The 272429-nt window shown below is 38.3% G+C and overlaps 5 protein-coding genes across 10 annotated transcripts; 2 read left to right on the forward strand and 3 right to left on the reverse strand.

Moving 5' to 3' along the window:
* Positions 1-8524: 8524 nt before the first annotated feature.
* LOC131689229 (mitochondrial folate transporter/carrier) lies at positions 8525-31423 on the reverse strand. The gene is made up of 6 exons (XM_058974177.1): positions 30375-31423; positions 10637-10790; positions 10310-10559; positions 10125-10238; positions 9915-10060; positions 8525-9015 (listed from the first exon to the last, which is right to left on the reverse strand). Exons 1-6 carry the CDS (start codon positions 30535-30537, stop codon positions 8889-8891), a joined length of 954 nt encoding a protein of 317 aa, XP_058830160.1. The 5' UTR covers positions 30538-31423; the 3' UTR covers positions 8525-8888.
* A 13122-nt stretch (positions 31424-44545) lies between these two features.
* On the reverse strand, positions 44546-98912 carry LOC131690108 (electron transfer flavoprotein beta subunit lysine methyltransferase-like). Of its 4 annotated transcripts, none has more exons than XM_058975639.1 (7): positions 98798-98906; positions 79960-80057; positions 60891-61138; positions 47904-48128; positions 47694-47824; positions 47421-47608; positions 44546-47353 (listed from the first exon to the last, which is right to left on the reverse strand). In XM_058975639.1, exons 3-7 carry the CDS (start codon positions 61097-61099, stop codon positions 47195-47197), a joined length of 912 nt encoding a protein of 303 aa, XP_058831622.1. In that variant the 5' UTR covers positions 61100-61138; positions 79960-80057; positions 98798-98906; the 3' UTR covers positions 44546-47194. The 4 variants fall into 4 exon arrangements, with proteins under 4 accessions (XP_058831622.1, XP_058831623.1, XP_058831621.1 ...); XM_058975640.1 differs by lacking the exons at positions 79960-80057; positions 98798-98906 and adding exons at positions 61256-61480; positions 61571-61868; XM_058975638.1 differs by lacking the exon at positions 79960-80057 and having other exon boundaries at positions 98798-98912.
* On the forward strand, positions 74679-76125 carry LOC131690110 (uncharacterized). Its single transcript, XM_058975641.1, has 2 exons — positions 74679-75185; positions 75415-76125. Exons 1-2 carry the CDS (start codon positions 74880-74882, stop codon positions 75604-75606), a joined length of 498 nt encoding a protein of 165 aa, XP_058831624.1. The 5' UTR covers positions 74679-74879; the 3' UTR covers positions 75607-76125.
* LOC131690111 (growth arrest and DNA damage-inducible protein GADD45 alpha-like) lies at positions 97464-98860 on the forward strand. Its single transcript, XM_058975642.1, has 2 exons — positions 97464-97987; positions 98069-98860. The coding sequence occupies exons 1-2, from the start codon at positions 97715-97717 to the stop codon at positions 98252-98254; spliced, it is 459 nt and encodes a 152-aa protein (XP_058831625.1). The 5' UTR covers positions 97464-97714; the 3' UTR covers positions 98255-98860.
* A 12689-nt stretch (positions 98913-111601) lies between the features above and the next one.
* LOC131687126 (protein prickle-like) lies at positions 111602-238776 on the reverse strand. 3 transcript variants are annotated; one of them, XM_058971177.1, is made up of 9 exons: positions 238359-238776; positions 177620-178503; positions 158780-159338; positions 129348-129461; positions 128878-129006; positions 128584-128787; positions 128412-128509; positions 127306-128351; positions 111602-112455 (listed from the first exon to the last, which is right to left on the reverse strand). In XM_058971177.1, the coding sequence occupies exons 2-9, from the start codon at positions 178357-178359 to the stop codon at positions 111974-111976; spliced, it is 3372 nt and encodes a 1123-aa protein (XP_058827160.1). In that variant the 5' UTR covers positions 178360-178503; positions 238359-238776; the 3' UTR covers positions 111602-111973. The 3 variants fall into 3 exon arrangements, with proteins under 3 accessions (XP_058827160.1, XP_058827159.1, XP_058827157.1); XM_058971176.1 differs by having other exon boundaries at positions 238355-238776; XM_058971174.1 differs by having other exon boundaries at positions 238303-238776.
* Between the last annotated feature and the right edge of the window lie 33653 nt (positions 238777-272429).

The raw sequence follows: 272429 nt of genomic DNA on the forward strand, positions 1-272429 counted from the left end.
TAGCAGCCTATGGGAACGTTGCACCTTTCATTTGGGACTAAGTTTGTAAAAATCGGTTCATCCATCTCTGAGAAAAGTGAGTGAGATTGTGTTCGCGTACACACACACAGACGCACATACACACACACATACATACACACACACATACATACACACACAGACATTTGCCGAACTCGACGAACTGAATCGAATGGTATATGTCACTCGGCCCTCCGGGCCTCCGTTAAAAAGTCGGTTTTCAGAGCAATTGCAATACCTTTCTATTGAGAAAGGCAAAAATTCGTGATAACATAAAATCTCGACGTTTCATGCATTTTAAAGATGTTTGGCATCAAAAATACGAATTCGATTTCTGAAATTTCATGGGGTCCCCCCTTTGAAAAAAATTTTGAGTTCCGGCTTATATGGGAATTTCATGTGTGACCGGACCGTTCAGTCTATATTTCCGGAACCATACAAGCGGTCCGTGCGAAATGTTACAGACATCTGTGGGGATAATATAGCTATCATTTGGGACTAAGTTTGTGAAAATCGGCCCAACCATTTCCGAGAAACTGATATGAGTTTGCTAGTTATGAAAGATGGCCGCTTTTCCCGGGCACTTCCGGCACCGTCTATGGTGGTCAATGTAGTCAACGAAAGTTTGTTTGGCCGTCGGTGACCTAGAACTGCAAAGTTAAGTTATTTGAGAGACATTTTAGCGAAATTTTTACCTTTTTTGCTTCCATCGGGGTATCGGTTTGAATCACAATTTGCTATGTGATCGCACGCCACAACCCGTAACTCCGGAACCGGAAGTCGGTTGGGGATAAAATTTAATAGCCATTTACGGGGACGCAATACCTTTCATTTGAGGTCAAGTTTAGTCGAATCGGTCTAGCCATCTCCGAGAAACCGATGTGACTGTTACTCTGAATTTGGATACTTCCGCCGGGGCTTCCGGAACCGATGATGGTGGCCAATGTGACCAAAGAGACTTTGAATGGCTGTTAATGACCTAGTACTACAAATCGAAGCAGTTGTGGTCACATTTTGGAAAAATTTTCACCATTATACATTCATTGCAGAATTTCTTAAAATCGACATTTTCTGCGTGATCGTACTCATCACCCTGTAATTCCGGAACCGGAAGTCGGATCCATTAGAAATTCAATAGCAGCCTATGGGAACGTTGCACCTTTCATTTGGGACTAAGTTTGTAAAAATCGGTTCATCCATCTCTGAGAAAAGTGAGTGAGATTGTGTTCACGTACACACACACATACGCACATACACACACACATACATACACACACACACATACATACACACACACAGACATTTGCCGAACTCGACGAACTGAATCGAATGGTATATGTCACTCGGCCCTCCGGGCCTCCGTTAAAAAGTCGGTTTTCAGAGCAATTGCAATACCTTTCTATTGAGAAAGGCAAAAATGTAGATAACATAAAATTTCGACGTTTTAGGCATTTTAAAGATGTTTGGCATCAAAAATATGAATAAAATTTTTGAAATCAAATTTTTTTTGAAAAAAAAGTTCCGGCCTGTATGGAAATATATTTCCGGAGCCATAAAGCGATCCGCACGAGACATCTAAGGGGATAACATTCCTGTCATTTGGGACTAAGTATGCGAAAATCGGCCCAACCATCTCCAGGAAACTGATGTGTGTTTGTTAATTTTGAAAGATGGCAACTTTTCCTGGGCACTTCCGACACCGTCTATGGTGGTTAATGTGGTCAACGAGACTTCGGTTGGCCATCAGTTACCTAGAACTGCAAATGCAAGTTATTTGGCCACCATTTTAGCAAAAAATTTACCTTTTTGCATTCATCGCGGTATCGGCTTGAATCGGAATTTTCAATGTGACTGAACTCCACAACCCGTAACTCCGGAACCAGAAGTTGAACCGGGATGAAATTTAATATCAGTTTCCGGGTGCAAAACTTTTAATCGAAGACTAAGTTCGGTGATATCGTCTAGCCATCTCCGCGAGAAACCGATATAACCGCTATTCTGAATTTGGATAATTCCGCCGGACCTCCCAGAGCCGATGATTGTGGCCAATGTGACCAATGCGACTTTGAATGGCTGATAGTGACCTAATACTCACATTCAGATTTAAAAAAAATCACCTTTTTAACATTCATCGCAGAATTAGTTAAAATCGGGATTTGCTGTGTGAGAAAAGTGAGTGACATTCATGGTCACATACACACATAGACGCACATACACATTCGTCGTCGGGGTGCCTGTGAACTGGAAGTCACCCTCCACCCGGAATCGCTGGACTGACCTCGGCATTCTGCCGGATTGCATCGAAGGAAGAATAACGCGTCCGTTAACGGTTGCGGGAGACATTCTTTTGTCGGGGAATTGGGTCATTCAGCTATATATAGTTTTCCGTTCTATTCGATAAATTTTAGGTCCAATATATATAATATAACATTATTTCAAAAAAAATTTCCTGAGTTGGAAAAAAACATTGTTGTGATCACGAAAATCAGCTTTATCGATGCATGTAATAAAACAAGATTTCTTTTTCTCATTTAATGACCCATTTCTCCGCCGAGGTAGGCCAGCTCCTCCGTCGGGGACTACGCCGAGTAGCACCGAACGCGACAAACCACCAGTATAGGGTCGTCGGGGCACCAGTGAACCGGAAGCCACCTTCCAACCGGAATCGCTGGATCGACCCCGGTATCCAACTGGTCAACGTACAGAGGAGCGAAAGTACACTGAAAAAAAACCAAACGTTAATTATATTGAAGCAAATACCACTTAAAATCCATATGAAGAAGAAATGTTATCACGCGCACACATGCCTTCTATGTGTCAACTGTATAAACTATGTATGCGCACACATAAGTTATATGTGCGTATTGTTATAGAATCGGGTTTTATGTGCCTTATAGCTACGAAATGTAAATGTAAGATTAATATGTCTTGTAAATACACACATTAGGTTTATGTGCCAGCAAATAGAGTACTTGACAATCTGTAACAGTATTAGTGTGTTCAATGATTTGTTTTCCTTCACCTGTCATAATTTTTGATAGTTGGAGGAAAACAAATAGAAAAAAAGCTTTTCGGCCGGATTATTTGCATGGTGGATCCAACCCAACCGGTATTGTAGTCTCCAGAATATGTTTCACAGTGACACAGAGCATTAAAATACCATTATAAATACTTTAGGAAAGCGATTTCAAACGTTTAAATTGACTGACAGTTTAACATATGACAGCTGGAGGAAAACAAACCCCCAAGTAGTGTGAGTGAAATCATTTGCATAGAACTCTATAGTGTCTATCTGCCACTGCTAATTGCAAAAATCTATGTGTAAAATCAATAGGCATAACGTTTACATTTTTTTTGAGTGTAGAATATCATGCCGTGCACGACTGACATGGCGGTTATATGACCAGTGAGCTAGCACGACCAGCTAGAGCTGGAATCAAGCGAAGTGCAATAGCACGCCTCCCCCCGAAGTAGTCATTTCAAATGGAATCCGAGGGATCAGGCAAATGACGGACTCCTTGGTGGAGTTTAGAGGAGGAGGGTTCAGAGTTATCTTCTCTGTTCAGAGTCCCTCACTCTGGCACACGATGAACGAAATAGGTAGTATGGTAGTAGTCGTCCTCTATCTGGTCGATCCACCGTGCTCGCTGTGCGCCCTGTCTTCTTGTTCCTGTGGGGTCACCTTCAAGAATCATCTTCACCGGGTCGTCGTCCGACATTTTTACGACGTGTCCAGCCCACCGCAAACGTCCTATTTTTGCCGTATGCGTGATGGATGGTTCTTCCAGCAGCTGATGCCACTCATGGTTCATTCGCCTGCGCCACGTTCCGTCTTCCATCTGCACGCCACCATAGATGGTACGCAACACCTTTCGTTCGAAAACTCCAAGAGCGCGTTGGTCCTCCACGAGCATAGTCCAGGTCTCGTGGCCGTAGAGGACCACCGGTCTATTCAGCGACTTGAAGATAATCAACTTCGTGCGGCGGCGAATTTTGTTCGACCGGAGTGTCCTCCGGAGTCCAAATTAGGCACGATTTCCCGCCAAGATCCGTCTCTGAATTTCTCAGCTGGTATCATTGTCGGCGGTTACCAGTGATCCCCAATTCACGAATTCTCGATTTCGTCACTGTAAATCCGAATTCGGATTGGGAGGTTCACATTGTCGTCTCTAGAACCTCTTCCTCTCATGTATTTTGTCTTCGAAACGTTGATGGCAAGTCCATCACCGTGCCGTAACCCTCTTCGAGATTCAAAGGGACTCGAGAGTGTCCCTGATACTCGAACAACACGCATCACCCGATCCTTCATCGCTTTGACTAATCGTGTTAGCTTATCCAGAAAACCGTCTAGATGAGATAACGACCCTTGAAAAACTGAAGGATGCACTGATCGAGTAGTGCAAACTTGATGTACCGGCGGCATCCGGATTTGGAAATCGTGCGGAGGAACTCAAACTGCGGCGATTCGACTACCGGTGACCATTGCCAACAAGCTGGCGGAGACCGGCAAGATAAAAGTCGGATGGTCGATGTGCTCGCTGAGAGTCGCTCCTCGAGTTACCAAGCAGGTGGAGCGATGCTTGAGATGCTTTGACCTCGGAGATCTGGCGAGGAACCGAGAGGGCCCGGACAGGTCTGCACTGTATAGAAAATGCGGAGAAAAGGGGCACGTTGCTAGACACTGAGCGAAGCAACCAAGGTGCATGATCTGCAAACCGGAGGACGGAAACGACCACACGACTGGAGGCTTAAAATGCATTGCGTACGTAAAGGCGAAGGCAGGCCAATGATGATGGAGATAACCTAGCTTAATCTCAATGATTGCGACATTGCACAGTAACTGTTGTGGCAGTCGACAATAGAAATGCCACCTGCTACAAGGAGCTGTGCAGAGAAGTAGACGCCAACCCCTGGGGCAATGCTTACCGTGTCTTTATGGCCAGGATCCAATGACGCCAGTCGAAATGTGCTCCGACAAACTGAAAATTATCGTGGAGGGTCTTTTCCCGCACGACCCAACCGCATGGCCCCATGATGGTGGAAATGCTGGTGACAATCGAGTTTCCAGCAACCGTAAAAAATTCATCAGCGTCGGGGGACAATCCATCCCACCGATGCGTGCGCTGAAGCACCTGTATGTGATGGTCGACGATCAGTTAAATTACAACAGCCATGTCGACTATGTATGTGAAAAGGCCGCGAGGACATTGGCGAAGATCATGCCGAATCACGGAGGAGCAAGAGGCAACACGAAACGTCTCCTGGCGGGTGTTTCATCCTCAATACTGAGGTATGGTGTACCGGCGTGGGCTACTGCACTGAACTTAAACCGGAACCAGACGAAGCTGACGAGCACGTTTAGCCTAATGTCCGTTCGTGTCGCGAGCGCGTACATTGCCGCGATAATCACCATCTTCATCGCTATGGCTGAGGATGTCGAATGCTACCCGCGGAAGAATACACGGAATGTAAGGAGACTGGTCAGAAAAGATTCGTTGTCAGAGTGGCGGCAAGAGTGAGACAACGCGGAGAAAGGAAGGTGAACCCACCGACTTATCCTGGGTGCAGAGGAAACATGGCAAGTTGAACTTCGACCTGACGCAGTTTTTGTCCGGGAATGGTTTTCGAAACGTGCTTCGTCAAACCTTCGCGCCAAGTTTAAAAAGTTTCAAAAGACTGACCTGTAGCGGCACTGTGTGGGATTCACGGCTCACTTTCGTGATTAAAAACTAAAAACACTCCTAAAAAGATTTCCACCCGTCTTTCCCACGGAACTACATCAATATGTTACTTCGGAAGGGTCTCGTTATGCTTTCGTCGCATTTCTTTCTTCTGCCCACGAATTTTTCGCAGCTATCTCGGAGCCTCACTTGGTCCATGAAATGGGTCGACCTTTGAGTTTCGATTTAACTCTCGATTCTTCTCCTGTTTCTTGTCTCCATCTATTACGTTCCCATTCAGCTCTCGTCCCCGTGAGCCGTTTAGATGCTGATTTACTGAGACATTAAGCTCCTGATTCCGTGAGTCATTCAGCTCTCAGCCTTTTCACGACTTACTCTGATAGTTCCCGGCGGCAAACTCACCCTACTCCGATTGAGAGTTTTCCGATGGAGGAATTCCTCCCGACACCGATACCCGCTTCCTTAAGCCATTTAGCTCCCAACGTAATCGAGATCTACTCGGATATTATCCGGCGGTAAACTGCCGTACTCCGGCTGACAGTTCTCTGGCAGCGGAATTTTTCTCGGTACCGATGTCTGTTTCGTGAGCCAAATAGCTCCTATTTTTGTCACGATACAGTCGGATAGTCAACGGCGGTGAATCTACTCTACCGTGAATTCCCCGGAGGTAAATTACTCCCGATACCGATGATCCATTTAGCTCCCCGCTTCGTCCCTATCTACTCGATCTAGTCCCCGGTGGTGAACCTGGCCTACTCAACGGGCCAGACAGTAGGAGCTGAAGTCTGTTCAGTGATTTCGGGTGGAGCATAGCCCCGACGACCTGCTGCTAGCTTTTTGACGCGATCTACTCGCTCTAATCCCCGGCGGTGGATCTAGTCTGCTCCCGGGCTACTCAGTAGGGCGTCGAGCTCGGTCCGCTAATTCTAGTGAAATCTGGCGCCCGGTTCACTGGCGCCTCGACGATCCGAACCCAGTGCTAAGTCGCGTACTACTCAATTGATACCCGTCGGTGGACCTAGAGGTTCCCTAGCGGATATCTAGCCCACGGCATTGTACCCTTCGCCGCTTTCTCTGCAGCTCGGAGAGTATACTCGTAACCACTCTGTTGACAGCATGCCATATATACTCGTCGTGGCACATCTCTTCGACGATATTGTCAACTGCCACACTAGTCATACCCCTTCGAACTTCTTCGAACCTAGGGCACCCGAAAACCATGTAAACGTACAGGAGACACCGTGTTCCGGTGTCTCGTGCCCGTTCACACTCAGTCAAAAGGATTGACGAAGCATGTCCTAACCGATGCAGGTACTTCCGGAAGCATCCATGTCTGGACGAAAACTGCGTCAAATGGCAGTTCACCTCGCCATACTTCCTATGCGCGCACAGCTATGCACGGAGTGTATGAATGTGTAAGGAATATGTGGTATTTGACAGTCCTAGGTTAGAAGAAGGTCGAAGGCATACACCCGGATTGACAGTCGACAATATTGTCAAAGAGATGTACCAAGACGAACATATCTAGGACGCTGTCAACAGTAGTACAAGTGGCGAAAGGACCAACATTGTAGTGCTGCCGGCTAGAAAGTCGCTGCGAAGCAACGAATCGGGTTCGCCAGGGATCTCTGTTCGGAGTAGACTAGGTCCACCGCAGGGACTAGGTGAGTAGTACGCGACGTAGCACCGGGTGCGGGTCATCGGAGCACCAGCGAACCGGACTTCAGGCTCCACCGGAGTAGCCGAACCGTCCTCGACATCCTACCGTTTGTCCTACTGGAAGAGTGGATAGCCAGGATAAAAGCTGACAGCGTGCTGCAAGGAGTAGAAGTATAGAGTTGCCGGCCCGACGCAGCGTGGTGAGGCGCCAAAAGCCGAAACACCGTCTGTGCGCAGAATGCTGGTTCCATCGAAGTGCGTACAGCGAACCAGTGGTATCCGCCAGAGACTAGCACAAACGAAGTGCATGACCATACGGGCCAGTGACGAGCGAAAAAGAAATCAGTGAATTAGCAGCGACAGCTAGGAACTGAGAGTCGAAAAAGTATGAGCACATACATCGAAGTTATAACATCTAGTGGTTCCAGAGTGATCCAAACATAAGGAAAAGGAGTAGCTCAAGTAAAGGAAATCACTGACGTTATACTTGGACGGGTCTTTAGTGGGTTGGCCTTCTGCCAGCCCCACTCCCTGATTGACCATCTTCTGCTACAAAAACAAAAAAAAAAACAAACACGCGCTCTCTTAACTGGGTGGAAACGTTGACAATGAAGATAACCAATACAATCGAATCATGTCGATCATAGGAGGTCCAAGAAGCAGTAAGAGGCGTCGTCTTCTGACTGGTATAATATCTGAAATACTCTGGTACGGTGGACTAAGTTAGGTTAAACCCACCGCTAACGACGAATTGAGCGCTTGTTCACATTAAATCTCTTTCAAACCAAGATGTGATTTTTATCTGTCCCATATACATTGTAGTTGGAAGTGAGTAATCCAACCTTATTCTGAACTACGACAGATTGCTGATTTATTCATCATCTTGCTACATTGTTAATGAACTACTTATTGCTAAAAATATATATTTGTACGGCGTTAAAATCAATAAACAATCGAGGAAGTTAGGCGCGTAGATTGAAATGGCGTCCCAAGATCAAATAACCTGAGTATCTGTAAATCAGTCGGTTATGGTTCGGAATAGCCGGTCGGGTCAGTTTTCAAACGAATAGACAGATAATCTGGTGAAAGTTAGAAACAAATCTAGAGCTTAGGTAGAGGCAGCCAATGTTTTCGGAACAATTATAAGTAGAAATGAGAACACGAGGTTAGTCGTTTTAGAAAAGCTAGTTTGTACTAGAAAAAGAAACATACATTTGTTAATTTCCTGGCAACTATACCGATGATCGCAAACCAAGTGATGTACTGCTAAACTGAAGGTAAATTATATATCTTATATATTGTCACTATTGCTGCATCCATTGCCAAACAATGGAAACATCAAGGAAAGTTCTATGGCATCCCTAAGTAATTCTAATATGTAATCATAATATTTTTGGTGTCAGAAGCATGCCCTGGGCGACGCCTTGGGAGAACCATACTGTATCGACCCACCAGCATAGGGAACGAAACTACTGGTGCACGTCTCCCATTTTTCCCCGCGGTCTTGCTTTCGAAGGAACCTTTGACGATCTATTTGCGGCGGGCTAACAAATAGTGTGAAACGTTTTCGTACGTGACAAACGTAATCATAGTGGCCGGCATCACACGCAATAAGTTTGGACCGAGCCCTTTATAGAAGCCACGCCAGGACTCATATCTGAAATGGTTCCGCAGAGAGGAAAGAAAGAAAGAAAAAGGAAAACAACTATTATTTTCGGTAGCTTTGTTGCTATTTTATCGTTTAATTGTTTTTTTTTATCAGAATAATTGGTATAATTTGTCTTAACATTTCCCGGGTGGATATCTAACTCTGGAATAGGATGTATGATTGATTGTACTGAAGGAATAGAAAACTAACTTAGCTCTATTAAAACAAGTCACTTTTCCTATTTTTTCAAATTGCTTCTCCGGTTATTGAAATAAAATTACATTCAAAACAAAATAAGGATTGCTGCTGTGCTCTATTTCGATTACTGAATTTTTGCTGTGTTCTATTCCGATTGATGGATGTATTATTTTCTCACCAAATCAGCAAGTTTATTGACTTATTAGTTTCGATTATTTTCTATTCAGCCCTATGCAAAATTGTCGACTAAGCAAAAAGCAGTACAGAGAATATGATTTGCTAACGAAAAATGTGTGACTTTCATCCCTTATTCGAATACTAATAATAATAGTAATAGTAATGATGGGATAAATGATACAATGGACGAACTGTTATTCGGGTTCGTTTTTTTTAAGTTACTCATGATTTCGATTGCTAAACACTGACTTACGCTCTAGTTAAGAGGGTTCCTTTAGATGGAGACGGAAACATATCGAGAAAAGTTTTCCTACACACGTACTTAAGTTTTAATCAGTGGGTCAGCCAGAAGAGAATTTTCCGATTTGTCTTTCATTTACTACTGTTTCTGGAGATTTGTTTGCTCTATTCCAGCCTCGTGTAGCTAGGGTTTATTGAACTGCTCATAGATCAACATCACCAGGCAAATGTTGGGCGTGACGTGAACTAAGTACGGCCATAGGCCCTTGTAAAACCCTGCCACCCGTTCGTACCTCCATGTCAACTTGATGCAGTCCCAGGTACCCTTGTACCGATGGTTGTGATCCTGTAGACGGGCTCGAACCACCTGGTAAGGATAGGTTGCGGCTGCGGCAATCAACTTTGAAACGGCGGCGAACGTCAAATACTCTACGGTAGTCTGGAAAAGAAATGTTTGATTATTCTGTTGCATCACGTAGCAAATCGCCTGGGGTGATTCTTACCAATTTGGCATCGATGGGCCGCATACGATGTTCATTGTACTTGGTCTTCATCTCTTCGTAGGTCATGAATTGAAGCGCACCGTGCGATACTCCAAGCATACCGGGGACGAAACCCTGCGAAAAGATCAACCAGATTAGTTTTTGTCACGCTGCGTAGTACTTATCAAGTGACGTATCATACGTACACTGTACAATCCCCGGATGCCCTCGGTGCGGTAGATTTTTTTCAGCCCGTCGACCATTCCAGCGTACATGTTATTCGGCGTCTGACCCGGTTCGGAGTACTGCAAACAGAGCCTAGTCTTCACCACCCAGATTGGGTTAGTCATTACTAGGGTCATGACACCGGCTTCGGCTGCCGCTAGCATGTGAAGCGATGGTCCCAGCGGCTGAGCGCTATTACCATCCTGGATCCATGTTTTGATGCTATTGTAGCTGGAGTGACAAAAAAAGGTTTTCAGTTGTTGGTATCTGACCTCAACGATTTTAATTCTGTCATAGTCTATACTTACAATAGGAAATAAAATCCCCACGCGCTACCCGATCCCCAGATGTTAGGAGTGACACCTTTGTAAAGACCCTTGAATCCTTCCTGGCGAAAAATTGTGAGGAATGCACCGGTAAGACCACGATACTGTGGCACTGCAGCTGTTCGGCCATCGTTAACTGTAAAAAAAAAAACAAAACGTTTCACTAATGGTTGTAGCGAGGGGAGAAAGCGTCAATAGAATAAGGTTGGACGCTAGACGAAATGCAAAATGCTATTTCGAGAACTGAAAATGGTAAGGCCGTCGGGAAGGACGGAATCCCGGCTTAACTTCCAGAAGTCTGGAATGGTCGAAGACAACATGTTTCTGGATTAATTGGATGACCCAATATGCTAAATCCACAAAAAGAGCTACAAACACGAGTATAATAACTATCGCTCAACACCGCCTATCAAATACTCTCCAGTGTTCTGTTTAGCAGATTGTGCCTCTTGGATGAATCCTTTGTCCGGCGAATGCTAAAGCGGGTTTCGAAAAGGACGATCAGTGACGGAGTAGATGTTTGCCATGCGATGAATTTACACTGGTATGATTTCAAGGCAGTGTACGATTCAGTGAAACAGATAAACTGGTAGAAAATGGCCATTCGTACAGGACTGAATACGCTAGATGAAATCAATCATAACGTGGATTGGTACAGAGCGATGCGCTTTCTAATCTGTTGTTCAACATAGCGCTCGAAGGTGCGATACGAAGGTTTGCAAAGGAGTGCGACTATCATAACGAGATCTCACATACTTGTAGGCTTCACGGACGACATCGACATCATAAGAGTCGATAGCAGAGTGGTGAAAGAGGTCTGTCGGATATATTGGATGGTACGTTGGTGCTGGTTCGGCGGTGGAAATCGAAGGGGTACGGTACGAGTTTGTCAACGAATTCATATATTCATATGTAGACCACCGACGCCCGCATAACTTGCTCTACACAAATCATCAACTCTTCTTGTTGCGCTGTACGACTACGAGGCGTACACTATCGAGGGCTCCGTTTGTCCGAGGGAATAATTGTGGAGAAAATTTAGATTAGGTCGTAGCATTGAGATCTTCTCTTTGTTTACAATCTCTTTCGATTATTACGCCATCACTATAACACTTTGCATGAATCTTCGAATACATATCGAAAGTTGAAGACGGCCTTTTTTCTAGAATATAATACCAAGAATTGAGTAGTAAATGTTAAAAAGACCGAATGATTGCCAGAAGAGAAAGGCCTCAAAGAGAATCTCTCATTTTTACTTACGACTTAATGTAAATTTTGTCCAGAATTCTGCACTCAGTACAAGATGGCATGATAGAGAATGAAATGTCACCAAACCACGAGCTTTATCAAATGTACAAACATGCTGAAAGCTGATAAAGCACGGCAGATTACAGTGTGCTTGGCATGTAGCGCGAATGTCAGAAGAGAAACCAACTAGAGTTATGTTTAACAGAGAGCCTGGAAGAGGCCGTCGACTGCGAGGCACTCGCTGGTTGTGTGAAGTCGAGGAAAATGCGCGACGCGGACGTATAAGAAAACTAGACAATGGCCGTCCAAGCACAAGCAACCTGGAAGTCTGGTCATGATTCGGAACATGAACTGTTCGTTGTTTCATGGTAACATCAACAGCAATTCGATCTTGGACAGAACAACAGTGTTGCCAGATTTGAAGACTGAAGATATGTCTTCATTTTCATTTGGAATGTTGTTTACACTTTTAAGATAAACTCTTTCGGAAATCTGGCCGATTTCTGGGAGAATTCTGGCTCAAAAAAAGTAAAATAACGCAAAACTATAGTAAAAAAGGTGTTGTTGCCTATTCTATTAGGTCAGCGCGCCCACTATCTGCATCACCAACTTTGACGCCAACAGTAAGGATGGCAACCTTGCGAACGGGCACCATGGAGCGAGTCTCCGCGCGTCTCAGGAAAATAGACTCTAGTGCCCAGTTGTCACATCGAGTGAGTAAGCACAATCTGGACATAAGGCAAAAAACACATACTCAACTCTATAGCTACATGATATTGAACTTAAAATTAGTGAACTAAATCTATTGCTTAAAATTAATGAACTACATCTAGTGCTTAATATTAGTGAAGTTAATTTAGTGCTAAAATATTTAATCTACGTATTCAACGCAAAAACGCACTGGTAAGAATTTGTGCTTAAAATCTAACTATGAATTAACAAATGAATCTTATAAATTAGATAGTAAAGCTATTTCCATACGGAAGTCTATGGTTGATTGAAGGTTGCCTCAAAGCCACCGATTGAAATAGGATAGACGTTAGAAGGGAACTAAACGTGAGTAATAATAATAATATCATAATTTATTCTATAACTTTACCTAAATAATTACAAGTGAAATAGAAACGAAATAATGTTAAACTTATTACTTGTAGGAAAATTATATCTCTCTAGAACCGGATCGTGCGTTTTTATTTCGTTTCCGGGCGAGATCATAATCTCGGAAATATCCCGTTGAACTAAATTCAACAGGTGTGATAAGATTTAAGGGGGGCACTCGCTCAAGACATTTGAAAAAAAAATCGTTTTTTTTGTTTTAATTGATAGAGATAGAGAGAGAAAGAATATTTTTCCAAAGTTTCAATAGCCTGTTCGTGGAGTTGTGGAAGAAATGATGCTTGAAAGAGGCCGCGGCGCATAGCCAGCTGGAGTTTAAACGGTGTTTTCTCAAAACTGTGTTTTTTTTTTTTAAATTGGCGTAGGAACAAGGTAGTTCAATTGAAGGTGTGTTTGTGATAATTCAATCTCATAAACAAAATTGTTTTTTTGCGTACAAAGAAGTGAAGACGAACGGCTGTTAGGCCATTTATGGAAGCTTTGAAGGACATGTCAGCTTCCTTCTCCGAACAGCCGTGTAGTGTCAGGGAACCTCAATTCCATAGTATCATACGACCCGTGCTATAGTTAAAATTTTTGAGGGAGTTTAAACTATTCTCAATGTCGAATGGAACCTAGGAAGAGCCGAGCGAACTCCCCAGTTACCATCAAGTTTTTTGGTTGAAAATCGAAAACTTATAATTTTTTAGTGCTAGACATTCAGTGTCTTTGGAACAAATTTTCTACAATAAGTGCCCTTCATTTTGAAGCAAACAAAATTAGATTGGCGCTCTCGATTATTGAAATAAGAAAATTATCTCCTGAATGGAAAAAGATAGAAGAATACAATCTTCCAAATAAATGTAGAGAAATCAATTCAGGGTAACTTTGTTGAAAATATCGAAACTCTATCTTCAACGGTTTTTATTCTACAGCGATTTCCCTTGTTTCGTTTGGGGTGACTCTTAAAAATTCAGTTTTTTTTAATATAACATCTTTAAAGTTGATTTCTCGTGAATATCGACTTCGAACAACAATTGGCTCTTACAAATGCGCACATTTCTTCTTCAGAGACCAAATCATGAACTTTTATATAAACAGAGTTACTGACGATTTTATGCTCACTCCGAAGGTGGCAAAATGTGGCAATCAGTGTTATGAGTCAGGCTTGCGAAATGTACTGGAGAATGACACGAATCAGCAGACAGTCATGCAGTATAACTGCCGGCAGCTGCCGAACGCAAATTGCTATAACAGCTACGACTGAAAATGTCAAGGATCTCATCACATTTTCATTCCGGAATGTTATGTTCGTTCTTTTCTATAACTTCTCTTTTTCTTCCGAATCCAAGACCGACATGCTGTGGTAAACAGCTACCCTTTCTTCATGCTGTGACCGGTGAGCTACACAGTTCGGTTTTCGCTAGGCGCTCAGTGAAATTATTGCTATCGGTACTCACCCCATACAGAACACTCAATAATATATTCCCGTTTCGCTGTGCATCGGAAATTTTCGTTTTCTTTATTTTCGCTTCCTGCTGCCTCTCGGTAGGCTGACACCGTACAGTAGCTCAGCATTCTACGCATTTAGTCTATCAGTGCAAGTTCGTAAGCCGTTTGGAACAGTTGATTGAATTTATATGCGCAAGTACCCATCGAGAGCCGATATATGTATTCTATCTCAAAGTAATATGGATTGTACATGCTTATGTAGAATACATTTCCTTTGAATATATGAACAGTTCAAGCAATGAAATCAAATGTTATGAAATACTCCGTTTTTTAAGTATTTATGTTTAGCTAGCTTGAAAATTGATCAATATTCTTGTACTGAATGAACTTTAGTCTTCGTGCCACGTGTCGATGAAACGTATAATTATTCCTTCTCTAATTTATAGACATATAATGAGTTTTACTATTGGCGAAATACTCAGTTCATGCAAACTATTCTAAAAGTCGAACATGACTTTTATTTATAAGTAGAATTTATAAAGAGAGACAACTGCAGAAATTTACAGTTCCTCTCTTTTGAAACTTTCTAAGACAATAGCTACTATATTACTATACACATTTTTGCTAAATATCAAAACTGCAGAACTGAGATTCCATTAAATGTTGAAAGGTAAAAGTGTTTACATTTTGATATTTATAGCATCGATTTAAACCAAGATACTTTGCTGAACATAACAACTAAAAGAAATGCACTCCCAAAGCGCTAGATATTTTGTCTTGTTAATTTTCGTTCCTGCCCAACTGTGCAGTACTGTTTAGCTGGATTGTCCAACATTCAATAAAATATAATATAATTTGCTCACGAAGAAAATATTTTCGACCGATTAATAGTGTCAGATACTGCAAATGATGCGAATCAAGAGTACCTAATGTAAATTTTCATTAAAAAGCTGTTTTTTTCTGGACGAAGACCCTTATTTATTTATTTATAAAGGATTAGGCCAATAAATCAACAATTTAATGCAATAAAATGTAGAATAAACATATATTTGAAATTCCGCGCCCAAAAATTTTGGAACATATATTTTTCAGGCGCCCCAACATCTGAAGTGAAAATCAACTAGTTAAATTTACTGATTTAGCGTCATCTACAGTTGGTGTCACTGTTATTGAACAAGATTTAGATTTTAATATCTGAACTCAAATATGTACATGAAAATGGCATTCGTCGTTTTATGGAAGCTACCACAGCTACCTTTCATAAATAGGAACAATATCTCAAAATCTTATTGTCTATCTCGAGATAATCTTGCATTATGTCATGTTGTTGCTGTAAAAAAAGTCGAGAAAGTTTCTAATTTAGGAAAAAAATAATAACTCTGTCACTTTGCCAACTGATTTTGGTGATAAAAAGGTTGTCATATGCGGATTTAAATGTTCTTTCTAACTTTTATTGAAGCAAAGACGCTTGTTTGTAAAAATGTTGGGCAATTTTCACATTTTTCATGAAAAAATCGTAAAATAATGGTAATTTTTATATTGTTGTCCCAAAATAACATAACACCGTTATAAAGGTCTATTCGTCCTTCAAGAACAATCAAAAAATTTAGGATCAGTTGAAAAGCGTAGTTTTTTTAGTGCCGAAAGTTCCAAAAATAGTTTTTTGGTTTTGAATAAAGATTTCGAGGATATATTAAATTGATCAAATATTGTGATTTTGTGTTGTATTGGACCAAACCAACAACCGTTATTAGATCACTTACATAATACATTAATTTTTTTATTTTGTGGCTCTGTGTCATGAATCCGAAGGGATTTATATATTTCATAAATTACTACAGTTTAATGAATCTCTTTGCTTCGCTTATAAGAAAAAGATTGATAAAAAAGTGGCTTGATAATTGCGGTGAGTCTATGAACATACAAGAAACACTGCATTGAAAAAATATTTTATAATTTTATCTTTACCTGAATGCACTATTTAGAGAATTAAAATGATGTAACATTAATGGACGATTCAGACGATACATCAGCTTCCGTCAACGTCAACGGAACGTCACCGTTCCGTCAGGATAAGTTACATGCAGTTAAATGGGGGCATTCACACATATCATCAACGGCACGGAACGTTTTGGCATGCGGCACGTGTGAACGGGCGCAAAAGAAAAGTATTTAACATATCTTGACGGAACGGTGACGTTCCGTTGACGTTGACGGAAACTGATGTATCGTCTGAATCGCGCTTAAAGCTTTCCAGTCACACGACTTGACGTGCTTTCTATAAAGCGCGATTCAGACGATACATCAGCTTCCGTCAACGTCAACGGAACGTCACCGTTCCGTCAGGATAAGTTAAATACGTTTCTCTTGCGCCCGTTCACACGTGCCATACGTCAAAACGTTCCGTGCCGTTGATGTTGTGTGAATGCCTCCATTTAACTGCATGTAACTTATCCTGACGGAACGGTGACGTTCCGTTGACGTTGACGGAAGCTGATGTATCGTCTGAGTCGTCCTTAACAGTGTTTTTTCAACTGGGGGTGAATTCACCCCCAGGGGTACGTCAGATTATAAATTATTCCGGGTAAATTTCGACTTATTATACTAACATTTCCATCGAATTATTGTCTCTATATCATAGAGTCAATAATTCGATGGAAATATTAGGATAACAAATTGAAATTTACCCGGAATAATTCATAATCCCACGTACCCCTGGGGGTTAATTCACCCCCGGTTGAAAAACATTGTTCTATAATGAATTTTTTTTTATATCCTGGTGGATTCATTTTGGACTTCAGCCAAGGATGCAACACGATTTCTAGAACGGTTTGCCTCCTATCCAATAGAAATGGAATTTTCAGAAAATAAGCTTAGATATTTTCCAGCCCGATAAGCATACGTAATGCATCCAAAAAACCAAATGTTTAGTGAGAATAAAAAGAATATTATATTAGGTGACCAGTCTCTCACTCTACTTTAGCGCCCGTCCTCCTTACGTCCTGCTAATGGCAAAACCAATACGTTCTCTCCCAGCTGTCGGAAGGAAAATGTTATGACATCGCTGTTATAGCTATGAAACAGCTCCGCTCTTGGGCGGTCATGACATCTCGAAATCATAACATTCCCGAAGAACAAGTTCAAAACGAATTGGGCAATACCGTGTAAGTTCATTAATACACTGCACCACTCAGAAACAGCAATGTCTTCGGCTACTGTTGGTGAACGCAACGAAGTGAAGAGTTCCGCTTAACGCTCGTGTGTGTCATACCTCTCGCGGTAACCCGCAGCACTCATTAAGCCACTGATATGTTACAGCAGCATGTGGCAGCAGTGCCTGTGGCTGTTTGTGATTGTATGCAATTCGGTGCCAGTCGAATTTGATGTTAACGGTTCGCAAGCCTGGTTATGACCATCTGATAGTATTTCAAAAACGCTACAAAATAAGGAGCACATGGTTTGTCTCCTAGCGACTCTTCACGTGAAATGGTTGCTGGTATACTCCCTCTGTTATAGAGAATGTATGCGGTATTCTTCTAAATTCGATCTTAAAATATATATTAATCATAGTCGCCGTTCTTATATACACATACATATCCGGATCTCCAATGGAAATCAAATTTGATAGTATTCTTTGGAGATGTGTCTCGTTCATTCCAAAGATTATGCAAATCGTTTCCGCATTTTTTGTGAAAATGATGAAAATTCTTTTTACATAAATGCGCAGACATTCTAAACTTGTTTCGTGGAGTCAATTTTTTTTTTTTTTTGAGAGTTGTCCTACTGGAGCTGTAGAGCTAGGTTCTCGGAAGGGCTCCCCGTCAGAATCACATACTACAATTTGCAGACGAGACAGGCAATGTCGCCCAAAAAACACTGCATTAGGCCAATTGTAGCGGGCCGTGATTCTGAATGTGATGTTCATTGTGCGGTTCAGGTATGCGCGGGCGTAGGGACTCGCGATCGCGTGTATCATCGCGAAGGGCTCGAACATTTGTACGTTAACGTGCTCGATCGCGTGTGCGTTTGTATGTCGCGTGCGCGTTTGTATGTCGCGTGTGCTAACGTGTATGAACTTCGCGTGTATAAATTCTATTTTATAACCGTGTGCCTTTCGCATATTCGCGTGTGTTCTAGAATGATCGCGCGCGGACCGTGAATCTGATACTTAATTTTTGATTTTTGATGTACGGTTCAGATTCCAGAAGAAAGTGGGTTCTTACATATCATTAGAATTCCCATTCATATCGCCGTAGAACGCGTGGTCTAGTGGATATGAGCTTTATTTTTTTTATTGGTCCAACTGAATGTATGGACCTAAATTGCTAGAATGAAGGCTAAAGATTTCCGGACGTGACCGATTCATGATCGCGCGCGTTTGCGGGTTCGCGTTTGAGACCGCGTTTGTAACGTCGTAAGTACTAAAACGTTCACACCATTGCCGGAGTGTTATCAAGTTTACGCGATCTCGGGCATAGGTGTGCGTAGATGATCGCGAAGGGCTTAAGCGTTCATATGTTGACGTGCTTGACGCGTGTGACTTCGCGTGTATAAATTCGATTTTGAAACCCTGCGGCGCTTCATATATTCGCGGACCGTCATTCTGATCTTTAGTTTTCGGTGTACGGATCACATTCTGACAGAGAGAGAGAGAGAGAGAGAGAGAGAGAGAGAGAGAGAGAGAGAGAGAGAGAGTTACCCCATATCACTAGAGTTTCCGATCATGTCGCCATGGAACGTTTTGTCTAGTGGATATGGGAGTTATTTTTCAATTTTATTATTTTTTTTTATTAATTAACAAGGACCTAGATTGTTTGTACCGAGGATAGAGACTTCCGGACGATCCCGATTCATGATGACGCGAGCGCGGGAGTTTGTAGGTTGACGCTTGAAATCGTGTTGGTAAGTTTATGAGTGCTGAGATTTTCACCTTATCACCGGGGTGTAATCATGTTTGCGAGTTCGTAGGTTGCTTGGAAAATCGCGAGGGGCTCTAACGTTTGTGCGCTGACGTGATTTTGTAACGTGTGTTCTTGAATGGTCTCGCGAACCGTGAGTCTGATATTAAATTTTTAGTGCGCGGTTAGAATTCTGGCAGAGAGTGGGATCGTTTATATCGATAGGGTTTCCGGTCATGTCGCCATGAGACGTGTTGTCTAATAGGTATGGGCGTATTTTCTTAATTGGTCCAGCTGAAGGCATGGACCTAGGCTTCTAGGATCAAGGATAGACTTTCGGACGTGACCGAGTCGTAATCGCATGCACGATGGCATTTCTGTAGGTTCCCGCTGAGACCGCGTTTTAGAATGTGTGAGTGTTAAAACGTTCACTATCACCATCTTTGTTGACCCAGCTGAAGACGGGTGTAGAATGGCAGTATAGGACTCGAAAAGAAGAAATAAAAGACAATATATGAGAGACGTAATAGATTAGATAGGTACAAGATACAGCTGAAGTTATGATCATCACATGAGACATACATTAGTACTTCAAACACTACTAATACTTGAATAGCCAATCACCACACATAGCACATCCTTTCTCAATTATCTATTTGTTACTGGTTGATTGTTGGTTATGAGCTGGTGAATAGAGGAAAGGTATAGAACAGACAAAAAGCTCATATCAGCCCTCCCGGCCTCCTCGACACACCACTATCGAGGCGTATTGTAATCAACATCTTGAAGCGGGCTTCTTATATAAATCAAATCCTCAGTAGTCATAATGTTTGGTGGATTATTAACATGAGAACTAATTAACCTCTAGTAGTAGAACTTGGTGCAAATAAAAACTAAAAAGAACGAAGGTCCTTATATTTAGATAACTCTATTGAATATATTGTGGCTTGATGATGTTTACAATACCGTCAATCCCATCAACCTGCGAGAGGGAATTTTTTCACCGAAATGAAAATTGTGAAGAAATTCTTTTAAAGACACTGAATGTCTAGCTCTTAGGGAATATAAGAACGGGATTTTCAACAAAAAATCGACTTCTTGTCTTTGGAACAGAGGTAGTTTATAAGCAACCGTTTCACGTTAGGGCCATATACCTCTTATTTTGTAACGTTTTTGAAATACTATCAGATGGTTGTAATATTGATTGTCACTTTTTGCCACCTTCGGAGTTATTTACCTTAGAATATGTCAAATTTTGACCATAAAATCGTCAATAACTTTGTTTAAATAAAAGTTAATGAGTTGGCCTCTGAAGAAGAAATGTGCGCATTTGCAAGAGTTAACTGTTGTTAGAAGTCGACATTCTGGAGAAATCAACTTCAAAGATGTTATATTTAAAAAACTGATTTTTTAAAGAGTCACCCTAAACGAAACATGGGAAATCGCTGTAAAATAAAAACCTTTGAAGAACCCCAAAACGAAGGGCACTTATTGTAGATAATTTGTTCCAAAGACACTGAAAGTCTAGCACTAACGGTTCATAAGTTCTGGATTTTTGACCAAAAATATCGATTTGTGGCCCAGTATGCTGCAATACGCAGCGGAATTTTTTCGCCGATGATATGCATTATTTAACTGGATTTTTGTTTGCTTCGCTGAGACTTTCGGCTGACGGTAGTTCGGTGAACTTTTGCTGGGTTTGGATTATCAATTTTCGACGCGTACAGGCGAACCTGCCCAGAGGTCGTATGGCATCTGGTCAAGAATCGAACCACTGGTCCCATGTCGTAAGAGGCGACTGCAAGCATTTAACGTGCGGTTCCGTGCCGAGTACTTGATGGCTGAAGGGTCTAAAATATGTCAGTCTCGGACGGAACATTTTGGGTTATGCGAATCTCTGACACAGTGGACCATTATCTTCTTAGCAAATCGTGGGAATCAAATTTCTACATGCGGCAACATCCCAACTTGCTAATAAAATGTACAGTTTTGTAACCAACAATGGTTAGAATATCACAAATCAATCTCCAGCTTAAACGTCCAGCAACTATGAATCTATCTCGACTTATGCAGGAAGGTAAAGCTTCTATAGCATTGGTTCAAGAACCGTACTTCCGTAAAGAAAACTTAGATATTGGAAAATTACTTAACTCTGCCTTCATTGCTTACAACAAGACAGGCATGACTAATCCACGTGAAATGCCTCGTGCTTGCATTCTTGCAAATAAGGCTATTGACGAGCGCCTCATATCGGATCTCACAACTCGCGATCTCTGTGTAGTCACAGCAGCCGGCATCAGCGTGATGACTCCAGAGCTTTTAGGTCAGTTCGTAGGGCATATAAGAAATGTCTTTGATCTGCAGAGCGGGCTGGTTGGCAAAACCTGTCTCTAGTCTGAACGAGGCTAGCAGGTTAAATAAAATTCTCTCAAAATCGAAAGGTGAACCAGAGATTGTGTTTATGTGACGGACAAAAAGGATGTTCTCAATTGTCTCTTCGACACACACTTCCCAGGTTGTATCAATCCAGAGCCGAACATTATCCACAGATCTCATTCTGGTGATTCACTACCACTAAATCGGTCAAACGGGGCAATTGGTAGCTTTGCTCCATTCAAATCGCCTGGAAAAGATGGTATATTTCCTGTGCTACTGAAAAAGGAATTGGATATTTCCAAACATGTCTTGAAAAAGAGTATGCTTTCCAGTCTTGCTACCTGGTATATCCCGCAAGCATGGCGAGAAATAGTTATTAGCTTTTTTCCCAAAAGAGAGCGCTCAAGCTATGCAGAAGCCACGAGTTTTAGGACTATCAGTTTAAGCTCTTTTCTTCTTAAAGCTTTAGAGCGGATTGTCGATTATTACATCAGGAACGTCAGTTCAGTTGAAAATCCACTGCACAAAATGCAACATGCATATCAGTGTGGGAAATCCACGACCACTCTGCTTAACGATGTTGTTTACAACATTGAGGAGGCCTTCTCGCTCAAGCAATCAAGTCATGGGGTATCTGCATGTATCTCGGGTTGTATACCCGTAATGCTTAGAAATCGCATTTTTTGTTCGTCACTAAGACAGGCAGAGATACAGAAGTTGAGTATTTGCGGTTGTCCTCAGGGTGGCGTTCCTTTTTTATGGAATCTGGTTGTCGGTGGCTTGTTGAAAAAGCTCAATGAGCTTGGATTTCCAGCCTACGGGTTTGTTGACGATTACAAAATACTATTTACTGGACTTTGCATCAGAACAATCGCAGATTTAATGTAAAAGCTGCCGAAAAGTGGTGTCGACAAGTTAAATTATCAGTTAACCCTAACAGCACTTCAATGGTTCTTTTCTCAAAGAAGCGAATAACACCCGGGGCTTGTCCCTTACAGTTCTATGGCTGTGAGCAACAGTGTGCAGATCAAGTCAAATACGTTGGAGTTATATTGGATTCCAAACTGAGTTGGTCTGCTCACATTAAGTTTAGAGTCAAGAAATCGTGCATGGCCTTCGGGCAGTGCAGACGACCTTTTGGAAAGAGCTAGTGTCTCAAACCCAAATACATCTATAGGATTTACATGAAAATGGCAAGTCCAATACTGTCATACGGAGATTCTGGCACGTTCGCCCGACTGTCATTCACCCGAATGCCACGAACACCCGAAAGACATTCACCCGAATGCCACGAACACCCGAAAGACATTCACCCGAATGCAACATAAACCCGAATGCTATTCGCCCGAATTCAATATACCCGAAAAACATCGAAATGTCAATCGAAAAAATTTAATTTATTAAGATGAAATACAAATTTTATTACATTTGATGCTATGAAGAAATTAACACTAAAGCTATACCAGTCGAATAGTTAATCCAATCACCTGGTTTGTATGATTTAACTAGAGTTTCCAGTTTTAGGTCCTTTCGTGAGTTCTTTTTAGACTTTTTAGCTGTTGGTACCGCTTGTAGTGTACGTAAAACATACGTACTAGGGTTTTTCTCTTCAAGCTGCAACTGCTTCAACACACCATAGAATTTCCACGGCTTAACAAACCGTTCCATTTATTGTGCTAGTCTTCCACATGGTGGTTCTAGGAATCTTTGTCGATACATTTTCGAAAACTGACCACGAACCGGGGCAAAGAAGGGTTATCAAGAAACTTTTTGATTAGTTTCCTTCCTCCCAAAAATACAATTTTTACTAATGTAATCCAAAAAATCGTCGAGAGCCTTTGGACAACATTTCCTCAATTCTTCGAGTGCCATTGGAATACCTTGATGGGGCAAGAAAGCCAAGGCAACAACTTGTTTGTAAATTAGTTGTATTCGATGATCTTCCGAATATTTTGTCTGACGACCAAGTTGTTTTATTTTTCTGAAAAAACTTTGGTTTAGATGGAAGAATCATCCGTGAATTAGGTGGAAGAATCATCCTGTCTCGAAATCCAATATTACGTAGAGAGCTATTTGGTATATAGATTCAAGAAATTGCTCTTGTTTTGAAAGAAGGAATCAACCCTTTTGTTTGAGTATACCGGGCAGACGAGTGGATCAACAGTTTTTTTGCAAACTTATTTGGCATGCAGACCCAAGGATTTGTCATGTTTGAAAGAAGCAATCAACCCCTAATTGTGGGAAAAGAGCTGCACATGTTTAAAAGAAGGAATCAATCCCTAAGTGTGAGTAAACCGGGCAAACGAGTGGTTCACCGGTTTGATTGCGAGCGCTATTTGGTATACAAACTCAAAGAACTGCTCATATTTAAAGAATGAATCAACCCCTATATTTCAGTAAATCAAGCATACCAATAGATCACAGGTTTGCCGAGTGTGGACCTCCGCTTCGGTTCCTCGACCTCGGTAATTGTGGCAAAGCCGGTTCACACTAGCTTCGCCACATAACATTTATGAGCTACTATTTACTAACGGTGTTGTGCCAAATGGACTTCCACCATGCAAGATATATTTACTAATTTAATTGATTCAATTCGTTAACGGAGCATCTTAATGTATATTTACCTCGATCGATCGTATTTCCGAAAGATTTCTTATTATTTTGTCCGGTTTATCACAAGATTTCAGCGCTCGAGCTGACAACTGCGTCCTATATGCATCAGTTTGCACCTAAAGAGCATTTGTGGCGTTGGCAACAGAACCTCAGTGACGTCGGATAGTACACCTAAAAGCGATGTCGCATAGCCACATTGGTCAGTGTACTGAAGACTAATGTGGCTACGCCACATCGCTTTTTTGTGCACTGTCCGACTTCGCTGCCGCTCAGTCGGCTTTAAACTAGCTATAGCCCCTATGTTTGAGTAAACCGGGCAAACAAGAGGATCACAGGTTTGTTTATAACTCCGGCGACGGGTAGATCAACGCCTCGTCCAACGGAACCTCTGCGGCTTTGCGCCGCTTCGGATCCTTGGCCTCGGATATGCGGCCAAGCCGCATCACACTAGCTCCGCTGTATAAGCTAACTTGTTATTGTTCAGCTTATCAAACTTTGGTTAAAGATTTCACATTTCCCGCTCGGATTTGGCTTATTTAGGTTAAAATACATCCTTTTGGCAAAAAACCGCATTAAAGTCGGACTTCTATCACTAAAGTCACTACACTAGACAATTACCGATTTTATATTTTGCTTGAGTGAATGTGGTATTCGGGTTAATGACATTCGGGCGAGTGGTCCATTCGGGTTGATGGCATTCGGGTAAATGGTTGATTCTGGTAAATGGTTTCGGGCGAACGTCATTCGGGTAAATGACTTTCGGGCGAATGTGATAGAACCCTTTTATTCACAAGGATTCATTTCAAAACATTCACCAGATCGTTCTAATAAAAAACTTGTCGTTCTTGTTTATAGACCTGTGAAATTTTCACTTGGTGACCTCTAATTGTCAAGTAAGTGCTTGTAATGTGCTGGTGAAAAAAAATAGAATGAAACGACGCTGTACCAAAAAAAAAGATTCTTTTGCAAGTTATCCAGGAGGAGGGCAGAAAATTCCACTGCAAAGCAGATGAGATTTGCGAATGTAAGCAAGCACCGCTGATACTCTAAAATTTCAAAAGGAACATTTAAAAATGCACCCTGCTGTCTACGCAGTATACCAGCACCGTCAAACGAGAAAACTGAACCGCGGAGCCGTAAAATGGATTGTTTGAAAAATATGAAATTGTTAATCATACAATTTGCAATTAGGGGAACTGGTGGTAAGACGGACATGTTAGGGATATACTCAAATAAAACAAAGTAAAAGCATGTTTTTGTCAACATGTAATACTCTATGCTGTAGCTCCATATGTTGGCTTTCGAGTGCTCAAAGGGATTATGTTACAAAATCAACAAGTATCATTTTTGAAGGAAATAGAAAACAAAGAAATATCCGCACTTTTTCCAGACTGCGGGTGAAACGGACATATGGTGGGTGTCACCGAAAGGAGGATCACAATACAAAACATTTCTAACTGTTTCTAACGGATGTTTTGGATAGTTTGTGGTTTCTTCTTAATATATATGTTCAATTCGAGGTGAAAAATATCGTTTTGGTGTTCGATTTAAAGTTGAAGCAAATGATGTATTTTCTAATATCGTTTTTTTCGTTGTCATAAAGAGGGCCATACAATCAGTTCCAATGATCATTCACAATCATAAAACTGGAAAATTACATATTAAATACGCAATTGGTAATATCAGTTCCTCGAGTACATACAGCCAGAATATGGGACATGCACAAAGTCGTCTACCTTTTCCAAGTCCTAGGAATTACGTATTCAGCCTCGGTCACATTAACGTACATCTTGCGGTCTACTACATGTGAGACTTCAGCTAACAGGATGGTTCTCCACGTTTGGCTGCTAGAATTTCGTTTCTACACCCGAGACATTCATATAAGGATAAATCAATAGAATTAATCAAGACTGGTCGTCTTGCCCCACCAGTACACATATTTTTTAAACGCTTACACTTATTTACTCGTATATAAACATACCTGTTATTTTTCACGAAGATGTTATTTAAGAGTTACATTATCGAAATAAAAGAAAAAATCCGCGAAAAAATTGATTTTTTCCTCGATAAACCTTAAAATCAGAGACGTACAAATTACATCCGCTCGAAGATGCACTACTGATTATCAATGTTTGCTTAAATTTTTCGCGTTTAACAATATTCAAGGTCTACTGAGTGCTTCATAATTCAAGGATATCTATAAATAGAGGGTACTCATATAAAGCAATTCTCGACAAACGTATGATGACGGCCCAAAAGCCAACTGTCAAAATTCACTTTGAATGGAAATTCCGGACAAACCGTTACACGCCAATCACAGATGTTGGTAGTAAATGAAAGAGAAAAGTTTTCTCTTTCATAAACTGTTGTGAACTGCGTTCGACTAGTAACGGTTTGTCTGGAATTTCCGTTCAAAGTGGATTTTGACAGTTGGCTTTTAGGCCGTAATCATATGTTTGTCGAGAATTGAACTTTATACGTTATATGCCTAAAATAACCATGTGTCCGTCTTACCCACAGTTCCCCTATGCGATTTTCATGTATGTCATGTACAAGCATGCATTTGCCCAGAAATAACTTCATAAAATGATTCCCTGCATATAACAACATCAATTTCAAGTGTATTCTAGTGCAATATACTTCCCAATAATGATTATAGTGTACATTTGCAGTATAAAGTTTACCTAACCCAACTGGAGAATACAATCTCACATTCATTTGAGAACTAAAAGTTGATCCATTTGTGAATGTTTACAACACAATCTACGTGTCATTTTTTTACCTGGATCCATTCTTCGGAAGTTCATCTCTACCTACGTTCAATTGTGTTCATTTGGAGAGTTTTCGTCGGATCGTGAATGAGCGACTGGATGCTGTCAAAGCAATGAACGGTTTTGCCAAGAATCATGCGAATGAATGATAATTCCCATCCCTGTTTGTGGCCCTTCTAAATATCAAACCATTACACATACACGTCAAACAAGATGTACTATCAAGTACATATAGACTGCAGATTGCTGGGCTTTGGAATAGTAACTATGCTAATCTTGATAGCAATCATATACGACTGTGGTCACAAATGGTTACATGGGGTGAAGATATTCTTGCTCCCAGCAATATTACACTCACATGTAGTTTTACTTACAGTCTATGTGAAGATTCCCTTTCGAGAGGGGTGGTTGTCTGGCTATATCGAGAGACGTAAGTGTCCTGTTGCACTGCCGGTTCTCTGAAAGTGGGGTGTGCTGGTGCTGGTGTCTACTGTCGTGAAAAGAGATTGGAACAATCGGTCCTTCAACAGAGCTTTTCCGGCAAAGTTATACATTTCTGCTCCGGTAGTTAGGCTGCAATCAAGGTCCTTAGGTCAGACAACCCAAGTAACAATTGAAGTTTTGTAGCATGCTACAAGTGCAATCTATGAATGGTTATAAAACTATCATAAAACCTCAATTGTTACTAGGGAAATCACGGTCCAAGATAGCGATCGCGCGCCGAACCCAAATCGAATAAATATGCAACCATCTACCTGTCTGGGTGCCCGGACATTACGGTATTGTTGGGATTAAAAGGGGTGACGAATTGGCCAGGGCAAGTTCAGCGATTGACTTCGTTGGTTCGGAGCCCGCCCTGCCAATTTCGACAAGTTGGATAATGAAAAAAATACGATCCTGGGCTTCGTCCAAGCACCGTAATTTTTGAAGAAATCTACAAACGTTTAGCCAAACAAAGTCGTTTCTAAAATAACCGTGCCCAGTGATTTCGAAAAATCTCCTACATTTTTCAAAACTCCACTGCTGACCAGGGCTTTAACCGGCTACTGAAAACTCAATTATCACACGGCAACTATTAAACGTGATTTTCATGTAATCTTTGTGAATCCGACTACGGAACCGCATATCATCAGACATGAGGTAGTAAGGCAATTGCATTTTCGAGCTTTCGGTTGTCCTTACATAGACGAAAATGTGTTTGGACGACTGAAACTTAGTAACACACAAATGTTTTTAATCGTATGCGGTTGAGCTTTAGGCTTTCTTGAAGGCGATTTTAACTGTTTGAGGGTAACCTACTTCATTTTTCTTCTTTCTTTCTTTCTATTCAGGGAAATTATGAGGATGTGACAAGGTACAAACTGCCGACTACACACGGGGAACGTGCAATTTGAGTCATTATACACTGATTCCTGATCCTACGCTATTTCAAACAGAAATTCAAATAGGTTATGTTTCCAAAGCAATTGGCAATAGTTTTCTTTACTCTGAATTGGACTGCTCTCTCCGTAATCATTTCGGCTTGTGTCCTCAGTCAATAGAATCTTGAGCATCAACAAAAAAAAATGCAATTTCTAGCTGGATAGTTTGTACAGAAAGAAGAAACCTGGAAGAGAACCTGCTTCTGGAACAACACAGAATTTTACTGAGCGCAGAAGACATTTTGTGTTAGGGCCCAAATACAATGCTCCGATATTGACGCAGGGTCAGACTGAATCTGAAAAGTTCTAACACTGTTCAGATATCGTCGTTTCATTCGTATGATTGGACAGAATTTTCCGTCAATGACAAAGCATTCAGTTCGTGCATTATAAATTAGCACAACTGTGCCAATTTATCACTTTTTTCTTGAGTAAAATTATCAGCTGATCTTTAGCAACATTACAAAACAAAATTTCAATCTTTAAATAGATCTCGATAAACATATTGAAATAATTCACGATAAACCATACTCAAAACAGTTTTATTGTAGACTAACCATGAGCGTCCCATCAAATCGAATCCTATAATCACAAGTCCGTCCCATGATAAACAATCCCATAGGACTTGGGACGAAAATGCGATTATGTATGGTGAAGGTGTGTCATATAACGCAAATAACACGTTCTTTGGTTTTGCATAAACAACTTTGGGTAACCGTACATATTTTAAATCTATTCGGCAGAATGCGATATTCTTTTATTGGTAACACGGTCTTTGGTCGTATTAGAATCAATATCACTGCTACGTTCCTAAGAAGCAGTATAATAACAAAACTGGTTCAAAAATGATAAAATAGTCGTTCTTGAGTAAAAATTTGATTCGAGCGTGCTAATTTTTATTCTACCATGGAACAATACGACTAACAGACTAAGTATTGAGAAATAAATTAGAAAATAGGATAAACATAAGCTCAAGTACCATACTTGTGACGTTACAAATAAAAACAGTCACGTTAGTCTTTTCGTGTGTATCTTCCTAATTTACATCGAGCCTCGCGTGTTAATTTGATGCTGAAGTGTGTGGTGAGTAAGCATTTTTCTAAAATAATTTCATTGGCAGCTTAGCAACTAAATGTTACCCAGCGGTTGTAATTTTACACCAACTTTCCCCTGTCTTTGCCCCGAGTGATCCTGCCGTGCCAACTGGTTCGATCTGAAAACCACTATGATTGTCGCCAGTTGTTCCCTGTTTCGAAACAATACGTCGCATAGTACACGGTACACGTGCCATGGTAATCCTTATCTTATCTTTGGAATTGGCGGATAGAATTAAAAATCCAGACAATAGATTGTCTTAAATGACAATTACAAACAGACCCGCCTAGTTGCTAGACGTTTTGGAATGAGTCTTTTTTTTATTATGATGCTGTTGAGCAGAGCATCCACAGAGAACATTGCAAACAGAATGGACAGAGCGTGATTAAGCAAACAGTAACCGATAACATGAACGGTAGATTCAAATTTTGCGAATTTTGTGTTCCATGTGAATGCCAGTTCAATCGATTTCCTATTGGCGCAGATCATTGTTGTTCGACCGTTTGGTACAATACTTAAGCTTTCTGAAAACAAGCAAACGATGTCGTGCGCGATTTCAAATTAATTACCCTGTTAACCCGTAGGGAAACATCCCCCTCCGACCGTGGAGTGAACAAACTAAACAGCGATAGCACGAGCTGTGTTTTCAAATAACCCAAACCAAACAATCCCCAGCCTTATCATTTCGGCACTCTATCGCTTCATCCCAACCCCCTTTAACCTATGCGGGCAAATCCGCAAACGGACTCACCTGCGAAACGAATCTTGATCAGGTCCAGCGGATGCAGCAACAGGGTCGATGTCACGCCACCGGATATTCCAGCCACCAAATGCTCGTACTTAACGTGGGCCAACCAGTTGGCCTTCCCTCCGCCACCACCGGGTCCCTTGTGATTTTTTAGGGCAGCTGCCATCTCGTCCGATTTGCGGTCCTTATCGTGTAGCGCTATGCCGTCTCGGTTATCTGCGGGATCCTTTTCTGCGCAGTTGTACTGAACTTTGGGTTCCAACTTGAACCTGCAGGTTTGCGCTAGCTTGATCGAGATTACGAGAACGCTTTCCTGTGGGCTCCGACTGACTGTCCAGGCACTGGACTCAAAACCGTCGTCCGTGTGTACTTACTATTACTACTATTATTAGGTAATTTCCAACAAAACGGTGCGTTGTGTGCTGTGCGGCTCGTTATTTTTTTTATGAATGAGCGTTTCAAAGAAAGGATACTTCAAGCTTGGATATATACATTATTATATACAAAAGAGCGAAGGCAAGAGAACACGACTCCAACTCCACGTCCGGGTGGTTCGCAGGTTGACGACGAGCACTTCTTGTTCGGAATTGGACACTTTTCAGCAGCCATTCAGCGACTGATAAGGGCGTTGAAGCATGACGTAAACGCAGTCTTTTTGCTATGAATTTCGTAAGCAGAAATTTCCGAGTCTAATGGCGATTCACACATCTTGCGCGAGCACTTGCACCAGGTCACAATTTATTTTGCACAGATCACGTTTTGCTATCGAATGTTCGAACACGGCACACCGCAGGATCCGGAAGTGGGCGATTTCGCTCTCGAAATGGTGGAAAATTTTCTTCTCTGTCAAATTCCGCAGGTTTTACTTTCAAGGTTGGCTATCGATTTTTGCTTGCTTCTTTATGCGACGGTGACAGGACCAACAACATGGAGTAGGTATGTGGCGATGATGGTGTTGATGGATGTGTGATGTGAAATCTTCCACTGACCGCAGGCAAAACTGGAAACGCGAACCCTCTCCGTACTACTGGACTGAGGTTGCACGAACGAAAGAAGCGAGCTTAGCGACACAAACACATTCACAAACCATCCACAGCTGGTAACACACACTACTGCCAGTGCAAGACTGATGACAGTTGAACAACCACAACAGTGGAAGCGACCCACCGGAAAATAATACATTTGATTTCATAGGATGTTTCATACCACTTACTACCCGTTAGTTTGCCATAAAAGTTAGCCAGTAAATGCATTCAAAAATTCATAAAGTGTGCGCAGTGGCGTGATAGCATCCAATAACGGATTTTTTTCCTTAGGAAAGTTTTAGCATTCTTTTTATAGTCATATTCTTTTAGGTTCTGGCAGGATAGGTATGTATTTACTGTAGTACTGTAACAACATTCTACATAAGCTGATTGATTTTTATAACATACGGTGTGGAAAAAAACTGCTTTTTTCGTTTTCGATTTTTTTCCATTCTCTGTCCAACCTTAATAGACTTAACTCCTTCAAACATTTTAATACTATACAGATAGACAGGTAATTTGAGAATTTCGTATTATTTCCTTCTTCATTCAAAGTATTATCATCTCTGAAAACCCAAATGCTATAAAAATTCATTTGAAAAACTTGCCGCAATGTTCAGTAAATGGCCAACATTAATTTGGTGGAGATACATAACATTTAAGAACTAGCATTTTTGTTATAGTGTTTTGGTACATCAGGTACTTCTTTCATTTAAAAATGACTCAAACACAATCAAAAATCATTCTTAACAATCGAGTTTTTCATTATAGAACAGAAGCATTTTTCTTAGTTTTTCGTTAAAGAAATGGCATCAAAGCAATATTTGAAATATACAAAATATGAAAAAAGAAAATGCCATTAGGGACCATTCATAAAGTACGTAACGCAAAAATTGCCCAAAATTGACTCCCCCTCCCCCCCCATGTAACAAATTGTCATAAATTTCTTCATTCCCCCCCTCTCCTGTTACGTAACAAATTCCTAGAAATTTTTTTTTCTTCGGTGAAAACATGTTACGTAACGATCTAGCTAACTCCCCTCCCCCCTATGTCACAACTTGTTGTACCTACCAACCCCCCCCCCCCCCCCTAAAAGCGTTACGTAATTTATGAATGGTCCCTTAGTCGCAAGGGTAGATACAGAACCTTGCACTTTCTAACGTCATATCGCTGGTTTTCTTGCCACAGGAATAGATTCCTTTCCAAACTATAACATTTTTCATTAAACTTTAATTTATTAGGAAACTTGCCCCGAGAATGATTTGTTTTAAATCATCCTGGTCGTACAGCATACTGGCCCGGATTTGGACCACTGTTTGTTGTTTGGAGTTTTGGTTGGGCTGTACATTTCGCGGTAACGTTTGTAGAATTTTCGGAGTCGAATTCGCAAAACAGTTCAACGGGTAGTATCCCCAACGACACGACTAGACACTTGCATTCCGAAAGTGTATCACAAATCTAACTACCCCTTAGTGACTCGGTAACTGGAACTGTCAAATTTGGTATTTGGTTAAAAAAATCATCAAACTAGCAGCACCGATGGGTCTGTTATTTTCTTCTAACAATGTTTATGTAGTTACCAGTGCAAACCCTGGTTACTCAAAGAAAAATATAAGATTAACAAAACAAACGGATCATCGTTTATAATAATATACATTTGCGTGACTATTGCACTCGTAAAGGACCCAACATCAGACGGACCACCACCGTCAATTTTAGCTTCTGGGTAAGCAATATTCTTTACTTATCGATTAATTCAATCAATTGCATTTTGCCGTAATGTATTATTCCAGCCGCTGAGCCTGTCCATCAAAAAATAAACTCCGATTGCCATCCGCAAGGGAAAAGTGACGAGTACACCTCGAAACGAAAAGTCTTCAAGTGCCCGCCGAATACACACAATGACCGGTTAGCGATTGTATCCTGAGCGGGCAATTTTAAGCATAAAGTCTAGTGAACAGCACAGACTAACAGACATAACACTCTGTGGCGATTGGGCGATTAGAAAATAGAACTGGCAGCTCTGAACGGAACCACGCCAGGTGTGAATCGGACTGGGTAAGCTTGGACTGCAGCATGGAAGCGGATAACCAGAAGATTAAATAAAACAGTTATAAATCAAGTACAATTGTTTCTTGTTCGTCGAACGTCCTTGGCACACACTCGAAAATAATACTTCGTCCACTTTAACGGTCATTTTAAATATATTTGTAGTTGGGACTGTGGCTGCTTTTGAAATTATGGCGCCACTGACATATGAACAAGCATATGGGGGATAGACCACTAGTGAAAAATTGTTCCCAAGCCTGAGGGGTAACCCACCAGCAAATACCTGTTTGGGACCGTGAATAATAGGTGGAGCTATTGTTCTGGGAAAATTGCCGGATCGATATTTTTTAAGGGAATTCCCTCATAGTGTTATGTCTGTTAGTCTGTGTTAACAGTTCGAGAAACCTGTCATGGAATTTGAGCCCCTGTGTATTTTGAAAGGAGCCTGAGATTTTAATCTTCCATAACTGAGTGCATGTCACTCTGGAAATTTGGCGAAATCGACATAAGGGACCAGCGGCTGCTTGTTCAGTGAGCCAGTCATTAGTGTGCTGGTGTAAAAACACCGAGTTTCAAGGTGTTCCACGAAGCTCAAAACAATCGGCTTTACAAATTTGAAAACAACAGCACGCTGACTAGCCGACATTGAGCGCCGTAACTCTCCAGTTGTGGTGTGCGAAGCAGTACACAGCGCACTGCATAGCAATAGCAGTGATCAAATGCAGCACTCATCAGAGCGCATTGTTAACATGCCTGATTACTACTGCTGTTCTTTACGGCTCGACGTTCGACGTGAGAATGAACTCGCTCGAGGAATGACGTCATTCATAGAAGCGTAGTGTACTGGGTGCACAAATCTATCGTGCCAGACGCTATAGGCACGATGTTACTTTTAAGTCAAAGAGCAACAACTGATTCAAACAGGCACGCGACACATTTATTTATAACTTTTCGTGTTCTTTTTACTTTTCACTTTATTTTTATTTACGTGACTTTAAAAGTTTTTTTTTTTCATTCGTCACGCACTTTTCGTGTGCGTTTGAGTCACTAAGATGCTCCCTATTGACGGCTCTGCCGGGGATAGATTGGCTGGTGTATGGGAGTTGTCACGTTTTCCGAAATCTATTAATTTTTTCTTGTTTATCAATAGTGTGCTATTGAAATACAAAAACACTATAGCCATAAAACATAATATCAGTTAATTCCGAATTGTTTGGTGATAACCAGACGGAAATCCTTTTATAAATAACTAAGTTATTAGCGTTCAAAATACTGACGCAAAAACGTGACATCGTTTGATTTTAGATTTTAGAATGACACCCTGCCCCAGATAGGGGCCGTACACTAATTACTTAAGGTTTTTCAGAGCTTTTCAACCACCCCCTCCCTCCAAATAAGAGTTCGTAAGATTTTGGTGAACTCCCCCTCCCCCTACATAAGATCTTATCATGATTATCGTAATTAAAAAATCAAATTGTTAATTCTTCAAATAATAAGATAGCGAAAACGATATGTATAGAATTATTACAAGAAAACTCATGACAAAATTTAACTGTAATCATCTGCAGAATTTAAATTGCATGCCAATCTCGCCCAGTAGAAAGAATAACTGTTGTCTGTTGTTGTAACTCCAATTTGGTCCACATGATCTGCTTTGTTATATTCCACTTCCTTTGAATCTATTTTCTTGTGATGTAGAATTTAAAAGAGTTTATAACCTCTTCTGGCATGAATTTATTCTGAGTTCCAGCTGTGACGCTTATCGTGCGCATAGCTCCGAGTTAACCATCTTCGAATTTTCTTGAATTAAAATGCAGGTCACACTCTGGAAATATTCGACACTCAAGATCTTTGACAATCGCATGTTGGAACATTTTCCAAATACCTTGCGGGTTTGAATCGAACGTTTGAAAAGAACAAAGTCGGTGTAACAACACGAAGGGTATCAACACTTCTTAACTTGTAAGGCATATTGTGAATCCAGTTCCCGAACAGAACAATATACAACCAAGAGCCAAAAAATTACTCATATTGTTTGATATACAAGGATTATATGGTACAAATGAAATTAGTTCCCTTTTCTTATTAATAAGAATATTTTCCTTATGGATTTAATTTTTTAAACTTGCTTTATTATATTACGTAAGAAAGGACAAACACTCCCTCCCCTTCAGATAATAATTTGTAAGATATTTTGAAACTCCCCCTCCCCCCATATACCCTTACGTAATTAGTGTATGGCCCCATAGTGGAGTAAGACATTTTCAATGTCAAAAAGCTTTACCGGAATCTGACTAAAACAACAACAAGGTTGTTTAAAAAATCATTTTTCTTATCCAGCTTTTTACGTGCCATAATGGCGGTCTAAATTGTTCAGTTCGTAATACGTTTAATGGCCCTTTTTGGCAATAATCGTTTACGTCAACCGCCCAGTGAGATTGAGTCATCCTATGTTAGTCCAATGCGTTGGATGTTTATTCAATGAACGCCCGATATCTTCAACTGGGCGTTGCTGTCAAGCTGGCGTAAACGATTATTGTCAAAAAGGGCAATTAAACGTATTACGAACTAAACAATTTAGACCGCCATTATGGCACGTAAAAAGCTAGATACATGTTTTTCATTCGGGGAAATAAAACCAGACATTCTGACTAGAGATGATCGGGTTCGGGTTCTGTAAATTTAAGCTTCTCGGGTTCGGGCCGAGTGCGGGTTTTTGAAATTTCGAACTTTCGGGCTCGGGTCGGGTTCGGGGTTTTCAAATTATCGTGGTCGGGTCGGGTTCGGGTTTTGAACAAAACAACCCAACCATTTCTTGACGCTGTTTGCGTCTGTACACAAAACGTAGTATCTTTTTGTAGTAGTGAATTAGTCGGTGTAAAGTCAGACCGGACTAAGTCGCAAAACATAAAAAAATGAGATAATGACAATACTGGATAAATAATTTCTTCAGCTACATTCAGCTTTTGCCAAATTTGAAATATGTATTCTATTCTATTCTATTCTATTCTATTCTATTCTAACCCTTACACAACCAGTATTGAAAAGCATCCTGGAAAACACTGCAGTTAGTCTGTAGTGTTTTTCTTGTCAATATTAGTATTTGAAGCATATTTTCATATGTCGCAAATATTAAAACGGCCAGGCCTACTGTGCAGAGTTGGGTTTAAAGATGTTTCAAAATGAGACGGCAATTAAACTATTCATTTAATGGATAATTTAATTAACGAATTGTTTTGAATCTTAAAGGAGGAAGAAACGAGGACAACCGTACCGACCGTTTCAGTTTAAAGGGAATATAATAAATCGTTGGGAGTGACTTGGCTAAGAAGGTTAATGTCACTCCTTTGGTCCTTTGGGATGAAATATGTAACCATAAACAAGAATTATGGCAAAAAATAATTTCCAATTATAACGTAGAGGATGCTGCAATACAAACTTTAAACCTGTTTTTCTCGAAATCAATATTTTGTCACTTAGTCCGGTCTGACTTAGCACCGACCAATTATATTTCGTGATACGAATGGATAACTTCAGGCCCGACAAGAGGGGGGGTCAGGGGGGGCAACTACCCTGGGGCCCGGGTAGTTTTGGGGTCTGTTTTGGGGGCCCGCATTTTTAACTGAATTATATTTATTGTAATTTAATTGTTGAAGTTTATTGTTTCTGTTGACACTGCAAATATATTACAATCAAATACGTTCCAATCGTTCCAATGGTTTTCTGAAGTACCTGAACGTAACCCAATTAGATTAAGTTAACAGAGCAATTGAACCATTCTGGTTTCATTTATCGCAAGTGTTTTTCAAAGTGTGCAGAATGAAGTGGTATACAATTTATCATATTCTTAGCTAACTGTTACTAATAAAAGTTGGATATTTTCGGAATGGGGTTGACGAGTAGATGACGAAAATCAATGTATGAAGCCATTTTAAAAACCAAGATGGCGAATCCCAGTTAAGACATCATTATAACCTAAAATATTGACGTTTTCGAAATAAGATAATCATATGATAGATATAGGTATAGTGATTTGTGATGCGAATGATATGATTATAGAAAACTTTTCTCAACCATAAGACGCTATATTGGCCTTCAAAAGGGCATCGCTCATCTACTCGTCAAACCCGCTTAAAAATATCCTCATAGTTTATACAGATATTGTTCGAAACAGCTCCAAGCCGCCCTAATAGAAAAAAAATATACGCCAACTTTAAGCCATACAGTCCAACGATTCCACATATTGTTTAGATGATATCCTGAACAGGTCGTTAGGCTCTTGGATCATAAGATGTTTATTAGGGCATTTCTATGATCTACTCGTCAAGCCCGTTTCAAAAGTTCCCAAATTGTTAGGGTTATCGAGATTATTGTTCAATCGGAAGTTTCCATCCTGGATTTCAAAAAGGTACCAAATATCCATTTTCATCATGTACTTGTCAAGCCCGTTCCGGAAATACCCATATTGTTAGGGTTATCGATAATGTTGCTCAACCAATGAATTTTAATAAGAACTGTGAAGCGAACTTTTTTACGATCAAAATCCCAAAAAACGAACTAATTCAATTTACGATCCCTTGGCTTGGTTCGTAAATGGAGGTTGCAGTGTACACATTTGATGCAAAAATATCGGAATTTAACTAGATACTTATTCTACCCACCACCAAAAGTTGAAACTCTTTCTCTCACAACTCTCTGTCTCAGTCTCTTTAACAGCAGACTTCGCTATTGGATCCTAGTCATCGCATTCGGAATGTTTTCTCTCTGAATGTCAGCGCAAATGCAACAACTGATTCCATAACCGATTTTACCATGTTCAGAAACCGATTAAGAAAATTCGTTCAGGTCATAGTGACAACTGCAATAGCTGCATCCAGTACCTCAAAATCAACAACATGTACCAACAACAAGAAACAAGGCAGCATCACTGGTGCGAAATTTCACATTCAGTTGCCTATTTCTGATTAATTTGCTGAAACCAATATTCAGTTTCAACGATTCCCTCATTCATTCACTTCCAAACTGACTGAAATTTTATGCAGAATCGAATGGTTGAGTGCAGAGGAAATATAAATTCATTCACAAACCAAAGCATTCATTTGTTACTATGTGGACAGTTTGAAGGCAGAAGTTCTTTTACATTTTCGAGCATAACTGAACTGCGTAATCTATATCTGGTGCACTTTTGCTTGATAATCCCTCTCAGAGCTAGTATAGAAACAAGATTCAGTTTACTCCTGAAACCGAACATGAATGCGTTGTACCTAAAAAGCGAAGGACAAGGGAAACAAACCAAACATTCGATTCATCGCGACGGGCATGAATTGAATTTTGTTTCTTTTTTAAGCTCACGAAGGGATGTCAATTTTGCTAAGCTCTGATTCTGGGCAGCATTAACGATGGTAGCATTACGTGCGTCAAGGGAGCATGAACGATGGCGATATGGACTATAAGCAACGCCGCAAAAAAGGTTTCCAATTGCAAGGGCAAGTTGGACGCAAGTCATTCTAATGGCCAGCCACAAATATTCCTTTATTAATTTTTATTTTTTCCATCTATTACATGTTTAAAATACTGACGACTCTGTTAAGCTAACACATTGAATCGTGTCAAATAAACAATCTTCATAAAAAATAGCTTAATTGAAACGGTTGCATCCGTATCGTTTCTCTAATCGATATTGAAATAAGAAGTCATATATGGTAGGGCCCGTCAGTACTTCAAACCCCGGGGCCCGGCGCGGCTCTCGACGGCCCTGATCCTGGATAACACATATAACCGTACCAAATGTTAGCACCTTTGAATCGCTAGAATTCGTCTTATGTTCTGGTGCTCAAATATTGTATTTCTTCATTCTTGCATAAAATTCCGTCTCTTCAGATTCGCAAACTGCCTGAATTATTTAATTTTTTAAACGAACATTCAGTGTCTCGCTTACTATGTATCGATATTTTGCTTTAAAAAATATGATAAATTTTCCGAATTATGTACACATGACAAAACACTAACGTAAACGGTTTTGTGGGGTACATTTGTACCCCAAACAAACTTTAAGCGAGCACTGTTAAGTTGGTCAAATAAAACAAATAGGTTGTACCTGCTTTAAAGGAAGTTTAATAATCAAATTGATTTATGATAAAGATTGCTTGGAATTAAAATAAACTGTAACGGAATAACAAGGATTTGAACTCACAAATTTGGTGGTACTTTGGTGGCATTTTTTTAAAGCAGATAGCTTAAGCCAATTTTATTTTCTAGAAACTGTCTTTGGTTTCGTTGTTCATAACACTAATATGGTGATGGTACAATAGCATCACTATCAAATCAGAGGTACATATATGAAACAAGCACTTTCTGTCAGGTTGTTTCCGGCTTGAGCCGTTGCATGATCCGGATTCCTTCATGAAAACACAGGAATTTCTATGAATTTAAGGAATTGATCGCAAAAATCTTGTGTGTTCTGGTTGAAGCCATTAACGGAGTTTTAAAAGTTTGGAGTAGTTCCGAGAGCTCTATTGGAGATGTCGAAGCATGTCTATAATAACTTAGATACCCCGTCATAGATCGTCCTAAGGGACCATCCATAGATGACGTATCATTTTTTAATGATTTTCATCACCCCGCTCCCCCATCGTAGTATTTCGTCGCAAACCTCTAAATACCCTCCCCCTGGTAATTAGATAACTGGACAGTAACCTTCCCCACCCTTATTGCCCTTTACAAAAAAAAGATGTTAGATGAAACGGGTAAGATTGTCGTGACATCGGGTCATCCCCTATTCCCCTTTAAAAAAGCTACGTAGCAAGACATGACGTCCTACCCCCCTGTCGTCACACATCATCACAAAATATAAACCCCTCCCCTCTCCCATTGAATACTATATCATTAATGGATGGCCCCTAACGCTAATGATGGGACATCAAGAACGCGTCAGGAATGGTTTCTGATAAAAAATTAGAAATTTTTGATTAAGTACGATGGGCAAGGTTGTTTGAAACTATGACCATTAAGCTTTCTATTTCCCCATGAGTTAGTCGCCGATTTAACCTAATTTCCGGTTAAGTTATCGACGATTTATAAGTTTCTTAGAACATTACAAATACGACGTTCAATAATAGTAAATATATATATGCGGATTCTACTCGCCAGTGATTCGTTTTGCCATAGAAAGATATAACTCAATGCGTATAGTGCTACTTCAGATTCGAGACATTCTACTGTTCTTAGACGAGCCTAGTGTCTAGCTCGGGTGCCTAGAATTAAAAATCTTCGAGATCTTTGGTTGATTCTTCGCATTAGCAAGTTGGGTTCGGATCAGGTTTTTGCAATTTTAAATTTTCGGGTTCGGGTTTTCAAATTTTTAAATTCTCGAGGTCGGGTTGGGTTCGGGTTTTACAAAATTTTCATTCTCGGGTACCCGACCCGGGTTCGGGTTTTTAAGTTTTAAAATGTTCGGGCTCGGGTCGGGTTCGGGTTTTTCAAATTTTATAATTTCGGGCTTGGGTTGGGTTCAGGTTTTTCAATTTTCATGCTCTCGGGTTCGTGTCGAGCTCGGGTTCGAAAAAATTGAAATCTGACCATCTCTAATTCTGACTCGGTTGTGTTGTTTGAACTGGAATTCCGCAAGAAACCAGTTAGAATTCCTGATGAGTTTGACTGGGTAATAGCCCCAGCTCAAATTCCGCTACCATTTTGTTGGCAACCAAAGGTGGCCAACAGCCCAGTCAAAAAGGGCAAGTTGCTGGTTAGCGGGGGGCTATTTGCCAACTCGGATGCGCTAATTGCCCTACAATTTGCCAGCAATTTGCTGGCAATTAGGGGGCTATTTTATATGCAACATTTGGGCGATTTGCCGCCGTCATTTTTTTGCCGCTCTACCCGCCCTTAAATCGCTCAGGGAACGCGCCATTTAATCGCCCTTAATTGCCTGATATGAAAATTAAAAATAATAATTATTTTCGGATTCACTATCAACTCACATAAATTTATCAGTACACTAGGTAATCACCACCAGACTATAGGAAGAATCGATGGTGAAATTCGTATTGCACACCAAAACTTACCACAATCTGACTTTCATTTAGACTCAGAGATTTTGTTCCACTATACTTACACACAATTCCACAATTTTCCACATTCGTTGGCCAAATTAAATGCACTAAACAAACAAAATACAAGCGGGAACACGCCAATTGTTTAAAAAAACAATTTTTAACTTAAGCCAAACATGAACCGCCATGTTTGAAAAACGCAAAAAATAACCAGCCAGTCAGAAAATTTCTCTAAGTATTGAAATTGCCTTTAAATCGCATTCGCAAATTGCATTTGTTCCTAGGAGCAATTAGCACAGGCGAGTTGAGTCAAACGTCAAACTTTTTAAATCGCCTGACCATTTTCGTCCGCATTTTTTTTTGATAGGGAGAGTGGCGGCGAGATGCTGAGATGGGACTGGTAATATCAATAGCATGCGAGAAACTTGCTCGCAGGTATTCAAATGGAGCAGGTCAGAGTAAACGTATGTACTCCGAGAAGATTCGCTCGGTGTTCACTTAGACGTCATCCCTTTGATTTGCTGGAAGTAGGTTTCTCGCATATCGCATTCTAATGTCAGCTTCAATTAAAGCTCAATCAGTACCAGCTCCACTTCAGATTCTTGCCAACACTGCTGCCTAGCTCAGCGTTTACTTGCTGTTCACTGGGATGCATCGCAGGGTTATAATATTTTACCTTGCTGTTATGTAAAGAAATTTGTACCAATCTGTACTTTTTTACAAAAATTTGTAATCTGAACCGTTCATAATCTGTACCAAAAATGCTTCAAAAATCTGCACCTTTCTAGATAAAGTCAGTGGCGTCGCTAAGGGGGGGAGGGCGAAGGGGGCAGCCGCTTCGAGCGGTAAAATTTGGGGCGGCGTATACTGCTCAACATATTTTAATTATTTATTAGTGATAATCAAGTTTCATTAATCGCGATAAACGTTAAGCGCTTGTGAAACGTTTGAATTCATATTGCTTTGGCGCCTGTAGAAACTTAAGAGTGTTATCGATCAGAACGACAGATGTGATGGAGCAAAACAATATATATCTGAACTTGAACGTGACGATCTTAGCAAATGGAAACAGAAAAAAATCCTGGAGGGTATCTTCGTTTATTCATAACTTAATTATAATGACCTCTTTACTGAAGTTAAAAAAAAAAAATATAAAAAATGTAAAAAGGTAAAAGTGCAGTACACGTCCCACAAATAAGGAACCAGAAAAATCAGGTTTTTACTGCTATAATGAAAAGTAATGTGGTTGTTAATTTCTTTCTTATGCATATAAGCGTTTCATTCATAATTAAATCCCACACGTTATACGGCGTTTTGTTCATTTTCAATAACTTTTCCAAACTTTCGGGAATTTCCAACACTTGCATGATAAAAATGTAAATATTATTAGCAGTGGAATCTTTGTTACCACTGTTTATTCTCCACCGTTTCTTCAAAAAGTTTCATTGTAAAACAATCTTTGCAGAGTAATTCTAGAGAAAATTTTCAATAGGACGTAAGTAACAATGATAGATTCTCTTTGAGGTCTTTCTCTTCTGTTCATTACTCGGCCATTTCAACATTTACTACTCTACTCTTTGCATAATATTGTAGTAAAAACCGTCGGCTTTCGATATGTACTGGAAAATTAGTACAAAGTGTTGTAATGACGTCGTAATAAACGAAAGAGAAAGTAAACAAAGAGAGGCTCTCAATGTTACTTACGTCCTATTGAAAATTTTCTCTAGAATTTTGTTGTTACCAACTATGTATTAAACAAAATCAGACTTTCAATTTTTATTTGTTTTTTGGTTGCAATGGGTTGTGACAACGCCGAGATCTTGGCCTTAACTCCTTTTACCTACCGTATTAATCAGTCTAATGCCGCAAAGGGTATCTGCTGTATCAATAAGTCGTCTCTAGCTCACTCGATTCATTGCCATTTGTCGCAAGCTTTGTCGAGCAAGAAGACTCCTCAGGTTCCCTTCATCTTGGTCGAGCCACCTTGCTAACTGTACCGACTAGTGCCAAGTTTTGAGAACCATTTTTACCGGGTTATCGTCCGCCATTAAGACGGCTCAACGTGTATATTTTGCAGTGTGAACGATGAATAGTTTTCCAAACAACTGTTGCAATTCGTGGTTCATATGCCATCTCCATATGCCGTCTTCCAACTGCTTCTGACCATGGATCCGTTCGAAAAGACCTCGTTGCAACTTTGCCTGCATAGCCCATCGGCCAATCGGTACAATGAACATTTTGTAGCTGGTTTGCTTCGTACCGTAGCGTATTTTGTTCGACCGAAAAACCGAGCATAAAGTACCTACCAGAAAACATCTCAGAATTTCTCTGCTGGTATGCTCATCGGTGGTCACCAATGTTCCTAAGCATACGAGCTCATCGAACATCTCGATATCGTGGCCATCAACCTTGTTTCTTCTTTCGAACCTCTTTCTCTCATGTACTTTGTTTTTGACGCATTTATTACCAGCCCAATTTATTTTGCTTAAACCTTTAGTTGGACGTTTGCCTCCGCCATCGTCTCCTTGATTTTTGCTGGACACAATTGCTTGCATACCTGAATTTTCACTGACTGAAGCACAGGGATCTGGAACGATCCACCCCATATATCGCAATAAAGGCTCTTCTCAGATAATACACCGTCAATCTCTACTTCCCAGGCGGGTACGTAGACAAAATACTTTTTCGTACACGGTCGAGTGCTGTTTAGTTAGATTACGCGATATATCAATGACGGTTAATGGCTTGTCTTTGGTCCGGAAGTAGACCATCCAGGAGCCGGTTGTATTAGATATAATTTGTATCGAAAACTAGACTTATCGGTATTATTTTTGCCATCGGAGAAATATTCAAATCAACCTTCACTAAGCCTGAAAGGATGTCGGTCGCCGGAGACACCTTCCCATTAGTCAACACTACCATGCGGGCTTCAGTACCCGTGAAAGGAAAATTTTATAGTAGGGAACGGAAAATTAATGCAATGAAATTCAAAAAAATGGAGTAATTGGTACTTAGCTGTGGAACATTTGTAGTATCTGTACACCCAAAACACGGCCGTAATACCTTTACGGTAATAAGAAAAAAATGCTATAATACCAAGTCGTTTAATACTAAAACGGACCCAACAAAAATTCCTTAAACGGCAATACCAACACATTCAAATCTTCTATGCATCGAACTCATGTTCATCAATTCTTATACAATAAATATTAACGCGTCGGACTTTCTGGAAAAGTGTAGCACTTCGCTCGTCATTTTATTGTGCAAGTGAAACGAACACAATCTGGATAAAGACCACAGTTTCGATTTTCTCTACACGACACATTCCGTATTTGAAGATCGGCTCACACTCGGCTAGCTTCAAAGCACAGTCAGAAAAAACCGACTCGGAATAGTGGTTGGGTATTTCGGTCGGAGTTAAAATGAACTTTTTTTTCCTATCATGGATGTCAACAGTAAGGTAGAGCCTGCACAAAATATTAACAGTCCTTCCCGTCATGTGCGGAAAGCAAGACCTACAGTTTGGATCCACTTATCCGAACGAGGGTCCGGATCCAGACACTTGTCTAGATCTAAGCACCAAATCTGAGCGTGGTTCAGGTCCGAACCTTGTAAGGGGAAAATGCGATGGGCTAGATCCAGGGACTGGTCCATTTGCGGATACTGGTCCAGATTCGGGAACTGGTCCGGATCGGGAACTGTGTCGGATCCGGAAACAAGGCCGGGTTCGGAAACTGCCTAAATTTTTTATTTCACTATCCAACTTACCCTGCAAAAAATCCGTAATGCCGCCAATTTTGTCAATATTGGTGCAGATTCCAGCCTGAATTCGGGCAGAGCTCCGACTGGTTTGATTCGATACTAATACTATTATAGAAATCGACCGAATTATCCTACATACTAACAGAGCCTAAATTGACAGATACTGAAAAGTGTGTGTGTGTGTGTGTGTGTGTGTGATTGTGAGATGCACATACATGAACAGCTACCGAAATTCGTCACTACCTTTGCGGTAATATGCGGAGTTTAATACCGCAATGCGCAATTGCGTGGTCTGGCACCAAAAAAGGAATATAACCTTACCAAAAAGTAATAGAAACATGCCCGTCACATTTTCGCTGAGCCGTCGGACATACAGCCCTGTTAACAAAGAATGTTTCCAAATACCCAACAGATATTATCAGTGAATTTTCATTTTCACTTACACGCGGCATATCTGAACTACTTCGAGTCTTACTACCCACTCGGGAAAATGGCGTTCCGCCGGCCCTGTTTAAATCCCATTTAAAAACTATTGTTTTTTGCATCCTAGATTGCATGATTCAATGATCGCAACTCAAAACTTCACTATCGCCCTTTTCACAAAAAAGCGTTGATTTATTGAAAATCTTTTAAACAAGCAATTTTTCTGCACATTCGACTGACATTTCGTGCCTATCTAAAAAAATTTCGTTATACATTTTTAAGCATCGTATAGCTTTTATTTATTTTTTCAATCGGAATGGCAGCACGTCACGTTTTATTTCATTAAAAAACCTCTCTTACTACTATTAACAGCCAAGTTCCAAGTGAACAACTGGTACTATGTACAGGGATGGGAATTATCATTCATTCGCATGATTCTTGGCGAATCCGTTCATTGCTTTGACAGCAGCCAGCCGTTCATTCACGATCCGACTAAAACTCTCCAAAAGAACACAACTGAACGTAGGTAGAGAGGAACTTTCGAAGCTGTGAGCCAGGTAAAAGAATGACACGTACTATGTTGAATGAAGAAGATCGTGTTCTTCATTCGCGGATTGAATCGGAAGATTGTACTGTAAACATTCACAAGTGAATCAACTTTTAGTTCACAAATGAATGTGACATTGTATTCTCTGGTTGGGTTAGGTCAACTTTATAGTGTAAATGTATACTATAATCAATGTTGAGAAGTAGATTGCACTAGAATCCACTTGAAATTGATATTATGATATGCACGGAATCGTTTTAAGAAGTTATTTCCGGGCAAATGCATGCTTGTACATGGCATACATGAAAATTGTTCAATTATTAATTTCGTATTTTTCAAACAATCCATGTTACGGCTCCGCGGTTCGGTTTTCTGGTATGGCGGTGCAGGTAAATTCATTACTGCGTAGACAGCAGGGTGCATTTTAAAATGTTCCTTTTGAAAGTTTCGAGCATCAGCGGTGCTTGCTTATATTAGCAATTCTCAGCAATTCTGCTTTGAAGTAGAATTTTCTGTCCTCTTCCCGGATAACTTGCAACAGGATATTTTTTTGAGTACAGCGTTGTTTCATTCCAAAAAATGTTTTTTTTTCACCAGCACATTGCAAACTCCTTACTCAACAATAAGAGATCACTTGGTGAAAATTTCATAGGTCTATAAACAAGAACGACAAGTTTTTTTTTTATTAGAACGATCCGGTGAATGTTTTGAAATGAATCTTTGTGAATGAAAGAATGCATTCATTTGCGATCCTTTTTGCTTTCATTCAAAACACTACGTATGCGATAGAGAATGAATCATAGCCGGACGCTGTCACTTTTTTCAGTTTTGTGTTTTGCTTCTCGCTTTCGCATGAACGCGTAACTCTGCACAAGAAAGGTTGCCGAGATCGGGTTTCACAGTAAGAGCATGTTGGTGGATGATTTCAAATTGATCGTTTCGTGAAATGATTTTTCCCATGCCTGACTATGTATTCCCTGAGGGGACAAACTTCCAAACACTGGCATGCGAAAATCCGTTGTTCTCGATGCAAACATTAGCTGGCAGCTGGTAGCATGCTAATTCAATCATATTCCTCAGGCGTGCCTCCGTCAGACCGTGCCTACCCGGATCACCGATATAGATCTGAAAGATACGATCATATGATAAAGCGTAACAGTTCCGATCGTACTGTCTATATTTAGACTCGTACATCAACCCCGCTGGCAGCTAATTCAATAAGCCAAGGCTGCAACACGTCAGCAATCTCAGCATCATAGAACAGATCACCTATCATCACTACGTCAAAATCGTCACATGGCTGGCCGATCATATTTCGATCGCTTATCTCCAGGTCGACCGAGTTGAGCTCCGCGTTGAGAAGTGCGGCCTGCAGAGCGGCTGTGAAATTGAGACGAAGGAAGAAAAAAACAAACAAATCAACGCTAATGAGTCAACAAAACTAAACATTAATGCACGAACTTACTGGGATCAATGTCGTTGGCAGTTACGCGTTTAGCCCGGACCAGCCTCGCGGCTATCGCCGATGCTCCACACCCGCTGCCAACGTCCAAAACTTGTTTTCCGGAAAATAACCGCTCATTATCCAGAATGAACCTGTTGCACATTTGAGGAAAACGTCTCTTCATTAAATCTGAAAAATTTCCTTCACATATCGTTTACGTGGGCTACCTACCTGGTCAGTGCTTGCCCTCCGGGCCAAAAAAATCCCCAAAATGGTTCGGTCGCGAAGCAAAAGTCGTCCCTGATCGGCTGATGATAAATGGCACATTCCTCCGTGATTAGATGCAGCGCAATCTCGGGCGCCATGTGGTGTCGTGAAATTCTCGTATTGCGCCATATTTCAGATCGCTCGGCGTAACTTACGCGGTCATCTGCGGGCAGAGTTGCGGGGTGTGGTCTGTCAATAAAAGGGGAACAAAACACGGTCACGCTCGAAGGGGTAGTAAGATGCAAACATACATGACTTGAGGGAGCTGCCGCTCTTATCGTTCGACTTGCTAATCTTGATTGAACCAGATATGAAAGGTGTGTTTCCTTTTCGATATACCATTACGCAAAACACGAATGTTCATGTGAGTAAATCGTTCGAGCGAGAGAACCCCCTATTTCCATGAATGAGCCGACTTGATAATGTGAAGTTCGCGGAATTCGACAATGCCGCCGGTGATAACGGATAGCCACATAATCAATGTTATCGCTCGCGCCAGCGTCCACGAGACGGCATATCGGTGAAACTTAATTCAACACATAATCGAATTTTGGAAAAAAAAGGTTGAAGAACTTGTCTTTGAATTTTAATGTGAAGTGTAGTAGATTGAGAGTTTGTTTTGAATAATCGATTTTTCTTATTTCATCGGATTACCAGAGTCCAGCCATCAAACGTTTTCGGCTGTAGTACGACACGAATGAAACTTAGTTTTTTTTTCTCGGCATCGTTTCACTTGCCAACAAAGAAAAACTTAATTCTTTTCGGTCTGGTTTGGCGCAGAATGATGGATGGATATTAGGCAATACACGCCGGAGAGCAATTTATTCAGCTCATCGTCATTTCGAATGGCCAGCTTCAGCTGACGGGGGACAATCCTGTTCTTTTTGTTTCCACGGGGTGCGTTTCCTGCTAGCTCCATTATTTGGGCGGCGAGAAATTCTATTACGGCTGCAAGCTAGACGGATGCGTCAGCGTAGTAGCCCTTTCTCAGCAGACGGTGGATCCGGCCAACAGGAAACTGAAAACCGGGATTTTGGTTTTCTCTTCACATTTTCTCCTTTTATCGCATCCAGACATAGCGAGCATTTGTGTGGTGCAACCTATTTTAACACACGAATGATAACGCACTCGCATACGACCCCCGGTTTTGTTCTTGGTTCAGTTTATGTTCGAAACCAAATGGGTTGGTCATCGAATGAAATCAATTTACTTCCAACGTCAAAAAGAAAGCTTCGAACAAAAAACTGGTCATTATTTGCGTTTCTGTGCATGTAATTAGCGGGAATCAATCAGAAATGAGCTTCAGTCAGATGATTTAAAATCTTTTTTTTTCGTGTATGTATGCTAATTTCGACCGGTCGGAAATAAAAATAATGGATGGTGAAGGAAAAGATGTTCAAATTTAATTTTTGGTTAACGGTTTCATAGCGCTGATAAAGGCTAATTAGTTTTCCAATGAAAATGTTCTCGGGGTGGGATATTTTTGTTCCAATTAGTCCTCGTTACTAGCACGGATAAACTAATTAATAATTAGTCTACGTAGCCGGCTGAATCCTAATAATTATCTTTGTTCCCGATGTTGAAATGTAGTCTCCGGCTATCCAACAAGGTTAACTAATAGAAACCGACCAAGATCACAAATATTTCTGTTCAAGGTTTGCTGTTCGGTGCATAAAATTAGCGGGAACCAATCACAAACAAGCTGCGGTCGGGTGTTTTAAAATCGGTTTTTTTCCATATGTATGCTTTTTTCCACCAATCGGAAATGAAAATGATGGCCTCTGCTAGTAGCACGGAACGACAACAAACTGATTCATTCACCGGCCATTTACAGCTGACAAATATTTCCTTTTCGGTATTGTACAGCCCTCCGTAGGACCCAAGCAGCCAAATGCGAATTATTATAGAAACAAATCATCAAGTGTACGGTTGGTGCAGTTTTTTCGTTATTAACCCATTATGTCTGTTTGCGCCTATGTCCAATTTCTTATCAACACAGTAATAGGGGTTCACTGTACCCAAAACATAAGTGCCATCGGCATACCCTTTAGATCAGATTGATTCAGCGTAGTGGTAGTGAGGATATTTTGCCTTTCTGTCAGTCATATATCGTCGTCAGTATGTGTTTCCGGTCAGAAAAGGGTTTCCGGTTGAACTAATCTACAGTCATTAAAGGGTACAGCAGGACTATAAAAGCCTAGCTCACAGCAGTTCAGGCACGTTCTGACGTTTACACTTTATCGTTAGTTAGTCAATACTGCTTGTTAATCACATGTTCTTTACGTTAATGTATTGTACGTTTAAGTTGGTTCGTGAATACATGTTAGTCGTAAATTATCAATTATTAATTCGTATTATAATGTGTTCGCTAGTCCGCCAGTTATCGTTTAGTCCGTCCAATAAACCGTTATAGTGAAAATCGTACCCGCGAGTTTTTCTCCGCCATGACCGAACAGTTGCCTAGTCAAGACAGGTCCGACACCTCCACAGACGCTTGAATGTGCGTTAACAATGTCCTAGCGTATGAAATTTCATACGCAAAAACAACGCATTTCTCCATCATACTTGTTATACAATAAAGGCGTTTTCAAACTTCTGGTCTTCTGTGAACGTTAATTAATACCCTATAATCAATAATATTTTTTTTATAAAATTCCATAGTGTTTTCAAATGTCAAAGTTGGACGAAATTCAAACCAAAATATGAACAATACATATTATTAATTTTCTCTTCTAAATCACTAATTCTTGTTTCGGATTGTGAACGAATGGCCATGAGAGGTGTGAAAGATGTGGCTCAATGCGAAAAAATGGAAGAAATTGGTGAAACAATTGCGAAAATTCTGCTGGTAGTTCAAGGTATGAAATTTCATACGCTAGTGCACTAATAGTTACATTCCTACCCTAGTAACAATTGAGGTTTTATGGTAGTTTTTTAGCCTCTCATAAAACTTAGGTTGCACTTGTAGCATGCTATAAAACTTCAATTGTTACTTGGGTATTATACTCTTATTATACTTAGTACGTATCCCACGACTTCCACGAAAGTCGACGCTGACACACTTTATACAAAAAAGTATAATATTTAATTAGCTTAATCAGCATGAGTTCAATGCTATCTTCGTGGGATCATGTTTTAAACTACTGGAGGGAATTGGTTTGAAAGAAGAGGGGGAGCGGAGTTAGGGGATAGTAGGGTGAGAGTAGAGAATGTGTCCTTTATCTTATCTCGGTATGCAAGGGTTATGAAGGGAATGTGGGTGTGAGGGTGGTCCAAGGAAGAGGGGTTGATGCAGGCGGGTGGTGGGTGGGGGCGATGCAACACCCAGCTGAATATTATACCTTCCATTTGAAACATGATTTGAGAAAATTGATTCAATCATCACCGAAGAACCGATGTGCTTTAATTTTGGAATATGACCGTAAGCCGGGACTTACGGTATTGTCGATAGAGGACAATATATTCAAAGAATGGTGATCTAGAGCTGCGAATCGAAATAATTTGTTAACCATTTCAATAGATGTTTAAGCCTCTGTGGTATTACGATTGTAACGGTTTATATGGGAAATTCCAGTGTGACCTTACTATCCAACCTGCAACTTCGGAACTAAAATTCAGAACCGAATGAAATTCAATAGCAGTTACAGTAATGTTTCGATTATATCAAGCTTATATATCCATATATGTATACGTGTATCTGTGCATATGTTCGTATCTTAGTGTTAATGGGAAATAAAGTTAGTAAAAATCAATCAAGATGCGGTGATCAGCTGTTCTTGTTCGCGTCCCTTATCACTTAATTTTGTAAAGTGATTTATCAGCAGTGCTGTCTTTGAAAATGAACCACCTCGGTTATGCAACAATTTTTTCCTCTCTTTTTTTAATGTAAGTAATTAAGCAGTATTCATATTGTTATATCCTGAATTGCAAATATTTTGTCGTATGTAATTTTAAACGTTCTTTGATCTGATGGCATTGTAAGGGAACACGTATCCGCCGGTTGATACCAATCGAGCTGATATTTCTTTGGACTGATCAAACTAATTTCTTTGTTTGTTTAGTGTTTATTTGACCAACTAGAAAACTAGTCCACTGGGTATTTAATGCGCGTGGGGAATACGCATGGTCTTGTCTGAGTGAATGGTATGTGAGTTGAGAATTGACTATTGGCAAGAAGAATTCCAACGCAGTTGCCAATTTTCGGCAGTCTATCAACACGAAGAATAAATATTTTATTGTCATATTCATTCTCTTACTTTTAGTCCATTAAATCATCAACAAATTATATTAAATATTCTTTTTGTATTGAGCACTTGCATGTGCTTTGGAGTGGTAAATGCACTATACTGCCCACGTAACCAATAAGCAAGCTGAATGCGACTTAATGGCTAGTTAATTATCAATTAAGTCGTTTTAAATGCCATTTAAAAGTCACTTTTGGCAAAATATGCGGCTACATTACTGCTGTGCCACGAAAATGCCTTTTTACTGCTGTTGTTCATTCAGAATGCTGCTTACTGGCAAGAAGTTTTTAAACAGATTTTTGAATGCTGATTAACAGCATGCATAGCGAGTGCTAATACACTGCAAGAAGCATCTGAAATGCAAATTTTATGCAACTTTACTGTATACCCTAATACTTGTTGGTTACCTGGCTACTGTCACGTTAACCATATTTCTTCATGAGTATAACAATATTGTAGCTTGATTATTGATGCAAAATGTGACAAGTTAGTTTCTTTCCGTTCTTATTGTTTTCGATCTTGTTCTAGTAATTAGCGTAAATGCGCACATTCCGTCGGTTGCATACCCGACATACAAAGTTAGTCGTTTCAGGTATTTCGGTAGGGCTTTTTAAAATGTGCATAACAACGCGCGCGAATAATTACAACATAAGAATCAGTCGTCCGCGGAGAAAGAAGTCAATACATAATTAACATTGATAATACCAAAATTTATACACGATAAATAATGCGTGTATCACGAAACATTTAATTACATAGTGTAACCCGTCAGGGCAACAATTTAGCACTGGGCGGAAATATACCTATTTGTGGGTATACACTCCGTAGAGTGTATTTGTTGACAATATAAAATTATGCTCACCGCTGTTCGGTACCGCTCACTTTTTCTTGTGAATTTTGTTAATTTTCGCGTATTTGAACGGTTTTTTTTTCGTGCAGCTAGGATAGATAATTTTTTTTATGTTTATAAATGAGTAACTTAGGGATTAGATAGGCCACCGCTCTCCTTTTGCTGAAAAAGGTGTGCTGATAATGCTACGGATCGGCGATGACAGCTGTGCGACGAGGCGGTTGGTGTTTGTTTTGGTCGAGTGCGGCCATTGTTATAAAATAGAGAAATTGACGAACTACGGTAATAGACAGTCGTCCGTTTATAAGTTTTTTTTGGAAGTTTTCCGCCACTAGAAAACCGTTTCAGCACGCGTATGACGGTTAGCTAAGACCGTCGAGCGTGCCGACTCGTGGTTCGGGCACACGTAAGTACGGTGTTGATTCGCCATAAGGGGATAGCTGATCACTAACGAGTGTTCTCGCTTCCTCGGCTAAACGAGAAGGAATCAAAACACCAACCGTTCTCACTGTGGAGGATCAATCGAACGAGCCTAGAGCTCCTCCACAGTCAATCGCCAAGGAGAACGAATCCGGCGATAATTCGCCAACGTCGCTGCTAGGGAGGTTCCAACAAAGGAGCCAAGCTCACCTCCCTAATTAAATGCCAAGGACCACTACCGGAGCAGCCAACCATTTTCCGGGAAAACTCGGCTGTTGTAGTCCCGGCCGGTCGGACGAAACCGCTGTCTATCCACCAACAGCAGCAGTTTGACAAGCAGAGTGCAAAGAGCAGCAAGAAGATTTGGAGGAAATAAAAGTCGGTAAATTTAGATTTTGTTTGTTTACCTTTTTGCCTTTCTCATATAAAGAAAGGCTATGCAATCACTGTAAAAATCGACGTTAACCGAGGCCCGGAGGGTCGAGTGTCATACACCATTCGATTCAGTTCGTCGAGATCGGCAAATGTCTGTGTGTGTATGTGTGTGTCATTTAAACTCACAATTTTCTCAAAGATGGCTGAACCGATTTTCGCAAACTTAGTTTCATCTGAAAGGTATAACGCTCCCATAAGCTGTTATTGAATTTTTAGTTGGTCCGACTTCCGGTTCCGGAGTTACGGGTTAAAGAGTGCGGGCACACAGCAAATTCCTATATAAACTGGTACAACCATGATGTCCAAATGATGTAAAACATATTAAAATGGGTTCAAAATTACTCTAGTTTGCGAGTCTGGATCACTAATGATCAATCAAAGCAGCTTTGACCACATTGGCCACCTATGACGGTTCATGACGGCCCCGGGGAACCCGCCAAGTTCCTAAGCTAATATCACACCCATTCCCCAACGAATTCTCTACCGATTTTTACAAACTTGATTTCAAATGAAAGATACAGTAATACCATTGACTGCTGCTGATTTTCATTCGGTTCTGACTCTTGCTTCCGGAGTTACAGGGGTGTTTGTAAGGATACACTGGAATTTCCCATATAAATCGGTACAATCGTAATACCTCAGAGGCTAAAAACTATTGAAATGGTCACCAAATTGCTTCTAATCGCAGATCTAGATCACTGATTGCCAATCAAACATTCTTTGAATATATTGTCCACTATCGACGATTCCGGAAGTCCGGAATTCCGGGCACATTCCACAATTAAAGTCCCATCGGTTCTTCGGTGATGACTGAACCGATTTTCTCAAACCAAGTCTCAAATGGAAGGCAAAATATGCAGTTGAGTATTGCGTCGACGCCCCTCCCCCCGCCTTGCCCTTACACCTCCCTCCTTCATCACTCCCCTCCCCTTGGACCACCCTCACGCCCGCATTTTCTTTCATCCACCCCGTATACTGAAAGATGAAGGATTTCTGACGCATCCTCCACTCCCAATCTACTAACCCTCCATTCCCTCCACTTTCAAACCCATTCCACCAACATTTCAAAATATAATCACATGAAGATAACATTGAACTCATGCTGATTAAGCTAATTAAATATTATTCTTTTGCCTTTCTCATATAGAAAGGTTATGCAATTGCTCCAAAAACCGACTTTCTAACCGAGGCCTGGAGGGCCGAGTCTCATATAACATTCAACTAAGTTCGCCGAGATCGCAAAATATCTGTGTGTATGTATGTGTGCATGTATGTGTGTATGTGCGGATTTGTTAACAAAATGTCCACATCGGATTCTCGGAGATGGCTGAACCGATTTTTACAAACTAAGATTCAAATGAAAGGTATAATATTCGCATAGGTTGCTATTGAATTTCATTTTCAACCAACATCTTGTTCCGGATTACGAGTTGAAGAGTATGGTTACAAAATAAAATTTGTTGATTTGTCCACATCGGTTTCTCGGAATGTTCTGAACCGATTTTGACAAACTTGATTTTAAATGAAAGGTCCATCAGCTGCTGTTGAATTTTGTGTGGATCCGAGTTCTGGTTCCTGAATTACAGGGTGATACGTACGATCACGCAGCAAATCCCGATTCAAACGAATTCTGCGATGAATGTAAAAAGGTTGTTTTTTCCCAAAATATAAACACAACTGTTGAATTTGCAGATCTAGGTCACCACCATTCATTCAAAGTTTCTTTGGCCACACTGGCCACCATCGACGGATCCGGAAGCATCCAAATTCAGAATAACGGTTATATTGGTTTCTCGAAAATGGCTAGACCGATTTGATCAACTTAGTCTCAAATGAAAGGTGTTGCGTCCCCGGAAACTGATATTAAATTCCATCTCCATCCGACTTCCGGCTCCGGAGTTACGGCGATCACCTAGAAAACTCCGATTCAAACCGATACCGCGATGAATGCAAAAAGGTGCTCTTATATATACTTACCAAGTGTAATAAGAATGAAAGACATTTCCATAATGTTATATTGTACGAACCAGCTATTAAATCATAGTTTGGAGAAATGAGAAAGGCACAATTGCACCTCTAGGTGGATTAAAACAGGTTTTTTATTTTGTCAATTGCTCTTCAGTTATAAAAGTGTCGTCCAAGCAAGAACAACGTAATTATTAAAAGTGACCATATCAACTGTCACAAGTGTAATGGTAACCGAAAGGAATAGTGGTGCATATTTTCAAGCATATGAAGCTATCGAAGTTCACACAGAAATATCTGGTTTGGCAGGCAGGCTGTACCTGTGGTTTGAAAAGCGACATTTTCACTAAGTGTATTTACTTATAATTCTCCACAAAAGTTTCTACCCACTATACATAACAGGAGACAACTTACAAACGATTTCTAGCTTAAGAGTTTCTGTGTTCAAAACATCTACAAAGATGTATGGGCCCTTACGCTGAACTCCCGGGCCCATAATTTCTTCCTACAGCCCTGACTGCAAGTCACTACTACAATGTAATTGTACTTTGCTTATAGAAGGCTTTAACCAGATGGTCATTCGCCCGACTACTATAATGTAAATTTGAATAATTTTGACAATTGCGCGTAATTTCGTTCGAAAACGCCAAAACGAAGTGAAGTGAATATAAAGAACGCAATTGCAGATTCGTGCAGGGTTAGAAATTTTTCATAAGAGATTTTTCTAACCCGAAGAGGCGAATGACCTTAAGGTTAAAACCTTTATAATCGAAATAAAAAAACGCAATTGCATCTGTTCAATATGGCACCAGTATTCGATCAGCCTCTAAACAATTCAAAATTCCGTTCGAAACATCATATACTCGTGTAAACGGAAAGTCATCAATGAAAGTGCCTCAGATATTTCACATGAGGTAACTATGTAATAATTTAGGGTGTTGTTGAAGTAGATAATAAAAAAACATAATCGAAAAAAATAAGGAAAAGGAATTCCAAAAAAATGCTCCGAAGCGCAAACGCGATCGTAACACAGCTAAGAAACCAAGTGAGCCAGAACGCACATTTTCAATTCCACACTCTGGCGACGACGATAACACCGAACAAGTCATTCGAAAGTACAAAGCCAGACGCAGCTGCTGAAAAAAATGTTTTTTATAATATTTCCTAGCGGTTTCATGATTTGCGACTTTCTCATTTTATTACCTGAATGACATCGGTTGATTGCATTTATTATTTGTGTTAATAATTTTTAAATAATCCATAGTATTCATACTCTTCAAATATAAATTGAACCTAATTTCCCAGGCGTGTACATTGTTTTATTTAACCTCGAATATAGTGACCCATCGTACTCCTAGATTTTAAGAACGTCGAAAAAGTAGCTTTGCCTTATTGTATTAGGCTTGAAAAATATTTAGCCTTGTATAAAATCATTATTGGCAAAACGTTGCCAGATGTATAACCTTTCCAACCAGTGCTTGTTTGTCAAAACCAGCGCTGAGCTTTACTGCCCATAAAAGCATAAGAGTCCCATATGGATTTTTGTCGAAAATGAGTTTTCTGTTGGATTGTATTCTGTATCACCACTGAATCACAATGCACAAATAAGATTACCAGGTTTGTTTAAAAATTTCGAAAAAGAAATACCAAACCCTGTTTGTCCCAAATACCAAACCCTGTTTGGTTCAATGAAAACGTAAATCTTGAACAGTGTTTTTCTCGACTTGCTGTTATTTAATATGGGACTCTTATGCTTTTATGGGCAGTTTACTAACAGTATGAATTTGCTTGTGGGGACACCCTCCACCAATGCATATGAAACAGGCTTGATGTTGTTGGCTCGAATCAAAACTTGTCGAAAGTAAACAAAGTTCATTTCATATCGTCAATCTGGCGCCCAGGTGGTGAAATAATTAGAATTTAACGGGGTGCTGAAGCGTTGCCAGAAAATTTTCATTTCCAAATTAAATTTTAGTAAACTTCCCAAGCTCAGCCGGAATGCTGGCTGGTTCTAAGTCGTATTCCGGTTCCGGTGACACAACCGATTCTAGTTAGAATGTTTCAGGGGTATCATCTTGATGCGGCTTAGCCGCATAACCGTGGCCTAGGAACCGAAGCGGCGCAAACCCGCTGATAATCCGCCGCGCGAGGTGGCCACCGTCCCGCCATCGGAAGCTAGCGAACCTGTGATCCAGCCCCATTGAACACTCCGGTTGAACCTATCGTCAATTGACATTGCGACGAGTTTTGATTCGAGCCAATACTATTAGGTTCTTTACTGGTACAGTTAACCTCACTTTTCTTAACAGTTCGCTTGTACTGTTTACATGGACTTAGAAAAATTTGTGGACGACTAGATTCGCTCGAAGAAAATCGTAAAGAATTTTTCTAAGTCCATGTAAACAGTACAAGCGAACTGTCAAAAATGAACACTCAGTGCATTTGTGAAGTCACCGTAAAGTATTCAATGGGCCCGGGCTAAATCGTCACAGTTAATTTTGCCCAAAATTAAATTAATTAAATGTAGCACACTGTGTCGCACATATACTGAACAAAGCAGCTCCAGTTAATTTTAATTGTAGTTATCAGCGCGCTGCGATGTGCGTTGATGATTGAAAGTTTACTTAGAATTGCAGCGATTCCGAATTTCATAACAACATGCTCGAATGTACCGAATTCCAAAACAAACGGTGCGCGGTGTTTCGTTACACAACGTAAAAATTGCGCCGTTCTGATCATATTTTTTTGTTGCTGAAACAGTTACGCTGTAGGTATGACCTCGAATTTCTCCAAGAATCTACACTGAATTAATTTTGTTGAATGATTTATCGTGCCAGACGTATTACTGTGGGTTGATCGTAAAATCAAGTACCACTAATGAAAATTGAAGAGAATATGTAGCTTACCATACGGAGACCAGCGCTACTGATAAACAACTTTGTTATTAGAGTGTTGCTGTTGGTGATCTCGCTGTGAGCTATCATTCTGAATCGACGTTATAGCCAGTTCCACTTGCACAATGGGGATTTTACTGTACTAGCTTTAAAGTTTCCTAGTCGGAGTTGAATTTCAAGCTTCATCCGGTATTATTACAGTTCGAAAGGAATCAAAACAATATCAAACGAATTGAAAACGTATAAGCGATGTCTTAATCACTATAATAACGCTTGGCTTCTACTTTCGGCTGAGTCACCCAAAAAGCATTCGTTTCTATTAACGATTTTGAATTCAGTGTATACAGAACAGATATTATGTCACATCGCAATTGGCAACACGATCGCACATATTAAATCGCATAACAAACTGCCGTTAAGGTATGAACCTGAACCTCGAAGTGTAAGCTGATTCCGGCAAGTAACGGGTGTACTAGGTCGCGGTTGATCACGCGGCGTTGTTGGCTAACCTCAAATACATTGGTACTCGAACCGTTTGGTAAGAATTACCGCAAGAACACCTAGGTGTTGTTTTGGTGTGCAAGCAAAAACATTCGATATCGTATTGCATGCACCGTTAGGATCAAAGTGACCGGTTTACCTAACTAACTGTCTTATGTTGCAGTTACTTTCTCTGATTGTGGGAAAATTATTAATAATGGTTCTTGACGCGCGTGAAGGTGAGCCAGGCAGGCCTACTGTTGTAATATTGAGGTGGCCGATTCTAGTGAATAACAAATCATCGAATGGCGTAGTTTTGACAGGAAGGTCGAGTTGAGTTACAACATCGGAGAAATCATGCGATCGCTTTCTATCGATTAGCATCGATGAGTACAGTTTGATCACATGTCAACATGGCGTGGAACAGGTGGTTTACTTTTTTGCGATGGATTCTATAATATAGCTTTTGACTGTTTTCAAGTTTTGCAATAAATTTGATTAAATGATGAGCAGATGCGGTGTCCAAATTTCTCACTTATACGAGAGGAACGTTGCAAATGTCTCCTAAACTAACATTTAGCTTGAATGCTAAATTTTATTTAGTTTTATTTAGTATTTCTAATTCGGTCTGTTTCGGTGGAACAGACATTTAAGTTAGAACAAAAAATATTTGAAAGCATTTAGTCAGTTCACGATCGATTTGATTATTAAATGTGATTCAATATTAGAAACAATGTTTTAAAAAACACCCATTTTTTTAATGGAAATTTTGATGGATAATCATTCCGTGCACAGTGGTTACCAAGGAGCTTTTATTCTCAGGTGATACGATCCTCAAAAATGCCGATCAGCCATGTTGGTGTTAGAAACGACAGCTAACAACATTGTTTACTATTTATGTTATAATGTTTGCTTATGGCATATTCGTTTTTGACAGTGCACTATACCGGTGTAGTCGGTGCTACACTCATTCAAACTTGGGTGTAATCAGTCTATCTCTTTCTTTGCACTACACCGTTGTAGCACCAAGAAAAAACGAAAACGCCATTAGATTTCAGTATGTAGACAAAGTTGTTCGCTGTCATTTTTCATCCCCGCTGCACGCTTACCTCACTCCTCACCTAGTTACTGCCAAAGACGAATCACCTTAGAACTCTAAACACCTTGGTTGTTCCATTGATGTATGACTAAACAAAGTAGGTACATATTATAATTATTTACCAAATCTAAATATTAGCCGTTGTAGTATAGAACAAAGTAGAGTTGAACCGGTACAATCCAGAACACGGTTTCCATCCTAATCAACCCAATCGATTGTGTGATTCTTAATGGCGCGTGTTCTGTTTTCAAATATTGTTCCGAAAAACGGTAGCCAGAGCACACGCGTTCGCAATTTATCACCAAACACCGGGGAAATACGCAAACAACACACTTCCCGCTGCAATAACAAACATAGACACAAATATTTTGAGCGGAAAGTTCCGAAGATCCCGCCGCAAAGAGAGACACGCTAATAAACCAGCCGGTCAAAACAGAATTTGGCAAACACGCTTCTAAGTCAGTACGTCAAGAATATTCCTGTTTTTGGCCTACTTGTGCACCGAAACATCCACACTGCATACTTTTGTTTATTCCTGTTATTGCGCTTCTGTTGTCAACTTACGACTTTGCCATGTTTTTGTTGTTGGTTATCGTCGCTATTCCGCCGCCGCCGGTGCCGGTTTTGTGATAACGAATTGCGTGATAGATGCTTGTAGGTCGTCGTCGTCGGAACAGTTGCTGTCGATTAACGACGGCTCCCGTCGCCACCGCTGCTGCCGCCACCGGCTGATGGATGAGATGATGGTGCAAATGTGCCACCTTCCTAAACATGCTTTCACACGTTACGCGCGTTGTCGAGATGGAAATAACCTGTCGAAGAGGAGGTATAAGGAGGGTTTTCAGAGAAAACGATCAAAAAAAGAATCTGACATGATCATGACGAGCGAATGCGATGAAATGAAATGTAAGGATGACTCGTCAGTTTACCACTACTTGACGGAGGAGATCGCGACATCGATCAACGAACAAAAAAGCGGATTCGGTGGACTTCGAACCGAAAGCCGCGAGAAGAATTTGCCCAAAAATATTGCGTCACGTGCTTTGAGTATCCGCCTCTAAATTGCTGCACTCGTAATTCCCCAAAAGTGTAAAGTAAGCAAGTCAGCATGCGTGGTTCGAATGGCACCAGGTCACTTGCACCGGGCAGCTTTTCTGTTTTTCAGAAGGTTGTTCCAAGTGACGGTCGGTTCGAAAGAGAGCGGGTAGTTACGACCTATTTGTTTAAAAAAAAACAATATTCACCTGAGCACATTAGCAATGATCTAGAATACCCATCACCAACGCACGATCACTTTTTATCTTTATTTTTCCAACGAACACGGATTTTTGTGTCCCCGAACCGAGTTGGATTTTCCCATCGGTGTGGACGAGCGGAGAGAGGATCAACCGCGGCGTACGCCGTCGAGAGGAACTGGTTTTCATTAAGAATCCGCTAATTCCACGAACGATCACGACGAACCAGATGCTAACGTGTATTCCCCCTTTTGTAGGAACTTCGCGCGGCTCGATGCGAAGTGGAGGAAAAATAACAAAACGAACGTGTGCGTTCGCGATTAGCGGCAGTGTTGCCGTTACGTTGGGTAAGGTTTAAATTTTACCAAATGGTTTAAATATTTCATCGAGTTGATTGATGATGTAGATGTATGTCTTACAAATATCATTACAACCTACAATTCTTTACTTGCGGAAAACACTAGAACCGTCTCCAAAACTTTTAAATGTAAAGGCGTTTTTTGTCCCTGGATCAATTTCGATTTGTGGACACTGATTAAAATCAAAAGTAATTATCTGAAACGAGTAAAAAATAACCCCAATGATGAAAACCTCAAAGCTCTTCTGCAACACATAACTAAAAAAGTTAATGTAATGAAAAAGCGGTGCAAAAAGGCTTACTTTGAAAACCTTCTATCCAACACAACTCATTCAAAACTTTGGAAAAACATTAATACCATTTTTGGTCGTTCAAAGTCGGATGTTCCCATCAGCCTAATTTCCAATGATATCAGAGTCACTGAGACTAAAGAAGTATGTAATGTTTTCAACGAATATTTCTCTAGTATTGGCAAAAATTTGGCTGACAATATTCCCACAAGTCCCAACTCAAATCCTATTACAAATATACAACACGTCCAAGAAACAATCTTCTTGCGTCCTGCAACTATAAACGAAGTGATCCTTTTGATTAAAGGCCTCGAAAAAAATAACAGTTGTGGTCCTGATAAGATCCCCGCTAGTGTTCTTAAGAGTAACTGTACCACTTTTGCAAACATCCTAACCAAAGCTTTTAATTTAATAATTCAAACCGGCAGGTACCCAGACTGTTTAAAAATAGCCCGAGTAATTCCAATTTTCAAAGCTGGTGATCCAAACCAACCTTGCAACTATAGACCAATTTCAACATTGTGCGTTTTCAATAAAATTCTTGAGAAATTGCTCATCACTCGACTACTCGAGTTTTTGAACAAACACAACATAATTTACAACTACCAGTATGGGTTCAGACAGGGCTGCAGCACTTTAATTGCAATGACCGAACTACTTGACTCCATCATTAGTCAAATTGATAGCAAAAGAATTGTTGGTGCCCTTTTTCTGGACCTAAAAAAAGCATTCGATACTCTGGATCACTCAATCCTGCTTAAGAAGTTAGAATGCTATGGTATCAGGGGATTAGCAAATCATATTATTCGTAGCTATCTGTCGTATAGAAACCAATTCGTATCTATTGGAGACTCGTGTAGCTCTTATAGACCAATAGAAATAGGAGTGCCCCAAGGCAGTAATATTGGGCCACTGTTATTTTTATTGTATATCAATGACCTAGGTAGACTCGGGTTAAAAGGGACTCCTCGTCTTTTCGCGGATGACACAGCGTTGTTCTATCCGAACAACAACTGCCTGGATATTGTACGCGACATTGAATCGGATTTAAAAACACTAACAACGTATTTCAACGAAAACCTTCTTTCCTTGAACCTATCAAAAACTAAATATATGCTGTTTCGTTCATCTAGAAGAGCTATAGGCGTGCATCCAGACCCAAGAATGGGACAGTCTGTAATTCAGGAAACTAACTGCTTCAAATATTTAGGACTTCACTTAGACCCCACACTCTCCTGGATTGAGCATATAACATCTATAGAGAGAAAAGTTGCATCGTTATGTGGGGCTATGCGTAAAGTATGCTCTTTTGTTCCCCAGCATGTACTTCTAAAATTTTATTATGCGCACATCCACTCATTGCTGAACTACCTTGTATCTGTGTGGGGCCGTGCCAGTATCTCGAATCTGAAAAAGCTACAAACGCTTCAAAACAGATGTCTTAAAATTATTTATAAAAAACCATTTATGTACCCTACTATTTTGTTATACAATAATAATGCCCATAACATTTTACCTTTGCTTGGGTTGACTAACTACCAAACAATAATATACATCCACAATGCTTTGCATAATACTATTGCTCATAATAATCTAGAATTTACAACAGGCATTCGAGCTTACAGCACTAGACAAGCCAATCATTTGTTATACTCCAGAGTATCCACGAACCTTGGTCAAAGACGCATTTCTTTCATCGACCTAAGTTATTCAACCAGCTTCCTACTGATTTAAAGCAAATAACATGTCGCACTCGTTTCCAAGCAAAATTGAAACTAATTTTAAAAAATAAAATAGGAGAATTTTTAATATAAACTTCGTTCACCACCAATCGAGCTTATTCCTTTAGTTATAATTGGTTAACATTTTTTTTTAATAAAAACAATTGATAAATGCATTTTTTCTAGCAATAAGTAATAAATAAATTTAAATTATTATAAGCTTCCTGCAAAGCTACGATGGGACCCTTAAAAGGATTCTTTTCCGCTGGGTACTCGCCGTAGCTTCTTGTCAAATTTTGTGTTTTGTCGGTCTCGTATTGTTTTTTTTTGTTCTCAGCGTTTCCGCGATTCGTAACTTTGTTTTGTTGTGCTGACCTTTTTTTTGTACGCTGAGAACTGATGTGTCCACTACCAGGGGGCTCCGTTTGTGAGCTTTTTGGTGTGGGGGTGAGAGGCGGGCTATTAATAAAAAAAAAAAATATACAAGTTTTTTTTTATATTTGCTTTTGCAATTTTTTTACAAAACCAATAATTGAAAAGCAATATGTATCCAACGTGTGGTAAAAATTCTATCCTTAAAATTAGTTTGTTATAAAAAATATTTGTCGTTGACCATATTTATACCACCAGGATGCCCGATTTGCTAGCAAGTCGGGCTCTACAAGTACATTTGTCCTGCGTTAAGCCAAACCGAACTGAGTGTCATAATTTTTTCTTGTGTTTTTCGTGCCAAAATTCATTTCTCAATAACTTATCATTCACATAGAAAGTTAAAAAACACTTACATGCTTTCGTTTGCTATTTCAGTTCCCAAAAAATAATAGATATTGAAGTTTCTAGTGTTACAACAGAGCATGTACCTCAAAATGGCGCTTGGTCCTCTTTGGCTTATCATAGGCCATTACAAAAATGGTACAGAACTAACATAGCGGCTCTCAATCTTTTTCATATCAGGGACGCCTTCAAAATTAGCCATGGTTGTTGTGGACCCGCATTTATATTTAATTTTGTTTTATTTGACACTATGCGTTAGCATAACTGAGCTGTGAAATTGTCATGTTTTTATATAATGTAAAAATAAAAGAATAACACAAAGTTACAGCTTATACTGCGTTTTCAGTACCTCAGTTGGCGGTGATGCATTAGCTGTGTCGTCCACCACAACATGGGAGTCAGCCTTCGCTCGTCTGTATATTAAACTGGCACGTTAGAATATGCCCAGAGTATGTGCACAGCGTTACTCACCAATCGCGTTTTAACAACACGAACGGTTAGGAATTCTACTGAATTTTTTTTCTCAAGTATTGTTTATAGTGGATTTCACTTCTCCGTATGTTGATATAAATCTTTTAATGTGTTCTGGTTTAATCCGCGGCGCTAGGTCGTATATACGCACTTCAATTTTATCATCATCCATACATTGGTTTTAACATTGTCATATTTGAAGCCGTGTTGCATGTTGTTCTTTGCAATAAACTTTTCTGTCTGGACTAAACTTTTAAACGATACTTATACACAGTTTCTCACGTAGTGTAACTGTTTTCACTTATAATAATAGTTCAATGTCTACTGTAGGACAAAGAAGTAGATAAAGTCAATCGAAATAATATTTCCACGCTTTATGGGCACTTTTATCATAGACTAACAGACATAACACTATGAGGGAATTCCCTCAAAAATATCGATCCGGCAATTTTCACAGAACACCAGCTCCGCCTTTTATATACAGTCCCAAACATTCCCAACCACTACACATTAGATGCGCATTTGCGGCGTATTGGGCTTGCGGAGAGTAGTCTGTGTGCTTGTGACGAGGGCTATCACGACATCGAGCACGTTGTCTGGGTGTGCGCCGGGTATTTGGACGCCAGGTCTCAGTTAAAGGATTCCCTTCGGGCCCGAGGTAGACCACCCAATGTCCCAGTCCGAGATATGCTGGCAAATCATGATTTCCCCTATATGTCCCTTATTTATACTTTCATAAAAGTGATAAATATCCCAATTTAGCCCCTCTCTTTTATTTCTCGTTTTTAGAAGTTTCCTCCTGCCTTGTGGAACCGATCAGCTCCAGACTGTCACTATGTAACCGCCGTCGCTCTTACCACTACGGAAACTGAACCGAGAGCGACTCGAGGTCCCATGACTTTTGAATGATTCCCCGCGGGTCCGAAGAATACCATCCGCTAATCCGACCTACTACACTGAGGCGCTAATTGGTTTCGCTGATCTCCCGTTTGTCCGAAAGTTGCAAGTTTTGCTCTTCTCTCCCGGTCATCATCTACGCATTCTCTCCCCTGCCCTTGATACAACTCCTTCTACACCGATTTTGAAAATAATCCCCCCTCTGAATATCTTGACCAAGCATAAGTCTCCGATAAAAAAACAAATTTATATTCCGTATTCCTAGTTTTAAGATATTTGTAATTTTACCTCTTTGTTAAAACTATTGTCCCCCATCTTGTAAATAGAATAGTATCCCTAGTTTTAAAACACCGGTGAAATTTTTCATAAATATTTGTTCCCCCTTTTGTGTACCAAACCATATTGTTAGTTTTAAGATAAATGTAAATATTTCCTAAAAACTACTACTATTGAATTCCTTGTTTTAAAAATTTTCATAAAAAAAAATTTTTGCCCCCTCTCTTGTATATAGAATTTTATTTCTAGTCTTAAGATAGCTGTAAAATTTTTCTCTTTCATAAAAAAAATATTTCAACATTGTAACCTCCTAGTTTTAAAATATCCAAAATGTAAAAACAAAAGAATTTGGCACCGCCAAGCTAACGCATTTGTGCCTATCAAATAAACGAAATGAATAAAAAAAAAGTCCCAAACATTCATTTGCTGGTGGGTTACCCCTCAGGTTTGGGAACAATTTCTCACTAGTGGTCTATCTCCCATACGTTTGTTCATATGTCAGTGGCGCCATAATTGCAAATGTGGCCACAGTCCCAACTACAAATACATTTAAAATGATCGTCAAAGCGGGTGAAGCATTGTTTTCGAGTGTTATGTCTGTTAGTCTGTGCTTTTATGTTCTGTTGCTGGTTCATTTCACTGCGCAACTGGTGGCGATGATATAATACTGCTTGTGAAGATAAATTTTGTTTTGTTAGCAATATATTATTTTCTGTTTGTTGCGAAAAAGCTTAAAATTTAAAGATCCATCCGGAAAAAAATGTTCATCATCGCGGCTCTTCAGAAACCTTACCACGGCCCCCTAGGGGTGTGCGGATCCCGAGTTGAGAATCATTGAACTAATAAATAAACATATAAACTAATGCTTATATAACTTTTAGCATAAATGCCGTGAAAATATGTGTAAAATCATGTTACATAGTTTCGATTTCGATCATGTTACAGTTTTGATTAATAAACTGAAATGTTTTGAAGGCGAAAAAATTACTAAAGTTTGTAAGCCGACAGGGAAACAAAAAAAATGGAATGGGTGGAAAAATACTTACCTTTGTACGAGTACGATGCACTCCGTAGCGTGTATTGTGTATGTAACACAATGCTCACCGCTGTTCCTTATAATCGATCACATTTTCATGTATATTTGGTTTGTTTTCGCTCTTGTGAACGTTTCGGTAGGTCTAGATAGGTGTAATTTTTTCACATTTGTATATAAAAGTTTGGGTTTAGTAAAGCTTCAATTCTCCCCCAGTTGTGAAAAAGTAGTGCTAAATTTGCTATCCATCAAGCTATGGTGGTGGTGGAAGGCGGTTTGCTTACCTCTAGTGGTCATCGCACAGAGGAGTAACTGTAGTCGAATCCTGGCCAAAATTATTTGCTGCTGCTATTGCACTTATTATGAACTAAAAATATACAATAACAATGTTCTTGTTGCATAATCCATCGTAACATTTCGACATACTTTCCTAAACTGGTGGAAATCTCACAAGGAAATTCGTTCAATAACCAGTCAACAAAGGGTGGAGAAAATTATAGTAGGAAAAGCTTAGCTCCCAAGACAAGAACCCAACTAAGGATTATGGCAGATCTGCATAGGAATTATGTATATCATCAGAGACATTGTTGTCTGGTTTTTTGTTATCACAAGCAGGGATGTAATGCACCTCAGAGCAAATAAAGAGAAGAATAAAAACGCTCTTTGCACTTTTCATGTGAACCACCGCTCTTCTCTTTCACAATAAACCTCTTCACTCAGATGTGTGTTGCTCCCATACGTGCATTGTACTCCATGGCTGCACACCTCAAAGAGTATAAATAAAGAGGCTCTTTAGTGTGAATCTTGGTCCCACGCGCACGGAAGCAGAGAAGGCAACCAAAAACCATTTTAATAACGTTCTTCCTATCAAACGTTGTAATTTGATTCGCCTTCCTACCGCTTACCAGTAAGGGGAGGTACAAAAAAGTGGCTCTTCAAGGTGACTCTTTGAACGAAATTGTGCAGCTCTTGGTTCACAGATCTTTCTCTTTTTCGTTTTGTGCGGTCGTTCTGCACATCGCAGTGTTTTAGTGCTGCTCTATTTTTCATCGTTGTATTTCGCTATTGTGTGAGAAAATAACAAGCCTGGTCACAAAATAGCACAACTCGATCAATCGAGAAGTTGGCGCTTATCATAATCGTGTTTTGCTATATCTCAGTAACCCAGCAGCATTTAATAAATCTGAAAACGCCACTTTGTAGAGATTTTAAAATAAAGTAGCATGGCATATCTAACTCAGTTAACCCAAAATGGCGTTTTTTTTCATAAGATAGCAAAACAGCGACGAAATAATGTTAGTAATTTATGGAGGAATTTCTTCTGCATTTTTGAATATCTTTTAATGCGGCTAAATCATGAATATAGTAGATTATATTTAAAATTCGTCTCACAAAAGAAAAAAAAGTATCCAAATATGCATGCAATTTCGAAATTATCACCGGCGTCAATAGCTTATTGCTAATCGCGATTGTTGTCGATTGTAAGAAAATAAACTAACTTTTGCTCGGAATCTGAAGCTAGCTATGGTCTCCCAGTTCATATAGTGCAGAGATTAGACACAAAGCAATCTGATACGTATACGTATGATGTCTGCTTACCCTATGTGGGGAGAAATTAGCCCAGCGTTCTTTGACAATTTTTTGCGACATGAATTGTGTAAGAGTTTGTTGATCAAGATATCTTCGATGCCCGTTATGAGATTATATGTTTGATGTTCTTATATTCAACAATGCAATTCAAGATGTCGGACAAAATGAAGTGCACTAGTTTTGGTTTTAAAAAACCTTCTATAATCCACCTAGTTGTGCAGTTCTAATTTACCTAAACTATTATTCCATAACTGGTTATGTTTAACAGTCGGACTACCAAGGGGATCAAAAAAATGGGAACACTTAAATTTACCGGTCAAATCTCAGCTATTACCTAATCAATTACAATCGATTGGTGTATAAAAGGCTATAAGTCATTGCTTTAAATTTAAAGTTATATGACGATTTTTTTTAAATTCTGAATTACTTCGTATTTACTGAACTTTTCCTACTACACACCATTATTTTGATATTTACATATACTCTTAGAAAAAATGAAAATTACATATGACGTAAATAAAGTAGCGACATATTTTTCTGTCTGATAATAGAATTTTACATGTTATGATATGTAAAATTAAATATTGTGATTCTTTTTATGTAAAACTCAGACTGAATGACCTAGGAAAAGCCGAACAACTCACATTTTTACATGTAATTAAATGTAAATTTATGTGAATTGCGACGCTCCTTTTATGTGTATCTGGCAATACGTAAAATTACAAGATTTTTTTGCTGTATACAGTGTTGAGTTTCTCCAGCTTGGAGAAAATCATTGGTGTAAGGAAAATTGAAAATGGTTGACAAACGGCCAAGATACGATTGTTTAAACTGAAAAGCTCATTTTGCTGTACTGACTTTCAGTTACTGTTTTGATAATTACTTCGGATATACATATTCCGAGTGTTAAATGTCTGCAAAATTATTATATACAAGCGCTCGACTACCACTAACCTGAAACCTGGCGTTGAAACACTAGCAACAAAAATGGAGAATATTTAAATTAGCTATGGAATTTATGTTTCTACTTCGTCTCATCAGAATCCGACACTAACTTAGTGACAAAACTAAGCTAGCGTTGAATTGACGCTAGCTCCAAAAACGGAAACAGTAATTGTGTTCCTGAGCCAACTTCTAGTCAAGCGTATTGTCTCGATAGAAAAGGAGTTCATTTTTAAGCTGATGAGAACTAGTAAAATCGAAATGAAATTTCGCATGTGGCCGATAACTTCAACCCGTAATACAAGAACCAAAACTCTGATTAACATGAAATGCTGTAGCTTTCATTTGAGACTAAATTTGTGAAAATCAAGTCAGTCATTACTTAGAACCAGATGTGGAGTCAATTCAGGAACTTTGTCACTTTTCCGCAGCTTCTGGTTCCGCCAAAGGTGTCCAAAGTGGTTAACGTGGGTTTGATTGGGCATCAGTGAGCTGAAGCTATAAATCCAAGTAATAGTAATCTTTTAGATAACATGCTGATTCCGATTAATATGGGAATTTCATGCGTAACCGCACTGTTCAACCGGTAACTCCGAAACCGGAAGTCGGAATTAAATGAAATTTATTCACACTGGCTCTCATCAGATTAAACAGAACATTTTCGCCTTGCGCGTCATCACGAATAACTAGGTGTTTGCTCCGGAACACCAATCGTGTCTCCGTTTTTGGAGATACCATCCATCCGGCGCTAACTTAGTCCAGTCACTAAGTTAGTGTCAGATTCGGATGAGACGAAGCCGAACCGCAATTTCCATGACTAATCTTACTGGTGGTTGAACTCCAATCCTCAATTTACGGACACTCGACAATCGCCAAAGCAAACTGTGAGGCAACAAATACTTGATGTTTCCTATTTCCTCAATCATGCACAAATGAGTAGTACCGCTAATATTTATAGATTCGACTAATATTGTTGTTCCACGTCGAAAAAAAAAATTAATCATATTTTACCAAAGAAAAGCAAAGAATTTTCTTCTTTTGGTGGGTGAAAATGTAAAATTTTTAAAGATGGATTATCGTCTAACTAAACCTATAACAAAGAACCAAGCGCTAAAATAATTAGTTAAAAGGAATCAACACAAAAAGCACTATTATTTCTGTTAGAGGGTGGATCAATTGAAAATTGGTCAACTTAAATTTAGAGCTTTTTTTTAAATCGTCCATTTAAAAAACTTGAATGCGCCTGATTTTGTGAGTGTGTGTGTATGGAATGTGGCTTCTATTTTATTTTTGCCATTTTTCAATCAGCTGTCAAAATGGCGCCGAAGCAAGAGTAACAACTTATTAAAGAAAGAAAAATATTTCCACATGGATTGGGCTAAATCGCTGAGAGTTGCCAAACCGATTGTGACAAGCTTTAGTGTTCGAAGAATGACTGCCGACGGCTAGGAAACCGGGATCAGCAGGAAACCGAAATCAGAATTTCGCAGTAGCTGGAAAAAGAGTGGCTAGCACGTTCGAACATAATCCTAACCTTCTCATTAGAGATGTCGGCAACAAATTGAGCATATCGCACATAACCGTGCAAAGAGCCAAGAAAGGAGCCAGGCTGTCAACGTACAAGGTTACAGTAATACAGAATCGAGATGGCAAGCACGGCTAAAGCAAGAGTGCGTAAGTTGTACACAACATTGTTGATAAAGCTTGATTGCGTCGTAATTGACGTTCAAACGTACGTCAAAACAGATTGCATGGAATTCTGAAGTTATGGCTTTTACAGGCTACCAAAAAAAATAAGTTTAGGCAGAAATGGTTTTCATCGCATCAGCTACGATGAAATACAATATTTATATATAAGAAGTTAACTGCCCATATATGCATAAGAGTCCCATAATGAAAAACAGCAAGCCGAGAAAAACGCTGTTCAAGATTTACATTTTTCATTAAGCCTTATGGATGGGACAACCATGTTTTGGTATTTATTCGATATTTTCAGAACAAACCTCATAATCCTATGTGTGCATTATGATTCAGTGGTGATGCAGAATACAATCCAACAGATATCTCATTTTCGACAAAAATCCATATGGGACTCTTATGCTTATATGGGCAGTTAAGGACAGCACTAAACAAAACAACATAGCCGTGTGAACAGCCCCACAATGGTAAACACCTAAAAATGCGCAACCAACAATTCTAAGGTTGACCTGAAAGAACTCGCCACTAGCGAATTTGCAAACGCAGCGGCTTAAGTCGCGGTGCACATAGCACAACAAACGTGAGTCATTGTGTTGCTCGAAGAATTAATGATTGTTTATAGGTATCCGCGGTAAATAATCGATTTCCAATGACACCGGCTGCAGGTGTTTATACGATTGTATAGAATTTGGCTGTGCCAATATTAATTAACGTAATTATTTACATAGGCGTGGCGTTTTCATGATTGTGAGCACATCGATACAAATGCATAATTATGTTCGGGAAATAGAGCGTTCAACCACAGACTAACAGACATAACACTCAAAAACAAAGCATCGCCCGCTTTAACGGTCATTTTAAATATATTTGTAGTTGGGACTGTGGCCACATTTGAAATTATGGCGCCACTGACATATGAACAAGCTTATGGGGGATAGACTACTAGTGAAAAATTGTTCCCAAACCTGAGGGGTAACCCACCAGTAAATTAGTGTTTGGGACTGTGAATAAAAGGTGGAGCTAGTGTTCTGGGAAAATTGTCGGATCGATATTTTTTGAGGGAATTCCCTTATAGTGTTATGTCTGTTAGTCTGTGGTTCAACTACTTACGTTAGAACAGGAGAACACGAGGTTCTGGCGAGAGCCGAAGGCTCACTAACACTAAACCAATTAGGAAGTACTCACGTTCGGAGAACCTTCGTAAAATAATAGAATACAGCAAGAGTTACTTTAAGATAGAGGAGAATAGGAATACATTAACATAAAAATTACATACGAAGGAGAAAGATGGAAAGCCATGCGACACCAATACAAATATAATGTCAATCGCATGCTGAACAGGGATAGATAGTCAATAGTTGTAATTTTTGCTGAAGTAATCAAGAAATTTACTATATAAACTTCAGAAGATTTAGAATCGAAGCTTTTTTCTCCCTTTTTCAATTAACTCGATCAAGGCTGGGCCCCATGTACTGTGCGTACCTCTGGCTGCCAACAACCGAGATCGATTTTAAGTTTTAAATAATTAGGCGCGAAAGATTCGCATAGTAGAGTAGTCTATACAGATCCTGTAAGAAAAGTAGGGAAAATATATAGCGCTCTCGTTTTACAATCCATTGTGTTTCTATTTATTTACGCCGCATTGTGTTTTCGTTATTTACGCCGCACGTGGACTACTGAAGGTGTTTTCTTGAACTAAGAACCCAGTTCACAATGAAATAATCAAAATTGTGAACATTGATTTCAAATTTGTGATTTAGCTTACGATACCAAAATTACAAATATTTTGCTATCGCTATGAAAGAATTCACGTCAAAACTTTCCAAACATGGGAGCAATTATACCAGAACCACCCCTAGAACTGTGACTTTAGTGCAGGAGAAACAACGTTACTTGCGTATTAAGAAAAAAACTGCATACGGTAACGAAATATATAATTTTAATTGATAGTTATGTTTTCGTAGCATCAAAACCCAGTCATATAATTCAAACCATGTTATTCACGAATATGGACGCTTTTGTTCATATTGCAAAGGTCACATCACAACTGAGAAAACAATCATTGCCATTTTTTGAATTTCGATAGCAGGGGAAATTGATTCAATTCGGACTCCTAGCTGCTCTTCTGCCATTGCAACACCGTTAGAAACCTATCTACAATTTGCATGACTGTCAAATATTGTTAATTACTTCAAGGGCGTGATTCGAGGAACTTGTGTGCGAAGAAACGGAACATGCTTCTTAGCTTCGCGGACGACATCGATCATTACTGGAGTTGATCGCTGAGCATTTTGAAAGGGAGCCTGCGAGAATCGCACAGACCATAAAATTTAACAAAACGAAGTATATGGTAGCTAATGGTGTCAATTCGAAAAGTGTTTTTTACGAGGTGTAAATCGATGGGGTACGGTACGAGATTATTCATGAGCTTATATATCTTGGAGTACTAGTGATATGTGAAAACGATGTAAGCCGCAAGGAAAAAAAATGCGTGTTCCGACTTTGAGTAATATTTTCTACGGTTTGCGTAGTCCGCTAAAGTTCTCTAGCCAACGGACGTCCCCAATTCTTTTTATATGTAAATTGCTGATACTCCCAGCGAGTTGTTTTGTACGACAATGAAGAATGGATTTTAAAGGATAGTGCTCGTTATGTTTTCTACTAAACACAATCATGAATCAGGAATTAGGTACTGGTATTTACATCAAAACCCAAAAAAGAATGATTTGCATAATTGTATAACTCTAGGTTGTTTTTTAATTAGTCACGTAATTAAAATACATAGTTGTGTAAACAAACTTGTGTTTGTTCTTTGAGGACTCGTATTTTGTTGGTAAAAAAACTATATCAAATATCAACAAAATAAGTAAATCGATGCCCCATCAGTCGCCGGTTCATGTTTCAAATGAAAGTCAACTGAATCCTGTGTGAGAAACGAAATGCGCTATCCGAGCCAAAAACCCTGCCAACACTGACACTGACCGGCACATTGTAGCTTGCTGCGCACGAAGTGATTGTCTATAAAAAGACCGCGTTTCGGCCGGTCGAACAATCATTTCGCGCAACGTAGCTAACGTATTCGCGTCGCTCGTCAACTGAGTGAGCAGTTAGTAGTAAACAAAATAAAAACAAACCCGTTCGTTTAAATCGCTTAAATCCGGTTCAAGTGAACAGACAAACACTCAAACAAGCAACAGCCTTGGATTACCCGAACTGTAGTGCCTACCAGCCAGTCGCTAACAACAATAACAACAACAACAGCAGTACGATGGTGGTAGCAGCAGAGGAGCAATACCCCGCGATCAAGGTAGCAGCGTCGGCGATGGCGTCGTCGTACGACTATAGCGTCGAGTGTGCACCGATTGGAGTGACGGCAAAGCATGCGCTGCTGCTCGCAAACATTGAGAAACGACTGATTATGGGCTTATCGGATGCGATTAGCAGCCTGGCCAAGACGCCCGAAGAGTATCTGTTTTGCTTTATGGCGCCATCCCAGCCTGGCGACAGTGCCACTCACATGCACGAGGTGCTGCTGCAGGCCTTCTGTTTCGAGCACGATATTTACATAATCAAGGTGGGTAGATTTTGCGACAATTGTCGCCTTATCAGTGACTGTTTTGGCTATGGGGTGGGGAGGTTAAGGTGGAAAGTTGAAACGCAAATTCTCACTTTTCTTGGAAACGATTTCATCAGCTTTGTTTATCTGCTAGTAGATGGTACCTGCATGGGGTTCCCATTTACATACATTGTACTCGATGTAGCATAATATTAATAGAAAGTTTTTCTTTGTCTATCGATTACAGGTTGACAGCACGGAGAAGCTAAGCCGCCTACTTGGCTCCAGTACGCTGCAATCGTGTGCACTGATCCAGAAAAACTGGTCCGCGGATCATCGGACCGAACTTCTGTCCAAGGTCGAAGACCAGCTGGTCGACTATTGCGAAGAGCACTGGGATTCACCGATCAAACCAACCGTCAGACTACCGGATAAGTAAGAGAACTGCTCGTCTATCACAACAAGTGAATGGGAACGATAAAAACTGGGAAAATACCTGTAGCGGAGCACACCAGCGGCAAAGGAATTTCCCACACGGACAGTGGAGAACGCTAAATGCATCGCTCCGTCCGGTCTACGTAACATCGTACGAGTGAAATCGCAAACAAACGGTTGGGAAATTCCCACAAACCGTCGAAGTTAGCACAGTTTTGTGAACGAGCGAAACCGGTTCGAGAATGCAAGTACAGCAAGTGAACTGAAAACTCGAGACGAGCAGTTGAAGTCGAGTGTATTTGTGACTTATTGCTGTTATCCACGGTAATGACAGGTGTCGATCAGGTGAACGAAGATAAAACAAAGAGAACAAATATGGCTCGGCTAGACACCTTGGTGATCGATTGCTACCCGCATAAGTGGAAAGTGGAGCGTGCTAATTGAGTTAGTGGAGGTGTAAACTTTTATTTCGCATCATTGGATTGTGTGAGGTCTTGGGAAGTGCCGTATGTTAAAGTGGAAAATATAACACCATATAATGAAATATTACGATTGTTATTAATGTCTATATCTAATGTATATCACAGTGATCCTTTTGAAGGTTGATTAAATGGGAAGCTCTTCGTTCCGCTTTGCGGAAAATTGAATAGCTTTGAAGGTTTCGTAGTCTATTGCTGTGACTTTGGTATTGACATCGGCGTGTTTCAATCATTTTCTACTGCGAAGCATGTCCTTGTGATTCACTGAGGATGCTGCACCCGGTGTCTTCGCCGCTTCGACTACGATGGAAGCGCGTGGTCTATTATCACTGTTTAGTGAAAATTAACAGTGCTAAATGAAATTAGAAGGCTTGTCGAGGTTTCGTAGGTAAAATTTCCATCAAATCAAATATTACAAAAATAATAAAGATGAATGTGTCGATTAATTGGCTTTGAATAACGGTTTTTGGTTGCAAACTAGTCTGTGTGAGTATGGCTAGATCTACAGGAAAGTTGCTTCGAAGAACCACATACTGCGTATGAGTAATTCAGTTTACATTTAAGTTGGTAGAACAGGTTTACATCAACGATTGATTGAGAGCGTAGTGGACAAAACTTCTGGGAAGCAATCGAAATATTCGCGATTACAATTTTTTCTGCAAATTTGGTGCATATATATTTATATAGTAAGAAATCGAGTTTGTTGACTATTTCCGGCCGGCATCGATCGGTTATACTTTCTCGCCGACCATGCGGTAGACTCGGGTTAAAGACCCGACTCCTACCAGCAAAACACACACTTTTCCTTTCGAACATGCCCATATGAGCCTGCCTAGCGCTAGTTCCCCGCTCTAAGTTTATAATTTATTCACTCTAGAACAGCGATTCTCAACCTGTGGTCCCTCAAGGGGTTGTGAAGTAGTTACACGTGGTGTATGTTTTTTTCTCGTAACATACTGAACATAGCATCTTGCAACATACAAAAACGATTGGTGTCTGGTCATTTGGTAGACCGATTTTTGACCGACTGACCCTTGGTCAAAAGGATCGAATGTCAATAGGCCAGAAACCGTTTGTCCGAATGAACTATTAGGTCGTATGTAACCGTAATACGGAAGTGGTCAAATACGAACAAATTTGTAATACATGTTATGTTTTGTCTTAAAGTGAAGATTGTTTATTTTTGTTTTTACTATATATGTAGTTATTAGTTTGGCTTATAGCTTTCCTTCTTTACAACATCTATGTCGTAGTCCATAGAACTAATTATTACATATCTCAATAAGATCTTTTGGGTTGCTATGGGCACTGTGTAATAAGCAATTGTTATTTTATTTTCAGTTATTCTAATTTTTTGGTTCAGTTTGCTTGTTTGATAGGCACGAATGCGCTAGCTTTACGGTGCCGATTTCCAGTTGTTTTCCCATTTTAAATATCTTTAAACTAAGATTACAATTTTGAAATATTTTATATTTAATCTAAGAGGAGACATGTTACAGCTATCCTAAAACTTGAAATACAATTCGTTATAAACTTAAACATCAATTGACGAACTCTTTTTTATGTAATTTTCAATTTACGTAACTTTTTTTACGAACTAAATTCGAAATGACGAACTCTTTTCTTACGAACCAAGTTAAGTACGCGCAGAAGCGTATGTAGTTGTATACAATTTCATATTTTTAGCTAACTATTAATAGTAAAATATGAGTATTTTCGGAATTGGGTTGATGAATAGACGACAGAAATTAATGTTTGAAGCCATTACACAAACCAAAATGGCGACTTCCAGTTTAGATGAATTGTCTATATCCTCTACAATATGAATATTTTCGGATTTGAATTGATGGATACATGACGGATATTGATGTGAGAAACCAATTTGAAAATCAGAATAGCGACTTCGGGTATAAATTATTTTTCTATAACCTCAAAAATGTGATTTTTACGAAATAGGGTTGACTAGTGCATGACGGAAATCGATGTTAGAAGCCATTTAAAAAACCAAAATGGTGACTTCCGGTTTAGATAAATTATCTACAATCTTAAAAATATGAGTATTTCCGGGATGTGAAAATTATGTAGTATATGTATAGTGATAGGTATAGTGATGATATGGTTATAGAAAATTTTGCTCAACTGGAAGTCGCTATCGCCTTCAAAATAACGTCACATATCGATTTCCATTATCTACTCGTCAAGTAAATTTCAGAAATACCAAAATGGTTACTGTTACAGAAAATATCGCACGACCGGAAGTCGCCATCTTGGGTTTTCAAATGGCGTCAAACATCTATTTCCAGCGTTTACTCGTCGGGTTTCCAAAGATACTTATATTGTCAGAGTTATCGAGAATATTACTCAGCCGAAAGTCGCTCTCTCGGACTTTAAAAAGATTCAAAATATCCATTTTCATCATCTTGTTGTCAAGCCCGTTTCAAAAATACACATATAGGTAGCGTTATCGAGAATGTTGCTCGACCGGAAGTTGCCATATTGGATTTCAAAACGGTTCCAAATACCCATTTCCATCATCTACTTATCAATACCGTTAAAAACATACAGGGAATGGAAGTAGTCATCTTGGATCTCAAAATGATGCCAAACATCAATTTCCATCATCTACTCGTCAGGCCCGTTCCAAAAATATTCATATTGTTTTGCTATATCCAAAAAAAAATGAGAACTGCTTTGACGAAATGAATTGAAATAGCAATGTAGAACGAGCTTTTTTACGAATTAAATTCTTAAGGACGAACACTTTTTTACGAACTAATTCAATTTATGAACCCCCGGTTTGATTCGTAAGTTGAGGTTCCAGCGTACAAGCGGTGGTGGTGGGACAGTAGTTTTTAATTAAAAAATGCATAGCGATATACAAAAGACATTCTAGAAACAGGTTTATGAAGTAGAAATACAGGTTTATGAAGTAGAAATACAGTTAGGCACTTTTAGCCAGAATGATATTTCCATGTTACTATATTTTAATTGCCGCAAGGTTCTACTGAATCGATTTTGTTGGCTATCTTCGGCAAATTTATTACTGATAGAAACGATAACAATGAAATTGAAAGACGGATAGGGCGAAATCAGTTAAAATCTTAGAACGGAAAACTAAGATTAGGCAGGCTCAAATGGACATGATCGAAAGGAAATGTGAAGAATCCTTTGCCTTTTGCTAGTAGGAGTTCGGCATTCCGCCCAAGCCCGTCGCATGGTCGTTGATAGAACATATGATGAGTTATGTTCTATCAACGACCATGCGGTAGACTTGGGCGGAATGCCGAACTCCTACTAGCAGAAGGCAAAGGATTCTTCACATTTCCTTTCGATCATGTCCATTTGAGCGATCATGTTTTGCCATCAATGCCAGTAAAAAGTTCTTCACAAAGTCTCGCTTAGAACGATCATTCGATCACTCTTTCCCTAAGCCGTGACGTATGCATTTAATCGACACCAAGCTAGTAGTGCCGTTCCGATCCTATTGTGATTGTTCTACTTATTGATTTTTTCGTTTCGCACACACGGACGGCTGAGAGCAACTAATGACATGTTTCCTCGTGGTTCACTACTCTGTTGGTCGAATAATGGTAAACGCGCACACACAACAGAAGGAAAAATGCTGAAACCTCGTCGAGCGGAGAATGCGCAAGATAACCTTGATAGCGTATTAGCACTAGTATTTATAACGTTACACTGCACGAACTGAAAAGATCCATTAATCGGTCCGAGAGTCCGAATACATTTACGTGACATTTCAAAACGTACAGTTCCAGAAGAAAAAAATAACAGTTTCGAATTTAGCATGCATTTAGTTCAATTAAAATATTTTGATAAATTGTATGTATGCGTCGAAAAATAACATAAAATGATCTTACCAACGTCCGGCTATTAATCAATTATGACATTTCGGCAAATATATCCCCGATCATCGATCTCCAAAACCGATGAATCAACCAGTCATACCGAGATGGCGCTGTGGAAGTTAAACGAAAAGAACGGATGTACTGTTCAGTGGCTCGAATCACACGTGATCACGTGGTTATCAAAATAGTTTTCGAAGAATTGCACTAGTCTCGCGATAATTTCACAAACCAACACCTAATTCAAAATGTATAAAGATTTGATGAATAACAAATTCCAATTTTTAATTGACTACACTCTATTTACTGGACAAACAAGATCGAACACAGACGCGTCCAGATGATTCGGCAGTACTGTCACTTTTTCGAGAACACAAGGACTATTGTCGATTCTACCGTTCACAGATAGAGCTGGAGGCAAAGTGTTGCTGATTTAATTTTGTTCTGTTTTAGTGTATATATTTTCTGTAATCATAGATAGCAAAATGGATTTTAAACAACAACATCACCTTTTAATTTGTTTAGAATTGCTCAATAAAACGAAGGAAAACTATCAACTTACATTGAAACCTCCATTTACGAAATCTTTTTTACGTAATATTCGATTTAAGTAACTTTTTTTACGAAAAATTCGAAATAACGACCTCTATTTTTACGAACCAAGTTCCTAAAAAAAGTTTGGGTAAGAAGTTGTATACAATTTATATATTATTTATATCTCGACAAACATATGATTACGGCCTAAAAGCCAACTGTCAAAATCTACTTTGAATGGAAATTCCGGACAAACCGTTACACGCCAATCACAGATGTTGGTAGGAAATGAAAGAGAAAAGTTTTATCTTTCATAAACTGTTGTGAACTGTGTTCGACTAGTAACCGTTTGTCCAGAATTTCCATTCAAAGTGGATTTTGACAGTTGGTTTTTAGGCCGTAATCATATTTTCGGAATGGCGTTAGCGAGTTAATGACGGAAATCGATGTCTGAAGTCATTTTGAAATCCAAGACGGCGACTTCCGGTTTCGATAAATATGTGTATTTTTAGAATCAGATTGACGAGTGCATGACGAGAATCGATGTCTTGAACCATTTTTTAATCCAAGATGGCGACTTCCGGTTTAGATAAATTCTCTATGACAAACAATATTTTTTCGGAAGTTTTGCTGATGTAACCCAAAGTTCCTCTAACCAAGGTCCTAGCATGCGTCAAAACTGTTAGTGGTGGTGAACAGAGACAGTCTATAAACGGGGTATCAAAAATAGAATAGAATATATCACACATACGAGCACAGAGACAGTTTTGGTTTTGACGTATGCCAGGACTTTCCTATAGTATTGGGTGTAACCTATGCAAACTATATGCTTTGCATCATACACAGCAGGTACAACAGAATCTCCTAGGTAGTCCAAAATATTATGGAGTTTAAGATTGGTATTGATTGTGTCTTGGATTCCAGTTGAAATTTTATTTATGAAGTCTTTTTATAACTACCATAACACCACGATTACGTTTTGAATGGTTGAAACTCCGAATAATTGCAAATAAAACTGAATTTCTAACTTATTTTATTCATATTTTGGCACTGGAAAGGTTTTTCCGTGAATAAAACTAAATTTGTATATATAGATACGATTCACTTGCGGGTGTAAAAAACAAACTGCTGCACTTTAGCATCCCATACATAGGTGTCGCATGACAAAGTTGAGTTTTGCAGCAAATCGCCAAGAAAGTACGCCAAAAGTTCCAAAGGATCGTGGGCTTCCAGGAATACAAATGATTCTACTTGTTTTCCGTATCTATACAACGCACTATGGTCCCACAGCTGTATTTAGGAAGACAAAACTGTTTGCGTCTAAACCGTTAGTTTTACATATATAGTATCTTCGGCAAACTTTGTTAGAACTTTCTTGCCGATTTTTTTATATTAGTTGAATTAGGGTGGTCCTTGTGGTTAGGGTGTTCAAAGTATCAACTTCTTAGATATGTAAAATTCAGCTACATAATGTTCTACAAAGTTATAAATCAATCAAATTGAAGCAACTTTCCTTAAGAAACTATGTGGCTATCTCTAATGGTTCATGAGCTATGATTTTTGCAATATTTAAGGTGGGGTGGCTCTTTAAAAATTGGTTTTCTATTAATATCTTTTTATGTGTTAATTTCTCGCTAATACCTTGTTCTAGATGTTTTTAGAACTTTTGTAAATACACATTTTTGCCGAAGCAATGATGTTTCTATCTCTTTTGTTTGCATAGTTACAGGCGATTTTCAGAACAAAAATGGTTTTTTTCAAAGCTATATATCTTCCAACATTGCAAATGGATTTTCAATCTTTTAATTTCATTTGAAAGATCGGAACTTTTGTAGTTTTTGGTGAAAAAACTGCGGGAGCGTTATTTCTGTAAAATAAATAATTAATTTTTGAAAATGGTGTATTTTTCAACAAAAATCGTTCATAACTTTTCAAATAGACGAGATAATAACTTTGTGACTTCAGCAAAAATCTTCGCCATGCAAAGTTCTAAAAGTGCTGCAAACAAAGTATTTACGATAAATCAATGTATGAAGTGACAAATGAAAAATATTGATTTTAAGAGGTCACGTTTTCATCGCTCAATCTCTTATGGTAAAATGGTACAGACAGTTTTTTGCGTTTGGTTTATGAATTTCATAACAAAGTTTCCTTTCAGTACTTTACAGTATACAGTGTTTAATTTGTACACAGACGTCAAAAGAAAGTTACTGAAATTGAGTTTCGACTTCGTCTCATCAGTATTCGACTCTAGCTTAGCGACAGGATTAAAATAAAATAAAATAACAGGACTATGAGCTCAGTGCATAGATTTTTGCGTTCTTGTGGTGAATATTAGTATGAATATAGCACGAATATGGTCTACTAGCCAGAGCTGCAATTTATCACCAGGTTGTTTTGAACTTGATGGAAGAACAAATCTCAAATCATGCCCTACTATGCTCAATTCGCAGTTTTTCGTTTGCATCATTCATTCAAACAGCCAAGCTGTTCAATCATTTCCCATTCATTTTCGATTTCATTGACCCTGTTAATATCTCTGTACTGGGATATTGACTAGGTTTTACAAGCAAAACTGCTCTGAACAAGCTTCTTACTGTTCATGTAAGCTTGAAAACACAAGATATGTCAACATTTAACCTAAGCTGGCCTCTACAGAGCAGATGACAACTTGGGTTGGTGAATGAAAAAGCCAATTTGAAATGAAGACGTACAGTTTGGTTATGAAAATCCCGCCAACTTGAAAGTGAATGATTAAGGGAGGCTTTGAATTTGAATCATGGTTGGGTTTGATTGAGCAGAAAGTTGGCATTTGAAAATGAAAATTTGAACCACTGCTACTAGCTAATTTCCGTCGCGCGTTGCTGCGACTTTCGACAAAATAGGAGTATAACACAATTTGATCCGAAGCGCCATCTGGCGGGCAGATGATCCCCAACCAATAGCACACAAGCACGCTCCATGACAAATGTCTACTACGTATAAATTTTTACGGAAATCGGTCAAGACGTTTGGGAGTCCAATAATCACATACATACAAATATTGAGTTTTATATCTATAGATAGATAGATAGATAGATATAGATGGGGGGAGGACCTACTCAAAATCCAATAGAACTGAAAAGATACAAAAAACTCATTTCTGTATTTTTTTCATTAAATAAGGGAAAAGTAAAATGTGCAAAGTTAGCTAATCAGATAAAATCTTTAACACACAAGGTTTCGTTGAATTCTGAGTGAGCGCTGCGACATCCGTCACATAGCTTTAGGGACTTCCCAAAACGTCGTAAAACAATAGAACTTTAGGAATAACCGAACATTCACATTTTTACAAGATTTCCACTGAACTCGAAACAACCTGCACTTAATCGTAATCGTTGAATGTGTACAAATGTCTGTCGTACATACCATTACTATTAATGGGTTTCTGTCGAAAAATCTTCGATATCAGTAGGGTCAAATAAAATGTAGCATTGATAACCAAAACGGAAATCCTTTACAGATGTTCCATAAATAAAAAAGTCTGCAGATTTCTCCGTATTCCATCTCTTGCTTCCGCCTCATCCGCATTCACTGTTTGCAAAATTGTATCGTTCACGACCAACACTGAGGTGCAAGGCAAGTCACATTCCACAGCGTGATCGAGGTATTACCTGGCCAAAAATGGTGCATGAATCAGTCGAGCCGCGATGTGCGGTGCTGACTAATCAACCACCAGCCGTTTGGGGGTTCACCCCATGTTTGATATTCGGGCCCGCGCTACTCTGATAACAAATTGTGTGCACGTGAGGGATAGGCCCCACCACCGCCTACTGATTGTTGTTTTTTTCCTCCACATATCGAATTGACTAATATAACCGATTTGAGAGCAAAACGTTGATTCATCTACTTGTGGTTGCTGCTTGGGAGGAGGAGCGTTGAATTTGATAAAGAGGGAGCACAGCTGGGTGATTGACAGGAAACTCAGATTACAAAACGAACTGAGCTGAACTAGGTATAACTGTAAAATTTTGCGCACTTCAGCCGAGTGCAAAACAATTTCGTTCCGATTTGCGTATTCCCACGAAAGCTAGTCCTGTGACGAGACGAACTGATAACTCTTGTGGTGTCGTGGAGTGTTCTCGTGACGTCTGATCGTTTGAATGGGCGGAAACATGAGACGCCACAGATGCTGCAGCACCAGCATGCTGTTGTGAATTAAATGAAATTACTCCCGCGTATAAACAAAGCGCCAAGTTCAGTCAACAAAAATAAAAAACAATTCAATTTCCAGTTTCGATCTCGTTGAACGGTTGTTTAATTGATTTTCAAATGGAGAAGGAAGGCGCGGTTTTTCGTCTACGCAAGTTGGTAAATTTAGACTCCGGATGCTATCGCGGATATGCTGGTTGAACGGACTGAATGAATGAACGGCAGACGTGAAGATTTGCCCACATAGAAGATTGATTTGTAGTTTGACGTTAGTGTAAATATTTAGTCAGTCACGTCACGCATGACGTTAGTATTTTTCAGCAGAAACATTTTACCAAATTCTCTTGATAGCATATAAAGAAATATTGATTGCTCCCAATTCTCATAAGTTTGATAAATGTTGTGTAATAGAGAACATTTAAGTGACCGAAAAAAACCGCTTTGATTATGAAACGTCGGATATAAACTTCAAGCGGTAAAATCGGACTGAGATCATTCAGCATAGGGATCAACCAAAAAGTTCTCCCCCGAAAAAGACGCAGGAAAATCCGTAAGTTCTTACATTCAAAATCAAAAGTCGCCCGAAACCTACTTTGTAAAAATCAGCTATGTTTTTGTTCGGTTTTTACACAGAAGGTTTTTTTAGCCGACTCTTACAACGGATATCCCCAAAGTCCGGATAATGATGATCTTTATTATCTTCTGTTCGCATAAACCGATTCATATAGTCAAGCTATCAAGCCTCACTTTTACTAGTATGACTATCACAGTCGGCAAATAAGACATTGAAAAGCTCCATAAAAGGCTTCAGATAGTTCAAGTGCATATTTATTTTTGTCATTTTTTCATTATTATCAATTGTTGGAATTAGAGTATACATTCAAGTGCAAATAATACCGAATCATCGATATACTTTCTTTCTATGATAGTGTATGCAGTATACAGGGTGCGAAGCCAATCACCGGACAATATACAATTTAAATTGCCTCTCTTTGTCTCAGTTCTTGAATTGGCGTCCAAATACCTTGACATATGTACTAAATATTCATAACATCGAAACAGCCGCAATATTAAATCCAATTGCAGAATGTAATCGCATACCTAGAGTGAGTATCTTCCCAAGAACAATACTGTTTACTAGACTGGTTCAATTTTTGACTTTTAGCTTCACCAGGCTCTACTGATTCCTTTTATGGCCCTTAGTAATTGTGCAAAAATTTCAAAGTTTATATGGAAATTAGTATGGAAAATCGGTTAAAATTGAAAATAAATTCTTAAAAAATCACCTCATCAATCAACTCATGAGAACACTATATATTTCTAAAGGTATTCTTTTACTGAACTCATATGAGGAACATTGTAAGTTTGTGAAAATTCGCTGAAAATAGTTATTAACTAAAGAAGCAGCTGACTTCAAAACAAGTGGATTTTATTAATAATCATAGCAACCCTGTTTGAATATCTGCATCTGCCATACGCGAGCGGTGGGTGGCAAGCCTAGTTTACACTTGTATAACGGTGGAGCTATTCAAACAGTTGGAGCTAAAAATCAAAAATTATACCAGTCTAATTGAAGTGACATTCGCCTAAATGTACCTGCGTAATAGCAGAAGAATCTTTATTGAGTGAATGTGGTCTATATGATCCAAAGAAATATTTTATTAAAACAAAAATATAAAAATAGTAATTTTTTAACAAAAACTATTTTTGAAAAAAATCGCGTTGGTAGGGGATGTTGATGCTGCACCCTATATGTGTAGCCATTTATCAAACAACCCATTGCTATTGTTCATACAGTTGACATTCGATAAAAATTCTAACAAAATATTGACATGAGTTATTTATAGTGACCGTTGGAGGCCACTTGAAAAATCCCTGCATCTCTGTGAACGTACACAGTCATGGACGGATGGATGGGAGTTTCCAACTGCGCCTGCCGCTTAAATGAGGCCGTGGATTTAGGTGACTCCTCTCGCTTATCAGTAAAGGCGACACATAGCATGCCATAATAAATGTGTAGGTCATACGATCGTTTGCACTGACTCACGGTTCTATTTATTGCCGGACAAACTAACCATTGTGCTATGCTTTAAACATGGTTCTGCAAAATGCGTGGGGATCGACTTTTAAATGACGACAAGGTCCGGTATTGTAGAAAACCCCAGAAAATCAGCCCTTTGCCATTTCTGCTTCATTGACAAGGATTTTTTCACATCGGGTTAAATATAGTCGAATACACTTTCTCGAGCATTAGTAACTGTCGTACATTGCGATTTTTTACATGTGTACGCGACAGTTTCATCATCTTGTAGGGGAAAGAGGGTAACAGTAGAACTATGAAAACGTATTGTTTTCATAGTTCCACTGTTACCCTCTTTCCCCTATGTGATGTCGAATGCAAGGGAAGTGAATTTAGTTTCAGTTTTCGCCAGTTCCTGAAAAACTGGCCACTCTTTTCGTTGTTTTGGCGGCTTTCAATATTCCTCAAACTCAGACTTCCTGGCTGTAGACAAACGTTTTTCGAACACTTTTATTACTTCTGTGGCAGTTGAATTGGCCACACTCAACAATTCGGATTTTCACGATGCACGAGCAAAATTTTGCTTCATTGTCCGTCCTGCTTCGAAGCTATTTTTAAGGGTGCGCCACGTTAGGCATAAATACTTTAGGCATAATGGACGTTAGGCATAATGGACGATTGGCATAATATAAGTTAGGCATAATGGACGATAGGCATAATTCACAAAAATATAAAAGTAATCGCAAGGCTTTCTTTAGTGTAGATATTTTTACCTTTCGCACGTTTTTCCGGGCTTGAGAAAAACTTCGCTTTGCTATGCCATGCCTTCGTATAACTTTAATAAGAGACTTTTTGGTTCAAGCACATATCAAGCTGAGATGTATTACCAATACAAATGCATCCAAATATTGAAACCTAAAGCAAAATAACCAACAAAATTAAACTTTGGGACCTATGGAAACTTGCAGTATTGTGGACAGTATCAGCATTGACTAGAAATGTTTCGTTTGTGGCGACACCTTATTTGTTTCGGAAACTCGTCACCGTACACAAAAAGCCAGTTTCCGTAGTTCTATCTTTGATGGCCTCAAGAATATAATCATTGAACTGAATAATATGGAAGATAATCGATATAGAAACAGCAAGATTCGTACACTCGTTGAATGAATGATGGAACGCATCATTCTTTCTTTCATGAGCTGTTCTTCAAAGCATATATTTTCTTCTTGGGCAGTTACAACATGCATGTATGTAAGAACTAATCTAAGTTAATGTGCGTTATTCATACCTTATTTCAAATAAAATAGATTTTAAACGAAAGTGTTGAGTATATTTTAGTCATCTGCATTTTGCGTGAACGTAGCACGTCGAGAAATTAACGCAAGCTGAGTTTCCGCATGTTTAGCATTCGGTCTGCTTCTTTTATTTGAGCAAATATTTTTTCAAGCATATGCAGCAGGATAAAATGTTGATCGTGTTTGATCAGCTTCCAGAGCACTCAAAACAAAAATCATGTTATTTCTGCGTGAAAGTATAAATAGATTTAATCCACCTCACTTTTTACGTAAATAATACCGGCCCCGTAAAATATAGGTAGTGCCTCCCCAGGTAAAAGTTACGGTTTTTAACATACCTACTAACATAAATTCACGTAAAAATTAATTGAAGCAGAATATGACAAATACGTGAACCTAAGCGTAACAATCACATGATACCCCACATAGATTATAGGTTTATTATAACGATCCCAATTTAATTATTTTCGAATATTTTACATTCCAAAAATATAAAACGGGTTATTCTGTTTTTTTTTCTCATTTTATTAATATGCTAAACTTATCGTTCAATGTGCTCTGTTAACAAATGAACTTATATGGAACTTTTTACATTAAAATTTATAATATTGATGCTGCCCCTGATGTTTTGTACTCCACCAAGTCTACACTAGTAAAAGGCTCTGAAATGCAAAAAAATATCAATTTCCGCCGTGTAATTGAATAAAAAGCCACACTTACGTGGAAAAATTCACCACCACCACTAATCACTTCAAATCAAAGTGATTTAACATAACATAAGGCTCCTACCACATGAGGCCATCACCGCCGAAAAATGAATCTCTCTAAGTGATACATGATAATTTATGCCTAACGTCCATTATGCCAATCGTCCATTATGCCTAACGTATATTATGCTTAATGTCCATTATGCCTAACATCTTTATGCCTAACGTCCATTATGCCTAAAGTGCGTATGCCAAACGTCCGTATGCCTAACGAATTTATGCCTAATGGGGTACACCCCTTTTTGACAACTGAAGAGTGAATGTCAAAATCAAACATTAGGCATGATGCTACACGTAAACATCTTTAAAAGGAGCAGTGTGCAGGTTTTATTGATGCACGATGGAAAAAATGCGTCACGTTGGATTTGATCAATTTTTGATTGCAACCCCCTTTATTCTGATTAGAATTTAAGATATAGGGTGAAGAGCCTATGACGCCATGTTTCTATTATCACCCTACCCATTTGAAGCCGTTGGTTAGAGCAGTGTCTGCCATCTTTGTTCAACGCATTGAGTCAAATGGTAGCGCAACAATAGGGGCACTCGATACGAGTTTTCATTGTGCTCAAACACGAGAATTTTATTGTTTCCAACGCATTTGTGTTATTATATCGGTTCTTAACAACGAAGCAAAGCGGTTGATGTCAAGTTTTACGCATTCCATTGATTGTAAGACAAGAAATTACCGAATTAGTGAGGCACCTTGATTAGTATTGTGAAAATAGGCTCATCACCCTACATGAGAGTTGAGTTCGCCTGTGAATTGAATAAAACCAATATTAACGAGGGGATAAGTTATAAGGGTTTCAGTGTGAAAAAAACACATTTTCGCGATTTTTTTAGAACTTTGCGTGAAGAGAATTTATCAAAACTGTAATTCTTCAATCAATGCAGTGTGTAGGGAAAACTGAATTTTCCTAAAGGGGTTATATATGTTATGCTGATTCAAAAAAGTCGAAAACCAAATTTTTGAATGGGTTTGAAGTTCATACTCTCAATAGCGTTTACTCAAATTTCTTACGTGGCTGTGAACTAAGCACTGAAATTTCAGCTACCTCTGAAGTGCATGCGTGCATAATTCAAACTTTACTTCGATATCGACTTGAGCAAGTGAAACAAAGATGCTTTTATAGTCTGTTTCTGTTCTTAGGGTAAACAGGTCTAATACGCCCCACTTAAGCAAAAATAGCTATATTTCAACATTTGACATTATGATGTCCGCACCAACTACTCTAATTTATTGTTATATTAGAGAATAGTATCCGTTTAATTTTTTATAAAAACCTCCTGATACAAGTATTATTAAACATTTTTCAATGATGCCCAAATTCTAGTTTTTTCTTTCACCCAGGGCAAAATGACCCCGGTTACAGTGTAATATGCCCCACAACAAGAGGACGGTACGCCCCACAGCAATCGGTGAGTATGCATCACAACAATGGGTGGGGCGTTTTAGCCGGTGATGAGCTGTTGTGAATGAAGGAATAATTCCACACGCACACATAGTTTTAAGCCAAGCTAAGAACTAAGATAGTAATTATAATATTCTAGTAAGCTACTCGAAATAGTTCTATCAAATCCTACTGTTTGTAATTGGTTGTAAGGCTATTGGAAAAAGTGGGAACTTACATCAAAATAGCTCTTTTGAAACTTTTGTTTATATTGTTTTGCAACATATTGAAAATACCAAACTAACTTAAGTACAGTGATTTCATGAAATGATACTGTTATCAGTCATTTTTACTTTTTAGATAATTCATTTTGCCCCGGTGGGGTGTATTATACCCTTTTATCCTACACATTCTTTTTGCCATTTGGAAAGAAATTCGGTAGTATCCAGTCTTGCGTCGAGTAAAAGTTGGTGATTAAATCTTTGCTTTACTATCCCTTGGCTCGTCTTTCAATTTTTGAAATCTCTCATAATTTCTATCTCTTCCTTTGTATTCTCACCGTCTGCGATTTGCGTCGGATTCTAAGAACCCAGCTGATGGTAAAATGCATGTCGAACAAGTTTCGTCATCGAAAAATCCTACGAATTTAACTCAGTCGGACAATATCTGATCTTCCTTCGGATTAAGAACTAACGCATAAAATTTCGGCCTTGACAGATGTCTCGAAAGTTCTCCGAGATAAGCACAGAACAAAGATGTCCTGTCTAAAGCAAGCAAATGACATTATTGGCGAAAATGGAAAAGTACCGCGTCGACATACCTTTCAACAAGGTAAAGATCGATGGTGTGATCACCGATTCGAGTTTGTTATTCTTCCGGAAGTCGCGCAAATGGCCCACTGAACGAGCATCCGCTGGTGCGTGAAAACGATTTCGCTAGATTTTCAGTGCAGCGTGGGTTGGCTAAACATCCATTGCTACAGCAAGCGAAGATTTTGAATGACAATCGCACAGTATTAAACAAAATTGTATGTATGTATTGTAGGTACGAGCCATTATAACAATATGACGCGGTGTTGCAAGTTCGTTGAAAGTTTTTAGGATGTCTTTTGCATTGGGAATGCCGGAAAGTGTGCTATTGTGGAAAGAAATCATAAGATCTCTAACCAAGCCCAGATCACAAACAGCGCCAGGAGAATCTGAAGTGTTTCCTTGAAAGACGCTACGCCATTCACCACGATTATCCTCTATTGGCTCGGGAAGAGTACAATTTTGAAGACTGCTCCTAAAAACTATAGGCAGATGAGATGTAAAAGCTAGAACTTTTCTGTTGAGGCACACAAAATTATCCGACTTGTGGGTAGTAATGGTAGTACTATCCACTTGAAAATAATCGAGTTGGTGATTACCCACTTGAAACTTTGGAACAAACCTAATATCTGAATTTTGCCACGCATGTGTCTCGGGTGCACGTTTGAAATTTTTTAGGTATGACCAAGATGCCATTTGCACAAACGCATCGCAAATGATTTATGTGAATGTAATGCAAGCGTATGTAGGGGTAGAAAGGGGTAAAATACATCCCTAAGAAAATATAATCATAACTTAGCTATAGACCATCAATTGGGAGAATTTAATGAATGAAACCATTTAGATAACATTTTACTCTGAAATCAGAATCGCTTTGAAAAATATTCAGAAATATTCTATTTATCAAAATAATTATAAATTGCTCTTTGAAAAATGGGTTATTTATACGAGGGTAAAATCAACCACAACAACGGGGCACAATACATCACAACAAATCGTCGCTGTTGTGCTATCTTATGACAAACGCTATTTTGGTGAAAACTGAGATATGCCACATTACTAGTCTAAAAAAAATCTACAAGGTGGCGTTTTCAGAATTTTGACATTCTGCTTGGTTACTGAGATACATATTGCGATAAACGTGCTGAGATTTTTTTTATTTTTTTGCTTCAAATTACTGTGTTGTAGGATTGGCTCAAGTTATCTTTATGTACAAGATGTTTTTATGTGTAAACCATCTGAGGAACGCAGTGGCATAATCATTTTCAAAACAAAAATTCACGAATTGTGAGAAAAATGGAGTTTAAGTTTTAAAATGGCAATAAAGCATTTTTCTAAATTCCTTGACTCATTTCCTTCAATATGCATCTCACCGATTGTTTATAGACCGAATGAAACCAAAGATATGAATAAAAGTTAATAAGTCCTGATTTTTTTTCTATGGAAAATTTTCCATGCACGATTATGACACGCCATACAAATTTTGTCATCAATACACACCTAAGACACGTGTGAGTGCGACTTTTGTTTACCACCGATCTTCGTAATATATGAGAGATTAATACAGAATAGATAAAGCATCGATTGTTTTCTTTGAATTGTTTATACCATTTATAAGTTTCAAGGTATTCAATCTGAAACTTTTAAAATCGTTTTTCTCGAAATATCTAAATAACTGATTTTAATGCAGAAGAAAGCAAAAATTACAGCATTCGAATTAACAGCCCAAGTGTATTCTACTTCACTTCGGTTATGTCTCTGACATTACCTACCCATCTTTTTATTCGTTTATTTTCCGTTGGTCTCTGTCCGCACTGTGAGCCTATCACCGACACCAGAGAGGTGACTCCAAAACCAGATATCGGTTCATCTACACCGGCTACAAACGGATCTACTTCCCTTGCGAATAAAGACGTGATACAGAGTTTTCACCTCGGAACATCCCAACGACTTTAGTTGGGATTGAAGCCAAACCTACTGGACTAAGCGGCAGTCAAGCTTGCCATTCAACCACCGGCGTCGTCTATGATCAAAATTTTGTCAACCAACAATGATCAATTTTTTTCATAAGTTCAAATAGCATAAAATACAAAAAAATATTCAACTAAGATTTCGGTTCAGCGTTAATGGAAAAAAGATTAGAAATATGCAAATAGTCAAAGCCTGCCAATATCAAAAAGAAGAAAAAAGATAAAAAACAGAGAAACAACAGAGAAAGGACAAAATTAAGACAATGGAATTTTTTTTAAAAAAAATGCATGTATGAAAACAAGAAATACTAAAATAAAACCGATTGCATAATTAAAACAATCAAACTACTCGTTGGAAATGAAAAAGAAAAGTAGATAAACATTGAAGAAATAGTAAAATATTGCAAAAAAGTTAAAATAGTGAAAAACGGGTAAATAACGAAATTAAGCACCATGAACATGGAAAACAGTAAAAATGGCAAAAGAAAGGAAAATGAATACAGTAAAAATATAAAAACAAAACTACAATAACAAATATAGAAATGAACAAAATGGATTCACTGAGATAGATAGATAGAAATATAAAAATTAGCATTAAAGCACATTAAAAAAATGAAAAGCATAAAAACAGAAACAAAGAATATTTAAAAAAAATCAAAACAGAAGAAATGATAAAGTACAAGAATGAAATGAAAAAAAAATAAAATAACAATGAAAAATCAAAAAAAAAATTAAAGAAGTGTTAAAAATAAAAATAAATGGGTATAGATTGAAGAAAAATAGAAAACAGGAACAAGTGGAAATAGCCCAAAAACAGACAATAATGAAATCATAGAAAACGTGTAAAATCAAAATAGTTTAAATAGGTAAAAATGAAAATCCCAGAATAAATGAAAAAAGGAATAGTATCATGAAGACGAACAAGAGAAAATTTAAAAAAATAAGTGGGTTGAAAAATAAATAAATCATTATAAAGTAAAAGCGGGAAAAAAATAAAATTTGATGAAATGGAAAACCAAATACATGCACAAAACGCAAAAAGATCAAAATAAGATAATAGGAAAAGTATTCACAAGAAAAAAGTAACAAAATAGATAACATGGAATTCAAAATTGTTTAAATGGCTTAAAAGGAAAATACTAAAGGTAATGGAACATACCAATAAACAAAAATGGGTGAATATTAAAAAACATGCAAAAGAAAAGTATTAATTTTAAAAACTGATAAATGGGGAACAATAAATTTCACAACTCGAAAAAATCAAAGCGAAAAAAAAATAGAAAACAAATTTAAGCAAATGAGAGAAACCCAAAGTGAAAAATATGGAAAAAAGGATGATACAGAAATACTAAAACAAGCTGTTTGGATATATGAAAAAATGCAAAGAAATAATAGAAAATAAAAGATTAGTTGATCACATTTAATAAATGTAATGAAATCAATTAAACAAACGAATTCCATAGAAACAAATAAAACGATAGATAAAATGCAAAAAATGGAAAAAAAAAACATAAAAAGATGAAACGAATTGGAAGAATGGTTTAAATTTTAAAAAAGACACAAAAAATGGTAAAAATAAGCAAAGAATATATTGGGCAAAATATACAAAAAAGTGAAATAAGATTGAATGAAGAAAATAGAAAGAATACCAAACCAGAATGAAATGAAAACAGAAACAAAAAAGCAAACATGAAACAAGAGAAAAAATGAAAAAATTCATTTAAATTGAGAAAGTTTGTTAAAGATGGCGAAAACTTTCGGGTTCTCGTATTTAAATAAAAATTTTAAAGTGAATACGAAAAATTACTGTGGATCGTTTTCTTCGTAGATTTTCATGTTCTTTCTTGATTTGTGGAGTTATTCACAATTAGGGTTCATGCATAAATGACGTAGCATTTTGGGGGGTATGGAGGGTGTACCAAATTTGTGATGAAGTGTGACGAGGGGGAAAGTACGGTCAGAAGTTGTGTGACTGGCATTAAGTTGTTTTTGGCGGGCTTCAAAACCTTTTATTAGATGAAACAATATAATGTTCCTCCATTCCTAAGAGAAATAAATTTAAATTCACACAAGTTACTTTTCACGCGGATTTTCATGTGGTAAGTTTTCGATTCACAAAATTGCAAGCTAACAAAAAAACAAAAAGGTTTTGTATGGGGATATGCTACATTAGTTAGCTAATTTTGCTAACTAGTAGACTTAGTTTTGTAGCTAAATTAAATTTTCTCTTAGGTTCAACCAAACAGAATACAGTAATTTAGATTCATTGACAGCTGCATGGTTGTGAACTGAGAGTACTTCTCTTCATGCTTCATGACATAAAATTCAAAACAAACTATCAACACTATATTGGTCCTTAAATGTGTTAGTTTTGGACGTAATTTGTTGTTATAATGAAAATGATTATAAAAGCAGTCAAACATTTTGTAAGGACAAATATTTGAAGGAATTGTAAAGCGTTTATTTTTTTTTAGCCTCTGGCTGCCTTGGTGGGGAGGGGGGGGGGGGGGTTGGAAATGCTACGTTATTTACAAGGGGGAGGTTAGAATTTTGTGACCAAATGCTACGAGGTGGGAGGGAGGGGTCGAAAATCGTCGAAAAAAGCTACGTCATTTATGTACGTCCCCTTAGTTTCACAAATCGTATTTGACCAGTCGAGCATTCTAAAAAAAGGTTGCTAAGTTTTCTGTGATTCATTTAGCAGCTTCGTCTGATTGCAATAAGTAGAAATATAAATCACATGTAGTTCAGAAAAAAATAAAAAATCGCATTTGGACTAATCATTAAAAAATCATTTCTTTTTTTGAAACCCATACATTGATTGAAAGTTTCGAATTAATTAGTAAAATACGAATAAAAATCAATTTCGACAGCCCAAAACTCAAACTAACTTAATTTTTTGAAAAGTTAGTCAAAATCCATTTTCAATTTCATACTTTGGAACAATTATCTCATTTTGTTTAAAGTATGAAATAGAAATTAAATTTGTCTTTTAATAAACAATTTACAAAAAAAGACATTGTCTTCTTATCCACTGCGCGTTTAAATCGTTTTTGAGTTCTAAGTTTAAAAGTTTTCTTTTGATTAGTCTTTCATACAGTACAAACTTTATAATGTGATGTACGATTAACTTTATGATAGATATTGGAGGAAATTAGATCATACCAACATTGAAACTCTAATTGAATTTTCAAATAAATTATTGAAAAAATATTTGACAGAAACATGCTCAAAGTCTGGGCCCCTTCCACAACTCCGGCCCCGGGGAAACATCCCGTCCCCCTTCTCACTTGGCGGCCAGGCTTGTGAAGTATATTAAATTTCTGTAAAACTCGATTAAAACTAGTTTCGGACAAAGTTGATTTCGTATAACAATCTTTATAGTATGATCTCGATTGTCTACGTAAATGACAATCTTTTACAGAGGAGTTATTAGCCGACTTTTACTGTGGAAATCCGTTTTAATCGGGTTGCCCACGTTTACACAGCTCATCCCGGTCGACTTTGTTCAGGGGACATTCTTAAAACCATTCTTACACTGAAGGACTTCTCTAAAATTCACGCTTGAATTTTTTAGCCGACTATTACGATCGAATAAAATGGAAGAGCTTTTGCGAGCCTGGGTGCAACTTTCACTTTCAACAGTGCAGCTGTGCGACGTTGATTGCTAGTTTGTAGAACAGTGTATCACGCCATACAATACGTACTCGTACAGCGCATATACCAGGCTATCACGCGACACACTGCGACAGTTGGTGACGGTTTTCTGTGAACTTTTTTTCATTCTTTTTACCTCTCCGAAATGCCCTGGGATTTTAAATGCTATAAGCCGTCGAATCGACACGTTCGATCTTTATTCGATGAACTTGATTTTAAAAATGCGTGATCATCGTCACGTGCTCGGTACCGACTCCTTGACTCCGCCGGCCAACTTCGTTCGGGTCATGAACATATTTCGACCAAGGAGAGAGCGATTAAGAAGTTTGGTGCCATTTTCTCTTCTCGGCTGCTTGAAATATGCCTCCGTACATTGCATCACTAATTCGATGGGACAATCCTGTCTGCGATAGCAGACAATAACATCGTGCCATGACTTGTGACTTGCCACTTGTGTTTGAATGACATCGCAGTACTATCGTCAGCTTATCTGATAGAGCCACGAGTATAGCTCGTTTTAATACACCTGCAATCAACATTATTTTCGCGCAATTTCTCTGTGACACCGTTTTCAATTTACACCGCTCAACGACCTAATTTCGTTCCGGTGTCGCAATAATCGTCACCCCGAATGAACACATGAATGAACTTTCTTCTCTCCCTTGTCGCTACCGGGCCAACGAATTTCCTCTGATTTGCTTTGCACTGTGCTTCCATTCAAGTTCAGACGTGAAGCGTCATGTAAAAGCAATTTCGAGCAAGATTGATTCAGCATCGGGTGGGCTCGTATTCGTGCATGCCGTCGGCGGGGGTGTGCTGCGCGCGACGACTCGGTTATAAGTATAACTACTCGATCGGCGAACCCAGCTGTATCATTTGGTGGAAAACCGTAGACAAGTGAACAAGTAAAAGCGCGCGCCAAGCCACTACCTTCTGGAGGTGTGTAAATATAATTTCACAACGTCGCTCAATAGTTTGGAGTGCCAGTTATAGAACAGATAACAGTTTTATCAAAGTGAAAACAGAATCAAGTGCAAAGCAAATAATCCACGGCCAGTAGTTGGGTGTGAAAAGAAACCTTTTAAAGGTTGAACCTGGATCCATACAACAGCAATTGCAGCTACGAAAAATTGAAAATGGTGGTCGCTAGTAAACCTACACCAATCATGTCCAAGGTCGGATTCAAAACAGTGGGAATCGGCGCCAATGTCCGCTCGACGTTGGTGGCCGCTTCCGCCGACAATCGAGTCGTGGTCGGAATGACCAGCTCTATCCGTAGTCTCATGGAGGAACCAAATAAGTTCGTGTTCTGCTTCATGGTTGCACCGAAGCTGAACGACAGTGGTGCTCACATGCAGGAGGTTTTGCTGGAGGCATTCTGTTTCGAGAATGACATTTACATAATAAAGGTAAGGTTCACTGACCCCTTCCGAGCCGAATTCTCAATCATGATAATTGATTAATTTGTGTTTTTTGTTTCATTTTTATAGGTTGACAGTGCGGAAAAACTCAGTCGGTTACTCGGATCGTCCTGTCTGGAGTCCTGTGCGTTAATCAAGAAATGCTGCTCCGGCGGTGAGGAATGCTTCTCTCGCAGTGAAAACATCCTGATTGACTATTGCGAATTCTACTGGGATGTGCCGTCGAAACCGGTTATCAAACTACCGGAAAAATGAACACAGATGTAATTTATTTGAACAGTGGCACGCTCATGATTGAGCGAAGAACAAAGAGTAAATAAGATATCGTGTACCATACGAGTTCGGAAAACAATGGACATTATTAGTTGGTAACGAGCCGATTGCGTGATGGACTATAGTGACGGAAGTGCTCGGCAAAATAGTGCAAAGATTATGCCGGGCTACCGATGTTCAGTGAATGACAGTGTTTTACCGCGGAGAATCGACCATATTTAGGCACTCGAAGTGCAAAGTAATTAAGATATCGATAATATGCTATTATCTTTAGTGTAATGATTCTGAAGGTTTTGATACACTGTCAGTTTATTCACTGGTCAACTGAGCTAATTAGTCCTCAACACTACGTTTAAACATCTTATACGGTTTTACGTATGAGTTTTAATCCTTTAAGCCGTGTTAGGAGTTTCAAATAGGAAGTGTTCATACAAATGAGCCATTTGTATCTCTAAACCGGCCTTCATATTGATCAAATGGTGGAAACGGAATAGGGTCATATATTTTGTGTACAAATCTAATTACCTTAGCGACAATTGTGACGGGTTATCCCTCGGTTGATGAAATAAAGAAGAACTTTATGTAACACTGCTTTCTTTTCACTTTTACTTCGAACCACTATCCTGTTGTAAATTCGTTTCTGACAAATGTCACTTTCTAACAGATAATGTTCAAACTATTCGAATGGAGTATGGTGTCTTGGCTATTCGCTATAATTTGATGGTATAACAGTTTTGAGAAATTCATATAAGGGAAGGAGAGGAACTGTTTTCAAATCTGCAAAGAGTTGATCGCCTTTGAGCTGGTAAGAAATCTGTGAAAATTTGGAACTACATACCGCCACCTACTAGTAATTGGAAATAGTTGCGATCACTGTGCTAAGGGGAAAACATGGATTAAGCCAAATTTTTGCATGAAGGTAAAAGCACAGGGGCCCTATTCTCACAGTCACGTCACTTGGTGACTAGAAAGAAATTTTCTTCTAGTCACTAGGTGACGTGACTGTGAGAATAGGGCCCCAGATAATCAGTGGTAAAAGCAAACTTTAATATCGTATCTTTTATGCACAAATTTTGTTTTCTTACGTTATTGTTTTTCCTTTAGAGAGAAACCTATTGGATTCAATGTCAAACTGTTTGCAAAGACAGTGCCAGATGATATTTCATTTTTCTACTAGTTCAGGGTCGACCTACGCTCGTAAATCCAGAAAACAAAATCCTTTCACCATCAAGCAAACTTCAGTCTTATTTTCTACTGGCTAATACCCGTCGCGCGTTGCTGCGACTTTCAACGACATAGGAGTAACACAATTTGTTCCGAAGCGCCATCTGGCCAACCAATAGCACACAAACAAGCTCCATAACTGTTTACAACGTATAAATTTTTACGGCAATCGGTTAAGCCGTTTGGGAGTCCATAAATCATATATATTAACATTGACTTATATATATATATATATATATATATATATATATATATATATATATATATATATATATATATATATATATATATATATATATATATATATATATATATATATATATATATATATATATATATATATATATATATATATATATATATATATATATATATATATATATATATATATATATATATATATATATATATATATATATATGGCCGACAGAAGATAGATAGCTAGAAGTTTCTTTACGCGGGGGATACGTACCGCATAAAAAACCACATAACTTTGAAAAGCCGCATAAAAAATCCACATAACAAATCCGCATAAAAAGCGCATAACTTTGGAAATCTACACAAAAAACACATACCGTTAAAAATCCCTATTAAAAGATACTCTTTGGAGAGGCAAAGTTACCAGATCAGAAACTAGCAATAGATAATGTGAGGGACATATCCGTAGTATTGGTTTTTGTATGAGCATACTACTTTTATTTATAATCGAATACCGTTACATGCATTTTAGACATTTGGCATACTAAGTCGATTTCATCGGGTCCCTCCTTTCAAATCAAAATTTTAGTTCCGTCTTATGTGGGAATTTCTTATGTGACCGGACAATTTAATCTGCACGAAATATTGTAGCAGGCTATAAGGATAATATGCCTTTCATTTGTAAAAAAGGGTAGAAAAATACGTTGAGAAATAGGTGTGATATCAACTTAGGAACTTGGCAAGTTCCCTGGCGGCATCAAGAACCGTTATAGGTGGCCAATGTGGTCAAAGCGAATTCGATGGCTCATTAATGACCTGGACACCCAAAATCAATTAATGTTGCACATATTTTAATATATACTGACGGTACCAGTTTGTATGGGAATTTGCTAAGTGACCGCACTCTTCAACCCGCAACTCCGGGACCAGAACATTGATTCAAATAAAATTCAATAGCGACCTATGACGATATTACACCTTTCATTTGAGTGTACCTTTGTTAAAATCGTACCAGCCATCTCTGAGAAAAATGAGTGAGATTATTTGACACATACATACCTACATACATACACACACATACAGCCTTTTTGGATCTCGCCGAACTGAGTCGAATGGTATAAGAGATTCGGCCATGCGGGCCTCGTTTAAAAAGTTTAAATTCCGACCGATTACATAACCTTTATTATGAGAGGGGTTAAAAGGTTTTCAGCCACTTTCTGTTTTTATTTTCACTGACATCATGAATGCTCCCCCATATTGAGCATGTGCATTCACGAGGATCGATAAATACGCTTCAGGTGATGTCCTAAAAATCAAAAGGAAGCTGCATAAAAAGAATCGCATAACTTTGAAAATCCAAATAACTTGGAAAATCCGCATAAAAGAAGTCGCATAAAAAACGCATAAAAAGACTTCAGTGTATTTTCTGTCCACAATCTTATTACCCAATCCCTGGGGCATGTTCAGGAGCGTTTTATTTTATATAGGAGTTTCAAATTAGAACTGGAACTGGAACATTCACCCAGAAGAACTCTTTATTTTATAATTTCGAACAGTTTTGTTTTAAAATTTAAACTGTTATACGACGCCGTTCAATTTGTTGCAGATTTTAAAACACATTTAGAACCAGCCCCTGTCAAGGACGACGTCTCTGTACAACCAGCATCACTGCCATGAAAGGCAAAACATTGATTTTGAACCGAATGATTAGAAGCTGTATTTAGTTACAAAATGTCGATTTTCTGAATGATATGATATTAAATCATCCCACAAGATGCAAAACGTCGTGTGGAATGCTTGAATATCGAGCATAGTGCCGAACATAATTCTTTGTTTGGGGCTTTATAGCTATAACGCCCCATATATGTAGGTCGCTGTCAAATTCCATATGATGGTATAGGGTTGCCAGGAGGCTGTTTAGAACTGTTTTAAATAGGGTGATGAGCCCATTATCGCTATGTTTCTATTATCACGCTACCCATTTGAAGCCGTTGGTTAGAGCAGTGTCTGCTATCTTTGTTTAACGCATTGAGTCAAATAGTAGCGCAACAATAGGGGCACTCGATTCGTGTTTTCGTTGCGCTCAAACACGAGAATTTCACTGTTTTCAGCGCATGTATGTTATTATCTTGGTACTTAACAGCGAAGCAAAGCTGTTGATGCCAATTTGTACGCATTCCATTGTTTGTAGGCCGAGTAATTAATGATTCAGTGAGGCGTATGGTGAAAATAGGCACTTCACCCTACATGGAGAGTACTAATAGAACACCCGCTAAAACTTCTGCTGGAGACAGCAAGTTCTAGTTTTAAAATTTTCAGTTTTGTATTATAGACCTGTCAAAATTTTGAATCTAGAACTGAATCACTCCCGAACATGACCTTAACTTTCTATTTAATCTTTTCTTCCCGTTAATTGACGGTTTCAATTTCGAATTCAATCGTTGCCATGAATGAATGACAGAGTGATTTTTCGAACAAATGTGGTTCGACCGAATCCACCTCCCGTTTAATTTATTTTTGATTTTGCTGTCGTTATTGAGATTAAAATCACATTTGTTCGTAAAAGCGACCCGTCGCAATGCAGATTAATAAGCTAGTCAGAAGTAACTGGACTAAACGAAAACACATTGAGAAGACAGGAGCGGATCCAGAAAAAAAAATTCGAAGGGGTCCGAAATTTTGATTTTGAAATGTTCATTGTACAATTCATAATAAGTAATGACCTTATTTAATAAAAATCAGCTTTAGTGGTCGAATCTGGTATGGAATGATTTTGAGCTTAGAGTGAATTTAAATGGAATTTTAAAATTTATCAACAAGTTCAAAATATTTCGGAGGGGGACTCTCCTCCTGGATCCGCCTCTGGTAGAAGAATGCAATTATAAAAGTGTAAAAAAGAGTTGAATGAAGTAGAGGCTCTCTTCTTCAATTAGGTCATTAAGGGCATGTTCAGGAGTGTTTCAGTACCAGATTCATAATTTTGACAGTTCTATAAAATAAAACTAAAAATTTTAAAACTAGAACTTGCTGTCCCCAGTAGCAATTTTAGCGGGTGTTCTATTCAGTTTAAAATTCGTATTCCGCCATGCTTTCAGCGTCACTGCATTCAAATTTATTTTTCCCCAGTCTATCGGGTCCAAGTGTCTGTGCTGAAAACTTTGCAGGTATTTAAAATACAGTTCTAAACGTGTTTTAAAATCAGCAACAAATATAACAGCGTCGTATAACAGTTTTAAATTTTAAAACATAACTGTTCGAAATTATAAAACAAAACGCTCTGCTGGGGATGTGAATGTTTCAGTTCCAGTTCTACTTTGAAACTCCTATACAAAATAAAACGCTTCTGAACATGCCCTTAAGCCTTATTGCTGTTTTTGTTAATTTTTCGAAGCGGCTGACATTGAAGATATGTACACGCAAAAATAAAACAACCCACAGAATAAATTATTTTAACATAAATTTAGGTACTTTGGAGTCGCTTTGGCACTCTTTAGTGTTGTCATAAACAAAACGAGAGATTCGACTCAGTCGAAGTCTTCCGTGCAGTACTTTTGAGTTGTTTGGGGTATACTCAAAATTAGCTAAATTCAACTTAAATTTAATTAAATTGAACTCAAGGTTGAGTTATGATTTTTGCCGTAGTTAAATGAAAACTACCTTTAACACGGTTTACCTAATTTTACCTTCCTGCACGATACCCCGTGATTGAGTTAAAAGTGCTAATTTTTTTTTTCGTGTAGTCGAATAGTTTTTCACTTTTTTGCACGTCAAATACCAGAAAAAACATTATTAATAAAATTTTATAAATACGACAACACTCCGCATTTTATCTGGATAATTTTCAAAAATGCTAACCCTTGTAGCTAAATTCACTGTCATGGAAGACCGATAGTTTCAAATGAGGACGTGTTTACATTTTCGCAAAAAAAACAATCAATAATCCTACTGAAGTTTCAAAGGTTAAACATTAGAGCTCTATCAGTTTATGAGATAAAAGAAGAATTTTATTCTTCATTTAATGGTCTGGACCACATTGATATCTACCATCTTTGTACGTCCTATAATCCTAGATTTTAATTGTGTGGCCGATGTAGCTTGCCATTTTCATACGCAAGCTATGACAGAATTGACCAAAATGATACGATTGGCTTCTGGTACATTAGGTGGATTAGCCTCTTTTCGAACAAGCTCTGTATTTCGGGAGTTCAACCACAGATAACAGACGTTTAGGCTAGAACAAAATTTCTTCAAAAACCTGTGTAAACTTTCAAATTGATAAACGTTGGAAACCCGTGTTTCACTATTGCCATCTGCGCAACTGTTTGCTACACGTGTTTGACAGCTGCACTCTAATTGCATTGTATCGATCACTGCGCCATCTGCAAACGTTTGCCAAATGTTTTTTAGACATCTAATTTATTCGGAATTTCAGTAGCGGGTATTTACACACGATTCAAATCGAGCTTAAACGTCTGTTATCTGTGGTTCAACCAAGCAATGGTGTTTTTGGCATAATGGAATGATGTGGCTTTTTTTACAAAACCAATCATTTGTGGAAGACATTTCTCTTTAACCCATTCATGCCCATGTTGTTTGTGGACAACAACGTTTGTAAACAGCTATAACTTTTGATTAAGGCAAAATTTGCCCACAAAAACAAATAAGGCTAACAAATGTGACTATTGCCTTTCATTTGAGTATTAATAGTTCCAAGGACCAGCTCTAGAACCGACGTTATTGCAATTAGTTTGATTGGATTCCGATGGAGCAATGCTGCTAGGAACAGTTTACGTTGACGACGGAAAATGAATTTTTCATATATCTTCGTTATGTTGCAATATTATTAAAAATTGATAAAACTTATCAATTTAGACTGTCTTTGGCTACATTTTCCACGCAATTGGACTATTGTAAATATTCTAGCAGAATTGTATTGAGCATTGGAAGGTAAAAAATGAGCAGCTTCTAGCACTGCGAGGGAAGCACCTATCTTTATGAAAAATGGGCTTTTCGTGTTTCTTGACCCCACCGTTTTCAAAAAAAAAAATAGTTTTGAAACCCTACATGCACGAGAAAAAAGTTGGGCATGAAAGGGTTAAGTATGCCTCCATGGATTGGGTGGAAAAACGATGATGCCTATAGAGTACTTGACAATCTGTAACAGTATTAGTGGGTTAAACGATTTGTTTTCCTCCACCTGTCGTAGGTGGAGGAAAACAAATCGAAAATAGCTTTTCGGTCGGATTATTTTCATCACGGAACCTGACCAACCGGTATTGTGCATGTCCGGAATAAGTTTTACAGTGTCATAGAGTATTTCAAAACCATTATAAATACTTTAGGCGAGCAATTTCAAATGTTCAAATTGGCTGATAGTTTTATATATGACAGCTGGAGGAAAACAAACCCCCAATTAGTGTGTGTGATATGATTTGCATAGAACTCTATTGTCAAACTCCAAGATGGATACAGGTGTGCACATTTTTTTTCTGTGTGTGCGTGCGGTTATCATTTTTCTTTGATGAAGCCGAAAAAACACGAGGATATGAAGAAGAAAAGCACAAACAAGTGACGTAGTGGGCCTTTCTGTTGCCATAAGTTTTATTTCGGTTCGGTCATAATTAATTTAATCGGGGTTCTTCGAGGTAAAAAGTATCCATAAGTGTTCTAATCGGTAGATCCGAGGTGAAGCTCGACCTTTTCTCACTTTTCATCGTGCGCCAAAGAATCAGGATGCTCATTCGGATGTTCAAGGGCCCCGGCCGCCATGCTTAATTTTACAAGTATAATACTAATACCACAGAGAACAGACATCCATGATCGAACAAAAATATTTAAAAAACGTGTGTAAACATTTGAATTAATATACTAAAAACACTAGCGCCGCCACACCAACCTATCCCAACTATCCGTCAAATCGATTCCGGAACCGGTTCGAAATCCTGGATGGATTCTGCATGGAATCTAGCTCAAAGAAAACAACCGATTCCGACTCTATCGGTTGACGCATTTGAGGTGGAATTCATGCTGGAAGTTCGAATCGGTTCCGGACTAGTTTGACTGGGTAGAGGAATAACCGCTGTCAATTCTGTCGCACTCAGCCACAAAAAAACATGACGACAGTAGCGCACCTGGTTTAGATATCCAAACTACCTTCGAAACCGTTAGAGATTTTACACAAGTTGAATGCTGAAGATGGACGTCTGTTCTCTGTGCTAATACACTCAAAAATTTGCAAAAGTTCCCACCTTTCTCTCCATCTTGGTCAAACTCTATGTGCAGGGATGGGATGTCAGTTGCAGGGTTGTTCATCGTCATCGTCAACGCACTTCGTTGAATTCAACATTAGTTGTTGGAGCGTTGGGTGAAATTCCACTTGAAACTCCGCGAGAAATTCCACGCAAAATCCCGGGCTAAATTCCTTGTGAAATTGCGTGTAAAATCCCGTGTGAAATTCCGTGCGAAACTCCGCGTGAAATTCAGTGTGAATGTCCGCGCGGTATTCAGCGTGAAATTCTTCGCGATATTCCGCGCGAAAATTAGTGCGATATTTTTTCAAAACGCGTGACGTGACATTCCTTGTGAAATTCTGCACGAAATTCCGCGTAAAATTCGGCGTGGAATCCACGTGAAATTCCGCGTAAAATCCGCTTAAAATTTCACGTGAAATTCCGTGTGAAATTTCGCGTGAAATCCCGCGTGAGATTCCACGTGAAAATCTGCGCAAAATTCCGCGTGAAATTCCATGTGAAACTTCGCAAAAAAAATCAGAGCGATATTCAGCATGATATTCCGTATAAAATCCGCGCATTGCTCGTAAAATGAAATTCAACGCTACACATTACATACATACAGGACATTTTATCGGTAAAAAACATTTTCACCAAGTGTTAATTTTACTACCAACACATGTTCATTTTATCCACATGCTATAAACTTGTCTCATTTTTGGACTTGTTTTGTAGTCAAGAATAATGTGTTTATGTCAATGTATTAATACCAATTGTTTTAAAAAATGTCCAAAAAGAAGCGTATAAGGTGATTGCAGTATTTTAATCATTAATTATAGAATGATGACTTTTCTTAACGTGTTAATTTTACCACCAATTCCTCTAATGGCTTGAACCGGATTAAACTCAAGCTTAAAATCAAGTATAATATTGTGAATTTACAGCTGGATTTTAGCGGCTACTTCTGCAGGGCCTGAAAGTAAGCGTTCGAGAACAAGTGAAGCGCAAATGGTGTTAGCGGTTTCACACTGTATGACAGTGGTTTCACCCCCAGGGGTGAATTAGACTAATGTAGGGGGTGAATAAATTTTAACTTGTTATTTTAACACTACTGTAGGAAACCATTACATATTGGTTCAGTGAGCCAAGAATAAAAATGCAGCCTGAGAGAGTACAGGAGCAGAGTCTTTTTCTGACAGGGTGGTTAGCAATTTTCACCAAAGGGGTACATGATGAGGATCAATATACGGAAAAGGGGTACATGGAACGAAAAGGGTTGAAAACCACTGCTCTAGGAGGTATTGAATTTTGTAATTTGTAATTCCAATTCGCATATATGCCTGCCGAGAAAGCAGTACTGTCTTGTCTATCAGCCAACGCAAAATTACGTTCCTTCTACCTAGTGTGTGAAGCGTAAACAAAAATGAGTGACAATGCAAAGTTAGTTTATTCCCCGATGTGATCAAACTGTGCTGCTGTTGACTTTTCGAAATGTCCAGTAAAACCATCGATTCGTGAAGTGGAGCAATTGTTGAAGGTGAATATGAAGCTCAACGTAGCAGAAGTTCATGATGTGCAATTTTATCATCTACGTCATGCGGTACTGATTATGCTCAAAACAAATATCCAAGCAAAATCATTTGCTTCGCTTTGAAACACGCCGTCTAATGTAATAACATTTTATACACCATATATAGACAACACTATTGAAGTAAAGCTACATGACCTTGCACGTGTACTATTGCTAGCGGTATCAAACAACACATGTCAAAACACGAAAAAGTGGATACCGTTAAGTTACTTGGAGGAACTTCTTGGTTTTCGTAACGGCATGCGTGTGGTGAGAATGCATCGGACAAAACCTATCCCATCCTACCTGACTATTCAATACAAATCAATCCAAGATGTCAAATATACTCAGTGAACCTTAGTCACGTATGCAAGGCAGATACCTACTTGCCAATTCTTCGATCAGCCGCTACACCACGGAAAACCTTTCGCAGAGGCTGCTAAGGGAATTTCATCTGCTTTTTTTTTGTTGGAGGCGAACCACTGCGACCAGTATTTAGGTCTATTGTGGTGTGCCCCTTCCTCAATCTAAGTGTACTATCTACTACATATGACATATCACTATTAATGAGTGATTGTCGTTATTGAGATACACACTCTTCCCAGTTAGGCACACCACTTCGTATGAAGTTTATTATCTAATTGGGATTTGCAGCCCAAATAGCAAAAGGCTCCAATGCTCCTTTACCGAAGTCTTTTAGTCTGCGTTGTATCAAAGCACTGCATTTGCAGAGCAGATGCTCTGATGTTTCACTTCAAGATCCGCATATGCGGCATGTATCGTTTGTAAGTTTACCAAGTTTGTTAAGATGATATTCACTCGGACCGTGTCCGGTAAGTAGTCCTGTCATGATGCGTAGCTCTTTTTTGTTTAATCTGAGCAACTCCTGGCTTTTTTTCTAGTTGGGTGAGATAAATTTCTTCGTACATTCGTAACCGAACGTTGTACCGAGAAACAAGTGCTTTTTGTTCTCTCCGGTGTGGTTTAGTTTTTTCGGTAGTACGAAGATGCTTGCTGTGGCAGAGGCTGCAGTAAAGCATTACTAATAAACAGTCCCGCTAGTGATAATTATTACCTGCGATATCGGTGAAGGTAGTGCAGTGAAGTGCGTTACTAAATAGTTTTCTTGCCTGAAAGACGGCTTTGTTTAGACGAGCTATATCAGCTCTCTACTGTGTGAAGGTCACGCGGGTGACGGATAAAACAAACGAAGGATCAATTCACCTACCAGCTCGTCAGGAACCAACTGGTGAAGTGTTTCGTTTTTTACTTTTCTTATCGATTTTTTTCTTTTTATCGCTTTTGATTTTTTTATTTTGATTTAAGTTAAACAGTGCGGTCGAGCGTGTTGCTCTCGCAACAAAATGGAACCAACAGAAGGATCACCCTCCGAATACGAATATTATGGGGAAGAGGAACGTATATCTGAATCGGAGATAGATAATGTTATGGTCGATCCACTTCCCCCACTTTCCCCCAATGTCTCACAGCTCCCCCGAGTCAAGGTTTACCAGGATGGATCCGCTGGTCCTTGGGTGGTATACTTTCGGCCCAAAAATAAACCGTTAAACAGCATAACTGTTGCACGGGAGCTGACAAAACGTTACTCGGCCGTAACCGAGATTAAAAAGGTTCAGTCAGATAAACTGCGCGTTACTGACTTGAAACAGGCTAATGATATCGTTATCAATAGCCTCTTTACGCTGGAGTATCGCCTCTACATCCCTTCTCGTGATGTGGAGATCGACGGTGTGGTAAGTGATGCGGGTCCAACTGTCGATGATCTGATGAATGATGGGGCTGGCCGCTTTAAGGACCCTAACCTTCAATCAGTTAAGATTTTGGAGTGCAAGCAATTGCACTCAAAGTCCATCGAAGATGGGAATTACTATCCATCAGACTCGTTTCGCGTAACCTTCGCCGGATCTGCACTTCCGAGCTACGTTGAAGTGGGAGGAGCTCGTCTACCTGTACGCCTGTTTGTACCGCGGGTCATGAATTGTTCCAATTGCAAGCAGCTAGGTCACACGGCCACCTACTGTAGCAACAAGCAACGGTGCGGTAAATGTGGGAACGCCATGCGGATGATACTTCCAGTAGGCCCGCTGAGAAGTGTGTTTACTGTGGGGAGAATCCGCATGCACTTTTGACATGCCCAACGTACAAACTTCGCGCAGATAAACTGAAGCGATCCGCCAAAGATCGCTCCAGACGCTCTTACGCAGAAATGCTTAAAAGAGCTGTTCCACTTATCTCCGAAAACCCATTCGCTCTCTTGCCAACTGACGATAACGCCTCTAACGACCCTTGCGAGGGGCATTCTTTGGCTCCGCTTGTAAACTCTAGGAAAAGACCTAATCAAAACTCACCTGAACTTCCTCGCAAGGGTCCTAGGTTGTCCCAAACAAGGGTACAAAATAAAAATAATTCATCAACTGGAAGTGCTGGTACAGATCCGAAGATAATATCTCCTGGTTTTGGGAAATTGAGATACAACCAGGAGTTCCCAGCACTCCCCGGGGCACCAAAAATCCCAAGTGCTCCAATTTCACAGTCAGAAACTCAACCTAAAACGGGATTCCTTAAATTTTCTGACATTGTGGACTGGATATTCACAGCTTTCAACATTACCGATCCTCTGAAAAGCTTGCTGGTTGCTATTCTACCAACAGTAAGAACATTTTTAAAACAGTTGACTGAACAATGGCCCCTCCTTACAGCGATCGTATCCTTCGATGGCTAACTTATTAGACGGAATCAGAGATCTGATCACTGTTTTACAGTGGAACTGGAGAAGTATTATCCCCAAAATTGATTCATTAAAACACTTGCTAAATTACAATCATTGTGATGCATTTTCCCTATGTGAAACTTCTAATATAAACCTCAACTTCCACGATTTTAACATTATCCGCTTGGATCGAGAAGACTCATATGGAGGGGTACTTTTAGGGATCAAAAAGTGCTACTCCTTCAATCGAATCAACCTCCCTTCGACGCCAGGCATTGAAGTTGTCGCTTGTCAAACAACAATCAAAGGCAAAGATCTTTGCATTGCTTCTATTTACATTCCTCCTAGGGCCATGATGGGATATCGAAGATTCTCCAACGTGATTGAACACCTTCCCTCGCCCCGACTGCTTCTTGGAGACTTTAACTCTCACGGTACGTTTCTTGGGACCAATTATGTTTCTGCTTCACTTCAATGATGTGTATTTAGTGCTCGCCTGTCCTTTGCAGATGATCTCAAAATATTACGTCTCATCCGCTCAATTGAAGATTGCAGATATCTCCAGGTACCTGCTGATTGTTGTGTATCAAGGACCGCATGTGTATAAATCCGAAGAGAGGAGGTTCGCCGCGTCCGTATTCTCATGATAGACATTCCAGACGCCGTGAAATTTTTTATGAGTGCCGAAAACCTGGAAAGAATTTCGCCCACGTTCGACCGAGATCCTATTCCGTTTTTAAAAATCGTTCAGAAGTTTGAAGATGAAATTATAAAATGAACACTTGAAAACATTAGGCGTTGCACATATGAGGGAGGAATCAGTGTGATGCTTCTTGAGTTGTGTCCACGCGTCGAAACACTCGAATAAAATGTATGAAGTTCACGGAACCTAGACGTAAACACTTGAAATTAACGTGTAGGTAGAAGGCACTTGAATGGAGCTCGTGATTTATTTTCAATATTTCAGTATTGGAAAATGATGGTTGTTGCAAATAAAATAGAAGTACAATTTAATTGATTTTACATGGCAAAATATTTGAAAAAGATGTGTGTTTGAGTTGTTTAAGTGCAGTTCAGTGGCTACACTTGAAAAACACTTGATTTTTTTCAAAAAGAATTATGTTAAGTATGTGAACAAAAATTTATAACAAATAATCGAAATCGACGACTCTTTGATGTGTATTTTCATTAAGAATAGATTTTTTGAATAATGTATATCCTTTGAAGTAATCGTTCGAATACGTATGGTGTCCACACAGTTGTAATGTAGATTGGACTTACTTTTAGTAAATACCCATTATTTGATTATCGTTCTGCCTAGTAATGAAACGCCACAGTCTTGTTTTCAACTTTTCAGTAAAAATTTAATTCTATCAAACTATTATATATAAAAAATTCTTATAAATAAGATATGAGCATTGAATACATTCTGCTTTGTATTGGTACGTGAACTGTATGCCTTGGATACGAAAATCTTTCACAAAATCTCTTGAGTATTTGTTCTGCTTTAAAATATCTTGTTCCATAATCTAAAATTTCAACCCCAAATAATCAAAATACATTCAAACTCGTGTTTAAACACTTTTTTTTCCTTCATCAAAAACACTATATTACTTTTCTTTCGTCAAAAATACTTGAAATGTTTTTTCGACTCCCAATTTGGATACGTAGACATTCTGTCACGGAGAAAAATGTACAGACCTAACCTACTACCTTCAGTAACGAAGCCGACATCAACCGGCCGGTTCTCACGATATGATACAGTTTTTATTGTCTTTCTCATAGGGATGGCTGGTTTGCAGTTGCTTCCGTTTCCGGGCGCACGCAAGCGAATTGTTTGGCATGTAGTGGATTCGCGTTCCGCCGTAGGTCCGCCTCATCGGCAACTCGTACACGTCATCGTCCGCACTGGATGAACTGGACGAACAGGTGGAGCAAACGCTACGCGCATCCGAATCACCCCCGTCCGGTTCCAGTTCTACTTCGACAGGTGCGCGTGGCCTCCGCCGCGGGGAACGCCGGCTGCTGGAGGATCTTGGCTCGTGGTAAGAAGAGGAGCTAGCGGCTGAATGGTCCGATCGATCTGACCGTTGACCGTGATGATGGCTGGATTTACGTTTCGACTTGGAGGAACGTGTTCGCGGGTTGCCCCCATTCCGGGAGCAGTAGCCTTTCGAGCGGGGCAACGAGTCCTGGAAGTCGCCTTCAAAGCGGACTTCTTTCTTAATGACTGAAAAGAGGGATATGGTGGAAGGTGATGTTAGTAATATTGGTACAGAGTGCTGCCAAAATGCCGTAGAAATATTCTTAGTATAGGGGAACATGGGGAGACTTGACTAAGCGCAAAATTCTATTTTTGGCTATGGCGTTTTCTATTCGATTCTTAAATTTTTTTCAAAAATATTTTTATACTTGTTGCGATTCCTTAAGGTAATTTTAAAAGTTTGGAATGAAAAATCCTTTCCTTACAGAAAATATTACGTGATTAATAAATTTGCATTAAATGATGTAATTTTTTATCAAACTTTGTATGGACATATCTACTCGACTACCAATGACTATTAATGTACTAATATACCATCTTAATCCTTGTGAAGCAGTGAAATGATTTTACATAAATTGGAACATTGGAACAGTGATTACTAGAATTTGAATGACATTGACCGCAATAACTAATGTTGGGGAGACTTGACCAAGATTTTATGGGGAGACTTGACCAAGTGGCAATTAGCTGAAGAAAGATGCAAAATTCCTGATATTTATTATGCTTTGGTATCTACTGTTAATGGTAATCACGCCATAAAAAAATCCCACCTCAAACATAAGTGTTTATATTTTAGTATTAATAAACAAAGTTAGAAACAGTAGGACTGATTTCGTGACGTGTGAACATGCAATGCAAGCAGTACAGTTAAACCTTAAAAAGAAATGCATTTAAAAAAATCTAAATTTATCGAATGCAACCGTTTTATATTTTTTACTGCTACCTAAGGACCTCGACAATATGGAAAAAAATAATTAGAGTATGTTTTATGTCATTATTTTTTGTTATGATTTTTCAAAATTCTCTTGGTCAAGTCTCCCCACCCCTTGATCAAGTCTCCCCGCAGTGGGGAGACTTGACCAAAAAAACACGATCACAGAAAAACTTTTGTAACGTTTCAAAAATGAAATTAAAAATTCTGCAAAAAATCATGAAGACGCACAATAACTTTGCACATTATATCTCCGTGAATTTTGAGGGATTGAAGGCTTTTTTAGAGATTTATGCAGTTTTAGCTGAAAACCTGGTCAAGTCTCCCCATGTTCCCCTACAAATCAATCATAAAAGGTTTTGAATCATGTTATCAAATATCCGATTAATTCATTCTTATAAAAGCTAAGGAAGTAGTGCAATGAGCCTATTTTCGCCCTGTCCATTTGACGCCGTTGATTAGAACAGTATCGATCATTTTTGTTCAATGCATTGGGTCAAATGGTATTACGACAATTGGGGCACTGGATTCGAGATTTCATTTCACTCAAACTCGAGCATTTTACCGTTTTTAGAGCATTTGTGTTATTATATTGGATCTTAATAACGAAGCAAAGCTGATGATGACAGTTTATACACATTTCTAGCAATTGTAGGTCAATTAATTAAGGAATTAGTAAGGCACTCTCCCTAATAGGGTTAAAATAGGCACTTTACCCTATCGATAACGGGTGTTTTAAAGCGTCCCTCGTAGTACCAGAGTTTTTAATAGTAGAGTTGCGTAAAGAGGATTGGCAACATTGGATCAATCGTTGTTTTTTTATTAATTTTGGCAACCTTTTATTTTTAGTTAAAATTCACATGACTTCTCCCGAACGTTCTAGTTAGAAGTGAATTTTGTGTATTTCATAGTTTAAAATGAAGTGCTCAGTTTTATTTTGTAAAAATCAATACGATAAAAAGCATCGTATAAAGAATTTAAGCTTTTTCCGGTTCCCGTCTGATCCGCAACTAAGATCGAAATGGATTGATTTTTGCCGCTTGCCCTCAGATTGGGAAGTGACAGAAAACAGTCGAATTTGCAGCGTAAGATAAATTTAAATAAGTACATATATATACAAGTGGAATGCATACCCAAATTTGTGAAAATTTTAGCTGCACTTTAACTATGAGAAAGACCTTTATATTTCCACTGTCGGTGGAAGATTATTAACACTACCCAAAGCTGTTCCGGTGTTTGAAATAGTACCAAACTTAAATATCAGTTCACACGACGACGATGATTTTCTTGTGAGTGTGGTCATATTGCCGAATGAATTTGTCATTTTTACAATTTATATGCCACTGCAGGATTCCAACAATAACATTGCTACTCAAGCAGTACCGGGGTTTGTGGCTGCAAATTCAATTGCTATAGAGGGCAGATCCAATGAGCCAATTGAATCGACTGTCCGTTCAGTCGGGAAGGTGTATTCCATGTCAGAAGAACAACAAAAGCTGGCATATCCACGGTAACAATCAGGATTCAATAGACATTCCGCAGAAAATAGTGGCACGTCGTTAATTTCTTTTTGTTTTAGTTTCAGGCTCGTTCGAACTATCCGTCGACTACGACGGAAAAATGAACAAAAGAATAAAACTATTAAGCTTCTTCGACAAGAACTAAAACGCTCAGAATCAAACCTTGCCAAAGCTACCAAAAGCGACGCGAAACTGAAAATATTTAATCCCGAGCAAGTAAGATTATTGCGGGGTGATTTGGTACGGGTTCAAAAGTGGACCAACGAATCGATGCTCGAAAGTTTCGAAATGCGTTTTGCTTGTGGTACGAAAGGTTACAATTTCCTTCGGAACAAAAAGCACTATCCTCTGCCATCGATTCGGACACAGCAGCTACATTTGCAACACTTGCATTTCGACACTGGAATACTGCATGAGGTTCTTGAGCTATTGCGTAGTAAAGTAGATTGCATGTCAATCGCAGATCGTGACTGCGGTGTCGTCCTTGATGAAATGTCGATAGACCAAAGTCTATCGTTTTGCAATAACAATAAAAAAATGTTTGGGAATACGACGATCCCGGGTCAGAATGGAAAAGCGACCCATGGGTTAGTGGTTATGCTAGTCGGCATTCACAGTCGATGGAAGCAGGTAGTTTCTTACCATTTCACCGGCAATACTATACCAGACGATTTTCAAAAGAGCCTAGTAATTAATGTAATCCGGCTCGTCGTAGAGATGGGGCTAAAGGTTCACTTTGTCACAACAGATTGTGGACCAAATAATATCCGTATGTGGAACAATTTTGGCCTGAAGCATACGAAAGACCAAGTGTTGAATAGCACGGCACAAATTCATCCAATCCGGTTATGCGATAAAATTGAAGTGATACCTGATACAACTCACGTTTTTAAAAGTTGCGTGCAGGGATGGGTTAAAAACAAAATTATTTATCTCCCTGAAGAAATCGTAAATGAAAACGGCTTGATTTCGAATGTAGCGAGTATTTTTCATTTGAAGGAATTGGTTGACTTTGAAGTTGGAAAAGGCCTTAAAATGGCATCTCGCCTAACTCGCAGAGACGTGGATTTTTCTAATAGTAACCGACTTGATGCTATGAAGGTTGGCAATTCATACAAGCTTGTTAACCACAACGTAGCAGCAGCTCTGCGGTTCATGAGCGCAGAAATGAATCAACCTGAACTTCTGACGACCGCATTTTTCGTCGAATGTGTTTGGAGATGGTTCAAAGTGATGACATCAAGAAAATTTGATTTAGCTCTTAGTCTAAAAGATATGGAAGTTTACAATCAAACAATAGGCTTCCTCAAATTTTATGTTGGCTTCATATACGCATGCAAGGTCGGTGAAGCGAAAAGGTGGAAACCGTGGCAAGCATCCACTATTCTTTGCACGAATTCAATTGTACGGCTGCAAAAACATTTTTTGGTCGACGAGCAGTATCCGTACCTATTCACAGCACGATTTACACAAGATTGTGTAGAAAATATTTTCTCGCTGTTGAGGTTTAAGCAAAAACGACCCACGGCTTTGCAATTTAAGGACAACCTGAAGTTGCTTGCAATTTCGCAGTTCATGGCAGCAATACCTTCCTCGTCATATGAAACAGATGACAGGAAGTGGTTGTTGAACTTGACAAAAAGCGGAAGAAACAAGGAACATAAGCCGCAAAGAACATCAACCGATGCTAACGAGGTAAGACAGAAAAAATATGCAATGTTAAACAAGAGTTGTTTTACACCGTTACCAAAATCTTGTTGCTTTGATTTACAGGAGACTGATTTTATCGAATTCGAATTCACCGAAGAAGTTTTCGACGACCGAGTATTCGATAATGCAGAACGGAACCTGATTTACCATATAGCCGGATATATCATGAAAAGTGTCTCGAAAAATTATGCGTCGTGTGAGACTTGTGTTTCTCCTTGCTTCAGTGAATGTCCATTTGCAAAAAAATTTACCAAGTACACTATTCCTAAAGATTACACCGGCGAGGCGCTATTGTATGTGACAGAACCGGTATATATGTTTTTTGTTGCTCTGGAGCGAATCTTTCGAGATAATGTAGCAAGCTTAATGCAAAGCAACGACAATATTGCCTCAAAATTGATTACATTCATGAGAGCAGTACGAATTAATATCGTCGAAGAAGACTGCCACGATATTAGAAATAAGATAATTGACCGCTTCGTAACATTTCGACTACGAATTCATCAGCCGTACAAAACTCGATCGAACAAATATGATAGTCGTTCGATGGCAGTTTAAAGTTTTATATCCAATCCATTCAAACTATGTAATTTAAAATATAAAATAACACAAAAAATATGTTTTAATAATTATATCTTTAAGTGAAATATTCCTATAGTTTGAAATAATATTAATATTAGATAATTGCATTTTTCTCATATAAATTATAATCACATGATAACGATACTCCCCACGCATTCGAGCATTGTTATTCTTGGTGTCCGATAGGTAGACATTTTGAGTGTTGGATAGGTAGATTTGCTTCAGTCTTTGCGCAACTGTTCTTTATAAACTGTGCGTAGTACTACTGTATGGAGAAATGAGCGAGCGAAAATAAAAGTCGCAAGGATAGAAAGTGCTTCGCAAAACCCGTTTCAAACATATTAGAATATAAAAATCGGAAATAAACTTCAGGCATAAAAATCGGACAGAAATCCTTCAGCATAAGAATCGCTTAAAAAGTTCTCACCCGTAAAACTCGTCAAGGATGAATAATAATACGGTTCAGATAGTAATTTGATAATTAGTTTGTGCTATGCCCATTGCTGCTACATCATGATTGTGGTAAATTTTTCATTTGATTGCCTGCGTGCCGTTGTACATAAACAACCAATTCGATCAAATTTCTCGCTCAGCATTCTATCGGTTGCCTACTTGGAGGCGATTTACTATTATCGATGAACATGGAAAAAATGTGCATGGTGCAACCAGATAATGACTGTATTGATTCTGTGGTTTGTTATGGACTCTTTGGATCTACTTTTCGTATGGTTTGTTCGGAATATTTTCACGTATTCTTTTGGTCTTTTCTACTCCGCTTTTGAACAAGAGATAGGCGATTCCTGCACGAATAGATCAATCTTCAAATCACAATTCTTTTTTCACACTCCTAACACCAAATACAAAAATGTTACGCGGGGCGCAAGCCTTCAAATTAGCCTCGCTAATTTGAATTGCTACCTATATCTCCACTGTACACTATCAGATCCTAAAAATCATAACACCCATGGCTAACCAAAAGTTTCTATATGGGATAAGAGATCACAAGAATGGAAATCGGTCAATAATTTACCATGAAAATTGAATTTTTCCGTGACTAGTTTTTTTACACTCTAAATGTTCTGTAACAATAAATAACAAATTTTCCAGCATTGCTAATGGGCACCGTGTCATAACGTCCGAGGTCATATCGTCCGAAGGGTGGTGGATATTATCACGCATAGACATTGCGTCATAACGTCCCAGGTCATCAGGTCCCAAAAGGAGATGCGTCATAACGTCTGGGATATTGTGACGCACTCATTGTTTCTGATATGTTGATGCACAGGTACACGGTAAAAAAGTGTAATCGAAAGACTTTTTCATTTCAATTAGTTTGTTATGGCGCACTACCAATTGAAGCGAATTAGCTTTGATTTTCTAGTGATTTACAATTTACATCTAAGTGATGTCTCTTTGATAATTATTAAATAGAAATAACCTTCAAAATTACATTAACTATGCAATCGGAGCAAGACCGTCGCGATCCAAACAATGATCCGACATTTCCTTCCGATATTATTTGACTTCTAGATGGTGAGTATTATGAATATTTTGTCATTATCAATTTTCATACTATTATATGTTTTCAGGTCACGCAATCGAACGGACGGACATAGTTGCTGCAGTCAATTTATTAATATAACGATGCGACAGTAAAGAAGACTGAGGAACAACTAGATATTATTTACAACCAGCAAGAGGCAACTGCTGATGTAATTTTTGGAAACAAAATTGATGCAATTCTCAACGAAAACGAGCAGTCTGAAACAATTCCAAATTAGTGTGTCCATTAGGCTTCGTTCGATTGATGAAACGTTAGAGCATTTACTCAGCATTCTAGTTAGCAACTCTGCAACCGACAGTATGTACATTATATCCTACTATTACTATCTACTAAATATTTGATTCTTTGAGATGAATTTTTTTTTGTACTTCTCTTGCTACTTAACGCCGTTTTGCGCCCCCAAAAGTAATAAGATACAAATCTTCACTAGTCAACGACAAGAAGGTTCGGGAGCGGTATAGGATACACTATCAACTTGGAAAACTGCTCAAAAATCTTCTATTTGAGTGCAACAAAAACTCTAATCGACAGCCCCAATTATCGCACTGCCATTTCAGCCAATGCGCTGAACAACGATGGAAGACAATGGTATGTTCCGATCGGTACCAAAATTTGCACAATTACTAAGGGCCATAAAAGGAATCAGTAGAGCCTGGTGAAGCTAAAAGTCAAACATTAAACCAGTCTAGTGTAGATCCTTTTTGGATTTTCGGGGAATCGAAAATTGAGTCCACTTCCCACAATATTAGGTGTGAATACTGGCAGTTTCGAGAAACGTGCTCCTTCTAAATCATTAAAAATGGGAAAAAATTGATCAAAATCAAAGAAAAGAAGCACAATCGCGGAGGTGCTCTCTTCGACCATGTTTCGGCTCATTGTATAGAGTCTTCGTGTCTCAATACTTATCGAGTGCAAGCAGGGTTGGAGAAAGGCCACTTTTCGATTGCGCTGAAGGATGATCTGTTAAAAGATCTTTACGGGTGTCTCCCTTCAATTCCTCCTAACTCATTCATCCCCAGTTTCAGTGAGTTTGGCTAGGTATGGTATTGTTTGGTTCTCTTTGCTGGGAAGTTCTGAGAACCTTGTCGATTACAGAGAAAATACGAAAAAGGATTATAAACTGAACTATGGCTTTCAAATGTCACAATGATAGTTTATAAACCTACATCGGTTTAAGCCGAATTTGAATGACAATATCCACAATTACCCACTTTCCCAATCCTGCCCATCAGGGAAATGACGAATAGACAAATCATGGCAAGGCACAAATCTCCGATCAACATGGGGAACATTCCATTTGAGCCAGTCGCTACTGAGGAATTCCACGAAGATCCGTCCGAAAATCTTTAAAATCGTGACCGACCATCTTAGATTCCAATGAAACTTTACACATTTCACCGTCATATTTTTTTTAAATATTTTCCACAGGTAATAAGATTATTTTGACTCAAGACCAACTTTTCAAAAGGGCGTAAACGTTTCTACGTGTATGAATTTCAAAATTTTTTTGTTCGATTACTGTATTTTATACAGCAAAACTATCTGAGAACGAGTTACAGAGAATGAATACTTCTGTCTGAAAAAAATATACACTGAAAAAAATGTTGTCATTTTTCAAAAAAAAAACAAAAATTCATGATAAAAATTTAAATTGCGAAAAAACCCATTTTTTTAAATATTTTATATTTTGTTACCAAAAACCTAAAGAGAAATGAAACATTTTGAATGTGATTGCATGATGGAGAAAAAATCGGTAAAAAAGTTTTCCTAACAATAACTTCGTACATGTTTTTAAATTTCATACTAATAGACATACAAAATTGTAATTCTATTACAGAATATAATTCTAAGCACCATTTAAAATCAAAATGCATTTAACAAAAATCTTCCAAAATGCGATAGTTTTCGAGATATTTGAAATTTTGAAATTTGAAAATACTTCAAAAACAATTAATTCGTGTAATTATGCTCTTTTTAAAAGTTATTCGCGTTACCCCATCAAAAAATGTCAAAAATTTAATGTTTATCGTTTTAAAGACGTAAAAGCAACTTTTTTAGTGTATTTGGATCCTGGAGAAGCTTTCAATAAAAAAGTTTTCCTAACGACAACTTTTGACATTTTTTTATAATTCTTACTATTTGCAGTCAAAAATACAATTTTCTTTTTGAATATGATTCTAAACACCATTTTAAATCGAAATGCTCTTAACAAAAATTTTCTAAAATGTAGTAGTTCTCGAGATATTTTAACTTTTGTTTTAACAACACAATTATTTTGTTTTTTACGACCTTTTCATAAGTTAGTCGCGTGTCTCCATCAACAATAATAGGTTTTTCAAAAGGCCCGTAAACTTTTCTGAAACTTTCTCTTTGACGTCAATGCGATATTGTGAAACATTTTAAAGTTACATGAAAACAACCAACATATGATTCAGCTATATAGTTTAATCAACAGACCCTATGGTTGAAATATATTTTGGTTGCTTTCATGTAACTTTCAAATGGTTTACAATATACAAACTTTTTTATTGAAAGCTTCTCCATGATCCAAATACACTAAAAAGGTTGCTTTTACGTCTTTAAAACGATAAACATTAAATTTTTGACATTTTTTGATGGGGTAACGCGAATAACGTTTAAAAAGAGCATAATTACACGAATTAATTGTTTTTGAAGTAACAAAATTTCAAATATCTCGAAAACTATCGCATTTTGGAAGATTTTTGTTAAATGCATTTTGATTTTAAATGGTGCTTAGAATTATATTTTGTAATAAAATTACAATTTTGTATGTCAATTCGTATGAAATTAAAAAAAAAACATGTACGAAGTTATTGTTAGAAAAACTGTTTTACCGATTTTTTCTCCATCATGCAATCACAATCAAAATGTTTCTTTTCTCTTTAGGTTTTTGGTAACAAAATATAAAAAATTTAAAAAATGGGTTTTTTCGCAATTTATATTTTTATCATAAATTTTAGTTTTTTTGAAAAATGACACATTTTTTTCAGTGTATATTTTTTTCGGACAGAAGTATTCATTCCCTCTTTTTTCGGACAGAAGTATTCATTCATACTTGTTCTCAGATAGTTTTGCTGTATAAAATACAGTAATCGAACAAAAATTTTTTGAAATTCATGCACGTAGAAACGTTTACGCCCTTTTGAAAAATTACTCTTGTATCAAAATATTCCGATTGCCAGAGAATATCATGGAGATTCATACACACCTGCAAAGTTTCGTTCGAATCGACGATGGTCATATTTTGCGGTCGGCCGGTTTCTCATGGAATCCCTCTACTGATGCCTGATTCCTGATCTCAATAACGACAATCACTTATCAATAGTGATACGTCACAGTAGATAGCACACTTAGATTAAAGGAGGGGAATATCACACTAGATCCAAACACTGGTCGCAGCGGTTCGTTTTCTACAGAAAAATACCTTTTAAAAATGCAAATAAAAAAATCAAATTTTAGAAAATTTTGAATGGTAACCTCCTCTTAACAGCATGCCGGAAAAATGACCCGCCGTTTGTAACCAAGTTATTCTACACCAAACGTCACCGTGCACGGATTTCGAACAATAGATTGAAGGCGTAAACAGCTCGCGTTGCCGCGAACCCGCTTGAAGTAACATGGCTGTTGCAGCTTTTGTCGCTTTCTCAAACGATAACACGGTACTACAAAATAAAAATAATTGAATGTACTTTTAAAGCGATATAGCAAAGGTTGTAGGTCTGGTCAAATACAACACAAAACCGCGTTTGATCATTTTAATATACCCTCAAAATCTTGATTAATAGCAAAAAAACGATTTTGTGGAACCGTCGGCGCTAAAATTTTTTAAGCGGTCATTTTTCAAACAATTTTAAATTTATTAAGCGTTTTGAAAAGAAGAAAAAATGATCTTTCCAACGATATGCTACGTTATGTTCTTTTGTTAAAATTACTATGTGGTTTTGGGACAACATTATGAAAGTTACCATTATTTTGCTATTTTTTTTATTAGAAATATGAAGAACGCTCAACATTTTTATTAGAAAACGTCTTTGTTTAATTCAAAATTTTAAGAAAGCATTTAATTCCGCATCCAATGATCTATTTTTTAATCAAAATCAGTTGAAAAATCGCAGAGTTATAAATTTGTTTCCAAATTAGAAACTTGCTCGCATGAACTTTTAAGGGGACGGTCTGATATAAAATTTTCAAAAAATCTTTTTTTTGCTCGATTACGTATACATTTAAAAGTATGTGTGTGAACTGTGAGCATGAAATTGGATAAAATAACGGAAGATAAAATTATATCATCTTATAGTGCGAGACAATACCTCACTAACCCCTTCATGCAAGTAGGATTCAAATTTGGGAAAAAATATGAACTCAGCCATTTTTCAGCCGATCTTGATCAAAAATAGATCATTGGATGCGGAATTAAATGCTCTCCTTAAATTTTTAATAAAACAAAGACTTTTCCTAATAAAAATGTTTAGCTTTTTTCGTATTTTTAATCAAAAAATCTCGAGTGCTTTTTCAAATGGACGTAAGTAACAATGAGAGATTCTCTTCGAGGTCTTTCTCTTCTGTTCATTACTCGGCCATTTCAACATTTACTACTCTACTCTTTGCATAATATTGTAGTAAAAACCGTCGGCTTTCGATATGTACTGGAAAATTAGTACAAAGTGTTGTAATGACGTCGTAATAAACGAAAGAGAAAGTAAACAAAGAGAGGCTCTCAATGTTACTTACGTCCATTTGAAAAAGTACTCGAGAAATAGCAAAATAACGGTAACTTTCATAATGTTGTCCTAAAACCACATAGTACTTTTAACAATAGAACATAACATAGCATACCGTTGGAAAGGAAATTTCTTCTTTTTTCTGGTTGAAAAATAATCACGCAAAAAAATTTTTAGTACCGAAAGTTTAGAACAATCGTTTTTGCCTTTCTCAATAGAAAGGTATTGCAATTGCTCTGAAAACCGACTTTTTAACGGAGGCCCGGAGGGCCGAGTGACATATACCATTCGATTCAGTTCGTCGAGTTCGGCAAATGTCTGTGTGTGTGTATGTATGTGTGTGTATGTATGTGTGTGTGTATGTGCGTCTGTGTGTGTACGCGAACACAATCTCACTCACTTTTCTCAGAGATGGATGAACCGATTTTTACAAACTTAGTCCCAAATGAAAGGTGCAACGTTCCCATAGGCTGCTATTGAATTTCTAATGGATCCGACTTCCGGTTCCGGAATTACAGGGTGATGAGTACGATCACGCAGAAAATGTCGATTTTAAGAAATTCTGCAATGAATGTATAATGGTGAAAATTTTTCCAAAATGTGACCACAACTGCTTCGATTTGTAGTACTAGGTCATTAACAGCCATTCAAAGTCTCTTTGGTCACATTGGCCACCATCATCGGTTCCGGAAGCCCCGGCGGAAGTATCCAAATTCAGACTAACAATCACATCGGTTCCTCGGAGATGGCTAGACCGAATCAACCAAACTTAGTTTCAAATGAAAGATGTTGCGTCCCCGTAAATGGCTATTAAATTTTATCCCCAACCGACTTCCGGTTCCGGAGTTACGGGTTGTGGCGTGCGATCACATAGCAAATTGTGATTCAAACCGATACCCCGATGGAAGCAAAAAAGGTAAAAATTTCGCTAAAATGTCTCTCAAATAACTTAACTTTGCAGTTCTAGGTCACCGACGGCCAAACAAACTTTCGTTGACTACATTGACCACCATAGACGGTTCCGGAAGTGCCCGGGAAAAGCGGCCATCTTTCAAAATTTACGAACTCACATCAGTTTCCCGAAATGGTTGGGCCGATTTTCACAAACTTAGTCCGAAATGATAGCTATAACATCCCCATAGATGTATATAAAATTTCGCACGGATCGCTTATATGGGTCCGGAAATATAGACTAAATCGTTCGGTCACATATGAAATTCCCATATAAGTCGGAAAAAATTTCAGAAATCGAATTCGTATTTTTGATGCTAAACATCTTTAAAATGCATGAAACGTCAAGAGTTTATGTTATCTCGAAAAAAATTTATTTATGAAAATCGACTTTTTGGGACTTTGCCGATTTCGCACCTTTTTTCAGTTCAATATTTCCGTGGCTGTTTTTTCTTTTACAAAATTTTAGAACTCGAATAATGATTTATTTTCCTGTATATGGTTGTCATGTGATGTATAATAATAAAATGTAATATATGCATTTAAAAGTTTTTAATGAATATAAACAACGCACACATTCTCGTGATTCATGATTGAGAAAGGCACAATTGCACCGCTAGGTGGATTAAAATAGGTTTTTTTTTCTATAAATCAAGATTTTGAGGGTATACAACATTTTTCATATCTCGACAAACATATGATTACGGCCTAAAAGCCAACTGTCAAAATCCACTTTGAATGGAAATTCCAGACAAACTGTTACTAATCGAACACAGTTCACAACAGTTTATGAAAGAGAAAACTTTTCTCTTTCATTTACTACCAACATCTGTGATTGGCGTGTAACTGTTTGTCCGGAATTTCTATTCAAAGTGGATTTTGACAGTTGGCTTTTAGGCCGTAATCATATGTTTGTCGAGATATATTGTTGTTGAAAAGTACAAAATCACTATAGCACCGTGTAATGAATGGAAGCGCGGTTGGCAAACGTGGCAATCATTTATTTAGTCTATAACTTGGAATTCAAAGCGACGACTTATGCATATTTATATATCAATCGATCGCAATCACTGTAGGCTACAAGTTATGGAAGAAAGTTTATTAAAATTTATTGAAAACATTGAAATAAATCATAGAAATATGAAAAAATTAAGATTTTTTACTTTTTTAGCCAATATCTTAGAATTCAACACATTGGCCCATTACAGCCAGAGACTCACAGAGAAGATGGAGTGCTGAAGTTCTCTGACATTGTGAATTAGGTCCTCAAAGCCTTCGAAATTGCTGAACCTTTTCAATCACTTCGAACAGCAATTCTTCCAACAGTAAGAACATTTTTGAAGCAGTTAACTGCAAAATGATTGCTTCTTGCAGCGATCGCATTCTTGATAACAGCTGATATATCTATTGCACTTGACCTTGCAAGAAAGGTATGACTTTGTCCCTATACAGAAAATTATGATGGCGTGGGGGGGGGGAGGCGGGGTAACGAAATTGATTTTTTTTTTCGATGATAAGATTCTCAGTTGCATTCCTGTTACGGTAGAATAATGGTCTTTGACCAGGCAGATTTTTTTTAAAGAATCTGCCTGACTGCTAAGAGTAGTTTGTTGAATTTTTTAATAGGTTCAGCATTGTTCCAAGTGACTGGATTCAACTGAAACAGATTGCTATCCATAAACCGAGAAACCAACCTCCGACTACAATTCGCATCGGTCGATTGCGCTGTTGTTCTACCCAATCAGACTTTCGCAAATCAAAGGGATTAACGATGGTCTTTCGCTGCTTTCACCAGAAATTCAACTAATAGAGGATTGTTAATTGTAAATGACATCTATGGATGATGGTAAGTTTGGTAAAAACAATTTTTTCTCCATTAAGGGAAAAATTGTTGAAAACCATCCTTGCGCGTGAAGAGTGCAAAACCTACAGCTAAATTAGGATTGGAATTTACGTTTTGACTTCGCCTCATCATAATCCGATACTAACTTCGTTACATGACAAAGCTAGCGCCGTTTTTTAAGTTAACGTTAAATCAGCGCTAGCTTAGTTCTGTCATTAAGTTAGTGTCGGTTTCTGATGTGACGAAGTTGAAACGCAAATTCTATAATTAATTTAGTTATACTTCTGTGCTCTTCATGCGCAAAGATAGTTTTAAACCATTTTCTCCTAAATGGAGAAAAAAATAGTTTTTGCCAATTTTTTTCTCCACTAAGGAGAAATATTATCAGTTTATTCAGAAAGCTAACGCAGTTGTGCCTATTAAATAAACGAACTGAATAAAAATAGGGGTTTGCTCAGAAACACAAAATTTGTTTAATTGATTCAATAGTGTTTTAGTTTTTCGAGCTAGCGTCAATTGTCCGCTAGTGTCGGATTCTGATGAGACGAAGTCGAAACGCAAATTGCATAACTTGTCATAAAGATTGTTTCATGAAAAATATAGATTTGAATGTGACAACGATCCGAAATGTGTCCGCAATGGCACGAGAAAATCTCGGAGTGACACAGAACCCTGGGGTTATTGAATTGATGACAAAAGGAGTGCATGTCAAAAACATAACCTTCGCCGTCAAGGTTGGTCTGAATCCTATTTTATATACGATCGCACTAGATCGTTTGACATAGCCGGAAGGAGAATACGAAGTATTATCGGAAGCCTTTATTTAGTTGTTAACCTGACACCTGTAATGCCGTTATGGAAAGATCAGAGTGAACTTCAGCTGCAAACACCCAGCAAACTGTCGGAGAATTAATTGCTCTAAGAATTGTATTGTTCTATCTCGACCAGATTTAAAAAAATGAAGCAATGATTTTTTTGGGACCTCTCTAAAGTCCTTTAATAAATAAAAGCAGTTTGTCAATTCCAATAAATATTTCTAAGAATCAAATCTCTAAATCCAAGAATTTTCAGCCAATTTTTGCTTCATGGATCACGTGACGTGACAGCAAAGATATTTCGTGATGTTAATTCATTTCCAAATTATAGCAAGACAACTCAAAATCGAAAATACCAAACATTAACGTTAAACTCACCTATTGGCGGCGGGGTTGGCAGCTCCACGATGGAGTGTGACGCATCGGACGCATTCTGGATAGCATCATCCGGGTCTATTGCACTTGATTTGTCCAACGGGCTAATATCGTCGTAAGCTGGCTGCGAATGATACGGATGATACGAAGATTGTTGTTGATGTTGCTGTTCCTGTTGCTGCTGCTGGTTGTGGTATTGCTGTTGCTGCAGCTGCTGGGTTAATTCCGGCATCGATGAGGTCAGAGCCGGGTTTGTCTTCGCTATACTGGGTGCGATGGAAAGCTGATCGGCTTGCCAGTTGTCTAAGCTTAAGCTAAGATCCGTCAGATCCAATGGTTGCCGACTTCGATCTTTGTGTAGTAATCGGGTGAGTTCCGGTGAACATTGAGGGATCCTTCGATGGCTGGAACTCAATGGTGGCAAAGAATCATGCTGCTGCTGGTGGTGGTCTACGAGGTCACTTGGTTCGGTGTAAGGGTTCGTTCGGGAGGACACGGGCGAAGTAGCCCCACTTCCGGTGTATGTTTGTACGTCGTTGTCCGCCGAAACGGAGAAATTGTGTTCATTTAGCTCGCTGGTTGCTGGAACCGAGCTTGAAATGTTGGTGGAAATTTCCGTATGCGAGTGTTTGGCAGGACTGGAGTGCGGAGTACTTCGTTCGCTGATTGGACTCTGCAACGGTTCGGGTGACTTTGGCAAATGCGGTTGATATTCGGAGTCGTCGTCCGACGGCCGTTGACTTCCCCGCAGCCGACTTCGTGTGGGAAGAACGGTTGGCACTGAGCCGTCGGAAGGCGTGGGTGGTTCACCTTTACTACATGCTATAGAGCAATAAATCTCTCCCCTGCGAGGTAAGAATGGTCGACCGAGCAGTGAACATCGACAGGTACTGCAGGCAAAGCAACTGTCCGTCGCGTGCCAATGCTGACCATCGTGGCTCATTTGACCCTGATCAACACCGATCGGCTCGCTACAGTAATCACAGTATTCGGCAAACATGGCGTCGAAACAGTGCAGACAGTATGGTTTCCCATCGCGCATTATGTATCTGGAAAGGGATAGACAATTAGTTTTTTTGGTCATCGAAAAATCTTCGACCGGGAGATACCGTTGACCACCGAGCTGCTTGTCACACTCAAAACAGGCAAAGTGCTTGATATGCCACGCCCGACCTTCCGCCTCCGTACACTCATCGGCCAGTATAATCTGTGAAAACGGAATGTAACATCAATCACGGTTCAAATCGTGTGTAACGAATTGTCTAATTTCGATATTGTTACCTCATCGCAAGCGGAGCACCTGGGTTTCAGCGTCTCCGCGTGATGCCTTCCGCAGTACAGCCGAGCCTCCCGATGGAAGTAAATCAGATCGACCAACAGTTCCTTGCAGACGGAGCAAAAGAAGCAAGCCGGGTGCCAGCAGGTGCCTGGATCGAACCGAGACGCGTAAACTCCCATGTCACCGGAGGAAATGCATTCGCCACACTGTGATTGGAAAAGAAATTCAAATGAGACACGTCGCCGAGTCATATTTTGAACCAAGCAAGTCACGATGACATAACCGATAAAACTTACCCCATCGCAAATCTGATTCGTAGCAAGCTGTTTCACGGTTCCTCGACCGAGGGCTTCTCGCTTCCGCTGTGCGGAGAAAAGTTTCAGCTCTTTACGCTCTTCATCGGTCAGTGAATGACAGTATCGCACCTGGAAAAGTGTGTTTGTTCGAAATCGTTCGAATGGCGAACAAAAAAAACAAAAACCGATCAGAAAATATTTACTTCTCCACGCGTTGTTTGTTTGTTTGCGCTGGTTGGATGTTTTCTCCAACCAACCGAGTCAGGCTTTACTTAACGGAGGCTTCCACCTCAGCACTTGTGGGGTGGAGTGTGTGTGTGGAGTGAAGCAACAAGCGAAACTGAATAAATTATATTTTTATTTTTTCCTAACCGTTTAATTTTTCACAAGTGGTCGACAGTGACCACATCAGGCTAGCCTAGCATTGATTGCTTTGCGTTCGCTGCCGGATCGGATCGCTGTGTACTTACCTCATTATCGTGGGGAGGAAGCTGCTGGAGCAACTGGCGGACCCGGTGCCGCTCGCCGATACTGTTTACGTACGGAACCTTGTCCTCTGGGATGGCCGAGAAGTACAGATGGACCTGTTTGTGGGTGCGAGGGAACGGGAAGATATTGCGTGATTAGAAGGAAAGCACTTACAATAAGTAAAATGACACCTAGCCGCACGATTGCGTTTTGCCGCTCCATCGACCGATTTCGCAGTAGGGAAGACGATGCAGAAATGCACTATCAGAGAGCGGGAGTATTATGTAAATCATTCGCATTAAGGTCACTTTTTCCGGCTTAACATACAAAGTTGATCGAATATGTCATGATGCATGAAATATGGTGACATCTAGTGGTGAGTGGAACGGTTATTGCCGCATTCCTATCAGGTTATGAAATGTACTAATTGCTACGGTGAACACAAACTTGCTGGACAACTCATCCCCCTTTACTCCTTTGGTAGGATTATAGAAAGCAAAAGACGATTTTTAAAACAAATTTGTTTGGTAATGCCAACAGTTTTTTGTGGTTCAGAGAATCCTCAATATTTAACAATAACAGCTTCACTAACTTTAAGACATATATTTGAGCGTATTTTTGAAATAAATATATAATTGTAATCATTTCTCGACAAACATATGAGCGACCGAAAATAAAAGTCGCAAGGATAGAACATGCTTCGCAAAACCCGTTTCAAACATATTAAAATATAAAAATCGGAAATAAACTTCAAGCATAAAAATCGGACAGAAATTCTTCAGCATGAGAATCGCTTAAAAAGTTTTCACCCATAAAACTCGGCAAGGATGAACCTCCAGTATAAAAATCGTTTTAAAATAAATAATTCGCTCGTAGGAGCATCCGTATATCTTGATGTTCAAGATTAAAAGTCGGCTAAAAAAAGCTACTTTGTAAGAATCGGATATATTTCTTTCCGGTTCTTTTACTGAAGGTTTTTTTATCCGACTCTTACAAAGAAATGTCCCAGTCCGATTTTTATGCTTGAAGTTTATATCCAGTTTTTATATTCTAATATATTTGAAACGGGTTTTACGAAGCATGTACTGTCCTTGCGACTTTTATTTTCGGTCGCTCATATGATTACGGCCTAAAAGCCAACTGTCAAAATCCACTTTGAATGGAAATTCCAGACAAACCGTTACTAGTCGAACACAGTTCACAACAGTTTATGAAAGAGAAAATTTTTCTCTTTCGTTTACTACCAACACCTGTGATTGGCGTGTAACGGTTTGTCCGGAATTTCCATTCAAGGTGGATTTTGGCAGTTGGCTTTTAGGCCGTAATCATATGTTTGTCGAGATTTCAACTTATGAACCTAACATCAACCAAAAATCTATACTTATAAGTAGCTCAAGTTGGTGTCAGTTACTGACGAGTAGAATAGGAAACACAAAAATAATTTTCCTAGGTTAGGTTTTGACAGGATTCAATTAAAAATAACAAAATCTGTCGCTAGACAGTGACGTCAAAGTCATCGAAATTTTGTATACATTCTTATACAGAAATAATTTTGTATGCATTTTTTTTGTATATATTCTTATACAGAAATAGAAATTTATACCGAACCCCAAAATATTATATTTGAATGCGAAAACAAAATATTTATATATTTCTTTATATTACTCAAAAATTCTCAAGTGAACTAGCAACCATGGACTTAAGCTAAAGTGACCTTTCAGCTAAATTGCACTTTCGGTTAAATTGAATTTTTGACTAAATGAACATTTCGTCTAAATGGACATTTCGGTTAAAATGGCCATTCGGATAAATTGACCTTTCGGCAAAATTGACCTTTCTGTCAAATTGATGTTTTGGTTAAATTGAACTTTCGGCTAATTGATCTTTCGGTTAAATTGACAGCTCGACTAAATTGACCTTTCGACTAAATGGACTTTTCCGCCAAATTGACCTTACTACTAAATTGACCTTTCAGCTGTATTGACGTTTCGGTTAAATTGAACTCTCCACTTAATTGACCTTTAAGCTAAATTGACCTTTCGGCTAAATTGAATTATCGGCTAAATTGACCTCTCGGCCAAATTATCCTGTTGGGCAAAATAGATATTTCGGCTTAAATTACCCTTCGGCTAAATTGACCTTTTTATCAAATCTGTCAGCTAATCTAACCTTTCGGCTAAATTTGCCTCTTGGCAAATTTGACTTTTTGTGTACTATATATAATTTTTCCATATTTCATATGTTTGAAGAAAAAAAACCCACCTTACCCCATTGTTTCTCTTCGTAGTTATAAAGTTAAAGGTCGCTACTAGTCACAAACAAGATTTCAGATGCCGGAAGCTGTGCAGAAATTAGAAGAACAATCTTTTAAAATGGGTCAAAAAATCTTTATCTGGCATGCCATCTGCGAGTGTAGCAAAATGAATCAACTTTTCATCGTATTCAGGAATTGTAACGGACAAATCTACAACGTCAAATCCCTCCGAAAACAACTTTGGTTTTGTTTTGGCATGACGAAGGCCACTGTTATGGTCAGTGCAGCAACCAGATCATTTTAGACAGGTACAGAACCAATAATGTTGTGTTTGTAGTAAATTTTCTCAACATCCCAAAACGCCACGAATTTTTTTATGATGCTTATGATGGTCTCACATCATACCCCTACAAAAGTTTGAGCTGAACGATTTATCTAGAAGATAATTAATATATAGACTAACGGTTTTGTCGTGAGACAAAAAACGGACTGGATTAATTTGCAGATAAAGCTTTTCCTTCAAAAGAACGTAACCAGATACCTTTCGAATATTTCGCCAACAACCAGGGTCCATCAATCATTCCTGGAAAATACTTGATAGAATCGAGAATTGTACCCAATAGCTTCCATTTCCGATGACACTCTGTAAGACTCCTCCCGCCTGACCAGGACGTCGCACAGTGGCCGGAGGCTGGCCAAAACCTCAAAAATTTATTTTTGAAATATTGATATTTTATATTTTTCCTAAATTTCTCATGTATTGAATGATGTACATTCGAAATTTTATGATCATTGGATAAGAACACGATTTTTAACACGAGTTTAAACGTACCAAAGTCCGGATTTTTTAATGATTTTCATTTCCGAAACCACCATTGCTCTGTTCACTTCAAATGCATGTTGCTCTTTTGATTTTGGTCCGATTTTAGCACAACTAGTTTCATTGTGTAGAGGAACTAAAGAACTTGGTTAGTGAGTAAAATACATTTGGTAAATTTGCTTGGAACTATGACTATTTAGTTTAAATAGGTTTAAGGTGGTCAGATCAAAAATACTTTGTTCACTAATGTATTCTGTACAAATTTCGGAATCATTTCGGAACGGTCACATAGTATACATTCTATGTGAAATTACCTCTACTTTTCGAATATCATGGTCTCGTTCTGCGCCGAGGTGCGCAAAAAGGTTTAAGGAGATTTTGAAGCTTTGTTGCTGATATGGAGACACATGGTGTTTTGTGTAAAATAGTTAGACAATCTACAGTAAACCAACACATTCAACAATGGTTTTTAAGTAGTGTTCTTCATTTTTTATGATACTGTTGACATTGGCGAACAGTAACGGAAAATCTATCATGAAAACGAGATCATAGTTATAAGAAAGGTTTAATGACACTGTATGGAAAAATGCATTTATTATTTTACGACTTTTGACATCAAAAATGAGCTCAGCACCCCAAAATTAGCTTAAATTGTGATTTTCAGTCAAATTAGGTAACATTTGAGGTTTTGTCCGACTTTTGTTTGAAGAGCCGCCACTGTGCGTCGGTACTACCATCTCCTAAGGTGGGAAGTGACGAGACTAGTGGCAGTGCAGCGTCTAGTCGAGTTCTATCATCCATATCGGACCCCCAGCAAGAGGGTTGAAAAAAAAATCGGGGGGGGGGGGGGGGTGGGTCCAAGACTTTTGAGGTAAAATATCGGTTTTCAAAACATCTGCTAGAAACGATGTTGTGATACACACTGAAATCTTTTTATACGACTTTATGTGGATTTTTTTGTGACTTTTATACGCAAATTTTCCAAGCTGTGCGGTTTTTAATGCGGATCCATGTGTGTGTAATACATTAATAATAATTAATTAATTAATACATTGTGTATACCATCATTTGTAGCTGTCTATTTGAATGCGACAAAGCTTTTACTTCAGGACTGTACAACAAGACCGCTATGCTGGGAAGACACACGGAAGCAAATACGTTCATAAATTCATGAACAAAAGATCACGGTTTCGGTTTCGTGGACTGATCGATTTCCGAAAACCGTGACCAGGCTACTGAAACTATGCATTACAAACCTCGTATTCATGAAACTATTTGTGTTTTTTTTAAAAAACTATTATATACATGGCGTTACATTCGAATGTTTGGTTGGCTTACTGTTGTTATATATTCCTTGTTTTCACGTGAGTCTTTGTTTTTTTCCTTTCTTAAGGATTTTTATGAACGTGTCCACTGGAAATCAGACAGAGAAAGAATGACCGGAACGGCGAGACTGAAGAAACGGTGAAAATTCACCTTTTTATTGGAAACACCGAGAAAAGATGTTTTCAAGCAGGAATCGAACCTGCGATCTCCCAGTCTTTAGTTGGGTGCGTTAACCACTCCGGCGACTGAGTAGGTAGGGGGCAAACAGTGATAATAAATATCTCAAGCCTTGAGCGCAGTCCACTGGACCTAAAAATAAATAACAAAAGAGATTTGGCCCGATCGATGAGAGGGAGAGGTTACGATTTGCTTGTAGGAGACATTGGGGGTCGATAGGTCAATTGGGAGGAATTGGAGGCTGCAGCGGTGATCACGATACTATTGGGAATATGTGATGACATCATTACAGTTCCTCGATGGCGGAGCGGTTAACGCACCCAACTAGAGACAGGGAGATCGCAGTTTCGATTCCTGCTTGAGAACATATCTTGAGCATTTTTTCAAAAAAACATATCTGCAATGAGTGATTCTCTTTGTTTACTTTCTCTTTCGATTTGTACGGCGTCACTATAGCATTTTTCACTTATTTTGCAGTACAGATCGAAAGACGGTGGTTTTGACTAGCATATTATGCAAAGAGTTGAGGGATAAATATTAAAGCGACACAGTTATTAACAGAAGAGAAAGTAAACAAAGAGAGTCACTCATTGTAGATCCCTCGGCATGATACTGTACCTTGATGTGGTCCGGGGGCTTTTCCACCAAAGCAGTATTACAGTGATTATATCACATAAACTTGGGATACGATTATTTTCTTTTTAGTTAAGCTACATTGTGATCAATTTTAGTACTTAACTTGGCGACCTTTATTATCCACTGCCATGGTCAAATAATATACAATGTGGGTTTAGGGCACCTCATTCCAAACGTACAAACGTGGTCTACGCGATAACACAAACCTGGTCACAAATACGAACGCCCGCGATCTCGCCAATATTCAAACACCCCGATTGATTAGGTGAACGTTGGAACCTAAGAACCTAAGCTCGCGCAATCATGAATCGGTCACGTCCGGAAGTCTCCGCCCTTGATCATAGCAGCCCAAATTCATGCCTTTAGTTGGACCAATAGAAATAAAAACTAGACAAGACGTCCATGTGCGATCGTTGAAGAATACGCGAACATGTGAATGGCCACACGCTTATAAAAATAATGTGTCCACGCGAAGTTACATACTAGCACACGCGACAAAAACGTCCACATACAAACGCTCGAGTCCTTCTCGATCATCCACGCACGACTACACCCACGATCTCGTAAAAAGTATAACACCCTGGTGACTAAGTGAATGGTTTAGCACTTATAAATTAACAATCCCGGTCTCGAGAGTGAACCTCCAAATGCCCGTGTTCCCGCGAAACTACATAAAAATCGAATGCAAAGTCACATACACGCGACAAAAAAAAATATCAAAATGCTTGAGCCCTTCGCGACCATCCACGCAACCTATACTCGCGCTCTTCCAGACATTATAACATCCCGGTGATAATATGAACGTCTCGGCACTTGTAATCACTCAAACGCAGTCTCAAGCGTGAACCTACAGTCCCCCGCACTCGCGCATTCATGAATCGTTTGCGTCCGGAAGTCTCTATCCCCGATTCCAGAAGTCTAGGTCCATGCCTTAATTAAATCAATTAGCTCTACAGTTCCAGTAGGACAACTCTCGAAAAAAATCGGCATATTATTAATACTCAATAACAATACTAACTCTTCTCCTTATTTTATTTTTTTTATTTATTTTCGGTCTCATGCGTTATTTTCTTGTGATGACCTTTTTGAGCTCATACATCCAAGAAGAGCAACATTGCTGCCAACAATGATTCTTCTCTGCCATCGGACGTCGCCAGGTTTTAGAACAATGGATATGTATTCTCATACTCGATGGTATCAGATAAGTAGGAACGATCAACAAACTGCAAGTAGTATATTACACATTTCTTGTTTTGAAGTATAAAATATTCGTATTAAAATATGATTTACAGGCTCTACACATATATCAACACACACAAATACACAAATGCTTGACAGGTGACTGGGCCAAGTGCATTCACTCGTAGGATCTATCATTTCGATGATCGCCTCGATTCTACGAAACCAGTGCACAAGTAAACTGACATAAGCTAGTCTCATCTGGTGAATGCATGTAACCTGGAAACCCCAGACACGACAGGACGAGACGGACAGACTGGACTTGACGGGGCCTAGTTCAGAGTTTTTGAGCATTCTTCAATGCACGGTTAGTGACCTATAAAAAAGAAACATTCGGCATGTGATTTTTCCTTTTATTACTGTATCTTGAGTTGGGTTCATACTGATACTCACTAGCACAGGCAATTGCATATTCTCCCATATACATTCACATCCAAAACGTGCAAACGCCCCTAACTTTCGCGATAACACAAACCTGGTCAAAAACGCGAACTTACATTACAATTTCAATCATCCACACACACCTATGCTCGCAATTTCGCCAACACCCCTTTACTTAAGTGAACTTTTCAGCACCTATAACTTTACAACCGCGGTCTCAAGCATTAACCCACCACTCGCGCGATCATAGACCGGCTACGTTCGGAATTCTCTACTCTCGATCAGCCTAGACTCATGCCTTCAGTTGGACCGATCGGGAATGATGCTCATATTCACTAGACAACACGTTTCTCTACCATACACTGAAAATTAATTATTAGATTCACAGTCCGCGCGCGATCGTTCGAGAATATACGTGAATGTGTGAATGGCAACACGGATCTAAAACCGGATTTATGCACGCAAAGTTGGAGACACGCTGGCATTCATATGCTCGAGCCTTTAGCGATCACACTATTACACAATTAGTAAACGCCCACGCTAACCCAGACAGATATGCCCTCCTGGACTCGAACGCTAAAAACCACACCTTCCACGCATACACCACCCAGGACTGAACATTAGATTCATACATACAAAGCAACAAGTAATAATTACAGGTATTCGTCTGGCAACCGGGGGAAGTACATCTCAAACGCAGAACTTATCATTTCAATGATGGCCTTGGATCTGCGTTGCCTGTGTTCAAGGCACCATAGCTTTGTCCGTCAGGTCAAGGATGTATGAAACCCGCTAGCCACCACCCTCGGCCCTAGCTGCCCATAAAGGGATAAAAAAAAAGAGAGTCACTCATTGTAGATATGACGTTTTGAATAAAAGGTCTATCTTTTCTCGGTGTTTCCAATAAAAAGGTGAATTTTTACCGTTTCTTCATTCTCTCACCGTTCCGGTCATTCTTTCTCTGTCTTTTTTCCAATGGACACGTTACTGTTGTTGTTCCCTGGACATGTTTAGGTTTTGTTCCGATTCTTGTTCATGATTTGGAATACACAACCGACAGTCAAATGATGTTCGTGATTTCAGGAGATTTTTCGTGATTTTTGTGATTTCCCATCACGTTACTGTGCTATTTTATTATTTTCTATTCACGTTATCGTAATATTTTTTGTAATGAGTGGAGTGATTCATGTTCATGATTTCAAGATCTTAGTCACGATTTTTGATATTTTAATCACGTGTAATGTGATTTCAGAAACTTTGTCATTATTTTCATAATTTCGCTTCACCTTGTCGTGATATTTTAGTCACGAGTAGAGATTTACGTTTATTTATGTTCATGACTTCAGGATCTTGAACGCGATTTTTGATATTTTTGTCACTCGTTGTGTTTTGTGTTCATGATTTTAGGTTCTTAGTCACGGTTTTTGTAATTTTAGTTCACGTTATCGTGATACTTTATTCTAGAGCTTACTTTCGACTTTGACACGTGGAGTAATGTGACTGTTCATATCAACAACTTTAACATGGTATTCGTGACCTCTCTTCGCCTTATCGCGATCTGTTACTTTTTGATTATTATTGTTTCTTTTTACTCTGAATTCCACGGATTCCACGAATACTACTCCAATAGTTCACTTCAAAATTTCATTACCATGTTACATGAAAGTGAAAATGATTTTACATGCTAGTGATATTAATAAGATATCTATTAATATCACTAGCATGCAAAATAGAATCATTTCAAGATTATATGAATAATATTGTATGATTTCGTGAACTATTCCACGTATCATGAACCAGTTCACGCATACATTGACAACATTTCATGATTTTGTTAACTATTTCACGAGCACAGATATTGGACTGGTGACTAATATATTAGGAATCATGAATTAGTTCACGAGGATGGAATGGATTCATGAATAAAATTCCGAGCTTCGTGAAAATAGTTCACTAGAATGTCCAGAATGTTTTGATTTTGTGCTAATGTTCTTAAGTCTATGACTAACAGCATGAGTCTGCTCTTATGAGTATTGTTCATAAAGAAACGATTTAGTAATGACATGGCGGAAACCGTGACTGAAGTTCCCAAAGGGAACGATATAGTGAGCTGAGGGGAGCCGAAAAGAAACTAATATCGGTGTAAGAATCGTGGATCCCGATCACGAAGAAATAACAAAATTATTACAGACTGTTTTACTTTGTTATGATGATTAGTCGTCTTAGGGCACCAGCGGCTGCTCGTTCAGTGGGCCATAAGCGCGACTTCCGGAGGATTAAAGAATCTTGCATTTACATTTGAGAGACCGAAAATAAAAGTCGCAAGGATAAAATATAATTTGTAGAACCCACTCCAGATATCTTAGCATGTAAAAATCGAATATAAACATCAAGCGTAAAAATCGGACAGAGATCCTTGAGCATGAGAATATTCTCACCCGAAAAAGTCGGCAAGTATGAATCTCCAGTATAATTTGCTCTCAGGAAATTCCGTACAACGTTACATTCAAGATTAAAAGTTGGATAAAGAAAAGTCCTTTGTAAGAACCGGATATACTTTTTACGGTTTTTATTCTATAGGACATAATCGAAAAGCTCCTGTCCGATTTTGATTTCTGTTCCTGCGACTTTGATTTCGGTCCATTCCATATTCCAACTTGTTTCATATAATACTGGGAACAATAGTCATTGTTACTCTGACTAGTGAAAATTAGAATAATCGTGTGATACCTAAACTACTTTTATTCTGCTTGTTACTCATTTTAGAGTTTTCTATACTTTTAGCGAAATAAGGTAGGTATTCACACAAAATTTAGAAAATAAGAAAATGTGACTAACATAGTCGAAATAAAAAAGGAAAAAGAAAAAGAAACTGATGGGAATCCATCGGCAGCGGTGGGTAGCCGCTGTAGACACAGCCATTAACTTACACAATGTAGCAAACCCGCTACGACTGTAAGCACAGTGACAATAGTCTAATAAAAATCTATCCCGGCATTCGTAAGGCAAACAGAGATGAACAGCAGCAATCATCATTAAGATTGATGCTAATCGTCGACAAGTTTTCAGTGGTGATCTTGCGTGGCTTAATTTTTGTCGGTTGTCACGGTAAAGATAGATACGTCTATATCTGTTAGTGAACTCGGGTGATTCGTAGTTATTCTGCCTAAGCTCGACCCTCATTAACAGAAGACAAAGATTAAGCCCGTACGATATTAAGCCTGTTCTAATGACCCTGCCACTGCTAGTTTTCCGATCTGTTTACTTCACATACTAGCTCTCACTTGAGTACTATGGCTCTAAGTTTCATAACTTTCCCTACCCAGCATTCTCTATCTAATTGAATGTCGTTAAAATGTAAAAAAAGAAAATGTGACTAACATAGTCGAAATAAAAAAGGAAATTAGAAAATACCTATTTAGTTCGGTGAAAAGTAAAAGTGAGTAATATGCAAAAAAGGGAGTGGCCTTGACATTCGTCTTTGGTATGAACAGTAATCAGAAAAATAAAAAATAAGGATTGTACAAAGACTGGTTATACCAACCAATTTTCACCCTAGTGAGAAATTTTGGTTTTTACCAAATTTTCCTCCTTAGGGTGAAATATAGCATAGTGCTTTCGCATAGGCCTGCTAAGCCAAGACAAGTTTCGGTTTCACTGTGTCTCATCGGCATAAACAGAACTTCTGCTCGAACGGGACATCACGTTTGATCAGTCGTTCGATTGAAACACAAAGTGTGTTTTAGTTTTAAGGGATTTGCGTCAAGCCGGCGCTAATCTATTCCGACAATAAGTTAGTGTCGGTTTCTGATGAGGCGAAGCCGAAACGCAACACAGTATGAAATAAGGATTTGTGCCCTCCTGTACAAAGACTGGTTTTTACCAACAAATTTTCACCCTAGTGAGAAATTTTGGTTTTTACAAAATTTTCCTCCTTAGGGTGAAATATAGCATAGAGATTTCTTTTTGTTGGTGAGAGGAACGAAGCGCCATCGAAAACGCCGGAAACAGAACATATGCGCATTCAAAACACTTGTCAGGTCAACCGTAAAATGTCAAACTTATAATACGAGGAATGAAAGGATATAATACTCCAGTAAACTCAACTCAAGTTAACGTATCAATTCAAAGATTCAAAAAATGCATAACGATAATTATGGAGATTAGTATATAGATAGATTCCTTTTCGAAAAATGCACCATGGACTAAAGGGAACATGATTATATAATCATTTGACTAAACCATAAAAAATAGTTTAAAGAATGCTTTTTGATGTCAATTCGTGTTTCTTTATTTCTTCTGGACTGCTTGATACTTCCTGCATATCCTTCGAAATAAGTTTTATAGGAAAATCATCTTTTTGATAACTTCACGATTCCAAAACTTTTTATAAGTAATGACTTTAGACGAAGTTGTGTGTCAGACGAGTGTCTTCGAAAATAGGTAATGTCATCTTTTAATCAATTTGTAACCAGGTAAATCAAACAAACACCTTACGACATGTTTTCCGACCACTTGAACCTAAAACTTGTCTATACTCAAAACCATGGAACTTTCAAAATCCATGTAAAACAACGCAAATATAAGGAAATAAAAAAAAATAGAAAATTCGCTATAAAAAGTTGAATAACAACGCATAAATAGAGATTTCAGTGTATTAGTAAATAGACGGTCATTAATATATAACTGACTGCAACATCATCGTTATATGCGAACATAAGTATCATATTAATAATCCAATGACATCACCAGAAGATATAATCTTGATAAAAGTTTGCTTGCATTACTGATCGGGATATCATAAAGATAACACAGTGAGTAATAAATGTCAACATGAGATATAAACTTGATAGCTTTCCGTTATAACGTTCTGATCGGGTATACGCTGCGATCATGGTTAACGACCAGGGCGGGAATCTGTTGACAGATCGTACAGGAGTAACTACCAGGTCGAAGGAGCACTTTGAGTTGCTATAAAACTAATGAATGGACACACGACTAGAGAAGGTACAAACAGAATAAGTATTGGGACTAGACTAGAAGAAATGCAAAAAGCTACTCGAGAGCTGACAAACGATTCGGTCATTGAGAAGAACGAAATCTTAGCAGAACTTGTATAAGTCGGGAGAGACGGATTGTAGGAAGCAATTCACTGCTTAGGCTGATCTGATTGGAAGAAGAAATATCTTCGAATTGGATGGATGGGATTATATGTCCTATCCCCCCTTCGGCAACAAATTCGATTGTAATAACTATCGAGGCATGACGATCCTCGATGCCGCATACAAGATACTCTCTCGTTCTCTGATTCGCAAACTACGCCCGATGGCTGAGTCCTTCATAGGCAAATATTAAAGCGGATTTTGAGAAAGACAAATGCTGGATTCCGGGAATGTAACTTGAGAACTCATCATCTATTTTAAGGCGGCGTGCGATCCAGTGAAACGAAGTGAACTGTAGCAGATAATGCTTCAACATGGTTTTCCGACAAAACTGATAAAGCTGACTCGTATGACGCAGGGTGGGTAAAAACACACAAAACAGCCGGAGACACATCCGATTCGTTTGCGACGTTAGATGGATTAAAGCTGTGAGACGCACTCCCTAATCTATTGTTGCACATAGCTCTTTTTTACAATGGAGAATGCATTTATGCACTAACCCAGTACACGTGCTTAGTCGTTGCCAAGCTACTACACGGAAGTGTACTGGAGTGTCGGGCTCGACCAGGACTAAGCTAACGGGTAATACCGACTTTGCCCCACATAGCTCTCTAAGGCGCGATTCGAAGATCTGATGTGCAAAAGAACGGAACCATCATCAGGAGATTTTACATGCTTCTTGACTTCGCAGACAACATCGACATCATTGGCGTTGATTGCTGAGCAGTGGAAGAGGCGTTATTGTCTTTTGAAAGGGAGGCTGCGAGAATCGGGCTGACTATAAGCTGGCAAGACTAAGTGTATAGTACCTGGTAGAGAACGAGACAATCCGAACGGTGTTGGTTCCGAGGTGGAAATTGATAGGGTATGGTACGAGGTTGTCGACGAATTAGAATGCTAGTGACATGTGATAAAGTGATAGCCACGAGGTAAAAAAGAATGTTGCAGCTGCTAGCGACATATCAGATTGACATTGACATTACATTGTTGTAGCTATCTAGCAAATGAATAGGAAAAATAAAAAAAAACATATTTTAAATTATTTGTACTATGCGACTAAAAAAAGGATTAGGGCACAAAATCCAACAGTCAAATTTCCAAATCCGAATAAACCGTTGCCCATTAAGCACTGCTGGCGATAGTAAACAAAGTAGAACATGTCACGGTGTCTTTGTAGAACAACTTTATTCAAAAAACTTTCGGCATCTGTCAAACTTTGGGATATGAAAGAATGGACTTTTCCCTTTCATTTAAAAGTAAAATTAAAATATTCTGTCGGGGGGTCTAGAACAACTTTTTATTTTAATGTGTTTTGATTGAAAACTTAAGTTTTTTAATGAAATTCATTCGCATTTTTGCTACTAATTGGTACTATAGACATTCAAAAAAATACTAAAAGTGAGAATCTGACGAATAAACTCATTGTCTACAACTTCGTAGAATGCTATAAATCGATATAAAATGACCCGAGAAAGTTATTAAAATTTTATCAGTTTTTAGGTGTGCGCGGGGCCTATGGATTAAGAAGTCGATTAACAAGGACTTACAAAAAATGTTTAAATGAACAGTAAATTCAGATAAATTTCAATGTATACAAAGTCCCATTCTCAGCAGAAAAAATATCTTTTCAGATTCTCAAAGTAATACAAGTCTGTTTATTAAAGATTTCCCTCATAATATGGGATAAGAGCAAAGACAACGTATCAAGAAGACAGAGTTGCCAGTTCAGTTCAGAATCTGAAGACAGTAACAGCAACACGTCTTTCGGGTAAAGGTGATACTTTTTATATCTACTTTTATATTGAGATCGCTATCTTCGTACAATAGACAAAACCTTTATTTCTCATTTACTATTACGATTTTTGTTCAATGTACAGCGATTCCCAAAAGTTAACAAACTTGAACATAAATCTCATCGAATTATTTTACTATCCTTCATGAAACTGTTAATGAGGATTCTCAATCGAAATCAAATCAAATGACTGAAAGCAAACAAGCAAAAAGATTGATTCAAGATTACATCAAGCATACTCCAGAATGAGTAAAGAAAAAAAGAAGGAACAAATATATCTGTGACAGAAAAAAAACTGTTTCATTTTGCTGCATTACCCAGCATCTTTCAAAAGAGTCTTAATTTCGTTTAAATTTTATCTACTCTGCTCTATATCTCCATGATCCTAAAATATCATTGGTGCGCATAAAACGGTAGAATCTGGAATTGTGTTTAGCTAGCATTCAGGTTCTTCTGAGCACATTGTTAAAATAAGGCAATCCATTTTTTTACAAATAAAAATGTTTTTATGCTTCTTAACCAATAGGCCCCGTGCGAATCTAGAAACTTTGATACAAATTTAATAGCTTTCTCTAGCAATTTTAGATTGCGATGTAATTTTCTACAAAGTTGTACACAATGAAATTGTCCATTAGATTCTCACTTTTGGTAATATTTGAATGTCTAAAGTACTACCTAGGGGCAATAATGTGAACCAGTTTCACTGAAAAACCTATGTTTTCAAACAAAAAAATTCAAAATAAAAAGTTGTTCTGGAGCTCCCGACAGAATATTTTAATTTTACTGTCAAAGGAAAGGGAAAAGCCCTTTCTATCACATGCTGAAGTTTTAGCGATGTCGATTTTTTTCGAATAAAATTGTTCTACCAGACACCGTGCATGTTTGTTCTTTCTTTGATTGCTGTGATCTGTGTTTGACCACCACGAACAGTTTCTCCACAATTACCATGCAAATTGAATTTTGACAGTGGGCTTTAATACTTTAATCCTCGAGATAAAAACGATATCTTGTATCTGGGAACACTGGTTTTACTTCGGAAATGTTTACATTTAGAATTTTTCAAAATTTTATTTAGTTTTGAGTAGGGTGACCATACGTCCTGGTTTCCCAGGACATGTCCTGGTTTTGCATTGACTGTCCTGGTGTCCTGGGAAGTCGATGAAAATGCTTTATTTGTCCTGGTTTTTCTACTATAAGCCTAATATATTTCTATTTATTCAGTCTTCGATTTTCACTATGCTCCAGATCGCAGTAACGACCGACCACAATCATAACTGCAACGTATACTCATTAGGGTGGGACAAAAATAGATTCCAGCTCCGAACAGCTTTTTGGGTACCATTTGGGTCCTAAAACATCTGTGCAAATTTTTAGCTTGATCCCTGATACTATATTTTTGCGCCAACTGTTTAAAGTTTACATGGGATTTTGCTTGGGAAAATTAACTTTCACAAAATAATTCCTCCAGGAGTCGCCCATTGCTCCCTAAAAATAAACCGTTATGTGGCTTTTGTAGGAAATTTAACAAAGAAACAAAGTCTCGAAAACTACAAAACGATCTGACGCTTGAGAAAAAAGTTATTACGCAGAAACCGATTGATGCTCTGACGATTAATAAAATATTCATTTTTTCTAGCACCACTGCTGTTGGTTGTCCAATTGAGTTCTACAAGATGACGACACGAATGAACTCATGATGAATGGAGTTCATGTTTGACAATTCTCGGTGGTTTGTTTACTTTGTCAGTTGCGTGAGTGCGAGTGCAACGGGTGCTCATCTGTTACATTCGAACTCACGTAGCTTCCATGTAAACAAACCACCGAGAATTGTCAAACGAAGTTCATCCGGCTCATTTTGTAGGGTTATGTCGGTTGGTGTAAAACCTAATTATACGCAATTTTGTTTTAATCTTCTCTTAATGTGTCTAAATCGTTTATCTATACAATTTGGCCACTTCGCAAGGTTTTGAGGGATAAATTGAGGCTTCTTTTGTACATAATAAGAGAAAGTTCAAAAATTTGTTTATAATTAGACCGTCAGAAGCAGTGATGCTATGAAAAGTGAAATTTTCATCAATCTTCAGTGCATCAATCGGTTTTTGCTTAATAACTTTTTTCACAAGCATCAGATCGTTTTGCAGTCTTCTAGACTTTGTTTCCTTGACAAATTTCCTATAAAAATCAAAAGACAAGAGTTCGTTTTCGCTTTCTCGTCAACAAACCTGAGCTTCTGTATTTGCTTCTCGGGACATAACTCGGGACAAGTCAGTTGCTTTGAACGTTCACATGTGTCGTGCGAACCGTTTGGATTTTTTTGTGTCTAACTAGTGCTAATTTGGGTACTAGTTTAGATACATCGTCTAACTAGACACCCAGACGGTGCTAGTTACTGACGAGATGAATTCGAAACACAAAAAATAAAACTTAATTCAAGTTAGGTTTTGTGCCCTTAATGCACAAAGTGATTCAGTACAATTTTCCCTTGTGGGAATTTAAGATTGCATAATGCCAGGCGTTTGGCTCCCGAGCCAAAAGACAAGAGTTCGTTTTCGCTTTCTCGTCAGCAAACCTGAGCTTCTGTATTTGCTTCTCGGGACATCACTCGGGACAAGTCAGTTCTTTTGAACGTTAACATGTGTCGTGCGAACTGTTTGGATTTTTTTTGTGTCTAAGGGCCGATTTCTTCACCCTCGCTTAAGGCTTAAGCCAGGTTTAAATGCACTGGTAAACCTGGTTTAAAAGTTAAGCGAGGGTGAAGAAATCGGCCCTAACTAGTGCTAGTTTGGGTACTAGTTTAGATACATCGTCTAGCTAGACACCCAGATGGTGCTAGTCACTGACGAGATGAATTCGAAACACAAAAAATAAAACTTCATTTATTTGTTTTTATGTGGACAGTTTGAAGGCAGAAGCTGGCATCTTCTACATTTTCGAGCATAAGTGAACTGCATGATTTATATCTGGTGCACTTTTGCTCAATAATCCCTCTCATAGGTAGAATGGATCCTGAATGCGCTGTGTCGGGAGAACGAATGAAGAGGAAACGAACCAAACATTTCATTCATTGCGACGGGCATGAATTGAATTTTGCTTTCTTTCAAGTTCACGCAGGGATGTCAATTTTTTCAAGCTCGGGCTCAAACTGATATTATTTATACCGAGCTATCCGCCAATTTTCATATAACAATCGATTAACGGAGAAATTTTTGGTAACAACGATAGGTTTTGCAGCTCTCAAATCGAGAGAATCCAAGTAGCGCAGGGAAGCTACTTGGGATCACTGATGTTTCTGATTTACGTCCATGTCGTGTTTTAGTACTAAAACACCTCGCCGGTCCTGCACAGACCATCTCAGCATGAAACGTTTGCTTATGGTGGTGTAGCAAAAACTGCCCCTGTGGAATTCCGATGAAGGACTTTCTGGAAGGGCTCTTCCTCCCAGACTCCCATAACTTTTTTACTGTCCAAGCTCCGCCTGCCAGACCCCAGAACTTTTTAACTGCCGAAAACATGCGGAAAAGGCAATGTCGATTGAGAGGTAACGGGGGGAAGCAGTACCCTTTCGGCTGTCCTGGTTTTTTACTCGTCTGATATGGTCACCCTAGTTTTGAGTCACTATATGGTCGGACATCTTAAGTCATCAGAACTAATCAAATTATGCATTAATTGTGTAAGTATCTTCCGAAGCAAAATTCTGGCTATATACCAGGAGCCATCTCCTGTACTCGTTTAAGATTTGCCTTTCTCAGGGAAATTGCTCATTGTCATCAGTACAACGAATGAATGATTGGTAGCATCTCATTCGCGACCTACCCTATTCTACAAAGCACCTTTTATCGTGAGCAGGCATCTGCCAGGTATGAATTTACATGCTACAACATATCGAAACAAAGACTTTTCTTGTGTCCGAACATGCCCGTTAACATTAACCCTATTTGGCGCGCCTATATTTTCTTATATGTCATGGCATCACAATGTTTAATTAACTGTCCAATCTTCAATGCGTCGTACTGTGCTGATCCATATTTCCGGACCATGTTTCAATTTCGTCACTTTCACCCTTTTCGTTCAGAAATTAATCGTAATCGAAATTGCGTCGAAAAATATTTTCATCTGACACGTTTCGAAACTTTTTTTTGTGTCCGAAATGGCATCTCGTACGGTACAAACCCCTTGCATAACTTTCCCTCGTCCGAACCGAGGTACAAATTTGCATCTGGAATGGCGATACAGTTGTTCATCCTATAATTAAAATTCTTGTGGCCTTGGGCTGGGAGAATGCTCTTCGCCTTCGTCTGCGCTATTCCTGCGCTGGAAGTGGAAGATGATGGTGATGTCGTCTGCATCAACGTCACCAACAACAACAACACCAACAGCAACAATAGCAGCAAGAGAAAAAATGGCAATCTGCCGTCACTGTTTTTTCTTCCTTTGAACTTCCAATCTTTTCGACAAACTAAGACCATAGTTGATCCATCTCGCTTCACTGTTTTGATGGCACACCCATCAATGATGTCCATCACAACGGCGGAACCGGAGAAGGAGCGGGAGGGCTTACCAGGCATGCAACAACAACAACCACAACCACCCATCAACCGGCATAAGCATAAGTTTCGAGTCAAGGGACTTACAACGAGTCATTAGCGGTCATTTTGTTTCCAACTGGTACGTATTTTAATTTGCGTTCCGCAGAATGGCGTGCGTTCCTCGTCGTCGTGGGGACTCAGCCAGTGCAGCATGTGAGGTGAGATGCACCTTTTTTTCGTGCTGCATCCAGCAGGGGGTAGTCGTTGCGGAGAGATACGATCGAACGGGGCAGGCGAAGATAACAGGAGAAATGCATGTAATCGTTACAATTATGTCGCAGGTTTTTGCTCTTCGAATATTGCTGCCTCACGAATAGAGGGCTGACAGCAGAGTTGACGAAGGTGCGTGCGTATCGGTACCTACTACTGCTGGTAGGATGCATTCGTGGTTGTATCGGTAACGTCTGTTGGTAGACTTACGAACAAAAAGCCGATATCGATAGCCGGGTGCGGATGAAAGTGCGCTGTATCAATAACTACTTAACTTGTAACATGGTTGTATTAGAAATGATCATCATGAAGGTTCCCCCTCTAAAACAGCATTAAAGGTAAAAACATTTTTGCAAGAGTCTCTTGTAGTTCATTAAGTTATAGCGCCTTATAAAAATGCCGATTCTGACCTAATTATTCGCAACATAACACAGTGTTCCAATCTGTACTTTCAACGCTCTGCTGCCAGGTTAGGAAATAGTGCAATGCTAGAATGCAGGCGTATGAAGTGGAAGACCACAAGTTCGAGTATAGGTTGGAACAATGCACCCAAAACTCGGCCGTAATACTTTTACGATAATAAAAAATGCTCTAATAGCAAGACGTTTAATACTAAAACAGTTGCAACAAAAATTCCCTAAATGGCAATACCACTATGCATCCAAATCTTCTCTGCGTCGCACTCATGTTTCATCAATTCTCATACAATTAATATTAACGCGTCGGATTGTCTGGAAGTGTGTATTGCGCATCAAGTGAAGCAAACACGATGTGGATAAAGACGAGTTTTGATTATCTCTACACGACGCATTCCGTATTTTAAGATCGGCTCACACTCGGCTAGCTCAGAAAAAACCGACTCGGAATAGTGGTGGGGTATTTCGGTCGGTGTTAAGGTTGCACAGAGAATGCGTAAAATTCGCAAACGAAAAAAGCAGTTTTTTTCCACACCGTATGTCAGATCTTCATAAAAATCAATCAGCGTATGTAGAATGTTGTTACTGTACTGCTGATTGATTTTTATGAAGATCTGACATACGGTGTGGAAAAAAACTGCTTTTTTCGTTTGCGAATTTTACGCATTCTCTGTGCAACCTTAAATTGAAATTTCTATCACGGATGTCAACAGCAAGGTGGCGACTGCACAAAACATGCACAGACTTTCCCGTCATGTACAGGAAGCAAGACCTACGGTTTAGATCCACGGATGCGAACCGAAGGTCCGGATCCAGACACTTGTCTGGATCTAAGCACCAAATCTGGGCCTGGTTCAGGTATGGGAAAAGGGGATGGGCTAGATTCGGGAACTGCTCCGGATCCGTGTGCTGGTCCGGATCCGGGAGCTGGTCCGGATCCGGGAACTGACTACAATTTTTATTTGACTATCCAACCTACCCAGTAAAAAAATCCGTGTGCTCGGCTAGTTTCTGTCAATATTGGGGCAGATTCCAGCCTGATTTGGCATAAATCCGCCAGAATTCCGATTGGGTTGAACCGATACTAACATTATTATAGAAATCGACGGAATTATCCTACATACGAGCAGAGCCGAGGTTGACACATACTGAAAAAGTGTTTGGTTGTGTGATGCACATTACAAAAACAGCAAACGAAATTCGTCATTCCACCATTTACTACCTATGCAGGCGTATGAGTTTAATACCACAATACGCAATTGCGGGGTCTGTTACCGAAAAGACAATAGAATCTTACCCAAAAATAATACATACCAGTAGGATTTTGGGTGTAGGAAAAATATTCAATTTTCAACGAAGTTGTAGCAATTTTTTCAACAAGCATTTTTGCCGAAGACACTGGCTCTCTACCTCTGATGGTGTTAGATTTCTAAAGTGTCATTTTGACGTAGAACTTACGTCTTTCTGTACCATACTGGGTGTCATTTCAACATTGCCATTTAAAATTCTTCCTACCAAACGAATTGCTAATCTTGTTTCACAAATCGAAAGAAGAACATTCAACGTCTGCTGCCGATACCTTGTTTGCTATGTGTAGCTTGTTTAATTAGTTCAAAAACTAATTCTAATGCTAAGTAATATAAAGTAGAAAGGACACGCTTCGACAATACTGGGTTGCGGGTGGCGCGGATATGGCAGGCAGATGAGTATCGTGGCAAATCCGATGATTCCGGGATCTTCATAGTCCAGGTATAGACAGTGGCACAACCGATTCTAGTTAGAATCGGCTGTGCCACTAAACTCTACTGTGGAACACCTCTTCCTACACAGAAAAATAAAACAACGCAAAGAATAAGTTCTTTTGACGTAAATTTAGGTACTTTTGAATTTTGCGTCTCTTTCGCACTTATTATTGTCGGGCTTATAATAAAATCTCACATTGCGGGCGTCTGAAAGGCGCATCAAATATAGCCGCAGTTGCTCCGCAAGCAGATTTCAGTGGAGCTTTATTTTTCTGCCAGCTGTGTGCTTTTCGAAAGCTTCAAGGAAAAAGCTGCCTATACATTTATATAGGCGGCTGTCACGCGCCTAACTCAATTGAGCTTTCATTTAATCGCATATCGAGCGATTATCCTGCAAGGCACAATAGTGTTGCCAAAAACAAAACGAAAGATTCAACTCAGTCAAGCTCTTCTTTGGAATAAGGTACTTTTGAGTCGTTTTAGGTATACTCAAAATTGGGTGAATTCAACTTAAATTTAAGTATATTTAACTCAGGTTTGAGTATAAAAAGCCTATCAATGAGTTATTATTTTGGCCGTGGTTGCAGGGAAACAATCTTATATACGGTTTAGCCAATTTTACCTTATTGCACGATACCCTGAGATTGAGCCAAAAGAGCTCAATTTTAGGTAGTTTTTCGACTGCATGTACAATGTACATTGATGAGATAAAGAAGCTAAAATTAACGGTCAGTCGTATTGTTTCGTAGTACACGCCAGTCTTAAATTATATTGTCTGCTTCACTAGTCAGATTGGACCTGTTTTGAAAGCGATTTGTTTGGAAAATACACGTGTTTAATATTTTGTTTCGATACGTGCAGTGGTAAAAAGTTGTGCTAGATGGAAAACAAAAAAGACAATTGCTCTGCACAGCCTCACTGAAAAGCAGAGCCTTCTCATGGATGACGAAACCTATGTCAAGTATAGGGTTACCAAATGGACTGAGAACAAATTAAGGACATCCCTGCCAAATCTATTCGGAATTGGAGCCTGATTCAATTGACACTTGAGCCAGAATTCTGAAAAAGTCGGGCTTCTGGCTTATTTTCCAGCAGTTCAACTGGGCCCAGTGAGCAAATTATCTGGCAGAGACCGCTCTGCTAGATTTTTGTAAGTCTAAGTTTGGCAGCCCTGTCAGATTTCTGCGCGTATCCTGTCGGGTTAGTTGAGCTAGGGCGAACTCGGTTTCGCTCGCGTTTTCTGGCAAATTTTGACAGGAACCGAGCTAAACCCTGGCATAACTCGGACGTAAACTGTGCAAAGATCCTGGCAATTCCTACCTGGTGGAATTTAGCAAGAATCGAGCAAAACATCTGACAAAGATGTGGCAGGAAGCGTACAGAGATCTTGGCCGTACATTTCTGGCTCGATTCTGGATAAAAGTGAGCAGCATCGGTTGGTTTAACCGCTTCTGTCAGAAACGGTTGTTGCATTTTAGAGAATTCGTTGCCAGAATTCTCGCACAAATCGCGCAAAATGCTCGCAGAAACTCTGCCAGCATCAATTTCGCTTTGCTCAACTTTTGCTAACTTTCTGCTAGCAACGCTGACCGGGGGACGTTGAATCTTGATCGAGACAAATTGGAATGGTGTTTAGCCAAACCTCATATCGAGCTATCCAACAAATTTCGGTTACTTCTAAGTAAAAGAACTTTTGGTTGGAATGAGTCGCAGAGAGTATGCATTAGCAAAAGTATTTGAAATTGACAATTGAAATTGATTCTCTTGGAATAAAGTTGATCTGAATAATTTAATACAGGGTGATACATCATGACGTTTTTTTGATTTGATTTGGAGTAAATCGCGAAATGTTTATTTGTCAATCGAAGGAACATTTTTTGGCATTTATTGTTTGAAAACAATTTCTTTTAAATGTTGACCATGTCGGCGCTTGAGGTAATCCATTCGACTGGTCTAATTTTTGATGACGGATTCGAGTATTTCAAGTGGTATCTGGCTAATTAGTCGAGTAATGTTGGTTTCCAATGCTTGGGAATGTCACCGCCGCTATGTTTTCTTCAATGCGTGCTGGATGCGGGCGATTTGTTCGCTAATCATCAAATAACGAGAACTGAAACTTTTACTCTTTGATTGTATGGCGAATAGTGGAGTCAGTTGACTGATTATGTCAACCATATTATGGTCGGAGTGCACGAAACACATTTCTCACAGATCGCTGATTCTCGATATATAGTTGAATAATTTGAAAATGGTGAGCATACTGTGGTGGCAAACAATACTAAACTACAATAACATGACATGCCCTGTTATAATACATCATGCTGAACCATCCTGTATATGCCAAGGTTTGAGACTAAAAATAAGGACGCTTTCCAAAAACCTCGAAAATAAGGACATGTCCTTTAAAATAAGGACGGTTGGTAACCCTCAAGTAGGATTTCAGGGTTCTCGGACAAAACTTTCATCTGACCACGGTACGACCACGGGAAACTGATGATCTGGAAAGGAGATTTGAGACAAAAATTTCACCACTGGAACATGTGTATTTTACAAACAAAACGTTGTCAAAACATTCCTCATCCGACCACTGTGCTACTACAGCTTGTGTGACCGACCACCCTTGGTTGCTATTCCTTTATTGATCGCGACTAGCCGAAATTGCACAGAATTGCGCTGCTACAGAATAAATAAAGTGCCCGGATTCAGTCCTTTTTGAACCTTCGCTCGATCCAGTCACAAAGTTTGATAGCTGCTGGTTTACCTAGAGCTTTTGAACAGCAACAGTCTTTCTAAAGACTACCTGCTTTTTCCACTATCGATCCTTATAAAGAGTCAATCGTTTTCAAGAAGCCTACAGCAATATTTACTTCTTCCATCCAAAAAGGCCACGTGCCAAATATCAAAAACGAAACGAAAACGGGTAACTTCGCCACCTGAAAATGTATTTAATTGTAGCAACTCATTCAATGTTTTATCCGAATGTGAAGCAGAAGAAATTCATAAATTTACTCGCATTGTGCGCAATGCCTGTGACCTAGTAAAGATCAGCCGGATGTAACAAGTGGTTTAGTTTCATCCAATACTGTTGAGATTTTGGCCTTGCGTAATTTTTGTGTTTATTTATGTGTAGTAAGTGTCAAGAAAATAAATGTAAGATCTGACGCTAAACATCCCACTCAATACCCGCATAGCACGCAGCCATCCATCACATGCAGCAGTTTCCACCACCCACGACTGGTAGCGCATATCGAAGGAATTAGCCCAGTAAAGTTCAGCCGGAAATGAACTGGAATTCTGGCTGGTTCCAGTTCGTCCACGGGCTCCAGTGACACAACCGATTCTAACTAGAATCGGTTGTGTCACTGGAGCCGGAATACGAACTGGAACCAGCCAGAATTCCGGTTCATTTCCGGCTGAGCTTAACTGGCCATGGAGGGTGGCGATAACCACACAACTATAAGGACAGAATGGGGCGGAATATATGGACGACTGAGGGGTCAACGGTCGAGGTTCGAGGTGAACGACCAGGACTAAGAATGCCATTAGCCTGGTAACCACCTAGCAAAGCGGTACGAAAAGTTTAAGTGGAAGATAAAGTTTTCAGTTAAGGAAAGAATTTAATTTGATTAAGTTTTAGGAAGTTACAGGTAAACTCCTAAAAAGTGAGTGACGAAGGAAGGAGTAAGTGAATACAAAGACAACCAGGTAATAACACTTCCAAGCAGAACCTCTCGAACATAATCGACCGTACCCACTGTAAAAATTAATGTCCAACACCATCTGTACCCACAGGACCCCTTCGGTTTACCCTTGAAACCCGCCGGAACGTGCTAGACCGCAGTAGTGCCAGACCCGCAAACCGCTATAAAACGCACGGTATAGTTGCGTCTACGCCGGCGCCATTCCACTCGGCATCCTTAACTCTCCGGAAGTCGCGCAAATGGCTCATTGAATGAGCAGCCGCAGCTGCTCTAAGACGGATTCGCTAGATTTTCAGAGCAGCGTGCACTCAGTGCACAAGCGCGACTGCCGGAAGGTTAAAGCAACCTGGATTCATTACCACAAAGGCCCGTTTTGTGTGCCACGTGTGGGTAAAGGGAGCAATATTCGAAATCTGACCCAGTATCGTAGATTGCAATGCAAAAATGACTTCCCCTGACAATGATTCTTCTCAAGGTGAGATGGAGGTCGAAATAAAATCGGCTCAGGATATATCCAGGTTCCTCAACTGGGCCAAACGTGACTTTCTTCCGGGCCAAAGACAAATTTTTTTTTAAATCTATTAAAGATTTGTAGAGTTCTGACGGAACGATATTCGGCCTTGACAGATATATCGAAAATTCGCCCTGATAATCTTCGGGTGGTGGTAAATAGTTTGAAGCAAACAAATGATATCGCTGGCTACGGGCCCTTTATGCAGGAGTACCGAGTATATGTACCAGCAAAACGGGTTCAATTCTGCCGGATAGTCTCCGATTCGAGTTTGTATCGCGAGGATCTGCTGACACATGCGGTTGGTTGTTTTAAAGACCCCAAGCTTCAATCAGTGAAAATACTGGAGCACAAACGATTGCATTCAGAATTCGTCGCAGCTGACGGAAAGAGGACATATGCCAACTCAGACTTCTATCTGGTGGCCTTCGCCGGGTCTGCTATACCTAACTATCTCCTCTTTGACAAGGTTAATGTACCACTGCCCCTATTTGCGCAGGGCGTCATGAACTGTATTAATTGCAAACAACTGGAAGACACAGCCTCCCATTGTAGCAATAAGGTTCGTTGTGACAAATGCAGTGCGAATCATGTGGATGGTTCTTGTCGAATGGAGGAAACCCACATGATCTCCCGACATGCCCCGCGTACAAACGAAGCAAGTAGTTCCTGATCTCAGAAACCGAAACACAGAAAAGGAGTTCCTAACACTTTCTGGAACAAAAAACATCAAAAACCTCAAGTGTTCCCATATCTCAGCCAGAAAAAGAAACCAGCGTTGACTAAATAAATTTCTCTGATATTGTGGATCGTATTTTCACAGCTTTAAATATTGTTCACCCTCTTATAAACATCCTGATAAACTTTCTCTTCCCAGTAAACACAATTATTGATGCAGTTTACTGCAAAATAGATCCTCATTTCAGCGATTGTATCCTTGAATGGCTAATTCATCGAAAAAAGTCGCTTCCTCTGGAGGAAGTGTTCGTACAGATTCATGGCTGGCTTGATTCTCGATACCGCGATTGAAGCTCAGACTAAACGCGTAGCAAACGAGATCTGCCGCGGGCAGCCACTCAACGCATGGTGGGACAAAGAGTGCCGAAACGTTTACGCAGAAAAGGCCGCCGTGCATAAGACCTTCCGGACCGACGGGTTATCTTCTAGCTATCGACAGTACACGTTACAAACGCGAATGAAGTTTTATGAAAGCCAACGAAAGTAGCCATTAGCGCCGATTCGTTGACGGATTAACAAGAGAAATATCGATGAGCCTTTTTTGGACACGGACCGACAAATGCAAAACCGAAACAGTACTAACGAGAGCGTGGAATATTCAAACCGTTGGGTATTCGATTTCGCCAAGAAAGTTTGTCCGGACTCCGCCCCGGCACAGAAGATCTACCGCGCAGCGTTCCCTCACGATAGTGCAACACCTTTTTCGATGAGGGAGTTCTCATTTGCCCTCTTATCATGAAAATATAAAACCCCAGGACTCAACTCGTTGAAGAATCTGCCAGACTCTGCCAATAGACACTTATTGAATTTAGTTAACCTTCCGGCAGTCGCGCTAGTGCACTGAGTACACGCTGCTCTGAAAATCTAGCGAAATCCTCTTAGGGAGGGATGATAAGTTTCTTGATGGTAACATTATCTCTCATGGTTGGAGTCAAGTAAAGATCATCGCCATTCAAAATTCAGGAGAACCAGCCTCCGATCACAACTCGTATCGACCGATTGCGATGCTGTCCTGTATTATTAAGCTGTCCGAGAAAATGATTCCTATTCCTCGACGGCTCCACTGGCTACAATATATTCAATCAAAACCTCATTCAAACTCAATAATCCTGCTTCAGTTTACGTCGCAGAATTTACTGCTATTCAGTTATACCCTTGGGATTGTTGATACTTTGCCTACTAATCATTAATTTAACGTTTCGGACAACCTCAACTCAATAGACTCTCCGTTCGATAAAACCAAGAAATCACATTCTATATTTTATAGGAAATTATGGGAACTCCTGAATGCATTATCTGTAAGATCGTACAATACTACTTTATATTGAGTCCCCTCGCATTGCTCCATCCTAGGTAATAAAGACGGTCACTCTTTATCTATGCTGGACGTTTTAGAAGGTGACGTTTACGAAAGACCAATCAGCTACAATGAATTTTTCAATATCTCTCGTCAGAAGACACTGGTCGTCTCCGATGCATTGGGCTCGCCAACAGCAGCATCAGCGCTTGTGGCGACGGTTATCACGATATCGAACATATTGTCTGGGCATGAGCCGAGTATTGTTCAGCCAGATCTCAACTATTTGATTTCCTTCGGGCCCGAGGAAGACACGAAACATCACTGTCGAATGAGTCAACAAACACGAGACCTACAGCACAAACAGCGCACAAGCAACTCGGTGCGTTGCCGATCCGCATCTGAGCCGTACTACGAAATCGTATGGAGGAATCTGATGTTTCCTGATGAAGGTCGTTTGAGTCTCTGGCGTTTCTAGTCTTAGTTGTCAAATACTTAACCTCGTTAAGAAATACCCAACTGTATTACTACTCATAAAAATAACCCACCCACCCAATCTTGGTAAAATTCAATCACTCCCTCTAGTTATTCCTAGTTTTAATATGGCTTGTAAAACTGTTATCCTTGGTTAACAATTAATTGCTCCAAAAATCTTGCTGCTTAAAAATCCTAAACTGAATTACTATAAGAAAGTCACACCAAATAACTTGGTGTCTTCGACTGAATTGTTTAAAATGATGTTCTGAATCCCATTTACTTAGTTAGGAAGTTGAACCATTGTGGTATCCTGTTTTCAACCCTCTATAAGTCGCGCATATAGCCCACTGAACGAGCAGCCGCTGATGCTCTAAGACGATATCGCTAACTTTTCAGAGCAGCGTGCACTCAGTGCACCAGCGCGACTGCCGGAAGGCTAATCACTATTTTAATCGCAACTGGCGTCTTGTAGACACTAAAACCAAATAGGTCACACAACATATGGTCGATGTTAAGTTAGACCAGACCAAGTTGCAAAACCCTAAAGTATGAGTTAATCATAGTACGGGATAAACAATTTCTTCAGCTACATTCGCCTTTTACCAGATTTTAAAGAATTATAGCAAAAATAATTCAAAATTATACTGCAAAGGATGCTGCGATTAAAACTTTAAACTCGTTTTTCTCGAAATCAATACACTGTCACTTAGGTCTGACTTAACACCGACCATATCTGAACGCCCAAAGTAAACAACTAGTACCGAGTAATGTCTTGGTTAGCCAAGCACAGAAACTCTGGAGTCAAACGCCTGAGAGTATGTCACTTTTATTATCCTCCATCCTACCCCCTCTGTTCCACATATGTAGTGAGAACTGTTTGAATTTAGCGTCTAACTGATGCCAATTTTGTGTTAGTTTCAATATATTGTCCTGACAGCAAATTGGTGTCAGTTACTGACGAGTGAAACAAGAAAAACTGAAACCCAACTTTTCTAACTTAGGAGTTGTGCCCTTATGCACAAACCTGATTATACATTTTTCTTTTCGGAAAAGATAAATGTTGCATGATAAAACTTATCAATTATTGCAATATTGAAAACATTCTCGGAGAATTGTAACGTGCTTCGCAAGGTATAAATTTACCTGCAACCGATTTTTTAAATTTCAATTATTTGAAACTGATATGGTTAAGATTGGTCTAAAATCAGCCATTCTTGAAAACTACAGCTGAAAATATACATAGGCACAAACATTGTATTATCTCGTCAAGCTGAGTATGAATCCAACCTTAGGAAAAGTTTTTCAAAGTTTGAACGAATTCTATACCTTTCTACTATAAGAAAGGTAAAGTATATTTTTTATATAACTCAAGAGTTCAACATTTTTGTTTTTGAAATGGAAGCATTAAAATAAATTCTAAAGAATTACAATTAATCATTTACATTAACTGCAAAACTGAAGGTCTGCCAAACAAGCCAATCACTTAATATATGAAATTGACAACATTTTTGAGTGCTAACATAAAGTACCAGTAGCGTGTGACCAACTTTTTTTTTGCATCTCAAACGCACTGCTGAAACAACTCGGCCATAATGGGGTCCCCTTGGGGGACATCCAGCAGCCGGAAGTTCGCCTATCAGTACATCTTTCACCTGAAGGCAAAGAGTACACAATTATCCGCATACCTCTGCTTAAAAGTACCACCCCAAGTGCTGGGAACTGCAACTGGGCTGGATGGACGTGGTCGCAGTCTGCTATTATCAGCCCGGTCAGCGAACACACGATGAACATGTTCGGCGTCAGTGCAGGCACCCTCCGAAGCGCGTTGTATAATTAAATTGGAATTTTCTGATAGTTAATTGTCGCACGATCGCATAATAAAAAAAAGAAAGAAAAAAACAGTTGATGATCGGTTCGATGGCTCCAATACGAAAACGTGCACCTTAAGCATTAATTCAGTTGCACTCACCTGGTCCGGCCGAAGACCGGGGGGTACCCAAGTGTACTCCTCTAGCGCACAGCCACTGTCATCGTCGGACTGCGAGTAATTGTGTCCACCACCACCGACTCCGACACCGACTCCGCCTCCTCCTCCGTGATGCTGCTGCTGGTTGGGAGGGAAATTTGGTGGAAATGTCTGCTGCTGCTGTTGACCTCGTGGTGAGTGATGATATAACGCAGGTGCAGCCGGCTGATGCTGGTACGATCCATGAAGATGCTGCAGGTGCTGGGGATGCAGGTTGCTGCTGGTTTGCGAGAGGGCGTGCGCACTATAAATCGATCGCGATCCTGCACCGATCTCCTGCTGGTGGTGGAGCTGCAGCGGTTGGGACTGCGGTTGTAGCGGCGGTAGGAAGTCACTCACCGATGCCGGTGACGGAATCACCGATGCGGAAGGGTGATGCTGGAGCGATTTGTGGTGGTAGGACTGGGCCTGGGGACTCAGCGGGACGACGCAGTTCACGTCGTACTCGAAGGAGGAAGGTTTTTGGTATGGGTACGACATCGGCACGGCTTGCGGGGTGATCCTGAAAGGAGAGGAACGAGAACAGAAACGTGAGATGGAATGAGTTAGAGAAATTGATTAACAGGTGGAGGTAATCTAATAGATTTCAACGCCTGGAACTAATTGGCAGCAAATGGTTGGGATGACTTTCGAAATCGAAATCGGCCATCGGGAACAGTACGAAGGTGAGGCTCGGTATGAAACGTGAGGATTGTGCAAAGTGCTGGTTTCATACCGGCATGTGGGGCCAGTTAGGCTGTGTATTAACCTTTTTTTCCTGCGCTGCCACTGCCCCGACTCGAGGAGGAGCTGCTGGTGCTAATAATAATCAAAGCAGCCTGACCTACAAAAGATTTACTGCTTGGTACGCGCCTTCGCGTAGTACGAGTATGACGAAAGCGAACATAGGAAGTTACCATTGAACGGAGCACGGCACAATCAGAGACCCCATAATTAGGTTAAATTTGATCTGGCGCGAAGGTGAAGTGCAGAACTAATCCACAACGGGCGCGTTGGTTGCCGGCTTTTTTGGATTTGATTCATATTACATTGTGAGGAAAAAAGGAGGCGTGAAGTTGTGACTGTTGCAGGAAGTTTGAATCAAAGTAGCTGTGTAGGCAGATTTTGGCGGGGATCGATTGAAAATTGTTTCTATTCAATCTGTAATTCATACGTGTGGAAGAATTTCATAGGTCAATCGTTTGCTACGCAATTTTTTAAACAGAGGTATGGAAATTGAAACATGTGTATAACTCTTTCATGGATATTTTTCGCTAGAGCAAATAGGACTTATATATCATTTATGGTTTCATTTTAATCGACCTTCGAGGGGAGTATAAACTTTTAACTTGATTAGGCCACATTCCGTTCTGTGCCAAGCCGTGTCATGTGTACAGGGAATATTTAGAATATGGAATGCACATGTCATTATGGGGAGTATTGGGTCTAAAACGTGTTTTTATTTAAAGTAGTCGTCAAGAACACAAAAAATGGGTCTAATCAACATATTAAGGTACTTCCCTCACAGTGGTAGAAGTTGTTTAATTTTTACCTTCAGATGCTGAAAGTAAGAATTACTGTAACCTAAAGTGATCAGACGACCCGGATTAGAGTGAACGTCCTTGTAAGTGCCCATTTTCCAACATGTTATTTAAAAAAAGTGTTTTGAGACGTACTACCCAATTTCCGTAAAAATGTTCAAATCGGCCATTTTAGTCTTATTCTTATGGTATGTCGAGCATTAGTATGAGTCAGCCGATGAATCTTGGCGAAAAGTTTATCAGTCTTACAAAAGTTGTGAAAATGTCACACGGAAAAAATGATCACAAATTCGTGAATAAAATGCCACGAATTCTTGGATAATCACTTAGCACGCGAAAACAGGACCGTGAACAAAAATCATGTGTTTTATAATTGTTTTCAATTTTACTTCTGTAACGCCAGGATAAAGCTTTTATTTGTGGAGATATTTTGTTTTGGGAACTTTCGTCACAGTTTCCGCTTCTGTCATTTTCAACTCATTTTTTTCCCTTTCATAATTTTATGAACATTTTTCATAAATCAAATATTGACCCGTGGTTTTATCCTTAAATTTAGGAACATTATTTACTGTCCGACTAAACGATGTTAACTGATTCATAATTTATTGCTTTTTGGTCATAATTTGATTTCCGGGATTGTCAATTAGTTAACAAAATCAAAACAGTCATGATATTTTCTCGTGAATTATTTCTCGAAACTCGGAATATTACTCATGGATCCATCCATTCACCATGAACTGGTTCATAATTTTGGGTATATTAGGCATTATTCACCAAAATCATATTATATTATTCATGCACATGTGAACTGGTTCATAATTCCTAGTACATTATTGACGACTCGCAATTCGAACTCCTGAAATAGTTCATATCATCAAAAAATATTATTCATGGCTTTGTGAACTGGTTCTTGATTCATAGTACAACTATACCTCAATTAAACATATATTTTCCGATTCTGTTACCGTTTCAAATTGTACACATAGGAGAAGCAAAAATAAAAAACAGCGTTCGTGATGACTTTGATTTATATAAGTGTTAGGTTGGGCATGCGTTTATGATTTAATTATTATTAATATCATCTAAAGTATTATATTTTTATTAATTGTAAAATTTATATCTATTAGGTTAAAATTCGACAGAGAACTAAAAATAGTTAAAATGAGGGATAAAATGAACTAACTCCGTAGTAAAAACTAATATAAATAACGAGCAGTTCAAAAACATTGTACTAAAACAGACGTTATACACACCACAAATGCGTTGCACGAAAACTGCTCCACTATGCACCTACAACACTATATCGTGGGGAGAAGCTGGAAAATTATTGGAGTTAAAGTCTTATCATCTAGACCAGAGTTAAAAATAATCGAAGCTCTTTTTTGATGGCTGAAAATGAACCTGACGCGACTTGGGGTGAATAGAAAAAATATTCATTCAAATATCCATCCTTATTCATTCAGTTGAATATCGTACAATATATTCATTTCGGTCTTTCTTCTGACCTCGCACAAAGCAGAAGCAAAAAAATCGCTACGCTATAGCAGGCTATAGGCACCAGTGAATCAAGCCAGCTTTTGTTATATACAAGTGCAGAAACAAATTGTATCGTTGCTCCCGGCTGCAGAATAAAATGAGTTTGCCAAATGAAACAAAAGTACCCGTGCTACGGGATAACACGATTTCGATCAACTTTAATAAAACTCATGTTAGACCCACAGTTCAGGAAGTTGAACAGTTGATTAAGGTTCAAATGGAGCTTAATCTCGCTGAAGTTACGTACATTCAGTTGCACCACGTTAAAAACTGTGCTTTGATCACGTTTAGAAGTTTAGCACAGGCAGAGAACTTCATTGCAAAGAATAACGTGACGAGTTTAATAACACAAGTATCAAGATCCCCGTACATATGGAAAACGACATGATGAACTGCCTGCGCACTAAGGAAGATTACATCAAATTTTTTTCACCGACATTCCCAACGGCGTTCGTATTGTGAGATTGCGAGTGACTAAACCAATACCTTCTTACATGACTATCGAATGCAAATCACCGACCTATAAGCAAACAACGCTAATCACATATCCCGGGCAGACCCCAACATGCCAATTCTGTAACCATACAGCACACTACGGAAAACATGCGCCGAAGCAACTAGTCAAAACTCATCTACTACAGCCAACTCTAACCAGCAGCCACCGACACCTTCAGATAAACCAAAAACAACGATTCAATTAACCAATAATGCAGGTAAAACGACCACAACAACCGCTCCCAAACCAACAACTAGCATCGCCAATAAAGAAGCAAATACAGATGAAGACGGATTTACAACAGCGACCCGTAAGAACAAGAAACAAATAAGAACCTCTGATCGTGAACAGCGACATGGACAGGAACTATAACGCGAGAGAAGGCAGACTGAATGACCCCCAAGGGGCTTCACCGCCAAGGAAAAGGTTCTCAACACGCAGTAGCAAACTGCGTCAACAAGATCTGACAGACCGACATTCTCAGATTTTTTTTTTATTTTTACTTATTGTAAAACAAAAAATTAAAAGACCCACGGCTCAGTTGTGCTAACGCATTGAGCCGTTTCAAATAAAACTTTAGATTAAAAAAAATCAAAGCTGGCAAGAAACGTAACGTCATCTACTTGCAGTGTCCACAAAAGCGCACTTTCTCATACTGTTTTCCTGATCTCCGAAATTTTTTCTAGATGTTTTGGTTCGCTCGAAACAAATTGCAAATCTGTTTACATAAAGGGTGTTTTTAAACTTTTTGTCTTTCTCATATAAAGAAAGGCTATGCAATCACTCCAAAAATCGATTTTCAAACCGAGGCCCGGAGGCCCATTCGATTCAGTACGTCGAGATCGCAAAATAAGTGTGTCAAATAATGTCACTCAATTTTCTCAAAGATGGCTGAACCGATTTGCACAAACTCAGTTTCAAATGAACGGTATAACGCTCCCATAAGACGCTATTGAATTTTTAGTTGATCAGACTGCCGGTTCCGGAGTTACGGATTGAATAGTCACACAGCAAATTCCCATATAAACTGGTAACCTAACCTATGATGTCCGAATAATGTAATACATATTCAAATACATTCAACATTACTGGGATTTTCGGGTTTAGATCACTAATGACCAATTAAAATAGTTTTGACCACATTGGTCACCTATGACGGATCTTACTGCCCCCTGGGAACTCGCCAAGTTCCCGAGCTAATGTCACATCTATTTGCCAGCTTAACCGGTGTTTACAAACTTGATTTCAAATGAAAGATATAATACTCCCATTGACTGCTATTGAATTTCATTCAGTTTTGACTTTTGGTTCCGGAGTTACAGGTTGGTAATTGCGGTCACATAGGAATTTCTCATATAAACCGGAACAATCGTAATACCTGATAGGTTTAAAATCTATTGAAATGAACATCAATTTACTTCGATTCGCAGGCCTAGATCACTGATGGCTAATCAAAAATTATTGGAATGTATTGTCCACTATCGATAATTCCGGAAATCCCGGGGTTCCCGGCAAATTCCAGATCTAGAGCCACTTCGGTGATGACAACCAAATTTCACTAAACTAGTCTCAAATGGAAGATATAATATAAAGTTCGGTATTGAACCCTCCATCTACCCCTCCATATCCTCCTTTTTTATTTTTTTATCGCGCATCAACAGGTCGCACTCAGCCCCAATGATGGAAACTTAAACTAATTACATCTAAAAAACTGCAGGAATCGATTTCTTAACGATAATAAGACAAATGAAAGTCGAACAGGTGCGACACGATTGAAGAGGCGTTGTAGTCCCGTAATAGCGGCATTAGCTGTGTGAATAGTTCGTCGAAACGGCACTCTCAGAAGAACGTTTCCGCGTAACGTTCTGGACCTTGCTTGGATGTTGATTCGCTCTAGTAAATCTGGAGAATCGATGCGTCCTGACAGAAGATCAGAGATGGATAAGGCTCTTGCAGTTTCTCCACCATGAAGTTAACATGAAGACAACTTTGAACTCACGCTGATTAAGCTATATAAATATTATATTTTTGTTTGTTTCAAATGTGTCAGCGTCGACATGGTGCTTATCAGATTCGTGGCAGTCGTGCACTCATGTATACTTACCAAGTGTAATCAGAATGTAATAGATATTTCCACAATGTTATATTGAATGTAACCAGCTATTAAATCATAGCTTTGATAAATGAGAAAGGCACAATTGCACCACTAGGTGAATTAAAACAGGGTTTTTAATTAGGATTTTCTGACAGCTGAGTTGACATATGATCATTACTTTTTCTATAACCCGTTCGTGCCCATATTGTTTGTGGATAACAACGTTTTTAAACAGCTAAAACTTTTGATTGAGACAAGTTTTGCTCACTAAAACTAGTAAGGCTAATAAATGTGACTATTGCCTTTCATTTGAGCATTAACAGTTACAAGGATCAGTTCAAGAACTGCAGTTACTGCAATTAGTCTGATTGGATTCCGATGGAACAGTGCTGCTAGGGACGACAGTTTACGTTTACGACGGAAAATGAATTTTTTATATATCTTCGTTATGTTGCAATATTATTGAAAACTGACAAAACTCATCAATTTATACTGTCTTTGGCTACGTTTTTCATGCAATTGGACTATTGTAAATATTCTAGGAGAATTGTATTGGGTTTCTAGCGCTGCGTAGAAAGCATGACTCGAAAATGACCGTTCGGTCGGTCCAGCAAAATTTTCACAAGTTGCTGCAAAAGAATCGTCCTTTCAGACTTGGCTCATTTTTGGCTGACAGGGTGCTTCCTTACTCAGTGTGAAGAGCAGTCGGAGCAGATCCTCGAAACCACATTGCAGCTTAACCCTCCGGCACTCGCGCCAAATTTTATAGCACGAGCATTCGCGCGTTGTACTTTGTACAACACAGATAGTCTTTAGAATACTTCGTGATCCGTATCATTTGGAGCACTACTTTCTTCTGCAAACTTGGGCAGCAGATAATGGCCTTTCGGATGGGTGAATTAACACGATGGAATTCTACCGCCAGGCGGCGCTAGTGAGCATTAATTTTTTCGATCTACTGTATCTAAAGTGTCTGATTTTTCAGCAGATATGTGTCTTCGGCAATGTTGTTCTGGTGATCAAAACCTATGAGGTGGTATACGAAATAGTTCGATATTCGACCGCTACGTGGCGCTAGTGACCAAACCATTTTTGGGCTACTGTATCTCGAATGCCTGATTTGTTAGCAGGACGGTATATTCGACGTAGTTGCACAAGAGATTAATACCTACGAAGCAGAACACTGAATTAGGATTCTGCCACTAGGTAGCGCTAGTGAGCATGCATATTCATGATTTCTGAATCTTGCGACTATTTAGAGTATGATACAGGGGCGGCGAAACACTTTACGTAAGGATTTTTTCCCTTTTCGCAATGCACACGCTAACATTATATTCTCATTGAATCACGTTCTCTTATGCAAATGGAATTGTGGTACATCGATGTTTTCAAATGTGTGTAGTGCGAGATACAAGTGTTGCACATATACAATTTTTGAAACGGTTCAATATTTCGAGTGGGTAATTACCCACTCGGTTATTTTCGAGTGGGTAGTAATACCCATACTACTCACGCTTTCCACCGGCCCTGGTATGATAGTATAATTCATGTCATAAGTGAGCTATACTATTTTCGAATCAAATCAGTACGTTTAATAAAATTGAAGAACAATTTTGTTTGTTTAGAATTTTTATGTACTTAGAAAGGTTGTGTCATTATTTCTGTGCATGTTATAAGCAGCCCCTTTTACAGATTACCATCCTGAGTGGTTGTTTGGTGTTACAGATATGGTACACATGAGTTTTACGGCTTCCAAATCTTAGTTTCTTTGCGTACATATTTCAAAATTATAAATGAATAAATTAGTTTGGTTGAGTTAGAGGAACGTCATCTGACAATTTAGTAAACTTATTTTCGGAATATCATCGATTTATTCTTTCCCTTGGTGACTTTCACCATTTTCGGTTTTAGTTCGTAGAAAAAAGAGAACAACGACCTTCCAAAGAGACATGAAACTGAGATACAGTGGGTCGAAAAAATTACATGCTCAAGTTCACTAGCGCGTCCTAGTGGAAGAATCCCATATTATTCGATATACCACCTCGATGGTTTTAATCTTGTGAGCAACTTTGCCGAATGCACTTAAGCGCAAAAAAATCAGGAAATTGAGATACATTAGGTTGAACAATTGACATGGTCACTAGCGCCGCCTAACGGTAGTTTTCTGAAGCAGCCGGTATACCAACTCATCTGCTAAGCAACTTTGTCGAAGATACTGATTTTTAAAAAAATCTAGATCTTGAGATATAGTAAGCTGAAAAAGTAACATGCTCACTGGCGTCACCTAGCGGCAGAATTTTATATCAAATTATTTATCTTTTATCGAGATCATGAGATATATTGAACAAAATATTGTTTGGTCGAACTTCTCACATTGTGCGTTCTATTGGTCTGGTTTCATCAAACAATTTCAGATTACATTGTTGCACTTGAGGTATATCAGTGCACAAAAATGAGTGTATCTTGTCTAAAATATGGTTTGGCATTGATAAATGTCTTTGCAACTAAATGATAACGAAAAATCCCGAAGTGTTGTACAAAGTACAACAGCGCGAGTGCTCGAGGATTAAAACTACTGAGCACGTGAATGGCATTCTTGGTTCAATTTTCTGCAAAAGAAATGCTGGAGTTAACGGCAAAATCACTGGCGAGCAATATCGAGACATGGTCGATAATTTGTATAATTCGATGTCTAATCGAAGTGGACTATCTTCATCCGACATCGGTAAATGTTTATATTTTTCTCATTTTTGATAAGGTAGGGTAAGTTGGGGCAAATCCGACCTAGTAAATGGTTTTGGCTACAAAAACCTCATTTTACATCGGATCAAGTCATTTTATTTTCCAAATTAAAGATTAGACTTCTGGGCAATTTTCTATGTATAACATTTTATTTGTAAAATTTTGAGATACAAGCGTTTTACGAAAAAGTTCATTTTTGCTGTTTTCCAAAATGGTGGGGTAAACCCGACCGCTTATGTTTTTGGTTGATTTATCACAGATATTACGCAAATTTTATGCTTTTTCAATGATAAATCATTGAATAGTATGTTATTTAATTGTAACATGAACAAAATGGAATTCAATGTCAATCTTGGAATGTCAAAATCACGAGCAGTAGCACGCAAAGATAATCCCATTTGCATCGGAGCAATTGCTCGACGAATACTATATTCATTGTGCAAAAAACTAATAAATAATAACAATAAAATTATTTTTCAATTTGATAAATACACATTTTATTAGCCAAAAAGCGGTCGGATTTACCCCACTATTTAGAGGTCGGATTTGCCCCACCGCGTCATTTTTCATTACGATGCAATTAAAAAAATGATGAAAAAAGTTGGACTGAATTCATCTATGCACTTTGTAGGACTTTAATCAAAGAATTTAAATCCACTTTCATTTTTGTTGCAATCACTTTGACAATCAGAAATATCCTGTAGTCAATGATGCGCAAAAATCAAATCAAAAGATGTACAAACACGCTTATTGTCGTTTGGGCATCTCAATGTAGACTAATAAAATTCTGTCATGCCACAATTATGATTATTGATTATCAGCAAAAATCTAAAACAAAAAAGCAGTTTTTTTTTCATACCGTGTGTTAGATCTTCATAAAAATGAATCAGCTTATATAGAATGTTGCTACAGTACTGCTGATTGATTTTTATATAGATCTAACACACGGTGTGAAAAAACTGCTTTTTTCATTTTCGATTTTTGCACATTCTCTGTTCAGCCTTAAATAGCTGGATGCGTGATGTTATTCCAACACACTAGTTGCGCTAATCCGCCAACATTGATCCTATCGCTACGGAGTAGTCACGCAGTACGCCTCAGGCTTCAAACCTGCGAGAAAAAACCCAATTCATCAACAATCTGCACTTATCATAAACAGACAAGCATCCCCTTTACTTTCAAATGCCGTGTTGCGCAACCTACTCAGTACACAACCAGCACACTATCGCTTTCAGTTTAGCCGTTGCTGCTGAGTAGATTAACTATGTACCTACCTATCTACAATTTGGGCGGCTTTCGGCGCACCTGCTGCGTACTGGTTGGCGGCGAAAGCGGCAAAACACTTTTTAATGACGGATGTCGCAACAGGTCGCAATTTACGAAAAACAAAATCATGTGTAACAACCTTTTGTTCTGTTTATAATGACGCCCCGGGTGTCATTTCCCAGCGTTTCATTTTTTTGTTCGTTTTCTATGCTAACACTCCTGTCACTCGAGAGTTGGGCGTCGACCGTCGGTCATCGTACCGCCGAACGGGGGCTACTCGTCAAAACAGTAGTTGCCGCCCATCACACCACCCCCCGGATTCCGCAGGGCGTCAATTAGATGGCCTAAATGTTTGCCCCTTGATTTGAGGAAGGGGTTTTGAATTTTTCGTTGGATAATTTTTGGGGAAACATAGCCTATAATTACTATTTACAACCGGTGGCGGTGCTGCCCTAATTTCACCTGACAGGTGCCTGCCGCATGCATTTGCATATGGAAATAAAAACCAGGAGAGATCGGGATACTGTGGAACTGGTTTCATTTCGCGTTATCATTCGGGTAGGGGCAATCCGCTGGAAAGAGTTGTAAACTTTTAACTGATCGAGATGATTGAAGCGAATCATTTTATGTTTCATGTGCTTTTTCATATCTAGTCGAGTAGCTTTTTTTCCACTTTGTATACGGCACGATATCGGTCGACTGAAATATAGGTCGCTTTTAATTAGTTTTAGCTTCATCCTTATGGTGTCGTAAAAATGGCAATAGAAACACTTTTATCATTCAGACTGAGCGTTGATCTGGTGTCAATTTTACCTCTTTCGCGATGGCCTTGTGAACTTCAGACCGAACGAATGTGGATTTGATCGCTGAACTAACCACTTTTTTAGTCTATAAAAAGGCTGATTGGAAAGGAGATTTAATTTCCTGGGATAAGATGAAATTATTTTCTTCGTGGAATTTCTAATTTTATATTTTATTATTAGTCAGGGTGATTTTTTATTGTAGATATAATGAATAACCAAAGCGCTACCATAACAGTGAACGCGTAACGGCCGTGCAGGGAAAAGCCAGAGTAGCGACTTTGGCCATTGAGGCAATATTTTCTATAACTAATTAGGATACTGTTTTCTTCAGTAAAATCATGTTACGTCACGCTTTAGCTTACTTCCCTCCCCCATATGTCACAAAATGTCACAGGGGGTTGGAGGCTTTCGATGCTGTAACCATCGGTTATGCCTATTGTGACAAAAATTTCACTTTACTTTCCACAGCTGCAAATTGCTTGCTAAATAAGGCACATAAATAGAATACCTTCGTTTTGTTTAGCGTTACGTACAATCGAAAAACAAAGTAAAAAACGCTTTTAATCCACCTAACAGTGTGATGAGACATTTCTTATAACTCTTATCACTCTCTTCGGATATTATATCGTTTGAGAACATTTAGAACTTGATGCTTAACGATGTTTTTGATAACATATACTACTTGGGATAGTGGCAGGACTCAGAGAATCGCTCAAATCAGCATAGGACAACATCAGTGCTAGAAATCTCAAATCAAATCAATGGGAAAGCGAAAAAATGGCAACATACCAACGAATTATTGTTAATGCTCTGTTAATAAAATATCTAAATTGCGGTGGGAAAACTGAATTTTCCTAAAGGGGTTATATATTGTACTGAGCCAAAAAAATCGAAATTTTTTTTGAACCGATTTGAAGTTTATACTTTACTCAAATTTCCAACGCGACTGAGAACTAAGAAATCGACGCTTTTTCTTGAAAAAAAGCGATACTAGCAGTGACACCATTCAAAGAAAATCAACAGTGAATATTTCTAGACTTGGTTTTATTTCATATTTAAGAACTATTGTGTTTTTTACATTCTAGATTGCATGATTCACTGATCGAAACCCAAAACTTCATGAAGTATTTGAAATTATTAAATTAAAATTTGTGTTTGCTATTGAAATTGACAACATGATTGTATATATAGTATATAACCCCTTTGGCGATTGTTTACTTTTTCGGTCCCACCTATCAGCATTGAAGTATCGCCCTTACGTTTTCTACAATACCAATTTTACAATTGGTGGGGGTTTGGTGAAAATCGATCTTACTGTCCAAACGGCATAATTCCAAAACCGTAATTTTTGAAGTTTTAAAATTATGCAGAATTAATTTTTCAGAAAATAGTAACAGAGTTCGTGTCTTAAGCGAATTTGTTGAGACTTTATTGTAGTCATGAATATTAACCTGAGAAAATTCACCATAAATACTTCTTGGACGATATACCGTCAAAATTATTTTATCAAATGATGCGCTGTTTAACGTTTGTAAAACTCATCGAAAATACTAAACCTCCGAAATTGGCGGTTTCAAAATGATGTTATTTTGACCTTAAATTACTACATATAATTGGTCATACAACAAAAATCAAATGCTCATCAAAATCGATCAGGACCTGCTATAGTCGAATGGAAATCGCCATTTTTCACAAATTTCTCTCTACAATCAAACCTGTTTTAATCCACCTAGTGGTGCAATTGTGCTTTTCTCATTTGTCCAGACTACGATTCCATGGCTGGTTATGTTCAATACAATGGTGGAAATGAACATTACATTTTCAGTACGATTTGCACATACGTACAATGGATCGACAGCCACGATCTTGAGATACTATGTGACACTGAAAAATCGCTTGACCGCCGCTGGTTTCAAGCGATGTTTCAATATCACATAGTAAGATCCGGGAGGTCCGGGTCCTGCCGAAAATTTTCAACTTGTTAAGAAATTTTAAACTAGTTTTAATTTTAAAGTAGCAACCCCTCACTGCATACTCCCTCCAAGCCGGTATGATTGACGATTTTTAGAGTGATTGCATAACCTTTCTATATGAGAAAGGAAAAAATGTACCAAAGTCCAAAAAAATAAATTTTTGTCAAATATTATTTTTTCGAGTTTACATCAAATCTCAATATTTCATGCATTATAAGGTCATTTGGCATCAAAAATACAAATTTGATTTTTAAAAATTTTTCATTTCAGTTTATATGGGAATTTGCTATGTGATTGCACTCTTCAACTCGTAACTCCGGAACCGGAAGTCCAATCAATAAAAAATTCAATAGCAGCCGATGGGAAGGTTGTACCTTTCATTTGAGACTAGCTTTGTGCAAATCGATCCAGCCATCTCTGATTAACAGAGATCACATTTTTTTCACATACACACACATACATACATACACAGATATTTCCGATCTCGACGAACTGAGTCGATTGGCATATGACACTCGGCCCTCCCGGTCGGGATTAGATTGACGAATTTTAGAGTGAATGAGAAAGGCCAAAACATTTTTAGCAAATGTTGAAATTTATACATTTTTTTGGTGAGCAGTTCTATGTTTCATAGACATTAAATCAATTTTAACTTCGCTTTCTATTAAATAAAGACCCTTATTACAGTACATCTCTACAAAAGCGAGCTCAATTTGAAAAGAAATCTGAGGATTATGATTAATTACAGAACTCTGTAATTTTGTATTGGAATGTTTTCAGACAGGAATTTGATATTGATGCTATTAGAAAACTGTGAAATAGATAGAATAGATGACCAATAGACCAGTTACATATCAGGATCCCATTCCGACAATTTACCAAAAGTCCTCATGATGTTTACAACAACAGGTTATCAATGTACGGATCAGATAATTGTTATTGCAATATTGAATTAAATCAGTCAGCATCAATAAATTTTCAACTTCAATCCAATTTTTTTGTCTAATACGCACCACGCTATTTTCGAAAGCGCTGTTTACATATCAACAAATTATGTCGTTCTGTGTGTGTATGTTACCAAAACTGTCACTCATTTTTCTCAGAGGTGACTGAACCGACAAACTTAATCTCAAATGAAAGGTACAACGTTCCCATAGGCTGCTATTGAATTTCTAATGGATCCGACTTCCGGTTCCGGAATTACACGGTAATGAGTACGATCACGCAGAAAATGTCGATTTTAATAAATTGTGCAATGAATGTATTAAGGTGAATTTTTTTTTTTCAAAATGCGACCACAACTGCTTCGAACTGTATTATAAGGTCCCCAACATCCATTCAAAGTCTCTTTGGCCACATTGGCCACCATCATTGGCTCTGGAAGCCCCGGCGGAAGTATTCAAATTCAGAATAAAAGTCACATCGGTTTCTCGGAGATGGCTAGACCGATTCTACCAAACTTAGCCTCAAATGAAAGGTGTTGCGCCCCCGTAAATGGCTATTTAATTTCATCCCGATCCGACTTCCGGTTCCGGAGTTACAGGTTGTGGCGTGCGATCACATAGCAAATTCCGATTCAAACCGATACTCCGATGAAAGCAAAAAAGGTAAAAATTTCGCTAAAATGTCTCTCAAACAACTTAAATTTGCAGTTCTAGGTCACCGACGGCCAATCAAACTTTTGTTGACTACATTGACCATCATAGACGGTTCCGGAAGTGCCCGGGAAAAGCGGCCATCTATCAAAACTAGCAAACTCGTATCAGTTTCTCGGAAATGGTTGGGCCGATTTTCACAAAATTAGTCCTAAATGATAGCTATAATATCCTCACAGATGTCTATATAATTTCGTACGGATCGCTTATACGGTTCCGGAAATATAGACTTAACCGTCCGGTCACATATAAAATTCCCGTAAGCCGAAGCTCAATTTTTTTTTTGAAAATTTGAAATTTCAGAAATCGAAGTCGTATTTTTGATGCCAAACATCTTTAAAATGCACGAAACGTCGAGATTTTATGTTATCTCGAAAAAAAATTTTATGAAGATCGACTTTTTGGGATTGGGATTTCGCCCCCTTTTTGCTTTTTTATATAAAGAAAGGCTATGCAATCACTCCAAAAATCGATTTTCAAGCCGAGGCCCGGAGGGCCGAGTTTTATATCCCATTAGATTCAGTTCGTCGAGATCGCAAAATGTCTGTGTGTGTATGTATATGTGTAGGTATGTGTGTGTCAAATAATGTCACTCAATTTTCTCAGAGATTGCTGAACCGATTTGCACAAGCTCAATTTCAAACGAACGATATAACGCTCCCATAAGACGCTATTGAATTTTTAGTTGATCGGACTTCCGGTTCCGGAGTTACGGGTTGAAGAGTGTGGTCACACAGCAAATTCCCATATAAACTGGTAACCCTATGATGTCCGAATAATGTAATACATATTCAAATAGGTTGAACATTACTTGGATTTGCGGGTCTAGATCACTAATGACCAATTGAAGTAGTTTTGATCACATTGGACACCTATGACGGACCTTGATGTCCCCTGGGAACTCGTCAAGTTCCCGAGCTAATGTTACACCTATTTCCCAGCAAACTCTTAACCGATGTTTACAAACTTGATTTCAAATGAAAGATATAATACTCCCATTGACTGCTATTGAACTTCATTCAGTTCTGACTTTTGGTTCCGGGGTTACAGGTTGGTAATTGCGGTCACATAGGAATTTCTCATATAAACCGGTACAATTGTAGGTTTAAAATCTATTGAAATAAACATCAATTTACTTCGATTCGCAGTCCTAGATCACTGATGGCGAATCAAAAATTATTGGAATGTATTGTCCATTATCGATAATTCCGGAAATCCCGGGGTTCCAGGCAAATTCCAAATCTAAAGCCACTTCGGTGATGACAACCAAACTTCACTAACCTAGTCTCAAATGGAAGGTATAATATGAAGTTCGGTTTTAAACTCTCCATCTACCCGTCCACCTTCTACCTCTCAACCCCCAGTCCTCTCTCATCACCACTCTCTCAGACCAACCTCCCACATGCATTCCCTTCATCCACCCCGTATACTACAATAAGTTAGATGATTCGAGATGCATCCTTCCTCTCCCACTAATTATATCCCTTCCCTTCTCCACCATGAAGTTAACATGAAGACAATATTGAACTCACGCTGATTAAGCTATATAAATATTATATTTTTGTTTGTTTCAAGTGTGTCAGTATCGACATGTTGCTTATCAGGTTCGTGACAGTCGTACCATTAAATAATAGTTTGGATAAATGAGTAAGGCACAATTGCACCACTAGGTGGATTAAAACAGGTTTTTAAATAACCCCATAAAAATTTGACAGTGGAAATCGTAGTAGCCATGCGTGACGTATTTTTGCACTCGTGTCAACTCTTAAGAGAAAATATGAAAGTGTTCCAAAATTAGTTTTTTTTTGGTTTTCGTTTGGTGTTTAAGAATGAAAAAAAAATACAAAATGTGTGCAGTGGTCTAGCAGTCAAAAGTGTTGGTTCCCCGAGCTGCGAGCCCATACTGGATCGCAGTTGTGTTTTCCTCCGGTATGGTTGTCAGGGGCGGAGATGAAGAACGAAGAGATTACACACACCACGGGTTAATGTGGTTACAGGCTTCCAATTCTCCAGCTGATGATTCAGAGGAGACGGCCGTAGGAGGCGACATGGTGCCCAAGTCAGTGTACAGGGGGTAGAATGTCCTAACATGTGGGTGAGTTCCATCCTGTGTGTCCTGTTTTTTTATTTGAATGAATGATACCTTAAATACGCGTCAATTCCATGCGCACTTTCATCGGTGAACAATTTTCGTCAGCATATTAAACGCCGGATTTAATCTGGGAAAATTTGGATCCAGTTTTAAACTACCAACCAATCGATTTAACCCGTTGAAATAGACCGATTTCAATAGATTTCGACGATCGGCAGACGCCCATGTTTAACTCCAATAAGAGTCGATGCGACAATCGACCGATTAATGGATTAGTTAGGATTTAGGATTAGGATTTAATCGGTGGAAAAATCGGGAAGATCCCCTATTGGGCTCTTTTGACTCAGCTCAATGAGCTAGCTCAACGGAGCCGCGGGTCTTTCACAAACTTTTACTAAAAAAAAACTGAATATTAGTGGTGTCTTGGGAGTCATTCATTTCGATCTTGACGTAATACACCTTCATGTTGTCGTCGATGTTGCCCTGATGCTTGCGATTATATGTTATTCTTTGAAATTGCCAATTGCGGGTCACAAGAGTATTAGTTTCCTCACTGATAGCGGTGACTGAATTTGTGGTACTGGATGCAGCTTTTGCCGTTGTAATTATTGCGTGAAGAGCAGTCAGACTTCAGCCATCCTTTTCAATTCTACCAACTGTATTATAGATTCTTATTGGATTTGATTTGCTCATACGAGTCTGATCACAGAACTAACACGTATTAATTTGCCTTTGACATGTGCAAAGAATTATCTTGAAAATGATATTAGGAATAACTTACAAAACATTTCTCCAAGTATCCTCCGTAATGGATACCACTTCTTCGTACTGAAACATGGATTTTTTTATAGCCACAGAGCAAGTGCGCGACACCAGATCGTGAAGCCATACCTCAATTTTCCGTATAAACAGATACCTTGCACGTGTTCTAGGTTGATATTTAAAATGAATTCTTTTGGATTGGTCAATTTGATGAAAGTTCTCAATACTGTATTCCTGACATGATGGAACTGGATAAAGGCGACTTCCGCAAACCTAAGCGTCATGTTCATCTTTTATTAGCGTTTCGCGTTGCGAATACTCTGTCTTTTACGAAAGGATCGGCAGACAATAGCTACCGTATTTGACCAGAGCCCCATTTCTTGCTTCTGCGACTCACTCATCTCGATTGTAAAGTATAAGATTTTGGGCCGTAATTTCCAAAGGTTATATGTTTGAATTTTGCATCTTAGTTATTCCGTTGTACATTGCTAATAATCTTAAAGCATTTCAAATTCGAGTTCGAACCTGGAAATACTATATCTAGATAGTGTCTTAAACGACGTGCGACTACACAATCTTGCACCGCGAATTTTCAAAAATTGTGAGAAATTTATGTTGCGATATAAAAATGTGTTTGACATCCCATTTAAACCCTGAAGAAATTTTGACACAGATCTGGAGAACGTAGTTCGAGTTGTGCAATTACGTTTAAAATTATCCTATAATTTATCGATTTACAATCAGATACCGCTTTGTACATATGAAAATCAGATTTGCAACGTGGTCATTATCAAACAGAAGCTGGGATGAAATTCGGTGTTTGATTTTTTGACAGCTGTGCAATTTATGGTAATATTTTTATTAAAAACCAATTTTGTAATAAAGCTTTTACTCATTTGCTGTTAGAATATTGCACATTTAACCTTTTTGCTTTTTGTTTCAACATAATTATGTAAAATGTAATTAGGCGAACCGCAAAAACAAAAGTCAAACAATGACGAATGAGATAATAACTACCTCCGAGTAGGTCATTGTGCATCATCATCAGTATTCATAGACTTAGATTAGCAAAAAATTATAATTACTAACTCCAGATTCACCATGCTCTACTTGCCTGACCGTCGTCGTTGTCCTCATCGTCACCGCCGTCGTCAAACAATCAAGCAACCACCTGAAACCATTTACCTACATTGGAACCATCAATTTGTACCAGTTAACCTTGAAAAGCTGGCACCGACCAAACGATGCCGCTAATCACTTAATTAGTGCTGCTTAGTTTACCCTCCGCGATTGTACAGCAAACCGCACTCATCAATCTTACCCTCAAGGTGGTCCAACCTCCCTCTGATAATCGCCGGGGTCTACTCCAAGAGACCAACAGACCCAATAGCTTCTATTACTAATGACCGTTTTGTACCAACCAACCGTGTATCGGTGGGTGCTAGATGGAAAAGTGCCGCCTGAGGCTAACACGCTATAGCAGTCATTATCAACGAGGACAAAAGCCTACCAAAAAATGGCGCTACTGGCGAGGAAATCAAATGCGATCCGGCGGTCGATTCAAAGACGGTAGTTTTTGCAATGTACTGCTGCTATTGCAATGGGAATCAACGGTTAATATTTCTATATGATAATAAACAGTTTGATTAAGAAAAATTGCCCCTCATGCGACCTCATTTCCATCTCGAAACTGCGGGAAAGAAAAGTGAGCTGATGAAACAAAAAGTGCGTTTGCTCATTGCTGGCTTTTGTTTGTTCCCTTACATTACGGACGGCGAATTTGGCTGTACCTAGCTAAAGAAGGGGAAGAAATATTTCGAGATATTTGCAAATATTTACTCACTTGTTGCTGCCGTTGGTGACCAGAACGTCCGGGCAGGGCAGAAAACACGGACTGGAACTGGTAGGGGCGGGACTGCTCACATTGTTGACTGCGACGAATTGGCCCCCGGGCAGTCCGACGACCGGCGACGAAGATGACGATGATGAATTGGGTGCAATTTGAGGGCTCCCACAGAGGCTCACAATGGGAGACGGAATCGAGGCACCAGCTGGTTCCAGGAAATGTCCCCCACCGGGTGTGTCCGAGTATAAAAGTCTCAGCTCTTCATTGCTCAAGTGAAAATTGCGTCTCATTCCCCGGTGGCTTGATTCTTCCGGTTGGCTGGAAGCGGCGTCGATGTTAATTCCACTATCCGACCTTTGCTCGTCTTCGCTGACCCCCAGCAGGAACGAATCGTCCAGTACGGTTACACGTTTTTTACTCGTCGGAGCAGTTTTGTCGCAACCCGCATCCGTTCGCTGGCTGTTCCGTGTTCCGTTGATCAGAATCGGACGGTGCTGTTTCGTAGGAAATATTATGGCCGCCTTTCCCGATGCACCAGTTCCGTTGTTGTTGTTGGTGTTTTTGTTGTTGTTGGTCTGAGCGGCATGTGCTATCCGATCTGAGGCGGCTTTGGCGTAGATTTGTCGGTAGTACTTTTCCTGGTTCCCGTACAGGAAGCATACCTTCCACCATTGCTTGCCGACCTGCAGGTTTGCGTTGGAAGCCGACTTGGCCATCGTCATCTCGCTGGAACTCATTTCACCCCCGCACTCACACTGCTTCACTCACTAGAACAAAATTCTTCTTCTCCGCACTCGGAATTCTGTCGCCACCGTCCACCGTCCAGCGACAAACAATGTCCCATTAAATCGCCCACCTTGTTGGCGCACTGCCGAAGACCGCTGCAAGTGTCGGATGACGTTATTTTTTTTTTTACTCTTTTAATTAAGCCCGGTGATATAAAGAACGAAACTAGTGATTCTCTCTGTCTCAATTTGTTCAGCGCCGACTTTGGCGCAGTCCGGCGGGATGTTGAACATGCTTTTGAATGAATCGTTACGCGGCCTAATGTTATGCGCTCATCGTGATCGTCGCGTCACAACCCCCCCCCCCCCCCCCACCAGACCTGTACCGGGTGTCGTTTTATGTGTGGAATTGTAGACATTCTTTCTTTCCTTCAGCTCTGACTAAGTGTACGAAACAATCTCGAAACAAGTCTACAGATTACTGTCTTAACACTTCTTTCTGATGGCCACCGTACGGTGGCGTGAGATGGAAAGCAACTTTGTCTGCTAGCCAATTAGGAATTTCCCCACCCCACCGCACGGTAGCTGACTCTGACTGACTTGAGTCTTTTTAATTATGTAAAAAAAATAATCAACTTCTTCAGTGGTCGAAAACAGCAAAACTCAGATCGCTCCGAGCACAGACGCAAGCGCGCGGTTTTATAATAAGCAGTCAAATGTGAGTAAAACCAGTTATTCTCCGGTAAACTATTTTTTCTCCTATTTCACGATTTGAATGATCCTTAAGCTGATAGGCCGTTTAAAGCGGCTGAGGGCTGAGATTTGAATGGCAACTAAAAAATTTGAAAGTGTGGAAAATTCCTACTTTCCGTAATGGTGCATTTGTTTTAGGGACCGTAAAAATGCAGATGAGCGAGCGGCGGAGTTAGGTTGTTGGTGCCTTTGAAGCACGAAACTTATGTCGGATAACAGTTTTACGAACACAAAGGGCAAGTAAAAACAGGCGGCCTTACGGAGCAACGTTGTTGTATTTCTTCCGATGGCGGCGACCGATTGTTTTTATCCGTTCGAGCACTTTTCTTCGGCACATTGTTATTCGACATAATTTATTGGAAACTGAAGTGATTTGGTTTTCTTCGGTAATTGGCGGAAGTAACGGACTTTGTCGAGGGGAGCACCTTTTGCTCGCTGGTTCAGTTGAGTTTTTTACAGAGGAACCGTCACCATAGGCGGCTTCAGGCCTTTAGCGAACGAGGAGGGCGCCCTTCGTCCGATAGATTATATGTAATACCCAATTTATTTCGTATATAACTCCTAATAGCATTGTTTTATATATCCTAGAGGGCATATAATAAGACAACTCACACAGTTCTTGCAAAAAAAATTATTTCTTCAGCGTTTTTTTCAAACCGACATATCTGCAATGAGTTACTCTCTTTGTTTACTTTCTCTTCTGTTAATAATTCGGTCACTTTAACATTTATCCCTCAACTCTTTGCATAATATGCTAGTTAAAACCACCGTCTTTCGATCTGTACTGTAAAATAAGTGAAAAGTGTTATAGTGACGCCGTAAAAATCGAAAGAGAAAGTAAACAAAGAAAAAACGCTCAAGATTTAATCTTTGGAGAGTCGATTTTGCCATTGTACAGTAGTCCAGAATGCAAATTTAACGGGATTTTAACTTTTTACAAAAATAAAATAACTTGACTTTACAATAAGCTTAGAAAAATTGTTGTACTTTGCAAGGCCCTCCTTTTCATGTAAATAGCAACTAGGGTGGTTCTAATTTTAGCAAGATCTAAAAATGAACTTTTTAACTTGAGCTTGATTGCCATTTAACTTGCCCATGTTGTTTGTGAACTATAACGTTTTTAAACAGCTTTAACTTTTAATTGAGGCAAGATTTGCTCACAAAAACAAGTAAGGCTAAAAAATGTGACTATTGCCTTTCAACTGATTTTTAACAATTACAAGGATCAGCTCTAAACCTGAAGTTATTGCCATTAGGTTTTACACCAACCGACATAACCCTGCAAAATGTGCCGGATGAACTTTGTTTGACAATTTTCGGTGGTTTGTTTACATGGGAATTACGTGAGTTCGAATGTAACAGATGAGCACCCGTTGCACTCGCACTCACGCAACTGACAAAATCAACAAAGCACCGAGAATTGTCAAACATGAACTTCATTCATCATGAGTTCATTCGTGTCGTCATATTGTAGAACTCAATTAGTCTGATTGGATTCCGATGGAACAGTGCTGCCAGGGACAGTTAACGTCGACGACGGTAAATGAATTTTTCATATATCTTCGTTTTGTTGCAATATTATTGAAAACTGATAAAACTTGTCAATTTAGATTGTCTTTGGCTACGTTTTCCACGCAATTGGACTGTTGTAAATATTCTAGGAGAATTGTATTGAGCACTGTAAGGTGAAAATTGAGCAGCTTCTGGCACTGGGAGGGAAGCACTAATCTTTATGAAAAAAGGCTTTTTGTGTTTCTTGACTCCACCGTTTTCAAGGAAAAATAATGTTAAAACCTTACATGCACTAGAAAAAAATGGGCATGAAAGGGTTAATCAAGTTGTAGAACAACATTTTAGACAGATTTACATAAGACATTTAAGATCTATCTATCTTACCGTACATTCCACAAAAAATATAACAGTAAGCTTCAGGGTGTCCCTTAAAAACGATTTTATTCAGATAACGTTTGTAGTTTTCACTTTATACTATGTTGGCTATTGGACAATTTGAAGAATATTTTAGGGCGCATGATTTGTTCCAATGCACTAACAACTACAGGGTCCGGCACACGAAGTGTAACCAATTGAAAAGTCGATAAATTCGGTTTGAACAGTATTTTTATTTATTGATCACTCGCGGATTGAGATGGGCGTGTATGTCTTTTTTCATACCCGGACCCGACTCGTACCCGGGCATAAATATGAAATCCTATCCCGAACCCGACCCCAGGGATGTAATGCACCTCAGAGCAAATAAAGAGAAGAGTAAAAATCGTTCTTTGAACTTAACATGTGAACCACCGCTCTTCTCTTTCACAATAAACCTCTTCACTCCGATGTGTTTTGCTTCCATACGTGCATTCTACTCCAGGGCTGCACACCTCAAAAAGTAGAAATAAAGAGGCTCTTTAATGTGAATCTTGGTGGGTGCGCGACGTTTGGCATAAATACATTAGGCATAATGGACGTTAGGTATAATGGACAATTGGCATAATATACGTTAGGCATAATGGACGGTTGGCATAATGTACGTTAGGCATAATTCACAAAAATATAAAAGTAATTGTAAGGCTTTCGTTATTATAGAGATATCAATCCTACAATTGTTTTTTCGGGTTTAACGAGAGACTCCAAAATGAAAAATACCATGCGACATATTTATCCCTTGTAAGAGTAGGGTTTTTTTCTATTTTTTCCGTGGACGAGATGAAGAAAGTAATTGATTTAACCCTAGAACGTTGCACTGAGGTACAAATGTACCCCACGCCTTCTTTGAAGCCGTGTGAAAACGAGAATTCGGTATTTACCGACCTGGGACCCTAACCATAATTCAATTTAGAGTTCCTAGTAAAAGTAGGAAAAGACAGTATAGCCAGTACATTTGTACCCCAGTGTACGGTATCCGTTAGTGTTTCGTCAGGTTTCGTGCTGTCAGTGAAAATGTGATTCGTGACAATACCAGTTTAAATACTGGTTGTTTTACTACGTAAGTACCTATTAGTATTATATAATCGTTTAATTTAATTTGAAGTGGAACAAAAAAATTGTCTTCATTTTTGCTGATTTTTATTGTTTTATTATTTATTTTTTATAATCTTTCAAAGCAATGGCTCGCAAGTATAATTTGCGCACAATAACTGCTGCAACAGTAACATTACGTGTTACCAATGTATTACTGATCAGAAATATTTTTTTCATTTCAATTTCCAACCTTTTACCTGGTATTTTTCAAAGCCCGATTTTTAAACTTTCACTCTTCAATATAATTGCACTTTTCAAAAACATGTAAATTCCATTTTATACCCCTTCAAGACCATTTTTTCAACTTTAAGAATCATTTGATTTTTTTTCAAATCGGTTGAAAATTCACAAAGTTATAGTAATTTTTGTGAAAAAAGTAAAAACAGCGATTTTTTCACTTTTTATTTTATTCAAGCCAATTTAGGTATCATTGATTCAATAAATTCCGCACTTTCATCTACACAGCTGTTTTCGCAATTAAAAAACGAAGAAAATGATGTATTATACATTTCTTTTGTTTGCATATTTACCTGCAAAAATTGCGATCTATTGCGTGGGGTACATGTGTACCCCAGTGCAACGTTCTAGGAAAATGCAAGTGCAACGTTCTAGGGTTAAGTCAACAGTTTGGTACAAGCATGTTTCAAGCCTATTATATGTATAGCCAATACAGTAAGATCCAAATATTTAAAAAAGCCAAATAATGAAAAAACATTAAGTTTTTAAACGTTATACTCAGCGTGACAAAACCTTTTTTGTTTCGGTACCGAAACCGACCGGTCACAGCACACAAATAAACTCTCCCTCGTATCAGACAGTTTCCGTAGTTCTATTTTGTTGGCTTCTAGACTATAATAGTTGAACTTAATAATATAGGAGATAATCGATATTGAAGCAGCAATAATCTTATATTCGTTGAATAAATAATGAAATGCATCATTCTTTCTTTCATGAGCTGTTCTTCAAGAGCACATATTTTATTCTTGGACAATTGCACCATGCATGTATGTAAGAGCTAATCCAAGTTGATGAGCGTTATTCATACATTAAGGGGTTATGTACAAAGTTGCGGCGATAAAATGAGCTAAGTTCGTGATTTTTTTGGAGGGTGTTCTGCAAATTTTATTTGAAAATGCAAAAGACAGTTCGTTAGGAGTACTATCAAAGATAGAAAAAACAAGATGAATTACATTTTTTTTACAAAATTCAAAACTTTTTGAGCGACTTGGCGGAATGTCACAATTAATCTTCTTAAGACAGATGTTTTCCGTTTAATTCCACTATATTAATAATAATGAAAATCAATTGTTTTTCAACATCAATCAGATACTAGTATTTCAACTATTACTTGTAGTCTTCTTCAGTGTTCATATCAGTCTAAAGAAAATTTCTATTTTAGTCATTTGCAAATTAGAGGTTTTACGTAGATAAATTAAAGTAAGCTGAATTCCCGCATACCACGCAATCGGTTTGCTTCTTTTATTTGAGTTCAGATTTATTCGAGTATATACAGTAGAATAAAATGTTAATCGAGTTTGATAAGCTTCCAGAGTAATTCTACCACATCTAAAAAGTTTATAAATTTACGCTCTTTTCATTCTAGGCCGTCACCGCCAAAGATTTATTTTCTGGAAGTGATAATTTATGCCTAACGTCCATTATGCCTATCGTACGTATGCCAAACGTCCGTATGCCTAACGTATTTATGCCTAATGGGGTACACCCAATCTTGGTCCCACGCGCAGGTAAGCAGAGAAGGCAACCAAAAAATATTTTAAAAGCGTTCTTCCGATCTAACTTTATCTGAATTGTAGTTTGATTCGCCTTCCTACCTGCTTGCCAGTAAGGGGAGGCACAAACAAGTGATTCTTCAAAGTGACTCTTTGAACGAAATTGTGCAGCTCTTGGTGCACAGATCTTTCTCTTTTTCGTTTTCAAGTTTCTCTTTGTGCGGTCGTTCTGCACATCGCAGTGTTTTTGTGCTGCTCTATTTTTCATCGGTGTATTTCGCTCTTTGTGGCACATTGTGTGAGCAAATAACAAGCCTGTCCGACCTGTGCGCGCATTGAAAAAAATAAAACCTGTACCCGTCCCAAAGCAAATTTTTAACCCTTGTGAAGGCAAGCTAAAATCCTAACATTAAAGGGCAAGCCGGGCCTCTCAGGCCCGTCTAAATTCAAGCTCCTTTTTGCCGTTCTCATATAGAAAGGTTATGCAATCCGTCGAAATTACGACTTTTTAACCGAGACCCGCAGGGCCAAATCTCTTATACCATTCGACTCAGTTCGTCGAGATCGTAAAATGTCTATATGTGTGTGTGTGTATGTGTGTATGGATGTATGTATGTGGCAATCTCACCGATTTTTCTCTGAGAGGGCTGGACCGATTTGTACAAATTTAGTCTCAAATGAAAGGTGCAGCCTTCCCATCGGTCGCTATTGATTTTTTTTTATTGATCCGACTTTCGGTTCTGGAGTTACGTGTTGAAGAGTACAATCACACAGCAAATTTCCATAGAAACTGACACCACCATGATGTCCAAATGTATATTGCATTAAAATATTATTAAAATATGTGCAACATAACTTGGCTTTGCATGTCTAGATCATTAATGACCAACCGAAGGCACTTCGACCACATTGGCCAGCTATGGCGGTTCTTGATGCCCCGGGGAAACTTACCAAGTTCCTAAGATAATGTCATACCTGTTTCTCAGCGAATTCTGTACCGATTTTTACAAACTTGATTTCAAATGAAAGGTACAGCATTCCTATTGGCTGCTGTTGAATTTCTAACTGATCCGACTTCCGGTTCTGGAATTACAGGATGATGAGTACGAACACGCAGCAAATCCCGATTTCAGCGTATAAGGCGATGGATGTAAAAAGGTCAAATTTTTTTCCAAAAGGAAGAGTACTCGGAAGATCACGTCGACTGTCGATTGGTTCTGAGCTCCATTTCGTTTGAACACGACCAATAAATGTTTCTGGGTTGCTATTAATTTCTTCTGATGCATAACCGGAGTACATATTCATATTTTTCTGCATCAGATTCATCGTCGGAAGCAATATCATTCACATCTTCCTCGCTTTACAAATCAGTTTCGGAATCGTCTGCTGTTGAATTTGTTCGAATTTCTTCCATTATTTCAGATTCTTTGAGACGATTGAAAGCATGGGCATATCGTCTTATAGCCATTTCAATTTTTTGTTGCTTTTAGATCCTACAATTTGAATAATTACGACAACTATAACACAAAGAATAGACAACAAAAATAGACAATAACGACAGAGTTGGGTTATGTTGTACCCAAATAATTGTCAAGTAGACCACAGTGGGTGAATTAAAAGTATTTACCAAAAAAAAATATAACACTCGTCATTATCGTATGCTATTTTTCATTTCTTATAAAAGAAATGTATAGAATTCGCTCAAACTTTCAAGATTTTTTTCATATAAGAAAAGGTAAAAAAATAAAATCAATCAAAACATGAAAAAAAATCCTGCTAATATGAAGATGAACTCATCAAAATGTTTTTTTCAGATAAATATTAATGTATAAAACCCATGGTATTCCTAGTAAATATTGCATATACACCGGGCCTGCCAGGCCCGGCTTGCCTTTTTGTGCATGTAAAAAATTCAAACATAGCTGCGCATCACTCCATAGATGAAAATTTCACAATTCTTTTTTGACGTAGGACTACGTCTTTGTTTTCGATATAGGGGTGCACGTTGCAAATTCTACAAAAATGGTATGTAACGAAAAGTGGTCCAATTTTAAACGCATATATTTTTATTTTTTTATTTCGATTATAGAGGTTTTAACCTTAAGGTCATTCGCCTCTTCGGGTTAGAAAAATCTCTTAGGAAAAATTTCTAACCCTATGTGCGGGGTCGGGACTCGAACCCAGGTGCGCTGCGTACAAGGCAATCGATTTACCAATACGCTACGCCCACTCCCTAAACGCATATAATTCAGCCATCTCACGATAAATTTTCAAATTTTTTGCGCATATCGCCCCGAAATACTTCTAAGAATAGATTCCATTAGATAAACCCAAAGATTTTTGATATCATGGCATTAAAAATTTAAATAATGAGCGACCTAGTCAAAATATCGCACTTTTACACACAGAAGATAGCGCTTCCCTAGTCCAGCACGACAGATTTGTGTACCTAGCGCGCGACGCTTCTATGAATGACGTCATCATCGACTATTTAAACGGACGGATTTCGCCAGAGCAGCTCAGTTGCCTGTTGAGCGACAGACAAAGCAGGTCACTGCGTTGTGTGTTTTCACAGCCAGTGCAGCTGAGTTAGAAGTCCGTTATACTGCCTGTGGAGGTACGCTACCCAGTGAATGCGACTGTGCTTGCCGTTCAAACACTATGCTATCTTTTGTGTTGTGCTCGTTTCCAGTACACTTTTATGTATAATTATTCGTACACAAAATAGTTTGTACATGCAAGCTCCATTTGCAAACACGGTTAACATAGTGTCGTGGTATTAGTTGTCTCTTTCGCTCTACCCATCATCATCAGCGTTGATTCATTTTGCTTTGTGCGCTTGGGTTTAATGTTTGAGATGAATGTGTAGGTAGGTGGATCTAATTTGTTACTAAATTGCACAACGAAAGTTTATTATTTACGTTCGATCAATTCAATGATTCATTTCCCCTTCACGTGATTTATTTTCACTCAGCCTATAGTATTTTGATTCTACTAATAGGTACATACTACAAAGCCTATTCATGAATGAATACACTGCCACTTGAAAAACAGTTGCAAAAACGCATTTTGTCCATATATAAAATTGTTTTCGATTCTTGTATATTTATGGTTTCGATATATGATTAAGACCACTACATTCGCTATGTTTGTATGCGTACTTTAGGACAGTTACAATGATGGCAAAATATAACTAGAATGCTTGGTCTATACAAGAAATGTCTATATTGTCTAAAATTTGATTTTTCTTCACTGGTCCTGTAGAGATTTAGTTCCAGATATTAGTTCGGTAACGGTTTTCTGTCTTCTTTCTTCAGATCTTCTCAAACAAGTTTAATCGGATTCGATCACCTACTACAAAAGAAATGACCTGATAACCAAAAATGTTTGGTTCAATATGTATCATTCGATGTTGATTGGTTGTGCTTAAACTATACGTAAGAAATATATTCGATTTATTATTACTGTAAATGTACTTATTTATTTTGTTATATATATTTGTATATATATATATATATATATATATATATATATATATATATATATATATATATATATATATATATATATATATATATATATATATATATATATATATATATATATATATATATATATATATATATATATATATATATATATATATATATATATATATATATATATATATATATATATATATATATATATATATATATATATATATATATATATATATATATATATATATATATATATATATATATATATATATATATATATATATATATATATATATCTATGTGTTGGTATTTCGTACGTGTTAGTTTGTAATGTATTACACATACAGAGAATGTCTATGACATAGTATTTTTCAAAAATGTTGCATACCTCCGCGGATTACATAACGATTTGAACACTCTAGTTTATTTTGATTCCAATTTTGAGATATGAACGAATATTTTATTCGTAATATTCTTATTTTATTTTTTCTTCTTATTGTCATCCAACTCTTAGGCTTAACGACTTCTTTAGGATAGGGAAGCCTGTTGGAGTTGCTTATCAACTATTCACACCTCTCAAGTGGGCACAAAAACCCAATAATTATTCGTACAATTTACTAAAATATATTTGGCAAACATTTATTTATTTACTTCCGTAAGTACGAGGCATTCAGAGTCTTCGGAAAAAAAATATACACTATAAGTGCCCATTATTTTAGTGAAAACAAAATTAGTGCTGTTCTCTCGATTTTCGCCTTTCTCATATAGAAAGGTTATGCAATCGCTCTAAAAATCGGCAACCTAATTCCGGCCCGGAGAGCCGAGAGTCATATGCCATTCGACTCAGTTCGTCGAGATCGGAAAATGTCTGTGTGTGTATGTATGTGTGTATGTCGAAAAAAAATTCCACTTCTGTTTCGCAGAGATGGCTGAACCGATTTGCACAAACTTAGTCTCAAATGAAAAGTTCAACCTTCCCATCGGCTGCTATTGAATTTTTTATTGATTGGACTTCCGGATCCGGAGTTACGGGTTGAAGAGTGCGACCACACAGCAAATTCCCATATAAACTGAAATAAAAATTCTCAAAGGGGGGAGTAAGAAAAAAAATTCAAGATCGAATTTGCATTTTTGATGCTAAATGACTTTAAAATGCATAAAACGTTGAGATTTGATGAAATCTCGAAAAAAAAATGTTTGACGAAAATTGAGTTTTTTTGGAATTTGGCGCATTTTTGCCTTTCTCATATACACACTTAATTTGTATTACTGGGTACAGTAAAATGTTACTGGGGTTTTGAACAACAAACCGTTCGGTAATCAATTCAGTAAAACAATTCGGTTACCGAACTTTCCGCAATCCGTTCTATCCAAACGTCAAAAACTAATGGTCAGTCAGCATTTTTCTCTGAAAATGGCGAGTTGACAGATGATTTGCTATACCTGTTTTGTAAGTTTTTGACGAGACTCGGTAATGCTGGTATAATTTTGCCGAACAATTAGTTAGTATTTTACTGGATAATGTTTATGTACCGAAAAAAACCTGTTTTAATCCGCCTAGCGGTGCAATTGTGCCTTTCTCAATCATGAACACGAGAATTTTTTAGTTGTTTATATTTATTAAAAGCTTTCAAATGTATACATAACAATTTTATTATACATGACTTGACAACTATATACAAGAAAAGAAATCATTACTCGAGTTCTAAAATTTTGCAAAAGAAAAACCAGCCACGATAATATTGAATTGAAAAACCTGTTTTAATCCACCTAGTGGTGCAATTGTGCCTTTCTCATTTCTTTAAACTATGAGTCTATGGCTGGTTAGGTGCGTTTCAATTATGGAAACATCTACTACATTCTTAGTACACTTTATACCTACACACAATAGTTTGCCAACCACGAACCTGATGAGCTATGTGTCGACAGTGAAACACTTGAAACAAAAAAATATCATACTTTATTAGCCTAATCAGCATTAGTTCAATGTTGTCTTCCTGCTAAGTACGAACGAACCACTCCCCAGCTTAATTCGGAATGCCTTGTGCTATAGCGGTGGAATAAAGATGATGGGGTTGAGAGGGGGAGGGGTATGAGTGATGGATGGGGCGGTGGCTTGGGGGGGTGCAATGAGGGGTGATTTATGTGGAATTTAAATTGGCGGTGACCGGTGAGGGGGAGGGGGGGGGGTATAAATCTCTCCTGTTAAAACCCAGAAACCTTATGTCAATGCCGGGATTATGTTGACGATTTTTAGAGTGATTACATATCCTTTATATGAGAAAGGCAAAAAGCTACGTCATTTGTGCATGACCCCTTAGCTGACAATTATATATATATTTTCGAAATCTGGACGGATCTGACTTTTTCAGATTTGGATGAACCTGAAGCTGACAAGTCCATACAAGTTATAAATAGTGTTATAACTAGTGTATTAGGAAAAGATTGCATATTTAAAATAACTCATTTGCTCCTTTTATAAACTGACTGTCCAGAAATGGACGAAAGCAAACAGAACAAAATCTAATATGATTTTTAATTATTCGAGTTGTTTGAAACACCCAAAGAACATCAATTTGAAAGAACAATGTGATCAATGGACTAGTTCGCTATGGACGTGTGTGACAAAGATCTATTTTGCGGAGAGTACAGTCGCTATGAGACGAGAAGGTATTTATGGAACATTGTTGTCATGTTGTTGTACCATTACATTGTACGATTGATAGATTATAGTGAAGAGCTGATTTTATCAGCCCACGATTTTGTCAGCCTCATATGAAAATTGATAGTTGGTAGTTTGATGAGCTCTAACAGACGAACCAAGTCGAATTCGAGTAAATTTTTCTTGAGCATATTGTTCTTATCTTAGAGATCCTTAATAAGAAAAACCTGTTTTAATCCACCTAGAGGTGCAATTGTGCCTTTCTCATTTCTCCAAACTATGTTTTAATAGCTGGTTCGTACAATATAACATTATGGAAATGTGTTACACTTGGTAAGTATATATAAGAGCACCTTTTTGCATTCATCGCGGTATCGGTTTGAATTAGAGTTTTCTATGTGATTGCACTCCACAACCCGTAACTCCGGAGCCGGAAGTCGGATGGAGATGGAATTTAATATCAGTTTCCGGGGACGCAACGCCTTTCATTTGAGACTAAGTTGATCAAATCGTTCTAGCCATTTTCGAGAAACCAATATAACCGTTATTCTGAATTTGGATACTTCCGGATCCGTCGATGGTGGCCAGTGTGGTCAAAGCTGCTTAGAATGATCATTAGTGATCTAGACCCGCAAATTCGAGTTATTTTGCACCCTTTTCAATATGTATTACACCATTTGGACATCATGGTGCTACCATTTTATTGTGGAATTTGCTGGATGACCGCACTCTTCAACCCGTAACTCCGAAACCGGAAGTCCAATTAACAAAAAAAATCAATAGCAGCTTATTGGAGCGTTATACCTTTCATTTGAAATTAAGTTTGAGCTATTCGGTTCAGCCATCTCTAAGAAAAGTGAGTGAGTTTTGAAAACACACATACACACATACACACATACAGACATTTGTCAATTTCGACGAACTGAGTCGAATGGAACTGCAAATTTAAGTTGGTTGAGAGACATTTTAGCGATTTTTTTACCTTTTTTGCTTTCATCGGAGTATCGGTTTGAATCACAATTTGATATGTGATCGCACGCCACAACCCGTAACTCCGGACTTGAAGTAGGTTCGGGATAAAATTTAATAGCCATTCTTTCATTTGAGACTAAGATTGATTGATTCGGTCTAGCCATCTCCGAGAAACCGATGTGACTGTTATTCTGAATGTGGATACTTCCGCCGGGGCTTCCGGAACCGATGATAGTGGCCAATGTGACCAAAAAGACTTTGAATGGCTGTTAGTGACCTAGTACTACAAATCGAAGCAGTTGTGGTCACATTTTGGAAAATTTTTCACCATTATACATTCATTGCAGAATTTATTAAAATCGACATTTTCTACGTGATCGTGCTCATCACCCTGTAATTCCGGAACCGGAAGTCGGATCCATCAGAAATTCAATAGCAGCCTATGGGAACGTTGTATCTTTCAGTTGAGACTAAGTTTGTCAAAATCGGTTCAGCCATCTCTGAGAAAAATGAGTGACATTTTTGGTCACATACACAGAGACGCACATACACACACATACATACACATACATACACACGCACAGACATTTGCCGAACTCGACGAACTGAATCGAATGGTATATGTCACTCGGCCCTCCGGGCCTCCGTTAAAAAGTCGGTTTTCAGAGCAATTGCAATACCTTTCTATTGAGAAAGGCAAAAAGGTTTATGAGCTACAAGGCGTCTCCATATGGATATTTTCAAAAACATAGATATAAAAACTCCAGTGCAAAAATGCGCTAGATGAAGCATGTATATTTTGAAACTAGACTAAACTTTGAGTTAGATTCATGAAAACTGACCTATCGTAGACAATCTTAAAAATTGAAAGACGTATAAAGATAAATAACTGACATGACATTCAATTTATCAATTACTTTTTCTTTATTCAGAACAAACGTAAATAAATTGTGTACGTAAAACTCAGATCTATAGTTTAAAATATTCATTCTTATTTCCAAACAATTCAAAGTTACTCCAATCGGCTGTGTGGTTCTTAAGGTGTCTCCATTTGAAGATCGAAGGAGCCGTAAACCGGGGTGACATTGATCATTTTTCGAAGTAACCATTACATATTTTACGGCGTAGCACATTTTATTCAAGTTTAATATTTGTAAACCATGTACTGATGTATGACGAACAAGATTGGATGGTTTTTCCTGAAATTGTCCGCTTACTACTATTTTTTTTCAAAAATCATTACAATTTGAAGTCCGTTTTCGTATTCCGGGGTGACTATGATAACCTGTATGTTCACCCACACTGAGTTCTCGAAAACAATGTTTTTCATTTACATGTTTATTTAAGCTAATTCTGAAAAGATACTCATTGTTAAATAGATGTCAATACGTATTGTACAATGCATTTCAATATACTGTAAAATTCGAGTGACAAAAATTCGTATAATTTGAGTCCAGCTTGAATAACAGATTCTAAAAACTTGTTTAACCACTAAATTTGTTTTATTTCAGCGATTTATCAATTGACAAAGAGTTTCATCCATTTAAACACGTTAGAGTACGGAATATAAAAGCTTGAAATAAATTGAAAAAATTGCAAAATAGTTTAACAAAAAAATGTTTTGAAAATAAGCAAGCTAATAAAATCAATTTAGCATATCCGACTCTTAAGAAAAAGTAAAACTCGCTTGGAATTTACTACTTTTGCCAAAATCTAAGATTTATTTGTTGTTTAAAGAATAGACACTTTACGAAGCTTCGTCAAAATAAGGTGAAGTAAAATTTTGGATTTTTGTATATTTTGTACTCAAAAATCGAACAATATACTCAAAAAGTATAACAAATCACTACTTTATAAGATTAGAGTAAAACTTAATTCAAATGGGAATGATCAGGTAGAATATTCTAGTTAAATAAGTAATCTACGAAAAAAGTTTTGAGTTATGAATTGAATCGACATCACTTGCTAGAACGATATGTTAAAAATTCATTTTTCATCCTATTATCGTAAAATATTGAGATAATTTTATTCAAACTGTGAGATATATAAATATTTGCAAAAAAAATTACAAGACATTGATTTTTAGGGTTTAGTCACTCGTCGTGCCGTTGTGCGCTGAGTCTTTTTCATGTGATCTTTGTGAATCCGACTACGGAACCTTATATCATCCGACCTGCAACTGCCCAGCGGTAGCGCAATTGCGATTTCAAGTTTTCGGCCGTCCTTACATAGACGACACCGCTTTTGGACAATTGAAGCTCAGAGATATACTATAGTTTCTTACCCAACGCGGTAAAAAGCTTTGAACTTACTCGCAGGCGATTTGAACTACTTGTGAGTTTAACTAGATCCATGAACATGTCATGATTTTGTAAACTATTTCATGTACACGACTGGTCAGTCGTGACTATTGTACTAGGAATCATGAACCATTTCACGAATACATGAATTGTATTTGATGATTTTGTGAATTATTTCTCGAACACGGATATTAGATTGTAACTAATATATTGGGAATCATGAATTATTTCACGAGGATTGAATGGATTCTTGAGGCGTTGGACAAAATAAAATAATATTTGCTAAAACCGTGACCAAAAGCCATCTCCATCTGTTTATAAAATTTAAAATTTCGCTAAATAGTTCAGACAAAATGCTATTTTACAAACGTGTGTTCCCCTACCTTATTTAGATTTAAAGTGATTTGATACATCTTTATTCGATTCCCTAGAAGCTTTAGTAATTTCTGCGATGTGTGCCTTAAACCAGATTTCTAATGATCTCTTGGTTTGCCCAATATAAATTTTATCACAATGAGAACATAATATTTTGTATATCCCAGATTTGCTTAGAGTGTCTATTGGATTTTTTGTGGACCCTAGTATTGATTTTAGTTGGTAATTTCTACTACTGAATACAAGATCCATACCAAACTTTTTTAATTTTGTTCTAAGTGGATATGTCAATTTTTTTTGAAATTGTTTTTTGAACATGTTGTTTTTTTGTGAATAATTGATTGGATGGTTTGCTCTGGATACCTATTTCGAAAATGAATTCTGTCTCTTTAATTTTTGCTTCTTCTTCCAACGGTAAACTAAGCCTTCTATGAATCGTATGATGAAAAGCTTTTATGCAAGTGAGAATGGTTTGAAGTATTTGGTATAATTCTTTCAGTATTCGTAGGTTTCCTATATATTTCGAAAGTCAAAGATCCTCCCTCTCTCTCTCTCTCTCTCTCTTTACCAGAAAGGACAATGTGTTATCTTTCTCTTCCTCATGAGTAAACTAAACATTTTCATGCTACCCATGATCGCATATTTGTCCCGTTTTCTATGTGGTTTCCTATCTTTATGGGACATGATCGCAAATGGGCAGTAGGGATGTTAATGACTTACAACATTTGGGGTAATTTTTTTCTGTTTGCTGATGCAGAAGATATCATCAACGTATCTCCACCAGCGTTATAGTCAACTTTTGAGTTTAATTGGTATTAGGGTAAGGTGGGGAAAATCCGACCTAGTAAATGGTTTTGGCTGAAAAATGCTCATTTTACATCGGATCAAGTCGTTTTATATACCAAATTAAAGGTTAGACTCTTGGGCAACTTTATATATATAGTATTTTATTTGGATCTTGGGAATATCTTGTGATACAAGCGTTTTACAAAATTGTTCATTTTTGCTGTTTTCAAAAATGGTGTGTAAATCCGACCCCCTATGTTTTTGGTTGATTTAGTGCAGCTAATATCCAAAATTTAAGGTTTTACATTTCTTACAAAAGAAATGTATAGGATTCGCTCAAACTTTGAAAACATTTTCCGAGGCCCGGAGGGCCGAGTCTCATATACCAATCGACTCAGCTCGACAAATTGAGACAATGTCTGTATGTGTGTGTGTGTGTGTGTATGTGTGTATGTATGTATGTACAAAATGTCATGTAATTATCTCAGCAATGGCTGAACCGATCTTAATGAAATTAGTTTCAAATGAAAGGTCTAACGTTGCCATTTGACACTATTATTTTTGATTTTCGATATGTTGTTTACTTTCTGAGATATGGGCGATTTTGTCAAAACACAGCAGGTTTTTTGAAAAATTTTTTTTGGACAATACAATATTGTTCCACAAACTGCACATCAATAGAAAGCTTGTAAAAATACCTTTCTAACAAGCTATAGATTGTCTAATTCCGTGCACGAGCGGCGTAGATATTAAACATTTTGTATTTTTAGCCCTCGCTTACCAATTTCCACTAATTAAAAATGAGATTGTTTCATACAGAGTATTGCTTTACTGGTGTTTTAGGGGCAAAACTAAACCGATTTTGAATATCGGGGTATGAAAACACATCTACGTGATTCAAGGAACTTGATGTTGAGAACATTTTGTGAATTACCTTTATAATAAATGAACTATTTCTCAAAAATTAATATATAAGTTCACTTCAAAGACAAAATAATGTGTTGATAAAGAAACAGTGAGTTCTAGTATTTATTCCTTGGATTAGACATTGCGTTCAATCATGAGGTAAATGTTGGATGGTATATCAATACATAGATCAACAAGTAATTCACCTAGTAGTGAGATAAAAGATTTCTAATACTTGTGGCGTCACCGAAAGCAGCTGTATGTTTGAAGCCCAAAAATCTAGCGAAAATTTAGCTCTTTTGCAAGATTTAGGTTATACTGGTTATGGCGCAAAAATTGCTACTTACATTATTTATGATAAGAATGTAAGAATCAATATATCATAATAATATACCTATAAAAATAATGTCACTGCATTAACCATCATTTGCCATTCCTCACACGCCCCCCCCCCATCTCTCTCTCTATCTATCTCTCTCTCTCTTTCTCTCTTCTATCGCATCTATCTAGCTATTTCTGTATCCATTTTTAAGTTGTGTGATAAGATCTTCTGCCAATCTGAAATATTTATTAATTGTAATTGCGAAGGTTTGAGAAAACAAAATTATTTTTTGTCTGCTGCTACATCAACTCAACTTAAATTCAATAGTATTCAAAACCTGTATCTACACTATAATTAAGGAAATTCATGGCTATATCAGAAAAATGGGTAATATAAAAGTATGACGATGAAAATTTTCAAAAGAGGCATTCCACGTGCGATATTTAAACTATTCGTATCTCTATTGAATTTTGAATGAAATATATGCTCAAAGACTGAAAGCTGAAGCCAGCAGGATTGGACTTGCCATCAACGTTTCGAAGACAAAATATATGAGAAGAAGAGGTTCTAGAAACGACAATGCGAACCTCCCACCCGAGTTCGGATTGACGGTGACGAAATCGAGATGGTCGCCGAATTCATGTATTTGGGCTCACTGGTAACCGAAGACAATGATAACAGCAGAGAAATTCATAGACGGATCTTGCCTACTTTGGACTCCAGAGAACGCTCCAGTCGAACAAAATTCGCCGCCACACGAAGTTGATTATCTTCAAAACGCTGATTAGATCGGTGGTCTTCTACGAGACTTGGACTATGCTCGTGGAGGACCAACGTGCCCTTGGAGTTTTCGAACGAAAGGTGTTGCGTACCATCTATGGTGGTGTGCAGATGGAAGACGGAACGTTGCGCAGGCGAATGAACCATGAGTTGTATAAGCTGCACATTCGTTGTATTGGTACGAACTTTCATGAAAAATAACGGATCAAAGACCAAAAATATCCACAAATTAGATCCAGGAAAAGAAGTTTCCCAAAGTACCCACTTTCGATGGGGGATGCAACTACAATGTGTCTTCTAACTTTGAACCATTTCTTTTTCACAGTATTGGTCTGTATAGGACTTATTTATCCATATTTCCTGCACGAGAATTCCGAACGAAACAATATGAAAGCTAAAAAGATGAATGGAAAGACACTGCATTGCAATCAACTGAATGCACGGTTTTTATGCTATCGACATAGCCTAGACATTTCACACTATTTACTTCAATGCAAATAAAAACTTTGAAATATCTACCTGTCTCATTCACGAATCGCATTCTCCCTGTCGTTCTCTGTTCAAGGTGCTTGAAACCACATGTGACCTTGTCTCACTTTACTATATTCAATTGCGCGTTAAAATACTGGACCAATAAATTCTATTCTGCACATAAATATTTTTTTCGGGAATATGTGACCAAAAAGTAAACTTCGAATTCCAAAGCAAATTAAACGTTCCAGGTTCTTGATAACTAATTAAGGTCCAACAATAAAGTAGAAACACCAGATAATCTTAAAGCGACGCCGTCACGCAAAGAAGCATGACAACAAAAAGAATAAAACCAAAAAAAGATGGAAGCCCTAGAAAGTCCATTGCATATTTATTACCCTTTTCTCAGAAGATGGGATTTTCAAAAACATTTCAAAACTTTTTGATGCAATGGTTCTCAAATTCGTACAATCCGGTTTATTCATTTTCTTTATTCGAAAAAGGTTTTTAGCTTCAAATATATGACCATTTCATTTTAATTAATTATTTCACTCCGCATCTTATTATTCGTTTTGTTCATCTGCGTTCATTTTACTTATTTTATTCGTTTCATTCTTTGGAATCACTCTGATCAGTTTATTCTTTTTGTGCATTTTACTCATATCATTCATTTAACTTATTTTATTCATTGTTTTCATTGTATGCATTTTATTTATTTTTTCCATTTATTCATTTTGTTCAGTTTCTTCATTTTAATAATCTGACTACAGGTTATTTAAAGTTTCAGTTTTAATCATTTCATCCAAATAATTTATTTGATTCAATTTATTTCTTTATATTAATTTATAACCTTTAACCATTGTTCAATTTTTCATTTTAATCAATGCATTTAATTCTGCTCATTTCCTTCTTTTTATTCATTTTATCACTTCAGCTCATTTTGTTTATTTGATTCGTTTGTTTTATTTATGCATTTCATTTATTTTTTAATTTATTCATTTTGTTCATCTATTCTTTTTATCCATTTGATCCATTTCATTAATTTGATTCATTGTATTCACTGGATGAATTAAATCAATTCAATTCATTTAATTCATTTGATTCATTTGATTAATTTGATTCGTGTGATTCATGTGATTCATTTGATTCATATGATTTATTTGATTCATTCGATTCATTTGATTCATTTGATTCATTTGATTCATTTAATTCATTTGATTCATTTGATTCATTTGATTCATTTGATTCATTGGATTTATTTGATTCATTTGATTCATTTTATTCATATCTTTAATTTTATGCATTTCATGTTCAGTCATTCGTTTTATTTCATTCAATTTGTTAGTATGAGTCAATTTATTCTATTAATCTTATAACTATTTTTAAATATGATCTTAATTTTTATAAATTAGGTTATTAATTTAATTTGATTCGTGTATATTATAATTTTGATTTACATTAATTTTTCTACTCATTTTATGAATTTAAAAACCTATTGTTTCATTTTTTGCTTTACTTTTTTATTTCGGTCGTTTTGTTTATTTCTATAATTTATTCAGTTTATTCGAGATTTTATTCGTGTCAGACTAGAAACTGTTTTCATCCCACCCCTAGTTGGGTGCCTACTTCTCGTGAGTTCTGCAAACTAATCCAATAGTGAAATGTGTAAGAAATGTCTCATCTCACTGCTAGGTGGATTAAATTGGTTTTTCAATGACAAATCAATGAATGTTGTGCTATTAAATTGTAACATGAAGAAAATGGAGTTCAATGTCAATCTTGGAATGCTAAAATCACGAGCAGTAGCACGTAATGATATTCCCATTTACATCGGAGCAATTGCTCGACGAATACTATAATCATCTCGTTTTTGTGTCTTTCGTTTGTAGAAATAATAAATAATAACAATAAAAATATATTTCAATATGAATAATAAAAATTTTCTTAGCAAAAAAGCGGCCGGATTTACCCCAATATTTAGTGGTCTGATTTGCCCCACCGCGTCATTTTTCATTACGATGCAATTAAAAAAAATCTGAAAAAGGTTGAACTAAATTCTTCTATGCACTTTGTAGGAAATTATTCAAAGAATTTAAATGCACTTACATTTATTAAGCAATCACTATAGCAATTAGAAATATCCTGTAGTCAATGATGCACAAAAGTCAAATCAAAAGTTGCAAAAACACACTTTTTGTCGTTTGAGCATCTCAATGTAGACTAATGAAATGCTGTCATACCACCATTATTATTATTTTCGATGCTCTACACGACAACATTGATATTAGTTTGCGTAGTGCTTCTGATTTTTGGCAACAGTGGGGGGTCGGGTTTACCCAACGGTCGGATATGCCCCACGTTACACTATACAAAGTATTTCAATGTACTGTAAAATTCGAGTAACCAAAATTCGTATAACACTAGTTTACAAGAAAAATGAAGCTTCGAGAAAAAGTATTTTTTAAACTAATTTTGGGTCGCTGAACATGAAAACAAGATTCATTTTTTTGTTCAAAGAAGCGATTTTGTGATTTTCTCAAAAAACTCGTTTTTGAGCACTTTTTGTAGTTTTTAGTCAATATTTCGTGTCAAAATCATTCAATTCATTTATTCAATATGCAGGTTGAAAAGTGCCGAGATGCCCTTTCCAAAAACATATAATATGTGTCGATCATATGTAAAATTTTTAGTGCTGCAAGCGACCAAAGTTTAAAAAAAGTGCATTTTGACCATTTTTTAAAGTTACTCATTTTTAAATGATTTTTTTACCGAAAAACATTTTTTTCGGACCGTTTAGAATCTAAGATGACAGATAATATGTTTACGTTCATTTTAAGCCTTATATCACTAACATCGGATGGAAAATGTTGATGCTATGGCACATTGATCGAAATGGAAATTTTATGATTTTAGCGGACCCTGCCCTGGTGCGGCAGTTTAGAGGGTGTAACACTGGTCTCATAAGCCAGTCGTCAAACATTCGAGTCCCTATCGGGAAGGAGTCTCAGTGGGATCGTAGCACTAGTCACGTAATATTCTGTGAACTGAGAATCTGCTGTGAAGCCTGTTGAAGCAGAAGGCGAAAATTCTTTTAATACGTAAAATATGTACTCACCACAGACAAAACAAAACTTTTCCAACGATATTTCCACATTTTAAAAAGAGCACTTGGTTGTACAATGAAATATCCAAAACCATTCAAATGCCGCAGGATGGATGGATGCAAGCTCGAGAAGAAAGTACCCAACACAAACAATAACTATCAAGTATAGAAGATTATTTCAGCCGAAAGTATGATTGTGCGAAAAATTAAAAGTTACAATTTTCACTCAGTGCTTCACACCATCTACATTTTTCATCCGACTTTTGTGACCATTGGATTAAAATGTATGCAAAAAGATTATTTATTTCATTAGATTCAAAAAGAATTTTCTTCTGTCCTTGATTTATTATAAAAAAAATACTAAAAATATGCATTTTTTTAAAAGGTCGAACATTAGACTTTTTTTTACTTTGGTCGATTGTAATCATAATAAATGTACATTTCTCGACAACCATACGATTACGGCTTAAAAGCTAACTGTCAAAATTCTCTTTGAAAGCAAATTCCGGAAAACCGTTACTGGCTAAACGCAGTTCATAGCAGTTAATGCAAGAGAGAATTTTTTTCTTTTGTTTACTATAAACATCTGTGATTGGCGGGTAACAGTTTGTCTGAAATTTCCTTTCAAAGAGAATTTTGACAGTTGGCTTTTAAGCCGTAATCATATGTTTGTCGAGATTTGATCTACGTATATTATACATGTTCGCAAAAGGGCACATCAATACCTTTCGAACTGTTTCGATCGGATCCTATTTGAACAAGATATTGACAAATAACTAAAATAGTACCCAAAAACACCTTTTTCAAAGAAATGCTTCTTTGAAAAAAAGGGCTTGGTTTTCGTATTCAGCGATCCAAAATAAACTGAGGAAACACCTTTCTTCTTAGCTTATCGCGATTACCTTAAAATTGTTAAATTCTGTCACATTAGATTCTGAAAATATGAAAAATTATTTTTCTATAATAAAAAATAGAGCAAAAACAAAAAAGCGGAAGCAAAAGAAAAACGTTTTTTCTTGAACTCGAACTTCTTTGAAAGAGAAATAGAGTATTATTTTCGTATTCAGCGACCCAAAATTAATCTAGAAAACACTTTTTCTCTTAACTTCATTTTTCTTGTAAACTAGTGTAATCTTATTTAAGACCAAAAGAGATATGTGAAAAACAGAGCACTTTTCACTCGTTGCTCAATAACATCACCAGTTTTTGTAGGATTTTCGTGATCTTAGGCTTAAAATTCACGTGAAAAGTTTGTCTGTCATATAAGATTTTAAAAGATTTTTTTGCTGATTTATGTTTTTTTATGAAAAATCAACTAAAAAATAGTAATTTTACCAAACACTACTTTTTTTTGACTTTGGTTGCATTAAACCCAAAATTGTTGATATTTTATCCTAACATGTTATAGGTTTTTGGAATGGGCACATCAATACCTATCGAAAGGTGAGTCATTTGTGTTAATCGGAAGATTTGTTCCTGAGATATTGACCAAAAACTGCAAAAAGTGCTCAAAAACGCCATTTTCAAAAAATCAACCGGTTCTTTGAAAAAGGAAATGAATATGATTTTCGTGCTCAGCGACCCAAAATTGACTTAGAAAACATCTTTTTTTCTTAACTTCATGCATTTAACCCAAAATTTGTAAACTAGTGTAATTAGTGTCCAACTAGAATAAAGATTCTGAAAACCTTTAAAACCCCTAAAATTGTTGATTTCAGTGCTTCATCAATATACAAAAAGTTTCATCCATTTTAACACGTTGGAATATTGAAGAATAAAAAAAATGTTGCGAATAGCTTAAAATAATTTGAAATAATTGCCAATTAGTTTCACAAAAATTGTATTCAAAATAAACAAACTCTTAAAAGTAAATTTGGTACATCCCACTCTAAAGGAAAATAAAAAATCGCTTGTAATTTATTACTCTTGCTCAAATCTGAGATTTTGAGGAATTCCACGAAGATCCGTCCGAAAATCTTTAAAATCGTGACCGACCATCTTAGATTCCAATGAAACTTTACACGTTTCACCATCATGCAAGACTAAATATTTTCCACAACAACCAACATATGATTCAGCTATATAGTTTAATCAACAGACCCTATGGTTGAAATATATTTTGGTTGCTTTCATGTAACTTTCAAATGGTTTACAATATCGCCTTGATGTCAAAGAGAAAGTTGCACGGCAGTTTACGGGCCTTTTGAAAAACCTATTATTGTTGATGGAGAAACGCGACTAACTTATGAAAAGGTCGTAATAAAACAAAATAATTGTGTTGTTAAAACAAAAGTTAAAATATCTCGAGAACTACCACATTTTAGAAAATTTTTGTTAAGAGCACTTCCGATTTAAAATGGCGTTTAGAATCATATTCAAAAAGAAAATGGTATTTTTGACTGCAAATAGTAAGAATTATAAAAAAATGTCAAAAGTTGTTGTTAGGAAAACTTTTTTATCCATGATCCAAATACACTAAAAAGGTTGTTTTTACGTCTTTAAAACGATAAACATTAAATTTTTGACATTTTTTGATGGGGTAATGCGAATAACTTTTAAAAAGAGCATAATAACACGAATTAATTGTTTTTGAAGTAGCAAAATTTCAAATATCTCGAAAACTATCGCATTTTGGAAGATTTTTATTAAATGCATTTTGATTTTAAATGGTGCTTAGAATTATATTCTATAATAAAATTACAATTTTGTATGTCAATTAGTATGAAATTTAAAAACATGTACGAAGTTATTGTTAGAAAAACTTTTTTACCGATTTTTTCTCCATCATGCAATCACAATCAAAATGTTTCTTTTCTCTTTAGGTTTTTGGTAACAAAATATAAAAAATTTAAAAAATGGGTTTTTTCGCAATGTAAATTTTTATCATAAATTTTTGTTTTTTTTTTAAAATGACAACATTTTTTCAGTGTATATTTTTTTCGGTCAGAAGTATTCATTCCCTGTAACTTGTTCTCAGATAGTTTTACTGTATAAAATACAGTAATCGAACAAAAAAATTTTGAAATTCATGCACGTAGAAACGTTTACGCCCTTTTGAAAAATTACTCTTGTATCAAAATATTCCAATTGCCAGAGAATATCATGGAGATTCATACAGCGAACACACCAGCAAAGTTTCGTTCGAATCGACAATGGTCATATTTTGCGGTCGGCCGGTTTCTCATGGAATCCCTCGTATGTTTTATAAAAAAATAGAAACTTTACGAAGCTTCGTAAAAATAAGGTAAAGTCAAATTTCAATTTTTTTGTAGTTTTTGTACCCAAAAACCGAACAATATGCTCAAAAAGTACAACAAATCAGTATTTAATAAGTTTAGAATAAAAATCATTTCAAATTAAAATGATTCGGTAGAATATTCTGATCTAATAAGCGCTCTACGAAAAAAGTTTCGAGTGATCAAAGTCACCCCGGTTTACGGTACTAGTTCACGTACAGAAAATTGATTTGGTAGTGACATGATGGAAACAAGAACTAAAGTTCACATAACAAAAACAAATATTTCAACTAATAAAAGCTTTACGCAATTTTTGTTCATGGTTCTATTTTCGTAACGCGAAAACGTGGTTGTTCCAGAATTCTTGGAATTCACGATTTCGGCATCATTTTTTCCTTGTATGCGAATTATTTAGTCAAAGATATTACGGCATTAGTTTGAACGGTAAGTAATTTGAAGAAATACCTCAACATTCACAGGTTATTTGGTTGAATTCTCCTAAAAAATTTAAATTAGGATAGTAAAAGCCAGATCAACCAAATTTTTTCGCTCAGTATTTTTTCGTCATGATGTAACAATGTGTTCCTTTCCAGTGAGTGACCTTACGAGTTATGGTCCAATTTGTCATTCAGCTCACTTTAAGTGGAACTCTAAAGCTACAATCATTATTGCATTCGGTGGGGCCCAATTCAAGACCCCGTACAAAAAACAACGAAACATCCCATCAGCGACGATTTCTAAGCTAATGAACCCCAATTTTCTGAACACCATTTGTCATTACACAACGACACTCGGTACATTTATGGGTGCAAAAAGCAAAAAAAAAAAACAAAATTCCCCGTAAAGACGTTTCTCGACGGTTTGTTACTTTTTTGTTCTCTGTCATGAGCCTTTTAATGACAGCGACTGTCTTGGAACAAACCCACCGAACATACTGAGAAAATGACAGTCATTAAACTGTACCGAATGGAGAGCCGTGATCACATCAGGGACCCTCTCCTGATCTCGGTGTGGGAAATTCGATAGTATTATTCAACTTTAGATCGAACTTTGCGCTAACACCACCGCCATTTGCTACCGTGCGGCGTTCGAAATTGATTAGCACAAATTTTCGATCCGACTAATTGGAATACAAAAAGTGTAATCGTTTCTTCTCCCATCGGCACCCGTAGCTGGGCCGGGGCCACGGCAAACCAACACCAATCATGACGGTTCGTTTAACAAGGTAGCGCAGGTTTCTCGGAAAGTGTGGCCATAAAAAGGCTTTTTTACTTTCTCTCTCTCTCCCCTTCTGCTGACGCGGATTGGCTTTTCGTAGCTCGCGGCCTCGGTAAGGCCATCAGCAAAACAGCACCAGTGCAGTGATTTGGTTAGTACTAACTGCGGTTGCGTGAGTGTGTACAATGTGTTGATGGTTGTTGAAACATTCTCTCGCTGGTGCTACGCATATTCATACCTACGTATCCATAGCCCATTCCGGGGAAGCTTTTATTTACGCTAACGAACTCTGCACTGACAGCTGGAGATCAGCACTGCTAACGGTGCCTTTCTGGATGGGTCTCACACCCGCACCAGGGTCCGCTCACGCTCGAAGGCACTACAGTCCACAGCCTTAAGAAATGAAAGTTTTGCGTTGCCACTCCGAAACAAGCTAATAACTACAGCAACAACAAAAAGTTGGAACTGTTTGGAGTATACCGCACATTTATAGCAACCGGCGCTCATCATAAAGTCATTAAAAAGAAAATGTTGTATCAGAGGTGACTTCGAATGGGAGGGTAGGTCGAACATATCACGTCGGATAGGGAAACGCTCTGCGGGATGGAACCTGCTATTTTGTTAGAAACCGCCTTCTACGTGCTTACGTGATTGCTTGCTGTCGGAAATATAACAAAAGTGAAGTTAAAACAGTTAAATGTGGCCCCGACAGTTGTTTTCAGTGAAATCCTTTCAAACCGCAAAATACCTGGTACCGTCGGTCGAGCGTTGAGGTGGAGACTTGAAATTGAATTTCGACAGTATACAGTATGTGCACTAAAGTGATATAATCGTTTGTTGCATTTTATAATCGACCTGAATTTTGCACAATTTTACCGATGGAAGCGAAGGATGACCACCAACCAACCGGCATTTTTAGCTTTCAAAACCCGTTGCTATGCTTGGTTTGCCGATATAGAAGATAAGGCGCTGCCAGGCATTGTTATAGGTTTGAGTAGGGGCCAGTAAACTGTCGCTTACTATATTAGTTATGGAATTTGCGTTTCGACTACGTCTCATCAGAATCCGATACTAACTTAGTCACACGACTAAGCTAGCGTCAATCCGGAGCTCACTTTTACCTATTACTAAGTTAATGTCGGAATTTGGTGAAACAAAGCCGAAACGCAAATTCCATAACTAATATAATTATAGGTTTTGTGCTCTTCACGCGCAAATTTATTTTTAAACAATTTTCTCCTTAGCCTATTCATGCCCATGTTGTTTGTGGACAACAACGTTTGTAAACAGCTATAACTTTTGAATGAGGCAAGATTTGCTCACAAAAACAAGTAAGTCCAATAAATGTGACTATTGCCTTTCATTTGAGTATTAACAGGTCCAAGGATCAGCTCTAGAACTGAAGTTATTGCAATTATTCAGATTGGATTCAGATGAAGCAGTGCTGCCAGGGACAGTTTGCGTTGACGTCAGAAAATGAATTTTTCATATATCTTAGTTATGTTGCAATATTATTGAAAACTGATAAAACTTATCAATTTAGACTGTCTTTGGCTACGTTTTCCATCTAATTGGACTATTGTAAATATTCTAGGAGAATTGTATTAAGCATTGGAAGGTAAAAATTGAGCAGCTTCTAGCACTGCGAGGGAAGCACCTTTCTTTACGAAAAAAGGCTTTTCGTGTTTCTTGACACCGCCGTTTTCAAGGAAAAATAGTTTTGAAACACTAGGTGTACTAGAAAAAAGTTGGGCATGAAAGAGTTAATGGGTAGAAAATGGATTTTATCAAAATTGTTCTTCACTAAGGAAAAATATAGCATAGTGTATCATACTCATACTGTCAATAGGATCTTATCACGAGTCTGATTGCCAAATAAAATAATATTTGCCGGAAAACCATTTTCAAACGCCATCTCCATCTGTCGAAAACAAAGTGATCCTTCTTCCAGCTACAGAAAATAAATCAAATATGAGACCGAGAAGTGCGTAGGTTCATGCACCGACATCGAGAATCAGTTCAAATGCCCCTCAGGGTCTCCCATCTAGATATTATGAAATTTTAAAACAATCGTTACTATAGAATGTTCAAAATCACTGGAGGCTGAAAAACATTAAAAGAATAATAACACCGTAAGATTTATCGATACAGCACTAGAGGCCATGTGCTATCCCGGCAGTTGAATGCCCTCGGTATGTCTCGGACCAGGAATCCTGTCCGCATGTTGTAAAATGCGACAGAAACAAGCGTCCCTGCGAGAAGTCCCCGTGTCGAGACCAGAATAGCTGCAGGGACTGAAAAATCATGGGTGCTGCTTGCTATGCGACAAGCGAGGCTCTCTCGCACAGCGGAGGCTGGATTCTTCGCCAATACACCCTTTCGCTAAATGCGATCATAAAGCAACGCGTTAGGTTTAGGTTAGGTGTTCTTTAGTGCTAAAATAATTGTTGGAAATGAAATGTAATGGTCGATACTGATTAGGGTGGTACAAATTAGTTTCCAGCCTAATCGCGTCCACATAATTGAGAGTCATAAATGGTTAATCTATGTTATTATTTTTCCACCATTTAACATAGTTTGAATTGACCTCAAAAGTAGCATTCCACAAGCTGGAATGTTGATCGAAAGTAGTATTCCTGATCGAATTAAAAATAATAATAATAAAGTATTACTTTCAACTAAAGCGCTGTTTTTTTTTCTAGCAGCAAAATGTTCTAATTTATGACAATTTTTTCTCACTGTATAGCGATCTCGTTTCAAAATTTCGCAATAACAGAAATAATAGTTTTTTGTGCTATAATTCTTCCTAAGGAGAAGGCCGTGTGGTGTCCGGTGAGCTAAAATATTTTTGCACTATTTCAGCCAAGAATAGCACCACTGGGAACCTGCTCCCATGTCGTAGGAGGCGACTAACAACATGCTAGGAGCTCCTATGTATTGCTCCGTATCGAAAGTTTAAGGTTTTGCATCATAGCCTTTATCCATACTGTATTGCGTGAATCACTGACATATAGTCACCTTTTCTGATTCGCTATTCCCAAATTGTGTACCAATGTTCTAAGTTTTTTTTCTGTCGGTTGCGCAACAGCCGTAAAGGATGAAGTCTAATTCTACACTAAGTAACTTCATATATTAATATAACGACTCTTCCACGCCAAAGTATAACTTTCAAAGCTTTAGTTTAAAAGCTGCATTTAAAAAAAACTTTCATGTAGAGAAATTGATTGAATTGGCCTAATATGAAGCAGTTGAATGGCACAAAAAGTTTTTGTGTGGCAAGCGAACTGTACATGTGCCAAAATAAGCCAGTTTTTTTATTAGATCTGGAACCGTTTACCGACAAATCTACATTGACGAATACCTCCAAAAGTGACTTCTTGAGGTCTAATGTAGGTCTGACACTAGCTTTGTACTACTTTTGCTTTCCCGAACATTGGTAAACATTTCAACACTCCAGAACTTCCCTCTGTCAGAAAATGTAGGACCATCAGAAGCTAAAACTTCGTAAAATCGCGCACCCCTGGTCCTTTCTTCCTAATTATCCAGTGCAGTAATCTGTCGAGTTTGAACCGCTTATACACTGCGTCAAGTTGATTTAAGACACCCCTTGTATTTGATACTAAATGTAATGCCATAAGTATTATTTTCATTTTTTTTTCTATATCGATAGTAAGAAGTCAGGAAACAAAATTGTTTTACTGGCCGCACTAGCAAATAGGGAGAGTGCTATCAGCTCAGCGAATGTAAACAAAACTATCAGGTGTCAAGATCCTTTAAGACAGTTAATTAGTTGTTGGCTTTATTTTGTTTTAGCTAGTTTCTAACGTCATTTTAAAGTTATGCCGCGGGGAAAGTACCTTTCGCAAGAAGAGAAGGCCACCATACTGGCATACAGGCGCATAAATATGAGTATCAATCAGATTTCGAAGAAGGTTGGCAGATCGCGGTGTGTTGTCAGGAATTTTCTGGAGGATCCAGCAAATTACGGTAAAAAGTACCCGAAAACCATCAAAAGCAAACTAACAAGCCGAGATAAAAGGAAAATAGTCAACACGGCATCCAATTCAACAAAATCGCTTAGCCAAATTAAGGCTGAGCTGGATTTAAACGTATCTCGGGAGACTGTTCGACAGGTGTTGGTAAAAAATCCTAATATTTGGCGCTCGAAAATGATGCGTGCACCTTGTCTGAAACAAGAGCATAAAATGGCAAGGCTTGAATTTGCACGAGCTAACATGAGCCGCGACTGGAACTTGGTAAGTTTCTAAATTGGGAAAACATAGTTGCAATATAATAGATATATGTCTGTTATCGAAAGTAAAATACATTTTTTGCGCCAGGTTATCTTTAGCGACGAAAAAAAGTTTAACCTTGATGGTCCTGACGGATTTAATTCGTATTGGCGTGATCTACGAAAGGAAGAGGTACATTTTTCTACGCGTAATTTTGGAGGAGGAAGTTGCATGGTATGGGGCGCATTTTACAGTCGCGGAAAACTGAACTTGGCGTTTACTTCCAGTAAAATGAACAGCAAAGATTATATAAATGTCCTTCAAACATGTTTGCTTCCATTTAAACGGCCTAAAGTTCACTTTCCAACAAGATAATGCGTCAATTCACAAAAGTACCGAAACCATGAAATGGTTGAAGGACAAAAAAATTGATGTACTTCCATGGCCAGCTCGTTCTCCTGACTGCAACCCAATAGAAAATCTGTGGGGAATCCTCGTACGTCGAATATATGCTAACAACAAACGTTACGCTACCGTAAATGAACTTAAAAGTGCGGTTACAGAAGCATGGAATTCCGTTGAAGCAGATGTGATGAAAAACCTGATAAATAGTATGCCAAATAGAGTTTACGCAGTCATTAATAAGAATGGAAACCCAATCAAGTACTGAGGAGTCGCAAAATTGTTGGTTGATTTGAAAATGGAGGATTTTGAGAAAAAAGTTGGTGACTGTCTTAAATGATTTTGACACGTCGAAAGTTAAAAATCGATATAATTCTTATATTTATTAAATGAATTCGGATTTTATAGTTCAAATGTTGTGTAATATGTTGAAATAAATTGATTTGATTGGAATTAGAACGAAAAATCTCTAACATTTTTGGAAATTGAAAAATATTGTGATGTCTTAAATCTCCTTGACGCAGTGTATGGTAGTCGGTCTTTGCTAGTATTGCTCTTCTCCGATCCATTTTTCTTTTGGGCCGCCGATGGATCAAGAGCCTTTGTCGTTGTGTTTATTATATTTATTACACACAATACAGTATGTAGTTTGTAATTTGCCATTTAACCCAAATATGGAAACGTGTCTGATAGGGAGAGTGGAGATGCCAACTTGTCATTAACATTGCGCAGTGAATTTCTTCACATTCATTTATACTTTTTGTACGCTTGCGTTGTACTGCAAACTTTGGAAATGATCATTGAAGTGTTAATAAGACGCAGACGGCTGTTCTGAGTTCAAATTGCTCGTTTCGAATTATCGAAAATTGATCGCGAGCGTGTTTCGTACATATTGCTAAGATCATATTGTCTTTAGGTGAATAGATACCTCAATTATATTCCACGCGGCGATGTCCTTTTATGTAGCGTCTCGTGGAATGTATAATTATTAAAATGAATAGGCATTTATATTTTTACTGGAACTCGAGCGCCTGAAAACTTCGATCTAAAATGAAAAGACAAAGCGCGTGAGTACTTTGCTAAATCACAATATCTACCAAGACATATCCTGATTCATTTCCCTACCTACTAGCACCAATCCTATCCTGCGACTCTTGTGGATGATGCAGAGAATTCTTCTGTCATAATAGTCATAAGTGTTGAACTAATATTCCTTCTCATCCCAGAATTGACCTGCATGGGAGTGGGCATCTACGATATTGATCATACTATATTCCTAGTCTCTTTAGATTGCACGTTGAGTAGCCAAAACCCTTGATTTTCTTTTGATCACATCATAAATTAGCACTAGTTAGACACTAAATTCCAAAAAGTCACACGTCTTGCGTGAACACTAAACCACTGGCTTATACCGAGTGATGTCTCGATAGTAAGCACAGAGGTTCTGTTTGCCGACGAGGAATATGAACCGAAACTGTCTTTTGGTATAAGTACCAAACGCCTGGAATTATGCAAAATTCCCAAGTGGGAAAATTTTTGGACAAGACCAATTTCTTTGTGCATGAGGGCACATACCTTACATAAAGTATGGTTTTTTTGAGACTTTTTGGAATTTAGTGTCTAACTAGTGCTAATTTGGGTACTAGTTCAGATATATAGTCTAACTGGACACCCAGATGGTGGTAGTTACTGACGAGGAGAATCCGAAACACTAAAACAAAAAAACCATACTTTATGTAAGGTATGTGCCCTCATGCACAAAGAAGTTGGTCTTGTCCAAAATTTTTCCCACTTGGGAATTTTGCATAACCTATGGGAAGATCGGGTAACCAACCCCAGTGGGAATTTTGATCGTAGGCTGACAGGGAAGGAGGGGGGGGGGGGTTGCTGATGCGAGCCTGAGCGTCTGATGTCCAGGAGGAGCGGCTCAAAACAGCGTCTGTTCCCCATGTTAGGGGCGGCTGATCATCGTCCGAGTGCCAGTGAAGGACTCTAAGCTCAACTGTGTACTACGGTCCTCCGCAAAGTTAGGGGGTTGGTGCAGGCCCTGCGAACCAGCCGTAAAAAACCAATTGCAGCGAAAAGTCAACAAGATAAGAATGCGAACCGATAGCAATGGCGACGACCACTGCGGCGAAAAGAGACTAGCGATTGGAAGCTCGGAACGTGGAACTGCAGATCTCTCAACTCAATCGGAAGCACCCGCGTACTCGCCGATGTTCTCAAGGACCGCGGGTTCGGAATCGTAGCGCTGCAGGAGGTGTGTTGGACAGGATCCATAGTGCGAACGTTTAGAGGTAATCATATCATCTACCAGAGCTGTGGCAACACACATGAGCTAGGGACAGCTTTTATTGTGATGAGCGATATGCAAAGGTGCGTGATCGGTTGGTGGCCGATCGAACGAAAGAATGTGCAGTTTGAGGATCAAGAGCCGTTTCTTCAACATCAGCATAATAAACGTGCACAGCCTTCACTCCGGAAGCACCGATGATGACACGTGTCTACGCGCAGCTCGAACGAGAAGACGACCGCTGCCCAAGCCACGACGACAAGATCATTATTGAGGGCTTAAACGCTCAGGTAGGCCAGGAGGATGAATTCAGACCGACGATTGGAGAGTTCTGTGCTTACCAGCTGACGAATGAGAACAGCCTTCGACTCATTGATTTCGCCGCCTCCAAGAACATGGCCTTTCGATGCACCTTCTTCCAGCACAGCCTCCCTTATCGTTACTCCTGGATATCACCGCTACAGACGGAATCGCAAATCGACCACGTCCTGATCGATGAACGGCACTTCTCCGACATTATCGACGTCAGGACCTATCGTGGCGCTAATATCGACTCTGACCACTACCTGGTGATGGTTAAATTGCGCCCAAAACTATCCGTCATTAATCATGTACGGTACCGACGGCCGGGGAGCTCAACGTGGCCCCTTTAGAGGACTGCTGGAGAACAGTAAAGCAGCCATCAACAACGTAGCTGAGGACATTGTCGGGTACGAGGAACGGAGTTGACGGAACGATTGGTTCGACGAGGAGTGCAGAGCGGTTTTGGAGGAGAAGAATGCAGCGCGAGCGGTCATGCTGCAGCATGGAACCCGACAGAATGTGGAACGATACAAACAGAAGCGGAGGCAGCAGACACGCCTCTTCCGAGAAGAAAAAAACGCCGCCTGGAAGAATCGGAGTGCGAGGAAATGGAACTGCTGTGCCGTTCTCAAGATACACGGAAGTTCTACCAGAAGCTCAACGCATCCCGCAAAGGTTTCGTGCCGCAAGCCGAAATATGTAGGAATAAGGACGGGAGCCTGCTGACGGACAACCGTGAGGTGATCGAAAGGTGGAAGCAGCACTTCGACGAGCACCTGAATGGCGAGGAGAATTTAGGTACAGATGACCAAGGCAACGGAGGATTTGACTACGTCAGTACAGTTGAGGACGGGAATGAACCAACTCCCACGTTGAGGGAAGTTAAGGATGCCATCCACGATCTTCACGAAATCCGGCAAATTTGTATGCTTCGCGGACGACATGGACATTATCGCCTGAACATTTGGAACGGTGGCAGACCTGTACACCCGCCCGAAACGCGAAGCAGCGAAGGTCGGACTGGTGCTAAATGCGTCCAAAACAAAGTATATGCTGGTACGCGGAACAGAAAATGACAGGATTCGGCTAGGAAACAGCGTTACGATCGACGGAGATACCTTCGAGGTTGTGGAGTATTTTGTCTACCTAGGATCCTTATTAAAGGCTGACAACAACGTAAGCCGTGAAATCCGAAGACGCATCATCATGGCTCCAGAAGAAACTGCGGTCAAGAAAGATTCACCCCCGCACCAAATGCATCATGTACAAAACGCTTATAAGACCGGTGGTTCTCTAAGGGCACGAGACTTGGACCATGCTCGAGGAGGACCTGCAAGCGCTAGGAGTTTTCGAACGACTGGTGCTAAGGACGATCTTCGGCGGTGTGCAGGAGAACGGTGTGTGGCGGCGAAGGATGAACCACGAGCTCGCTGCACTTTATGGCGAACCCAGTATCCGAAAGGTGGCCAAAGCTGGAAGGATACGGTGGGCAGGGCATGTTGCAAGAATGCCGGACAACAATCCTGCAAAGATGGTGTTCGCTAATGATCCGGTTGGTACAAGAAGGCGAGGAGCGCAGAGAGCACCATGGGCGGACCAGGTGGAACGTGATTTGGCGAGTGTTGGGCGTAACCGACGCTGGAGAGCTGCAGCTACAAATCGAGTATTGTGGAGGCAAATTGTTGATTCAGTGTTATCATGAAATTGATGTTGAACTAAATAAATGAAAAGAAATTAGAGACAAAATTTCCCGGCATTCGGGATCCCGGGAAATCCAAAAATCCCGATATGGAAGCTCTAATTTTCATGCATGGACATAGCATTTAGTTGGTAACTAATTTAAGTAACTCGGAGACGCCACATGCACATAAAAATACTTGACATCATTAATTCCGAGACGAGATATGGTACACACCAAAAAAAAATGAATTTATTCGTTGACGTAATTGCAAACATGACACAATTTAACAAACCGTAATTCACGAAATTACCGTGTTCCGTTCAATTTTCCATGAAACATATACTTTACATGCTCAATGACATAAAATTACATTCACTTCCATTCAGAACAAACGCTATATGTGAAGTAAAATTACATGATTTATGAAATTCAACGTCATGTAAAATTAAAATCAAACGTAAAACTCAATCATTTTTGATACTCGTATATGTTAGGGTCAGGAGATGTAAATTTATACGATTTTTTCTAGGTGTGTACCAAATACTCTAAGTACTTATTCCTATCAGTATTATAAACGTTCCGATCACGTTAATTCCTTAATTGCTCGTATGTAAGTAGATAACATGTCGAGAAAGGAACCGGGTAACTGTCTGTGCATGAAATCCTGTAACTTACCAAGTGATCAACTTTCAATTAGAAGCAGCCTAGACCACTTTTTTCCGATTCAACTGCAACCGTGCGCAGCTGGCTTCAGCAACATCAGCCCTATCGCCCAACCTGATCTCGACCAACACAATAAACATAGGAGAAACCATATACATGGGTAAACCACTTGACCACGACCGACGACGCACGGCCCGACTGGGGGCCATAATTAGTTATCGGCTAAGACGCTTAGGCTACCGATCCACCAACCATGCATCATCGCTAATTCCCCCACTCATTTTAAAGAATGTAATAAAAGCCATTAATCGATTTCCGAAAAACCGGTTCATGGCCGTGGCCACCGAACACCGTCACCGCCGCCGCCGCCATTGATTTGTCTATGTAATGCTTCAAATCGCTAAACTAACATGTCAACAAATCGTCGCGGTGGTACTGTTTTGCTCCGGTACATGTTTGAAGGCGTCTCCTCAAACGGCCGGTTGTTTCGTAAGGTCAAAGATCCAATCGATAACTCAGTAACAAATACGTTAAACTTCATCCAACAAGATGGAACAAATGGGCACACCTACGACGACGACGACGACGGTTTTATGCGGTGTTTACGAGCTCGATTCGAACTCTTTCGATGGTCGTTTTCCGCATTAGTTCGCACGATCAAGGATGCCCGGACCTGTCCCGGGCTTTGCGTGGTTTGGAAGTATTTTCAATTTTGGACATGCCCCCTATAACTCCTAACTGACAGTCGGACATAGTAAAATATGTAGAAGAGTTTTTTTTAAGCTCCCACCAACTTTGACTCACGAAGCAAATAGGCCCCCGAGGGCAAACCCGAAAGAACCATTTTGCTGACAAACTGAGTGCCGTCGTAAAGGTAATCAATTTCGAGTGGGGCGTTCCGTTGTTTTTGGCTGCTAAGGCGTTTGTGGTGGGAGAAGGGAAGGTATACGACTGTCGAGTGTTGTGGCCCCCGGGTTCGTCACTCGCTCGTTTTCCTGGGTATAGTCTATTCTGGCAACTGGCACTGCCCGTACCGCCTTGGACTCTAACTAACATAACTAACAAGTGGAAGATGACGGAGCCACTTTCGTTCGCTGGAGTCACACGGATGATTGACGTTGAATGGATGTTCGGGATGAAATTGTTTCGATCAAGATCGTACGGGGCTTTGGGAAATAATCTGTTAATCGATTGGAAAGACTCGTCAGGCAGTGATTACAGCGTTCTAGCTATGGACCCAATCAGGTTGTGTCGACGTGACAACCGTTACTGCACTGTCCGAATAGCACCGAAAGGGCAAACTCCGTGTTGGTGATAATTTGGTGAGATCGTCCCAGTTCGTTCTCGATGATCGAAAACATCTGGGAGCTAATTTTTGAAACCGGGGCTGCCAAAGCACCCAGAAATAAAAGGTAATGACCCACTCTTTCAGCAGCCTTAGAAATCCGTCGGAGCCTTTACCCAAATCGAGTTTGCTGATTATATTTCAACTTTCGCTTTTGCTTTGGACGATCGCTTCCAATCGCACCTAATAACCCATTCATTGCACTCCAACCACCGACTGGGGTGGTATTAGAAAAGCTCACGATGTACGTTCCAAATTCTCCCCTAGCGCTGCCGCAGCTCAAGACCCTTCTCTTTGGTTGCTTATGAATGTATATTGTTTCCCATAGCCCAAACAATATCTGTCGGCTTGTCAGTCACAGGTAGGTAAGCCCTAGTTTAGGAGAGGTGCTATCACAAAATCATAAAATTGCTACATCATTGGTTTCATAGTAGGCTCCTCAGTTCGGAAGAAGTGGGCTGCGTGTCGTCTTCCACATCGTCTATCCATCCGTGCTCTAGAGTATGCAACTCTTTTCCTCCCCGCATGACAGCTTGCGCGTGATATCTCAGGTTTCTTTAGTTTTTGCCAGTTTTAATGAGAGACATAACCTAGTAAATTAGCCCCACTCGACTCGAATCGACCCGGCAGATACACAGACACACGCACGCGACTATGGTTTCGATCTTGGGAGGAGAAATGATCTTTTTTGGCTTTTGTGGGCTTTTCATCCGAGCGAATATTGGCTTTTTTACCGATTCGTTTCTATTGTTGTATCTTTTACCTCAATCGAACGGCTTCGAATGTATGTTAATTGCCCCGGCCGAGGTGGAAAACGAAAAAACTGACCCCTTCTCTCTTTTGAATAGCGTGGGTAAGCTGACCAGAACCAAAAAAGTTTTTTACTGAAAATAAGGTGACCGATAAAAATAAACCGGATGATATGGATGAAAAGGGAAATTTTGAGGACAGATTCAATAACTGCTGATAACCGGCTTTTCTTGTTTCCGTTGGTCTTGGGATGGATTCCGCACCAATTGGTTGGTCAATGGGTTTGGAAAATCCCTATAAAAATTAATTTAAAGTTTGTACATACTTTGTTTTTTTTGAGGGGAGCACTCTATTTAAAAGCCTACTTTAATCCATCTAGTGATGCGATTGTGCCTTTCTCATTTATCCAAACTATTGGGGTTTTTCATTGAAAAACCCCGGGGCGGTGAACTGCACTGGTGTTGCATTTTCTAGCAGAAGAGCAGGCCACTAGACGTGTTTCATTCCAACTTCTGCTAGAAAGTGCAAAACCAGTGCAATCCACCGCCCCAGTGTTTTTAAATGAAAAACGACATATGATTCATTAGCTGGTTATGTTCAATACAATTGAGGAAATGCTATTACATTCTTATGACACTTAGCACGTATCCCACGACTACCACGAAAATCGACGCTCTAAGTAAAAAAGTATAATATTGAGAAGGAATGCGACAGAAATACCAAATCATATTTTGGTATTCCGGGTGGATGAAGGGAATGTAGGTGTGAGGCTGGTTCCATCGGCGAGGGGGGCGGGGGTGTTAGGGTTCAGTAGGCGGTGCAACACCCAACTGCATGCTATACTTTCCATTTGAGACTTGGTTTGAGAAAATCGGTTCAGTCATCTCCGAAGAACCAATGTGACTTTAATTGTAGAATATGGCAGGGATTCCGGGCCTTCTGAAATTGTCGATAGATGACATTATATTCAAAGAATGTTCGAATGGCATTCAGTGATATATATTATATCGGAAATTTCTGTGCGACCGTGCTAACCAATTTATAACTCTGGAACCAAAAGTCAGAACCGAATGAAATTTAATAGCAATTAATGGGATTACTGTCCCAAGTAACCATAACCATTGAGCCATTGCACTATATTGGCTATAGATTTGCACTAATGTTGTATTGAAGCTCCATTGCAGCATTAACAATGCAATGAAGCTCTAAATTAGCATCAATAATGCATGAAAGCACGGCCGAAATATAGCATTATCGATTGCTCTATATGCGCATATAAAGCTGATATAACGCGTACATGCTTCAAGGATTTTTAACGCATGTAAGCTTTACATGTGCATTTAGTGCCATTATAGAGCAAATAAAATGCCGATATAATGCTATTGTAATGCTGTGGGTTTATTCGTCATGCAACTCTTCTTGAATCGAACATATGCAATATAGTGTAGGCAGCAAACGCAGCGCACTTACCGTGAAGGACGAGGCAAGGTATCAGAGCTCGAGACCTACTAAAGGTAATTTTCGTAAAACTTTCATATCATGTGAGAAAGAAAACCCATTAAGGATATTCATTACAATGCACCAGAAGAGAGTCAATTACGGGTTTAAACAGAACATTTTATTTTAGTTTTTTTTGCTCACCATACCGAAAGTAAACATAAAAAATGATTTTAAAACCATGGCGGACAATGACAGCTAACTGAAGCTTTCTAATAGCATTAGTAGTGCCAATATTAGGCTTTCAACTTTGACATTTGTCCGCTAGTACTATATAATAGCATTAGTGCTGCAAAACGAGCTGTCAATCTCTACATAATAATAACACTATATTTCGCCTTTTGTGGCATAATACCAGCCTTATATCAGTATTTAGGGCTTCACGGCTGTACAAGATTGCTTTATATGTGGATTTAAGGGGGGGAAGTTTAAAGGTTTCAGCGCGAAAAAACACTTTTTTTGCGATTTTTTATAGAATTTTGTGTGAAGCAAATTTATCAAAACTTTGGTACATTATAGTGTATCATTTCAATAACGTGCTGTAATTTTTCTATGCAAAAATATCGACAAACGACTCGATGACGAAGCTTTTTGTAGAACATCGCTGGAAAAATCATGATTTGCGGTGTTAACTGCCATTTAAAACTACTTAACCGATTTCTTTCAAACTTTACGTGCACATTCTATGTTAAATATACCTAACCTAAGTTTTTGAGTTAATTTTTCATTTAAGGGAGTGTTTGCTCATAAAAATGCGGCATTTTTCTCAAAAGAAAGTGCTTATTTTTCACGCTGAAACCCTTAACCTGAAACGCTGAAACCCACCCCCGCGCTTAAAGCAAATATTAGGCTACGTTACGATGCTTATTGGGAACTTGGGGTATCTTCTGTTTGAAATCAAGTTTGTGAAAATTGGTCGAGAATTCGGCAGGAAATAGGTGTAATTTTTGTCACACTACCACACCGTGCTGGGTTACGCAACACAACTACGCAATGAAAAAACCACAGCCACTTTTTCAATAGCACCATTGAGCTAAGCCGACGGTTTTTCCGGCAGCTACTTTTAGAGTTTTGAAAAGGATTAAATGGATAAGAGATAAGATGGATAATGGAAATGGGCAAATCTGAACACAAATTTTCCTACGCATACTACCAAGCGTTCAATTCTAACACATGCTTAAAAAGGTAACTTGAGCCTTAAAGTGGATGTACAAATCCCGTCATACAAGTAGCAGTTATACAATAAAACTGTGTTTATAGCAGCATATACATAGATGATATGTAAAAAGTTGTCCCAGTTTGCCCCGAGTATCAAATCAACGGCAGAAACATATTCTATCAGTATCCAATAAGCCAACACCATCTCGTTCTCACAACACAACAACCAATGCTAATCAAATCGTCATCGTCAATCGCACTATCGCTTGCCAAAAGAAAATTAACCAAATGATGAATTTATCTAAGCCCGCCACGACACGCAGTGTCTCTTGCACCCAACCGCACAGTGATGCCGAGGCGGAAAAAAGTCAAAAAATGCACCTTTTAGTTTTGTTCCAAGGTTATTTTTGTATTATTGTACAGTATATGAGAAATGATTTGCCAAAATTTCAGGACGTTTGGATGAGTGGTTGGCCCGCTACAGTATTTCAAAGTTCAGTGCGCTCATTGTTCGATTTTTTCTTCCCTTGTAAAATATATGGAGAAACTGAAACAAACTTTATCTCGATTTTCAAATACGAGCACACACTTTCTCGCATGTCACACTAGGCCCATTTTGAAGATTTTTTTATCAGCTTTTCGAAAATCTCTATGACATCTTGCGCAATTTTGCGCAAACCACATCTTTTTGGTATTAACAGTGTACAGGTATACATCGATTTAACGTACTTGAGGGATTCCATGGGAAAGTGGCTGACCATAAAATATGACCATCTCCGAATCGAACAAAACTTTGCAGTTGTGTTCGGATCATGAATCTCCATGATTTTCTCTGTCAATTTTGATACAAGAGCATTTTTTTAAAAGGGGGGAGAAATTTTTGCATGCAGCATGAAAATAAAAATTTCTCGGTTACCGTATTTTATACAGCAAAATTATCTGAGAAATAGTTGCAGGGAATGGAAACTTCTACACGAAAAAATATACACTGATTTTTTAAATATTGTAGTTTTTGAAATATTTTAAATTTTGTTCCAATAAATGCAATAACAATTATTCCATTTGTTTACGACCTCTTCATAAGTTATTTGTGTTTCTCCATCAAGAACAGAAGGTTTTGCAAAATGCTCATAAAATATCCTGCAACTTTCCCGTTGACATCAAGGCGATATTGGGAACAAGTTGAAAGCTACAAGAAAACAATGAATATATGATTCAGCTATAGGATCAGATGATCAAACTATATAGTTGAATCATATTTTTGTTGTTTTCTGATAACTTCCAAAAGGTTTACAATAACACCTTGATGTCAAAAGAAAAGCTACAGGAAATTCAATGAGCATTTTCATAAACCTACTATTTTTGAAAGAGAAACGCGCACATCTTATGAAAAGGTCGTAATCAAACAAAATAATAGTTGTGGTTAAAACAAAATTTTAAATATATCGAAAACTAATGCATTTTCGAAATTATTTGTTATGAGCATTTTGATTTGAAATAGTATTTGGAATTATATTCAATAATAAAATAGTATTCTTTATTGAAAGGAATATGAATTTTAATAATATGCTAAAAGTTGTTAAGAAAACTTTCTTTTTTCTTTTCAATCAAGAAGAGTTTAAATAAAATTAAATAAGAGTTTGTAAACTCCAAAATTAAACCGAAACTCAAAGAAAAATGTTTTCATAAAATATATAGATACATGTATGAGAGCCGAAATCGATTGAATTCACCTAGTAGTGCGATGACGAATTTCGCGCCAAATCGTATTCAGAGTTGGTAGCACCCTCTCAGATTTTAATGAAACTTTCTGTACATGAAGATTTTGTCACAAAAAGCCACTTTGCATACTTTGTTTTTCCAAAAATGATCTAGACTGTCTTTTGAAAAGGGTCAAACTTTATTTACCAATTTTTTTCAAATGGCTATAGTCTAAAAATGACAAATCCTACAAAAAAATGTTGTATGAGTGATTTTCCCAAAATTAGTCAAATTTTTGAATAAAAATATTGAAAAAATTCTCCATTGACTCCTACACTAAAAAAATCGATTTTAAAAATTTAAAATCGATTTGCAAAATAAACCCATTTTTGATTTGGATGAATTTTTTTTTTCAAGATAGGTAATTAAGTTCCCTACCTACCGTCAAAATTTCAAGTTGGGCACTTTCAAGGAAAAAAAGTTATTTGAAAAAAACTTTTTCTTGTCCAAACTGAATTTTTTTTCAGTGTATTTTTATCGAAAACTAAACCAATGAAAGTCATAATCATCTCAGAATCCAATTTCCCAACTGCCTATTGGCCGGATACATGCAAAAACTATCAGTAACGAATTTGGTATATATTCATAACAAACTTGAATGAAGCACGGGTGGAATGATCTTGACCTAATGTTGTATATTAAGGCGTATTTCCTGAGTGTTGCTATGTGAGCGTGAGTACCTCGCTTTGTCTTACCCACTTTAGCTTATATTATCCACCAGTAACGACCAGTAACGACCACTCGCTCATTTGAAAGTTTACATTCAAGTTTGTTATGAATATATACCAAATTCGTTACTGATACTTTTTGCATGTATCCGGCCAATAGGCAGTTGGGAAATTGGATTCTGAGATGATTATGACTTTCATTGGTTTAAAAATACACTGAAAAAAAAATTCAGTTTGGACAAGGAAAACTTTTTTTTTCCAAATAACTTTTTTTTCTTGAAAGTGCCCAACTTGAAATTTTGACGGTAGGTAGGGAACATAATTACCTATCAACAAACAAAGTTTCATCCAAATCAAAAATGGGGTTTTTTTGTAAAACGACTTTAAATTTTTTAAATCGATTTTTTTCAGTGTAAGAGTCGATGAAGAGTTTTTTCAATATTTTTATTCAAAAATTTGACTAATTTTGAGAAAATCAATCCTGCAACATTTTTTTGTAGGATTTGTCATTTTTAGACTATAGCCATTTGAAAAAAATGGTAAAAAAAGTTTGACCCGTTTCAAAAGACAGTCTAGATAATTTTTGGAAAAACAAAGTGGCTTTTTGTGACAAAGTCTTCATGTACAGAAAGTTTCATTAAAATCTGAGAGGGTTCTGCCAACATTTGTTCGAGTTGGCGCGAAATTCGTCCGATGAAACCTTTCTTCTATCAACTAAGGGTAAGGTAAGGTATTCTCGGTAAAAAACACACTGACACTGAATCTTCAGGAGATACCTCGAAAAAATGCGATGTACACTATACAAACTAATCTACTAACACACTCTGTATCTCCAAATTTAAAGAAAACGTGTCTTTGTACCAAATTAACCTTATCCCCTCCTTAATATGTATAGGTTGTAATAGCATTTGTATCATATGAGGTTTTTAGTTCGTAGGGCCAACAAAGAACATTTTTTAGAAGATTTCATCCAACATGCGCTGTTGACAGTCTGCGTTCTGGTGGTTAGTATATTACTTTGATAAAATATGGCGAGTGGGAGTTCACATATGAAGAGTGAGAAGGGAGGAGGGAGGGGTTCGGTGCATTAGTGGCATTTTGCTCGTAATATTTGATTTTAACGTTTTTAATTTGGTACAGCACATCATCTGATAAAATAATTTTGGCGGTCAATTCTCCTAGAATTAGTTATGGAGAATTCACTGTTCCAACTAACTTAGTTCGAGAGTTAATGTCTTCAGCAAAGTTTTCGAGAGTGCTATTATAATTATTGTTTCAAATGACAGCCTCAACAAATTCGCTAAAGACACGAAGTCTGCTACTATTGTTTTTGAAAAATTTATTCTGCACATTTTTAAAACTTCAAAGATGGCGGTTTCGGAATGCCATTTTGACAGTAAGTTTTCACCAAACCGAATTTCTGGCCGCTGACTCCAAGTAAGTAGAAACAAAGTCGTTCTACACTCGTTCACAAGAAACTTCTTCGAATACTGCTTATCTATTATAATTCGGTGAAGACCCGATTTAATCAGCCCCCGATTTGATCAGCCCCCGATTCAGTCTGCCCCCGATTTTGTCAGCCCCCGATTCGATCAGCCCCCGATTCGATCAGCCCCCGATTTTGTCAGCTTTTTGACCCGATTTTGTCAGCTTCATATCAAACTATGTTCTATGGGCTCTAGCAGACAAACAAGGCTGAATCCGAATAAATCCTTTCTTGAGCATATTTTTCTTATCTTAAAGATGCAAAGATGCAAAAATAAAAAGATCAATCTACTTTAAATTTTCCCTCTAAGCGAAATTTATATTAAATAATCAGAAATAGTTATGAGGCTTCAGGAACTAAAGAAGAATATTCTAACAGCTTCGGTTTATTCTAAAGAGAGAAAGAAATATGTCCCGATTTAGTCCCCGTTTCGTCAGCCTAAAATACACCATGGGGCTGATAAAAACGGGTCTTTACTGTATTTATTATTCACTGTGACCGACATTAATTGGCACATTTTTTTTTCGAGGATAATTTTTTCAATTGCAACGAACTACACTAATATTTTAGTAGTTTTCAAGGAGTTATTTTATCGACTTCTTCCAAAATTGGGCGAACCTACTCCCATTCTTTTTCCCTTCTTTATTTCGACTATTATGTAGTCAAATTTTCTTTTTTACTTTTTAACGATATTCAGTTAGCTAGAGATTACTGAGTAGGGAAAGTTATGAAAATTTAGAGCCATTGTACTCAAGTGAGAGCAAGGATGTGAAATATACAGATCGGAAAACTAGAAGTGGCAAGGTCATTAGAAACAGGCTTCAAATCTTACGGTCTAATCTTTTGTCTTCTGCTGCTAGCAGTTGAGCTTAGGCAGAATAACTACGAATCGCTCAAGTCTACCAACATGTCTCAACGGCAAAAACAGACTTGTCCCTCTTTAACGTGAGAACCGATGAAAGAGAAGTCAAGTAAGATCACCACTAAAAACCTGTCGACGATTACTCTCATTCGTGCGATAGTTTATGTTAAAAGGATATCCTAAATTATTTGGTATGCTTAAGGGCTTATATGTTGCGAATTGAGTATTATTTTTTAATAAACTGAGTAATGACCGTCGCTCCACAACGCAGTTTATTTATGGCTTGCGGTGAGCACGATCTCTCCAATTGCTGAACTGAATATTATAGAATAGGCGTTAGTTTTTAATATTCTTTACAGATTTTACTCACCCAGATTTAAATCGCGCAAATGGCTCTGAATCAGACCCCTAAGACGATTTCACTAGATTTTCAGAGCAGCGTGAACAGTGCACTAGCGCGGGTGACAGAAGTTTGTCGAAGAGTTTTGCGAAAAAAATGTTCTAGTAATGATAATGATTTTCCGTGACGAGATATGAGAGTTTTTTTTATAATATGTTCTTTGACATTAGGATTAGTAACATTAATTCAAATCAAAGATATTACTGGGAAGTCACTTTTAAAAAAAGTCGATATCGAAGCAAAGTTTGAACTATTCACGCATGCACTTCAGGGTAGCCTGATATCAAGAGCTGCAATTTCAGTTCTTAGTTCACAGTCGTGTTGGAAACTTGAGGAAGCGCAATTGAGAGTATGAAATTCAAATAGATTAAAAAAATCGATTTTTTTGGCCCAGCACTTTAGGAAAATTCAGTTTTTCCTACACAATCCATTGATTGAAGAATTTAGATATGTTATTAACAGAGCACTAGTAATAATTCGTTTGTCCGTCTATTTTATGAGCCATTTTTCCGCTTTTCCAATGATTTGGTTCAGCCTTTGAGATTTCTAGCACTGATGTTGTCCTATGCTGATTTGAGCGTTTCTCTGAGTATGTGTTATCAAAAGCACCGCGAAACATCAAATTCTAAATGTTCTCAATCGAAATAATATTCGAAGAGAGTGCTAAGAGTTATAAGAAATGTTTCATCACACTGTTAGGTGGATTAAAAGCGTTTTTTTATCTGTGTGACTTTAGTTCAAAATTGTTTTTTTCTCTCAACTTTTTTATTGTAAAATCGAATAAAATAAAGGATCTACAATTTGGCATCATTCCAAATCTAATGTGGATAATTTCAAAAACCAGAAGAATTTTTTTCATTTTAGAACCGTAAAAAGTTAATGAATCAAACATATTGAAATGGGAGTACTACCGAAAGAGAAAATGAATATTCATGCGAGTCTATTTTATTTAAATAAAGTTATGTGTTTCACCACACACCAGAAAATAATGAAATTCAAACGACATAAAAATCAATACGAATGTAAACAGTAGACCTCTTCACATTTTGAAAAAGTTTTGAAATATACATGGGTCAGCTCAGATTTTTGTTCTACGTGTGAATTTAAGAAGTTACGCCAAAAATGACTCAATTTGGACATGATTTAGAGGTGTCTCCAATCAAAAATCGTGTTTTTGCTATGTTTCCATAGTAAGATCACTTACACTCTGATTTAATAGGCCCTACATGCCCACATATCATCACATGTTGTTCCTTAGACAAATCTTAATATGTGTTAACATAGCACTAATCATAACAGGTGAACATAGCAACAATCATAACTCAAAATGTACTGAACCAATTGTTTAGAGATTTTGTACAATCCTTCCTGGACCCAAGTAACCACGTGAAATTTTCTTTAAATTATTTTAAATTGTTTTTAACGTTTCGCGTTCCGCTCTTCAGCACATGACAGCCGTCTTGACCGTCATACAGCCACCCCCCATTTACCTCCCTATCATGATATTTTCAGGTATTAGGGCTATGTAGACATCATATTCGTAATCAGCGACCCAAAATTACCCAAGAAACCATTGTTTGAAAATATTTAATACATTTTTTTAATTTTTTCCGACTTTTGTATGAAGAGGAATCACTGTGAACCGCCACTTCGCACGCGCACACTTGCAATACGTTTATTCAACTACGAAAAGCGACTGTTCTGCTTTTTCTGATATGTGTGCTGATCATTGTTTGCATGAAACTGGCACGCCTGTGCATCATTGGATGGAATGATGCCTGGCGGCAGTCATTGAATATATTCCAACCGAAGAGTTTGAGCTGACACAAAACGTAACAGCTACTACGAGGTCATAAAGCAAACTGATGGCGAAGTTCATTAGATAACAAACAGGCTGTCCTAGCAACGCTCGCTGCTTGGTTGAATTGTACGGACCAATCTGCGCAGATAATTACCACCTTCACAATATACATTATTTTCGCTATCTATAATAAACGTATATTTTGCGGAATCTAATACAATATACGTGCACATATTTCCGATCAGATAGTGCATAAATATAGCGATTTCGATCAGTAGAACGGAAGTTATTCGCATTTGAAAACTGGGAAAATATCCCAGCAGAAAAACTGAGACTTCGCCTAGGGCACGCTACAGCTCTGGGTATACTTATGTTCCTATATTACGCATTTGGAGAAACATTATGAGCCAAAGACAAAAGGGTGCCGACAACCGACAGCATTCCCATATTACATCATTCGGACATCATGATGTTAGTCCCGTAAGTCCGAAACCGGAAGTCAGATCAACAAATAATTCAATAGCAGTGTGTGTGTGTAAATCAGCCATCTCTGAGAAACTTGTGAGAGTTTAAATGACATACACATACACTCACATACATACCTACACATACAGACATTTTCCGATCTCGACGAACTGAATCAAATGGTATATGACACTCGGCCCTCCGGGTCTCAGTTAAAAAGTCGATTTATAGAGTGATTTTCTTCATAAATCCGGAAAGTTCGGGGAAACAGGTGTTCAATAAAAAATAAGAATGATTTCAATACCGTTGATTTCAATATTTTCCGATTAATCCGAAGTGTGACACTCTCCACTCTCGGTAAATTTGGAGAGAGTGAAAGAAGGATCAAGGTAACTAAACACCAACGGCACGGAAAATTATAGCCAAATCGTAAACTAAACCATATCCTCCATAGCATCACCATAGTGCATTGTCATCGTTCGCATGCACTGCGGATTAATTTTAGATGATCAACCTGGAATCCCGATTACTATAAAATATCATTTGATTGCATCCATCGAGTCCGAGTGCGCCCATCACCCGGCGAACAATTTTCCCACAACCAAAACCCAACCTACCGCACTAAACCATTTCAACGAGGCGTGCTTATACTCCCTCCCCGCTTCACTATAGGGTAACATACCCGAGAGTCGTCCCAACAACCGTGGATCCCGTAACCGCAGAATACCGCAGGAAACCGCACAACAAACCAGTCGCAGTAGTCTCTGGGCCCCAACGAACACATGACACATAACACTTGTAAGTAGATTGTTCATTAGACCTCTCCACATTTTGAAAAAGTTTTAAAATATACATGGGTCAGTTCACGTTTTTGTTCTCAGTGTGAATTTAAGAACTTTCGCCAAAAATGACTTAATTTGGACACGATTTGCTCTGTGTGCATAGTAAGATCACTTACACTTTGGTTTAATAGTCCCTACAGCCCACATATCATCAAAGGTTGTTCCTTAAGATGTTTCAACAAGTGAACATAGCTCTAATCGAATTAGAAAATTTGTTAACTGGATTTTTATATAGAAAAGAATATCAAAATCAAGAAAAAATACTACTGATTCTCCGTGGTTTTGATATACTTTTCTATATAAAAATCCCGTTAACAAATTTTCTATTGCGATTAGAGCTATCTTCACCTGTTAAAGACACATTCCACGCACTTGTATCGCTAACCTCATATAAATCTGCTAATATAAGTAAAAGTTGTTCTGAAATATGTTGGTATAGGTTTGAGGCTCCCAAATCATAGATATATAGAATTTTTTTTAAAGAATTTTATGACGCTCGTCAATAAAAACCAGTAATACATTTAAGACTCGTTTTCATTAATTGAATATATTTTCCCGTACCATACCGGTATGTTCGTAATAAAATTAATTTGGAGTAATCTTAAATGCCATTTTATTGTATACATATTGTACAAAGATTTCATCTTTGGACGCAGATTTTTTGAGTGAATGGTTTGCCGGATAAAAGGGGGGCAAATATTGACCTTTTTTGCGTTATCCTCTAACGCAAAAATCATGTTTTTTTCAATTTTTCACGAAAACAATGCACGATATCTATGAAATATTTTCAGAAGCTATTAGTACTCATCAATACCTTTCTAAAAATGTGCTATTTGTATATAACAAACTTTGAAATCGTTCTTTCATAGGGGTGCACTGAAGTGTTGTCCCCTAACGCTTTCCGTTACAGTACGGTAAATCCTTCTGCAGAGATACTTTGGGAGCCTACAGAACAGGATATAGACATAAAAGATGTAAGCAACCTATTTCAGAAATAGCGCAGCCATGCAGTGGTATGAGTGGCAAAGAGAGAGAGAGAGGGGGGGGGGGGGGTTATGCCATTAAGGGGAAGGCCTACCTTATAATATCGCAAAGTAATCGAGTTTTTATTACATCTATCAATGGATAAACTATCTAAGGATAAATCAACAATTTCAGAACAGGGTTCAAAGATATGGAATGGAATGCAATATACCAAACAAGTATGAGAGCGCACGGAAGTATTTGGTCATAGGGAATAACACTCACTTGTCCTCCTTAAATATTCTTTCAAATTGACGGGATAACACTGTTCAACACACGATCGGGGAGCAGAACGAAAAAAAATGGCGAAAGTTTTGGGTCCCAGGAAACCCCTGGTGAAGAAATTTTTGAAAAAAATTGGAACCGGGCTTCACAGTTTAAAACCAAAGTTTGTATGGAGAACTAGGGGTATTCAAGACGCAAGATATCAATAAAAATGGTCATCTTAAATTTTCGCATAAAGTCTTACATAAAATGCTTATTACATCGAAAAAGTAATCTATGCAAGTTTTTAGCGCAATCGAACATCATTAAGGAGGTTCGGCGTTTGAATATTTTTTTCATAATATAGAAAAAATCTCGACACACATATGATTACGGCCTAAAAGCCAACTGTCAAAATACACTTTGAATGGAAATTCCGGACAAACCGTTACACGCCAATCACAGATGTCGGTAGTAAACGAAAGAGAAAAGTTTTCTCTTTCATAAACTGTTGTGAACTGTGTTCGACTAGTAACGGTTTGTCTGGAATTTCCATTCAAAGTGGATTTTGACAGTTGGCTTTTAGGCCGTAATCATATGTTTGTCGAGAAATCCAAAGCGAAATGTTGAAAATCGATTTTTTTTGTCGAAATATGTCTAAAAATAGCATGAAACATCAGCATCTAGTCTCAAAACAAACGAAAACCGCTGAAAACAAATTATAATTTTTTTTTAAGTCCAAGGACCTGGAAATTTTTGAAAAAATGATTCGAAAATCGAAAATTTTACTGTAATGCCCTACGATTGAAAAAAAAATTCCCATCGAACTAGGCTTGGTAGCAGCACAAATAAGAAGATGGCAGGGATTTGGAGTTCCAACTAAATCACCGTGAAGGAATTTTTGAAAAAAAAAAAATGAAACGGGACTTCACAGTTTAAAGCCAAAGTTTTGTAAAATTTTTGAAAATTTGCATCTTTTAAGTGAAAATGGACATTTTTGATTGGCTTGGGAGCAGAACAAATAAAAAGATGGCGGAGATTTACGGTTCTAAAACTAAATCACTGTGGAGAAATTGTTGAAAAAAACGGGACTTCACAGTTTATAATTATTGACCACTTGTCTTTTCGAAATTGATTTTCTTCTACATGGACCAAACATCGTAGTTTAACACAGCTTTTTAATGTTTTTATACCACGTTAAAGTCAAAATATTATCGAGGATACGTATTTCTCGGAATTCGCAAATAAAAGATTCAATTTCACGAAATTCTCCAGTTTTCTATCATTTAGATAATTCAGTGACAAACCGGCCAGCTGACCCATAAGATCGCAATTGTGTGCAGATTTTGAACAATTTTTTTATACTGAAATATATCTAAATTTTCCAAAAGCTGCGTCGTTCCCTTCTTTTCCAAAAATCGCGTAAAACGGCTGCATTTTGATTAATTTCCGCAATCATAACTATTAAGTGAAACGGTTGAACAAACGCCAGAGGTTGAACTGTGTCACAGTTGCTTCAGTGTCACATTTGTTTATTTTTAACGCAACAAGAAAATAAATATTGAACCACCCTAATGACGTTTTTTGATCTGCCCTAATCAACAGTCAATTTTATTTTCAAGATTTTATAATGTCAAAAAACAAAGTCAGCGTATTAAAATTGCTTGAAAAAACTTATTTTGTCAACAAAATAAAAAATTGTTGAGTCACCCTAATAATCAGTTAATTATATTTAATATATTTTTCGATGTCAATAACGTATTCGACTTACCAAAACTACTTGAAACCACCTTTTTCGAACCATTAGAAAGTGGCGATTGTGGTCTACAATCTCTTCTATACCGGGCCACCCTGTGGTATGCGGTGTGGCCTGTTCTCAATTCATATTAATATTTGATTTCTAAATATCATTTGTCAAATACACATGAAGGTGAAACTAGAAATACATCTAGTTTTGGCATTTCAAATCTTTGTTTTGACTTATTTAAGGGTTGTTAATCGATAATTAATCGTCATCGTCGATAACGTTAACCACCCGTCAACGTCATCGGAAACTCCGTTAACGATAATTTATCGTCGGATTCATCGTCATCGTCGATAATTCATCGGTGGTTATCGCGATACATTTTGGGTTACTTTCCCGTTTATTGGAGTTGAAGTTGATGCGGTTAACTTTCAATTGTTTTGAAATAAATAACTATTGGAGGACATGTTGTTGGCAGTTGAAAATCAATAGTTTTGGACATTTTCTATGCACAGGGGGGTCCGACGATGTGTCAAAATGGAATTTTTGTCAACTTTTCGGGAGAGTTTTATATTGAAAGGAAAGTTATTGGCAGTTGATAATCAATAGTTTTGGACATTTTCAATACACAGGGGGTTCGACGATGTGTCAAAATGGTTTTTTTTTTTCAACTTTTGGGGAAAGTTTATTATATTGAAGAAGTTATTGGTAAGCGAAAATCAATAGTTTTGGGCATTTTCAATGTACCGTCGGTGCGTCAAAATTTTTTTAAACTTTTCGCGAACTTTTTATATTGAAGGGCAGGTTGTTGGCGGTTGAAAATCGATAGTTTTGGACATTTTCAATTCACAGGAGGATCCACTAGTGCACAGTGTTTCCAACGTGGCAAAAAGGTGAAAGAAATTCTTTGAACCACGAAAAACATTTTTAATGCTATAGTGTCTTCAGCAAAGTTTATTTATATTTTTTGCATTTAAAAAGTATTAGTTGGGTGATTAATCCCTCTAAAGCTGAGCAGCAAGTTTTTGTTTGGTCATTTATGAAAATAAAAAAAAAATTCTTTGGCAAAGTTCTTGAGAATATCTTAAGTATTAACTTCGCTGAAGAGACTATGTGTCTATCTGTCGATTTTAAATTACCTTTGTGGAGATTTCTTTGATATACCCCTGAAAATTGCTTTTTTTTTCAAAATACCTTTCCTGGTAATTTTGTAGAATTTCAAAATGTTCCAATATTTTGTTCTGCATAAGAAAATGCAGAATTTTTGTAATGTAAGTTTATTTGTATCTCTTACAACTTAGAAGTTATCGAATGTTTTAGTGCCCAAAAAGCAATATTTTGTTCACCGTCAGTCCATGTAAACAGTACTAGTGAACTGTCATAAAAAGTGAGGTTAACTGTGTCCGTGAAAAGTATCGTAGTATCATTCATACAGTTCTGGAACTTTCTACATTGACAGATTTCGTCATGTTTTCTACATTCTGGAACTTCTGACTGTCCCTAAAGTAGACAATAGTTCTATGCTAAACCTTTGAGAAGAAGTCATAGCAAAATTTATGCACTTGCAACTTAAATTCATTAGTGTAGGTCAAAATGATCGTTTTTTCAGCACAGCACTTTTTTGATTCAATTTGTGGTCCCAAATAACTGTGCAAATTTTGGGGCCGATTGGTTTTGACCCGGCGTAGCGCAATAGATTTGTAATTTGTATGGAAATTAATATGGGAAAACCTGCTTTTTTGCATTTTCAATTCTACAGACTACAATTCTTCCTGCAGTATGACAACAAGTAGATAGAGGATATGCTGAACAACTTTGACGAAGGATGTCGTCGCTGTTGTGCTATCTTATGACAAGCGCCATTTAGCACATTTCGAGAAAAACGATTTTTAAAGTTTGAGATTGAATATCTTGAAACTTATAAATGGTAAAAACAATTCAAAGAAGACAATTGATGCTTCAATCTATTCTGTATTAAACCCTCAAATATCACGAAATTCGGTTGACTACGTTGCGAGTTTTCACTATAAATGTAAACAAAAGTCGCACTCACACGTGTCGTAGGCGTGTATTGATGGCAAAATTTGTATGGCTTGTCATAATTGTGCATGGAAAATTTTCCATAGAAAAAAAGCATCAATTATTAACTTTTATTAATATCTTCGGCTATATTCGGCCTAGAAACAATCGATGAGATGCATTTTGAAGGAAATTGAGCAAGCAATCTAGAAAAAATAGTATTTTTTAATTACAGTGTTGCCAAACATGAAATATTGCCAATTTAAAAGTAAAACTGCATATTTCTCGCAATACATGTATTTTTATTTTAAAAATTATTATGCCATTGTGTTCCTAAGACATTTTTACATATAAAAAAATCTAAACCTACTATATTACTTAAGCGAATCCCAAGATACAGTGATTTAAAGCAAAAAACTGACAATTTCTCATCACTTTTTTCGCTACACCTCAGTAACCAAGCAAAATTTCAAAATTCTAAAAACGCCATTTTGTGGAGAATTTTCAGATTAGTAATGTTGCATATCTAACTCAGTTTACCCCAAAATGGCGTTTGTCATAAGATAGCAGAACAGCGACGATGTATGGTGTTAGAACGTTATTATGCATAGGACAATCGAACTCGACAATATTTCATTTATTTCAGTTCGAATTACTATATGTTGAAGCCCACAACCCTCCCCCCACCCCCCTTCACTACTCCCTATTCCTTAACTATCGCCCATGAGATTGAGCTAAGGCTTTTGAATAATGCATCCGAACACACCAATGTGGTAAATATAAAATATATGATGTTATTTTGGTAAGCTGTATAAAATATGTTGGCAAAAAAATATAATATTATGCATTTAATTCGAACTACCGAACTTTGAACAGCTATAACTTGTTTTAGAGACATTCTAACACCATACATACACACCAAAAAAATCTGAATTTTATCGCTGACGTAATTCTAAACTAGCCACAATCTAACAAGCCGTAATTGACAAAGCGACGGAATATAACAGTGTTCTGTTTAGTTTTACATGAAAGATGTACTTTCCATGCGCAGTGCCATAAAATTACATCCTTCAACATATTAAACAAACGCCGTATGTAGAGTAAAATTACGAGTCTCGCAAAATTCAACGAAATGTAAAATTAAAATCAAACGTAAAACTATGTCATTTTTTATGCTCGTATATGTCATGGTCAGGAGATGTAAATTTACACGATTTTTTTTAGGTGTGTACTTCGTCAAAGTTGTTCAGCATATCCTCTATCTACTTGTTGTCATACTGCAGGAAGAATTGTAGTGTGTAAAATTGCAAATGCAAAAAAGTAGGTTTTCCCATATTAATTTCCATACAAATTTCAAATTCATTGCGCTTCGCCGGGTCAAAACCAATCGACTCTAAATTTTGCAAAGTTTTTCTGGGGCCCCAAATGGAACCAAAAAAGTGCTGTGCTCGGTTGATTTGGATATGATTACGTTTTTTCCATATAACAATGCCCCACCCTAGAATCCATCAACAACCTTTCATAAAATGCTAACAAATCATATAAATGTGAAAAAGGAATTTTTATCTTTCATATAATTTGTTACGAATTGTTTAAATAATAGATCTTTGTATCTTCCGAAAAACTATTCGTGCGTCCTAAACAAAAATGATCTTTATCATTCATAGGTAAAACTTTCTGGGAATGGATCGGCATTTGAGTCTTTAGTATTATATTAAAGCCTAAAAAACCAATCCTTCTAGAATATTGAAAAGGACCAGTCGAAAATACAGCATTCCTTCGCGAGCAGGCCCGTAGCCAGGATTTTGTTTCGGGAGGGGCTTAAAAATTATTGCATAAATGTATTAATTCTGATGACTTGAAACAATCACTGGAAACTGAACGTAATTATGAAAAGTTCTTAGTGAAAACAATTCCAAAAATAAGACAATAGACACTAAAAACTCTAATAATATGTTGCCTGTTACAAGAAAGGCTATAGTGCATCGACGAATTAAATTTGATTATTTTTGATTTACAAGTTAGAAATTTCTCTAGTTACAAAAATGAATAGTCAAGAGCTCAAAGTATTAAGGGCTGCTTGAAAATGCTACGCTGCATGCTACGCTGCTTGAAAATGCTACACATTCGATACACCTTTACAATTTGTAGAAGACGCTAAATTGGAATGAGTAGAAAAATATCCAAAAACCCGTCTCATGAAACTTTACACGCATTTGCTAATCAGAAGAACGAAACCAACGTCAAGGTTGTCCCCATGAATAGGAATATATCAGTGTGAAATCAAAGTTTACCGTTGCAAAGAATGTCCGAACAAAGTGAATGTCGAAATTTGCTTCAAATCTTCTGATAAGGCAGGCGATTTGTAGATGCAGAAAATAGGTTCAACTCCTATTTTCATGATCAGGTTTCTTTCTACTATTACTAGCTCTTTGACTTCATCCGAAGTTTGCGTTAACTCGACTTTATGAAATTTTCAATTTAAATGATACTGATCATGTCGTAATCAAAACAATCCTGAAAAAACACATGTTTTTTTTTCATTTGACTCTCATAGGTAATGGGTTAAAGACTATCTTCGACAACATTATCAGGCAACTCAGAATAACTATCTTTTTATCTATTTAAGTTGATTCTTTTTAGGTACTTTTTATATCATTGTACTTATGAATTAAAAATATCGTAGACTGATTTTCCTAGATCCCTAAAACTATAGTAAAAGTCAAAATGTAAAGTGAGTGCAAAAACTACTGATTTCACTACAAAGCAAGAATACCTTAGCTCTATTGACTTTTGACAATCTTGCAAAACCGTTGTAACTTGAGAAGATTACCTAGATTAAGTAAATATTATATTTGAACATTTTGGTTTTATTTATTTATTTGAAGGTTTTATTTCGGAATTCGTGGGGTTTTGGACAATGTCAAATATATATTTCAATGATTTAATCTACTAATGGAAACTACCCAGAATTTAATCTACTGAGCGAAACTGCTCAGAATCTATTCACAAATCGAAAGAAAATTACTTAGCACTGATCACTCAATGCTTCTAATTTACATAAAATTTGGTAAATATAACATTGATGACACCAATATAACTAGAGACTATAAACATAGATAATAATTTCAGCATCACTTGCTTCCGACACATGGAAGAGAACACATCGCACTTGCACCTAATTTGCCGAGGCTTTCTTTTAGAGTTGCCTGTTTTAAATTACAGCAAATTATCCGTTTCCTGTAAAACTTTTGCAAAACTCTTTGCCAATTCATTAAACAAATATGAACACTAATCTGTTTAGTAATAGGTTTGTTTGTGAATAAAAATAATTAGCTCTTGATTTTTTTCAATCATCATCAAGATTGGAAGAGATGTATGATTTCTTGAAGAAAGTTGTAATGTTTGTCTGATTACATGTTTGTTTTATCACTATTTGGGAAAAAGTTTCAATTAAAGTTGTTGCACCTAACGCAACGAAGACGAAATGAGAAGATCAGAGCGCAATTCGGAAAGAACTCGTGTTGAGTGTATAGTAAAGATAGAAGAGTGATCTTGAGTCGATTTAGATTGGTTGATTTTTTCCTCTCTTTGCTCTCTTATTTAAGATTATCTCTCTCATTTTATTCCAAGACGAGCAAAAACGGAACGAAAGACTGTCACATACTTAAGACATGAAATCGAAACTGTTATCCCAACTTATTGGCTTATAGATTCAATCAGTCCCAACATTTTAGTCCCTCTTCGTGATTGCCTATTATTTTACCACTTTTTGCCCGGTCCACTTTTAAAAGATTTTTTTTTGCACGTTTGTCGAAGATATCACGGATTTACGGATTAACAGTGTATTAGTACGGAACGAATTACTCGTAACAATGAAATGAAGCGTTAATAAAAATGGTATTGCGTTAAAATGACGCGAAATGAAAATTCTATTCTCGGCTCAATCGTTCTCAGAGAAATTGAAATACTTTTTGTGTAGCGCAGAGTAGTGTACAGAGAACAGAGTGTACAGTGTGCACTGACCTAATACAGAAATTCAAAATTGTGCGCAATTCAAAAACTTATCATTTAAAAATAACAAACTGGGTCGTGGGTCTTTTATATATTTCCTTATGTAAACAATAAAAATAATATAACGAGTTTATGGGGTTGTCCTACAGATCTCGCGCAAGTGCTTAGCCATTGCACGTGGAAACCTGTTTACGAGGCGAGGAAATATTTTTTTCCTCACCAACTATGTCTTGGGGGGGGAGTAGTTCATTTCTATCTCGCTATTGTACATTTCCGTGTCATCATCATAGTTGCTGCCTTTATGTTCGCGAATATCTTCCTTGCTTTTCGCCCTCAATAATTGCCCTTCCAAATAGATTCCATTTCTCCCAAATGTGACATTAATCTGCGAGTAAGCGGTATCCGATCTTGTAGCGGAACATTCATTTTCTCATAGTCCATATACAGAAGGATCTTAATTATAGCATTGTCACACACAACCTTGTGCTTTAAGTTGTGCGAAATGAATGGTTTCGTCTGCACTAATTTGTTGAGCGCTAAATGCCTGCCATGATAGAACTGGATAGAGCCGGTTTCCGAAAGTCTAATCTCTATTTACACCTTCAGGATGCGAATGATCAATAATTTTATAATCACCGCATTTGGCTGGAGCACCAATTCTTGCTTCTGCTAATCACTAATCTCGACAGATTATTACAGCTACAATTAAAGTAACAGTCTCTTGTATTCTTCAGACAAGGCACACAATATAAAAGTTACTTTTTTGTTGTTCGCTTCGCACTGGCTCGAGCAAAAGCATAAAGCACACTGAATTTCATGACCATTGCCTTCGGTGGTTAGAAATAGCCTTCTTTAACTTTTTCTCAATAATTTGTTCAAACCAAATAAGCAACAAGTTTTGTTAAAAGTCACCGGTTTTTTAAATTTATTTTTGAAAAATTTCGGGGGGGGCTTTAGCCCCCTAGCCCCCCCTCTGGCTACGTGCCTGTTCGCGAGCAAATTTTTCTAAACTTAATTGGATTATTATCCGCCTGGTTTGCATACGGCCATCTCTCGCATCAGCCGAACTAAAACCTGCCATCCTAAGTTCCTTCAGAACTTTTGCAAATATCTCACCTCCACTTCTAGACACCCTCTCTCTCTGTCCCATCTTGCATTTTCCTCGGATCCAATCATTTGCAAAAACTGCCCCAAGGTGTCAGACCATCGCCCAGTCCAGCCCCTCTCGTCGCAATCGCGACGCACGGAATGACCGAAACGATTTAAATACATTGCGTGGCGCAGAGGCTTCCGAAAACCGTCAGCCAATCGAAGCTCAACCCAGCAACTAACTCCTGGCGAGATCGAGAGATACGGATCAGAAGGAGGCTGCTGGAGTTGGTTGGAGCGCATTTTTTTTCTGTTGGTTGCCGTTTGGTTCGCTTCTTGTTTCAACCGCTGGAAGGCAACAAATAACTCGGCTGTGCCGCAGTCCGAGTGAATTATAAGTTTTAAAAGCACCACTGAAGAAGTTGTTGCAGATCTTTTTTATTTTTTTCGTATATGAATTCTCCAGAACCGCCTAGGGCAATCGAGTCCGCTTTTGTGTGGCTCAAGCTCAAGCTTGCGTTTGTACAGCGGGATTATATACGGATTGGTTATTTTTTCCCAAGTTTCGATGAGCATGAATACTACTACAAGCGGTATTATGTATAGTGTGTCTGCGGTGGTGCTGGCAGACTGGCTGAGACGACCGACGATGAGTTCCTCGGCTGAATGCTAAACGGTGTCGGCTTGAGCCTTTTCGAGTGCATTTGCCACGGGACGGCCATCAGCTTTGCTGGCTTGAGCCGTGCTCGGGGTATGGCAGACGCACGGTGCGACGACACCATCGAAGGCGCATTCACAGTAAACATTTTTTTTTTCTCGCTCCTCGAAGGGACCTGCCAAGATGCTCGGACAACAAATTAAACACAGAGTGAGGCACTAGTTTCGCAACAATATTCTTCTGTCGTTGTTTATTTTTCTACCACTACGAATTAATTCTTCACTCATAATGGCACTAATCCTGTCGTCTTTTGCGCTAGACTAATCTGTTTCTAGCCGATTTAAAATTCCCTTCAGTTTAAATCACTTATTGCACTGTTTGAGGAGCACGCTGGATCCACCACAAGGAGACCCTCATTGATGAAACCAACCACGCATGCTTTCGCTTGCTCCTGATGTAGTAAGAAGGTAGAAGATACCTTTAATTCCTCCAAGAAACTTAGTTACAACTATTAATCATAATCAACCAACACACTGAGACACACTCCGGGCGGCGGCGCGCACTCGCGCTCGGTAATTTTCCTCCGTTCCTCCGACGACGTGAACGCCAGCCAACACTACTTTTACGAGCTCAGCAAAAGAAAAGGTAAAACGAGTTTTCGATTGGAATTTTTCGAATTCGTACACAAAAACCAAGAGCTCTTCACACCGTAGATGCAGTTAAAATGCTCTTTCTCCTAACCACTCGACTCGACGACGATGAAAGAAACTTCGGTGACTTCGATTACGACCGTCCGATATCAAGTCCGCTTTGAGTTCGTTCCCGCTCTGGCCGTTGAGCTCTCTCTGTGCACCTGAACACACCTGGGCGCTTGCCACAGCAGCACCTAACTCTAGCTAGCAGGATCGACTAACAAACAATGCACGGACAAATGAAAACGCAACCGTTCACGTTCGCGGTACCTGTGCTACTATAGGCGAAGAATGGCGCCGAGTGCCGCAGGTCCCATTCCAGACCCGTGAATAGAGATAGAGAGAGAGCGCGCGCTAGTAAGAGTCGGCAGCCCGCGGAGATGACGACGGCCGGCGACGCCGATTGATGCCAGACAACGTTTACGTTTATTTTTGAGTCCTCCGTTTTGTGGTGTTCCGTTCACACACTTTCTCACATGTATGTTCCAAATGGGGTGACAGAGAAAAAACAACGACATCAGGGATGAAGTCGATGCCTTGAGGGGTGTTTGGGAGACAATTTGTTTTTTTAATGTAATCAATGGTAGATTTTTTATTGGTTTAATTTCTGTCGACCTCTGTCCGCACTTAGTATCAGAGAGGCGACTCCACCATCTGGACCCTAGATATCGGCCCATCAACACACGGACCGGGACGACCAACGGATTTATTTCCTTTTCGAAGAAAGACGTGACCACAGATTTTGCATCTCATAAAATCTAAACGACCTCGGCTGGGATTGAACCAAGACTCACTGAGTTGACTGGCGGTCACGTTTACCACTTAACCGCCGGCACCGTCAAGTAATGGGAGGTATTGATCCGGAAAACTACTTATGAATATGAAATTTGGATGGATATTTTACATATTTCAATGCTTTGAATAAATATATGTGGAGTTGAGTTAAAGAGTCATGAAATATCATGAGTTTAAAACTTTGCATCAATTTCAAACGATAAAATTCGGCCATTTAGTATATTATCAAATATTATAAAATATAAATAACAATTCTTAAAAGACACTACACTGGCGCCATCATGGCACAAAAGGTTACTAGTACACTGTAAATTTTGCAGTACGTAATGACAATTCTCAGTTCAATACAATACATTATAATAGAGGTGGCGACATTTCTAGATTAGGGATAAAACTTTTTTGGATTTATTATTTCTCCAACAGGAGAAAGCTACACGATTTCGTTCTAATGATCATATTTTAATTCCCACATGAGATAACGATCATTGCGTAGTTCATTAAGAGGTACAGTTTACAGAAAAAAGGAAACAGAAAAATATTTCGCTGACGAAAATCTCATTCTCTGCTTACATGTATTTGGGATAATTTTTTCTAACGCAGCTGGAGAAGGTTCTGGTAGTTTAAAGCAGTATCCCTAAAATGCAGCTGATGCAAAAACAAATTATACCGATAAACCCACGAAATATTTTACACTGAGCTCCAACTATTGATTCTTACGTTGCCCAGGCATGGCAGCACTTTCTTCCATCTGTTGATTCTTACGTTGCGCAGGCCTGACAGCATACTCAAGGTTTCAGACACCAAGTACCAGCCCGGGACAACTTGACAGCTCCCATATATTGAACTCATAAGCAAATTTTGTGGTGATTTGGTGATGTCATGGCGGCTCGAATGGAGCAAAATTTGAAAAAGGCGCATCCCATTTATTATTTTCCATATCTGTCAAAAATAAACAATTTAAGCATTTCTATGATCAAATTTATTTCGCTATTCAAATTAGAAGCTGTTCTCATAGATTCCATTTTTAATTTAAAAAATCCAAAATAAAATAAATTCAACTCGGAAATTCAAGATGATTTTCAATATCGAGCCACTTCCACTTGTAGAGTCGTGATTCGCTGGTTACACTTTTTAACTGGAACGCTTTTTAGTTGGACCTCCGCTAGTGGGACCTTTGTACAACTAAAAAGAGATGTGAATAGATCCAATTACATTACTAACGTCTCCTTTGGAAAGTTTTTGTCATCTGTCAGTCGGTCCAACTAACGAACCAAATTCGTTAGTTGGAAAGAGGTGTGGCCCAACTAGCGAATCACGACTGTATTAGAATTATCGAAAATCTTCCGGATCGAATCAACATTTCCCCAGGCATGAAATCCTCCGGTAGATGTCGCTCCGTTAGGTTTCTATCAAACTAGAGTAAAATGCCAGAATAATTCTGAAGTGATCCATACCAATACCACCGCAATATCTGCCGGACAGAAGAATTGCAAAAGTCGAACAAAACTCTGGCAGGAGTCGAACAAAATTGTACATTCCTGGCAGCATTCTTACTGAAACCGAGCACTACTGGTTTGATGTCAGAATTCTGATAAAAGCACACAAATTATATTAAAAACTAATTTTGCTAAATAGGTAGCAAATCTTACATATACTGTTTATTTTGCCTAGAACTCTTGACGTTCTTAATGAACTTGAAACAAAATATCGTAGGTTTACGAATATTTAAGCTTGGTGATTTACTTTCATTGGCCAAAATGTTTTTCATTTATATTTCTCGAGAAAAAAGCACCAATGATTTACCGACTACAAACTTCACACAACAAGAAAACCAAAACATTGTTAGGAAGGAAGCGAGCCGGTTGCTAAAAGCAACGACTTCCAGCTAAATTTATAATAAAATTTATGTAACTTTGCTGACGGTTTCCAGTTAGGGATAAATTTATTCTCTAATAATAGTTTTCTTTATCCGTATTTTGGAATACGCTTTTTCTAAAGGTTGTTCTAGCCGTATTGACGGCGTTCATAACACACATAATGAAAAATGCTTTTCTCTTGAAACTTTTTCGTTTCGTTATTCGTGGTACTCGCACAGAGAAGGCATACTAGCGCCACCATCAAATCGGTGGTACATATATGAAACAAGCACTATCTGTCAAGTTGTCCCTGGGTTGCCAAATACCAACACATTAGGAAATGATCAATTCTTGAGCGTTTTTTCAAAACGTCATATCTGCAATGAGTTACTCTCTTTGTTTACTTTCTCTTCTGTTAATAATTCGGTCATTTTAACATTTATCCCTCAACTCTTTGCATAATATGCTAGTTAAAACCACCGTCTTTCGATCTGTACTGTAAAATAGGTGAAAAGTGTTATAGTGACGCCGTAAAAATCGAAAGAGAAAGTAAACAAAGAGAGTAACTCATTGCAGATATGACGTTTTGAAAAAACGCTCAAGAATTGAGTTCTTGTCGACGGTCTCACGAACACTAATGCAGTTTCCTGGTTGAAAACAAACCCATTTACTTTTGCCGTCTTTGTTTATTATTTTCCACCAGTTTGTGATGTAGTATTTGTGTCATGTGACGTGTACGTACATGAGCCGTAGAAAAGTCTATTTGCCCACCTCTCTCTTCTATACTTCTTGGGCGCGTTTGACATTTCAATCTAGGGCGCACACTAATCGCAGAATGATGATTTATTGAGATTAAAATCCTTTTTCATCCACAGATGGCATTACATTTATGTCCTTTGTGATTCGTATGGGATTTACAGTAGTGGACTATATTGTTAATATACAATATTTGATATTATAATACCTTTTCATTATCGTAAAAATCAATCATCAATATTATATTCACTTTTTATAATGATTTTCTAACTTTAGGCAACATTCAGTATCGTCTTTATGCATGGGCACTAGACTGCCCAGAAAAATAGTGAATTTTTGAAAACTCTATCAGCCCACCCTTGTGTCGATTCCTAGTCCCACTACGAGTATTTATAACATATTTGAAACAAATCGTACAAGTCTAGCTACCGCACCAACGTGCCTGAAGTATGTATGGGATTTTTCGAAAATTTACATGGAAAAACATACTAGCTCGCATTTTCGCCGCTAGGTGGCACCGTATGCATCGTATTATCACTGTAAGTGAAAACAAGAAAGATAATTTAATTGTCTACAACTTTGTCGAAGACTGCTAGTCAAGCCAGCTTTGTTAAAAGAAGTTATTAAACTTTTAACGAAGTGATGTCTGAGTCAGTTTTGCATGGGGTCTGCTGAATAGTATGTTTACAATAATTGTATTAAATAATACGAGCTATGCTTTGGTTAGAAAATTTTAGTTGTACCTGTGACCGCATAGAGGGCGCAACCACTAACTTTTCATAGAAGAGAGATAGAGTATCAAGATGTTCGGATGAAATACTGAAAAATACTTTCTCTATAATTTTGTAGAAGACACTAAATTTCTATCTCTCTCCGTTGAAAAGTTAGTGTTGGCGCCCTCTATGCGGTAACAGGAGGAACTAAAATTTTCTAATCAAAGCATGACTCGTATTATTTACTATAATTCTTGTAAACATACCATTGAGCTAAACCTAACTATTATTTCAAATGTTTAGTTCGTGTGAATCGAGTACTGATACACAACCATGCACTGTTAGGCCCCATGCAGAACTGACTCAGACATCACTTCGTTAAAAGTTTAATAACTTTTTTTAACAAAGCCGGATTTACTTGCAGTCTTCGACTAAGTTGTAGACAATTAAATTATCTTTCTTATTTTCACTTACTGTGATAATACGATGTATACAGTGCCACCTAGCGGCGAAAATGCGAGCTGGTGGGTTTTCTCCATGTAAATTGTTGAAAATTCTCATAAAAACTTCAGGTGCGTTGGTCCGGTAGTAAGACTTGTACGATTTGCTTCAAATTTGGTGCAAGTACTCCTGGTGGGACTAGGAATCGACGCAGAGGTGGGCCGATAGGGGTAATTTTTTTCCTGTCACTCTAGTGTAGAGCCAAAAATCGTATTCGCGATATAGTTCCGAAAACAAAATACCACGAATCAGTTACACTTTATGATCCAGTTCGTGACTAAAATCCTGAAATCATGAACATAAGTTACACGATTCTGCCAGAAAAATCCGATACGAGAATCGTAAATAAAATATCATAATAACGTCAACAAAAATTACTAAAAAACACATACGTCTCCCTACCTTTGAACGGAACGGATCGTTATACTTCACAGTGGTGTTCGGGTGTGTAAGTTTCAGTGAGTCAAGGTCATCCTTTGTTCGTTCGTTAGCTGCCATTCTGCTGGTGCCGGTAGTAAATCCAGTACATTGTTTTCGCTGGTGCGGAACAATCGACGTTGTTTGCAGATAAGTTTTGTTTGATTTTTTTCCTCGTTTGCTTTCTTTCCTTTTCCCTTCTTTTACTCTACCTTGTAATCAAATAATAAGATACATCCCCGTTTATATAACGCTCGTGCTTAAATGGCCGAGGGAGAAATACCATCTGATGTTATCATGGAAGTCCCTGATCCCCCTAACACTCGCATTGCTCCCCGTATAAAGCAGTATTCACAAGGTTCCTCTGGGCCATGGGTGGTATATTTTCGGACCGGAGAGAATCCGGTTAATATATTAAAACTTTCTCGAGATCTGCTAACTACCCGGCCGTAACTCAGATAACACGTGTTCGGGCAAACAAGAGACGTGTTCTAGTGAATGATCTCGGCTAGGCAAACGCGATTGCTTGCAGTGAGCGCTTTACGCGGGAATTTAAGGCGTACGTACCTGCTATGGCCGTAGAAGTCGATGGGGTAGTGTCCGAACCGGGCCTGAAATGCGAAGAGCTATTGGAGCACAGGGTTGGCTGCTTTAAGGACCCCTCACTTCAACAGATTAAGATCTTGGAATGCAAACAATTGTATACCGCAAACACCGAGGGAGGTAAGACTACCTACTCTCTATCAGGCTCGCTTCGGGTGACATTCGCCGGGTCCTCTCTTCCCAACTACATCCTCCTTGACAAGGTTCGCCTGTTTGTACCGCGGGTCATGAGCTGCAGCAATTGTAAGCAGTTGGACCACACAGCCACATATTGTGGAAATAAGAAACGATGCGGTAAATGCGAGGGAGAGCATGAGGATAACTCTTGCGGCAAAGAAACTGAAAAGTGTATTTGCAGCGGCGGCCCTTCGCATACTCTTAAATCATGTCCTTTATACAAGCAGCGTGGGGATAAAATTAAGCGCTCCCTTAAGGGTCCTAAGATATCCTCTGAGAGTGCGCCAACAACATCTAATAAATCCAACGGAAGTGCTGCCCTAAAGCCGAAGCAATCTGCTCCCGGATTTGGAAATTTTAATTCAAACAAGGAGTACCCACCACTTCCAGAGACACCAGAAACCCCAAGTGTCCCTCTTTTTCAAACAGACACTCAGCCGAGTAATGGACAAATGAAATTTTCTGACATCGTGGACTTAAGGTTGGACAGAGAATGCGCAAAATTCGCAAACGAAAAAAACAGTTTTTTTTCCACACCGTATGTCAGATCTTCATAAAAATCAATCAGCGTATGTAGAATGTTGTTACAGTACTGCTGATTGATTTTTATGAAGATCTGACATACGGTGTGGAAAAAACTGCTTTTTTCGTTTGCGAATTTTACGCTTTCTCTGTCCAACCTTAATATTCACAGCTTTCAATGTTATTGATCCTCTTAAAAGCCTTCTGATACGTTTTCTTCCTATAGCGCAAACATTTTTGAAGCAGTTGACTGCTAAATGGCCCCTCCTTGCAGCGATCGTATCTTTCAATGGCTTAGTCATCGAACGAGGTCACCGATTCGATCACTGTTCTACAGTGGAACAGCAGAAGTATCCTCCCGAAAATCTGTTCCTTTAAATTTTTACTAAATAGTTTAAAATGTGATGCTTTCGCATTATGTGAAACTTGGTTAACTTCCGATATAAATACCAACTTTCACGACTTTAACATAATTCGTCTGGATCGAGAAAACCCCTATGGAGGAGTACTTTTGGGGATCAAAAAGTGCTATTCTTTCAACCGAATTAACCCATCTATATTCCTCCTATAGTTTTAATAGGGCTCCGAACGCTTTGTAATATTACGGAATTCTTACCGGCGCCGCGGCTAGTTCTAGGAGACTTTAACTCGCACGGTACGGTATGGGGTTGTCTTCACGATGATAATAAATCAACATTAATCCAAGATCTGTGCGACAATGACCATCTTAAACACGGGAGAAATGACGCGGACTCCTACACCACCAGCTCGCGCGAGCGCGTTGGACTTATCGCTATGCTCGACATCGCTACAGTTAGATTGCATGTGGAAGGTGGTCCCTGATCCCCACGGTAGCGACCATTTGGCCAACGGTTCAAGACCATCGGAAACAATCAATGTCTCGTATGACCTCACACGGAACATTGATTGGAAGAGTTTAGTTTTAAGATAACTGTAACATATTTCGTAAAAAACTATTTCTCCACTTTTGAATATCAAACTGGATTCCTTGTTTTAAAATATTTCATAAAAAAATCTTTTGTCCCCCCTCTTGTATATAGAACTGCATTTCTAGTCTTAAGATAGCTGTAGAATTCTTCCTCACAATATAAAAAAATAACTGAACATTATAACCTCCTAGTTTTAAGATAAAAATGTTTTAAACAAATTTATATTCCGTATTCCTAGTTTTAAGATATTTGTAATTTTACCTCTTTTTAATTTTACCTTTGTTAAAACTATTGTCCCTCATCTTGTAAATAGAATTGTATCCCTAGTTTTAAAACACCTGTGAATTTTTTCATAAATTTGTGTTCCCCCTTTTGTGTACCAAACTATATTGTTAGTTTTACGATAACTGTAAATATTTCCTAAAAAAAACTATTACTATTGAATTCCTTGTTTTAAAATTTTTCATAAAAAAAAATCTTTTGCCCCCTCTCTTGTATATAGAATCTTATTTCTAGTCTTAAGATAGCTGTAAAATTTTTCTCTTTTATAAAAACAAATATTTCAACATTGTAACCTCCTAGTTTTAAAATATCCAAAATGTAAAAACAAAAGAATTTAGCACCGCCAAGCTAACGCATTTGTGCCTATCAAATAAACGAACTGAATAAAAAAAAGAGAAGCTTATATTTTTGGTAAAATTTAGTCAAATTGTGGTTGCAAGGTGAATTCTAAGGTATATTTAATTATAAAAACTTATTTCGAAATTAATTAATTTTGCCAAATTGCTATTGTTGAAATCGTAATAAAAGGAGTGTTGCCGTGTTAACTGGTTTTCACTACTCTGATGGAAATATATATAACGCCAGCACCGTTATAGTAGATTTTGGAAATGTTATTAAACAAAAATATTTTGAGATTATTTTTTTTGGAATCTTAGTACGATTATCAAACATTTTGTGATAAATGGTAAATTGAAAAAAAGTTGTTTATAAACTGTTGGTTCGTTTGATAATTTTTTGGTGGAAATAAGCAAAACGCCACTTTGAAAAAATTTATATAATCAACTTTATTTTCGAAAAAATGCAGTAGCCAATATTACTAGTAATGTGTAGCTTATCCTTTCTTCAGAATGACTTCTTGCAGTCGTCTTGGCATAGACTGAATGAGAGATTTTATCCTTTTCGGATTAATTTTAGCCCACTCATCGATGATAGCTTTTTTAAGCTGCTTAGCGGTGTCAAATGTCCTACCTTGAGCAAACACATTCGACGACAGAACATTTTCGATGGAATTCAAGTTTGGACTACATGCTGGCCAGTCCATAACAGGAATGTTATGGGCCATCAGAAAGTTCTTGGTGTTATTGGCTGCATGACATGAAGCATTATCTTGCTGAAAGACAACATTATCACCCATCACGTCTTCTGTGAAAGGAATTAGAACCTCTTCCAACAATTCGCAGAACTTCTCGGAGTTCGTTCGTGTCGATAAGAAGCAGATTGGGATTTTGCCTGCATCACTAATGCCTGCCCAAACCATTACTGTCCCTCCTCCGAAGTTATGAGATTCTCTTGTAGGCTTTTTTTACACTTATCTTGCCAACCATCGCCGGATTCATCTGGTCCGTCCAAATTGAATTTTTTCATCACTGAAAACAACTCCAGACCACTCTTCATCCCATAATTTATACTTCTCGGCGAAATTCAACCGGGCTTTCTTATGCCTTAGAAGTAGTCGAGATACAGGAACGGTTTTCCTATATGAAAGGTTCGAATCCGAACTCAGAACCTATCGGATACGCCGACTAGTAACCAGAATGTTCATATCTGCTTTAATTTTTGCAGACGAAAGCTTCGATTCAACAGCGAGATGCTTAATATGCCGTTTGTCTCTGTCTGTCAAGGACGAAGGACGCCCTGGACGCTTTTTGTAGCATATTGAGCACCCAACCGAATGTAATTTGTCACGGCATCTCTACTCCGATTTATTCTACGAGCGATCTCGCGGAGAAAAAACCCTTCCTCCGTCAAAATATCGATTTTGCCACGTACCTTCTCCGTCGATAACGTTCTTTTCGGCATAGTCCTTGAAAATTTATAAAATAACACGATTGAAAGCGCACATAAGCTGTGTATAATATTTGTATAACCTTAAATTAACTCGATTCACCGTTATTTTGAATAATGCCAACGAAAAGCGCAAGCGAACAAGCTCAACTAATAAACTGAAATGGCGGCGTTATAAATATTTCCATCTCTAAATACATTCAACCAGCACTTTTTGTTCACACACACAAGTATAGCTCGATATGTTCTATTTTTTTTTGTTCACATATACTACGGACTCTTACACTCATGGAAATGGTAGCCTCAAAAATGATACTGGTGTTATATTTATTTCCATCAGTGTATTCGGGTCTCTCCGTAGACTCTTTGATTAGTGAACAAAACAGTTCACGACTTGCCAAAAAGGGTTTGTGGGTGAGGGCACAAAACTAGTTTGATGTTTTAAAACATTTATCTGCAAAAGTTGTTCAAAACATATTCTTTAATTATACTGGCATCACGGTGTTCCTAAAACCGTTATTAACGAAAAAAATGACCACAAATTTGTCATACGGCATTCGAAAGATACAGTATCCAAGCATCTTCTCAGTGAATTTCAAAATGATCCATCGAGGGATTCGAGAGAAATTGGAATTTGAAGTTTTTTGACACGTTTCATAAGGCTACCAGCAAACACCCACGGGTTTGGTCCTATCTCTACAAACAAAATTTTTTTTGTCTACTTATTTAGTACATGGCATTCGAAAGATATAGTAATCAAGTATATCTCCTGCAAGTTTGAAAATATTTCATTGACAGAATCGAAATTTATAACGGTTTGGATGTGGTATGCGGTCATAGATGGGTTTTCTACCAGACTTCAAGCGTGAATCCATGTTTGTCCATTGACTATTTAGATCGTTTAAACGTGCCGCGGTTTTTAAAGGAAAACCTTACCATTTAATTACATAAATATAATGTACAAAAGGTGTTATTTATATGGTGCACTGAAAAAATATGAAAATAGGGTTGTCTAACAAACGTTAAATATAATGTGAAAACTAAAAAAATGAATAAAAGTTGGAATGTTTACTTCAAAAGGCCATATTTCAATGGTTTGTTGACCGATTCTAATTATTTTTTCAATATTGAACAAGTAGACGTTTCATCTTTAAATTTTCATTAAGAAGAATATAAAATAGAGCTGCCTACTTCAAACAATAGACAACATAATTATCCTCAATTATATGTATTATCACTATTTAGTGAATATCTTTGTATTCAAAACGATGACCTATACATTAGTTGAATGCAACGAACGCAAACTACAAATGATGGAAAAATAAAACCATAAATTTAAAAGATATGAAGGTATTTGCTGATTCAGATCAATTTATGTTATGGTACGGTTTTTGTTGGAAATTTTGTAAAATCGCTGGTTGGGTTGACAGATGTTAAAACTGGTCAAAGGGGATGTTATTAGTACAAGTTCATCTGCTCATATCTCTAACTATTGTCAGCTTTATTGTCGAATTGAACTTATCATGAGAATTTGACATTCAGATGTTTATACAGCAATTGCAATCAACTACTAGATAAAAATGGATAGGCAGCTGTTTTTAAAACAAAAATATTTACTAAATAATGATAATACATATAGCTGAGATCAACTATATCGCCTATTTATTGATGTAGATGACTCTGTTTCATATTCTTCTTAATGTAAATTAACAATGAAACGTTTACCTGTTCAATAATGAAAAAATATTTAGAATCGGTCAACAAACCATTGAGATATGGCCTTTTGAAGTAAACATTCCAACTTTTATTCATTTTTTTAGTTTTCACATTATATTTAACGTTTGGTAGACAACCCTATTTTCATATTTTTTCAGTGCACCATATAAATAACACCTTTTGTACGTTATATTTATGTAATTAAATGGTAAGGTTTTCCTTTAAAAACCGCGGCACGTTTAAACGATCTAAATAGTCAATGGACAAACATGGATTCACGCTTGAAGTCTGGTAGAAAACCCATCTATGACCGCATACCACATCCAAACCGTTCTAAATTTCGATTCCGTCAATGAAATATTTTCAAATTTGCAGGAGATATACTTGATTACTATATCTTTCGAATGCCATGTACTAAATAAGTAGACAAAAAAAATTGTTTGTAGAGATAGGACCAAACCCGTGAGTGTTTGCTGGTAGCCTTATGAAACGTGTCATAAAACTTCAAATTGCAATTTCTCTCGAATCCCTCGATGGATCATTTTGAAATTCACTGAGAAGATGCTTGGATGCTGTATCTTTCGAATGCCGTATGACAAATTTATGGTCATTTTTTTTTGTTAATAACGGTTTTAGGAACACCGTGGCATATTATTATATTATATTCGGAAAACATTTTTAATTTAACACGACATTGTGCTATATCGAGCTTCTATTGATAAATGAGTATATGAAATACGAGCTTTTTTTCAAAGTGAAATTTTCTTAACATCTGTTTAGTGTTATTAGTGTAATAAGAAATGTTAACGTCATTAATGAACCAAACACCCTATACATATGATAGTCTTGGAAATTGAGCCGCCTTGCGAACGAAATCCTACCTTATAGAAATGTAGTGTTGTTGGTCACATACCTGTAAGAAAAGAAGAAAAAAATAATTAGGCTATTGAAAAAACAGCAGAAAGTAATAAAAGTTTTCTTTGAAAATTGATGGTACCATGTTTCTTACATTTTAGCATTAGCCGAAATTTATGGCTGGTTATAGGGTTCGTCATCTATCTGATTAATCAGATTAATGTTTATAAATTTTCTGTTTCGAGTTATAATTGCGATGCGATGAAATACGACGATATTTTTCGAAAATTGTGAATTTATTAGGACTAATCTAAAAGGAAGGATAGGTTACAACCCTGTAGTAGCCATGATCCTAATTATGCACTAACAACAATACACAAACATAAAAAATCTCCCAAATCTATCCCCTATCTGCTACAGTAGAGTGATCCTGTTGCACATGTTGTTCCGCTCTACTTTGCCTGCCACGGTTCACACACAACCATGCATACACGTTTTCCCCTCCGCGCTAAAAATGAAATAATTGCAAACGTTCAAGTTTACGTTCCCTAAATAATCATCTTCCCACGACAGGTACTTTCAGCTGGATGGTCCCTATTCTGAAGTTTATTTACAGCCAAACAGCCACGGGGAAGCAATAAGGAAAACCTGCGTAGGTAGGGGGAGGAAGCACGGATGTTCTCCCGGGGGCTGTACGGTCGAGTGACTTTTATGAATAAACTTTTGCCTTTTGTGTAATTGTAATAATAGGTTCTAGCTTTAACGAAGACAACCGGCCGAAGGCACTAGGGGTGGTCACGCAGCATGACCAGGCTTTGGCAGCACTGGTGAGTATCTTGGCGTTCGGAGCGAAATGATCATGCTTCTCTCGAAAACGGTTGCCTACCTATATGCACGTACGATCAACTCCGATCGGATAAGGAATGGAGTTGAGCAGAGATTTTCCCCTCTTTTATTCGCCAGTTTCGCCCCAACCGAACGATCGAAACGAGCGACTCCAACACCATTACCAACACGTAGCACGGGGAGAGAGAGTTGCCTCATCGGCCAAGCACTATGAAACGGAGAGCGAGCAACTTGTGGACCGGCGACGGCAGTGACCGGTAAGCGTGGGATCAGGCGAGCGAAAAGTCTAATGCTGATTCAATTTTTATCGTTACAGCTTTTATGGGCGAATTTGCCAGTTGGTCGGTTGGAGCTGAATAATATATTAACTCACGGTAGGCATTTAAATCTTTGGCTGGCAGGCGGCAGCTGACTTTTGTACAACAATGTTGACGAAGCAAAAGAAGGAAGAGATGGCGAAAGCTGGAATGCTCTGTCAGCGGGTTGTAAATGAAGCCGACAACACATTGTTGTCTCGGGCACTTCGTTATACAATATATGCTGGGATGTTCGCGTATTGAGAACCATTAAAGTTGATAGTATTCGGACAGGCGATGAGACCTTTGCAAGTAAAAGTAGTTGCTACTAATGCAAATGAGCAGGGTGCCAGTTGAGGAGTTTAACTCGAACAACCGTTGATGTTAATTTAATTTGGATGAAAAAACGGAATAATAACCTGCACTGATCTGGAAATAATACACCTCCAATTAGCCTGCTTGAATAACTGACGGACCATAGCACGGAAACGAAGCATCCAAACAACGTTCAACCGAAGGTGTATCGACAAGACCCCTGCCGATACTGACCGCTACCGTTCTGCGGAAGGTGAAGAATGCAATGAAAAGGAAACATAAACTCCAACTGACTAATGAAGAACATATAACTGTATCGCACTTACTCTTTAACCGATTTCTTTGACCCTTGGCCGATCACCGCTGAGAGGCGTCACAATTGGTCGTAAAACATTTCGCGGCTCAAACATATCAGGGTTCAACACGGAAAGCTTCGTGGCAGAAATTTGAAGGAATTGTTGGAAAAGAAATCTTTCGGAATTGTAATGGCAACGCGATTGATAGAATTTTTAGAATGATTAAAGTTTAGATGCAGATCAATTTAATTGGAAGCAATGAGCATGGAAAGTTGTGACATCTGAAAGTTGAATTCATACGTTTGTCTTGATTTAGACTAATAGTAAATTATTAATAATTATTAATAAATTAATTGACACGCTGTTAAAATAAGTGATCCTTTCAGCTTTCTAACATCTAGGACTGATAAATAGAAAACGTTTTGTCAATAATACGAAAAACATTAAAAATCATGTTATCAGACATTCAAAAAAATCACCAGCAATAATTATTATGTTTGGCAACACATTTGTTGCTGCGAATCGCAAACCGTAAATTTCTGGATTGGTGAAAAAATAAATTAAATTATTCAATAAGATTTGTCGTTCCCAAAACAGTTGAGACATTCTGTTGGCCCAGAAAGTTTTCCAGAAATTCACTCCAGGTTTAAAAGAATGTTAAACCAGGGCTCTTCGCGAAGCCCTGGGAAAAATTGGAAAAACGTTTCCACTTTCATGACTCTGTTGTTTTCATGCTCGTTTGTGGACTGGTTCATGATACATAGTACATTGGAAGTTATTTTGATCACACTTTCATGCAACTCTGTTCATGAGTTATGGATTCACTTTTATTCTGTTAACTAGTTCACAAAATAGAATATGGTTTTCCCAGCAGCTAGCGGCTAGTTCTAAATTTGAGCTGTAGATATGACTAAACTATTAGGACCCCGAACATTGTTATTCATTTGATAAGGCTTAAACACGAAAACTGCGCTAAGCGCCGAAAATATATTACAGATTCAAAATTTGTGTTCGTGAAATACAAAACACAAAATTATATGACACCACCGATCGGCAAAACTTTATTGATCCATCCCTGTTAAATTCGAGAGTAGGCTTAAGGGGTTATTCCACTGTAAAGCACGAACAAATAGGTATGTTATAGAATTTTTTTTTGACGCAATGAAGCAATGAATCTAGATTTTTTGAAATGTGATTATTAGTACTGACTGTTATGTATAATTTAATATTTTCAAATAATTTCATCACAAGATGGCGGCTGTGCAGTATTTTCCTGTCGACGGCTTTTTTTGAATGGGATCCACAGCCGGAAATCTCTCTCCCATATTTTTTTACCTAGAGCCAACAATCACAGTTTTTCGATTCCCTAAAAGGATAGCAAGCGACTTATGTAAGATTTTTCCGAAATTATGCTTTTTAACGCAAAATAGCGCACATTTTAATAGAAAAATGCTGAAAATATATTAAAAAACGACAAAAAAATTGCTTATTAAAAAAATGTACGTGATAAAAAATAAAATCGTACGTACGTACGTCGCAAGAGAAAGCAATATTAAATATGCTGTGAAAATTTCAGAACGATCAAAAATCATTTGTTCGAGTTACATTACAGGCCAGCCAAAAAAGTGGTTTCTAGAAAACACGGTTAAAGTTTTCAGTACGTAAGAGGCGTTGGGGCAGAATTGAAAATTGAACATTTATATATGATTGTCGCCTTCCATATTTTGACATATCATTTTTAAGATCCTAGAGTATGTTTTAAGGCCATTAATTTTTTCGATTTTTTTTTAATTCTACTGTGGTGTGACCCCTTAATAGGAAACTTGGCGATTAAATTTCATGAATATTTTCCAAAAATTTGTCAACTAGACAACTTGGATGACGTCGGGATACGACAAACTCGATGAGCACACACAAAAGGTAAAAGTATACTATACATCAATAAATGGAAAGATAGAAAAAAGGCTAGTAGGTACTTTTCAGATTTCGCGTAGGATATACCCGTGTAACCCATGCCAATACAATCTTTCGTGTGGATCCACCTATGAGCTACAGAATGAGAATGACGATGGACTGTTAACATGCAGAACATTAGAAGAGTTCAGAAGGAAATACGACTCGACACACCGAATCAGAGATGTTCTGGGTAAAAATCTGGTTTGTGATGAAAAACTGATGTGCTTCCTGAAAGATGCCAATCTATTCACAAGGATCTGATCATCGACCCTCCACTACACCCCGAAAATTGGAGGAGTCGCCCATGGTCGCCCAGGTACATTATTACGAGATCTCTCATGTTTTTTAGCTTCGCAGTCGACATCGATCATGTTTGGCGTTGATCGCAGATTAGTGAAAGAAACGTTTACGCCTTTTAAAAGTACATGGCGACTGATAAAAAACGAGAGTAAATTAAAAGGGGGTTCATTCCGAGGTGAAAATCGATGAATTACGGTACGAGGTTGTCGACGGATTCACATATCTTGTAACTTTAGTGACATGTGAATACGACTTTCTATTGTTTGCATAGTCAGCCAAAGTTTCGTGACCAATGAACGCCCACGAACCTTGTTCTAAATAAATTGCTCCTTTTCCCCGTTGCTTTGTACATAAGACCATGAAGATTGGTCATTAAAAGAGATCAAGTGCTTAGTGTATTTTCAGCTAGACATTATCAACTCCTGGTAATCCCAAGTTGTTTACTTTATAAACTACATTGTACTCCACAAGTGTCACGATTGTTAGTAAGAATATGGATTCGTAATTGTGCTGAGGGGACTCATTTGATGTCTAAAATACGTATTAAGAAATGCCTAGAAATATACTTAATTCAAATATTATTTTTACAGAATACAAAATAGCAAAAGGGAAGACACCAAAACATTTCAAAGAGGATAGATAATTAAGAGTTGTTGAGCAGTGAAATTCGCAAACAAAATAAGTAAAATCAAAATCGCGTTATGCACATGTTATTCCAATAATCTGGTTCTACAGATTGTTATAAAACTGTGTTTATAGCAGCATATATGATGATATGTGAAACGTTTACCCAGTTTGCCCCGAGTATCAAACCATCAACAGAAACTTAAACTTTAATAAACCAACATAATCTCCTTCACACTACCAGTACTAATCAAATCGTCAATCGCACCCGCTTGCCAGAAGAAAACTAACCTAAGAGCACACTCCAATGTACACTCCAGTTACTGGCCTTTCAATTATGTGTGACGTTCTCAGATAAATTCACCACGGCGCACAGTGGTCAAAATGAGCAATTTCATGCCTTTAATTATTTTGCGGCTAAACCATAAGGTTTTGAGTTTTGGTGACTTAGGACAAGTTTTTGGAGTTATTAAGACAGATTTTCAGAAGTAGACGACCATGTTCGAAAATGAAATGTAAAGGGATTTTTGAAATGTAACTTTTCACTGGAAGAAGATAGACAGTTTGAGTCTTCAGTGAAGTTGCAGACAATGTTATTTTTAGTAAATTAACTGAAGATACTATCTCTCTATCTTTGATTGTTATGAGAAGTTTTCCAACGAACCCCATAAAAATCAGTTTATTTAAAATAACTTTTGTCGTATTCATTTCTCTACAACAATGTTCTTCACAATGTTTTAGATATTGTAAAAACCCATAACTTTGTTGAATATTTTAAGACGATCCGATGTCTATAGATAGAGTTAGAGCTGTTTCTTTGATTAAAAAAGTCATATTTCTTACCAAATTTTCTAAAAAAGTTGCAAAAATATGCAAATGAAATAATGTTATCTTGAAAACACTAACAATCTACTATAAAATCCTAAAGAAGTTGTTAGCATCTGTTAGCATCCAAGAATGTTATAAATGAATGAAACGGCGAGCATTTGAGTTTTTCTTCAGCGCTATCTGGCATCATTATATTCAACCATTTTATACAGGATGTTTGGTTCATGGTTAAGAACCTCTCGAGAGTGATAGACTGTCATATTTGGAGAAAAAAATTGTTCTAAACATACCATCAAATCCCAACCATTACAGAGTTATTGAACTTTATGTGTAAAAAACTTATTTGTCTTAAAATACCTCTAACTCAAAAAGTATATTTTGTATTTCAAATATTTTAGGTCCGCTGGGAAGGTGAGAAAAATTCTCATTGAGTGATGCCCTCACATGTTTCAGCTAATGAGTTTAAGTAGCCTTTTCAAAGTAATTTAGTGAAAATTAAATTCATTTCATTTCTTGAAAATCCTAATAGTTAACCTCATCATTTTAATAATCCAGATTGTTAGTCTTGAAGAGCTGCATAATTCGTTCTTTGACGTGATACACTTACCTTTTCTTATTTTCATGAGTTTGGGTTATTCAACTTGGATATTTTTATCTCATTTTCACTAATACCTGCTCTAATTGGAAAAGTATGACACTTATTGTACTTTTTTCTTTTTATTCGAAAGCCAGGAAAATTTTACAGAGAAAAATGTATTAATACCTTTCAGTTAAGTGAATTTAGTATTCTTTTAGAAGTAAATTAGTTTAAAGTTAATGCTATTATTAGCATTTTCGCTAATTTTCTTAAAATAGTAAATAATAAACATCACCATTATTATCATGGAAATAATACATCTCAGCAAGTTCTACAGTTCTTTCTTTGACTCCATTCAATTATCTCTATTGGTTTCGATGCAAAATTGTTTTTATCACATCGTTTCATATGCAAAAACAACGATTTCGAACCCACTACATTTGTGGCGAGGTCATGCTGTGTTAACTATTAAATAGCAGCAAAATGAAAAGAGATATAGACAAAGTGTCAAATAAAAAGTTATAGAGAACATTAAGGGGCATCAAATGAACAATAGTAACGATAAATTTTGTTGATTAATAATTAGAATAATTAAAAAAATCTCCAAAAAACACAAAATTTAAGTTATTTCGTTAGTAAAAAATCATTTAGTACACTTAACTAAAAGATATTTGTACATACACTGATAGGACATTTTCTCAGCTTACCAATAAAATCTTGTAAATAACGATATAAAGCATATTTTTCAGATTAGAGCCTTTTAAGCACTTGCAAGTCGGTTACAGGAAAAGTATAGTAATGAAATTACAAAGAAATGAGAAGAGATAGGAATATGTCGTCCAAGAACAAATTATGAATCGTCCTAAAACCCAAATTTTGAATAATGGATATTGCTATAATCATACTTCATTATTTCGAGAAAATTAGTAAAAATCTCCTCAAAAACACTAACTTTTAACTACTTACACCATTGTATAGGAAATTTTCTCACCTTTCGAATGGAACTAAAAGATTTAAAATACAAAGTATACTTTTAAAGTTAGAGGAATTTTAAGACAAATAAGTTTTTTACACCGAGGACGATCCAAATAAAAATTTACATAACAACGCAGCCAACAGTTCATCGAAAGAGGATAAGATAACTAGATCATCAACATTCTATTGTAGACCTTTGCTACTTTCCCATTATTTAAGATTGAATAGAATATAAACGCCGTTAGAACTCAAATACTCGCCGTTTCATTTGTACGCGACATTCTTGGATACCAACGAATACCAACCATTCCTTCATGACTTTGCAGTAGATTGATAGTACTTTCAAGATAATACAATATCCCCTGCATATTTTTGAAACTTTTTTAGAATGACATTTCAATCAAAGAAACATCTCTAACTCTTCATATAAGCATCGGAGCGTCTTAAAGTGTTCAATAAAGTTGTGGCGTTTTACAATATCTAAAACATTGCAGAGAACATTGTTGTAGAGAAATGAATTCGACAAAAGTTATTTCCAAAAAAACAGACTATAAGGGTGCTAACGAAAACTTCTCATAACAACGAATCGGCTGTAGATAGAGAGTAAGTATCTTCAGTTAAATTACTTAAAATAACATTCTCTACAACTTTACTGCAAACTCAAACCGCCTATCTCCTTTCAGTAAAAAGTTATATTTCAGAAATGCCTTTACACTTCATTTTGGAACATGACCGTCTACTTCAAAAAATCCGCCTTAATAACTCCAAAAACTTGTCTGAAATCACCAAAACTCAAAACCATATACTTTAAGCCACAAAATAATTAAAGGCATGAATTTGCTCATTTTGGCCACTGTACGGCGCACTCCAGAGTGCACTGCGGTCGGTGTATTGTATATACTGGAGTCCAGTATATGCACCCACCACAGTGCACTCTGGAGCGCGCCGGGGTGAATTCATCTGAGAACGTCACACATAATTGAAAGGCCAGTAACTGGAGTGTACATTGGAGTGTGCTCTTTGGTTAGTTTTCTTCTGGCAAGCGGTAGTGCGGGTGCGATTGACGATTTGATTAGTACTGGTTGTGTAAAGGAGATTATGTTGGTTTATTAAAGTTTAAGTTTCTGCTGATGGTTTGATTATTTGAAGTTCTGATTTTTTCGCTTCTTACGACATGGAAGTAGGACTTGACTTCTGCCCCAGGATGACTGAGTTTCTTCGGAGAAAGATAAAAATAATACAATGAAAATGATTTGATGGACTAAAAGCAAACCAATGAATATGACAATGAAACATGTATTCCTCATGCTGATATAACTGACGCAAATTAGTAACCAATTTTCGATCCTTTTCGCTAGTTGGTAATTCTTAACCATCATACACGATTCAACAGTCATCACTCCACTCACTCAAGACCATGCGTATTTCCGTCACACATTTAATCCCCTGTTGATTAAATAAACGCCAAACAGGCACAGAAATCAGTTTACTCACTTTAAAGAAGTGTCAACACGATTGGCATCACCCGGCGATTGCGTGTTCCCTTACAATGTTAAAATGTAAAATTGTTCCCAAAATCGTGCATAAAGTACTATGAATTCTGGAACAATCACGTTTTTACGTTATGAAAAGAGGATCATGAAAAAAATCATGTGTTTTACAATTGTGTTCCATTTACCATCAGTAACGCCCGCATAACGCTTTTATTAGTGGAAATGTTTCTTTTTGTTTTGTGAACTTCAGCCACGGTTTTCGCCAAGTCATTTCTAATACGATTTTCAGTACGCGAACTAGTTCACAACTTTATGAACATTACTCATAAAATCAAAGGTGTTGACTCATGATGTTTCTCATAGATATAGGAACCTTAGTTCACGAAACCGAAATATTCTTGATATTTTCTCGTGAACTATTTCACGAAATTCGGAATTTTATTCATGAATCCCTTCAATCCTCGTGAACTAATTTATGATCTCTATTGTATTAATCACGATGCAACATCCCTGCTCGTGAAATAGTTAGCGAAATTATGAAATATTATTCATGTATTCGAGAACTGGTACCTAGTATAATAGTCACAACCATTCGTTTTCGTGAAATAGTTCACGAAATCAAAAAATATTATTCATGTATTCGTGAACTGATTCATGATTCCTAAACGCAGAAGAATCAGACTAAATTTGAGTTGTTCTTTCCTTTGATTAAAACTAATTTTTTTGTCGTGCGTGACTAACGACCTACCTTTCAATATAGGGGCCCCTTTTCAAAATTTCGGAAGAAAAATGATGTAAGATTTTGAACGCTTATATCTTTCGTTGTACTGAATGGATTTAATCAATTTCTTCGGCATTTTGTCGAAAATAGTTGTACCAATGTTGTATTAAATTTTGGAATATGTAGGACATTCATTATCAACGGAAAAATAGTGTTTTGAAAAATCTTTCGAAAACTACTCGAAAAAAGTGAAGCCCATCCCGCACAGAGCCGTCAATATGGTGCACCAACCGAACAATAAAATAAGGAAAAGTTTATATATAGGTCCACTACATGTTTGTTCCTATGATTATTCGTATTGGGTTGCTTGACGAGAGCAGATGGTGGGGAAAGCCGGTATATTAGTTTTGGTTATACCATTAGAAGCCGGACGGAAAGGAAAGGCTTATGCACGGCACAAGAACGAGCGAGAAAGCGATAGTAGTACAAATTAGCGAAAGCGAACCTTAATAACTTAATCTCGTTTTATAAATCGGAAGGAAAACGTTCAACGCTTGCTACCGATACGTTGTTGGCTATATAAAATTTGTTTAAATAGTTCAAAAATTACTTAAAATGAGAATCAACATTAATGATAAAACCTATCAATAGGGGTGTCGCAGCTTTTCTCAAAGCCAGACGTGTGTAAGACGCAGTGCATAACAGACGTGCGTGCTAGATGGTCGTGAGAAGCTGCATCGGACGACCAATCAAATCGGCTACCACCGGAGAGAAGAAGAAGAACGTTGGTGGAGGTGGTGGCGGTGAGAAGGCCAAAAAGCCAAAGGCTATGAAACGCAGTCACTGAAAAGGCGGTAGCAACTGCCACCAAAAATGCCACCAAAACATCGAAGGCTGCAGCGAACAAGCCGAAGACCCCAAAGCCAAAGAGGGCCGCCAAACCTGCCAAGAAAGCTACCCGAAGAAGATAAGTAAATTCACGCGTCTCTAATGTTGCCAACAGTCCTTTTCAGGACTAACAAAATACTTGTAAAGAATTAGTGGTGATTATTTTCCGTTAGAGCTGTTAATTGTAGATGGATTTGTGTCATAGTTATATGCAAACCGTCCTGAGGATGAATATATAATGGATAAATAATTTTATTTTGGATGTTCCTTTTATTAATTTGTAAAATTAAAAATAATTATATAAGAAAATATTTTTAAAATAATCTACAAACCCGAAGATTTTTGCAATTCCTTCCAAGAAAATTAGTGAATGTGGCAACTCTGCTACTAAGCGAAAGCTACACCAAAATGAATGATGAAAATATTTTCATTTATCGCACAAAAGGATGGCCTTCCATCTGCAATGAAAAGTTAATAAATAGGAACGCCTTGATGCAAAGCGTACTCATTCGGTATGAGCTGCGAAAGGGAATGTGCATATGTATGTACGCAGTAGAAACAAATCGTCGGCAAGGTTTGAATCGTTTTAAAAGACTCTCGTCTTGTATCACCATAGTTATCTACAAACCGTCCTTATTAGGACGAATGGAAAAAGAATTTATTTAGAATTTTATTAACTAGTACACTCAAGTTTTTCTACGCGGTTTTTTTTTTGCGCGGTATTTTTCACGCGTTTTTTTACGCGGATTTTGAAATTTACGCGGTTTTCATTTACGCGGATTTTGGAATTTACGCGGTATCCATCAACGAGGTTCCCTTTAACGCGGATTCTTAAATTTAAGTGGTCTTCATTTACGCGGATTTTGAAATTTACGCGGTTTTCATTTACGCAAATTTTGAAATTTACGAGGTTTTCATTTTCGCGGATTTTGAAATTTACGCGGTTTTCGGTTTTCCCCCGCGCAAAAAAACCTGAGTGTATTAAGTTTGCGCTTGTTATTTCTGTTATTTCATAACAAAATATTTTTCTAATCTACAAACCTGAATATTTATGCAAATTTTTCCAAGAAAATCAGTGACAGCAAAGCATAAATTGGCATAATTTCAATGATTGTTCCTATATGAATGAAATGACAAGTTTTCAGGTTAACACGGCAATTTATAGAACAATTTTATATTTTTAGTTATCATCTTTTCTAAACAACTTAACCCTCTGCTGCCAACACCGTGGTTTTGCAGGGTTAAGGAGAATCATTGTAAAATATCCAATACACGATTTTATGTTGTTACCTCCACTAAAACCATTTCAAAACACTCCCAACTGTCATACAAGTACATTGTCTGCTTGTTGAAATCATATGAAATTATTGACCTGTATTCAATGCGGAGAACTTGGTAATAAAATTGTTTTACTGAATAGATTAACGAACGGGATCCCCAGGAAAATTTCGCTGAGCCCGGTGAATCGAACTTAATGCGTAAAATTTAGCCATTTGAAAGAGATACAAGCAGAATTTAAAGAATATGATCATCGCGGTTATGTCCCTGACATTACCCGCCCCTAGTTTTTCGCTAAGCGTGATTCATTTCTGTACGCTAGTAGAGGTGTGCGCCGATGCATTTTTAATCGGCGGCGGCGTAAGCGACATATTTGGCCGGCGGCGGCGGCGTTGGCGGCGTCACGCCGTTGGACCCTATCGGCGGCGGCGCGCCGGCGTGTGTCGGCGTGACAAATGTTGACGCCTATGTAACTAAAAACAATTCTTGGCAGTAAAATCCTCAGACTTCGCAGCACATACAAACAGACGTTACCAGCTTGAAGAAAATTCTAAAAAAAAATCATCGCTCACGATGTACTAGCGACATCTGTTGCAACAACATTGCACAAAATGGAATTCTCACAATCATATCAAGTAATTTTTTTTCAACTGAAGCTCCAATAGTGCCTACCTAGGGCAGATCACTTTTAGAATGTATTACAAATTTGCTTCAAATTAGAAAAAATGCATTTAATTTCCATTTTTGCAGCAATTTTGCACTCCTTCGCAGAGAAGATTGTTTAACAATCGTCCTACGCTGATCCACTTTGTTAGATCTGTTGTTGAATGTAGGGCTGGTTTTTTGTAGGGTTTTGACGTCTTACACGCAACGCAAAATGCATTATGAATTTCTATTTTGGTGGAAAGAAATGCATTTAATTTCGCTGATGCGTCACAAGTGCCCACCCTGCTTGCCAAATGCAAGATAATAAATGAATGGCGGTACTGTTTTTACAGTTGCAAAATTTAAAGAACGAAATAGAAAAATTGTCGATGTCGCATACTACGACTTCGCATGAAATAATGATTGCAATGGACAAATTTAAAGAATGCAGAGTAACGACTGTATTTCAATGACACATAATAATTATTTTTTGTTCTATGTTTGGGAAATTAAAACGGTAAAATAGTTTTTGTTTTGTTTGAGGAAATTAATCACTGTATTCCATTGAAATTGATTACGTGCAAAGATTAAGATCAGGCACATTATCGTAAATATCATTACTTATATCTTGAAAGTGGAAGTGTTTTTTTTAATTTGTGGACATTTCCACGCGCACGAATGGTGAATTGTAAGTTATATGCTCGCAATCATAACCAGTTGACGAAGCAAGAATGGATCCATGAATTGTATTCCGAGTGTCGTGTAATGATTAGCGAGAAAATATCAAGACTTTGTTAATTTTGTGATCTAATTCACAACCACTAATACTAAATAAACATCAATATGTGATTAATCATGAATCAGTTAACGTCGTATATTCGGACCATAGACAATGTTTCTAGATTTGTGGTTAATATTATGAGCCAACGATTTTCGAGTTCGCGAATTGTCGGCGTGGGAAAAAAGCGTCGGCGGCGCGCCGCCGGTCTACCTTTCGGCGTCGGCGTTTGTTAAAATTTACCGGCGGCGGCGGCGTGGCGCGGCGGCGCACAGGTCTATACGCTAGGGAAAAGATTCCGATAGTTGTTTCGAGAGATTTTAACATTGATGTTTCAAAGCAAGAAAATATGACATTTGTTTTATTTTTTCCATTTTTTTTTGTTAACCATTTTTGTTAACGACCTATTGAGTTAATTTGTCAACAGTTTTTTCGGCATTTAATTAGCAAGGGACTGGAAGGTGAAGTATATTTTTCAATATTTAGAGCCATAGTACTCAAGGGAGAGCAAGGTGTTGAAAGGAGAAAGTTTAGAAAAGCGTGGAAGGATCATATATGCAAGCTTAGAGCTCACCGGCGACTTAACCCTTTGTCTGCTACCGTAGGGGTCAGGGTCTTTTGGCATTAGAAATGCGAATCACCTGAGTCTACGGCATGTCCGAACAAGCGTAAAGTAACTTGTTACTTCATGCTGTCGGAACCGACAAAAAGTTAAGTCACGGTAAACTTCCACACTAAGCATTTGCGACGTTGAAACTCATTGAATGAGCCAGTTTTGTTTGTTCCCTCACCAATTGCCTGCCTGAGTGATTTTATTTTATCGACTATTGTGACTGTCTCAGCGTGTGTGACAATATGGTCACATGTGTTGCTGATTTGCACGGTGTCGGCAGCTTTCACCCAACGCTGCAACGATGAATCCCCATCACGGTAAGTTCTATTTTTACCATTTTTTTTTGTTAACCATTTTTGTTAACGACCTATTGAGTTAATTTGTCAACAGTTTTTTCGGCATTTAATTAGCAAGGGACTGGAAGGTGAAGTATATTTTTCAATATTTAGAGCCATAGTACTCAAGGGAGAGCAAGGTGTTGAAAGGAGAAAGTTTAGAAAAGCGTGGAAGGATCATATATGCAAGCTTAGAGCTCACCGGCGACTTAACCCTTTGTCTGCTACCGTAGGGGTCAGGGTCTTTTGGCATTAGAAATGCGAATCACCTGAGTCTACGGCATGTCCGAACAAGCGTAAAGTAACTTGTTACTTGTTCGGACATGCCGTAGACTCAGGTGATTCGCATTTCTAATGCCAAAAGACCCTGACCCCTACGGTAGCAGACAAAGGGTTAAGTCGCCGGTGAGCTCTAAGCTTGCATATATGATCCTTCCACGCTTTTCTAAACTTTCTCCTTTCAACACCTTGCTCTCCCTTGAGTACTATGGCTCTAAATATTGAAAAATATACTTCACCTTCCAGTCCCTTGCTAATTAAATGCCGAAAAAACTGTTGATGACATTTGTTCTTTTCATGAATGAGTGTCTCAACGAGCTTAGAGTCCAGTGCATCCCCTATCAACGCAGACGCCACCAACAAAGGTTCTTTTCAGAACCACCATAATTATTATAAAGAGTAACTTGAAACATTCCCACATATTTGATTTAGTATCATTCGATTTGAATTACAAGTCAAACGAGTAGTCACGACGCTCCGATTATGTCCACATTACCCACCCACCTTTTTTGATTCTTCGAACCTGTTTGTTAGATTAAACTTATCACGATTTTGTTGTTTCAAACAAAATATTTGTTGAAACTATTGAAAAGCAATCAAATGAATTTGTTGGTAATTTAAGTCAATCTTTATTGATTCAATTAAACCTGAATCTTGTTTGTCACTATATCAAACGGGAAAATTGTTAATTAAAACCAAAATTTGCTTATTCTCAGTGAATGTTTACTGTGTGTAGCACTTGATTTACTATCTATTGAAGATATCCCTAATCATTTACAATGTCATGCAACATGGTAATGAAATTTTCACGTGAGCTCTCACAAATGTTGGAGTATTATTCGTAGAATCATTTTTGTTCCATGAATTTGGTCATGAAATACCCAGCTGCTAGCGACCAGTAATAGGTACGAGCAGTAGATTTAAAAACTATTAGGACCTCGAATATCATTATTAATTTGAAAAGACTGTGATGTCTGGATAGAAAACGAAAACTGCGCTGAGAATCCCAAATAGTGTGCGTGATATAGTGACCTTGAATTAATTGAATGAACGGATTTTTTTCCGTGCATGCAATTTTGAAAATTCAATAAAACGAGATCGAAGAAAAATAGTTTCATAACCGACGTCGCTCATTTCCTAAAATAGCTCTGCAGATAAATCATTTTATAAAAATAGGCTATCAGGGATGCAGACGAAAATAGCCAACCACCGTTAAAAACTAGGTAACAACGAAAGAAAAATTAGAAAAAAAAATCGTTAACTAAACTCAGGTAAATGGTTCGCATAGTGTACGGATTTTTTCGACAGAGTTAAATAAATTAAGCTATAAAAATTTGCCAATATGTCAATATGTGCTATGGTTCGGAAATCCCCGTCGAAAATAAAAAAGGCCAACTTTCTTTTCAACGGCATGATGAGTCTGCGGATGTATTAAAATTGCGCTCCAGATATCAGTTCAAATATTGAACAATCTACCGACGTTATGTCCCGTAAACAAAACTATGTTCAGAACTCCCCACCGTCCTCTTATCAAAGCACCATTTATACGCGATTACACAGTCCTTTGATTGAAGGCCGAAAGATATATGGCATTGTGTGGCTCCCTGAGAGATATTAGATGTCCTCTACCCTACGTATTAGAATATTCCTATATAGACACTGTGTAGCATTTTTTTTCTGAACAATGAACATTTCAGCAAGCAAACATTTGAATTTTTTCACAATCACATTGTCATTCCGGTTAATCCAAACACATTATCCACCAGTTAGGAGGAGCTACGCGTGTCGTTTTCCCGGCACACTAAACAATGTTGAAGCTTGAATAATTCAGCAAGTCATTAAACAAGAGCGGCAACATGATATTAAAATCATAAAACGAGCTTCTACCCATCACTTGATTAAATTTCATGCCTTTCAGCAGTAGACCAAAGTCAGATTTTGTTTTATTATCCTCATAATTTTCGGAGAAGGAGGCATATGCGTTTAACCATAACATTTGCTATGTGATCATTACAGGAAATGATATGTTTGCCATGGGATTCAAAAACTCATAATCCACGCACAAACAATCCTCTGCTTGGATGAGATGGTTGAGGATGATGGAACCCGTAGTTAAAGGGAGCCGTTGCCAGAGAAACTCACTGTTAGTACGAGTGGCAAAAGGGAGCGATTTTAAAAAGGGGGCCCTTTAAATGAAATCCCCAAACCGTCTCGATTTTAATGTTTGTAATTTTTCAAACTGTAATATACACGCTAACCCCGTTCTTCACGACGACTATCAGCAGATTGCATCCTCGCACACACTTATTCGCACCGGTTTCACATGTGCGAGGGAGAATCGTGCCCCAGCAGCAGCAGCAGCGTAGAGGAGAAGCATCAAACGAAACGGCAACAAAAGCACTCGACTTGAATCGGTTTCCTCTTGAGTTCACTTTGTCGATTCCTTTTCGAACACGCTCCGGCATGCAGCCGGCGCAGAGCGGGGCGAAGAGCATAGCTGAGCATAATCGATGCCAGCTACAAATACCATCATCACCACCACCACACCTAAACGCAAACAAACATGTTGTGAATCGAAATGAGCGAATTTAATGACGTCGAGATCCCCCGGCCGAACACGGCCAGTCCAGCCCATCAGCTAGAGCTGGATGAATGAAAGGAAGAACCGAGAGGGGGAAGCCCAATAGATGATGATGGTGATACGGAGTGAAGGACCATGCTTTGGCAGCATACACAAAAAAAGTGTTGCCTCCTTCAATAAGGGGACCGACGGACGTGAGGTGAAAATATGCGAACAGAATCAAGGGGGTGAGGAGGCACAAGTTACCGAACTGTTCGGATGGTGCAGAAGGTGGGAGTCGCATTTTTATGCGATCGGTTCTTTGTTCTTACGCTCCGTGCAATCGGCACTGGGTGGCTGGCACGTTGTGGTACCTATCTACTCCGTCGCCCACACCGGAGGATGAAAGTTTTAGGTATAGCCTTCTGAAGAAGATTGAAAATTATTACCTCGCGGCCAAGTCGGACTGTCAGCTACTGATGAGACGAAGTCGAAACACAATGTCCGACTTTTTAAAGTAACGTATGATTTCTGAGGAGTTGGATTTGAATGTTTCGTGTTCTACTCGTCAGTAACTGACACCAATTTACTATTAGTTAGACCAGCGGTTCTCAAACTTTTTCGTACCACGGACCCCTTATAAGTTGCCCTGGGTTGCTGCGGACCCTCACAGATAAACATCGATTTTATATCCTATCAATACATATGTTTTTTTCAGTTTGTTAGGAAACAAGACATGAAATTCCAATCTGCGCCTGGAAAATATATTTTTTTTTCGCGGACCTCCAGCAATGACTTCGCGGCCCCCTAGGGGTCAGCGGACCCCAGGATGAGAATCACTGAGTTAGACGATATATCCAAATTAACATCAAATTGGGGTCGGTTAGATATTAAACCCAAACAGTTCAAAGCACATTTGTGAACGCAACTGGCTGGTACCGAGTGATGTCTCGGTTAGCCACGTACAGAAGCTCTGGGTCGCTGACGAGTATAGGGAACCGAACTCTTGCCTATTTGCATTAGAACCAAACGCCTGTGAGCACAGAGCCTCTATGCTTGGCTAACCGAGACATCACTCGGTACTAGCCAGTTGCGTTCACAAATGTGCTTTGAACTGTTTGGGTTTAATATCTAACCGATCCCAATTTGGTGTTAATTTGGATATATTCTAACGGATAGTAAGTTAGTGTCAGTTACTGATGAGTGGAACACGAAACAGTCAAATCCAACTTATTTAGCAAAATAACTTTTATCCATCAAAAAGTTCGACTACGTATATTTAACGTCAGTTGTATCGGAAAAGACCTAAAGAGCCGCATCACTCAATGACCCAATTACAACAATCCTACTAAGTACAGAAACTAGAGACACTTCTGCTAAGGGCTCAAACGATATGTTATCAAAAGTCTTGTAAGTAACATACACTTGTCGCCCATTAGACACATTCATGTGAACAAGCGTGCAGCAACTTTTACAACATGCTTCTTTTAAGCTACGCGAATGGGAAGAACATTTAGCAGGAGCAGCACAAACCACCCACCCGGCTCAAAGAACACCATCCTCACCAATACCACGATTACACGGTCCAACTAACGAACGAACGAACGAACGATTGCTACAAGAAGGTTTTTGCGCTTCCTCGTCTCTTCCGTATTCACCTTACAACATTCATTGCAAAGTCGATCAACCTGCCCGTGTGACGCGGTGCTTCGCTGTGTTGGTGTTGGCCCGGTGTCGGTGACAAACAAAACAGCAGGCTTGGGTAATTATTCAGTTCGTTTTACACACCGTGTGATAATTCAATACGCGGTGGATGCGGTTTCCGTATTTTTCCTTTCCGATTCCCCTCGTTTTCAGTTGTTTGAGACAACAACAAAAACAGTCGTAACAGAATCTTCTTTTCTTTCTTTGGGTTACCGTATGATGGGGTGGTTTTGAATGTGCACATGTAATTTTAATTTTGTACTTTATTATTACAATACAAACGTAATACATAGAGTGACCACATCTGGCGAGTAAAAATCCTGAACAGTCGTAAGAAGACTTCCCCTTAACTTTCGCTCGAACGTGACTGGCGAAATTCTTCAGATTTCCGGCACCCAAATATAATAATAATAACGAATATAATCATACAATAACGTTACTAGAAATCATTTTTGTTAGTATTAAGAACTTTTTATTGATTATTACCGCTATTCTAGAAACTTATCATTGATACAGCGAATCGTATTGATGGTAGTATTTTTCATGTTCGGAGTTCTCACGATACACTGTACCATTCAAAAACTTATTTTTTTCTAGAATATATTCTTCGATGATTCAAGGAATCGTCAGTTTCTCATCATATATTTTGGCACAATGATTCAGTCTATAATCAAATGCAAGTTAAACAGGTAAATGAAGCTGTTTGAAGATCGATATATCTGATTTAAATCATTCAGTGGCCTTACGACAATCGGAATCATACCGATTTTTCAAAAATTTATTGTAAAATATTGGTTATTGAAGTACAGTTCAGTTCTGGTTTTTAGGATAAATATGAATCTTGTTCAATATAATTTAAGTGTGTATTTAAATCTGTTTTATCGACATAGTCGAATTCTCAGTGTCGATAAGCAGGTTTTTATACACACTCAAATTATATTAATCAAGTTTCGTATTTGTTCCGAAAACCATAGCTGGTTATTCATTTTTTTACAATTTATGAAATCTTTGTTTTTTAATTCATTTTACATTTATTTCACTTTTTCAAGTACTTATTCATTTTTTTATTTCTTCGGCATCGCCACGTTCTTATTTTTTTGTTCATATACTGATTCTCGTCCATTTTCCAAAATTCCCTCATTTCTCATGCTCCATTTTGTCTCCTGTCTTAAATCTCCAATTTTTTTCTTATTTTTGATGCATCACATTTTATATTTACCTATTGTTTTTAATTTTATATTGTTTTATTTATTTTTACTACTTTGGCCGTTGTTCAGTATTTTCAACTGTGTTCAACACTTTTCTATTCAATATTTGCATTTATCCACTTTTTTGTTCTGTTTTTTTATTTTATTATATTTGTGTACATTAGTTCCGTTTACATTATTTCTTCATTTTGTTCATTTTGCTATTTTGTGCCATTTTAACCTTTCAATTTTTCATTATTTGATTCTCTTAAATATTTAGATGTTTCTCCGTTTTGATCATTTGATTTATTTTAAACATTAATGTATTTCTACTCATTTCAATACATTTTGTTCGTTTTAAATAATGTTTTATCCTGTTTTTTTTATTGGTTTTTATCCACTTTTCATGATTTTTTACATTTCTAATATAGAAAGATTATGCAATTGCTCCAAAAGCCGACTTTCTAACCGAGGCCCGCAGAGCCAAGTCTCATATACCATTCGACTCAGTTCGTCGAGATCGGAAAATGTCTGTGTTTTTTTTTAGAGAGCAGTAAAAAACTTTTCAGGAAAACCCTAGACCTGAGGGAAAATGTACAAAACCCCAATGTCTCAAGGAAGGGGTTTGGGCTGCCATCACCCGACCCGCTAAAAACCACTGCTCTTGCCCAGAACCTGATTTCTCCTCGGCACTACCTTACGGCATTACTTCGGGGAGGGGTTTTTATGTGCATAGCACACACTCTAATTCAACTACTTACTAGTTCGTTTCTTCCGCAGGTCTACAGCCCCACTCCTCCACCAATTCTCTACCATCCACACAGACTGGCAAGTTCTGCATGGCAGTCGGAAAGCTGGCTGTGAGTCGAAACTTAGTGCTCCTCCACTACGAAGACAATCTGGGCGGCAAACTTCAGACTGTCTAATCCACCAAGCCCTTCGGCTCCCTTGTGCCAGTTAGCACCGCAACTCCCTTCTCGCACCATTCAGCGCCGTTTAGTCGTTGAGCACCAGACTCGTTCGCGAACTACTCGGTCTAGTCCCCGACGATAGACCTAGCCTACTCCGACGGAGAATTCCTCGGCGAGAGAAGTTCTCCCGAAACCGAGCCAACCAACCAGATGTCGAGGTCAGTTCGGCGATTCCGGTGGAGCAGGGTGTTCGGTTCGCTGATGCCCCGACGATTTGCGACTGGTGGTATTTCGTCGCGGTCTACTCAGTCTAGTCCCCGGCGGTGGATCTAGCTTACGCCGACGGAGAGTTCCCCGGCGAAGGAGGCTCTCCCGATACCGATTCTTCTTTTGTTTTAGCACCACAATTTCTTGAGCCCTTTGGCTTCCTCTCGTTCCTTTTCGCTCTACTTTCCCGATAAGCCATTCAGCTCCCGCCCTCACTTGTTCGCGAACTAGTCAGTCTAGTCCACAACAATGGATCTAGCCTATTCTCCTGCATCCGAGCGGTAGATTTCTCCTGATTCCGATGTTCGTTTTTGTGAGCCATTTAGCTCTCCGCGTCGTCCCGATCTACTCGATCTAGTCCCCGGCGGTCGATCTAGCCTACTCAATGGGCCATCCAGTAGGTGCTGGAGTCTATCCGGCGATTCCGGGTAGAGCGTAACTTCAGGTTCACCAGCGCCCCAACGACCGACTGCTAGCTCTGCGACGCGGTCTACTCGGTCTAATCCCCGGCGGTGGATCTAGCCTACTCACGAGCTACCCGGTAGGATGTCGAGGTCGGTTCAGCGATTCCGGTGAAGCTTGACGTCCGGTTCCCAGGCGCCCCGACGACCCAACTCGGTGCTACGTCACGTACTACTCAACTGGTCCCCGGCGGTGGACCTAGTCTACACAGTTGGAGAGTTCCCCGGCGGCGGAATTTCTCTCGAAACCCGATTTGCGGCTTCTTGCTGTTCTCTTCGCCACTTCCTCTGCAGCTCGGAGAGTATGCTCGAGACCACTCTGTTGACAGCGTCCCAGGTATGGTCGTCACGGCACATCTCTTCGACGATATTGTCCACTATCATACCAGGTATACCCCTACGAACTTCTTCGAATCTAGGACATTCGAAGACCACGTTTTCCGGTGTCTCCTGCACATTCGCACACTCCGGGCAAAGGGGTGACGAAGCATGTCCGAACCGATGCAAGTACTTCCAGAAGCATCCGTGCCCGGATAAAAACTGCGTCAAATGGAAGTTCACCTCTCCATGCTTCCTATGTACCCAGGCCGATACATTTGGGATGAGTCGGTGGGTCCACCTTCCTTTCTCCGCGTTGTCCCACTCCTGTTGCCATTTAGCCAACGAGTCCGCTCGGACCAGTCTCCTAGCGTTACGTGCATTTCTCCTCTGATAACATTCCACATCCTCCGCCAGGGTAATGCAGATGGGGATCATCCCGGCGATAACGCATACTGCCTCCGACGATATTGTTCTGTAGGCACTCGCGACTCGTACGGCCATCAGTCGGAATGTCCTGTTTAGCCTTTCACG

Source organism: Topomyia yanbarensis, chromosome 3 (assembly GCF_030247195.1).
Source record: "Topomyia yanbarensis strain Yona2022 chromosome 3, ASM3024719v1, whole genome shotgun sequence".
NCBI lineage: Eukaryota > Metazoa > Arthropoda > Insecta > Diptera > Culicidae > Topomyia > Topomyia yanbarensis.

What these genes read in the sequence shown, in the direction of transcription:
- LOC131690111 (XM_058975642.1), top strand. Translation starts at nt 97,715, where the DNA reads ATGGTGGTCGCTAGTAAACCTACACCAATCATGTCCAAGGTCGGATTC. An exon ending in ATGACATTTACATAATAAAG is followed by an intron (nt 97,988 to 98,068) that starts GTAAGGTTCACT and finishes TCATTTTTATAG; the next exon opens with GTTGACAGTGCGGAAAAACT.
- LOC131687126 (XM_058971177.1), bottom strand. Translation starts at nt 178,359, where the DNA reads ATGAGTTCCAGCGAGATGACGATGGCCAAGTCGGCTTCCAACGCAAAC. An exon ending in CCGGTCTTCGGCCGGACCAG is followed by an intron (nt 129,462 to 158,779) that starts GTGAGTGCAACT and finishes ACCCACAAACAG; the next exon opens with GTCCATCTGTACTTCTCGGC. An exon ending in TTCCTCCCCACGATAATGAG is followed by an intron (nt 129,007 to 129,347) that starts GTAAGTACACAG and finishes ACACTTTTCCAG; the next exon opens with GTGCGATACTGTCATTCACT.
- LOC131689229 (XM_058974177.1), bottom strand. Translation starts at nt 30,537, where the DNA reads ATGGCAGCTGCCCTAAAAAATCACAAGGGACCCGGTGGTGGCGGAGGG. An exon ending in TGGGGATTTTATTTCCTATT is followed by an intron (nt 10,560 to 10,636) that starts GTAAGTATAGAC and finishes TTGTCACTCCAG; the next exon opens with CTACAATAGCATCAAAACAT. An exon ending in GGCCCATCGATGCCAAATTG is followed by an intron (nt 10,061 to 10,124) that starts GTAAGAATCACC and finishes TTTCTTTTCCAG; the next exon opens with ACTACCGTAGAGTATTTGAC.
- LOC131690110 (XM_058975641.1), top strand. Translation starts at nt 74,880, where the DNA reads ATGGTGGTAGCAGCAGAGGAGCAATACCCCGCGATCAAGGTAGCAGCG. An exon ending in ACGATATTTACATAATCAAG is followed by an intron (nt 75,186 to 75,414) that starts GTGGGTAGATTT and finishes TATCGATTACAG; the next exon opens with GTTGACAGCACGGAGAAGCT.
- LOC131690108 (XM_058975638.1), bottom strand. Translation starts at nt 61,099, where the DNA reads ATGTTTAGGAAGGTGGCACATTTGCACCATCATCTCATCCATCAGCCG. An exon ending in AACAAAAACATGGCAAAGTC is followed by an intron (nt 48,129 to 60,890) that starts GTAAGTTGACAA and finishes TTTTATTGACAG; the next exon opens with ACCACACCCCGCAACTCTGC. An exon ending in TGCCAACGACATTGATCCCA is followed by an intron (nt 47,609 to 47,693) that starts GTAAGTTCGTGC and finishes TCAATTTCACAG; the next exon opens with CCGCTCTGCAGGCCGCACTT.